Source organism: Aethalodelphis obliquidens, unplaced genomic scaffold, assembly GCF_003676395.1.
Source record: "Aethalodelphis obliquidens isolate GAN/ISIS:26980383/991018 unplaced genomic scaffold, ASM367639v1 scaffold28, whole genome shotgun sequence".
NCBI lineage: Eukaryota > Metazoa > Chordata > Mammalia > Artiodactyla > Delphinidae > Aethalodelphis > Aethalodelphis obliquidens.
The window spans coordinates 6,200,138-6,460,357 of NW_020837972.1; the positions used below are offsets into that span (position 1 = coordinate 6,200,138).

General features: G+C 48.5%; 6 protein-coding genes and 1 non-coding gene across 21 annotated transcripts in view; 1 reads left to right on the forward strand and 6 right to left on the reverse strand.

Moving 5' to 3' along the window:
* The window catches only part of SART3 (spliceosome associated factor 3, U4/U6 recycling protein), a 33,846-nt gene extending 17,368 nt beyond the window's left edge, over positions 1–16,478 (reverse strand). The window contains exons 1-6 of one of the 2 annotated variants that reach the window (XM_027124453.1): positions 16,146–16,472; positions 7,773–7,899; positions 6,207–6,311; positions 4,044–4,228; positions 2,681–2,786; positions 1,049–1,173 (exon numbers count right to left, since the gene is read on the reverse strand). In XM_027124453.1, coding sequence (XP_026980254.1) covers positions 1,049–1,173; positions 2,681–2,786; positions 4,044–4,228; positions 6,207–6,311; positions 7,773–7,899; positions 16,146–16,457 — 960 coding nt within the window. In that variant the 5' untranslated portion in view covers positions 16,458–16,472. Of the gene's footprint in view, positions 1–1,048; positions 1,174–2,680; positions 2,787–4,043; positions 4,229–6,206; positions 6,312–7,772; positions 7,900–16,145 lie in introns of both variants that reach the window. The other variant, XM_027124454.1, reaches the window with a different exon arrangement.
* A 1,282-nt stretch (positions 16,479–17,760) lies between these two features.
* Positions 17,761–24,302, forward strand: ISCU (iron-sulfur cluster assembly enzyme). The gene is made up of 5 exons (XM_027124456.1): positions 17,761–18,019; positions 19,537–19,650; positions 20,534–20,644; positions 22,192–22,270; positions 23,787–24,302. The coding sequence occupies exons 1-5, from the start codon at positions 17,906–17,908 to the stop codon at positions 23,870–23,872; spliced, it is 504 nt and encodes a 167-aa protein (XP_026980257.1). The 5' UTR covers positions 17,761–17,905; the 3' UTR covers positions 23,873–24,302.
* Positions 24,303–41,997: 17,695 nt separating this feature from the next.
* TMEM119 (transmembrane protein 119) lies at positions 41,998–60,492 on the reverse strand. 6 transcript variants are annotated; one of them, XM_027124457.1, is made up of 5 exons: positions 56,153–60,492; positions 51,108–51,172; positions 50,114–50,284; positions 48,296–48,716; positions 41,998–44,136 (listed from the first exon to the last, which is right to left on the reverse strand). In XM_027124457.1, exons 3-5 carry the CDS (start codon positions 50,263–50,265, stop codon positions 43,276–43,278), a joined length of 1,434 nt encoding a protein of 477 aa, XP_026980258.1. In that variant the 5' UTR covers positions 50,266–50,284; positions 51,108–51,172; positions 56,153–60,492; the 3' UTR covers positions 41,998–43,275. The 6 variants fall into 6 exon arrangements, 5 of the variants coding, with proteins under 5 accessions (XP_026980258.1, XP_026980260.1, XP_026980263.1 ...); XM_027124459.1 differs by lacking the exon at positions 56,153–60,492 and adding an exon at positions 52,084–52,215; XM_027124462.1 differs by lacking the exons at positions 48,296–48,716; positions 51,108–51,172; positions 56,153–60,492 and having other exon boundaries at positions 50,114–50,227.
* A 624-nt stretch (positions 60,493–61,116) lies between these two features.
* Positions 61,117–85,398, reverse strand: SELPLG (selectin P ligand). Of its 3 annotated transcripts, none has more exons than XM_027124464.1 (3): positions 67,262–67,285; positions 63,197–63,780; positions 61,117–63,151 (listed from the first exon to the last, which is right to left on the reverse strand). In XM_027124464.1, exons 2-3 carry the CDS (start codon positions 63,773–63,775, stop codon positions 62,423–62,425), a joined length of 1,308 nt encoding a protein of 435 aa, XP_026980265.1. In that variant the 5' UTR covers positions 63,776–63,780; positions 67,262–67,285; the 3' UTR covers positions 61,117–62,422. The 3 variants fall into 3 exon arrangements, with proteins under 3 accessions (XP_026980265.1, XP_026980264.1, XP_026980266.1); XM_027124463.1 differs by having other exon boundaries at positions 61,117–62,288; positions 62,411–63,780; XM_027124465.1 differs by lacking the exon at positions 67,262–67,285 and adding an exon at positions 74,638–85,398 and having other exon boundaries at positions 61,117–63,780.
* A 1,662-nt stretch (positions 85,399–87,060) lies between these two features.
* Positions 87,061–172,532, reverse strand: CORO1C (coronin 1C). Of its 4 annotated transcripts, none has more exons than XM_027124466.1 (11): positions 172,430–172,532; positions 141,126–141,325; positions 119,224–119,346; positions 99,648–99,777; positions 96,846–97,027; positions 95,545–95,664; positions 94,584–94,688; positions 92,960–93,105; positions 90,933–90,990; positions 90,586–90,831; positions 87,061–89,488 (listed from the first exon to the last, which is right to left on the reverse strand). In XM_027124466.1, the coding sequence occupies exons 1-11, from the start codon at positions 172,530–172,532 to the stop codon at positions 89,369–89,371; spliced, it is 1,533 nt and encodes a 510-aa protein (XP_026980267.1). In that variant the 3' UTR covers positions 87,061–89,368. The 4 variants fall into 4 exon arrangements, with proteins under 4 accessions (XP_026980267.1, XP_026980271.1, XP_026980268.1 ...); XM_027124470.1 differs by lacking the exon at positions 172,430–172,532 and adding an exon at positions 172,008–172,129; XM_027124467.1 differs by lacking the exon at positions 172,430–172,532 and adding an exon at positions 166,122–166,494.
* Positions 172,533–174,835: 2,303 nt separating this feature from the next.
* On the reverse strand, positions 174,836–174,908 carry TRNAE-UUC (transfer RNA glutamic acid (anticodon UUC)). Its single transcript has one exon. It is a non-coding gene; the product is annotated as a tRNA-Glu (tRNA).
* Positions 174,909–203,111: 28,203 nt separating this feature from the next.
* On the reverse strand, positions 203,112–260,178 carry SSH1 (slingshot protein phosphatase 1). Of its 4 annotated transcripts, none has more exons than XM_027124472.1 (15): positions 259,949–260,178; positions 255,165–255,205; positions 231,466–231,569; positions 227,804–227,868; positions 227,237–227,358; positions 222,524–222,592; positions 221,375–221,440; positions 218,584–218,778; positions 217,319–217,412; positions 216,457–216,585; positions 213,971–214,017; positions 212,123–212,269; positions 210,380–210,580; positions 207,755–208,298; positions 203,112–204,471 (listed from the first exon to the last, which is right to left on the reverse strand). In XM_027124472.1, exons 1-15 carry the CDS (start codon positions 260,015–260,017, stop codon positions 203,245–203,247), a joined length of 3,120 nt encoding a protein of 1,039 aa, XP_026980273.1. In that variant the 5' UTR covers positions 260,018–260,178; the 3' UTR covers positions 203,112–203,244. The 4 variants fall into 4 exon arrangements, with proteins under 4 accessions (XP_026980273.1, XP_026980272.1, XP_026980274.1 ...); XM_027124471.1 differs by lacking the exon at positions 259,949–260,178 and adding an exon at positions 255,355–255,670; XM_027124473.1 differs by lacking the exons at positions 231,466–231,569; positions 255,165–255,205; positions 259,949–260,178 and having other exon boundaries at positions 227,785–228,534.
* Between the last annotated feature and the right edge of the window lie 42 nt (positions 260,179–260,220).

The window sequence follows — 260,220 nt, forward strand, 5'->3', positions numbered from 1 at the left end:
AAAAAAAAAAAAAAAAAAAAAAAAAAAAAAAAAAAAGGAAAAGACAAGCCACAAACTTGGGAGGAAAAAACTGTAATACATACAACCAAAAGTATGGATTAAGACCCAGGACTCCTACAAATCAATTAGAAAAAAGACAAACCAAAAAAAAAAATGAGCCAAAGACTTTAACAGGTACTTCAAAGAAAAAAATTTTTTAAGGAAATCTGAATGGCCAATAGGTGTGAAAAGATGCTCAACGTCATTAGTTATGAGGGAAGTGCAAATTAAAACTATAATTTCAGATCCATCAGATTGCCTAAAATTTAAGTATGTCAATACCCCAGGTTGGCAGAACAATGAGAACTCTCAGATACTGCAGGCGGGAGTAGCAACTGATAGCCTGGAAAACAGTTCAGCATCACCCTAGGACCCAGCAATTCCATTCTGACGTAATGGAATGAAACTTTTTCATGTGTACCAAGAGATACGTCCAAGAACGGTCAGAGCAGAACTACTCCTCCTAGCAAAACACTGGAAACAACCCAACCACCTAAGAACACAGATAAATAAATTGTTTATACACAGACAACTTTACAGCAGTGTAAACAAATGGACTAAAACTATACTTATCAACATGAGTAAAACCCAAAAAACATGTTGAAAGAAAATATACAGCATGATTCCATTATATAGAAGTTCAAAAACAAGCAAAATTAAACCATATATTAATTAAGGATACGTTCATAGGTTGTAAAACTATAAAGAAAAGCAAGGGAATGATTATCACAAAAGTCAGGAAAGTGATTACCTCTCGGGAGAGGGAAGAGGAGGCTATCGGAGAGGGGCACATAGGAGACTTCTAAGGTACTGGCAATGCTCTATTTCTTAACCTGGGTGGTGGGTACATGGATGTTCACTTTATTATTAGGATGTAAACTGAATGTACACATTTATACACTCTATATTTCACAATAAAACAAATGTTAAAGATACTGTTTTACTTGCAACTATCAATTAGGGAAAAGTTTGTAGAGAGACGTTTACCGTAAAAGAGACGAACACTTACCAGTGTTTCTTCATAGGGTTTATATTTCTCCAGCTGCTGTAGTGCTTTGTTATAGTTCTGAATTACTGACTCTGGTATGGGGTCTTCTGACCATTCTTCATACTCTGCAAACGTTGCCTCCATATCTATTGAGAGATGGATTCAGCCCATGGGTCTTGCCATTGGGTTTTATCAACTCAAACACAGAGTAAACCCTGAGACTCAGGTGCCACCGGCCCCTCCCACATCTGTGGCCACAGGGCTCTTACTGATGGAATCCTGAGCTCTTCTGCTGAGCCCTGACTTGGTCTTAGACTCTGTCTCAAAGCACCATCCTGGGCAGCCCTACCACCTAGTTAATCAATCAGAGTAAATGAAACTAATAGCAACGCTCTAACCACACTTACCTACTGCTCCCTATGTTCTAACACTTCACATCCATCACCTCATTCGATCCTCACCACTCTAAGAGGGAGGTTCTACCATGATTCCCACTTTGCAGTTCAGGAAACATAAGCAGAGGGTTACATCAACTGGCCACAGTTAACAGGAGAACAAGGCTTTGAACCCAGGCAGTCTGACTCAAGTTCATGCTCTGCTCACCAAGCTGTACTGCCTCACACTGGTATGTGAGATTAAACATAGAAGCCAGCTCAGCTCTAGTCTTTTCTGCTTGTCACCCAAAGATTCAACTGGAGAGCCACTTCATAATTTGTCAAATCCAATCCAAATAAACCAGGAAGTAAAAAGAAATAACACCTGGGCTCAAGTAAAGTTGGCCAGAGGGGGCTTCCCTGGTGGCGCAGTGGTTGAGAGTCCGCCTGCCGATGCAGGGGACACGGGTTCATGCCCTGGTCCGGGAAGATCCCACATGCCGCAGAGCGGGTGGGCCCGTGAGCCATGGCCGCTGAGCCTGCACGTCTGGAGCCTGTGCTCCGCAATGGGAGAGGCCACAACAGTGAGAGGCCCGCGTACCGCAAAAAAAAAAAAAAAAAGTTGGCCAGAGGTTCTGAGGGTGTGCAACGCATAACCACACCTGGGGAACAAACAAGATGGCAGCACCCAATTCTTCCCATGCTCGGAAGTCCTCCCAGCGCTGCTCATGTTCAAGCTCAAAGGCTTGGCTTGCCAAAATATGTTCACACAAAAGGAGACTCCTTCCCAAGTCCCAAGAAATTCAGATAGGAACACTTCCAATCGACTGCGCTCCTGGGCCACCAGTTCACCTCCACAGGAGGAGGATATTAGCCCACCTACAAGCCCCACACTGTTATGGAGGTTACTTCTGAAGAGAAAATGCTCATAATGGAGCTCTTACTCAATAAAGTTCCCCCAGAAAACACAGGGAGTCAGTTTCCCTATTCCTTTCAGAGACCCTCTCTCTGCCTCCCTGACAATGTCTTAATACAGGAAACTAGGGGTCAGGAGGTCTGCTTCTAGTCCTGCCCCTGACCCTCGTAACCCACTTGAGCATGAACAATTCAAGATATGTTTTTCCCCAGGGCCCTGTCCACAGTGATACTGTCCAATGAGAATACGAACACCAGCCACGTTCGCCTCACGAGATGCTGGGAAAGGCCTAATCACGTGACATGCTCCAAAGCATTCTAAGAACGACGAAGGACTGGCTGTGGATGGGTCACTTTCTCTTACCGTAGAGTGGGATCGCCAACTGTCGCCGGAAGAGACTGTGGACTTTCTCCAGCTGTGAATCAAAGGTTTGTTCCCGGTCAAAAGGGGAAAGGAAGCCAGCTATGGGCTAAAGAAGCAAATTCGTAGTAAATGACAAACTCTGGTTCTTCCTACTTCAAAAAATATTTCAGCACATCTTTAGTTCACACTAAAAAAATTCATAGGACCTCTCATACACGAGGTATTGTGCCAAATGCTGCACGAGGCTCAAAAGTGAATGTTTTCCCTAGCAAGTGTTTATCAGGGGAGAGCAAGAAGGAATCCAAGAACGCAAGAGGGAAGAGATATGGGAACATATGTATATGTATAACTGATTCACTTTGTCATAAAGCAGAAACTAGCACACCATTGTAAAGAAATTATACCCCAATAAAGATGTTAAAAATAAAAAAAGAAATGTACCCAAATGACTACAACAAGATACAGCATAAGCATCACAAAAGCGAAGCGTCACAAGTATCAAAGGATGGCGGCTTGCTTCAAGCTGGTTTTCAGGGCTGAGTTTGTCATTATGAAGGGAGGGAATCAAGGAGAGGCTCCTGGAGGAGCTGGCACCAGGGACGCTCCTACAGGCTCTCCGGAGCTGGCGAAAGAGGAAAACAGACTCCCAGATGAAGGGAGGTCAAGAGTACAAGTACAGTGGCTGGAAAGTGCATGAACACCGAGGGGAGCGTGGGAGCAGACTCCACGTGGGGTCACAGCTGACACTCGAGACAGCCGCACGTGTCAGCCAGAGGCTCAGTCCCAACGCCTTAGTCCAGGGAAGGGGAGAGCACGACCGCACATTTCTCAACAGGGACACAATCAAGACGGGACTGGGCTACTTTAACCACAGTGATCTAACTTAAGGACAGGGCTCCACGGTACCAACAACAACTTTGTGGTCACACACAGAGTGGAAAAGAGACACTAGGGAGGGGACTGTAAAATTCTATAAATCATAGTCTAGTCTAAAAAGCGCAATTATGATGGGATCAAATCTCTCAGTTACTATGGGACATAATGTATATATACACATATATGCACACATACATATGTATACACACACACATATAAAATCTTTTTTTTGGAATGACTTCGTTATCCTTGTACTCTCACCTGAAACTAGTAACTAAAACAGGAGTATGTTTAAATATCAGGAAAAAATTGTAGGGTCATCTGTTCTTTAGTCAAAGAAGACATTCTTGCTACTCCACAAAGACTCGTGATTTTATTTACTGCCCACCCACTAAGTGACAGGCAAAGACCGTTTTGTTAACTATGTTTCCCCAAGACCACTTACGAGGACAGCCCTGGGTGGCCAAGGCAAGCACTGGTCACTCACCCGCGCAGCTTCCACGATGGCACTTTCAAACTCCCGATAAGCCTCCCAGATGGCGAGTCCCTTGGTCATGTGTAACCCGACGGACGAGAGGGCCCTTTCAAACACAGAGCGGACTTTCTCAAGGCCACCTTTCTGACCAATGCCGCCGACTGAGTACTGGCCGTACTCTAGCCAAATGTTAGGACCTAAAAATGAGAAGTGTTCTATTAGTTCAGGATACGAAATGCCCAAACATCAAAACTTTTGTTCTGATGAACAACAGAAGAAATGAGCCCACCAAAAAAGTACTCATTCATGGAGAAAGGGAAGAGCATCACCAACAAGTATCCCAGGTTCCCTGTACCAACACTGCAGCCCGAAAAGAAAGTCTATCTTAATGGCCCTACTAGGTATAACCACTGAGATCTGACTCCATAAACAGTACATGCCAAGTGGTAATATGTAATACGACTGATTATAGAGCTCATTTGTTAAAATTGAAGAAATCCAGTAAAGATTTAAATGAAAATAGTTACAAATCTGAGTGACTTTTCAGAAAGACTGCAAAGCCTAGAATTTTTCAACTTTTAAATCTTGATTCATTTTTAAGCCTTCTGATCAAAGTGAAACACAAAATTAAAAGCACCAATCCCGTTACTAGAGATTTTAAATCTCTAAAACACAACAAAAAAGACCTGGTTACCTTGTTTCTTTCACTTTTTAAACTTTCTATGTACTCACTCCTGCAGCACTAAGACCAATGAATTAAACTCTTTATGAATGCATCGATTCTTACTGCAAATATTGTGCCTATCAAGTCACTTTTCAGAGATCTGAAAATAATTTTTGATGCTCATACACTAACCTTGTAAAATAAAAATACTAGAAAGATAAAGCCAACATGAGAATTACTGTGTGTTTTCCTTAGGCTTGCTTTCTCAATGAAATAAGTCATTTCTAAAAACTTAGCTAAGGTTTGTGAGCTACTCTGTTTCTGCTCACCAGTACAGAGCTGCCATATGGGCTGCAAAACGAAAATGGAAATGAACTAGCTCTTGGAGCTGAAGCCCTTAGTGAGGGTTAGCCTAGTTTACAGAGGGTCTATGCTTCTCACTAGGGGAAATGCCCACAGAGGGAGTAAGGAAAATCAGATTGGAAAAAGGATATTTAATTAAAAATTGGAAACATTTTAAAATAATTTTTAAGAACACTCTGTCCATAGCATTGTGTGATATAGTCCTCGATGTATGTAGAGAAAATATTTAGAGACTTATACCATCAAACGGGATTTTTTTGTCTTCTTCTTTTTTTTGCGGTACGTGGGCCTCTCACTGCTGTGGCCTCTCCCGTTGCGGAGCAGAGGCTCCCGACACGCAGGCTCAGCGGCCATGGCTCATGGGCCCAGCCGCTCCGCGGCAATGTGGGATCCTCCTGGACCGGGGCACGAACCCGCGTCCCCTGCATCGGCAGGTGGACTCTCAACCACTGCGCCACCAGGGAAGCCCCCATCAAACGGGATTTTAAGGGAGGGAAGGCATCCACCTTCACTTTCACTGGTAAAATGTCAAGACCAGCAGACAAGGGATCTCCGTGGTAATGGAAGATTCTGCATCTCGATGCAATGGTGGGATAAAATATCACATTGTGTGTATACAATGTGTGTATACACACACATTGTACCAAGGTCCATTTCCCGGTGTTGAGTTTGTACTATAGTCATAAGATATTGGGGGAAACGGGATCAAGCAAGTACATAGGACTTCTCTGTACTATCTTTGCAATTTCCTATAAATCTATAAAAATGTCAAAATTAAATGTTTAAGTTTTTTAGTACTGGAAAAAAAAAAAAGCCTTCTGTCCAAAGCTTCTAAAAATCCAATCAATGTGTAAAAGGTAACCCTTAGTCATCTGGAAATACCAGGTAAGTTCTCCCTGCCAGATAAATGGTGGGGGTGAGTATATTCACCTCCTTCCTTCAAATATTTCTTCTACTTGTATTTTAAAACCTAAAGCCTCAACTGAAAACCACAAACAATGATAATAATAAATGAACTCCAATCTTTCCAATCGCTGGACGAATGCTCTTTACTGGGTAGCAACACCTCACAGTACAATCCACAGAGGCAGAGAGTGATGCTAGATGAGCCCACCTGACACCCTCAGAAGAGCCCGCAGGGAACTTACAGATGTAATCCTTCACCGCTTTCTCGAAGAGGTCATACACGTGCTCTCTGTCCAGGCCGTCCAGGGCCATGCTGATCTCGTCATGCAGCCACTCCAGCCAGAGCTCTACAAGACACCAGGGTCCCCTGCATTACCACCCCCAGCACCAAAGAGCGGGCTGAAAGCAGGGACTGCACCGTGAGGCATCAGCACGAGTACGGTTCATCCACCTTAAACAACCTGGCCCAGTTCACAGAAATTCAATTCTTAAAACCTGCACCAAGCACATAGAAGGCGTATGCTTCCAAAGAAGATCAATCACTAAAGTCATAATATCCCTAGAGTGGCCGGGCATTTTATATTTTGCGAAGCACTGATATATTTTCTCATTCAATCTTTGTCAAAAACCTATGAGGTAGGTGACAGGGACATTAATAACAATGGCATCTATCTAAGCATTTACAACATGCCAAGCATGTGTTAATAAATGTTGTGCACAGAATGGCTCTTCCAATCAATGTACTACAAGGCAGAAACTACTGTTATCCCCATTTTACTGCTGGGAAAACTGAGTCTTAATAAATTTGTTTATTCATTTATTTATTTTTGGCTGCACTGGGTCTTCGTGCTGAGAGCAGGCCCTCTCTGGTGGCGGCAAGCGGGGGCCACGCTTTGCCGCAGCGAGCAGGCCCCTCACTGTGGTGGCCTCTCCCATTGCGGAGCACAGGCTCTAGGCACGCAGGCTTCAGTAGCTGTGGCTCGCGGGCTCTAGAGCGCCGGCTCAGCAGCTGTGGCGCACGGGCTTAGTTGCTCCGTGGCATGTGGGATCCTCCCGGACCAGGGCTTGAACCTGCATCCCCTGCAGTGGCAGGTGGACTCCTAACCACTGTGCCACCAGGGAATTCCAAAACTGAGTCTTAGAATGTTTATATAATTTGTTTAAGGTCACACAGCTAGAAAGACATATAGCCAGGCAATCTGATTTCAGCTTCTATGCTCTGCAGTTATGCTTTGTGGGAGGGAGAAGGGGACAGAACTGGATCTAGGACCTGTGTTTTCCAACTTCTCCCTAAAAGATCAATTATGTATATTCACGGAGATTTAACTACAAAGATGCTCAGTGTAATTATGTTTCAAATAAGCAGAAATAACCTAAATGCCCAACTACTGTGGAACAAGTAAGGTATGAAACATTTAAATTAAAAATTATTTATGAAAGTTTAGTTATAATACATTTACAGTTATCTGTTTCTGAGAATGGATTAAATACACAAATACTAGAACAGGAAACAGAAAAGAAATGGGGGAAAAGTTTAATTACATAGAAATATTTTATGATAAAGTTAGGTTAAAGAAATTAGGATTCAAAACATGAGTCAGTATCGCATGACCACAAGTATGTTTAGCAAAAACTAGAAGAGGATAAACTAAAAATCGCTGACTTTGGATGATGGGTTTTCTTCTTTCCACTATACTTATATGTTCCAAATTTTCTATAAGGAGCATGTCCCACTTTCAGCACTGAAAAAAAAGGACACTCTTCAATTCTCTGTGTTTATAAAAGCAGCCCAACTGTGGAAGCCTTACCTTCGGTCAAAGGAAAGATCTCGCTCATCTTCTGGCGGGCCATCCTCACTTTGGTAAGCTCCCCTTCCAACCGAAGCAACCGGATCAGGTCCACGTGGCAGTTGTAGTCATAGACGTTGATAGACAGCTAGAAGAAAAAGGAACAGAAGTTGAAATTTAGAATGCCATCATCAAAATAACTCAGCTTTGGGCTTCCCTGGTGGCGCAGTGGTTGAGAGTCCACCTGCCAATGCAGGGGACACGGGTTCGTGCCCCGGTCTGGGAGGATCCCACATGCCGCGGAGCAGCTGGGCCCGTGAGCCATGACCACTGAGCCTGCGCGTCCGGAGCCTGTGCTCCACAATGGGAGAGGCCACAACAGTGAGAGGCCCGCGTACTGCAAAAAAAAAAAAAAAACCACTCAGCTTCTTTCACCATTGGTGACGACACATGTCTGCCACAAGCACAAAATATGTGCAATGTGGGAGAGCCACGAAAAGAGCAAGGCAACGTTTACCTTCAGGAAGAGGGAGAAAAATCCACAAGAAAGAGCTTTTTATAATAATCTTAACGCTCTCAATTCCTGTCAGAACACATGTGGGTTCTCTCTGAAATACAGAAAACATTCTAATGAAGCAAATAAATAAACACAAAGTATGACCTGAGGCAAGTTATTAACTTTTCTAAGCCTCCATTCCCTCATCTGTAAAATGGGATACACCACTAGGTTCTAGCTCGTAAGGTTCTTGTGAGGTTTTTTTTTTAAATAGAGCTTTATTGGAGTATAATTGCTTCACAATACTGTGTTAGTTTCTGTTGTACACCAAAGTGAATCAGCCATATGCATACACATGTCCCCATATCCCCTCCCTCTTGAGCCTCCCTCCTACCCTTGTTATCCCACTGAAAGGTAATTTAGTATCACGCTGTAGCACATGCCAGGTACATCAGTAAGAGCTCTTTTCTTTTACTAAACAAACAAACAAATGAAAATCCCTATCGGGAGAAACAAGAACGGCAACAGACTGATGAAGCTGAGTGATAGGTACAAAAACGTTTATATTTCAAGTTAAAAGTTAATAAATTAAGATAACTGCTTCCAAAGCTATCAGACATCTGAGGCAAAGGAAAACTAAAAGAACTTGTCACTAGCAGACTTACTCTTAAAGAATAGCTAAAGGAATTTCTTCAAACAGAAAGCAAATGATAAGAGAAATCCTGGAGCATCAGGAAGGAAGAAAGAGCAGAAATATGGCTAAATACAATAGATGATCCTTCTCTTCATGAGTCTTCTAAATCGTATGATAATGGAAATAAAAATTTTAAGGCTATCTGATACCCAAAACAATGACATTTCAAAGGAGGAATGGTAAAGGGACCTAAATAGGAAGGTTTCCACACTTCACTCAGGGGTAAAACATAGATACCATGTAAGTCAAATATACTGAAATACCCAAAGCAACCACTGAGAAACTATATAAAGCAATACTCTAAAAATCACTATAAATAAATCAAGCTGGAATACTAAAGAATGTTCAAATAACCCATACGAAGGCAAGAAACGAGAAACAGGAGAACAAGCAACACAGGAAACAAACAGAAAATTTAAAAATGTCAGGCTTTAGACCTAACGTATCAATAGTTACCTTCAAAGTATATGATCTAAACATACTAATTAAAAGACAGAGAATGGCAGAGTGGATAAAAACACAACTCACCTCTATGCTGATTACAAGAAACTCACTTCAAATTCAAGGATGTAGGTAGGTTCAAAGTAAAAGGATGGGGAAAGATACAGCATGCAAACATTAAACAAAAAGAAGCAAAAAGTGACTATACTAATATCACATCAAGTAGACTTTACAGCAAAGAAAATTATCAGAGATAAAATGGGACATTACATAATGATAAAAAGATCAGCCCACCTGGAAGACAAAACAATCCTAAAAGTGCATGCACCAAACAACAGAACCTCAAAATAGATGAAGCAAAAACTGATAGAGCTAAGAGAAGAAACAGACACAACCACAATTATATTGGGAATTTCAACATCCCCCACTTCAGCAACTAAAAGAATTACCAAACAGATAATCAGCAAGAATATAAAAGAACTCAACACCACCATTAACCAACATGATCTAATTGCTATATATAGAACACTCTACCCAACAATAACAGAATAACACATTTTTCTCAAGTGCCCAAGGAACATTCACTGAGACCACATCCTGGGCCATAAAACAAACCTCAACAAATTTGTAAAAACTTAAATCATACAGAGTATGTTTTCCGATAACAATCAATTACTGTAGGAATATCTCTAAATGCTTGAAAATCAAGCAATACACTTCTAAATAATCTATGAGTCAAAGAGGAAATCTCAAAGAAAATTTAAAATACACAGAACTCAATGAAAATGCAAACACAGCAAATTAAAATAAGTGGACTGCAGCTAGCAGAGTGGACAGGAAAACTTACAGAACTAAATTCAATGTACAAAAAGAATTATACACCATGACTAAGTGGGAGTTATTCCAAGTATGCAAGGCTAGCTCAATCTTTGAAAAGCAATCACTGTAGTCCACGATATATCAAGCTAAGGAACAAAAATCATGGTATCAATTGATACAGAAAATGCATTTGACAAAATCCAACAACCATTCATGATAAAAACACTCAGAAAGTTAGGACTTTATCAAAATTAAAACTTTTTGCTCTGTAAAAGACTCTGTTAAGAGGATGCAAAGACAAGCTACAGACTGGAAAAAAGAATTTACAAACCACATATCTGACAAAGGACTAATAATATCTAAAAGATATAACTCCAAACTCAACAGTAAGAAACAAACAATCCAAATAAAATAAAAAGTAGGCAAAAGACATGAACCAACATGTACTGGGTTGGCCAAAAAGGTCTTTTGGGTTTTTCCGTACGATGTTACAGAAAAACTCGAATGAACTTTTTGGCCAACCCAATATATCCAGGGGACACAGATGGCAAGTGAGTGCACATGAATAACGGTCAGGGAAATACAAACTAACACCACAATGAGCTATCCTTACACACCTATCAGAACAGCCAAAAGGAAAAACAGTGACACCAACAAATGCCAGAGAAGATGCAAAAAAACTGGATCACTCATACATTGCTGATGAGAATATAAAATGGGTACAGCAACTCAGGAAACTGTTTTCGGCAGTCTCCCATAGAACTCAACACACAAGTACCATATCACCCAGCAACTGCACCCTTGGGTGTTTTTCCAGAGAAATAAAACCTATGTTCACACAAACATCTGTACAGGAATGTGCATAACAGCTGTATTCCTAACAGCTACATCTGGAAAGAACCCAGAAGTCCTTCAATGGGTGAATGGGTAAACAAACCATGGAACACGCACGCCGCGGAATACTACCTAGCCATAAAAAGGAACAAATAAACACACAACTCAGATGAATCTTGAAGGAATTATGCTGAGTGAAAAAAGGTCATCCCCAAAGGTTACATACTATATGATTCCATTTACATAACATTATTGAAATGATAAAATTGTAGAAATGGAGATCAGATTAGTGGGTGCTAGAGGTCAGGAACTGTGGCTCTATCAGGGCAGGAGGAGGGATCCTGAGGTGACAGAGCCAATTTGTGTGCTGACTTTGTCAACGTCAATACGTGGGTTGTGAGACTGTACTATAGTTTTACAAAAGGTCACCAGTGGGGGAAACTGGGTAAAGGGTACACAGGATCTCTCTGTATTATTTCCTGCAACTGGAGGGAAACCTACAATTACCTCAAAATGAAAAGTTTAATTTTTTAAAAAGCTTTCAGGGACTTCCCTGGTGGTGCAGTGGTTAAGAATCCGTCTGCCAATGCAGGGGACACAGGTTCGAACCCTGGTCCGGGAAGATCCCACATGCCGCGGAGCAACCAAGCCCATGCGCCACAACTACTGAGCCTGAGCTCTAGGGCCCATGAGCCACATCTACTGAAGCCCACGCGCCAGGAGCCCATGCTCTGCAACAAGAGAAGCCACCACAATGAGAAGCTCGCGTGCCGCAAGGAAGAGTAGCCCCCTCTTGCCACAACGAGAGAGAGCCTGCGCGCAGCAACGAAAACCCAACACAGCCAAAAATAAATCTTTAAAAAAAAAAAAAGCTTTCAAACAAGTTGGGGTATGGGGTTACATTAAGTCTATACACCACGACTAGACTAGTATCTACTCTTCCAACGTCTGCCACATTTCAGCAATAAATATTTCCCTCTCCAGAGATGACAGATGACCTATAATTCATTCGACTAACATTGCCATTTGACAATATACTCTTAGTAATCTAGACCCTAGTTATTGCATTAAACTGCACACAGGAGGATCTGTCTCAGCAGGTAGCAAGTCTCAGCAGTAATGCGTTAGACCACGGAATTGACACGGGACAGACAAACTGACCAACAGAACACTAGAAAGCGCCCAGAAACAGACCCACGCAACCAGAAAGTATATCACAGAGGGACACTGGGTGTATCCACTAAAATGAATTCATGACCCATGACCATGGCCCCAGTTTGAAAAATACTGACTTAGAGAAACTCTTACAGGGTTTGAGACTAGCACAGTTTAACAGTAACAATGTTCCTTGTAGCTTGTTTGTAATACGAAAAAAAAACTGTAAGCAATTCAAATGCCAGAACAACCAATAAGCTGTGGGCTACTCACACCCTGGTGTACTGAACACACAGGAGTCAAAATGGATAACCTGCAACTGCAAGAACACGGCTGAACCTTAGAAACACACTGCTGAGTGGAAAGCAGTCCCGGATGATTACACATTGCATGATACACTTTTTTAAAAGCTCAAAAACAAACAAAAGTGACAATATATGCTTAGGAATGCATACTTAGAGGATAAAACTATACATGTTTTAAAAGAGAAGGAAGCACTCAAGATTCAAAAAAGCAGTTACCTGGGTTTGAGGAGGGGATGGGGTCAAGGCAGGGCACTGGCACCGGGGAGAAGCCGCGGGGACGGGCAGCAGTACTGATGAAGTCCCCACTCTTAGAGCAAGGGGCAGAGCAAGGGTGCTCATCTCATTACCATCCTTTACAATTTACAGATGTGAACTGCTTTGTACGGATCAAATTACACACAAGTAGGTAATAAAGAAGAATCAATATCAGGTAAGCCCATGACCTATAATTTAAAAAAAATCTTTTAGCAATGTTCTCCTGCTCATGATTTATAGAACTTGACAGGCTGAACCCACCCCATGATTATGTGATAGGCTGTAAAAGGACAGGACAAGGTCAGGACACAAGTGTTCTAACGTCCACGGGTTCTGTTTCCCCGTCTGTACCGGAAGGCACTGGAGTACACCTCTGCATCTCAAGTGGACTGCCATGATGCACTGATGTCTCAAAATTGGCTGTCAAGTGTGTCACTCAAGTAACCACAGTGAAAGAACTGAAGATCATGGAAGATGTACTCTCCTCACGAAGGAGCAGGCGCAGTTCTCCCTGTCACCCCATCACTCGCAACTCACCTGGGTCTGAATGTGTTTTCTGAGCGTGAAGGGGGGTGGGCAAGTCCTGCCTAGCCAGCCTGAGTAATGTCTATGCAAGCGGCCCTCCCGTGAACACCAGACGGAGGTCAGAAGAGAAACGTAGAAAACTCACTGAAGTAAAGGAACTGTCTCTAGGATGGTTTTTGATCTAAATTTCTGATTTTTAGGTCCAAATAATGAAGATACTATATATGGAGATGTGCTCTCAGAGCACGTACATTAAATGCACACTGACATGCATTTAAGAGACCTTCCAGAGTGTTCAACCAGCACTGACAAATGAGCACATGTGCCGGTCTAGTCTGGTCTCAGAACACTGTTAACGACAAAGGATGCTTTAAAGAAAGAGAAGGCTTAGCCAACGTGCAAGCGCTCTGCGAATTAAATTTCCTAACTCCCTAACAGCACAACCTGACCCTGGACTGGGGGCGGAGAGGTGACAGAGAGGCCTGGTGGAGAGGACACTTAGCTGCAATCACAGGAAAGGGGGGCGGGGAGGAGAAGGGAGCAGGTCCCATCACTGCATCTACTGTGTGTCAAACTGTGCCTGGAGCTTTACACACCTCTTGTCACTCAAGCTCCACAACAGCCCTGTGAGGGAGGCACTACTACAACCCTCCCTTTACCAACTGGCACAGCAGGCTCAGAGCGCTGACATGACCTGTAAGATACCATGAGGTGCCACTTTTAGTTTCAGGCCAAAAACACAAATGGTGGGAAATCTCCGCTTTTGTTACATGGACAGATACTACTAACTGCGAGCTTTCATAAACACACTCAGGGCGAGAACTGGAATTTGCAAATACGACAAGGCCGAGGATTTCACAGACCTCTCCGGAAGTTACCGACCATCGTGCTCCACGAGGAGAGTCATTACAGCAGGAACTAGAGGCTGTGGGATTAGGAGGAGGTGGGAGGGAGTTTTGGAAAAATTGAAAAGTCCATTTCTAGACCCTCCGGAAAAGAAGATAAAGCCAGAGGCTCTTCAATTCACCATCACCTGCCAGATCCCATCCTGTGTGGTCACCTTTGGTGGCCTGAGGCAGGGCTGGCAACTGCACAATACCAGTAGGCCGGTGGCCTCTGCCCTGACCCACCCTCCTCTCTAGTAAGCTGGGTACCTCACCTCATCAAGGACTTAATCGCTCTGCTTCCAAGCCTCCCCTTCCCCTAAAAAGGTAATCCTCTTTCCCCTACCGAGTAAGCTAATGGCTCATTGAAAGGCCCAAGGCCAGAAGAACAGATTTCCACCAGGACAGGGACACAGTCCGCCTGGCACCTCGTATCACACTGCTGAATGAATAAAAGACTGAATGGACTTCGGCGTGCTTATTTATAAAAAGCAGAAATGGTAACCACCTGCCTACCCCCAGCTGGTTCAGATGCAATGACAAGTGGGACAGATATACCAAAAGATAATATAACTGTTTCACAACTTAACAAAAACATCACCTCGAGAGAGGATGTTATAAGGAATCTCACACCCAGCAAAGTGAGAAACCCAGGCTAACAACCTCACATCACTAAGTAATTTCATAGCCAGTGTGGCATTCAGTCCACAGACAACCCTGAAAAATTCAAAACCCCTTACGAGTGACTAAGCAAATCATTTCATCATTCCTTCTGTGCCTCAGTTTCCTCATCTGTAAAATGAGAATGTGCTCCATCTGTTTGCCCCTCCAAATCCACTCCACCCTCTCTCTTCCCCGTCCTGTGACCCACTGTGTGGACCACACTGATGAGGTCTCTGGCTGTCTTGCTTCCAGCAGACGGCACCAGCAGACTGTTTGGAGAGAGGCAGAGCAGTAGGTCAGGGTACTTCTTCCCCACCCCAATCCCTGATGGGAAACTGGGGCCGCACCCCTGGAACAAACGTCTCACCTCCTCTCAGGTGTTGTCTCCACACAACTACTTGGAAAACCAGTCCCTCCCATCACCTCTTCAGGCCTAAAGGTGGACACCTAAAGGTCCTGCTACTACTAGCCCTGGGGTACCGAACCTTTACTCCTGATTTCCCTGCTCTAGACACAGTAGTCCCTTTACTGACCTTTTCTCAAACTTTCTTAATTTGAATGTGCCACCTACTTCTTGCTGGAATCCTAGATTACACAAGAGATACCACCACCTGTATCTCATAAGGTTACAGATTAGAAATCACGTAGCTACTAGGGCCAGGCCCCGAGCTTTAATTACCATTATAACAAACCTATGTGCGGAAATCGTTTCTCCCAATTTACAAATGAGGAAGCCGAGGCTGAGAGAGATTAAGAAATTCACCCAAGCGCACGCAAGGGTGGAAGAGCCAGAACTGGGGCCTTAGGCTCCAGACGCTGTAATCGCTCCCTTTCCATTTCTATTATCACCGTCACCATTAATATTTTCCCGACCACGCCATAGTTCATCAGCGTCGTCATTCCTACAGGCAAATAACTCTCTTTTAGAAATAAAATTTTATTTCTCGTGCTGGACAGCTGAACGGTGTGGCTAAAAGCGGGAGTTCTGGAGTCGTTTCAAAGTTCAAAGCCTGTCTCGCCAAAAGCCTGTCTCGCCATTTGCAGGAATTGTAATCTTGAGCAAGAGAATTCCCTCCACCAAGAGCCTCAGTTTCCTCCCATAAAACGGGAAATACACTACTTCCTTCAGCGGGTTCTTGCGAGGGTTCAATGGGATAACGGTTGCAAATCACCTGGCAAGCAGTAAGCGTTCGAAGGACGGGAGACGCGCTGATGAATTGCGCTTTGGCGGCCTTGGCGGCTTTATTACCGCCGAGGACAAGGGAGGCGGGCCGGGGCCTGGGAACCTGAGGGAAGGAGCCCGCCGCCCACCCCCGCGCTCACCTGCTCCTCCAGCCGCTCGATCTCCAGCTGGTTCTTCTCCTCTTCGTCGTACTCCCACTCGTACTCCCCCGGGGAGCTCTCGGCCGAGGAAGCCATGGCGTACTCCTCATCTCCATCGCTCTCACTCACGCCTTCCTCCTGCTGGTCCCACTCCGGCCCCACGGTCTTGTACGTCGCGGCGGCCACGGCCCGCGATAACACCTTCCTCCTCGTCCTAGCCTCCTTAGCTTCAGCCTCCTCCCCCTCGGCCTTGGGTCCGGCCTTGGGCTCAGCCTCCGCTTCCGAAGCCGATGCTGCTGCCGCCGTCGCCATCTTGCGCTTCCAGTGACTCCCGGGTCCTCACTCTGCCGCCGAAGACCCACTGAAATAGAAGCTGCCCGCGGCGCGCGCCTGATCAAAACCGCGCTCCCCTGCCACCTAGAGAGAAACTGTGAGCCACGGATGACGGCGAAACCTCGAAATACACGAAACCCATGCTATTTTATTACTTTTAATAGTTCTTGTTGGAGGAAAAAGAACTCGCTAACAGGGCATGTGTTTCGCCACAACTTCGGACAGAAGTTGGGTCCTTAGACAGGAAGTGGAAGCCATAGAGGAAGTCATAGAGTGAGCGTGATGATTGACATTAAGAGTTTGCCGCCATCTTGAGAAGGTCAAAATGATTCTTGGAATTAATGCCTTACCACCTGTTCTGACCTGGCGCGTGGTTCAGTCTCCCCAGTAACTGAGCCTCAAATGCAGAGAAAAGTCTAAGTCCTCGGGGAAGGATCGATTGCACCATTCATGAGAAAAACTCACTTCCCAAAGAGATTCCTCCCCTTTATGTAATGCCTGGTGCCTAGCAGTTAAAAACACATGTGCGTTTTCTGGTTTTATAGGATCATATTCTGCAAACCAATATTAATAAACTACATTAGTAAACATTTACTTAGAATCTCTTCATTACCATGCCTTGTCATATAAATTGTGACAGTTTGCTTTTTTATATAGAGAGAAATAGAGTCAAACATACATACTTTTTAAAATCAGGGCAAAGTATTCGTTTAGCTAAGCTTTCCACTTTGACGCAGGAAAGCCTTGGTGTGTCTATTTATTGCCTTTCTCCCTCATTAGCAAGCTTAATTATGTCAGAAGTTATATGTTTTTCTTTCCGTTGGATTCCCAAAGCACCCTGACAAAAAGTAGATACTCAACACATATTTGCTCAATGGATGAAAGAACTGTCCTTGAATTCGTACAAAAGGGAAGATCGAGGTTTAGAAAGACGCTGTCATTCACCTAGGATCACACAGCCAGTTAGGAGCAGAAACGGGATTCCAACTCAGGATTGTTCAAGTTTGAATCCCAACTGAGTCTAACTCTCCGGGCAACCTAGGACAAGCTACTACACCGCTCTGATCCTCAACTTCCTAAGCTGCAAAACAGGGCTAAGAAAGGTGGACTGGTTGATCCTCTGCACATTCCGGCGGTGGACTTTGTGAACGCAAACTTGGGTCCCGAACTCCAGCCCGAAGCCCCTCAGATCCGGAACCCATCACGGAGGACAAACTCTCCTGCGACTCCAGACCTTTGCGCTCCGCGCCCCGCCCGCCCCGGAGGGGCGTGGTCAAGGCGGGACCAAAGCGCGTACACGTGCACGGAGCGGAAGGGCTCAGGCGCGAAGTCGCCGGGACGTTAGAGGGAGCGCGCTCCAAGCGAGGAACAGACTCGCGCACGCGCCTCGGTCTCGCACTCGGCCTGCGCAGGCGCAAGCCCGCAAGATGGCGGCGGCTGGAGCAGGACGTTTGAGGCGGGCGACTTCGGCACTGCTACTCCGGGCCCCGCGTCTGCCGGTCCGGGAGCTGTCAGCTCCGGCTCGGCTCTATCACAAGAAGGTAGGAGCGGGCGGGACCGGGCGGCGGCGGAAGTGCGAGGACAACCGAGAGTGCGGGCATCCTAGCGGAGGCCCGGCCTAGGAAAGACTCTGCGGGGCCTGGGAACTGCGGGGCCCGAGAGGCCCCACTGCGACCTAGGGTACGGGCCGCCCCGGGCCCCAAAGGAGAGGCCGCCCCTCGCGCGAATCCGCCTGGACTAACTTTTCCTTCCTGCGCAGGGGCACTAACCGCGCCTGAAATAAAAATGACAGCTCCTGCTCATCTAATGGCCACTGCCCGTGGGCCCGGCCTCTGGCCGCGATCTCGTGCATCCAGCCTTTAAACCCCCAACAGCCCAGGAAGCAGGGTCCTGCAATGACTTGCCAGCCCGACACACAGCGGCGCGGGGTCCGGCTTCAGCCAAGGCTACCGCCCTGGCCAGGTGACCTTGGGCAAGTCAGTGCCCTGCGCTGAACCTGTTTCCCCTCTTGTCAAATGGGGTCTTAGCAGCCCCCCGTACTCGAGACCATGCCTGAGGAGTCCTCGGCAGGGTGTCTGGCACAGGGAGGCCACTTAGGGTGATGTTACTGTTGCAGGAGCTCAGAGCCTCCGAGTGGAGATGGACATGAAACGAACAGTCATAACGTTTTAATTTTTGTTTTCTGTTTGGAGTGGTGGTGAGCTGTGAGTAGAGATAGGTGCATAGGGAAAGTCCCTAAACATGAGACTCTCTCACTCGGGAACCGGTTGACTAAAGAATGCGGTGAATCAACCCGGGGCAGAAAGTCCAGATTGGACATTATCTTGTAGGTCCTTGGGCTTGGAGTCAAAATCCGTGGTTGGATAGCTGGGGTGGAGGTGGGGGAGGGGACTGGAAAGATCGGGATACTTACTGCTAACTAGTAAACAAACCTCAAGGTTTTTAAAGCCTTCCGTGTGCCAGTTTGAATAGATGTTTATTCTGTTCTGGCTTCCGCGCGTTTCCCCACGGACTTCACTCCTCCCCGCCCCAGGGATGTGTGTTGTTGACACAAGCCTTTCTACCACCAGGGTGCGCTGCTGCACCAGAGAGATTTCAGGGCCCTGAAATACAGTAATGAGATATTTATTTATTTTCGCACACAAAGGGACGTATTCCATAGCCTTGTTCCTCCTGTAACAGTCTCCTTGAGGCTTCTGGGAAACCCTTCCATTTCTGGACCATACTTACTTTTAGGATTTTCGAATAGTAATCATTATCCTTTGAGAACAGATTTTCTTTGGAAATTACAAAAATGCTGTTTGAGCCCAACTCTGGTGACTTGGGTGGTTAAAGGTCAAGTAATTATTTGTGGTTCAAAACCCTGCGGAATTAAGACAGGATTTTGCTGATATTTCGCCACTCTCTGGAATCTCTGAATTCATTCCCAGGTGAAATTTGGTATTTAGTGATGGCCTGCCAGGTTCAGCTTGCTGACTTCAAGGACTTTGCCATCAAAGTCGGGGAGACCAACAGCAAAAAAGAGTGACTGTGATTTCTGTTCACCCTCTTGTTTCAGGTTGTTGATCATTATGAAAATCCCCGAAACGTGGGGTCCCTTGATAAGACATCTAAAAATGTTGGAACCGGACTGGTGGGAGCTCCAGCGTGTGGTGATGTCATGAAATTACAGGTACCCCTGGTTCCCATCTTTACTGGTGGTAACGGTGACCCCTTTGCTTGTACAGTGCTCCATAGTTGACAGCAGTGTACAACATTGCATCTGGTCCCCATCTCAATTCCTGTGAGATGGGACAAGTCAGTGTTATAAATGACTCGAGCAGGGGCTGAATGCTAGTCATACTAGTAAACTACGCTGACCCTTTCTGACACAGTGAACTGATCTCACCTTTGTGCTCACTGTACCAGCCTAAATTCCAGTTTAGCTAAGTGAAATCTTTTGTGAATTTTACCAATCAAAGGAAAACCACAACTGTTCAGTTAGCAATCCCCAAAGAGACAGGAAACGCAATAAATCATACCTCCCCCACGTTGGAGATGACATGCAGGTAGTGCCCGGCGCTCTGGGTGAACCATAGCTTTCTCCACATCTCCTTCGTCACCGTGGTGGGCAGCTCGCCAGACAGCTTCATGACTATCTTGGAAAACAGAAACAAGGCAGGAGGGAACTACTACATGCAGTCTGGCACCAAAGGAAAAAGCATCATCCAGAGACCTTTACTGCAGACTCTCCCAGTGTTTAAAGACGCTCATTGACCCAGCAGCTGGGAGGAGAACCTCAGAGCCAAAAATCAGGCTAGGGTTGGGGGCGGCAGGAGGCATATTTTTTGGTTGATCTTTACTAGCTAGGCCTGTATAATTCTGTATAGTTCCTGCTTTAATCTTCTCGTCACTGAGCTCTTTGGAATAGAGGAAACTCAGTAATTAGTGCCCAAACTTTTAAGTGCGGAAAGCAGGACCAAAGCTGTCAGGGAGGGAGCGCCCCGTGGGCCTCCATGAGCACCAGGTTCTGTGGGGCACACCAGAACCTCTGCTAACTCCTGCCTCTTTTCTAGATTCAAGTGGATGAAAAGGGGAAGATCGTGGACGCCAGGTTTAAAACATTTGGCTGTGGTTCTGCGATCGCCTCCAGCTCGCTAGCCACCGAATGGGTAAAGGGGAAGACGGTAGGTTCCTGCAAACTAGAATTAAGTCACATTCTCCACAAACCTGGCTCTCAGTTAAGGGAAGGGTCTAGTGAGTGTAAACAAACAAACCAAAAACCTAAGATTTTTTTTTTCTAAATATGCTAAGAATTTTCTTTTTAATTTTGCTTACCGAGGTTTTTATTAAATTCTTCTCCACGTTGGGAATTACGGATAATTTTAAGTGTTTTTTAGTTTGGGGTTTTTTGTTGTTGATCATTTTTATTTGGGGGTTTTGGTGGTTTGTTTTTAACTAAATCGAAAAAAGATCCTCACTTCCCCCTCTAACACAATAGAAGTGAAAAGAAATCTTCGGCTTTCTCCAGGGTCACCGCTGTTATCATTTCTTAGAAGTCTAAGTCTGCTCTGGGGCAGTTCCGTTGTGGTTTGTTTTGTTTGTTTCCTCCCATTGTGCTTCAGGAGGGAGTGCAGGTGGCTTACAAGGATTCATGAAATAACAAACTAGCCTTTCTAAAATCCTGTCGCCATTAAAACCTCTCAGAAAAACCAAACTGCAGGTGCTCACCTTTGCAGCCCCAAGGGCCCAGGTTCTGGGAGCTGAGTCACAGAGATGTGTGCCAGGCCACATGCCGCCGGCTCCCTGTGGCTCAGGGCCTCCTGGCCGGCAAGGTCCTCAGGGCTGGGGAAGCAGAGACCTAACCTGTTCTGGCCGGAGGTGGCTGTGAAGTGATTTGTCCAGAACTATCCTCAGGGAAAGAGGAAATGAGACAGGGCACCTGTGCTCCCAGGGCCTGGCCCCGTGAATGTGATCAGAAAGTGGGGACAGGGCCTTTCTCTGACCCTGAGAGACTCCCATCTGAGTTTCCAGCAACAGAAGTTGAAGCATAATTCAGTGGAGTTAGTGGACTTGGGAGATTGGGGGGCAGGGGGGGAAATCGCTTTCCTTAAGGCAGCGGGGCTCCGTTCCATGTAGGCCTGCCTCCTGTTATGCCCCTGGGCTCTCGACAAACCCCAGGCATCCTTTTTAGTCCGCCTAGAGGAGAAAGGTTCTCCTTGGGGCAGGGGATGAGCCCCAAGAGCTCTCCTTCCAGGAGCTGTCTGTGCCCTTGGCCCAGGTGCTGCCAGCCTGGGTGCCACCCCTCCTGCCTCCCTGACGCCATCTAGCACTTAGGGTTGACGGGATTTATTCTGAACATTTAGTATAAGGACACCAGAGAAGCTGAGAGTCACAAAACCAGCGTAGAACATCACTGCCTTTTAAAAAAGGCTCAAGTTGCTGGCCTCAAGCAGATCCCTCAGAGACTCCTCCCAGGGTCCACTCCTGGCTCGTGGCAGCATCTCTGCGGGCCTGGCTCACCCCAGCTGAGCAATGCCGGTGCGTATACTTCGTACTTGAGGAGCCCAGCTGCAGCCTGGACGTGGAAGTGGGAGTCCTCTGTCTGGGGTTATTAAATGGAAATCGTCCCCCACCACTACCCTGTCGTGGGGGCCTCTTTGGCCCTTTCTATTTTCTGTCCCACCAGATAGAGCATCACTAAAACTTCCCGTCTGTCCCATCTGCCTCTCAGGTGGAGGAAGCCTTGACCATCAAAAACACGGACATCGCCAAGGAGCTGTGCCTCCCGCCTGTGAAACTGCACTGCTCCAGTAAGTGTCCCCTCCAGGATGGCGATGGGCTTGGACAGTTAGGGCAGTTTTGTAATGGCATCCACTTGATTTGTGACAGGGGAACGGCGAGTCCTTTCGGGTCGTGGAGTCCACCTTTACAGCCTCCGAGGGTTACAGCTCATGGAGTCCGTTCTCACAGTCTCCAGAGGGTTAGAGCCCAGGGTCTCACTGCGGCCTCCAGGGGAGTCCTGCGGGGGTGGTGTGGGCCAAGCATCGTGCCGAGCACGTTGTGGCCTCACTTCTAACCCTCAGGAATGTCCTCCAGTCCCCAGAGGTGTCATTACCTCTCCCCACACAGAGGAGGAAACGAGGGCTCAGGTTAAAGCCCTCCAGTCGCACAGCTCCTCAGTGGCAGGGCCAGAGTCTAAACCCCAGTCTTTGATTCCAGAATCTGTGCTGTTCACCCGGCTGTGGTGAAGTTGGGACCAGTAAAGGAGAAAATGCCGCTTTCACCATAATCCTGTTTGTTGTGCATTTCCTCACTTCCTTTCCAGATGCCATCGCTGTTGGGGTCTGCATCTGTGTATATGCAATGACTAAGCCCAGTTGTGCAATATGCCCCTCTGCACTCTCCCTGAGAGAAAGTCCAGATGCCTTAAGGCTTGTACTTGGCTTTCCATTTTAGTCTAAAGCTTTTCAAATCTCAGCCTTCTAGGGCAAGGAGGTTATGGGAAACAGTAGCCTAAACTTATTGATGGAGATTTACTGACCAAATTAGTTAAAAATCAGCAGAGGGCCAGGCCTCCTACCAGGGTAGGACTCACAAGAGAAGAACTGAGTGCCGCGGCAGGGATGGAGGTCTGCTGAGACCCGAGTTCTTTCCACTTGCGCTGGGATTTCAAATAGCCGTGAATAAAGGCCATAGCTTGTAAACATTTTCACATGGTTTCAGAGGAACCCCCCGCCTTTTCATTAGGCCTTCTCGGGTACTGAAACCTTTAGCCAACGCTCTCTGCTGTCATTCCAGCTCTCTCAATGTTTATTTTCCCCAAAGCCTCCCTTTTAATATCGACTCCAAAATAAAAGTTTCCACACTTGGGATCACTAGAGAGTGCCGGCAAATGCCATCCCAGGCACAAACTGGCACGACCTAAGTAATGCCATCCAGTGCCACCAGCACCCACCGCATTTATCCTGACTTCCCTGAGAGCAGCTGAGAACCAACATTTGTTGTGTCTCTCCTGTGCATCAGACACTTATGTATAAAGCCCTCACCCTATCCCAGCAAGAAAACATGATCGTCCAAGAGGCTAAGGAACTACCCTAGAATCTCGGGTATTTGCCGCACAGTCTGTCCCCAGAGCCGCCCCGCAGGAGGGATCCGGCTCAGGAAACAGCCATCGGCCTGCAGGCCTGCTCCTCGCCCAGCACCCTGGTGAGGTGACTCTGTTAAGCCTGTCCCAGCACCACTACCTCAGCTCTTAAAGATTCTCTTCCTAAGACTGTTCCTGCAGATTCTAGAAACTTAGGCTCTCTTTCGTTCTCTTACTTCCAGTGCTGGCCGAAGATGCCATCAAGGCCGCCCTGGCTGATTTCAAACTGAAACAAGAACCCAAGAAAGGAGAGGCGGAAAAGAAATGAGCTCCCGGCGAAGCTTCTCGCAGGTCACGTGGGCTGCTTACCCCCACCCCACGCCGTGCAGTCACGTAGGTGTTCAGAAGCCCTCGCACTACAATAAAAGCACTGTGAGATCCGCACAGCATTCGCTGTTCACGTTGTGACTCTAATGCAAGCAGAATACACAGTCTAGTTGCTCTGAGTCCTGTGGTTTCCTGCAGCTCACTTTCATCGCCTTAATCTAGCGTATGTCTGTTTTGAATTATGCATATGGCCCCCAAACTGAAATCAGTAGGTTTGGGTAGTCGTGAAGTGCACAGATATCTGATTTTACCGGAATCTATTTTGGGGAAGATTACCAGTAGAATGCCTTGGTTAAGATTATTTGGTAGGACCAAATATTGTACATAAAACAGATTTGCATATATATAATAAATAAAGGAATATAAGGCAGTGTTTGCCTCTGGTAAGCCTTGTCTCTTGGGTCCCTCACTCACCTCACAGGGCTGCCCTCGGCCCCTTGGGGTTTGTTCACAGATGCTGGACGGTGATGACTCGTGCACCTTTCCCAGCAAACTGGGCAGTAAAGACCAGGCATGGAGATTTTAACAAAGCCAGATGTCGATAATGTTTTCTGAAACAAGGCGGAAGATGAAAGGAGATGGCCATCACTTTTCATTCTTTACAATATAACAGGCTGACAACTCAAAGTCAGTCCAGAAGATTCTGTCTGTAATTTCACTAGTTTGTGAAATCCTGAAATCTGAGCAGCAATGGCTTGGACGCTACCCTAAAGCTGTGGACCAAATCCACAGAGGCCTGAGGGGTGGGGTTTAGATGCCAACTCCTAGGCCCAGGGCTCTGCTGCAGGTCTGGTCAAGTAGTTCCAATACCCGACTCTTGAGAACCTCCTGGGTGGTTCTGGGTGGAGGTGGGTGAGCGAGGCCCCTGGGAAGAACCTTCTTTTGTCCACACCTGCACAGCTGTGACAAATAGTTCACTGTGAACTGTCTACGAGTACAGTGACCTCAAGTTTAAAAACATACGTCCCTGGCTCAGGGACAAGTAACAGCTGTTCTAACCACTGTTCCTCCTACCCATCTGGCCCCAGGGTGGACAGGCAGGGGGTGCCATGCTGAGGCGCCCACAGTCACGCACCAGCTAAAAGCCCCACTAAAGGCCCAATTTTCTAGTGAAACATGATCTCAAAATGCCAGCTAAGGCTCAAATCTCCAACTTCAAAAGTAAGATGCTTTTGTTTTTCCCGATGTTCAGGCATAGGCTGGCTGCCTCTTCTCTTAAATATACCTTCTTTGTTTAAAAAAAAAACTCTGGGTTCTGGGGAAGGACACTGAACTTCAAAGGCCCTTCCCCCACCCCACCCCCCAGCCTGCGGGGAAGCCCACAGAGCAGGGCCTTCATCAGAATCTCAAATTAGAGCTGCTGGGTGGAGCCATGTCACATTGTCCCATGTGGCGTGTTCTACTGTTTAATTCACAGTCCCTCTAAGGCTGCGCTTCCCTCTTTATTATATGTGGCCGCCCTGCAATTCCCCACCGCTGTTCTTTGTGACTTTTTTAAATGAGACATTTTTGTCCGGGTTACATCCTCTGAGAGCTGAGGCTAAACTCTACACATCAGAAGCTGCTTGTAAACAGCCACGGCACTGTCACCAGAATAGCCCAAACCTCAAAATACGTGGTCGTGCAGCTAAAAGCAATGAACATTCTGTTGGAAGTTCCATTAAGAACACAGCTAGCTTCAACCACGCGAGGGCACCGTGCCCCTTCCTTGGGTGAGCTCAGGTCTAGAGATCTTGGCATCCTGTGGACCTCAGCACCTCCACATAAACTCTTCCACGGGGGACCCCGCCGTGTAACTCACAGCAGGCTCGCACACCCGTGCTCTGTATATTTGTAATCCCGTCCATTCTCGGGATGGCCCCCTGGGGTGGGCATTATTTCAAACAAGGAAACTGGCTCAGGAGGTCAGCAACTCCCAAGCCACGAGGTTGGGCTTGGGCTGGGTGACCCAAAGGCCATGCTTCTGCCTCATTTCCTTCTGGCAGAACTCAACACCGTCCGGGGCTCACCTGTGCCTTGAGCATTGGCGGGAAGGTGAACGCCCACGCCAGGTGAGCCCGGATCCATTCATTTGGCCAACCCACCTCCACGCGCCACGGCCCTGCGCCTCAGTCATCCAGGAGCCCAGTTTAACTCCAACGCCTGATTAAATTTGACGCTGTGTGGGTGGGGCTTGGGCACTGGCATTTTTTCAAAGCTCCCCAGGAGTTTCCAGGGTGCAGCCTTGAGTGAGAACCACTGTGAAGTGCTCTGCACTCTGCAAAGCAGTTTGCTGAAATGATTTCCGTGGGGACTCAAGGTCCTGGGAGAAGGTGTCACTTCCCATCTCCAACCTCCCTCTCTGCCCCTCCCACCCCACACATCTGCCTTAGTCTGGGCCTCCATCGTCTCTCTCCTAGCCTCCGCATTGGCCTCCCTGCCTCCAGCCTCACTGCTGGGATCCATTCCCCACTCTGACCCTGTCCCTCCCCTTTTTGAAACCTGTCCATGGCTGCCCGTTGTCCTTCCGACAAATTCCAAACCTCCTACCACATCGATCACTTAGCTCCAGCCACACTGAACCTTCCCTTCAGGCCCTATGCTGCACCCCCCGCCCGAATGCCCTCGCCAGGCATCTTCCCTTAACCTCCACTCAGCCTAGGAGCCTCATCTCAGATCCCACCTCCCCCGGGAAGTCTCCCCTGATTCCCCCAGGCTGAGCTAGGTGCCCTCTCTGTTCCTACAGTCTCTTGTCCTTCCCTGAGCCCGTAAATATCATGGATGGGTTTTGTACTTTGCTCTTTTCTTATCTTTCTATATCATTACTCAGAGACTCTTTTTTTTTTAATAATTTTTTTCAATTTTAAACAGATAATATACTATTTTCAAAAATTCAAACAGCCTGAAAGGGAACAGGATGATACATAAGTTTCCTTGCCACCCCTACTAATTCCCCAATCTCCCTCCTCAGAGGAATCTCTGGTACTTGTTTCTTAGGTGTCCTTCTGGAAATTTTCTAGGCATAGCCAACTATACATGTGTTTAAATAGACCCTGTTTTTTACACAAATGGTAGCACACTACATATACTTCTATATCTTTCTGTTTTCCTCTTAGCTGTATTTCTCCATATCAGTTCCTGTAGACCTGCCTCATTCTTATTAATAGCTACCCAGCATTCCATGTATGATGGTTCATAATTTAGTCTTCTACTGATGACAGCAATTCAATTATGGGACCCAGCTTCTGGTACAGCTCTTGACTTACTAGGGGCTCCGTGAATGCTTACTGAGTGGATGGATGATGGATGGATGGTATGTGAGTGGATGGATGGGTGCGTAGATGGATGGGTGAGTGGGTGGGAGGATGGCTGGCTGGAGAAACAGAGGCTCAGAGAGGTGAAACGGCTTGCCTCAGATGACACAGCAAGGAAGTGGTAAGTCAGAGCTCCAGCTGAGGTCCTCTGCCCACCTCCCACCCCCACCACGGCTATGACCACATCTCTAATTTAACCTTTCCTAGATGTTATTCCTGGATTCTGGCCACTTGGGACCACATCAAAATGCACTTTCACAGCTTCCCATTAAGAACTGTCCTGTCAAAACTAGCTGTCTCTGTCATGGCATCTTCTTAAAAGGCCAAGCAAATGAGGGGTGACTTTTGATGACTAAGGCCCCTTGAACTTGAGACAAGAGAGTAGACTCTGTGTCCATCCTCGTGATGGGACAGAAGACTTTCGGGTCCCACTGAGTCTTGGCAGAGTTAGGGGGACCCTGCAGATGAGCCCCAGCCCCAACCGGAAGATGGATGTGGAGCACATCTCTCATTGGTGGCTTTGGGGCCTGTCCACTTGTTTCCTCCATCCCTCAAGATGATATCAGCCAACCTCCCCAGAGAAGACCGTCTCTGCCCAGCAGCAGGGCACAGCAGAGTGAGCTCGGCGCACTGGTGTCAGAGCCGGTGGGTTCAAACGGCGCCTACCCCGTGTGACCTTGAACAAGAGACTTCAACCACCCCAAATCTCCGTGTATTCATCTGCAAAATGGGATGATAATAGTACCTACCTGGTCTGGTTGACATGACCATTAGATGAGATGAAGCATGTAAAGCATGTGGCATATAAAAAAGAGTGCAGGGCTTCCCTGCTGGCACAGTGGTTGAGAGTCCGCCTGCCGATGCAGGGGACACGGGTTCGTGCCCCGGTCCGGGAGGATCCCACATGCCCCGGAGCGTCTGGGCCCATGAGCCATGGCCGCTGAGCCTGCGCGTCCGGAGCCTGTGCTCCACAACAGGAGAGGCCACAGCAGTGAAAGCCCCGTGTACCACAAAAAAAAAAAAAAAAAAAATTGAAAAATAAATAAAAAATAAATAAGAGTGCAGGGCTTCCCTGGTGGTGCAGTGGTTAATCCGCCTGCCAATGCAGGGGACACAGGTTCGAGCCCTGGTCCGGGAAGATCCCACATGCCGCGGAGCAACTAAGCCCATGTGCCACAACTACTGAGCCTGCGCTCTAGAGCCCACGAGCCACAACTACTGAGCCCAGGCGCCTAGAGCCTGTGCTCCGCAACAAGAGAAGCCACTACAATGAGAAGCCCGCACACCGCAACAAAGACCCAACGCAGCCACAAACAAAATAAATAAACAAATTTTAAAAAAAGAAGAGTTCATAGACGTTACTGTGATTGTCATGATTACGCATGACTCTTCAGCCCCAGCTACATACCAGACACAGTTGCTGGGTATTTTATATAGATTAGCTCATTTATTCTGCACAAAAATCCTAAAATTCTATGATTATCCCATTTTACAGATGAGGAAACTAAAAGGTAGAGGGATGTGTCCAAGATCACAGAGCCAGGAAGTGGCTGCAGCAGGATTCCAGCCCAAGCTCTCAGCTTGCGACTGGTCTATTCTCTCTACTGCTGTTATCGTTATTATTGTTAGCACTGGTCTTATTATTCCTCATAGCAACTGTTACTATTACTACTATTGTCACTACTACTGCTACTATTACTGTTTTTAAAATACTATAAGGAATTCCCTAGCGATTCGGTGGTTAGGACTCGGTACTTTCACTGCCGGGGCCCAGGTTCAATCCCTGGTCAGGAGCTGAGATTCCGCAAGTCACGCAGCATGACAAAATTAAATGAAATTAACACAATACAATAAAATAAATGTAAAGTAAAATACTATAACTTCCAGGCTTCCAATCTATGATGTCTTTGCCTTGAGACGCACCCTCCCAGCAAGGCCTCCAAAAGTACAGAAAGTCGTCGTCTGGCTGCCCCTGTGCAGGGGACACACAGACGTGACTTCTGTCACACGTGGCTTGATGGGCAAGCTCACTCCACAGTGCTTGGTCAGACACAGGGCACAGCCTCAAATACCACCAGCACCCTCCCCGCCCAGCTATCTTTGGAAATGTCGTGTTAGACACTCCAGCCCCTGGCCTCATCTCAGAGAAGCCCAGATCCCGGAATAACTCCAGAAGGCCCAGGCCCCCCAGCTGAGGACAACCCTTAATGCCCCAGAGCTGCTGGTGCAAAAGAGGTTCCAGGGGCCTCCATCTGCCCCCCGGGGCCTCAGGCTGATGGATCAGAGGGAGCCCCAGTGGGGAAATCAGGCTGGACACCCCCAAACACCTCCCATCACACACGGCCCCTTTGAACCGAACCACAGGATATGAAGGTACAACCTTGGATGGGGACCTAGGGACATGGGTTCTAATCCCAGCTCTGCCATGAGCTCTCTATGGGACTGTAGGCAGGTACCTAACCTCTTTGAGCCTTGATTTCCCTTCCTGAAAAATCAGCAGGATACTAGCTCCTAAGTCAGAGGTTTGTTGTAAGGATTAAAAGAATGATCCCATGTAAAGTAAAAAAAGCACAGTGCCAGGCATGCAATAAGCACTCAATAAACGTTAGCTATCATCACCATCATCATCGTCCCTGTCATCACCACCATCACCCCCATCATCAACACCACCCCCATCATCGTCACCATAACCATCCTCAATACTATCACAGTTGTCATTGTCATTGTCATCACCACCACCATCGCCATCATAATTAGCAACATCATCATCACCAACATCAGCGGCGGCAACACTGTCACCATCACAGTCACTGCCATCATCATTGTCACCAACATCACTGCTATGGACTACATTGCACCCCCCTCCCCCAGATTCATATATTGAAGCTCAAACCTCACCTTGACTATATTTGAAGATAGGGTCTGTAGGAGGTAATTAAGGTGAAATGAGGTCATAAGGGTGAGACCTTAAAAGCAGAGGTCTCTCCACACGCGCTCAGAGGCCACGTGAGGACAAAGCGGCCATCTACTCGCCAGGAAGAGCGCTCGCACCAGAAACTGAGCCCTGTCAGAACCTCGACCTTGGACTTTCCAGCCTCTAGAACTGTGAGAAAAGAAATTCCTACTGTTTAAGCCGCGCCATCTGTGGTATCTTGTTATGGCAGCCCGAGCGGGCTGATTCATCCACCATCACCATCATCATCACCATCGTCATCCTCATCAGTATCAACATTATCACCCACGTCATCAACACCATCGTTATCACGGTCATTATCATCAGTATCAACTTTATAAACACCATCATCACCTTCACTGTTACAGGTCAGATTCCCCAGAAAGTTGACTCAGATGGAGTTAACGTGCAGGGTGTTTATCCAGGAGTGTTCCTGGGATCAACACTTGTGGAAGCCTGGTTTGGAAAGCAGGAGTGGGCAGAGGGAGAAGGTGGGCAGCAGGGCAGCCCCACCAAAAGTCTCCGCTGACCCCGTGGGGAGCTCTAAATCTGATGGCCCCTCGGAGTCGTCCAGGCCCCTACCACTTACAATCTCTGAATTTCATCACAATATTGGATTTGAGACTTCATCTTCTCACTCTTTCTTCCAAAGGAGATTTGCATCTTACAAGAAGACGAGCGAAAAGCCAGGCTTAGTGTAAACCATTAATGGAGGAATCCCAGGCATCTGCTGGGCTTACCATCTGGCGGCAAAGGAGCTTTGGGGGAGTTTCTCACACTGTCTCATTTGCCCTTGAGCCCCGGATTCGCACTCACTTTCCCACCACAGCAGGCCCCTGGGGACCATCTCCCTTCAAGTGGGTGTTCATCCCTTCCAACCCCGAAGGCTCGGGCCAGCGTGGCCCTGCTTCCTGGCAAGTCTTCTGGGGCGGCCGCCGGGATCTGAGTCTCCTCTCGACCTTTCCCACTCTTTTTCCTAAGAAGCTGAACCAAAGGACAAGCTGCTCGTGCAGGCCAGTCCTTTTCTGGCTGAGCAGAGGGCCTCAAGGGACAGAGCCTGGGTCCGCGAGGCCTGCGCAGAGCGGCTATGGGCAAGTGTGGGCCTCTCCCATTTGTCCCCCTCCGACGGTCAGCCTGGGAGGGGCCATTGCAGGGTGAAATGAGACCACACAGGCGAAGTGCCCAGGACAGCCGGGCACACAGTAGGTGCTTATTAAATGCTCATTAATCCACAGGACAGGCCCTTAGCAGGCAACACAGGGCAGAGAAGGAATCACGAGGGGGATCTCGCCCCCTGATTAATGTCAGGCAACAGCTTCCCATCAAGCCTCTCTCTGGCCTCCAAGGCCCTGCCTGTCCCCACTTTTGCCTCCCTCAGCCCACTGGCCTCCCTGCTGTCCCTCAAACTCACCAAACTCATTCCCACCGCAGGGCCTTTGCACTGGCTGGTCCCTCTGCCTGCAGCCCTCTTCCCAGAGCTTCCCAGGGCTGCCGCCTGCATCCAGGTCTCACTTCAAATGCCACCTCCCCAGACAGGCCTCCCCCACCCACCCTAGCATCACACTGTTCACAGCCGTCCCAGAGCGTATCGCTCTGGATTTCTCTTCCTCAGGGAAAGCATGCCTGAGGATTCATGAAATCTCGGATGCCTAGAACGGTAACCGCGTACAATACAGGAGTTGGTGCCAAAGCCTTATTCTGGCCACAGTCCCTGGAAAAAGCTAGGAGGCAAGACGCCCGTTCCTTACTCTCTGGGCAAACCTTTCTCCCTCTCTGTATCTGCGGTTCCTCTGTCTGCAAAACCAGGGGGCTGAACCCAATGCCTCCATATTCCCTTCCAGCTCAAACAAAAAGATTCCACATCCTTGGATAACTTCTCATTTTAGCCCATAACCAGCTCACGCCAGAACATGATTCATCTCTGCCGCTTTTGCCTAGCAACCCAGCCCTTCTCCCCACACCCCGGACCAACCCCGCCCCCAACCAAGACAAATTCCTGCCTCACCACACACCCGCCCCGCGCCCACCCCTCCTCCGGCACCCCAGAGAGGAATGCGGGGCTTCAAGATCCTCCCCTGTCTGTCTGCCACCAGCATTTTAATGCACCCTCAGAATGTCTCGAGCTATGTCTGGAACCAGATGGGGAGGGGGGCTGGTCCCCCCTGGGATTAGCACAGGAAACGGCAGCAGAAGTCAGGCAGGCGGAAAGCGCTGACCCAGCACGGGGAGATCATTTCTATTCTGATGCCTCACCCTCCTCTACCGTCAGGCTCCTCGGGCCTGTGTTTAGGGAGAGAGAAAGAAGGGACAGGGAACGTGGACGAGAGAGAGCGAGGTTCCGGGCTTGAGGCAAAATCAGTTCACCCAGATTGTCCCAGGGATGTCTCCATCCAGTGCCCCACGGCGAGAGAAAAGAACTGTCTCATCTTTGTAGAGACTGGAAAGCATTTGATAAACTTCAATACCCATCTGCAACTCAAAAATCCTGGCAATCTAAGAATAGAAAGGAATTTCCCTAACTTGAAAAGAGGACATTTACCAGAAAACTACAGCAAACATCATGCTCACAGGAAAACTTTGGAAGCACTCCCATGAAGACAGGGACAAGGCAAGGATGTTCACCACCACCATCGCCTCCACCATCACCTCCGCCACCTCCACCATCACCTCCACCATCACCTCCGCCACCTCCACCATCACCTCCACCAGCATCTCTGCCACCTCTACCACCGACATCTCCATCCACGCCCACCAACATCGTGACCACCTTATCACCATCACCTCCACCACTCCATCCCCACCGCCATCACCTCCACCAGCACCTCCGCCACCTCCACCACCGCCATCTCCACCCACGCCCACCAACATCATGACCAGCTTATCACCATCACCTCCACCACCCCATCCCCACCGCCATCACCTCCACCAGCACCTCCGCCACCTCCACCACCGCCATCTCCACCCACGCCCACCAACATCATGACCACCTTATCACCATCACCTCCACCACCCCATCCCCACCGCCATCATCTCCACATCTACCACCAGCATCACACAAAAAACAAGTGAAGGGCATAGACAGGAAGTGAGGAAACTGTCACTCATGGCTGGATCATCTACCTAGAGATCGTTCTTGAATGAACACTGACAGAGTCAGGTGATCTGCGCTGGAGACCAGACTCGGCCGTTACCTTTCTGGGTGGCTTTGGGTCTGTTTCCCCATTTGTAGCTGGAGTGGTAGGACTATACCAATTGTTTGCAAACTCGGCTCCACTGAGCCCTAGGGGTCCCTGCAGAGGCGGAAAAGGGGGCAAACAGGTGCCCTCTGGGTATCCCAACCCCCCTTCCAGGATGCAGCTCTGCTTTCATTTAACTTAGGATTCCTGGGAAGAGTTTGTTCAAACACAGAATTCTGCAGCTCAAAAAGCTGAAAATCAGTGGGTATCCCACCAATACACGTGGAAACTAAGGAGAGAAACAGGTAATTCATAGGAGAGGAACTCAGTGAGGTTAAAAGCTCCTCTCTTACGTGTAATCAGAGAACCGTAACGAAAACAACAATGGAATACCACTTCTCATCTCTTTGACTGGAAACTCACAGTGTCGTCAAGGGTATGGGGAAACGGAACCACCCTTAGACCAAGACAGGGATGGAAATTGGTGACGCATCTTGGAAAAGTCATTTGGCAACAACTCTGCAAACGCGATGCTTGTACCCTTTGCCTCGGCAAGCCCCCCAGTAGCACCTGGTGTCTGCAAAGACACCCACGTGCAGGATGGCCTGGGAACCCTTCATGACTCAAGGGCTGTCCAGCTCTGCCGCCTGTGATTCCCGTTCTCAAGCTCGCCCAGGTCCCACTCTGCCCAACACCTGACCCAGAGGCACCCTGAAGTGGCTCTGTTCTAGGGATACCTGGAGCCCGGGTAGCAGAAGTCTGGGCTCACACTTCAAACAGGTGACTCCCAGGTGTGAGTCCCCTACGCCAGGGCCGCCCTTTCCCCTAACGTAAGATAGAACCGCAAGGAGGATGAGCTGCCAGGCCAGACCCAGGACCTGAGCCCTCTCCCAACTTACCCGCTGTGTGACAAGTCCCTTCGCCCCTGGGGTACCGCATCCGTCAACAATTTACTGCGCAGGGACGCTCCCTCGTTGGTTTAAGGAAGCTGATCAAACCGACTTCGTAGTGATTTTTCACATGAAATCACTTATGTGAAAAGCAAACTGGGAAATGTTGACGATAGTTTTTATGTCCAGACCCTTTCCCCAGAAGCGAATCCTCTCTGAATATCCTCCCACTCAACAGGACTACCATCTCCTTAAGCCTCCCGCAGCAATGGGCACATAAGGGGTTTCCCTTTTCGTCACTTATTCTAAACAACGCTGGCACCAACATCCCATCTCAGGGCCCACACACCGGTATTTCTGTAGGCAGATTCCAGAAGAGAATCTCTGGGGCAAAGGACCAGGACACAGACAACCTTGGTAGATGTTGCAGTACGACCCTCCAAAAGGCCCCCCTCTCTCTCCCCGCAGTCTACTCAAAACCAGACAGTGCGGAGATCAGATCCGTACAAAGATGAGGTGTTCTTCTCTTGTGAGAGGCCAGGGGAAAAATTCAGAAGTGTCTCTAACTGGCTCCCCAGTGGCTGGCCCCGTCCTTCCAGCCAGAGCTCGTGCTACAGGCCAGGCTGCAGGGAAATCGGCCCTCGGGCCCAACCGGCTCAACTTACCTTAGATGGAAAAGGGCTTCCTGAGACTGAGGGTTTGCTCAGATGCTGGAGAGACCGTCAAAGGAACTGGGAGAACTCGTCCAGGGGTCTCTTAACGTGGGGGGAGGTTGATCTCCCTGGGGATGGATTCGAGAGGGTAAAAAAGCCAGGTTCTTCCAAGATCTTCTCGTCCAAGAATTGAGTGATTCTTTTTACTTCCGGAAAAATGGCGTCCTGCAGCCCCTCCCCCAGCTGCTGACAATAATGGCTCACACGGGAACAGAGTTCGAGGCCCGCCACTGGGTGGAATCCTTAATCCAGATCAAGCCTCCTTCTTTCCTTTGTGGGAGAGGCAGCTGAGCTCCAGAGAGGGTGAGCAACTTTCCTCAGGCGGCACAGCCAGGGACTGGGCAGAGCCAGACCTCCACCCCGGGGCTCCAGACCCAGGGCCAGTGCCTGCCTGGGTCCCCACCTCCAAGTTCACACCTCCAGAGAGCTCAGGGCTGTGAGCTTGACCCTGGACCCGGTGGACTCTCGGCGGCGTCCCCATGCAGCGTCTGGGGCGGGAGCAAAGCATTGGCTGGCGTTCAACAGACTACCTTGGTCATTCCCGGGCCACGTGGCCTCGCAGACCTCTTCAGCACACTCGGTAGTGAGGGGAGACAGGCCGCCTGCTGGGTGGTGGCGCAAGGGGCTGGGGTGCCACCCTCCCCCCACCGGAGTGCCCGCCCCACGCAAGGCGCGCGCAGGCGCAGTTTGTGAACAGGAGGGGCCAGACTCCGCTGCCAGCGGTGGTCAAAGCCCTCTTTCCTGCCTTTCCTCCTCGCAGACCACAGTGGATGCAGCCCCCGGCAGCTGTGGTGACGCCCCTGCCACCCGCTGAGCTGTGGGGTCACATGGAAGTCTGGACACATTGGCTTTGGGCCCCCTACTCCAACCCCATTATTCTGCATTCATGCACTCATTCATTCATGAATAGGCTTGTAGGCCTTGTGGAGCTGTGGTTAGAGCACTTCCTATGGGATACGACAAGCGCAGGATGTTCAAAGCCTGGCTCAGGGTCTTTCTGGCTGCGTGACCTTGGGCGAGTCACTTGGCCTGTCTGAGCTTCCGTGCCTCCCTCTAGAAGGTGGATAATATCTACACCGCCCTCAGCTTTGTGAAGACACAGTGTGTAGAAAGTGCTCAGTGCCACACTTGCCACACAGCGCTGAAGCCGTGATGGAAACAGGCCCTGGTGGTGGGATTTAAACCCTGAGCAAGGGCACAGGTGGGAGATTTGGGGGCTCAGGGGGTCGCTCATGTGCTCAAGCAGCATTTTCTTATCTGATTCTCACAGCAGGGCAGGACCTGTGGTTTCACAGGGAAACACTGAGGCTCCGAGAGGGCAGAAGTTGCCCAAGGTCACGCAGTCTGGAGGTGGGACATGAATGCTGGGATTCGAACCCCAGCCTTTCGGAGATGTAGACACCTTCTGCCCTTCCCCCACGGTGCCTGAAGGAGTTTCTGGCCAGTCTAAGCGTTTGGTTTGTTTTATAGAGGGAAACACAGCAGAGAGGGGAGGAGAGATGTTCCAGGTCATCAGGTAATTAATCCCACTGGGTCCCCCTCCCCTTTCCAACCTAGAAATAGCCCTAGTGCCTGCCCCAGATGGGCCCCAGTCCCTGGGCTCCCCAGCCCGTGTTGCCGGCCACGCCTCCAGCCGTGCCTGCCAGACAACGTTCAAGCCCTGGCTGGGGTCACTGCACCCCAGAGGGATAGGGGGAACAGCTGCAGCATGACCCCGAGCCCCCACTGGTCGCCAAACCCCTGCAGAGGGGCCCACAGGGTGAGGGTGACTTTTCTCCACCCAAAGGGCCACAGCAGCCTGTCTGTCTCTGGCCACGTCCGTCACCCCCTCCGTGGAGTTCACGGGACTTCCCTGGCTGCTGGAAGTGCTCAGATTTCACCAACCCTTCTAGGACCCTCTGCCCTGCCCCCCAAGAATAGATGTTTAGACTCTAAAGAGCCAAGCATCTAGAATCGCTGATCTCTTGATTCTGAAGCTTCTAAACCTAGACCTGGAAAGAAGAGGTAACTTGCAGAACAGCCAGACCTTTAGACACAGAAGTTTCCCTCTTTTCTCTTCGTGGGACACCGCACTTCACAGTTTACAGCTAACAAAAGCTCACATTCACTGAGCACTCGTGGGGGCCTGTTCTAAGCCCTTTAAGGGAATGAACTCAACTCCCACCAACCCTCCAAGGTCCCGTTTCACAGATGAGGAAACTCAGGCCCAGAGAGGTTAAGTGACTTGCCCAAGGTCACACAGCTGGGAGGTGGCAGAGTTGAGATTCCATCCCGGGTCATCTGAACCCCTAACCACCAGGCTACCCTGCCCTGCACCTTGTAAAGTGCATTCACATCTATTAACCTCACAGTATTGTGGGGAGACAGGGCAAGGGCTGTGGCCCCAGCTTTACAAGTGAGGAACTCATAGTTCAAAAAGGTGACATGCCCAAGTCACACAGCTAGGAGGACCCTTAATTGGGTCTCCTGGTTCCTTATTTCCGTATCCACTACCTCCCCCTTCCGTCGCTGTTCCCAATCCCCCGTATGCAACCCCAGTCTTTTCCCCTCTCCAGCCCCTCCAGCTGAGTCGGGCTCCCCAAACCCTAAGGGAGAGGCCGCAGGTAGACACCCTAAACCTGGACCCTCCGGCCCTCCAGGGCACCCTCAGCGTCCCTGCAGGTCCCCAGCGGCTGGTGGGACTCCATGCTGAGCATCGCAGAGGCCTCTGGCATCAGGGACCCTGGCAAGAGCAGATTTACGAGCAGGACTATTTTATACTTTGCAGCTGCCGCCATAAACCCTGCACCCGCCTGGGGAGGGGGAGCAGCTGCGGGGGAACCTCCCGGGCCCTGGGGCCAGCACCAAATCCTTCCTGCTATTTCTGAGCAGCCGGAGGAATCCTGAAATTAAAACCTCCTGAAAAAATGTCAAATCCCTATCCCACTCCAGACAGATCCTTCCCCCAAACCAGATGAAGAGCCAGGAGAAAGCAGAGCAGAGCCATACGCAGCACAAGACTGCCCACTGGAGCCCCAAATTCTCACCCGGCTCTGGACGAGACCCAGCCTCAGATGCCCAAGTATAAAATGAGGGGCTGGTCTGAGGCTCTCTGAACTTCAGCGGTTCCCTAAAGTCATGTAGCTCAAACATTCTCACTCTTTAAGATTCTATGCTCCAACTACTGGCTGTGTGAGCTTGGATAAATTACTTGACCTCTCTGAGTCTCCATTTTTTCATCTGTAAAATGGGGAGAACTAACCATCATCTCATTAAGAAGGTTGGGAGGAAGAGATAAAATAATATCAGTAGTTCATAGCATTATTTGTAATAGCCAAAAGCTGGAAACCACCCGAACATCCATCAACTGGTGAACAGATAAGTTTTCATACATTCACACAAGGGAATACTACTCAGCAATAAAAAAGAGGGAACTATTGATAGATACAACAACATGAATGAATCTCAAAATATTTATGCTGAGTTAAAGAAGCCAGACCAAAAAGAAAAGAAAAAAAAAAAAAGAGTACACACTGCACTGTATGGTTCATTTATACAAAACTCCAGAAAATAAAAATGATTCATAGTGACAGGAAGCAGATCAATAGTTGCCTGGGGACTGGGGTGGGGGATGCAGAGGAACAGTAAGGAGAGATTACAAAGGGTGACGGATATGTCCATTCTCTTAATTGTGGTGATGGCTTTATACACATATGTCAAAATTATCAAACTGTACACTTGAATATGTGCATTTATTATGTGTCAATTATACCTCGGTAAAGCTGTAAAAAGTAACATGGGTAAAGCGCCAGAAGTGAATAACTGTCCATTTTTAAATGGAGGCTATGCCTGTTATTAATCATTGTGGCTGCATCTGGATGATTCTTTTATGAAGTTTCATCTCCTCCGCGAGAATATAGCCTCAGATCTGTTTTGTTAACAGTTTCTCCCCAATACCTGGCACAGAGTAGGTGCTCATTAAAGAATTATGGTTGGAAAACAAAAGATCTAGGACCCTGCTACTCACTCCTGGGCCACCTTGGAATCCAGAGTTTTAATTAATCCCAACGAAGGAAAACTGGATGATTCCAAGTGTCTATGAATGAAAACAGAGACAGGCACTGGGCAGTCACTGTCATCACCCCGGGAGGCAGGGTGGGGTTGGAACAAAGAAGGGGGACCCAAGATGAAATGCAATGGATACAAAACGCACGTGCCCACCCTACCATCAGCGGAGGGGCTCTACTTTTGGACCACAAAGTAGAGGCAGGAGCTTCAGTGCTGAAGAGTCCAGGCTGAGGAGCCACAGACCTGGGTCCAAACACCAGCTATGCCCGGCTGTGTGACCTCAGGCAAGTCACTACATCCTCTGAGCCTCAGTTTTCTCATCTGTAAAATGGGGGTAATGATATTGCTCCTCTCTCTGTAGAGTGTGGGGAGGGTTAAATGTGGTTCTGGATGTGTGGGCACGATGCCTTCCTTCAGCCTTACACACACGCGCACACGCACGGAGCACTTGCTATGTGCCAGGCACCGTGCTGAGTGCTAGGGAGACAGTGGTGGACAGACCCCCAGGCCCCTCTCCTCGTGGACTGTGAATGTTGCCTGTGACGACTGCCTGGCCGCACCCTCAGACACGATGATTTCATTGGTCTGGGTGGGGTCCAGGAGTCAGGATTTTTAAAAGCTCCCAGGTAATCCCAGTGTGCAGGTGGAGAGCCCTGCCAGGCGGGGTAGGATCATCTTCTCTTTACACACATGGAAACAGAGGCCCAGAGAGGTGAGGTGATTCACCCAAGGTCACACAGCCAGGAAAGCGTGGAGCTGGCATTGACCCAAGTGGTCTCACCCCACAGCCCAAACCACTCTGAGCACCCCAGAAGGTTAAGGATGATGTGCTCAGCACACAACGGCCTGGGAAGTGTGGGTTCTGCCCCTCCTGCCCACACCCCGGACATGACCTCAGCCAGAGTATGCCCGGCCTGTCGAGCGATCAGAGCAGCGCAGGACATGGGAAAGAGGGCTCTTCAGCAACCCCCAACCCTACCACACGTCACCAGGAGCCCCATTCCCACACGAGCTAGGGTTCATGTCTCGGGGTGGGTTTGCTCACCCTCCCTCTCCCCCTCGACGGCAGCAGCGGGCCTGGCCCCAGGACAGACTCTCAGGCTGGGGGCCGCCGTGAGGTTTTACAAGCCCTGGGAAAGTGGGGCCCTGGTTGTGCCCTGGCAGCCTCCCGGATACCTGGGAACACTGGAACCCCTCACCCACACGCTTAAGCCCCATTCTTCCCCCACCACCGCCCCCCACCCCCACTTGGCCCTAGCCACACATGCTCCCACCACGGTCTCCCTCCGCGGCTCACTCCCCGCTTGGTGCCAGCCAGATGTGTGCGCATAAACGGCCCCTCCTGGGTAACTCCATCAGAGGCGGGAGCAGAGTGGAGCGGCTCTAAGCCTCAGTGGTAGTGGGGCCCTGCTGTTCCCTCCCCAAGCACTTCCTTCACTGTCACTCGTTCATTCATCAGAAAAGCAATAGAGCCCAGCGGAGAACTCAGACTCCAGAATTAGACTGCAGGCCTGGAATCTTGGCTGTGTGACCTGGGCAACTGACTTCCCCTCTCTGGACCTCAGTTTCCCCATCTGTGACATGGGGATAATAACAGTGCCCACCTCGTAGGGTTGCCATGAGTTAATGATGTCCCCTGTTTAGAGCAATGCCTGGCACATAACACATGTCCCTTAATTGTAAGCAATTTTTATCATCCTTGAGCACAGGGGACTGTGGAAGAGAGGCTGGGTGCGGGGCATCCAGGAAGACTCCCAGGAGGAGGGGACATCTAAGCCAGAAGCTAGAAGATGAGAGTTAGCAAGGCAAGGAGGGGGGTGGAAGGGTGTCTTAGGCAGAGGGAATAGTAGCTGTAGAAGCTCAGAGGTGAGGGAGAGGTTGACTCCTGCACTGGGGCTCAGACCACCTCCTTTATCCCCCCAGCAGTCCCTGGGGACACAGGCTGTGGCGAAGGCCACACACTCCACATTCTCTGGAGGGCCCACTGGGCACCAATGGGGAGCCACTGACCAGGATGCTGCTGATTGGGAGATGTCTCCCCGCCTGCTCCCCAGGGATCGCCAAAGTCCGCTTCTGTCTTACCTGGGTTTTGCCTGTCATGAGGAAGCTTCATGCACTTCCCAGCCACACCCCAGCGCTTAGGACCCCGCAGGAGTTCAGGAAGAAGGAGAGAGCCTGTCCCACCCAGAGAGGTTGAGTGACTTGGTCCCAGCCACACAGCATCCGAGTATTCGGTATCTGTATTTCGATTCTCCCTACATTCTTGGGCGGGAGCCTGTCTGGGCTGAGAAAGGGAGGGCCCTTCCCTACTGAGCAGGACAGTGGCCATTGTGTGTTATGAAACCCAAACCCCGGCCCCCTCCGGATGGATGTGGGGTCGGCGGAGGAGAGGGGCTGCAGGAGGATGGCCTCCCTGCCCCCATCACCCCAGGGATCCAGCACGTGCTCGCAGCCCAGCCGCATCTGGATTCCAGCTGGCAGCTCCAGCACGGAGGGGGAGCAGTGGCCGCAGGGATGGCCATCAAAGGCGGGGAGGAGGCTGGTGGGCGAGGAGACACAAGCCAGGGCTGCCTCCAGCCCCACGCACCACTGGCCAAGGGTGCGGCGAGTGTGGCATTGTCCCTAACACCCGGGCCAGTCCTTAGCCGCTCTGCAGGGTCAGGGGAAACCGAAACCTCAGTCCCAAGCCCCTCCACTGCCCCTTGGGGGAAACGGAGAGGTGGTGGCTCTCCTACAGACACAGTAAGTAGCAGAGGCATGCGTGGAACTGGCCCCTGTGGCCACAAGCCCAGGGCTGATGGGGCACAAGCTCCGGCCCCTGTTCCCATGGGCCATCCATCCCGCCCTCCGTTTCCCACACCAATCTGCCCATTCAGCCCCTGGCCCCAGAACGTTGCCCCACCCCCATGGAACAGCCCAGGGGAAATGCTCCCCACCTCCCAGCTGATTCACTCCTCCCCCGCTACCGCCCCAAGAAAACCAGCGACGCTCAGGCCAGAATAAAGGTTTATTGTGCTAGTTTGTTATATCCTAGCACCTGGAGAGTTGTGCAGAGGTTGGGGGGAGGGGGGACGGAGGGATGGGGAAGAGGAACCCCCCCCGCCAGAGCCTCCCCAAATCAGGACGGAGCTCAGGCTCCCTTGTCGAAAACTAAAGAATGCTATGGGCACAGGCTGCCAGATGTGTGTGTGTGTGTGTGTGTGTGTGTGTGTGTGTGTGTGTGTGTGTGAAGGGCAGGGGGTCAGGGTTCCCCTGCTCCAGCCTGTTGGAAACCCTCCCTGATACCCTCAGATTCCCCCAGAGTGGGGTCCCCTCACACACAGCCCTGCCCCCCACCACTTCTAGGTTGCTCTGGGGCCCTGGCAAGAAAGCTCAATTCATTTGCCCCATGCCCACAGCAGTAGCAGGATGAGAGGCAGCCCCTGAGAGGCCGAGCCTCCACCTCCACAGCCTTCACCCCGGACCAACCAGGAACTGGGGAGGGGGCGCCCTGGAGCACACCTGGAGCTGTAACTTCCAGAGTGTTCTCTTCAGGATTTTACTCTGTAGCTGTAAAACAAAAACAAAAGTACTCCGCGGCCAAAAGCTTTTTGGGAAAGGCTAAGCGAAATCAGATTCCATGGACACCTTTACTGCGGGACTTGTCAGAGCCTTGGGGGGCTCCAAGGGGGGTACGCAGAGCAGAGAAGCAATGTTTCCTCAATTCATTCACTGGACCTCAAAATCTTTCTTCCAGGGAACCCAGTTTGGGAAATGCTCACTTAGGAACCTGTCGTGATCGGTGCAGGACCCCTCACGGAAGCCTCCTGACTGATCTTCTGCGGCACCTCTCCCTGCTTCAACCCCAGGCACCTCTGCATCTCCCATCTGTTCAACCTCTTCCAAACCTCCTAGTTATCCTGTTTCTCTTTCCTACCTCGATGGAAAGCGGCGACGTTTGCATTGTCACAAGGGACCTGAGACATATGTTTCCCAGCGGACGTGGCTGTGACAGGGACACATCCTCAGCTCCATCTCCCCAGAGGAGCTGTACTTTGGGATGTAGGCCTTGGGGCTGCGGGGACAAATGTTCTCGAAGTGGATGAGATTCCTGAGGGTGGAACAGAGACCAGCATCTCTGCCTGCTGTAGTAGGATCAGACGTGCCGGGATTTGCCGCGGGGAGTGGCCGAGTAGGGGGTGTCAGAGCACGGTAAGGGCCGAGGACCTTTCTGTGCCCAAGGAGGTGACCACCAGGGGTCCGACAATCAGGGCCGGCAGCCCTAGAGGCCTGTTAGATGCTGGGGGGGACACTGCCGCAAGCACAGGGGTTTTCGAGGGAACCAGCTGGGCCCCCAGCTCCGAGGGCTAATGAGGGAGCTGCTTCTGGCTCCCCTTGACCTTCAGCAGCTGCCACAGCCCCATCCGCCTGCACCGAGCAGGGCTCCTCTGGCGGCGCCTCTGGTTTCTCTGCCGGGACCCCGTGTCCCTGGGCTTCCTGGTCTGCCTCCCGGCTGCCCTTCTCTTCTTCCTCCGACTTGCCCTCCATCATCCTGGCTCCGTCTCCCATGCCCGGGGCGGCCCTGGCGGGAGACTTGAGGTTCTGGGTGGCGGCGAGGATGTCAGCCTGGAGCTGCTGGGAGGAATCGCGGGCCTCGTCGGGCCGGCCGTCAGGGGCACGGTCGGGGACCTCGCTGAAGGCCCGGGGGCCCCCGGCCCGGTCACTCTGGTCCACGTACTTCTTCTTAGGGAAAGATGAGGGGTAGTAGGCAGAGGCTTTGTGTTTCTGGCGGGTGATAAGAGCGGCACAGATGGTGAACAGCAGTAGGAACACCAGGGAGCCCACCACGGCGATGAGCATCACGTACTGGCGGAAGAAATCCACGATGCCGTCCAGGAAGTTGGTGGGGGGCTTGGGGCCCGCCAGGGGCGTGAGCTGGGGCCCCACCGAGGTGAGGCTGAGGGCTGGGGTCCGGGGCGGCGGGAGGCTCGGGGAGGAGGCCGACGCGCCCTCGGCCTCCCCGCTGCCCGCCATGTCCTCCAGGAAGGTGGCCCGCAGGGACACGGAATAGGACGCCGTGGGCAGGACCCGCAGGAGGAGCAGCAGAGACGCCGTGAGGCTGGGGGCCGCCGCGGAAACCATGCTGCCTGGAGCCTGTGGGGAAGCGAGGCAGAAGAGACGTCAGGGCGGGGCCCCAGCCTCAGGGGACCCCGAGGAGGCGCAGCAGACACAGAACCTATTCCAGCAAGTCGCTTTCCTTCCCCGGGCCTGAGCCTCCCCACCATACAATGGACCCCATCCCGGGGTTTACACTGGTCCCCCCCCGACTTCACTCTGAGCTTCTGGAGGGCAAGGGCTAAATCTTGTTTATCTCGGCACCCTCAGGGTTTTGCATCATACCTGGTATACAGCAAGTGCTCAATAAATGCACATTGATGGAGTTGGCTGAATGAATAAGAACTTACCCTTTCATTGCTTGCCATGTGCCAGACACTATTTTACATTTCTTACATGGAATTTCTCATTGAATCCTGAGAACTGCCCAATAGGGCAGGTACTACATTCTCCCCATTTTCCAGGTGAGGAAACTGAGGCTCAGAGGGATTAAGTGACTTGCTGAGGAAGAGCTGGGGTTTGGATGCAGGCACGGAGGGAGAGAGGACGGTAGGGCTCAGTGAGTAACTGAGAGAGCTGCCCCCTCCTCTGGGAAGCCATCCTCGCTGCTCCCAGCTCCTCTGCGGTCCCGTCTCTGGAAGATTCATAGGTTTTGAAGCATCCCGATTCTGAGCTCAGCAGAGGCCTGTGTGAGCATGTGCCCCATGGCTAACCCCCACCTCGAGGCTCAAAGCAGGGCCTGGAGGCCCAGAGGGAACCCTCGTGCCTGGAACAAAGCTGGAGCCTAAGTCCTGTGGCCGCCACCAAATGGGATCCAGATGAACCCCGCACCTCCCTCCCCCCGCTGGAAAGCTCCCAACGTGAAGCCCCCAGACCCTCCCGGCCCAGACAGCCCGGCTGACTAATAAATTCCTTATGGCCCAGCTTTACGCAGCAGTCGGCTTCTAACGCAGTACATCTCCCAGCCAGCGTGAGCGAGCCCGGCCGCTCAGACAAACCCAGCAACCCCTTCCTGCGCACCCCAGGCTGCCCCTTGAGAGCCTCTGCCCCACCCGGCAGAGGGCACAGGACTCTGGGTGGGGCTACAGGTGCCAAGACGGAAAAGCCTCACGATGCCCTGACTGAGGTGCCCTCTCCAGGGGATGGAAACGGGGAGACAGAGGCCCAGAGAAGGCAAGGGGCAGGCCCCAGGCCACACAGTGAGTTCTGGGCTGGAGCAGGAAGTCAGGTGCCCAACATCTTGGCGGCAGGTCCCCTCGAGTGCCCAGGCCTCAGGCCCAGCTCCATAAAGTGGGTGACAGTACTGACTCACGCTGACTTGGGGATTCAGAAGATGATGTAGGAATGACATGGGGCCACTGAGTGGCTTGTTCCAAGTGACCCGGGGCCACCTGATGTGACACGAATTTGGACAAACTGGCTCAGATGGCAAAACACAAAAGATAATTCCCAGGACCTCAAATGAGGCAACACTCACCCAGGGTTCATTTTAAATGAGTTGGTCACTGTGTATTTTATCACGGGTTACTCATCTGAGCCCCTTTTGTGGGTGCAATTCCAAAGAAGCCATGGGCACTAACATTGTCTCCATTTTTCAGATGGGGAAACAGAGGTTCAGAGACAGACAGTGACCTGCCCAAGGGCACACAGGTGCTAAGTGTCAGAGCTGGGATTTGAACCTTCTTCTTTGTGACTCTGAGAATTCACACACACACACACACACCCTGCACACTCTCTCTCACGTGCCTCAGGCTGGCCCAGGAATGGGCTCACATCACTGGCTGACATCACTTGTCAGCTGGAACCAGGATCTGAGGTGTTCCACAAAGTTTAGGAGCCTTCCTGGGCCCTCCACTCTCTGACACTTGTTAGCAAAGGTTCCTACAAAGAGCTTTTATCTTTGGGGTTTTTCTCTCTTGCCTTCCCCCGCCTTGTGTCAAGCCCGGGAGAGACCTTTCATGGTGGCAGCTGAAACTTCTCACCATAGACGGCAACTCTGACCAGTGGGGCCTGAAGACCAGGGGCCTTTCCTGGGGGGACGGCTGTGAAGTTTCTGTACTGAAGGTCTGCAGGCAGCAGAGTGATAAGGCCGGTTAGGCCGGGATTAGAATCCTAGCTCCATCTGGGCCTAGCTTGCTGCCCGGGCCCTCTGGGCCTCACTTTCCCCATTTGTAGACTGGGGGCAGCGTAAGGAGGTAAGCACAGGGCCTGGCTCACTGAGCTGTTAGGACCGGATGAGATCACATTCAGAAAGCGCCTGGCGCAGAGCAGCTGCTCCCCGAGGGAAGGTGAAATTCAGAAGCAGTCGAATTTCTACCCCAGCAGAGATGCAGGATCAGCCGATTTTCCCACCCCAGGTTGACAAATGACGATTATTCTCACCTGATGTGTAAATGTGCTCGTTGTCTCCCCCCATTCTCCAGGAAAGAGCAACTTTTTTACCTCGTTGAGTGAAATCTCGTTGAGCGGCCAGTGAGGAATCCAGGACCAGACAGACAGACACACACACACACACACACACACACGAATGTGCGGCACACACACACACACACACACACACACACACACACACACGAATGTGCGGCAGTGAGTCGGACAGAGAAAAGTCCTCCTTTCCCCTGGATCCTTGGGGGCAGGGGCAGAGGATAAGGAAAGAGGCCACAGAAACTACCTCTGGATCTTAAAGGCTGAGACCCTGACTCTCAGAGTCCCTCACACCCACCACAACCCTCCCCACAGGGCTCCGGGGGAAAGGTGCCGGCAAAGTGCGGGAGCCGGCCGGGCCTCACAGGAGATGGCTGTGTGACCCTGCTTGACTAGCCCCCTGACCTTTCTGGGCCTCAGTCTTCTATCTGTAGAATGGGCACCCTGACCTGGGCTGCTCTGAAATGATCGTTCTGCCCATCAGCTGCCCCCACCTCCTCCCTGCGTCCTCATTTTTTCCAGGATGTGGAAACTCACAGGCCATTAAGAGGTGGGGTCAGGCCATCCCCTCTTGTTTAACCCAAGAGAAAACCCAGGCCCAACACTCGGAAAGGCCTGCCCAGGGTCGCACAGCCAGTCAGGGCAGAGCCTGACTGGAGAGGCGGCTGCGAATACCTGGGAGGAGGTCATTTCCCAGCTGTGTGTCTTGAGAGCAGGCAGATCACCTCTCTGAGCCTCGGTGTCCACATCTGTACAATGGGGATAAGGCCACCTTCCTGGACTATTGTTCGGACGAGAAATAGAGGCGGCTGGCACAGTGTGGATGGCAAGTAGTGGCACCACGTGACTATCCGGGACTCCTAGCTGGGAGCAGGGACTCTCTTCAGAGCCCAGCTCACTCACCATAGAGTTTATCGTTTTCAAATGTGATAGCCCCACTTGAGGTCAGGAATAGGCAGATGAGGCAAATCCATCCCTAAGGCCAAGTCCCCCAGCACCTGAGACCGATGGGCCAGAGTGGCTGCCCCACCCCCATTCAGAGACTGGTGGCCAGAGGGGGAGGGGTGGCCCACATAAACCTGGCTTCAATTAGTGGCCTTGTGGGGAGGGGTTCTGGCTGCAGCTCTGCACCCCCTGCTCTGGGGCAGCCGAGGACAGGGACCTGGGCCCCTTGGATGGGAGGCCTGGGGAGGGACGGGCGTCCTGAAGGCTCAAAATCGACACACACACGCGCAGAGCGGCGGCAGCACGGGCACACAATACACAGACACAGCACAGGCACAAAGACACAGACGCATAACATCTCGACACCCCAGACTGGCCACCAGCACAGATACACAGAGGACACACGTGGACACACAACGGGCTGGTTCTCTGACATGTGCACATAGGCACCCCCTGACCTCCCCCCGTGTATCCCCACGGACGGGACCACCCCCATCCATACCACCCTCCCGCAGACCCTGGGAGCACCTACCCTGGTGCCCACTCTCCAAGAACAACACATCCCCTACAGCAAGACCCCAGCTGCCCACACACAACTGCACACACGCAACACTCCGGCCAACCCAGCACCGCACTCGGGAGGCATCCAAGGTGCACACACATCCCACCACCCGCCCCCTTAGCGCAGATCACACACAAGTAGGCAGCAACCAACACACACTCAAAGCTCACACACACTTAGAGAAGCCCCCCAAAGCACTCACGCTGGCCCCCTAAACTCCAAGACACACCAGGCTCCCTGGAGAGAGGAGGGGCCCCCAGGACTCACCAGTTCCTCTGCACACAGGGTGTCCCGCCAGGTGGAGCAGAGCAAGTCCGTGGCAGTGCCCTGTGGCCGCGGCTCTGGGCTGCCGCCGCCCCGCCCCTTTCCTCCCGCCTCCTCCCGCCTCCCTTCCTCCCCTCGGCAGGGCCAGCTTGATTTCATTAAGTGGGTTTGGGGTGGGGACAGGGGCAGGGGCGGGGCCAAGCTCGGCCACACACACAGTCCCCCCTTGCTCACACCCGTGGGCGTCCCCTCCACGCCCCGGGAACACCAGATGGGGCATTTCCTCCCTGACCGCTGGTCCCCAGGGCAGTCTGAGGATGACAGACACACAGACAGGGCCGTCCTGTGGAGCACCCACGGCCCAGAGAGCTGGGATCCTGCCTGCCCTTCTGAAGGGTTTGAGGTCAGGGAGGTTCCGAGGTCCCTGAAAATGAGAAGGAAAATTCCCCGCACTTGGTTCCAGCTGTGACTCAGGTTTTCCGAGGCTCAGGGTGCAGAGTGGGAGCCGGGCTGCATTTAAGGGATGCATGGAGGGTCAGGCCTGAGGCAGGGAGCGAGTCCTGGCACCCACTGTCTGGCCCTGGTCAGGCCCTTTCCTTCGGCAGGCCTCTGTTTCCCCATTTGCAGGGGTGGGTGGGAAGCCCTCTGGGTTCCCTACGGCTGTAACATTGTGAGATCTGTGGCCTCGTGATATCCCAATGGAATGGGCAGAGCAGGAGTCGTGGGCCCATTTCCCAGATGGGGAAAGTGAGGCAGGGTGAATTCAAGAGGCTCACCCAGGGTACCGGGCCCTCTGGCAGACCTGAGGCATCCAGGGGGACAGTAGTCCTTTGCATTCCTTCGTTCCTGCACCATTCATTCATTCATCCATCAAATGCTTAATGAACACCTGTAGAGCACCAGGCGCAGTGCTGAGCAGACTTCAGAGGTAAATCAGAGCCCAGCCCTCAGGATGCTCGCAGACTTCCAAGGAGAAGCACACGTATGTAAATTATTTTTTTACAAAACAGAAATGGGTCTGTGGCAGGAGAGAGGCCAAGGGCCCTAGGACGGAGAGAGATCCCCTGAGAGAAGGAGGCAAGGAAGTCGCCCTAGAGGATGTGGCTGTGAATGAGCAGAGTCCCAGGAAGAGGAGACCCAGGAAGGGCATCCCAGGAGGAAGGACCAGCGTGGATAAAAGGCAGGTGGCTGGGAACGCCACGCACGGACAAGGGGCTGTAATTAAACTGGGCTGGAGCATGAAGTGGACGAAAGGGAGGAGCTGCTGATTAGGGTGGGAGCAGTCACCCAGGCAGGGCTGAAGTCTCAGAATGGCATTCATCCACGAGGCAGTAGGGAGCCAGGGAAGGTTTGGAGCAGGGGGAGTACGTGAATGAACAGATCATGACCACCCTTTAGGAACCAGGGCCCTAGGTTGTAGCTATTCCCTTCTATGGTCCCAGCAGCCCTGACTCACCTGCTCAAAGAAGGGGCAGCTGTTTGGAAAATAAAACTAGAAAATTTCCCATCTTCTCTGAGATCACCCCAAACCTTGCATCCTAAGGGAATGGGGAACCATCCACCAATGGACACACACACACACACTCATGTGCACACAGGCCCCCTGGGGCAAGTGGCTGCCCACAGACATGTTGTAACAGCTGAGCCCTCTTGAAGATGGCCAGGGGGTGTCCCAGCCCCATCTTAGACCAGATGGCAGGTGAGCAGGAGTGGCCAGACCTGCCCCAGGGCCCACCGCCTGGGGAGGAGCCCCTGCCCTAATAGTCTGAGGGCTGAGGGGGATTGGATCCCACGAGATCAAGGGGCAGAGGTACAACTAACCTGAACAGGGCCTGCTTCCAGCACGGGTGGCCCAGAGGCCCCAGACTAAGTCGCGGTCCCATTCTGTGTTCCTCCTTTGGGGCCAGAGCAGCCCCAGACCGGAGACAGAGAGACCCAGGTTCTAGGTCTGCCTTCACCAGGTCCTGCCCCATGGGGAGCCTCTTTCATCATCTGTAAAACGAGGATAGAGAATTTTTTCTGTTCACAAGGCTGCTGGGAAAATCCGGAGTCAGAGGGTGTAAACGTGCTGGGCAATACCAAAGCACTGGCCAGGTGCCAAGTGTGTAAGTTTCCTACAGCTGCTATAACAAATACCACAGACTTGGTGACTTAAAGCCACACACCGTTATTATCTTAGCGTTCTGGCAGCTGGAAGTCAGAAATGGGTCTCACTGGGCTAAAATCAACGTGTCGACCGAGCTTTGTTTATCCCAGGGTCTTCACAGGGAGAATCTGAGTCTTTGCCTTTTCAAGCTTCTAGAAGCTACCTGCATTCCTCAGCTCACAGTCATCTTCCTCCATCTTCAGAGTCAGCTGCAGGGTCTGAGTTCTCACGCTGCCACCTCTCTGGTTCTCTCTTCCAATCCCTCTTCCACTTTTAAGGACCCTTGTGATGATACCGGACCCACCCAGATAATCCGGGATCAGCTCCCTAAGAGCCTTAGCTTAATCACACCTGCAAATCCCTTTTGCCGGGTAAGGTGACAAACTCATATTACAGTTTTGAGGGATTGAGATGTGGACATCTTTGCGGGGGGGGGGGGAGGGCATTATTCTGTCTCTCACACCACGGTTGCCTATGATTACTTGTTCCCTGCAGAGCTGGCTGGAATCCTCCACCCTCCAAAGCACTGGGTTTTCCTCCCCCCATAGAACCTATCATTGTGCGTCAAACCCAGCGGGTTCCAGAAGACCTTAGGGAGAGAGAGGTGAATGAGTAAGCAAAGCCCATTCAACAGATGTGGAAACTGAGGTTCATGGCGGCGTGACCTACCTGGGATCCAACAGCATGTTGGGGATCAGAGCGCTTGCTTCTCCACCAGCCCCTCTGTGTCTTAGCTGGAAGTGAAATTGCCAGGCTAGTGACCCCGTTAAAGTGTTATCAGACCATGTTTCTCACACACACACACACACACACACACGCACACAAAGACACACATGATCTCCTTAAGCCAAACATCTCAACCTTCTACCTGAGGACAGAAGAGCAAAATGTCAGTCACTGATGGGAGAAAGAAGGATCCCTGAGTTCCAACCCCCCCTCGTGCATCAGCTGTGGGTGGCTGGGCAAACCTCTGCCCCTCTCTGGGCTGCAGCCAAATGTGGGGTCAGTCTAGATGCCCACCACAAGCCTGCCAGTGGTAAGGTTCCAATGCTGTAACTTTCTAAATTTTATTCGTTCTACAAACATTCCTTGAGCATCGATTTTACACCCAGCCCAGTGTCAGGCCCTGGAAGACAGTGACGAGCAAACACAGGCACCAAGAGAGGAGACCTGCAATAAGCAAGTAAACAAAGAAATGAATATCTGACTGCAAACTGAGCTAAGGGTTGGGATGGGGCATTTCTGGGGCTATGGGAGGCCAGTCTTGGGGGGCTAGTCTAGTCCTGGAGCTCCTGGGGACCTCCATGAGGAGGTGAAAGTAGAGTCACTCATGAAGATGAGGAGGTATTTAGGAAGGCAAGGGTGTGACAGGATTCCTAGCAGTGAGAATGGCATGTGCAAAGGCCCTGAGGTAGATGGGAATCCAGCACCTTCAGAGCAGTTCCTGAAGATTATTGAACAGATGAACTAGGTGTATGGGGTCCAGGAACTTTGCCTGTTTTGAATACCGCCATAACTCGGGCATCTAGGATAGTGCCTGGAACACAGTAGGTGCTCAGTAAATGCTTGATGTCAATGACCACTCCGCCCTCCACTCTCACATCCCCAGGCTCCAGCCACTCCTCATCCGTCCTGAGGGACTCACAGTCCACATTCTCCAGCTCCAGGACCTGTTGAGGGGTCTGGCCCGGGTGACCCCCATAGTCCGCAGCACCATGGCTCCAGGGCAAGGGCAGGCCTGGGGCATGGAGGTGGCCGGGCCACTCACTTGCGACCTGCATGTTCAGAGGCAGAGAGCTATGGGTCGTCTGCCCAGCCTTGAAGCGATTCAGAGACCCCACCCTGTGCCCACCGTGCCCCCACCCCACCCCACTGAACAGCCAGGGCCGAGGAGGAGGGAAAACCTCACCCAGACTTGAGTCTCTGCCAGAGTCCTCCCCGGGTTGAGCCTGGGGAGGGCCGCCTGGCCCACCACAGCCCCCAGCTCAAGCCTCTTGTGGGCTCAGAGCCACTTATAATTATACAGCCCCCGAGGCCACTGGGGCCTGCTCTCCAGGCAAAAATATCCCAAGCCTTTCATGTGGCTGAGAGGCCCAGGCTGCAGCTGCATCACAGCACAGGCCTGGCCTTCGGAGGGACACCCATGCAGAGGCCTCCAGTCGGGGCCTCCAAGGAGGCAGAGTGTGTGTGAAACCTCCCCAGGCCTCAGTTTCCCCATCTGTAAACTAGAGATGTTCTTTTATTCCCTAGCTCTTTCCCAAGTGTCTCCATGTGCCAGGAACTGTGCCGGGCCCAGAGAGAGCTGTGAATGAGACAGATGCTGACGCACCTCCGCTCGGGCTGTTCCCTCTGCCTGAAGTGCTGCCCTCCATGGGCCCCCACGCCTGACCCACCTGCACATCATCACCACCTCCACGAAGCCCTCCCTGAACCCCAGCCTCTGGGGAGGGAGATCAGCAGCTTTTTCTATGCTCCTGCACCCCCATTCCCTGCCTAGAGTACACTGGCCTGTAAAGGCCTGTTTCCACGTGCCTCTAGACTGTCAGCTTCTCTGGTCCAGAACGAGGGCTTTTTCTGTCACTGTATCCCTAGCACCAGTGCCTGGAACACAGTAGGTGCTCAGTAAATGCCCCTCCACTGGCTGAATGACTCTAGTCCAACCTGACCATGTTAAAGATGGGGAAACTGAGGCCCAGGGAGGGGATTCATTGACATAATTTTGCTCTGTCTCAGGGAGCTCCTATCAGGGGAGACAGTTGAGAAGCAAGTCAGCTGGCAATTCAGAAAGACAACCTAACACTGCAAAATGCTATCAAGGAGATAAAAAGGCCGAGGAGACAGGAAATATCTTGGGAAGGGGCAGGGGCAGGTGTCCGGGCAGCTGTTTTAGCAATTGTGGTCAGCGCTGGCTTCCTGGAAGAGGTATCAGCACTGACATCTGCAGGATAAGAGGAATCAAGCACTCAAGGAGGAGAAGGAACAGCTTCCTGGGCCGAGGAAACAAACAGCAAATGCAAAGGCCCTGTGGTGGAAAGGGGCTTGGCATGAGGCCTCTTCCAGGGAAACCAGACGGGGTGCTGATCGGTTCTCACCAAGGAGTCGTTCGAGCTTGGAAATTGAGAGACCTGCTTTCTTCGCTCCTGGCTCTGCCCCTCATGCACTGTGTGACCTGGGCCTCAGTTTCCCTTCCTGCACCAGGAAGGGTCAGCGGAGGCTCCTCCAACCTCTCTCTCTGTGATTCGAAGTGAATTTTCCACTTGTTTGCCCACCCCAGAAAACAACACACCACCACGGGGGGAGAAAAATATCACAGCCACTTTGGAAAACAGTGTGGTGGGTTTTATCAAGTTAACCATGTGCTTCCCAGATGAGAGAAGAAGAAATCTCTTCTCTCGGTATTTCCCCAAGAGAAATGAAAACACACATTCACACGAAGACAAAAATGTCCATAGTCGTTTTATCCATAATAGCAAAAAAACCTGGCAACTACCCAAATGTCCACCAACAGGAGGATGGATGAAGAGACTGTGGTCCATGCAGTGGACACTTTCCCCCAGTGGAAGGAAAAGACGGGAGGTGGACAATTTGGATGAATCTCATAGACACACCAAGCAAAAGAAATGGACCCAGTCGAACACAGACTGGGTGATTCCATTGACAGGAAGTTCTAGAACAAAGGCAAAACTAAGCTACGGGGACACAAGTCAGAAAAGCAGTTACCCTTGGGGGGTGTTCACTGGAAAGAGACACAAAGGAAACTTCTGGGGCTGCAGACGTACAATGTCTGCGTGGCGGTTACGTGGGCACGTGCACACAGAAAACCAAGCTGCACGCTTCAGACGGTCATGCTTTACGTAGGTTATGACTCAAAGTTTTCTTTAAAAATTAAGAACACTGCATCTCTCTCCTTTTTTGTTGGGGGGGGGCACCAGAGCCAGTAGGATCCTTGGCTTCCTGTGGCCATGGTGGCCTGGCCAGCTGCACGCTGCCTTGTAAACATTTACATTCCCCAGGGCCCTGTGCAAGGAGCAGTTCCGTGCACCCCACATGGGAGCCATCTCGGAGGGCAGGAATGTAAACACGCACCACCAGCTGCAGACCTGGCCTTGCTCTCCTGCTCTGCCAGCTGCCCACGGGGTGCCCTCGGGCGGGCACTCCCCAGGAGCCCTCGCTGCCCATCCCCACCATCCATCACGAGCAGGAATTGAGATGATTCTTTTGAACTGCCTTTGCAGCACTGTTGGAACTGGGTTGGGGGGGCTGCCTGTCTTGGAGCAGAGGGGCAAAGTGGGGAGGGCTTGGAGCTGGGCTTCAGGGCCCCTAAGTCACCCAAACACTCAGTACATCGTCTCATGTGTCTCCTGCTCTGTGTCCCCTCACTTTACACTGAGATCGTCTGTCCCGTCTTCCCTCTCTCCCATCTTTCCTCTTCTCCCCTCCTTCCTTTCTTCTTTCCTGTCCTTCCCTTCTCTTTCTTCCTTCTCTCTCTCTCTCTCTCTCTCTCTCTCTCAGCAAATCCTTATTGAGCACGTACTATGTGCCAATCACTGGGGCTACAGCAGAGAACACAGATGAAAATCCCTGTCCTCACAGAGCTTGCATTCTAGTGGGACTGGAAAACGATTGAAAAGATAACTTGGTAATTATATACAGTATGGAAGATGGTGGTAAGGGGTATGGAGGAAAATAAAGCAGGGAAAGGGTAATGTTCAAGCAGAGACCTGAAAGATGTGAGAGAGTGAGTCAGGGAGATGATCAGAGAGGAAGAGCAGTCCAGGCAGAGGGAAGAGCAAGTGCAAGGGTCCTGAGGTAGGGGCGCCTGGAATTTTCAAGGCGTGGAAAAGAAGTGTCCAATGAAGCTGGAGCAGAGTGAGTGAGCGGGAGAGTAGGAGGAAGTGAAGTCGGAGGGCACCAGGGCCAGATCGGGCCTCTGTGGGCGTTGGCAGGGGCTTTGGCTCTATGAGTGAAGGCCAACCATGGTTCCCCATGTGTGTGAGACCCTCTCCTCCCCCTGCATCCATCCTCTTTATCCCTGATGCCACACACACACGTGCCCTTTCTCTTGAGGACCCTCACCAAGAGAGGGCTCTGGGTCCCACCTCTGGGGAGGCGAAGGGACTCCACGTAAAGCCCCTGCGAAGCCCATGCAGATCCCCAGCTCTCCCCTGGCCACTGGCTTCTGACTCAGCTGGGACCAGAAACATGGCTCCCGGGGCTCCCTAATGAACCAGCTCTCCTGGCAGCTGCATGAGTCAGCCTTCTGCACCTGAGCCCAGGGACAGCTTGACAGAGAGGGTCTTCCACAACCCCCAGATCCATCCGCCAGGAGGGACAGGGCCACATGGGGGTGACAGCAAGGAGGCAAAACACACCCAGGGTGAGCGGAGACCACCTGCCCTTCAGGGACCTCTGGGTTCTGCTGCTTCAGAGCTGGGTGACCTTGGGCTAAGTCATCCCACCACTCTGGGCCTCAGTTCCTTCATCTGCAAAATGGGGGTAATAGTAACACTCACTTCCTTGGGTTATCGTGAGAATGCAATGAGCCTTGGTGCCTGGCACTAAATACATACACTAATAATAACAACAGCAACACAGGTGGCACCTCGGACTGACGGTCTTTCTCACAGCATTGGACAGCAGCAAATACAGAGGCCTGGCATACAGCAGGCGCCCCATAAGTTTCCTGGACGGAAAAGAGCAGAGCAATTACTCACCGCAGCCCTCACCCACCAGCAGGCCAGCCGGCGAGGAGGCCCCCATCCTCGGAGGGGTGAGCCCAGAGGCCCAGGCTGGCTCCTGCACCTGCCCTGCTGCCGGGGCCCTGAGTGCGTGTAGCGGATTGATCTCTCCTGGGTAGGGTCCGACCTCCCCGGGGCACACGCAGGCGCTGGCCATGGGGGAAGGGCCCCCGACAGCTGGAAACATCTGGTTTGAATTGTCAGCTGGAAGCACCAACCAGGCAGTTAAGGAATTTGTGAGCTAATTTTAGGCCAAAAGACGGCGAGCTCAGCAGGGCGGGGGTTGCTAAGCAAACCACAGGGGCTGGGGGGACAGGCCTGGGGGGACGCGGAGGCCTCATGGTTCCCCTCAGAGGGTCCACGACTGCCCCATAGCCAGGGACTATCCCTCCAGGGTGGCCCCAGCTGGGCCCCTGCAGTGTGCCAGCCATGTCAGAGCCGTACGAATAGCAAGGACCGTTCTCCCCATTTCTCAGGTGTGGAAGCGATGTCTCCAAGAGGTTAGAGTCGCCCAACGTCCAGCAACTTGTAAACAGCAGAGCGGGCATCCGAGCCCAGTCTGCCTGACTCTGAGCCTCAAATCTAAGCTTCCCTTGATTTCTGCCAGTCACGTGGCCTGGCTTCCATTCTCACACCCTCGCCAACCTTCCTTGCCCATTTGTCCATTCAGTAAATGTTTCCTGAACCCCTGCTGTGTGCCAGGCACTGTGCAGTGAAAAGGAGAGAGTGAACGTGAGGGACAGAGGGCCCCGCCCTTGCACAGCAAAAATCCATATATCAAGAACGTCTGTCCAGATGGTCATCTGTACCTGGAAGGGGAAAATGGGGTTGTCCTCAAGAAAAGTTGGGGGCAGGGATGCATAGAGGGCCCCTCTGAAGAGGTGACATTCAAGCTGAGACATAAAGGATGAGAAGATGCCAGTCACGCAGACATCTGGGAAGAGGATACCAGGCAGAGGAATAGCAGGTGCAAAGGTCCTGGGGCAGGAGCATGTGAGTAAGAAAGAACAAGAAGTCTCATGGGGGCCGGAGCGGAGTGAGAATGAGAGGTGACAGCTTTCCTGCACTCATCCAGCCAACACGTTTGTCAATAGGTGATATGGGGGTCCAAGCAGGGCAGGAGTCGTGTTCCAGAAGCTTCAGCTGGTGGAATTAGGTACCCCACTGTCCTACAGATTCATTTGTATCCAGTGATTTGCTGAGGGGCCACTGAAACTCTGGGGGAGATCCCTTGAAGCCTGTCCCTCTAGGGGGCCTGGAGGCCGGACACAAGGCAGAACAACAGGGTCTCCTGGAAGGACTTCCCCAAGGGAGGGGGCAGCCCAGAAGCCGTGCTGAGACAGGAGAGGACCTTGATTCATCTGCCCATGCCCCGCCCCCCCCGCAGGGTTCATGTGCCCGGGAAAGTGACTAGTCTTTGCCCCTCTGGTTCTCCAGTCTCCTGCCCTGGGCCTGTTCCTCTCTCCTTCTTTCCTAGGAAAACAGTTCCAAGGCTGTCCCCCTGCCAGGCTCAGCGACAGCATCCTTATTTTGCCAGCCTCAGGCATGGGGCACTGGCTCTGCCGGCCCCCCAAGTGGCAAGAGCCTGGGTAGCTAGGGCTACAGCCTTCCAGCCACCAAAAGGAACAACTAAGTTCATGGCCACACAGAGGCCCCTCTGGGTTTCCAAAAACTTCTGAGAAGGGGAGCTCCGTGGGGCTCTCACTGCCGAGTGGGAAAAGCAAGGTTTCTCTACCTCAGCACCACTGACATTCGGACAAGACACTTCTTTGCTGTGTGGGGCTGTCCTGTGCACTGCAGGATGTTTAGCAGGGTCCCTGACCACCTGCTAGATGCTAGTAATGGTCCTCCAAGTAGCGACAATCAAAAGTATTTCCAGACATTGCCAGATGTCCCCTGGGGTGGCAACGTCGCCCCCAGGGGAGGACCACGAGCTCAGAGCCTTCCTGTGTGGGCACTAATAGCTAAAGAACAATGGCTTTACTCACTAGCTGGGGAGACCTGGGACCCTCAGACTTCCTAAACACTTACGGTTTTGTTCCGTACATTGAAAAATATTAGGGAAACACAGAAAAGTCGAAAGAAGAAAACAAAATTCGCCTACAATCCCACACTCGATGGCTAACCTCTCAATAACTTGGTGTACTTCCTTCCAGTCTTTTTTCTGCATTTTATGATCCTAACAGCTATGGCTTATGCAGCACTTACCCCATCCCAGGCATCGGGGAAGGCTTGGCTCAGTGGCAGGTGGGGGTGGGATATGGAGGGAGGGTTTGGGGAGCCTTTGCCCAGATCAGCTGCCAGATGAACCACCCGCAGGGCTGGCAGCCCCCCCTCCAAAGGGACAAGGGACTGGAGTAAACTTAGCATGCCACCTCCTGACCCCCATTTCCTGTCTACCCTCCTTCCTTCCCTGCGCCAGAGCTGAAGTCAGCAGAGTCTGGTTTCTTAGCAGCGTGACCTGCTAGAGCCAGCGGTCCAGCTTTCTGGACCTCAGCTTCCATAGCAGTAAAGTGGGATAATAATTGTCCCAACGTCACAGGTTGTCGTGAGGCCTGAATACGATCAGGCAGATAAAGCATTTGGCGTGGGGCTGGGCATGGACTGAGTGCCCAGCAAATTCCAGCTCCTGTCCCAGCCATCTCTCTCTGTCCTGGGTTCCAGCTCTGCTGTGTCATTGCTTTCTGCAAGCTGGGTTCAGCCTTGTCACTCTCCCAAGTCCCAATGTCTTCCCTCAGCTACCAGAAGCCACAAAGGGTGACTGACGGGGGACTTCCAGATGCCAGGACAGGTCTTCAGGGGTGGGAGTTTGGGGCATGGGATTCCCCCAGAACCCCGCTGTGATCTCAAGGATAGCGTAACTTAGTGGTAAGAACGTGGCTTTCTAATCCAGGTCTGGGTTCCAACTCAGATCCTCATGTAAGACCTGGGACAGGTGACTTCACCTCTCTGAGCCTCAGTTTCCTCTTCTGTAAAATGGGGAGAATCCTAGTTCCTCCTTCCTAGGCTGTTTGAGGGGATCCATGGAGATGAGGCAGATTCTCATGCTCAGTGGACGGATGGGGAGATTCAGGGGGTGATGTTCAAGGGCAAGGGGAGGTCTGGACAAGGGAAAAGACACACTGAGATGCAGGAGCCAGCCTGTACCAGTTTCTGAGAGCCAGCTGTCAAATTTTCAGAATTTTGTGAGTCAGTTGTTTCACAGTTAAATTACATTATATTAAAAACCAAGGTCCTCAATACTCAAAACTCATCACTGCCTCATGATTTTACTACATCCTACTATTACCTACCCTGTTGGCATTATTTACCTTTTTGTATCATCTACCATATAAATGGTTGGTTTCTCAAAATCAGCCATGGGAACATTTACAGCAAGGAAATTAGCAAGCACTGCAAATCGTACCTTGGGCACCAATCCACCCAACGAGCCAGTTGTTAAATGTATACCAGCACCCCACTGGGTTTGGAGCTGGGTCCTGTTTGAACCATCCCTCCTTCATCCTCAGAGACTGGACCAAGGGAGCTCCAGGCTGCCGTTGGCTCCAAGAGCTGGTGGCGGGCGCCCCCTGGTGGCTTCTTCAAGCACCCACCATCCCTGCTGCTGACAAATCCTGCACCTTGAAGAGAAGGCGGCAGAGGGGTGGTCCTCTTCCAGTAGAGATAGAGAACCAACGTCCTGGAGCAGAGGCGCTCCGGGAGCCCTCAGGGGAACGCAGAGACCTGCTCCCTGCCCAGATGGACGGGGAAGCAAGACCCCAGAGGGACTGCCCAAATGTGCCCCCAAGTCCTTCAGCCTCTGGGTCCCCACCGCCGTGATGTGGAGCTCCCCCCGACTTTTCTGATCACTGCCAAAGGCGAAGTGAACTCCTGTTGTTCCCTTAGGAACCGGCCTCCTGCAGGGTCTGTTGTTCCCGCCCACGGCAGATAACCCTCTCCACCAGCGCCCCTGCCGAAGCACCTTGAACACAACTTCCTGTGCATCACACTTGTTCTAGAGGTTCGGGGTGGGGTGGGGGAGGGTAGAAGCAGACAGTTCTCTCCTTATCCCTGATTCTGTCCCCCACGGCCCTGCTGCCTTTCGTGTTCCTCCTGCCTTTCCAAGGGAACAGTCTCTCCTGTTCCCCCAACCCGCCTCTCCAAGCTGCAGCCAATACCCCTCAGATTCAACATTTTCTCTGAACTCTCTCTCTACAGGTTATGCCCTGGAGTGGAGGAGTCCTGCATTCCCAAAGAGGCCCCTGGAGGTATTTTTCTAGAAGAGAAAAAGTCCCCTGAGATGAATGTTTTAGAAGGTAGAAATGTGTGTGTGTGTGTGTGTGTGTGTGTGTGTGTGTGTGTGTGTGTGTGTGTGTATTGTCCTTCTCCCTGTACAAAAATGACTAAAAGGCACTGGGAAGCAAAAATCAAGAGTTTGGGGCTTCCCTGGTGGCGCAGTGGTTGCGGGTTCGTGCCCCGGTCCGGGAAGATCCCACATGCCGCGGAGCGGCTGGGCCCGTGAGCCATGGCCGCTGAGCCTGCGCGTCCGGAGCCTGTGCTCCGCGACGGGAGAGGCCACAGCGGTGAGAGGCCCGCGTACCGCAAAAAAAAAAAAAAAAAAAAAAAAAAAAAAAAAAAAAAAAAAAAAAAATCAAGAGTTTGAATCCCAGCTCAACCATGGTCAGGAAGTAAGCCAGGCTCTTCACTTCTCTTAAGCCTTTGGCTTCCTGATCTGACCCTCAGGGTCCACGTGGGTTTCAGTGCTTAAATAGGGCCACCCACTGTCCTGATTGCTGGAGCTGAAAGTCTTATATCCCATGATATAGGACGTTCAATGCTAAAATCAGGGCAGTCTCAAACAAACCGGGACATCTGGTCACTCTACACTTAAGTCGGGGACAAGCTAACTTTTAGAGCCTAACCCAGCCAGCTGCCTGTTTGTAAACAAAGTTTCAATAGAATTCAGCCAAACGCATTCATTTATGACACAGAGTCAATCGCTGCATTCACGCCATGATGACAGAGTCGAGAAGCCTGCCAAACCCGAGATATTTATGGTCTGGCCCTTTAAGAAAAAGTTTACTGGCCCCCAACTCTACGTGACAGGTGGTCAGTTGTAGGAAGGCCTTGTAGGATGTAGCCAGGCTCCCCCTGTGAGGAGGGGCCGCTGGGTGTTAACGGGAGATGGGCCCCATGTGGAACAGAGGGGTCAGGGTGGGCTTCTGGGGAGGGTGGCGTTGATGTTTAGAGGGGTATCTGGCTGAGATTTGGCGGGGGAACCAAATTCCGTAGGCTTGAACTGGGTCACGGGAGGTGCTGGAAAAAGTGGTTCCTCAGGCCAGCACCCTCTGTCCTCCAACAGCCTGAACCCCGCCTCCCAGCTGCCCAAGGGAACAGCAAGATGCCCCCTGAAGTAACCGCAACAGCCCGTGCTGGGGTCTTCCTGAGGGGCCTGGGGCCGGGCGTGAACAGCAAAGGACCAACTCCCCACCTGAAGGAGGCACCTTGGTACCCTGAAGAGTTCGTTCAGCCATCGCTTGTTTACCAAACATTTACTGAGTGTCTGTGCTCTCCCGGGCCCCCGAGCTGGGCCCTGGGAGACTTCGGGGAACAAGGCAGAGCCCACCCTAAAACAAGGCCACAGGGGGAGGCGAGGGAGGGCGGGACGGGGGTCACTCTGTCACCAGATGGAAGCTCATTGGTCCACAAAGTCCCAGAGAAGCCTGTAGCCTTGGGCTTTCCCAGCCTGCCCAGCCGTCACATGCCCAGCCCTCACCCTGGGCTCCTGGGAGAGATACCCCAAACCGGGAGTGACAAAAAATGAACTCAGGAATGGTGTAACCCCCCGCAAAGGTGCCCCCTTCCTGTGCAGTGACCATGGCCACCAGAAGAAAGTGGCAGTGGGGGTGTGGGCAGGGAACGCTGAGTCCTCCTGGGCACATGGGGATGAGATTCCAGCAGCCGTGGGAGGCATTAGAGGGGGTCAAGAACACATGGGAGAAAAAAAAGAAAAGAACACATGGGAGGCAGGGAGGTGGAGGCGGCCTCTCCAGCCTCCACTGGAGGCTCCGTTTGCCAGGCCTGCTCTGGTGCCTGGACCTTGACTGCTCTCAGTCCCGTGTAGGGCGGCCAGGGTTCCCACCCTAAACATTCCCATCCCCAGGCGGCTCCAAGGAAGCCCGGACCCGTGGCATAGAGCCTGGGTATGGGTGGTGGCCCAGCGAGGCCGCCTGGGGGCTGGTCCTGCTCAGGCAGCCGGGCCGGGAGCTAAGGGAGGAAGCTGTGCAGGGTGAGGTCATCCCCCTCGCGGTCCTCCCCAGACCCCGCCTTCAGGCCCTGGCTCTTGGCCTTGGGCAGGCCCCCGTTGGCCATGGCAGCTGGCCCCTCACTCCCCTCGGGCAGCAGGGATGAGATGCAGACCATCTCGGTGGGGGAGTAATTGCGCACGGGGTACAGATGGTTCTTGCGGGACAGGCGGATGGCCAGCACCACGGTGCATATGAGGAAGATGGTGGCCACCAGGGCCAGGATGAGGATGGCCAGCAGACACTGCTTCACCGAGCTGGGGTCAAGCAGGCCCTCTGTGGAGCTTGGGGTCACAGAGCTCCGGGGGAAAAGACTCTGACCATTTTTCCATTTGTAGATCAAGTTATCAGATGAATTGCCAACTGCCACAATGGTGCTCTTGGGAGGGTCAGAGGGCACAGCAAGGGCTGTGGTTAGGCCCCTTGTGGTAGCAGGTCTTGTGGGCAGGGTCTTCACAGTGGCTGGATCTGTGGGCAGGGCCCCTGTGGTAGTGGGCTCCATGGAAAGAACTGCTGTGGTGGCCAGTTCCGTGGACAGAGCCTCTATGACTGTGGGTCCCATGAACAGGGCCTCTGTGGCAGTGGATCCTGTGGACAGGGCCTCTGCGGACAGGGTCTCCGTGGCAGTGGGTTCTGTGGACAGGGTCTCCGTGGCAGTGGGTTCTGTGGACAGGGCCCCTGTGGACAGGGCCTCCGTGGCTGTGGATTCTGTAGTCAGGGCCCCTGTGGACAGGGCCTCCGTGGCTGTGCGTTCTGTGGCCGGTGCCATTGTGCTTGCTGGCTCCGTGGGCAGGGTCTCTGTGGACAGAGCCTCTGTGGCTGCAGGTTCTGTGGCCAGTGCTGCTCTGCCTGCTGGCCCTGTGGACAGGGCCTCCACTGCAGCTGATTCTGTGGATGGACCCTCCATGATGGGAGGGATTACAGTGACTGGTTCTTTGGTCAGAGTGACCAGTATGACCGGTTCCATGCTCACATTCCCAGTGGCTGCCCCTCCTGCATCCAGGACAGCAGGGTCCCTTGTGGCCACCTCCAGAGTGGTTGGCTCAGGTGTTAAAGGCCCTGCAGACTCTCTCTGCTCCAATGTTCCCATCACAGGCAGAAGCTTGGGGGCCTTGGTGCTATAGTTAAGCATTTCTGGAGGGTCCGTCTGTACGTCATAGTCATATATGTCGGAGTCGTCCTCATCCACTTCTCTCCGGCCACGGACAAGCAGGGGGCCTGGGGCCTCCTTGGCTCCATCCTCCCAGGTCTCCCACAGCTGGAGGCTGCTTCCAGGGCCCAGCAGGGCCAGGAGCAATAGGAGTTTCAGAAACATGGCACCTGGAGGGGGATACGGACAGAGGGATGTCAGGATAGCTGTACCCCTGGACCTGCCAAGCGCCCTCGATGGCCACAGCTGGGAGCTCATCTGGCCTGGGGCGTCCTTGTGATCCAGCACATGCCTGGTGCACAGAAGACCCTCCGCAAATAGCAGCTATTATTACTTATCAACATCAATGACTCCGTCTGGGGGGTAGCCCTTCAGCTCCCTCTACATGGTGCATAGAAATGTGTTTGCCTCCTTATTCTTTTTTATTAAAACTTTTTATTTGTGGGCAAGACAATCTACTGGGGTACGGAAAGATAATATTAGATCTTCTAGTTATATTAACTTTTATGTCACTTCTTAATTTCTATCTTTGTATACATTTATAATATGAGTGCAGTGGTACTTGTATACAATTAATAAACAGGCCAATGTTCCTATATCGTCCACTGATGGGGTCCATGAGCAAGTTTGGTGGCTGCAGGTTTGCAGGATAAAGCTGTTCATTTGGCCCTTTGAGGCTTCTCAGAGTCCGATCCTGACTCTTCTCTCCACATCATTCTGTTCCACTTTTCCTTATCTTGGCTCCCATCCCACACAGCCCTGTCCTTTCCCTCAGATTCTCGGTTTTCTCATCCTTTATTGGTGTCCTGGTTTGGCCCAGTTCCCTTTGGCCGGGTCCTCACTTACATGATGGGGATGACAGCACCTATCTGGAGACTATTGTGAGGATAACATGAGGTGATACCTGCAAAGCCCTTAGCACTTTGCTCCCATCTCCAGCTCCCACAAAGGGCAGCTACTTCAGTTCTTTCAGTAAATCTATCCCATAAGTCCTCAAGGGCCCAGAGCCATCAACTGCTCTATCTGGGGCCAGGAGATAAACTCAAATCTTTTCTGAAGAGGCTGTCCTCAGCGAGTTGACAGTCATCTCATTTGCCTCTGAGTAGGGAGGGCCACTGTCCATCCTGGTATCACCCCTCAGCCTCCCGAACAGGTAGCCAGAAAGGGCAGTGCCTTTCCCTTTGGACATCTCATTGATCTTTCTACTTGGCCTTGTGAACGCTCACGCCCTCTGGATTTCCCTCTCTCCCCTTACGCTCCCCCTGGCACTGGCTGGTATCTGTGGGATTCAAAATCTTGCAGCTGAGACTCCTGTGGTGACCAACAGCTGTGTTCTGGGGCAGGATTCATATATCACTCGATTCCCTGACATAGCACCCTTCAGCAATACGCAGTCCCAGGCACAGTGTCTGGGGCAGAGCCTGGATAATTTCCAGTACCTTTCCTTGTTTGTTTTTTTAATTGGAGTATAGTTGATTTAAATGTTGTGTTAGCTTCAGGTGATACAGCAAGGTGATTCAAGTATACATATATTGATACATATATCTATTCTTTTTCAAATTCTTTTCCATTTATTCAATAGCTTTCCTTGCACTTCATGTAATTTGGGGCAGAGAGCAATTGTTCATCATTCTTTGAGTGACTGTAACTCACTCATGGATCCCTCAGCTTCTAGGCTCAATCCAACCTCTCACATGTTAGTTAGAATTATGATGGTTTCTAAAATGCCAGCCTGATTTTATCTTAAAATAATTTCTTAAACCAAACTTGATGATATTTGCACCAGACACATCTGGCTCTCACAGTTGTCTTCACTTTACTGAGGAGGGATGAGACTCAGAGAGGTAGAGCAACTTGCCCAAAGCCACACAGCTGCCGAGTGCCAGAGATCAGATTCGAAGCCAGCGAGGACTCAGGAAGGCTTTGTGGAGAGACCCGATCTAGTTGGAGGGGCAGAAGGAGCAAAGGCTTGGAAGACAGCTTAGCTTGATGGGTTTGCGGCTGCTGTTGGGGACCCAGCTGGGGAATGGAGGGCAAAGTAAGAATAAGGAGGACCTTGAAGGCCGTATCACCCAGAAAGGTCAGCCCCCTCTGTACTGGGTGCTATGAAGGGCACAAGATTGAGGGCACAGATTTTGGGGTCTAACAAAATGATGTTCAAGTCCCAGCTCTGTCCATTACAAGAGGAATGACTTTGACCCAGATCTTTGCCTTTCTGAGCCTCAGTTTTATCTGTAAAATGGGAACAACAAACACTACCCATCTCACAGGGCTGTTGGGAGAATGCAATGAGATGAGGGATTCAAAGGTTCTAGGCTCACAGTAGGTGCTTAATAAGTGTGTTATACACACACGCACACGCACACACACTCTTTGCCTCTGAACTTGCCTTTGGGAGGCAGACTGTTTTGCACAGGGGGTCGAGTTCCTTCTTGGGGGAAGAGAATATGGCCTAACCTTGGCCCCACTTTCCGGCAGGTGGGGGACTTTAGGAATAAGCCACCAGCTCTGGGACATATTTCATAACTTGAAGACTCACACCCACCACCCCCACTTGGGCAGTTCTCGGTTCCTGGAAGGCAGAGCCCTCAGTCACTTCCTGGAAGCAGAGAGGGAGAAACAAAAACAGAAGATGCAACCCACCAGTTCCTGGGTCAGGGAGGTAACTGGGCGAGTCAGGGAGGCTGGGAGGGTACTATGGAAGGGACCAGGTTGTGTTCCCCAATGTGGGCTCTCCCCCTGCACCCATCCCCACAGTCCCCTGCACACAGAGGCAGCCTGGGGTGGAGGAGAGACCACTTAGCCGCTGTGTAACCTGAGCAGATCGCTTCACCAAGTGTGAGCCTCAGTTTCCTCATCTGTAAAATGGGCGATACTGTCTCAAAGATGAGAATGGAATGAGATGCTGTAGGGAAGATCCCCTGATGCTGGCATCCAGCAGGGGTGCTGTGGACAGAGGAGCAGAGGAGAGGGGGGCCTCCAACTCAGGGAGAGTACAGAGATGGTGACCTCCCTACCTCCCTACATTAGGGAAGCAGTTAGGGAAGCTGCAAAGACCTGTGTGAGAGCAGAGACCTCCCCGCCTCTTTGGGATGCAACCGTGAGCACTGGGGAAACCAGCATCTCCCTGCCTGGGCCTGTCTACGGCTACCAGCTTATCCCAGACATCCGCAGTGTTAGCACTGAAAATCCCTCGTCCCAGTCAGTCCCAGGCAATCCAGGTGCCTAGTACCTGCCATACTGTGGGCTTCAAGGGGAAGGGACCAGGGACACAGCAGCCTCTAGCCAGGCCGTGGCTGGGCAGGCTTCAGCCCATGTGACTGAAACCCACATGGCTTCCAGAGGCTCTGTGGCTCCAAAGAGGCAGTTAACAAGGAGAGGAGCAGAGCGTAAGCACTGTGTATGGCAGGTAGGATAATAACTTTAATCTTTGCTAAAACACATTTATGATGCATTATAAAACCCCCACTGCGGATGGATCATTTCAGTATCTCATCATCTGGGGGCCTCATTCATCTTCACTCCAGCACTGGCTGCTATAGTTCCCGTTACACAGATTAGGGAAGCAAGGCTCAGGGCAGTGAGGTCACTTCCGTCAGGCCCCACCTTTCACCTCTTCTCTCCTCTGATGGCAGGAAAACAGTCACTTACCACAGGAGTGGGGTGGGCAGGGCTCAGAGATAGGCGCAAGGAGATGCCACATCCTATTTTGCTTGTTGCTTGCTTAACGGAGGAGGTCAGACACTGCCCGGTTCGTCTTCACCCGAAACCAGGGTGCTTCTGCCCCAAGCCCCACCCAGGCTGTGTGGAAGAGCGAGCTGCCAGGGGCCACACCCCAGCTCCGGAGACCGCACCACATGGCTGCCCTGGACCACTCAGGAAAGGTGCTTGTAGGACTCAAGAAGCTTGGGACCTCCCATTTGGAATCCTGAATCCCAGGAGTCCCAGCGTTCAAGAGCTTGAAATCTCAGGATCCAAAAGACTGAGCATCTCAGCGTGTGGGTTGAGCAGCCTCGAGAGAGGGGATCCAGCGCGGGCCCAAGTGTCCCCCCAGATCGCAGCACAGGTCTGAGTCCTGCTGCACTGGACATGTAACCCAGCAGGACCCTGTGGGGCCTTCCCAGGACAGACCCCTCCCCCATATCCTCTTCTTTAGCTCCTCCCTGAAGTACCTAGATAACAGTATCTGATGCACATTTCCTGAGTTGTTTTACAGATGCTAAACACAGCCCCACCCCAGATGGAAGAAATTAACTACTTGATGACCCCAGACCTGGCGCATGAGGATTGATAATGTTAACCCCTGTGATGCCACCCTGTTACCTCACCATCAACCAATCAGAGAATTGTGCACGAGCTGATCACAGTCCCTGGAACTCCCCTCCCTCACCTGGCCTTTAAAACTGCTTTGCTAAAACTCATCGGAGAGTTTGGGCTTTTTGAGCACTAGCTGTCCTAGACTCCTTGTCTGGCGCCCTGCAACAAATGCTGCACTTTCCTTCACCACAACATGGTGTCAGTAGATTGGCTTTACTGCACACAAGCGAGCAGACCCCAGTTTTGGTTTGGTAACAGACAGGACCTGGCCCAGCTCAGGATCAAATCCAGTAACAAACCAGATCCAGTCCCAGCTCTGTCGCTTACAAGCTGTGTGATCTTGGGCAACTGAACATACCTCTCTGAGCCACAGGTTCTTCACTTGGAACACAAGATACCAGTAGCGCCTACACTTTGTGGGGTTGTTATGTGTTAAAGTGAGCTGATCCAGGTTGAGCGTTTAGCACAAAGTAAGTGCTCAATAAAGGCCAGGTGTTGTCATTGTCATTCTGCATGTAGGTCCACATCCCTGAAAAATCTACAACCCTGGGACAGCTTTGACACACTTCTGACCTTGTCAGTCAAAGAGAGCTGGGGCCAGGAGCCCCAGAAACCTGTCTCCACAGTAAGTCCTGGGTGCCATACACAGCCTTGGTCTCCTCTGGTTTGTGTATCAAGTGTAGACAATGTGCTGGACACTGTTCTAAGAGCTATGCATGAACTATTAGCTCACTTGGGCCCCACAGCCTCCTCGTATCAACCCCACATGAAAGATGGGGAAACTGAGGCCCACTTGGTACTTACAGTCACAAGGCCAGTAAGAGAAAGAGCAGGAACTTAAACCTGGTTGATCTTGCTCCAGAGGCCACCTCATAGTCACCGCTCTGTACCACCTGTGAACATGACCTGGCCATTCTCCGGAGCCGAAGCAAATGCTGCCTCCTCCAAGAAGCCTTCCCAGATTGCCCAGGCATCATTAGTCCGGTTGTTTAAACCATTTTTAAAAAACGTTTGTTTACTTTCAAAACATTCATTCCCATCAGCTCATAAACACTAAGAGGACAGGAACCACAGACATCTTACGGCTCACGCTACACGCCCAGGGCTTAGCGGACAGGCAGGTGCTTGGTGGGCGCTGTGACATTGGCCCACTGGAGCACAGGCACTGTGGCTGCCCTACTGCCCCCACCAGACCACAAGTCTCCACAGGATCCCTGGCCCCCACAGGCCTGGCATCCTGGGGGCTCATTAAAGGCGTGTTGCAGGGGTGGACACAGGAGTGAGCCTGGGCAACAGGCATACAGCTGCACAGGACGTGCCACCTGCAGGATTTTGGCCTCACATTTGTCATCCTGCACTTCCCAACCTTTTCTAATCAATTACCCCAGCCCTATCAAGGAGCCTTTCCAGACATTGCTTTTCCTAATTACCACCTGCCTCCATGAAATTTTAATACTGCCGGTAAATCTGTTGAATGTTCTGTGACCCTTTACAGGGACACAAACCATAGTGATAGCTAAGATTTCTTTTGCCTTCCCTCCCACCCTCCAAAAAAACCCAACTCTCAACTGTCGTACCTAAATTTGCTAGCCTGGTGCGGAGGAAGTGAGGTCCTTTCACAAATGAATTCACTGAGACTTACACCTGGTTTTAGTTTAACACTGACAATTTTCAGGGGATATCTGTCTGTCTGTAGACAGATGGACCAACACACAGACACACACCAGCCATCTGTAACAGAGAAGAATAAGCCCGACTCCATCTTGTATTTCTGTCTTTAAAAGATGGGGAATATTTCAACTATCCCTAAAGAAAGTCCTCTGGGGTGCATGTTGGATAAGTGGTCTGATTACAGCTATGAACCCACGAGTAAGAGGAAGATGATATTTTATTGTAACAGTGTGTGGCCACAGTACCTGTTAGGATCTAAGGAATGGTGGCCTTTGAATGGCTCTCTAAATTACAATACAATCCTGAAATTAGAGCTATTCTGTGAAGAAGCAGGGAAGAATGATAAAATCCCCTACATGCAAGCACTTGTGCTATTACATCAGGATGAGAAAAAGTCAGACAGTTGTCGCCTTACGGTATAAAGGCTTGAAAAGAAACCCGAGGCAAGAGCTGTCACACAGGAAGGAAAGGAAGGGAACAAGAATGAGGATACATTGCTCCAAACCTTAAACGCTCCTCTGGCTGAGCTGGGTCCCAGCCACTCCAGCCACTATGCCAGTACCTCCACCTCTTCCACTGCCTCCCATTCTTCTTGCTCCAGCCCCAGTTCCCAACCCTGGGGCTCAGGGAGTGGTCAGACTGGCTCCCTCTCCTTACAGGGATCACTTATTTTCCTGGGCCCAGGGACCTTATCTGGTATCACCATCTAAGACCCAACAGGGCACCCAATTTGGACTGGGAGCCATCCCAGAGCAGGGCAATTACCCCGTAGGGTGCATGAATGAAAATGGCCACCTGGCTGGGTTTCTGTGGATGCACAGTCCCTTGTCAACCTTGGACTTGTTTAATTGGACAATCCTCCTTATAGGGAGAATCCTTTCCGAATGACAGAACTGCTTGCTTCCATTTTTGCCACCCATCACCCTTCCTGGACAGACATACACATTCTTCTCAACATGATCCTTACAGGAGATGAAAGGAGAATGGTCACTGATAAGGCCAGGGAAGAAGCGTACCAGCTCCACCTAATGGGCCCAAATGGTACGCCCAAAGCCCACCTGGCAGCACCCACAGTTGAACCAAACTGGGATCCTCAGTGAGGCAGCAACGCCCTTTCCAGAGCACTGCCCTAAGTGCACCTTGGCAGGGCTTTGAAAAGGGTCCCAAAACAAAAAAGTCTGAAAATATTCAAGAAATTCAGCACAAATCAAATGAAGACCACTCTGAATTTTTGGAAAGGATTTATCAGACCTACAGACATTATACTGATGCCAATCCCAAGGGCCCTAAAAATACTAGAAAGGTAAACATGAACTTTATCGGGCAAAGTGCCCCAGGTATCAGGAGAAAGTTACAAAAATTAGATGGTGCGTTTGGAATGAATCTTTCTCAGTTGGTAGACTTTGCTTTTAAGGTATTCAACAGCAGAGAACACAAACAGAAAAAGAAGGCACGAGGTGAAATGTACTTTTCTAATTGTTGCATTGGATCCCTGGAAGACAGGAGGCTCTGAGAAAGATAAGCCAGCACTAGGTAAAGAACGATGCACTTATTGTAAAGAGAAAGGACACTGAGAGAGAGAATGCCTGCAATTAAAGAACAAGAGGGCTAAAGACGTGGAAGCAACGTACATGTCCAACAACAGATGAATAGATAAAGAAGATGTGGTATATATATATATATAATGGAATACTACTCAGCCCTAAAAAGAACCAAATAATACCATTTGCAGCAACATGGATGGAACTATAGATTATCATATGAAGTGAAGTAAGCCGGAGAAAGACAAATATCACGTGATATCATTTATTTGTGGAATCTCAAAAACAAGATACAAAATAACTTATTTACAAAACAGAAATAGACCCACAGACATAGAAAACAAATTTGTGGTTACTAAAGGGGAAAGGGGTGGGGGAGGGATAAATTAAGCGTTTGGGATTAACATATTCACACTACTATAAATAAAATAGATAAACAACAAGAACCTATTGTATAGCACAGGGAACTATACTCACTATTTTGTAATAACATATAAGGGAAAAGAATCTGAAAAAGAATAGATATAAATATATGTATAACTGAATCACTGTGTTGTATACCTGAAACTAACACAACGTTGTAAATCAACTATACTTCAATTAAAAAAAATTTTTTTTAAAAAGGAGGGCTAAAAAAGGAAAGGAGTGGGGCCTCTCAGATGTAGAGAGGGAAGAATGTTTAGATGATGAATGAAGAGACCCAGGGGCTCCTCTGGATTTATGACACTCAATTCAAGTATCCCCACAGGAGCCCCAGGTAAACCTGACAGTGGGAAGAAAACTGATTGACTTTCTGGTAGACACAGGGGCAACGCATTCCATGCTAAACACTAAGTTGGCACAGAGAACATCCCAGTCTACCCCAGTCACTGGGGTATCAGGGGAAGTACAGAGCTGACAATTTATTTCAAACCACTGGAGTGTCAATTAGGAGATCTGATATTAAAACGTAGTTTCTTGTACATGCCTGAATGCCCTATCCCCCACCTGGGCCAAGATTGCCTCTGTAAACTGAATGCTCAAGTGACTTTTTCACCAGGACAACTTGATATCAGAGTCCCACCAGAACATGCTTTAACACCTACAGAGGGCTCTCCTAGAAAATTCAGAAAAACAGACAGAACTTGATCCCCCTGAGGTCTACAGAAAGGTAAGATGAGAAGTGTGGGCTGACGGTGCCCCAGGAAAGGCAAATTATTCCTCAATTTGGATTGCCTAACACCAAAGTGACAATGGGCTTGCTTTTGTCTACAAGTATAACCCGACAGGTATCATATTGATTGGAAACTACTCATTTATCTTGGGATAAGGCCTTGCCAGTTGCCCTGCGACAGATTAGAGCGGCTCCCAGAAGCAAGCTTAAATTAAGCCCTTTTGAAATATTGGATGGTAGGCCATTATAGGTGTCTGTCCAGGCAGGAGAATCTGTAGCCAATAGGTCTGCAGACTTGGACTTGCAAGCCATCAGAAGATCTTAAGTCGCTGTTAAGATCCTACCAGCCTCCTACCAGATAAGTAACAATGACTTTACTCTGCCATTTCACTTGTACTTGTTGGAAAGGAAATGCTTTAATAAAGCTATCTGTGTGGCCAACAGGGGAAATATGCAAAGACAGCTCAGGGCAGAGCAGCCTAGGTGCCCTCATCCCACGTGCTGGAGTTTATATATATGTTCAAGTGCTTGTCTAAGTGTTGTGACAGGGCCATAAAAAGGGGGAGCAGTATCCTCATAATGCAAACTGCTTATACCCAGCCTAGGACTCGGGAATACTACCAGTTCCAAGTTGATAAATTCCATTCCACCATCACCCCCTCCTTGCCCCCGTTCAGCAGGAAGTAGCCAGAGTGGTCGTCGCCCCTTATCCTGCAAGATTGTGGAATGGACATTGACAGTAGGGAATTGTAACAGAGAAGAACAAGCCTGACTCCATGTTGGATCTATTCCTTTAGCTCTAACCTTTGTGCTCTGTTGCCTCTGCTTAGTCCTACTGGCTCTCCACCTTTGTAAAAGAATGTCATCTATAGCTTGAAATATTCCCGGGCTTGACCTTTAAAGGTATAACACTTTTCCATTCATATAGAGATAAAAAAGTTGCAGAACAGAAAATAACAATTGTCTTGTTGGAGGTTTACAGGAACATCGCAACCAGAACTATGTGGACAGCTGCAAGAACAAAGGATTCCAGCACCAAGAAGTTTGCAACAACCAGCCACACCCCCTCCCCTTTTAGTATACAAGAAGCCTGAATTCTAACTCAGATAAGAAGGTTCTTTGGGACACTAGTGGGCCATCTTCTCAGTCTGCTGGCTTTCCAAATAAAGTCACTATTCCTTGCCCCAACACCTTGTCTCTTGATTCAGTGGCCTGTCCTGCAGCAAGAAGTACAACAGGTAACAATCGTATTTCCTTCTAGCCAGAAGCCACCCCCACTGTCTTCCTGCTCCAGCTCAGCAAAGGAGACTGAGGCAGAGGTCTTGGGTCTTTGTGGGCTTCACGAGGGTCCTACAGCCAGATGGGGCCACCACAAGTCCAAGCTCGGCCACCTCCCAGCCATGCTGCCATGGGCTGCTGCTTCCCCCCTCTGAGCCTTGGTTTTCTCATTTGTAAAAAGGGGGCAGGGTTCTCAGATGATTCCCTGGCCCCTCTGAAGGCCTAGGTTCCCAGGGAATGCTCAGCCTGGCATCCCAGCCCATTCCATTGAGTTTCAATCTCCCCTGTCTGCCGGCCACGCCCAGTGAGGGAGGCATCTACCATGTAGGGTGTGGCCTGCCTGGGGGCCGGGAGCCACCTCCTGAGGAAAAAAGAATTCTAGGAGACCAGAGCCTGCCTGCCCTGATCCTTGTCTATGGGCGTGTGTGTGTGTGTGTGTGTGTGTGTGTGTGTGTGTGTGTGTGTAAGGGGACACTGCTTTAGCTACCAGCCCCCCACCACTCTTTTATGCTCCTAAAGCACCCCAGATACAAAAGTAATCAGAGTATCCTAATCATTATTATTTTCTCCTTTGCTAGCAGTAGTATCTTAAAACTAATATTTTAATAATTTGCTGTGGACAAGCACCATTTTCTCAATCCTATAAGAATGTGAAGAACACAGTTTGGAAACACTGTTTTTATGGACCCATAGCCTGAGCAAATCCCTTCACCTCTCTGGGCTTTGGCTTCCCAACCATGAAAGAAGGAGTAGGATGATTTTTAGGGAAATGCTCCTGATTTCTCCAGTTTTTTGAATTCAGAGTAGCCCCTAAACCGGCAGCTGCTGGCAAACCTGACAGGAAAGGCAGAGCAGGATCCGGAAGAGACAGCAGAGTAAGGCTACCAACTCCAGGCAGACCTCAATCCCGAGTGCCCAGGGCTTTGGGGTGTCCTTTCCAGGGGCTGCAGCTCAGGCTCTGCCCAGGGCTGCCCCCCAGCCCGCCCTTGGCTGTCAGGCAGGCCTGCTGGTCCCTGGAGACCCTGCCACCCAGCCACTCCCTGTGGTTTTTGCAAGCTGGTACTTACCGTGCTCAGCAGAGCATGAGATGGCTGCCTCGTGGGCCCAGGAGAAGCGGCTTCTCTGCTTTAGTAACAAGGACCCAGCCTGTGCTGCCAAGCACGGCTGTGGCACCTCTGCTGTGGTCTCAGACCGCTCCAACCCCCAACGGCCGTGTGTAAAAGAAGGAAGCAAAAGTGTGGTTACTCAAGGCCACGTGACGGCCCACACCTCCTTGTTTGTTGCAGCTTTGGGGACGTTGATCAAGCTTGGGTGTGTAGTAGGAGAAAGGGCCCTGCTGAGCCCGAGGCCACTCTTGGGTTCCTGTAACCATGAAAACACCTAGAACCACATGGAAACTTGCGGGGGAGGGGTAGTTGGTGGGGGAGGGGTCGGCCCAAGCTGAGAAATGCCACAGCACTACTCCACGGGGATGGAGAGTGGAGGTGAGAGGGCACCCATCCTGGAAGGGAGGGAGTGACCAGATGCGAAGGAGGATGGTGGGGAAGCCAGCAAGTAAACAGGTAAACAGACCGTTAGGACACAGTGTGGTCACGTCACCCTGGGGTGAGCCAGGGAGGGGCCCCTAACCCACCCTGGGTCGGGGGGGAGTTGTCAGGAGACTCTTCCAAGGAGAAGTGGCCCTTGAGATGACAAGTAGGGGTGGGCTGGGCGGGCAGCCCAGGGGGAAAGCAGCAGCCCAAGGAGAGCGTAGAGCAGGAGCCATGGCCGGGAGGCCTGAGAACGCACAGACTCTCAAGGAAGCCAAGGAGGAAGGGCTGTCTCCCAGGGTCTGGCCAGTGGCTTTGTACAAGGTGGGGCTCAGGACACATGCAGAGAGAGGTTCACATCCTGCCTTGCACACAGGTTGTTTTAAACTGAAAATCAGAGCCCCAGTGGGTTGTTCACATGACAGAACCTTGATCACTTTAGGAAGCTACAGCTGGAAGGGGCCCAAAACTCAGTCTGTACAGACAGGGAAACTGAAGTCCCCAAAGAGGAAGGGAGACACTCAGAGCTTCCCGCTCCTCCCCAGCAGGTGGGGGAGTAGCCAGCCCTCCGGGGCAGGGGCTGAGAAACTCTGAAAGCCTTACCCAGGAGAGGAAGGCCACTCCCCGACCATAAGCATTCCAGGTACGTCTCTTCTAGCCTGGGTTCACAAGCACTTTGGGGGCGGGACAGTCTCTCTGCTAGGATCTGCCCCGGATGTCCACCCCGAATCCCAGCGCATCCTGAACAACAGCCCATCACCAGACCCACAGGTGTGAAGCCGATGGCAAGATCCCTAAGATGCAGCGGTCAAGGAGAGTGAGCGGACCAGGAGTCAGGGACCTGTGTGACCCTGGGGTGACTTCCCCCCATCCAGGTCCCAGTTCTCTATAAAATAGGAAACCTCCAAAGATGGAAGGTCCTCCAAGAACTGGGGAGGATGCTGATGGCCAAGTCAGAGGGGCACGAGGGTGGCTCTGACAGGAACTTCCAGCGGGCCAATCGCCCACCTGTCAGGGTGGAGAGGGGAACATCCATGACTTTGCAGCAGGCAAGACCCAGACTGTCTGGGCTGACAGTCTACACAGAGCGTGACTGACCATCCCGGCCTGCCCGGGACTGAGTGGGCTCCTGGGATACGGGACTTCCAGTACTAAAACTAGGTCAGCTCCAGGCAAAGTGGGATGAGTTGGTTGTCCTAGAGCAGGGACCAGCCCCTCCCAGGCCACAGGGCCAGGGGACCTGATCATCTGTTCTTTTCTGAATGGGGTATCAGAGGCTGTTAGCTTCACCTGCGGCACTGGGGTGGGGTACTGGCCAGGGGGTCTAGAGCAAGCAGATGCAGAGCCCCGCATCTCCCAGACGCCTCCTTTCCTCCCTGACCCCCATGCAGCTACAAGCTGCTTCTCAGAAGATCTGGGCACAGCCTGGGGAAAAGTTAATTCTGCCACTGTCCAGCCCCCAGTCCCTTATGCCCCTGTGAGCTTTGAGAACCAGCCAGGAGCAGTGCCCTGGAAGGGACCACTCTCAAGATCAGGGGCCTCGTAACTGGCGTTTTACAAGCTGCGTGACCTAGGCAAGTCACTTCTCTGGAGCCTCAGTTTCCTCACCTGCAAAGCCTCGTAATACAAACGCTTAACATTTCCTTGGCCTCTGCTCTGCGCCAGACGCTGTGCATCTATCCTCTTGTAGGCTCACAGCAGCCTTTGGAGGTGGGGATGCTGAGACTCAGAGCAAGGCTGTGCCTTTCTCAAGGTCACACAGAGTCAGCCGCAGGGTCCAGGGAGACAGAATAAAGCCCCCAACCTCCACCCCTGGCCTGGGATCGTGCTGGCTGAGTATTTGAGTGCTGGTGCGTCTTCTCTATACCAGCAAGTGCTCTATGTAAGGGGGAAGGCAATAACTTAGCAGCAGGTAAAGCTATGTCAAGGGAAGACTTGTGCCGCTAAATCTGCCTTGCAGAGGAGGAAATATTGCTAAGAGGATACTGGTTCTTGGTGCCTGTGCGAAGACCATAAAAGTACAGCACACCTCGTGGCACATAAACACCTGTAAGATGCAAGCATTCAAAGTGAGCAGGTTTCCACTTCCACAAACGGAACCCAGAAAAGTACTCCAGAATGCCCTCAAAGATTGAAGCAATGGTATTTCACCTAAGAAACACTGGGAAGAAACATTCACGTCCCATGCAATGGAAACCTGTCCCCTAATGGGATAAGACGCAGGTGTTAAAGTCCCCTTTATGCTGAATGCCTGTAAACTCACCCCTTGTTAGGTGTAAAAGCAGGGGTATAAGAATGTAAACAGCATACTTTCAGGGGTGTGGGTGCTTAGAGGATGGACTGAAAAAAAAGCTTACAGTGCCCTGTAAGCATGACAGTGGCCCTTCCTATTTTCCTTTTCTATAATTTTAAATAGAAAAATGTATATAATGATGTATATGTCAGCTTTATTATCAGGAAACAGATTTTAAATTCTACAAGGACTTTACAGACACCCTACATTTCAGGATGGCTAGACAATCTGCTGCTTTTGTCTGTTTCTATCCTTATGGGGTCTTTGGGGGACAGCTCCTCCCACCCCCTAAGCTTGTGTTTTTCGGGGCTGCCAGCCATGGTTTCCCAATGCCCCCCGGCCACAGCGATGGGACCAACGATATCACTTCTCCAAATGCTCCTCAGCCTGACTACGGAAGATCTCCGTGGAAGATTCTCTGGAGGGGTTTAGGAACCTGCTCATATCACAGACTAAACTCTCAAAAGAACAATGCATTCCCTAGAATAGAATCAGGGAGCTTTTTCTGTAAAGGGCCAGAGAGCAAATCTTTTCAGTTTTGTGGCTCTGTCAATAACTATTCAAGTCTGCAGTTGTAACATGGAAACAGCCGTGGTCCATATGTAAGTGAATGAGCATGGCTGCGTCCCAACGAAATTTTATTTAAAAAACAGGTGGAATTCATTTACAAAAACAGGTGAATTTGTCCCACAGGCTGCAGTTTGCTGACCCCTGGCCTAGAAAAATGGGAGTCACTGGCTATGAGGAGAACCAGATTGGAAAAGGGACCCACCTGGTCCCCACTGATGGGCAGAAAGAAACACTGGTCCCCTTAAGACTACACTGCTGGCTTTCTCAGTGCAGGGCACATTTATTGAGCCCTGACAAGCGCCGGGCACTGGGATAAGCCACAAGCAGGACACACACTGTCCTTGTCCTCTTGGGGCCTTCAGGTTAGTGGTCAGGCCAAAAGCTACCAGGCAGGGCCACTGAATGCAGCCAGGTAGAAAACACAGCCCTAAGAATCAGGAGAATTGGGTCCTTGCTTCACATTTTCTGTGTGTGGCTTTAGGGAATTCACTTGAGCTCTCTGAGGCTGGCTCATCTGGAAAATGGAGATTTGAATGCTTAGTGCAAAACAATGGAAGGACTCAGTTAAGGCCTGAGAGTAAACAGGTAGGGCTGCCAATATACGCAGAGGCCAACTGCCTCACCTCTCTGACTCCCTGAGTCCATTTACCCTAAAACTCAAGAGCAAAACCTGCCATAGGTTTCAGGATGCCATTCCTCAATGAATAAGAGCAGAAGTCCCTTCTTTGCTCCAAGTGCAGGAACTCTCTCCCTATGCAGGTTTCAATGGCTCCCTATTGTTTTTAGAATAAAGACTCAAATCACCAGCATGGCTGGCAATGCTTAACCACCCCCCTCACCCCTGGCCTCATCTCATTCACATGCCCCCTTGTTCTCTGCTCCGGCTCTCTTCTAGCTCCTTTTATGTTTCCCCCGACACAGGGTCTTTGCATGCGCAGTTCCTTCTGCCTGGAGCAGTCTTTACTGGTCATCACCTGGGTAACCCCTCCCCACTCTTCAGACCCAGTTCATGTGCCCCCTCCTCAGAAAAAGCCTGTCCTGCCCACCCTGCCCCATTCTGCAATCTCAGAACCCTGTGCCCCTCTCCAATGTACATGGGATTATCTAATAAATGTCTATTTCCCCAAAAGCCCCAGGAGAAAACCGTGTCTGTTTTGTTCACTGTGGCATCTCCTGGGCCAAGCACAGAGCCTGGCACATAGGAATAAAAACTGCTAACATTTATCAGGTGCTTCTCTGTGCCAGAGAGTGTCCTAGGTTTTTGATATATGCTAATTTGTTTCATCGTCACAATTGCCCCACGAGGTAGGTACTATTAGTATTCCCATTTTATAGATGAGAAAAACCAAGGCCCAGAGAGATTAAGTAATTTGCCTAAGGTCACACAGCTAGTTAGTGGCAGAACCAGGGTTTGAACCCAGGCTGTCTGATTACAGAGCCTGCATTCAATCAGATAAAAGGTTGTTGAATAAATATGCAAGTAATTCCAGCTTTTCCTGGCTGGGCCTGCCTGCAATGACTGGTCCAAGGGGATGCAATGCTCCCCACCACCCTCTAACCTGAAGTGAGCAGCTGGGGTGTGGAGCAGGAATTACAATCAGCAAAGCCAATGGGTGTTAAGTTCCTTTCTCTACCAGAGTCCAGTGGTGGGCTAGCCTGGGAACAAAGGCCCATTTATGGGCCTTTTGGGAAAATGTGGTCCTGGGCATTAACTAAAGGCCTGTTACTGCTGGAGCAGCCCCATCTTAAAGGGAACGGCGTGGCTCCTTGGGCCGCCAACTGGACGACGAAGGATTTGATATCCAAACAGTCCACAACCTCCTTATACTCGGACCCTCCTAGATGATCATTTGTGCGCTAAATGCGGTCGTGCTTCCGTCAGCTGATGGGCGAAAGTGCTGCACCTGCCACATGGTGACGGTCACAGCCTCACGGTGGGCACCCAGTCCCAACGGCCTCACCACTGCCTGTACAGCTCTGCTTGTGCAGAGGCCTATCTGGTGTTTGCTCCTTAGTCGTTTCTGGTTGTGGAGTGCGGTGGGAAACCGTCCTTATGAAACTTAATACCATAGAGACAAAGAGAGCAAGCATTAGGCGGCCAAAGCCAGCAGAGCTTAGCTCCATCGTGGTATTCACCAGACATAAGCTGGTCAGTTATTGAGGAAAACGAGAAAAAACATACAAACAAAAAAACACTTGTGGACTTCTGGAAATATGTGGATAGGCAAGGACAGGCCAGGAGTAGCTGAGATCCAATCATCTTTGTAATTTGCTGGGGACCCGCGGGGCCCCTCCCTCACAAGATGTCCACTTCCTGTAGGACCCTATGCCCATTTCCCTGAAAATGGAAAAAACTGCAGGAAAACGGGGGTGGCGTCCCATAGAATCATGCCTGCCTTCCTAAGTGGCCATCATGCCTCCTAGGAAGCTGGGGCTCAGGGAAGGGCCCAGGTGGGCCAGACTGCAAAACCTGTGGCTTCCTCTCAGACAAACAGGAGTCCAGCTGGCAGCGCAGCAGTTTTCAAATTTACCCACAGGACACTTTGTTCAAGTGAAAGCAAAGGTCTCATGAAACAGAGAACAGGGATATTCTAATAAAAGGCCCAGCCCTGGAGAGGCAGAGGGGAACCAAACCCAAATGCCTGCCCTTCCCTTCTTCCTCCCCACACGCCCTCTTTGACCCAAGGGAGGGCTCACAGGCTGCCATGGGTTGATTTGAATGTCCGAAGGGGAAACGGCCGCTTTGGGCGCCACCACAGCCAGGACGTCATTCTGTTAGGGGAACCAATGACCCAAACTGCCCTCCCTGGCAAGGCCCAATAGTAACCACTTGCATGAGCTGCCTGGCAACAGGACCTCCTGGTGAGGAATGCAGAACTGACAAGCTACCACCAAGCAGAATAATTCGGGAAAGGTCAGGAGACACCGGTCCATATGTCCCTACCAACCTCCCAGAATCCTTCTCGCTGGAATCTATCTTGGCTGAGTGACGCGTGTGCCACCGGGTAGGACCATGAGTCAGAATGATTGGCCAGAGACAACCCGGAAACTAACCCCATCACCATTAAACCCGAGACCGCGAGCCACGTGGCAGAGCAGTTCTCCTGGGTTCCCTCACCCTGCTGCCCTCCACCTGGGCGTCCCTTCCCAATAAAGTCTCCTGCTCTGTCAGCACGTGTGCCTCCTCGGACCGTTCATTTCTGACTGTTAGACAAGAGTCCACTCTTGGGCCCTGGAAGGGGTCCCCCTTCCTGCAACAATTCCCCTCTCAAATGGGAACAGAACTTTGAGGAGTTCACGTTCAGCCCGATTCTGGCTGCCTCTCAGGAGCTGGCGGCTGGGATGGGAGCCTGCAAAGTAAGCCAGTCCTCCAGAGTGGACAGGGACTCTCCAGGGCTCACTGGGTCAGCTTAGGGTGGACAGTGGCCAGCGCAGGGGCTGGTCCCAGGCCTAGAAGGCCAGATGGCAGTCAAATCTAAAGTGCTCCAGACTCCAGGGGTTTTCCAAGGAGCACAGCAGCTGAAGAAATCAATGTCTCCAAGGAGCCACCCCAAGCCTGGGCTTGGCCCTAAAGGTACAAAGATGAAGAACTCTGGACCTCGGAACTCAAGGGGCTCTGATGACGGAGACAGAGCTGCATGAGGCAGGAATTTTGGTTGCAGACAAACTCAACTCAAACCGGCTTAGGTGGCAGTAGGATTCCTGGGGTAACTCGTGCAGCAGGATCTCGGGCATGGACTTAGGGAGCAGAAGGGACCCAGAGCGCTTTCTCCATCACTGTGTACCTGTCCTGCCTGCTAGCTCCCTGCACCCCCAAATCCCAGGCCTTTGTAAAGGAGAACTCAGATTTGCCGGCACGGAAGGTGGTGGGCTCGCTGGTCCAGCCTGGGGTGGACTGTGGTCAGGGGAAGGTTATAATCTGGAAGCAAAGCACTGTTGCCCAGATAATCCCACAGGTATCCCCATCTCAGATAATAATGTCTATATTTTCAATTCACTCATTCAACAAGTATTTATTAACACCATATGCCAGAATCCAGGGATACCATAGTCAAGTTCCCATCCTGTTCTCATTCAATTTGGGAGAGACAGAAACTCATGAGTTGATAGAGCTGGTGGTGATACGTGTTATGAGCCCTGCAGACACTGGGGGTGGGGGGAAGGATGGGTGGTCCAGAGAGAACAGCACATGTGAAAGCTCAGAGGTAGGAGGCCTTGTGACAAGGGGACATCAGGAGACGAGGTCAGGAGGTCGAGGGCCAGCCTCAACTTACTGTGAGGATCTTACAGCCCTTATTGAGTGGGATGAAAAGCCAATGGAGGGTTTTGGGCCTAAAAACAGGAGTCAGCCAACTTTTTCCTAAAGGGCCAGATTGTAAATATTTCAGGCTTTGTGACCATCGGGTTTCATTCTGACTACTCAACTCTGAGGGTGCAGAGTGAAAGCAGCCATAGATGCTGCTCAAACAAATGGGCGTGGCTATGTTCCAATAAAATTTATGGACACTAAAACTTGAATTTGACGTAATTTTTACTTGTCACTGGGTTTTTTCCAGCCATTTCAAAATGTGAAAAAGCTCTTCTTAGCTTGTAGGCTGTACAGAAACTTTCAGTGGGCTGGATTTGGCCTGTGGGCCTTTGCTTACCCAACCCTGCCTTCATACCTTAAGAGGTTACCCTGGCTGCTGTGTGGAGAACAGACTACAGCAGAGGACAACAGGAAGCTTGGTTTGGAAGATGGTTAACTTTTACGTGTCAACTTGACTGGGCCAGAGTACCTAGAAATTTGGTCAAGTGCTATTCTGGGTGTGTCTGTGAAGATGTTTCTGGGTGAGATGAACATTTGAATTGGTGGACTGAGGAAAGCAGACTGCCCTACCCAGCGTGAGTGGGTAGGCCTCATCCAATCAGTGGAAGACCAGACTGGAACAGAAAGGCTCAGTAAGCAGGAACTCCTTGCCTGACTGCCTCTGAGCTTGGTTTTTTGCTGCCTTTGGACTCAAACTGAAACACTGGGTCTCCAGTTGGCTGACTGGAGATATGGGAACTTGGCCTCCATAATCATGCAAGCCCATTCTTATAATGAATCTCTCACTATGTATATGGACACATCTCATTAGTTCCGTTTCTCTGGAGAACACAGTAGAGAAGAAGCTCAGCTCATTTCAGAGATGATGGGGGCATGAACTAGCAGGGTTACAGCAGCGGTGTGAGAAGTAGCTGGAATATGGATGTATTTTGAAGCTGGAGCCAACACGAGTGGCTGAGAGGAGACAGGAACCAGGTGGGAGGGAGGAAGGGGCAAGTCAAGGGGGCTCTCCTAGGGGAAGCTGAAGAGCTGGAGATAAGAGGGGAACCACTTGTGTCTCTCTCAGAGATCTTGACAGATTCTGTTCTAGAAAACATCACTCTGGAAGCAAAAAAGGGAACAGGCGGGCAGAAGTAGAGGAACCAGTTACAAGGCTGTTCAAACAATAGTCTGGTCACTCTACAAGGGGGGGTTTCTGGCAGGTGCCCAGATGCCCATATGGGAATCTCCACCTTGCCGTCTTTTGTGACATTTAATCCACTGCTCTGGTAGAAACTGGCCAGGGCAGTAAGCACTCGCTTGTCACGTTGGGAACTGCGGTTGAGAATGGCAGTGCGTTAACCAGGAGGTGCTTCGTCTACCTTCTACAATCCAAATAGCATCTTGGCACAGAAATGAACCTGCAACAACTTCCTATTATGTATGGGGCAACTTCCCAGTTCTCAGACCTTGTCGCTTAGAGCTCCAAAGCTTGGATTTTGTTGCTGAAACCCTGAAGGTTGATTTCTCGACCTTCAGGGAACTGAGCTTCAGTCCAAACAATGTTTCCTGGCTGGGCCACTTGGTCACTGGCTCCACTCCAATTTTCTGCAGGCCCCTTAAAATCTCGTATTTCCTCAGTGAATGCCAAGACGAATGGAACCATGGTGGGGAGGGGTGGTTTAGAAATGAGTAATGAGAAGATAGCAGGGCTGTGAAGAAGGTGAAGGCTGCCCTGCCCCCTCAGCTGCTGTAGCACCTCAGGGGTCCCGGGACTCTGTGTGTGACCCGTTCACACTGTGATCAGTCTGCATCACCTGGACTAGTTGGCCGTGAAGGTGGGGAAGGTACTAACTTTGTGTTTGAAGCCCTCAAGCAGAGCACCCGACACCAGGCCAGCCCCTTGCTCTTCCCCTTTCAGACACTGATGACTGTCCGTTTCTTTCAACCCAAAGCTTTCCCTATACCCACAACTGTCTGCCGGGCCTTTGTCTGAATCGTTTCTCTCCAGGGCTGCTCCAAACCCACCACATCATCCTTTCCAAAAATATTCATTGAGTCTTTCAGATCAGCATGAGGAAGCCTCCATTAAAACAACAACAAAAAAAACCTCAGCACCTAGTGATTTTGGTAGCAGAAGAGATCCGTCCGCTTGCTTTTCAACTGCTTCCCAACCTCCTGAGCTGAGTGCTTCAGTGGATTAACTTCCGGTCTGACCCGGCTCCCCGGGAAACTGGACCGGCACTGCTCTCCCCTCACGGGAGCTGGGTTCCTCCCCGCAACACTCCTCGCCCCCCATTCATGAACTCAGGCTCTGAAAATCAGTTTTCTCACCCAGTTTCATTTCCATGCAGTAACGTGAAACTACACTGAATCTCAAAGAGCCCACCAGCCTCTCTCAACTCACCTTCCTCAAGGTTGCAACCCATCTACCAAACTTGGCAGCCACCTGACCCCTGAGGATCTTTGGACCTGGAGTAATTTCTCTCCCTCCACTTTTCCATTCCAGGAACTTGCCCCAAGCACACTATGACTAGCGTCTCCTAGCAAACTCCTTCCACTTCTAAGTTTGTGTTAAACCAGTCGCTGGTGGACTAAATTCCTGGGGGTGGGACAAAGAACACTGCTATCTGCACGTCAAGACCCTCTCGGACTTAAAACTGGACACACTCCACCAGGGAGGTGAAACCATCCCATTCAAACAGAGGCGGCAGCTGGGACTCGGATTAAGCATACTAAAATATATTATCCCATATAGTATTGGTTGGAAACATATTTCCCGGTTTCTGTGGCCTTTGCTTTTTGGACATATTGAATACGTAATTCGATTTTTACGCAGCCAACCTATCTTTTCCCTTGTGATTTATTCTACTGCCAGTCTGAAGTCTAGATAAAAAGGGACTTATTTTTACTTCTAAATTTGAAAACAAAACTACTGACCCCATTAACCACGGACACTGGTGTTGCTGGGAGGCGCTAAGGAGTCCCTGCCCCCAGAGCGACTTTAATGTCCCACCACTTCCTTCCCCACCACTGACTTACGATGCCTGCTTTAAGGTACTATTAATTTCTCACTCATACATTACTTTTTTTTTTTTTTTTTTTTTTGTGGTACGTGGGCCTCTCACTGTTATGGCCTCTCCCGTTGCGGAGCACAGGCTCCGGATGCGCAAGAAAAGCGGCCATGGCTCACGGGCCCAGCCGCTCCGCGGCATGTGGGATCTTCCCGGACCAGGGCACGAACCCGCGTCCCCTGCATTGGCAGGCGGACTCTCAACCACTGCGCCACCAGGGAAGCCCCATACATTACTTTTAATAACTTCTTTCTGGGAATAAAGACATTTATAGGAAATTTAGAAATTCAGAAAAAATCCAATTAATGAAAAATTACCCACAACTGCTACCCTACATAGCAACATTTGTGGTCTTTACCCTACACAGAAATATTCATTATTATCAATATAGGCACATATCCCTCAAAGGGTTTGTCAAAAACAATCTATTCCGGGGTGGTTAATAACTGAGCCACCGTCTGCTGGACTAATTTTCACTCTTCCAGTTCCCAAACATGCCTCCCGCTACTGTCCTTGGGACAAAATTCCCAGAGGTGAAAATCCTGGGCTAACAGGTAAGAACGTCGAAAACTCCTGATCTACCCTGTCAACCTGCCCTCGGCAAGAGTACCAATTTACACACGCTCCCTCCAGCAGTGGAGGAAAAAACATTTTTCATGTGAAAAAGGAACAAAGGGCACTGTGCAGCTGCCCACCTGCAGAAGGAGAGGTGTGTGTCCTTGACTGTCTCGGGTCTGTGACCCAATGATGGCTTTAGGACGTGGGAATGTGCTATCAGCAGAAAGGGAAGGGCTGCTTCGAGTTAACTGATTCTGAAGAGCCAACCAAAATTCTTCTGGACACAGAACACCAAGTACAGCAAGGGAAGTAGGCTTTAAAAAACGGAAGTTCTCCCTCGACGGGGCCTGGCTGGCTGTCTGGGGCTAACGTGGTAACCCTGGGTCTTCTGGCAAAGGAGCAAGGCGGCCAAGGTGAGAAACCAGTCGGTCGTAAATGCCCCACACCACGCATCTGCCCCCTGACTGGGGGCACCGAGGGGCTGCAGACGGAAGCAGCCGACTTCCACTTCCTGCAACCACAGAAGGGCTGACAACGACCCTGGCCGCCGTTCTCCTCACAGACTACAGCAACTTCAGGAAGAGGGTGTTTGAGGACGGGAGGCTTTGTGCCAAGTAGTCATCATAGTGACATTTAGAAAAACCAAATGGAGGGAAATTCTTTGCTACCATCACTGAGATGTCATGGGACAATGTTTCAGTGCAAAAAGGGAAGAGGAGAGAGGGCCAAGAAATTCAAGTGACCTTGAAAACCTTCTGCTGGAATAAAAAGCACAGCTAAGCCAGGAGTACTGGGCTTCCTACTGAAGAAAGAGCTGCTTTCCAAGGCCCCCATTCCCAGGGAATCAGCTTGTCGTGGGACCCATGGTGGCCGTGCAGTGGGCTCCTTGGGTGGCCAGACGTGGCTATTCCTCTCACTTGAACTCTACGCAAGTCTCGTCCCTCCTTCACAATTCGGGGCTCATCCAGACTAGGCTATCTGCCCCAGATCCGCCCCTGGCAGAGGCTGGAGGCAGGATAGACCCCACTCCATCTGCGGAACCTGGGGCCCACCCACATGTGCCCCGTACTTACCCCCTGAGAGGGTGGTTCCACCGAGTCAGAGACGCTGGGTCAGGCAGCAAGCCGCGTGCTGCCTCACAGACAGTGGCGTGCGAAATAAACACGGACACCGTTTGGTAACCAATGATTTTTTTTTTTTATCTTTGAAAATGGAAGCAAGTGTTTTGACAGAATACGATGGCCGCTCTATAAGAGCCGATCTAGGAGTAATTCACTGGTTTTCCTCTGGGATAGCACGGATTTAAAAAAAAAAAGGCAAAACAGGAAAAATAATCCACAGAGCTTGAGGCGCCCACTGAGACTGGCAGGGAGCCCGTCCATTAAATAAGCCTACACTACACACTAAGATCAGGATAACTCGCCCTCACCCTCCTCTTCTCTCCGAACCGCATTCCCTACGGTGTTTCACCGCCATCAACAATTTTGTTCACTTAATTAATTGGGTGTCTGAACCTTAGAACACTTCTGAATCTTAAAAATGAAGGTCCTCAACAGATTATGTTGATAAAGAAACACATACAGGTTTGAATATAAATCACTATTATTGTTTTCTTAACACCTCATTATCCACTTTAATATTTAAAACACACACGCACGCGCACACAAAACCACACCAAACATTCAGATGCCCTGACACCATGGAGACGGCAATCCCACGACTGGTAAAGAACATGGTACCTTCTTCTCTATTCAGACACGAGGACAGCTTGACCATGCAGCCCAACCCACCGACGCCACGCTCTGCCTCAGCCTGGGTCCCTGCGCACAGACGCTTCCAGCCAGTCCCAAACCGTCCCCACGCCAGCAAGAGCACGTGCAAGCGTCCCCGCCGTGGTCCTAATGCTTGACACGATTCCCGTTCCACCACAGGCCCTCAGCCCTTCCAAAGCAGAGGCTCTTTAAATCTTGTTCCTCAAGCACGCACTCTGAGAAAATGGAAATGGAGAGAAGTCCCAGCTAACCCAGGAGTGGGGCAGGCCATGGGAGATCAGTGTCTGGCCGGGGGCTGGGTAGTCTCTGTGCTCAGATCCAGCCACAGTGCAGCTGCAGGGGGGTGCGGGGGAGTTCGTGAAGAGGGTGCGCAGGGACCAGTTGCACCATCAAAGCTACGGCAGACGTCTGCTTCCTTCTCGACCCTCCTCCCCAGTCTCAATATCAATAGTCAACAGCACCCTCTGGCCTCAGCTTAGCAGAATGCAGTTAGCACCGAAAGGCAGGAGAAGGGAGGATGGCCGAGGGAGCCCTGAGAGAGGGGGCTGCATACAGGAGGGAGAAGAAAGGGCAGGAGCTCCAGGGGTGTGGGGGACCTGTCTAGCACAGCGAGGGGGCAGCACGGGACACGCGGGAAAGCAGAGGATCACGTGGGGTGAACGCTTCCCTCCAGGTTCCCTAGTCTGTCTCACCCCATCCCAGGGTACTCGGGAGCCAGGCCAGCTGCTGAAAGGGACAAGAAGGAACACCTCACAGCACGTGTGGCTCCTCGTCCTGGACACCCTTGTCAAGTACTGACCAAAATCTGGAACATGACGTTAAAGTGATGAAGGTAATAGATTCTATGTGTGTAACAAAACCGCAGAAACACATGCTAGTTTAGGTTCGATTATAATCATCTGAAGCACAGGATAACCAAGAAGCAAAGTTCCATTCTGGTACAACCACCCAATTTCTAGAAAAGAGAAAGGAAACGATTCGATATGAGCTTTTTTTGATCAGAAGACTCGATGGAAAGGGAGGGGTGGGAATATGAATCCACGTGATTTTTCAAGTCTTCCTTTTGTACAGTCATTAAGATGACCAGGTTTGTGCTGCAAAGAAGCCAGCACAGAGTGGCTACTGCTCTGATTGTTCTCAGATGAATGTTTATACAAAATAATATCTTCATTTAGTTTATAAACATACACAGTGCTGTCCCTTTCAAATTAAGGAGAAAAAAAAACCCCACACACAAATACTGCAAAGTAGCAAAATACAAAGAAAAAAAGCTACTTTTGGTTTTGGCAACATTAAAAAAAAAAAAGAAATATAAAAAGCAATGTGGCATTGGTCCCTGTTTGTAAAAAAAAACCAAAAACAAAAAAAAACAAAGGTACTTGGGCAGGACACTGAATCAGAATTGGTTGGTTTTCTAAAATTCAGAATATCTGGGATTATCAAAGTAGCACTTTTGTCTTTTAGAAGTTCACAAGTCACATAACACTTAAAACATCAAAAAAAGCTTTCTGGTAAAAAGCTCAGCTTTTAAACCACATTTTGTTTCTGCAAATTTGGGAGACGAGTTGAGTCCTTACTGGAATGTGGCCTATCGCTGGTCGACAGATCTGAAATGTCTCCAAGGGGCAGTGCCTCCCTCTCGCCCTCCCTGGGACCACACCAACTACCAGCCACGAGCGCGTTCCTGCTCCGTCTGCGGGGTGGGGGTGGGCCTTCAGGCTGCTATCTTTGCCATCTGCTGTTCTAACTTGGAAATACGCTCATCTTGATTGCAGATTGTGTCTTTTATAGATTTGATCTCTTTCAAAATCTCATCCAATTTGGCTTCATTTTGCTAAGGAAACAAAAAAAGAGGGGAGGGAAGAGGATGACTAAAAAGCAGCAACGTTCAGCACAGGTGGAATGCATGGGGTATAACTGTGACCTCCCATTTTGGAAGTGGCAGGCTGCAGCAGCCCGGCTGAGCCTTGTAGGAACGCCAGGAATGCTGGCTGGGCCAACTGGCACCCACAGCAAAGCAACAGTGTATCACGGCTCCTGGCCCCACCTGTGCGCCTACCTGGATGGAGACTCCTGGGACACAACGAAACTGCAGGAAGAGACTGATCCCTGCAAGGCTGCCCCACATCCCAACCACCCCGATCAGCCAGCTCCAGCAGGAGCATCTTCTATGTGACCAGGGTGACGGGTGACCCTCCAGAGGCTACTGAGCTCCCACCAGCTCCTAGAAAGGTCCTTGGGAACCACATCCCCTGCCCTGCCTGCTCCTCTAAAGAGCCTGAGCTTCTCCCTCGTGGAGCTGATTCTTCTGCAGGAAACCCTGCAGTCCCCAAAGCTGTGGTGCCTCATGTGGCTTGCTCGGTCACAGTCAAAACACTAGCTCCTGAGGGCACTTTGCCTCTTGTCTCTGCCACCTCCACATCGACAATTCCCGGCCCCTCCTGGCCCCCAGAACTCCATTCTACAGCCTGCCGACACCAGCCCCCTCTCCTCCCTGGCTCGACCCTGCTCTCCCGTGGCCACAGGGGTCTTCACTGTCAGCCTCTGGTCTCCATCACTCCCCTGAAACAATTCTTGCTAAGATGCCCAGGATCATCTCTGCCTCTAAGTCCCACTCACCCCAGATCCTTCTGCCACTCAAACACTTAGCAACTTCTAAAATCTCTCACCACTCCCTCCTTCCTGGGACCTCATCTTCCCGGCATCGGTAACAGACTGACTTCTATCCTGGTCATCATAAAAAAGAGAGCTAAAGGAGTCAAACTCATAAATGTCACGTGATCAAGGTGGTTCCTACAAACAGTGCCTGTTACCATTACTGAACCCCATCCATCCAGCGGGGACAGTGCCCGCAGACGCCCAGGCTGGCAGGCGTGTTCGGGAGGGCCAGGCTGAGCCGGCCCAGCACGCCCCAGGCCCTGCGGTCCTTACCACGCTGGCCGTGTCTGCGGTCTTCTTGGGGACGCTGATCAGGTCGCACTTCTTGTTTGCCGTGGGCTTGCTGTCCAGAATGTTCTTCTTGACCACCTTGAGGTCCCTGTTTTTGCCGGGAATGTATCCGTGCTTCAGGGAGATGAGGAGTGGATCTGCATTCCTCCCCTCGAACCACTCTTCCGCCTCCAGCGCCGCTTCGGGCCCCGCCGTGTCAGGGTACAGGTCATCCTGGAAAAGGTCAGACTACACGAGACACAGTGGAGAAATCCACAGATAAGGAAGGGAGCTCTGGGATTTTTAAAACCTTTTAAAAACATGGATTGCCTAGACAACTGGGCACTTACCTTCCTGGGGACAGTCATGATAATAGGCTCACACTTTCTCTCGTGAAGTTTGAAGAATCTTCAAAGAAGAAATAAAGGCAAAGTTGCATTAAGTGAAACAGGAGGCCAAGTAACAGGCTTAATAATTCACTCGTACGTTCTGTGTTTGCCCATCACCTCATCGGACGCATCGTGGGGAGCAGGTAGAACTTAGCGTTCCCATTTCACAGAGAAGAAAACAGAAGCTGAGAGGAGCTATGCTAGGGAACAGCGGATAGGAGACCGAACAGAGGCCTATGCATCATGGTGACAGTCAAGTTCCAATTACCTGGGGGCAAATCAACTGTGGGGAAATGATTAACACCACCGACAACGAGCCGCTTATGAGAAAATTACCAAGCCAGAAGACAATTACCAAGCCAGAAGACAGTGAACACCCATGTCTCAGAGAGTACCTATGACTTGGATGCCACGTCTTCTGCCAACGTGAAGTGGCTGAACTTTCGTTAAGTGTAAATAGGATTTTTAAAAAGGAAACGAAGACAATCCTAGGAATTAAATGTTGGCATCCGAGCAAACCACATCATGCATAACACTCAAGAAAAATCTGGAATTATCCAGGGTGTGGGAAGAGTAGGAAGACCAAGCCCAAAACCTGTGCGGCTGGCCTGGGCTGGATGGCCAGCTCCACCCCCCACACCTGGGCATGTGCCCACCTGACCCAGCCTCAAGCCCACATGGGGGGTAAACCAGCACCCGCCTCACAGCACGGGTACAAAGAGAAAGGGGATCCGGGCCGTGTGATTAGCACAGCGCCCAACACGTAACCAACGCCCCAGAAATACTGAGTAACCAGGAGGCGTCCTGAATGACTTCCTTATACAGTCATCCCTCGGTATCTGCGGGGGGTGGGTTCCAGGAGGTGCTGCGGACACCAAAATCTGTGGATGCTCAAGTCCCTTACATAACATGGCATAGCATTTTATATTCTAAGTCATTCTAGATTACTTACCATACCCAGTACAACGTAAATGCTATGTGAACAGTTGTAAACACAAAGTAAATGCTACGTAAATGGTTTCCCACGCGCCACAAATTCGTTTTGCTTTTTGGAACTTTCTGGAACTTTTGTTTCCAAATATGCTCAATCCTTGGATTTGGAACTCGCAAATACAAAGGGCCGACTACGTCTTTTAAACTTTTAGATGACAGTAAAATAAATGTGTTCCCAAATCCTGAATGTAATTTTGAAATTCAGATTCAATCTGTTTTGAACCACATTTTGATTAGTTTGATTTAAATCACAATTTAGAATTATCTGTGACAGCTTTCCTTCATTACTCTAGCTATAGAGTTGAAGGTATTATAAAAAAAACAAAAACAAAAAGAACCGTGCAGTGATTAATATTAAAAAAAGGGCTCATAAAGATTTCTTATATTTTTAAAGATGTAAGTGTCAATTATTTGCGTGACCAGGTCAGCACGCTTAGAAAAATGTCCATATAAACGCAGCGTTATAAAAACTCCACAGAGTAGTCCAGAGAGGCGGAAGTTACAACACACAGCCAAGCTTCCTAAGCCAAGCTAACCTAACACCCGCTGTAGAACTTTGTTTCTCTAGTTTCGGATCTGCGGGCTCCACAACCCGGTTTAGAACCTGGCTGGTCCCTCTGCAGGGCAGAAAAACCATCCCTCATTTCCATCCCAGGGAAAGGCTCTTCCTGGTTGCCTCCCAGGGGACACTGGCCACAGTCGCAGCCTGAAGACAAGCAACGATGGTTTCACTACTTAAATCAGGGTGTGATACGCCCCAGTGAAGCCTCTTAACCGCTGCATTTCAAGTTTATCATCTGAAGGATGGGGAGGGCACAGCTGGATGAAATGATTTTGAAGAGTTTCTTCTTGCTTTCAAACTCCACGTTTCTAAGAACAGGCAGGAAACAAGATACTAATTCTACGATTCTACTGCACACACACAGGTAGAAAAACTCAGGCGTGGACACGAATGGCGTAAGCAGGCTGAACACTTTCCGATACCGATTCTTTACCTGGCAATCTCACATTTGTTGACATCGAGTCCCCTCTTGGGCATGTAACCCATCCCCCTCTGAGGTTCCTTGCTGCTGAATGTGTTGAGGTAGTGGACATACGGGGATTCGTTCGTGATCTCAAAATAGCGGATACTGCTGTCACCCTACAAGGAATCGGAGACAGGTTTGCGTTTCACGTTAGCCGAAATATCTGATTTAGGTGGGTGTCTCTCTCCTCTATACACCCAGCACTGACTGGGACTCCGCTACGCTGGCTGACCTTTCCTCCTGTTAGGAGGCTTGCCTCGAGCACATGATGGTTTCTCTTCCTGGCAGAGCAAGCCCTCGCTTGTGCAAGGCTAGCTCGCCCTTTAAACAGCCTCCTCTGCCTCCTCCTGAAGGTTCTGACTTTCCTGCACTGAGTCTGGCCCCAAGTCAGAGTCGGAGCAGAAAGGTTAACACCTCCGCCCAACAACTGCGCCACAACAAACAAACAGCAGACCAAGAGGGGCTAGCGGGCAATTACTGACTTTTCAGCATACCTCCACGGGCACAGACCTGAGGGCGCTAACACCAGACAATCGGATAATAAGAAGTAAGATTTTTCTAATGAAGAGACATTAGTTTTAGTGAGTAACCTTTAACTTCAGAGGAGAATGCTATCCCATTACAATGCGTCAAGTTCTGTGATAATTTGGCTTAGAATGGTCAGATTTTTTTGAAGACCTGAAGAACGTGCTAGCCTCTCTCAGTGTAAATAACTGTCTGCACAGTTACATGAACCTGAACAATGAAGGCAATCCTGCCTGAGGGGAGAGATGTGTGTGTAAGAAGAAGTGATGAATAGCTAGGCGGTACTCTGCCCTAACAACCCTCTCCTTTCTCATATTTCCATTTGTTTCAAGAATGTAACTATCTAAAAAAATGGAAGACAAGCTAAACATACACTATTTGTTTTCTACATACTCACAGTAACTTTCCACCCAGTGTTAGTAACATCTGGGTAACAATGCAGTCTATGGCAGCTGTTAACATCTCAAGTAAAATGACTTTCAAGGAAACAGACAAGATCTCAGTTTCTAAATAACTGACCTATAAAAATGTCAAGCAGGTCTGCAGCCCACTCCATCAACTGTGAACAGAAGTAAAACACCCCCAGCTTCATCCCCAGCAAGGGACTATCTGACAGGTTTGGGGAAGGGAACATATCAACAGCTCCATTTGTATTAATTCATTTATTTCAACTACAAAAATTCTAAGGGAAATTGAGCCTACAGAAGAATGAGGAATACTGAGGTCTTTACCTTCTAAAATGAAGTAACAGTAATGATAATAAAGCTACCAACACTTTAGTTAGGCAGAAATCATCAGGCAGCAGGAAGGTGTCCTGAGTTCAGTGTGGGGTCTTCTTGTAACGACTGTCACCTCCTGACACTTGAGTCAGGCCATGTAATTGCAAGGCCTGGGCCTTAACACTGAACTCCAGGAGCGAGAACCCTCTGGAGAGTCTCTGAGGCCCTCAAAAGCTTATACCCATGGAGCACTTTTCTCTATACAATTGCTCATCTACTAAATCTCTGAAGGATAAACTTTTCTTCTTACAGGATTAAATTTAAGATCAAACAGCAAAATTACTGTTTACCTTTCCACATAAGTAAATGATACTGGTGTCAGGGTCATAGAAAGGTAGCAACACCCCATTGCTAGTGTCCATTTCATGAAGAGCAATTGGTTCCTCCATATTTTTCTGGGGAAAAAAAACACACACACACGCACACACATTTTTAAAAGGTGAATTTTTATAAGATGATACATTTTTCATCCCTAATTAAGTTAGCCATTTCCCTAAAATAATGAAAGTTTAAACAATGCACATATGATATTCATACATGTAATTACCAACAGGAATACTAGATGAGATCCAACTCACTGAAAATTGTGTTGATTTGGCAACATAATGCACACATCAGTGTGATCCCATGACAGAGATGAGAGCCCATCTCCTTTGTGACTGCTTTCTTTTTTAAAAGTACTTTTTTCTTATTACAAAAATAAACTCATGTTCTTTTAAAAATCAGAAGGTACAAGGAAAAACATAAAAATCATCCCATATTCCGTAATCCCACGGTCCAGTGGGGGGTAGAAACAATTACCATTTTGGCCTATTTCCTTCCAACATAGAAGCACACACAGATTGGGATCATACCATATATGCAGTTCAGTACGTTTTTCCCACTTGTGCTGTCATGAACATTTTCCCAAGCATGACTATTTTGATTTAGACATTTGATCATGTTCTTTAGGAAATATTTTAACTAAGTTTAGAACTTATTTCCCAAGTCTAAAACACTGGATTCTTCACGCATTCTTTCTAAAATCTACAGTCAACAGAGACTCCTTGGGAGTATCAAGAATGCATTTTTAAAATACATTTCGCAGTAAGTCTCCAGTGAGGATGAGAACTTCACATCCAACTTAAGACAAGCATGAGTTCAGCAAACGACACTGAGAACCCTATCATCTACTGCCCAACCCAAAGGCCCGCTCAGAAAAGAGAAAACTCGAGGCTGGGGAAGGGGTGGCAGGGCTGGGAAGGGGCGTACCGGGTTCCAGAGGGCCAGCTGCCGCTCGCTCATGCGGCTGAAACCAGTGGTAAAGACGTTGCCGTCAGCCAGAAAGATGGCCCTCATGGGTCGGGCTCCTTCATGTGCTTTCTCCTTCTCCTGGGCGAGAGAGCAAAGAGGCAGCTTACACAGTCAGACTGCAGGAAGGAAAAGTGGGGGAAAGCGGGGGCTCAGACAGTGAACCCCGCCACCCCACATGGCACTCACGTCAAAGGTGTGTGTGTGTGTGCGTGTGCACGTACGTGCACGAGCGTGTCAGTACTGGCCACCTCCCCTCCCTGAAGGAGGAGGAAACAAAGCGACACCAAGGGATCTGGCCAAGGCCCCTTGGCTGGTGAGCGAGCAATCGCGCCAGGTCTGGACTGAAAGGCCTCAGTCCTTCCACCAGCCCCTGCCACCAACCCAAGTCCAGGCTCTGCAAAAACAAAACACACGAAAGAGCTCTGCCAAGCCTTTGTTTCTCAAGAGTATGATGATAACCTGAAGGTGGACGGTCGCTACAGCATCTCGCAATTTCACAGGACAGAAAGTGGAGTCTGGCTAACCCGTTCCTTAGCCTCATCTCTTCAGCGGGAGCCCACCAGCCCCACCCCTTGGAAGGTTCTAGTGGAGAAAGCACGGGGTGTGGGGCCTTGATAAGCACCAGCCATGCCTGTCACTCGACTCTTGGGAATTATCACCGGCCAAGAGCCACCTTCTCAGAGAAGGGCCGTGACGAGGCAGAGTGGGGTGGAAGTGAGGCACCTCTGGATTCGACACTTGCAGTATCAACCTGACTAAAGGCCCGAGTGTCCATCTTTTGCTGTGATGTGTGATTCTGTGGAGGCCTAGCTCAGGTGGCAGAAACGGGGACGCTGAGCTGTGGAGAGAACCCATGGCATCTTGTCAGGCCCTTTAAAGACCGACTGGGGAGCAGCGGAGGGAATCAACAGATCCACCTGCAGTCCTAAGCCAGCATGCAGTAAACTCTGTGGGTTAGCTGCTCTAGACGTGCACATTCTTAAGCAAACTGATAAAAAAAACTTTGTTTCTTTGTGAGAAATGGTCGCCAAGTGAGAGGGAAGGCTTGGGTAAAAGCTAGAAATGCACAGCTCTGGAGAGAAGGGCAACTGGGAGACAGAAGCCTGGCCGAGACTCTTCTGATTCACAGTTTGGCGTCTGCACACAGCAAAGGTCCACGGACTGGCAGTCCCAGCCCCTGTGGTCTGCCTTAAAACGCAGAAAGTTCTCACTCCCTAAAGCGCTACACATACTGGGGCTTTTGTCCTAGGAATACTTACAGCAACAATCTCCTGTTTCCTAGGATCGATTACTCTCACTTTCTTGTCTTTGGAGGCTGTGCAGATCAGACTGCCGTTCCGGTTCCAGCTCACATTGTAAATCATGTCCGAATGTATATCGTCCAGGTTTAAAAGGGCTTCCCCCGTCCCCACGTTCCAGATGATGATGGTGTTATCACAGCCTGAAAGCAAGAAGGGATAAGAAACGCCTGCACAACAACGCATTTGTGAAAACTATCGATACAAATACAGGGAGGATAAACACACCTATGTATTGAAATGGAGATGCTAATTATAAGAAGGCTTACTTACGGGCAGTCAAAAACTGATGCGACCAAGAAAAAAAGAAATTTGTGTAAAAGAAACACATTAAAGGAAAAATACAGCTTATGAAGTTTGGGCTCATGTGAAACAAACAAAAACACCAACCAACCAAAGAACAACAGAAAAATAGAACCCTATGGTTTTTTTTAAGAGTTAACTGGGCTGGTGGACCCTGAGTGATCTTAAGTTTCCTTTTCTAGTAAAACAAGCATCAGAACGAATACAGCTTCTTTTTTTCCCAGAGGAACTAAAAATAAAGGGTTTAAATGGTGGTTTAGGAGGCTCAAGACAAAGACTGGATGGCAGGTTATTCCCATCAACCATGCTGTTAAGACATGGTCTTGCACAAAAGCATGGAAATTACAAGTGAAGGGAAATGCCTAGCCATCTGCTCACAGCAGATCTTTATCTTTAAAAGGAGAGAAAAATAGGCCAAGACTGGCCTGATTTGAGAAGCACAAACTGTCGTCAACTGTCGTCAAACAGGCACGTGAATTCAGAACCTGATCCCCAAAGAGGCCACAGGTCCACTGAGCCACAGCCCCTCAGCTCTTCAGCTCCATCCTCCCTTCCCTCCAGGGCTGGCCCCAAGTCCCCGAGGCCCCTTTAAAAAGAGGCATCATTTGCTGCTTCCAGGACATTAGCTCAAGGATGAAGCAAAATAAGGGACGGACATCCTGAAGATGGATTCTTGTCAATAAGCCAATTCTGCAAGCACTTAGAAAAATTAGCCACCAATAACCAGGACACCTATGTTACCTAGGGTCAGAAGTAGGAAATGGGTGAAAAAAACTGTACGACAGACAGTATGAAAAGTTGGAGCTAAACGCTGCGATGGAGATTTGACCCATCCTCTGCCTCGTTCATCATAGGCAAATGAGTAACTTCAGCCACTGTGGATGGATCACGTAGTCTTAAACTATGCAAAACTATGCACAACGCTGCAATCAACCATTCTCCTCTGCGTGTAAAAGAGAGACTGGGCTCAGTCTGCTGACGATACCCTAGATTTGACCTCGATGAGGCGGCCAATAGGGTATTTTCCATGAGGGAATTCCACCTTTGGAATTGTTTTCTCTCCTTATCAGACTGAGGTTCTGAGTAGAACACTGGAAGGCTTCCCAGTTATAGTCAATTGTGATTTAAAAAAAGAGAGTCTTACTTTTTTTTTTTAAAGTAGTTCTTGGTTTCAATAGGTACCAGGCATTAGATTTTTAACTTAACTCACTACGTCACAAATACCTTTCATACCCAGTTAAAAACTGACCTGCTCCTCTCCTTTTTACTGGTGAGGAGAAAGATCTTTAAAATTCTACCGCTAACATTAGCACTGCTTTTTTACTAAGCCAATCTTATTAAGGTATAGTTTGCATGAAATACAATGCACCTATTTTAAGTATACATTGGCTAAGTTTTGATACATGTACATATTCATGTAGCCATCATCAGAGTCAAGATCAACATTTCCATCACCCCACAAAGCTCCTTCCTGTCCTTTATTTTTTTTATAAAAAAAGAAAAAAAAAAAAAAAAAAAAAAAAAAAGCAGATAAAATCTCAGATTTTAGACAAAGAAAAAGATTTCTTTAAGATGAAACTTGGAAACTACACAAGTGGGAAACCAATAGGAACACTAGGACTTGGTCACAAGGGTTCACTGCAGTGCTGTTTAACAGTGAAAAATCGGAAACAACCTCAGTGTCCAAAAATAGGGGACTGACTAAATAAACAGGTATCCAGACAATGGACTATTAATGGAGTCATTAAAAATATCACACAACATGTAATGGCACCTGAAAAGGACCACAGTGTACCAGCAAGTGCAGAAAGCAGGTCACACGTAAAGTGTCTGAACCCATCTTTGTATGTAAAATTGTTTATGGGCACAGAAATATCTCTGGAAAGAAACATCAGAAGGGTAATAATGATGTTTCCTCCGGGTGGTGGGATTGTAAATGATTTTTCTTTTCTCCCTTTTGTTTATATATATTCTCCATAGTACACGTGGACTACAAGTATAAGGAGAAAGATGAAAGTATTTTTTAAAAGGAAGGAGGGTATTTGACTAACAGGATCACCCCAAAGTTGGCAGCAACACCAAAGCTGGAACCCAGGGCTCCTGGCTCCTACTTGGGCTCCTTCTACTACATCAGGAATAACTACAACTGAGGGCCATGGAGGCATGGAGGGCCCCAGCAGGAACCACGACTCTGCTGAAATGTGATTATATAAGTAAGCATGTGTCTGTTCCTAATTCTAGGCAGGAAGTCCACAGCTTCCATTGGCTTTGCCCAAGTGGCCTCGACACACACACATGCACACGGGTGTTGGGGAACTCCCACATCTAGGCACCCTGTCGTGGGTTCCAATGATCTGCTTCACAACTGCCAGCACAGTCAGCATGCGTCTGTTGTTCCTTCCACACAGAGGCCACGAGAAGTGAGGGCAAGGAGAAAGCAGAGGTCAGCTCGGCTCCTACCTGCACTGAGAAGCACGTTGCGGGCCGTCGGGTGCCAGGCCACGATGCCGACTCTCTTTGAGTGGCCTTCTAAAATGACCACGGGCTCAGTCAGGGAAAGGGTGAGTCCGTTTTCTGGGATCTGCCATACCTGTTGGCAAAGGAAGAAAGGTCATCCACATGAAAGCGGTCGGCTTTCATTATCACATTTACTGTGACCATCCAGTGTGAAGCCTTGCTCTGCATAAACAGAACATACAGTGGTCTTTGGATGAAAGGCAGAATGTGGTGAAACACGTACAGCTGTTTTTCAAATGCAGTAGGAGAGCAAAGAGCAGAATATCCATAAGGTCTAAAAATGTTAGACCTCTCTGCTTTTATTTACTATTAGTAGAGATTTTATTTTAAATTCCCTGTTAATGGGGCTTCCCTGGTGGCGCAGTGGTTGAGAGTCCACCTGCCGATGCAGGGGACACGGGTTCGTGCCCCGGTCCGGGAAGATCCCATATGCCGCGGAGCGGCTGGGTCTGTGAGCCAGGGCCGCTGAGCCCTCGCGTCCGGAGCCTGTGCTCCGCAACGGGAGAGGCCACGAGAGTGAGAGGCCCGCGTACCGCAAAATAAAATTTAAAAATAAAATAAAATAAATTCCCTGTTAAGTTCAAAACTCTCCAGTTAGAAGCATACCAAAAAATTGAAAGAAAAATACAAAATGACTGAAGCACCCATGAAGAGACGCATTGGAGTGAAAACCCCTAGCTAAGTCCATGATTCTTGAGGGGAAAGCAAACTCCATCCACCAAACCTTCTTGGGGGGTGGTGCAGTTTTTCAAACATCATATTTTCTATAATTCTACATTGAGAAAATGAAAAGATAGCTAATAGCTTTGTAACATGTACTAAAGAAATCTTCTTACAAAAGAAAAACATTAATTGGACTTCATCAAAATTTAAAACTTTTGTGCTTCAGAGAACACTGTCAAGAAAGTGACAAGACAACCCACAGAATGAGAGAAAATAATTTGCAAGTCATATATCTATCCGAAAAGGGACTTTTTTTTTTTTTTTTTTTTTTTGAGGTACGCGGGCCTCTCACTGTCGTGGCCTCTTCCGTTGCGGAGCACAGGCTCCGGACGCGCAGGCTCAGCGGCCATGGCTCACGGGCGCAGCCGCTCCGCGGCATGTGGGATCTTCCCGGACCAGGGCACGAACCCGTGTCCCCTGCATCAGCAGGCGGACTCTCAACCACTGCGCCACCAGGGAAGCCCCCGAAAAGGGACTTTTATCTCGAATATTTAAAGAACTCTTACAACTCAACAATAAAAGGAAAATAACCAAATTTTTTAAATGAGCAAGGAATCTAGATGTTTCTTCAAGGAAGATATATGAAGAGCAAAAAAACACATGAAGAGCTGCTCAACATTATTAGCCATCAGGGAAGTGCACATCAAAACCACAATAAAACATCACTTCATATCCACTAGGAGTTTGGAATCAAAAAGACAGATAGCAACAAGCACTGGCAAGGGTATAGAGAATTCAGAGCCCTCATACACTGCTGGTGGGAATGAAAAATAGTGCAGCCACTTTGGGCAACAGTTTGGAAGTTCCTCAAATGATCAAACACAGAGTTACCTATGACCCAGCAATTCTACTCCTAGGTACCTACCCAAGAGAAATGAAAACATATGTCCACACTAAAACCTGTACACAAATTTTATAGCAGCATTATTCATAACAGCCAAAAGGTGTAAACAACCCAAGTGTCCAGCAGCTAATAAATGGATACACAAAATGTGATACATGAAGGAATATATGACCACAGAAAGAGATTAAGTACTGACACACACTACAACATGGATGAAGCTTGATAATGTTAGGTTAAGTAAAGAAGCCAGTGATGACAGTCCGCATATTGTAGGATTCATGTATATGAGATGTCCAGAAAGGAAAATCTATAGAGACAGAGAATAGATTAGTGGTTGCTTAGTGCTGGGGGTGGTGGAGGGGTGCAATAGGTAAAGAATACGGGGTTTCTGTTTTTGGGGGGGTTCTTTTTGAAGTGATGAAAACATTCTAAAATTGTCTGTGGTGATGGTGGTACATATCTATGAATATACTAAAGACCACTGAATTGTACACTTTAAATGGGTAAGCTGTATGTGAATTATACCTCAATAAAGCTGTTAAAACCAGATATTAAGTAACATTTAAGTTTGTGAACAGGCTAAAGTTTAAAACAATTATCTTCTTCTGTATGAAGATTAAAATGAGTAAATCTTCTACCAAAAAAGATCTTATGGAACTAGTTCATAACAAATTTAGAACTTGCCAGGGGGAAAAAATCATACTCAACAGTGGAACAAGTGAGAAACAGAATTTTCCCTTGTTGGGGATTTTTAAGGAGGAGACAAACAACTGTCTGTTTTTGACTGCTTGGTGGAAAGGCAGAGTCTGAATTAGGAGTGGTTAAGGTTCAGCTCGGTTCTCTCGTCCTGAAAAAAATCAGAACAAAAATGTTGCCAGTCTGAGGACTGCAGGAAAGTTGTGAATTAAGCGATCGTTCATAAACCTGCCTTCTGAGGGCATAAGTTTAGGACGTCACCCAATTTCCCCTGCACGCTCATCTTTCAGCAGATTTTAAACACGGCAGATATGAACAAGCATGGAAGGCAAAGGGAACCTACCTTGCCTCTCCCAACCCCTCACCCAGACCACTGCCTCTCTCCACCAAACATAACAGACTCCGAGCGTGGGCATCTGTTACCCTCCAGAGCTATCTGTTTGCTTTCACCTATTTTTATTCAAGGGTTTATGAACAGTAAAACTGCTCCACATTGAACTTGGCTATTTGAATGTAAAGCAGGACTGAAACTGTGAATAGAAGGAACAGAAAACAACTACTGGTTTAATCAAAGCACGAAGTCGGCAGAGAAACAATTATGAAACGAGACTTCAGAGACTCAACAGGAAATGCATTTTGCAATATGAATTCCGACTCACGCTTAGGACGGAAAGCGTGGTAATTCCACCTGCCGTCTCCAGGGGGCACTGTGACCACGGGCTGCTGGGTTTTCCCACAAGGATAGTAAAACCTTCACTGCCTGAATGACCGAGATTAAGCAGTGTGTTTTCTAAATCCCTAATGAGGCGTGGAGTGATGGGAGGCTTTGGATATAAGCAGCATTTCCTGTCTTAAACATGAGAGCTCATAATGGGACTTGATCTTTTCCTTTCTCTAGCTTCTTCATGCATCTTTTCCTTGGATGGCGAGGAGATGTTAATGATGGAACAAAACGTTTATTACATAATTTTAAAAATGAGGAAACTCTCTGTCCCTTTCTTTATCTCGCTTTTGGCAGGTTCCATGGTTCCCTCAATGAGGCTTGTGTGTTCCGTCCAGGCACCTCACCCATCTCACTACCTCGGTTACTCACCTGTGCGGCACTTTTCTTGAATAGCCACTTAACGCAGGCCCATTACCAGGCAAGTGGGGAAGGACAACTAAACCCAGGTCCCGCTCTCAAAGGGTTTACGGTCTAACAAAGCAGAGCTGTCTATGAGGCCGAAAGTCAAAAAGACAGCAAAGACAAGCAGTTGGATGGAGCATGGGCTCTGGAGCCAAAGAGACCCTGGTTCAAATCCTGCCCGGGCCTTTTACTGTGATGGTCCTCGGCAAACAGTTCAACATCATTGCACAGAGAAGCATCAGTACCTGTGCTTCCCAGGGCTGCTGTGAGGACTGAGTTAAGAAAGTCCTGGAATAGTGCCTGGCACACAGTCTGTGCCCCCAGTACGGTGCAGGGGTGAAGAATATCCTGATTCTGCTACGTATCAGCTGTATGACCTTGGGGACATTCACCTAACCTATCTGGGCCTTGAGTTTCCTCGCCAATAAAATGGGAGTAATAATGAACCTGCCCTCACTGGGGTTGTCTGGAGACCGATGTGGTAACATGAATCTAAAGCACTTAGATGGGACTTCCGTGGTGGTACAGTGATTAAGAATCCGCCTGCCAATGCAGGGGACACGGGTTCAAGCCCTGGTCCGGGAAGATACCACATGCCGCGGAGCAGCTAAGCCCATGCACCACAACTACTGAGCCTGTGCTCTGGAGCCCGCGAGCCACAACTACTGAAGCCTGTGTGCCTAGAGTCTGTGCTCTGCAACAAGAGAAGCCACCGTAATGAGAAGCCCTCGAACCACAATGAAGAGTAGCCCCCGCTCGCCGCAACTAGAGAAAGCCTGCGCGCAGCAACGAAGACCCAAAACAGCCAAAAATAAATAAATAAATTTATAAAGAAAAAAAAGAGATGGAAAGGGAGAAGGAAGGAAGGAAATCAACGATCCAGTTTCAAAATAAAAAACACAGATGGCAGAGAGCAATTTTCTAAAGAGCTGATGCTCCAAAGAGGCTGGCTGAGGGGCTGACAGGAAAAAGTCACCAGAGTAAGAAAGATAACACCGGCATGAGGATTCCCAGAGGCAGGGGAGAGTGACCAGAAAAGCCTGTACGATGAAATGCAAAGACAGTGGCATTCCGGCCTCTGTGGGGAGAAAGGCGGCCTGTGGGGAAGGGCCGGCACATCTGTAAGTCCTTCCACACGAAGCGGACACAGCCCTGCTTCGGGCCTGCTGGCCCTGCTCACAGGCCTGTCAGTACGCGGCTCTCTGCCCTCTGTAGGGCTCTCTGCTGCAGCCGGCAACGGCCTTCCAGTTTGGACTGGAGAGGTTGCAGAAGTCCCATTCGGTCCCTGTTTAGTTTTCTTGTGCATAACCTGGGATGCAGCCTGGTGTGGTGGAAAGGATGCTGGCCTGGAGCATCAGAAGACACGGTCTCCACCAGAGCTGGGACACTAACTGGATGTGTCAGCATTAAGAAGGGGCCTCACTTCCAGGAGCCTTGATTTCCTTGTTCCATACGGAGGACAGCAGCGGCTCTGCCTCCTCAGGGGTAAATGCAAAGGTCAAATGAGCTGATACATTCTGCACCCCCAAGCACTACCCGAATGTGAACTACTGCAAACGGGGTGACCTTTGACAAAACTGTCACCCCCTGGGCCTGCGTTTCCTGAGTGGTAAAATGGGACACACTCCTGCCTCACTGTGCTGTTAACAATGGTTAAATATAATCACCACATAAACGCTTAAAACAGCACTTGGCAAAAAAAGGATCTACTATATGTTCATGATTATTTTTCTTGCTGGAACTGTGACCCCTCTGACCCCAACATGTAATTTCAAGTCTGGACAGCAGAATTCTATGGAATGAAATTAATTTGTCTTCAAATTAATTCAGCCCTGTACCCAACTGCAGGGCTGTTTATATCCAAGATATCATATGTGTGAAAGCTCCAGTTCATGCCCGGGCCAATTAGCACAAATGAGATCGGCTCTGATTTCCAGGCGGGTCCGTCAGCTTCTCTCTGTTCCGTGGCTGCGGCTAGGACTCTCATACCACTCGGCTCTTCCAAAAACGTATGCGGTGAGTAGAGAGGAAAAGTGGCATCAAACACCCTCTGCTGTGCCCTGAGTGGGCATCTCAGCACGGCAGCCACTACAAGCTATCCCCTCTCCTCCTGATTTTTTCTTTTCTTTTTTTAAAAATAATACTGTGTATTCCTGGAATTTTCTATGTGGACAACACATTACTATGGCAATGTTTTGTCTTGTTTTGTTTTGAAAGAAAGGAAAAAAACCACAATTAGTCTCTAGGGCTTCCAGATGAAAAAGTGAATCAATCGGTGAAAACCCAACATGGTTCTGGAAAAAACAACTTTAAGCATCCATTCAGGAATGACTATATCACTGGCATCCTTTTCCCATGTGAATTTCTAAATATGGAAAAAGGACAGCTCAAGAGAACAGTTCTAACAAGAAAAAAAGCGAGGAAAGTTAAGAGTGGGTTTCTCTCAAGTAGTCATTTAAAAGTACATTTATTTGATGGTTTTATTTCTCAAACACAGCGCAAATTTAATGCAAACACAAAGTGCTTCCAGACACTGCCTCCCTGTTTTAATCACCCATCGTGAACTTGCTACCAGGTTAGGCACTAGAGTTACAGCAATAAAAACGGCTATTCCCCCCAAACGCCACATTTTTAAAATGTAGAGGAAACCAATTCCAAAGGCAGAATTAAGGAAAGAGCTGATCTAAAGAGACAGGGAGAGTCTGAGATTCTGCAGCAGCTGCAGAGCAGCAACCCCCCTGCAGAAGCCACTGATCCAACACCCCAAGGGGCAGGATGCAGAGAGTCAGGACATCCCTAAATGAACCATGACACTGAGAACAACATTGGTTTTGAGAAAATCAAGAAGTGAGAGTTGGGTTCCGATGTGCCAAGGTTATAATACCCACTTGGCCAATGGCCCAGACGCAATCTGTACAGAATGGAAATAACAAGAAGTCCTGCTGAATGACTGAGTAGGACCAGAGTCCTGGGGAATGCGCTCCCATCACCAACCACATCACTTCTACCTTTATTTCAAGGCAAAAACCGCAATAGGAAAATTTACAACAGAAGCAAAAATGGGTAAAATAGGGAGTTTAGGGCTTCCCTGGTGGCGCAGTGGTTGAGAGTCCGCCTGCTGATGCAGGGGACGCAGGTTCATGCCCAGGTCTGGGAGGGTCCCACGTGCCACGGAGTGGCTGGGCCCGTGAGCCATGGCCGCTGAGTCTGCGCGTCCGGAGCCTGTGCTCCGCAACGGGAGAGGCCACAGTGCTGAGAGGCCCGTGTACCACAAAAAAAAAAAAAAAAAAAAAAAAAAAGGGAGTTTATTTTTGTTGATTTCCACAGGAGTTTAAGACTGATTTGAGAAAAGGGAAAAGTGTCCATTTAAACTTAATCATTTGGGACCAATCAGAACATCTAGGTAAAGGCAAATAAGATGCTCCTCCTGCAAGATCTTTCCCTCTCCCAGACTCTGGAAGAACCAGTCAGGCAGCGCCACTGTCTGAATTCGCCAGTTTTTGCATCTGTGTTTGCAGATAAGGGACAGTGTTGAATCAACATCATTCACTAAACTTGCCTTGCCTGCTCTTTTATTTATTTATTTATTTTTGGCCGTACCACTCAGCTTGTGGGATCTTAGTTCCCTCACCAGGGATTGAACCCAGGCCCTCAGCAGTGAAAGTACAGAGTTCTAACCACTGGTCCACCAGGGGATTCCCCTTGGCTGCGCTTTGTATTATTTAAACACTGTTATTTTCTTAGAGCTAAAATTTTCCCAAGTAAAATACTTAACAGCTACAATTGTTAAAACTTTCTGTGAGGAGAGTTAGAAAAAAGAACTCACAGTACCAAAAATCTGGAAAACTTAGGAGCAGCGTATAGTTTCTGGGAAGAGGGGTTTATATCATTGCTATCTGCTCATACAAAATATCACTTCAAAAGTAGTACACCATGGGGCTTCCCTGGTGGCACAGTGGTTGAGAGTCTGCCTGCCAATGCAGGGGACATGGGTTCGTGCCCCGGTCCGGGAAGATCCCACATGCCGTGGAGCGGCTGGGCCCGTGAGCCATGGCCGCTGAGCCTGCGCATCCGGAGCCTGTGCTCCGCAACGGGAGAGGCCACAACAGTGAGAGGCCCGGGTACCGGAAAAAAAAAAAAAAAAAAAAAAGTAGTACACCAGGATTCCCCTGGCGGTCCAGTGGTTAAGACTTCATGCTTCCACTGCAGGGGGCACAGGTTCTGATCCCTGGTTGGGGAACTAAGATCCCACACTACATGCCAAGCAATGCGGCCAAAAAACAGAAAACAAAAAAAAAAAAAAGAAAAGGTAGTACACCAAAGGCAAACCATGCCAATATAATTTACTTTTTGGCTGCTTAAAGAAGCCATCTCTAAAAGATGGAGGAATGTACCATAAGGCTGGCATTCCCTCTCTAAAACTGCAATCAATGTAACATGACTGCCACAGAATCAATTCTCACACAGTGAATAAATCACTGCTTAAATGCAGAGGACATAATGGAATTATACTATAAATACAAAAAGTATTTTTTTTAAATTAAGTTAATCATTTTACAGATCATTTGGTAAATTGGTTCTACTCTGTTTTTTTCTACTGAATTATTTGCTAAAGATATTCTTACTACCATGAATCCACTATAAGTGTATATCAAAACTCACTGTGAAAAAACAGTAACTCATTATACTTCCTGGATCCTCTCAATTGGCTTGTTTTATTTAATTTAGTTTTTTAAGCATGTAAGGCAACTGAGGCTGAGAGCATTTAAGTGACCTGGGCTTATCTCAGCATCCTTTCTCTACTGGAGCTGGACCTTCATATCCATCTACAGTTGCAGGTCCTGGGCTATTACTACCAGGAGGCTACGCTTGGGAAACTACAGAGAACTTTTCTGCTTTTTTTTTTTAAATTAATAATGTTGTTGTTTGAAATCATTTGATTTGTTGTACACTGGTCCTTCATCTTCAGGAGAACAAAAGGGAAAATGAGGTATTAAGAAACAGGTGGGGAGAGGGCATACAGCAAAAGCAAGAACTATAATTCTGCAGCCTGTGGAGGGAAAAACCACATTCACGAAAGACAGACAAAATGAAAAGCCAGAGGACTTCGTACCAGATGAAGGAACAAGATAAAACCCCAGAAAAACAACTAAATGAAGTGGAGATAGGCAACCTTCCAGAAAAAGAATTCAGAATAATGACAGTGAAGATGATCCAGGACCTCGGAAAAAGGATGCAGGCAAAGATCAAGAAGAGGCAAGAAATGTTTAACAAAGATCTAGAAGAATTAAAGAACAAACAAACAGAGATGAACAATCCAATAACTGAAATGAAAACTACACTAGAAGGAATCAACAGCAGAATAACTGAAACAGAAGAACAGACAAGTGACCTGGAAGACAGAATGGTGGAATTCACTGCCATGGAACAGAATAAAGAAAAAAGAATGAAAAGAAATGAAGACAGCCTAAGAGACCTCTGGGACAACATTAAACGCAACAACATTCGCATTATAGGGGTCTCAGAAGGAGGAGAGAGAAAGGACCAGAGAAAATATTTGAAGAGATTATAGTCGAAAACTTCCCTAACATGGGAAAGCAAATAACCACCCAAGTCCAGGAAGCACAGAGACCCAGGCAGGATAAACCCAAGGAGAAACACGCCGAGACACACAGTAATCAAACTGACAAAAATTAAAGACAAAAATTATTGAAAGCAACAAGGGAAAAACGACAAATAACACACAAGGGAACTCTCATAAGGTTAACAGGTGATTTCTCAGCAGAAACTCTACAAGCCAGAAGGGAGCGGCATGATATATTTAAAGTGATGAAAGGGAAGAACCTACAACCAAGATTACTCTACCTGGCAAGGATCTCATTCAGATTTGACAGAGAAATCAAAAGCTTTACAGACAAGCAAAAGCTAAGAGAATTCAGCACCACCAAACCAGCTCTACAACAAATGCTAAAGGAACTTCTCTAAGTGGGAAACACAAGAGAAGAAAAGGACCTACAAAAACAAACCCATAACAATTAAGAAAATGGTAATAGGAACATACATATCGATAATTACCTTAAACGGGAATGAATTAAATGCTCCAACCAAAAGACACAGGTTTGCTGAATGGATACAAATACAAGACCCATATATATGCTGTCTACAACAGACCTACTTCAGACCTAGGGACACATACAGACTGAAAAGTGAGGGGATGGAAAAAGATATTCCATGCAAATGGAAATCAAAAGAAAGCTGGAGTAGCAATACTCAGATAAAATAGACTTTAAAATAAAGAATGTTACAAGAGACAAGAAAGGACACTACATAATGCTCAAGGGATCAATCCAAGAAGACGATATAACAATTGTAAATATATACGCACCCAACATAGGAGCACCTCAAGACATAAGGCAACTGCTAACAGATATAAAAGAGGAAATCGACAGTAACACAATAATAGTGGGAGACTTTAACACTTCACTTACAACAATGGACAGATCATCCAGACAGAAAATTAATAAGGAAACACAAGCTTTAAATGACACAACAGACCAGATAGATTTAATTGATATTTATAGGACATTCCATCCAAAAACAGCAGATTACACTTTCTTCTCAAGTGCACACGAACATTCTCCAGGATAGATTAGATCACATCTTGGGTCACAAATCAAGCCTCAGTAAATTTAAGAAAATTGAAATCATATCAAGCATCTTTTCCAACCACAACACTATGAGATTAGAAATCAATTACAGGGAAAAAAACGTAAAAAACACAAACATGTGGAGGCTAAACAATACGTTACTAAATAACCAAGAGATCACTGAAGAAATCAAAGAGGAAATCAAAAAATATCTAGAGACAAATGACAAGGAAAACACAATGATCCAAAACCTATGGGATGCAGCAAAAGCAGTTCTAAGAGGGAAGTTTACAGCAATACAATCCTACCTCAAGAAACAAGAAAAATCTCAAACAATCTAACCTTACACCTAAAGGAGCTACAGAAAGAAGAACAAACAAAACCCAAAGTTATCAGAAGGAAAGAAATCATAAAGATCAGAGCAGAAATAAATGAAATACAAACAAAGAAAACAATAGCAAAGATCAATAAAACTAAAAGCTGGTTCTTTGAGAAGATAAACAAAATTGATAAAACTTTAGCCAGACTCATCAAGAAAAAGAGGGAGAGGACTCCTATCAAAAAAATTAGAAATGAAAAAGGAGAAGTTACAACAGACACCGTGGAAATACAAAGCATCGTAAGAGACTACTACAAGCAACTCTATGCCAATAAAATGGACAACCTGGAAGAAATGGACAAATTCTTAGAAAGGTATAACCTTCCAAGACTGAACCAGGAAGAAATAGAAAATATGAACAGATCAATCACAAGGAATGAAATTGAAACTGTGATTAAAAATCTTCCAACAGGGCTTCCCTGGTGGCGCAGTGGTTGAGAGTCCGCCTGCCGATGCAGGGGACACAGGTTCGTGCCCCGGTCAGGGAAGATTCCACATGCCGCGGAGCGGCTGGGCCTGTGAGCCATAGCCGCTGAGGCTGCGCGTCCGGAGCCTGTGCTCAGCAACGGGAGAGGCCACAACAGTGAGAGGCCCGCATACCGCAAAAAAAAAAAAAAAAAATCTTCCAACAAACAGAAGTCCAGGACCAGATGGCTTCACAGGTGAATTCTATCAAATATTTAGAGAAGAGCTAACACCCATCCTTCTCAAGCTCTTCCAAAAAATTGCAGAGGAAGGTACACTCACAAACTCATTCTATGAGGCCACCATCACCTTGATACCAAAACCAGACAAAGATAGTACAAAAAACGAAAATTACAGACCAATATCACTGATGAATATAGATGCAAAACTCCTCAACAAAATACTATCAAACAGAATCCAACAACACATTAAAAGGATCATACACCATGATCAAGTGGGATTTATCCCAGGGATGCAAGGATTCTTCAATATATGCAAATCAACCAAAGTGATACACCATCTTAACAAACTGAAGAAGAAAAACTATATGATCATCTCAAGAGATGCAGAAAAAGCTTTTGACAAAATTCAACACCGATTTATGATAAAAACTCTCCAGAGAAAAGGGAACCCTCTTGCACTGTTGGTGGGAATGTAAATTGATACAGCCACTATGGAGAACAGTATGGAGGTTCCTTAAAAAACTAAACATAGAATTACCATATGACCCAGCAATCCCACTACTGGGCATATACCCTGGGAAAACCGTAATTCAAAAAGTCATATACCACAATGTTCACTGCAGCTCTATTTACAATAGCCAGGACATGGAAGCAACCTAAGTGTCCATCAGCAGATGAATGGATAAAGAAGATGTGGCACGTATATACAATGGAATATTACTCAGCCATAAAAAGAAATGAAATTGAGTTACTTGTAGTGAAGTAGATGGACCTAGAGTCTGTCATACAGAGTGAAGTAAGTCAGAAAGAGAAAAACAAATACCATATGCTAACACATATATATGGAATCTTAAAAAAAAAAAAAAAAAAAAGGTCCTGAAGAACCTAGGGGCAGGACAGGAATAAAGACGCAGACATAGAGAATGGACTTGAGGACACGGGGAGTGGGGAGGGTAAGCTGGGATGAAGTGAAAGAGTGGCATGGACATATATACACTACCAGATGTTAAACAGATAGCTAGTGGGAAGCAGCCGCATAGCACTGGGAGATCAGCTCAGTGCTCTGTTACCACCTAGAGGGGTGGGATAGGGAGAGTGGGAGGAAGACGCAAAAGAGGGAGGAGATATGGTGATATATGTATACGTATAGCTGATTCACTTTGTTATAAAGCAGAAACTAACACACCATTGTAAAGCAATTATACTCTAATAACAATGTTAAAAAAAATAAAAAATAATAATAATTTAAAAAACTCTCCAGAAAGTGGGCAGAGAGGGAACCTACCTCAACATAATAAAGGCCGTTTATGACAAACCCACAGCAAACATCATTCTCAATGGTGAAAAACCGAAAGCATTTCCTCTAAGATCACGAACAAGACAAGAAAGTCCACTCTCGCCAGTATTATTCAACATAGTTTTGGAAGTCCTAGCCATGGCAATCAGAGAAGAAAAAGAAATAAAAGGAATCCAAATTGGAAAAGAAGAATTAAAACTGTCACTGTTTGCAAATGACATGATACTACACATAGAGAATCCTAAAGGTGCCACCAGAAAACTACTAGAGCTAATCAATGAATCTGGTAAAGTTGCAGGATACAGAATTAATGCACAGAAATCTCCTGCATTCCTATACACTAACAACGAAAGATCAGGAAGAGAAATGAAGGAAACAATCCATTCACCATTGCAACAAAAAGAATAAAAACCTAGGAATAAACCTACGTAAGGAGGTAAAAGACCTATACTCAGAAAACTATAAGACACTGATGAAAGAAATCAAAGATGACACAAACAGATGGACAGATATACCATGTTCTTGGATTGCAATAATCAATATTGTGAAAATGACTATACTACCCAAAGCAATCTACAGATTCAACGCAATCCCTATCAAATTACCAGTGGTATTTTTTACAGAACTAGAACAAAAAATCTTAAAATTTGTATGGAGACACAAAAGACCCTGAATAGCCAAAGCAGTCTTGAGGGGTAAAAAACAGAGCTGGAGGAATCAGTCTCCCTGACTTCAGACTATACTACAAAGCTACAGTCATCAAGACAATATGGTACCGGCACAAAAACAGAAACATAGATCAATGGAACAGGATAGAAAGCCCAGAGATAAGCCCATGCACCTATGGTCAACTAATCTCTGACAAAGGAGGCAAGGATATACGATGGAGAAAAGACAGTCTCTTCAATAAGTGGTGCTGGGAAAACTGGACAGTTACATGTAAAAGAATGAAATTAGAACACTCCCTAACACCATACACAAAAATAAACTCAAAATGGATTAGAGACCTAAATGTAAGACTGGACACTATAAAACTGTTAGAGGCAAACATAGGAAGAACACTCTTTAACATAAATCACAGAAAGATCTTTTTTGATCCACTTCCTATAGTAATGGAAATAAAAATAAACAAATGGGACCTAATGAAACTTAAAAGTTTTTGCAAAGCAAAGGAAACTACAAACAAGACAAAAAGACAACCCTCGGAATGGGAGAAAATATTTGCAAATGAATCAACGGACAAAGGATTAATCTCCAAAATATATAAACAGCTCATGCAGCTCAACACTAAAAAAAGAAACAACCCAATCAGAAAATGGGCAGAAGACCTAAATAGACATTTCTCCAAAGAAGACATACAGATAGCCAAGAAGCACATGAAAAGCTGGTCAACATCACAAATTATTAGAGAAATGCAAATCAAAACTACAATGAGGTATCACCTCACACCAGTTAGAATGGGCATCATCAGAAAATCTACAAACAACAAATGCTGGAGAGGGTGTGGAGAAAAGGGAACCCTCTTGCACTATTGGTGGGAATGTAAATAGATATAGCCACTATGGAGAACAGTATGGAGGTTCCTTAAAAAACTAAAAATAGAACTACCATATGACCCAGCAATCCCACTACTGGGCATATACCCAGAGAAAACCATAATTCAAAAAGACACATGCACCCCAATGTTCATTGCAGCACTATTTACAATAGCCAGGACATGGAAGCAACCTAAATGCCCATCGACAGATGAATGGATAAAGAAGATGTGGTACGTATATACAACAGAATATTACTCACCCATAGAAAGGAAGAAAATTGGGTCATTTGTAGAGACGTGGATGGACCTAGAGACTGTCATACAGAGTGAAGTAAGTCAGAAAGAGAAAAACAAATATCGTATATTAACGCATATATGTGGAACCTAGAAAAATGGTACAGATGAACTGGTTTACAGGGCAGAAATAGAGACACAGATGTAGAGAACAAATGTATGGACACCAAGTGGGGAAAGTGGCAGGGATGGGGGTGGTGGTGATATGAATTGGGAGATTGGGATTGACATATATACACTTATATGCATAAAATAGATAACTAATAAGAACCTGCTGTATAAAAAATAAATAAAATAAAATTCAAAAATAAAAAAAAAGAAGCAGGTGGGGTAGAAGATCAAATACTTCTTTAAAATTTTATTTCAACTGCTGAGTTGTTAAAGCATTTTGTAATTACCCCAATAATAATAACAAATGATTTGGGAAACATTAAGTGATTAAAATATCAGCACCATAGTTAAGGGAGTGAAAAAAAATAGGAGGAAGATTTATCCCAAAGCATTATTTAATTTACAAAATGTTCACTCGGGCAATACCAATAAAGGGGCAACGTCAGAGGATTCTGGGACAATGGTGGTGTCAGTGGCAGCACAGTTTTGGGATCTTCCCAAGTCCCTCAAGAAAAACACAGAGCAGGCAGATAACAAAACAAAAACACAGGGACAATATATACACAAAACTAGGTGATAACCCAAATGCAAGTGTGTGGAGGAAAACCACCAACAGCCACACAACCCGTGTGTTGTCGGCCTCTGTGCGAAAAAAATCATGGGGCAGCAATGGGGTGCCCCACAGATCTGAGAAGAGCAGGCCAATATGAGGCCACAACGGAAACGGGAAGGAGCTTTGCCTTCTCCAACAGCAGGTGAGAACAAGGACCTGAAACGAAAAAGGTATGAAGGGGCTGGAGAAATCTAAACCCCAATACCCTAGACACCAACCAGAGAGGACTCCCTTCTGAGACAGGCCCACACTGAGTGGAAATTCCAAGAAATGGAATCAAATCTGAGCAGGACAGAAATAAGATGGACAAAGGAATCAGAAAGACCAAAAAAAAGCAGGTCAGGAAATCTGACAGCAAGCCACCATGTTTCTGAACACTACCTGAAAAGGACAGAAGAGGGAGCTCTGTGAAGTTAGAACAGCTTTATGAAGGAAGCCAGCTTCTGAAAGCTCGGGAAAACTAAATTCACATAAAAATAAGAGAGGGAGAAGAAAAAAAAAAAAATCAAGGCTCCAAAATTACTAGGAGAAAAAAAGAGAATACATCCCTGCAGACAGTACAAGAATGCGAGTAAGACCAGCTCCAAAGAAAGATAAAAACTATCACACACATTTCGAAAGACATTATTAAGAAAACAAGACAAGACAGGAAACATAAATCAGAACTTGAAAAACTCAAAAGTAAGGTGGCGGAAATCAAGAAAAAAAATAGAAATAAAAGGAAAAGTACTTTAGAAACGAAGACTAACAAAGAAGCTAAGAGCAAATAAACATAAATAATGTCCCCAAAGAAATAAAAGGTAAAAAGCAGAAAAATTTTAGCCTAAAAGAAATGAGTAAGAAAAAAGGTTTGGAGAGAAACTGACAAATATCGAAGATAGGTAAATAAGATAAAGCATTTGGATAACAGGAGTCCCTGAAGGGAAAAACCAAAGCAAAGGAACAGAACAAATACTGAAGACTCTAAGTCAATAAAACTTCCCTGCCCGGGGGAGGGGGGGGCCCCCCCGCACCTGAAACCATATATTGAAAGAGCACATCACACACAGAAATACCAACTCAGAATACCAACAATAGTCTAGTAAAATTACTACATTTTAAGAAAAAAATATCTTATGAACATCTAGGCAAAAAGAACATATAGTCTATAAGGAAAAGAAAATCAGATTTTTTCTGATCATCTGATTTTTTACAGCAACACTTTATGCCAAAAGAAAATGAAATATTTAGACACTCAAGGAAATACTGCAAGCCAAGAATTTTATATCCAGAAAAATTCACCTTTAAGTATAAAGGTCACAACAAGCTATTGTCAATATAGAAGAACTTAGAGAATACAGTTCCCACAAGCCTTTCCTATTTGATTCCATCCCTTGGAACTGCTCCTCAGGGTGGGGCCTGTCCTGGAAGGGAGCCCTCTCTGGTTGGTTTCCAGAGTACTGGGGTCTAGAATCTACTAGAGAAGGAGCTTCAGATGATCCAAGTGCCTTTTTTTTTTTAAACTGCTTTCAGTAATCATAATGGTGGTGATACTCTTAGTATTTTTAGTGTGAGACTATTGTATGTATACTGTGAAAAAGCAAATGAGATAGATTAGGATATTCTAATTCATCCTGAACTCCTGAGAACCAGGATTCTTGGTGTGAAAGAAAGGAGCAGAGATGTATTATTAAAGAAGTTAGGTAAAAACTATACAGTCCTGAATTTGAACTGGAAAGATTAAGACGAAGTCACAAGGTATTATATCTTTAAATATATATGTATATTCTAGCCAAATTTACTGCAAAGTCTTAAAAACAATGATCGCTACGGTAACAATGAGCATCCCTAAGCACTCAGAGAGTGATCTAGAAACTCCATTTTCCATTAAAACAAACCAGAGCTTCTGAGAGAAGTGGCGGATTTGAGGTGTGGGGTCAGGGATGGGCCTGAGACACCTGGACATACAGAAGAGCAAGGAAGCAACAGAAATAAGTAGGGTCACTTCAGAAGGACTCAGGAACTGTGAAGAGGTTCCCATTAACACAGACTGAATCCCCTGAGCTTTGAGAAAAGAATTGTAACAGATTGAAACCCATTCAGTTCAAAATGAAATGAAAGGGGGAAAAAAACCTCCAAATGAAAAACTAATTGGTCACCTTCTGAGGAAGATAAAGAACCAATTCATTATTTTGAAAACTGGGTAAATAAAAGGAAAGAATCAAGCATTTATCCTGCTTTCCTATATGAACTATACTCCTGGGTAACTAAATAGTAGATAGGAGAGAGCATCACCTTAAAAATTTTACCAGCTGAAAACTGAAAACAAAATCACAGCATTTAATATCACCATTTTGAGACCCCCTAATGAGTTGCTGGATCTAGGTGCTGGGCATCAATCACAAATCAAAAAACAGCAAAAAACCAGGCATCTTGACACCTCGTGCCTCCTGAGGGGAGACCAGGCACGAGCTCTAGGCTTGTCAAAGGGATGGAATCTGAATCTAATCATGCTCTAGCATCCAGCTGCCAACTTGCAGGGAATCTGAAAGACAGAGTAGCAGGTTGAACTGGACCACGAGGGTGCAATCAGCAAACTCTGGACTTCTGGAAGCAACAGGTCAAAGATCAGGCTTCTTCAACAAGAAAAGGATGGAGGAGGAACCTGTAGATTAGGAAAGACTTAAAAGGCATATCAAGTTTTTAGAACTTGGAAGACTAAGCTCTAGCGTCCAGAGACGCACACTTGAGTGATTAAAACCACAAAGAAAGGCAAGGAAGTGAGTTTTACTGGTTACTTGGAGAGGGAGGGGTGGATGGGGACTGGGATGGGGCACAGGGAAGAGACTGAGAAGCCTGGGAAAGTTCCATTTCTTGACCTGGGTGGCAGTCACAGGGTGTTCACTCAGTAATAAACCTCCTAACTCAGTTCACTTTTTTTTTTTAATGAATTTATTTATTTTTAATTTATTTATTTTTGGCTGCATTGGGTCTTTGTTGCTGTGGGTGGGCTTTCTCTAGTTGTGGCGAGCGGGGGCTACTCTTTGTTGTGGTGCGCGGGCTTCTCATTGCAGTGGCTTCTCTTGTTGCGGAGCATGGGCTCTAGGCGCGTGGGCTCAGTAGTTGTGGTTCGCGGGCTCTAGAGCGCAGGCTTAGTTGCTCCGCAGCATGTGGGATCTTCCTGGACCAGGGATCGAACCCGTGTCCCCTGCGTTGGCAGGCAGATTCCCAACCACTGTGCCACCAGGGAAGTCCCTCAATTCACTTTTTCACTTAATTGAACTCACTTAACTGCTCGTTTAGTCTGTTTTATAATACAAAGGTTTTTTTTTAAAGGGCAATGTGACCAATAATGCTGGAGATGGGGAGGGATGGATCAAACCCGCTTCTCCAAGAAAGGTTAAGACTCTCAGTTTAAGATTTGGGCATCAGGTCTAAATACTGTTCCTTCCCCTTAGCAAAATGTGTCTGCAGCCATTCAAATGATCAATTTAGCAAGGCATGTTAAATGGAACAACTCCTTTTAATAGCAGCATATTTCTTTAATACACTTTGGCTGCCAAAATCATGAGATCACAGGAGGAGTTATCCTTAGCCAAAAGTCCATGAGGAAAAATGGGTAAACGTTTAAATGGCACAGTTCAGGAATTAATTTCCTTTTATGTAAAATAACTGCAATTAACAAAGCCTTCCAAACAATGTTTCTAAGTCTGGTTCAGTGCACAGAAAACCAAGAGGGGGATAACCAGAGTGCAGGTCTTGCAGCTCTCCACCTGCCAGGTGTGAGGCTGCCTGAGGGACGACCTGCATCCACTCCAGGCATGACTTCAGGGCTCCCTGTCTGCGCTCTTGCCCAGTCTTTGCAGCAGATGTTGCGCTAGGATTAAAAATGGATCCAAACTCATAATTACATTTGAAGGCTAAGAAGAACATAATCAAGAACAAGAAGCTTCACATTCACAAGTACTCCAAAGCGTGGTTTCATTCACAAGTACTCCAAAGCCTGGTTTCATACATAACCTACCTTTGGAATCTAAACCGGGGAACATACAGAACTTACTTTAACAACCTTTCAAATTGGTTATTTGTATATCTGCATAAAAACGACTTCGTTAACCAGGGTCCACTAGACATTAGCTTGGAAATAAGCACCTACAAAAACTCTTTATTATCTTTCAATATCTGTTTCACATTCCATCTATCTATATAACCTTTGGCATCGTATTTCACTGTAATATGCACTGTAATATATCATGGTAGCAATTTTATCTCTCCTTTTTTAGAGGGGAGGAAGGTCATGTGGTGTAACGGCATTCACAGAGTTATTTGAAAGTCATTTTACTTTCCCTAAAATCTTCCCATCAAGCAGATGTGTCAACTGTTAACAAGTATGCGCACACACAGAAGCAAAAGAAGGAAAAAGACAAGAGAGTACAACTCCCTGATATAAACTTGTAAAACGGCTTATCTGCAGTTAAACTTCAGTGTCACTAAATTCTTGTATAGTCCAATGGACAATCAAAGCTCTATGATTTTCTGCATTTCAAGCCTACACACACACACACTCTTTGAAGGCAGTAGGTGAGTCTCGCTGGCCTGTGTGCCCGCCACACCGAGGGAACTTACCATAACCGTGCAGTCCTCTGAGCCGCTGGCAATGACCTGATCGTTATGTGGGCACCAGTCTATGTCCAGCACTGGTCCTGTGTGACCACACACTGTGGGGTAGGATTTGTCAATTCGACCAGTCTGAAAGGAGAGAGAAACAGACCTATTATGTAACATCAATGCCACAGAGTTCTTATGTTTTGTCAGACCCACTTCTCCTTTATTACTTCTACCCCAAACTCTCAAGAATCTACAAATTATGACGTTCATATCAGCCAACGTCAACTGTTAAGAAATGTCAACTTGCATTTCTAAAAAACAGTTACTACCAAGGATACTCCATCAAATCAAGGATCTACATTTCCAGAACCACAGAGATTTTATTTAATCAATGGCATTAATAGACACAGCAAAAGGGAATACAAGAGTCTTTTCATCACAATACAATTCTAACAATAGCCTACTGTAAATTATAGGTGTGTTTTTACTGTTTAAAAAAAAAACCAAACCTGGTATTATTCAAAATGTAAAATATAACCTTTAATATGATAAGCTAATGCCCTTGAATATACAAATTAACAGTTCTGCAAGTGGATGGCACTTCCAGTGAGCAAGCAAAGTGAAGGTAATGAAAAGAAAAGCTTTAACCACTGCTCAGCGGCCGAAGGACATAGTACGTTTCAACGTCTCGGTCTCTTCCGTCAACAGAAACGCCAGCTGGGCCTTCTAATTAACCAGCTTAGCTCTCAGCCATTACCCAGATCCACATCTCATTAAGAACACAACTTCTAATGTTGGTCATAGCAACCATCACAACGTGCTCATGTTACACACTTGAACCTAACCAGCCAATCTGGCTAATCGGACCAATTTTGTCTGGTGTTAACCAAGACAAATGCTATTACAACAACAGCTGTACAAAGGCTGCTTCTTTTTAAAAAGGTTAATGCCAGTCCTTGCTGACGTTCTTCTACATATGCTAAACGCAGGTGAACAGAAAGGAATCACCACAATGCAAAAGTGAACCTATTTTTTGGTTGATGCTACTCTCCTGTTATGGCCAGCTGTCACAACACGGGGGCAGGCTTCTTGGAAAATTTTCAAGATCAGTAAATTTGGATTTCTCCACTTTGACTTGACTGTGGAAATCTCCAGAGAAGCAGTGTGCTAAAGCACAAAGACCACAGGCTCCAGAGTCAGACAGATATGGATTGAAGTCCAGGCTCTCTTGGTTAAACAGTGTGTGATCTCAGACAGGTAATCTCTCTAAGCTTCAGCTTGTCATCTGTAAAATGAGTAACAGTAATACTTACCTCCCAGGATTACCGTGAGGAGTAAATGAGAAATGAGGTAAATCATAACCTAGCATTACAACCATCTGTATAAGGTGTGTAAAAAATTATAGAGTACCCAGAGCACAGTAACTAAATTAATTAGAGTACCCAGAGCACAGTAACTACTCAATAAAAAGCTGGCGCTTACTATTAGTTCTTCCTGTATAATGTTAACTTACTCAATCATTAAAGAATTACAAGCGTGTGTTATCCGTGAACTCTGGGCCAGACACTGAGCTGAGCTGACACAGAGGTGAGCAGGGCGCCCTCCACGTCCTGGCCGAGCGTGGAGTCCATCTAAAGCTCCAGTTACAGCGCAGCACAAGATGTGCAGCACCAGGACAGGCCCAAGGCGGCAGGAACACAGAAGAAGGACATTCAAGCAGCTGTGCGGGGGCTCCAGCCTTTGGGAAGGTTTTCTGCGCAGAAAGGTGAGTTCTGAGTTGAGGTGTGAAGGTGCACCAGCCTACGGACCTGAGGCCTGGGTTTTTTCACACGCTCCCCCTTTCTCTTGCAAAACTAATTCAACCCAGAGTTTCGGTCTCCTGAATTGCATCACCAAAAACAGGAATTCATAAACAAAAACGCCAAGGAAGAAACACAACATTACAGAGAACCTGGGTCTTGTATGAGAAGCCACGTGGGTCACTGACAGGCCGAGAAGCAGTGAGGGTCAGGGACCAGGCTGCCAGGGCTGGGGTGTGGCGCTGCCATTTTCTCCCGAGGCTCTGGCCAAATGACCTCAGTTTCTCACCTGTAAAATGAGAACGCTAGAATTCTTTCTTCAAGAGCTGATGTGAGAATTAACTGAGACAATCAAGGTAAAGCACTTGGTACCGCCCCAGCACCTCTAGTGCTCAAAAAACGTTACCCAAAATTTAACAACTGCCGGAATCCATTCTACCAACACCCCTGACCGTATCCTTCCTTAAAGAAGGAGCTGCTACTAAGCACCCAAGCCAGGTAGTTTCACCTAATTCCCCCTGTGAGTGCTCCTCCCCTGGAGTTCCTACCCCACGTCATGGTCTACTACTCAAGGTGCTGGCGGTGACCTCACAGGTGTTTTATTTTCTAATATTATTACTGTTTTATTATGTATTATTATTATTTAAGCTATAGATATAGTTACTCTCTTGAATGTGTGATATTTAGTAATTTAAAACATTCTGAGACACAAAGGCCAGGTTGAGGTCTGACACACATTGCAACAGACATTCCAGAAGGAGAGAATGCAAGAGAAACAAAAAACTGAAGAGATGAGGGCTGAGGATTTTCCAAGTTTAACTGAGGGCATAAGTCTTCAGATTGAAGAAGCACAGGTCCCAAGTAGAATATCCTAGTGCAATTCAGAACACCTAAAACAAAGATAAAATCTCAAACCAAAGCAGCCATAGAGAAAAGACAGATTACCTACAGAGAGAATAACTAGACTAGCTGTGAGCAGACTTCTCAAAAGCAAGTACAGAAACAAAGACATCAGAAACTATCTCAGAAATGGGAAGAAAAACAACCATCTGTGCATTCTATGCCCAGATAAACTATCATTCAAAAGTGATGACCAAACAAACAAACAACAACCCCAACATTTTTAAACAAAAAGATACTGAAAATTTACCATTTAAAGACTCTTATTCAAAGAATTAAGTTCTTGGACTTATCTCAAAGAATTTCAAAATTAATTTCAAAGAACTAAGTTCAAGGACTTATTTCAGGAAAAGAAAGTGAACCAGAAGAAAGAACTGGGATACCAAAACAAGAAGTGAGCAAACAAATTGGTAAATGTGGTCAATGTAAATAGGCATTGACTGTATAGAACAGTAGTAATTATGACTAACTGGAGAACAGGTAAGACAAGGCAGAACTAAAACACTAAACAACAATAACATGTAAGATAGAAAGATATGATCAGAATTCAAAGGTTTCAGGGCCCTTCCCTAGAAAAAGGCAGAAAATTTGACTAGTTTTAGACTTTAAGTCATGTAAGTATGTTAAAATTAAGGGTAAACACTAAAAGAGAATATATAACTTCCAAAAAGTGTATGGAGTGGTAGGAAGGTTAGTGGAATTTTAAAAACTCATTCAATATAAGAGAAAGAGGAAATAAAAAGAAAAAAGGGCAAGAAAAAGCATGAAAGCTAGAAAGCACAAAATAAGATGGTGGAAATAAAACCAACCATAAATCACAAACTGCGGTAAATATGAATGACTTAAACTCACCTGCTAAAAGACGAGGTGCTTCAGATCAGATTAAAACCAGCTATAAGACACATTTACAAAATAATAATACAAAAAGGCAACTAAAGGAGGGGAAGGGATATAAAAATATGTACCAGGTGGTTATACCAGAACAAATAGATTTTAAGGTGAAATGCATTATTTAAGATTACATTTTAACATTTAAAGAAACAAATCAGAGAAAAGCTATAGTCACTATGGACTTTAACTCATCTAACTACATAAGCTTCAAAATAATTAAAGCAGAAATTGACAGAAGTACAAGGAGAAAATGACAAAACCATAATCTTAAGAGATTGTAATAAAGACTTAAGAGATCAAACAGACAAAAATCAGTATGAATATAAACGGCTTTAACAAAAGTAACAAGCTTGATCTAACGGATATATACAACTTGTAGCCAACATTTTATTTTATTTTTTATTTTTATTTATTTATTTTTTTTGCAGTACGCGGGCCTCTCACTGCTGTGGCCTCTCCCGTTGTGGAGCACAGGCTTCGGACGCGCAGGCTCAGCGGCCATGGCTCACAGGCCCAGCCGCTCCGTAGCACATGGGACTTTCCCGGACCGGGGCACGAACCTGCATCCCCTGCATCGGCAGGCGGACTCTCAACCACTGCGCCACCAGGGAAGCCCATAGCCAACATTTTAAAACACACATTTGTTTTTGTTTCCAAGCACACTAATAAACATTTTTTTTTAAATCACCAAATAGAATACCACAAAGCAAATCTCAAAAACTACCAAGGAATCGATATTGTACAGAACATGTTCTGAGTACAATGCAATACAATTAAAAATTAACAGAAAAGTACAAGCCAAAAATCTCCAAAGCATCTGAAAAGTTTGTTTTTTTTTTAAAAGTGTTTGCCAACCTATCCAAGTCCTCGACATCACTCCTACCCTTCCTACCGTACCAGGAACATAAACGGTATCAGCCTTCTTCTTCTTCTTTTCTTTTTTTAAAAAATGAATTTATTTATTTATTTTTGGCTGCGTTGGGTCTTCGTTGCTGAGCGCGGGCTTTCTCTAGTTGTGGTGAGCAGGGGCTTCTTCATTGCAGTGGCTTTTCTTGTTGCAGAGCACGGGCTCTAGGTGCACAGGCTTCAGTAGTTGTGGCATGCAGGCTCAGTAGTTGTGGCTCGCGGGCTCTACAGCACAGGCTCAGTAGTTGTGGCTCACCGGCTTAGTTGCTCCACGGCATGTGGGATCTTCCCGGACCAGGGCTCGAACCCATGTCCCCTGCATTGGCAGGCGGATTCTTAACCACTGCACCACCAGGGAAGTCCCCCCAAAATTTCTAATTTACTAAATAATTCACATAGAAAGTCATAATAGCCAACAGAAAAAGGTTAAAATTGGTCAGTAAATACATGCCATATCAAAACTTGTGGGATATAGCTAAAACAAAACTTAAAATTCCAGATGAAATAAGTAAGCTCCTAGAAAATGTGTGATGTATCAAAACTCCTTCAATAAACAGAAAACCTAAAGAGACCCAGAATCATAAAAGGACCAGTACTGTGGGCTTCCCACAGTGCAGTGGTTAAGAATCCGTCTGCCAACGCAGGGGACACGGGTTCAAGCCCTGGTCCAGCAAGATCCCACATGCCGCGGAGCAACTAAGCCCATGTGCCACAACTACTGAGCCTGCGCTCTAGAGCCCGCAAGCCACAACTACTGAATCCCACACACTGCAACTACTGAAGCCCACGCACCTAGAGCCCATGCTCTGCAACAAGAGAAGCTACTGCAATGAGAAGGCTGCGCACCGCAACAAAGAGTAGCCCCCGCTCGCCACAACTAGAGAAAGCCCGCATGCAGCAATGAAGACCCAACGCAGCCAAAAATAATAATAATAAAAAAGAACCAGTACTGTAACTCCATACATCACTGCCCACCCAAAATCAATCAGTAAATACCAAAAATAATAGGCCCAGATGGTTTTACAGATGAGTTTTCCCAAACATTCAAGGAAGAAATCATCTCAAACCAGTGTTCCCATAGAATAAAAAATAAAAGCGCACTGCTGAACTCACTACATAAGGAATGTACCACCTTGATATGAAGGACAGTGTAAGGAAGAGAAACTTAGGCTTATGTGACTTATAAATATTGATGCAAACTCCCCTCAAAAAAGAGGGGGGAAAAAAGTAATGCAAATTCAGCAGTGTGGGTTGTTCTCAAAAAACACAAGTAAAGTGAAAAGACAAGTTGCAGATTGGGAGAAGATTTTGTATCTACGTGTGTGTGTGTATATACATACATATATACATGTATGTATACATAAAATATATACCTGACAAAATCAATAAACAACTTAATAGAATAAGGGGCAAATGATATGAACAAGGATCCACAGGGAAGGAAGCCTGAAAAGCCAACAGATGTATGGAAAGTACTCCATCTCACTGGTAATCAGGGAACTGCAAATTAAAACAATAAGGTAATATTTGACACCTATTAAAATTGGCAAGAATTTAGAAGTCTAAATACAAGTGCTGGCAAACATGTTTGGAAAGAGGAACTCATAAAAACTACGCACAGGAGAGTATCCTGCTACGATTCCTTTTGAGAGCAATTTGGAAACAACTGGAGCTGAAGTTGCCCGCCCCTCAGCAATACCACTTCTTGATGGTCTGTGCGAGAGAAACGCTCCCATATTTTGCACAAGGGTATTCATGGAAGCACTGTTGGAAACAGTGAAAAAAGCAGAAGCAATGTAACTGTCCTTTGGTATGAGAATAAATATCACTTATATAAAAGTTTAAAACATACCAAATAATAGTCTATGTTATAGGTACATTCACATGTAATAAAGTACAAACATATGATACATACCAACTTTGAGGAGACAATTACCTCTGGGGAAGGAGAAAAAATGGAAAGCAGAATGGTAGTTTAGCTACATCTGTTATGCTTTACTGTTTTCAAAAAAGGGAGATATGAAACAAACATGGCAAAATATTAACATCTGTTTAACCTTGTAGGTGAGTACATGAGTGTCCTATTATTTTGTTTCCTATTTTTAAAAAATAACTAAAATATAATAAAGTTGAGAAACACACCAATATATTGTTATTAATTTACATTAAAAAAAAAAATCTATGGGACTTCCCTGGTGGCCCAGTGGTAAAGAATCCGCCTTGCAATGCAGGGGACGTGGGTTCGATCCCTGGTCAGGGAACTAAGATCCCACATGCTGTGGGGCAACTAAGCCCGCATGCCACAACTACTGAGCTCACGCACCTCAACTAGAGCCCGTGAGCCGGAAACTACAGAGCCCACGTGCTCTGGAACCCACGTGCCGCAACTACAGAGCCCACGCACCCTGGAGCCTGTGCGCCACAACTAGAGAAGAGAAAACCCACAAGCCACAACTAGAGAGAAGCCCACGCACCACAGTGAAGATCCTGCATGCCTCAACAAAGATCCCACGTGCTGCAACTAAGACCCAACGCAACCATAAATTAATTAGTTAATTAATTATTTTAAAAATCTAAAAAAAAAACCCTTTAATCCCAAGGAAAAGAGTTTTTCTACCTGAAATGTTTTATTGTATCCCAGGGTCTTTGCATTCGGAGGCTCACCCCAGCACACCCCATCTGGCATCCTTGATGGCAGAGTATAGTCAGTGAACTCTGAACATCCAAGGACACCAAATAATTTTTTTCAATCTGGGCTAGGAAGAGCTTTTGCTCAGATATACAGCAATTTTGAGGGGAATCTGGTAGTACATTAATACTAGTTGCTCTTAATTATACTCAGAAGCTTACTAAATGACTTTTCTTTTTAAGGTTAAAATTATACAACCCCGGCCAAAAGTAAATAGCTACTCACCAGTATTCTTCAATCAAGTAAGATATCTGAGAATAGTAAGAAGCGTTTCTGCCATTCTCAACTCAGCCCCGACAAGTCTATAGCATAAAAGTAATAAAGAGCCCAACAGTTTCACGGGAACTTGAATGTAATTCAAAAGACAACTGCCACTTATTTCCCCCCTTTCTATCAAAAACAAATAATTAGTAATAAAAATCGCTAGCACTTTCAGAGTGCTTACGTTACATGCTAAGAACTGTAGGACAGTCTTTTATGTGCATTATCACAACTACCTTCATGAAACAGCAACCCTATTATTCCCACTTTCTAAGTAAAGAAATAGGAACAGAGAAAACCAAGAAGCAGACATCTAAAATATCACTGACAATCCTACTAGGTTTCTACAGAGAAAGAAAATTTCCACTATGCCATGGGGTTGTGAAAAAGGCACAAGAGTAATGTTGAAATTAGTGGCAGCTGGTCATCAGAAACACAAGTTAATAAAAAATGATACCCTGCAAACAGCTGCTTCCTCTGGTTATAACATCATCATAAATCCTTACAACAAATAAAACAGGGAAAGTAGCATCATCCTGCAGCACAACAGAAAGGGAATCGACTAAATGTCTGACAGTGATAGAGGAACAAAAAGAAGTATGAGAAAAAAATGCCGTTTTAAATGTGCAATGATGGGTTTACACACAGGGTGTGCTCCACACACAGTCAAGTTATCAGCTGCTGTGATTCCAAGGGCTTGCACCTCCAAATAGCTTCTTACCCATAACAAAATCAAACCTAAAGCACAACAACATATTTCACCCATAAGTATGTATCTTTAAAAGGGCGGAGCTGGGCAATTATAAACTGCTGAGAGCTCAAGTCCATGGAAACTGAAGGAAACCATACAGTAACGGCCTTATATGGTAAAGATGAGGGCACATCACTTCTGAAAGTCATTTTGCCCTGGGATCTAATGAGAATGCATTTCTCATTCATAATCATGACACATCCTCATTTATCATCCCGTGAATAAACCAAGGAGTCCATGTCTAATTCTAGATTGTGAAGGACCATTCAGAAAGACATCATTGCAAGTCATGGTGACAACACGGCTTACCTGCACGTCTAAGCAGCAAGTTGAAATGAATGCTGAGGCTGGGAGAAAGACTGACAAGAACTTAATAACACCTTTTAAAGTATCTTTTTTGGCTGAACAGTGATTTAATAACTACTCATCAATTTCCCAAGGGTTACATATAGAATAATTTCATTTACTAACAAATCAGTCCACTGTTTCATTAAGGATGCATCACCTCAGTTACATCATCTAGAATATTACAACTTTGCTAGCATGGAATTGAAAGTTTAGCTGAGACTAGCCAGTTGGAGATTCAGATTTCTTGCTTTAAATAATTATTCAAATGTATTGATTACTTACTAGTTATCCCGATCGCATGCCATAGAGCTTTTATTGTACCTCTCTAGCTAAAACTCCAAGTGATGAGAATTACCAGCAAGTCAACTCAAGTGGCGAAAATGACCAACACCAAGGTTCCCAAAGGCTCTGGCCCAGACCCCAGTTCATACACTTGTGGGACGCTGGTGAAATAGGTCAGGGCACTGGCTTAAGGACTATTATTATCTAAAAGATCCGGTGGCCTGCAGGAGGCCCAGCAATATGAGCCCCAGGGAAAATGCAGCCTCCAAAGTGTGCGTACAGCTGGCACGAGGGAGAGGTGTGACAGCACAATTTCCATGTGGCGGCCCGAGCTGAGGTTGATGGCTTTGACATGTTCTGGCTAGCAACCCTTACAGTGGCAGAAAACCACCTAGACACCGGCACTATCATTCACTTTGGGTATGGGGAAGGCCCTCAAAAATTTCAAAGCAGCCAAAAGCCTCAGCAGAGCTCCTGGAGACTGATGCTTCAACTAAGCTCACAGAGTTAGGCAATACTCTCCTCCTACAGGCTCGCTTTCTTTCTTTCTGGGGGGGGAAGGGTGAAAAATCAAAATTGAAGCATCAGTAAATACATATCTTTGTAAAACTGCTCTAAGAAGGAATGTTTATAATTTTAAATAAGTTGGCAAAAACATTTCCTCCTTAGGCACACAAAATTCAATGTAACTCTTGTGAAACGATATTTCTAGTTGTAAAGGTATTTCCCATTAGTTTGAATAGGAAACCACAACTGCATCCATTTATATCAAATAGTGTACCTTATTTTTTTTTTTGGTAATTTTATTTTACTTATTTATTTATTTTTGGCTGTGTTGGGTCCTCACTCCTGCACGCAGGCTTTCTCTAGTTGCAGCGAGCAGGGGCTACTCTTCGTTGCAGTGCGCAGCCTTCTCATTGCAGTGGCTTCTCTGGTTGCCGAGCACAGGCTCTAGGCACACAGCTCCAGTAGTTGCGGTGTGTGGGCTCAGTAGTTGTAGCCTGCGGGTTCTAGAGCACAGGCTCAGTAGTTGTGGCACATGGGCTTAGTTGCTCTGCAGCATGTGAGATCTTCCCAGACCAGGGCTCGAACCCGTTTCCCCTGCGTTGGCAGGCGAATTGTTAACCACTGCACCACCAGGGAGGTCCTATCTTACTTATTTGTCATATCTCCTTTCAAAAAGGCATCCATATTTAGGAAGTGCACTCATCCCACACGCCGAAGACACTACCGTTCAATCAAAAGAATTCTAATATATACAAACAGACACGTACAGAAATCTTCTCATAGATGTTTCTATAAAGGAGTTCCACCCTAGGATGTATTTTCAAGGAAGCTAATGGCGTATTTTACAGGTGCAGACATTTTCACCCTCCCAAAGTCTCAAAATACAACACTGGGATGCTTCCCATATGACCTTTGCATTAATCATTCAGAATGATTGTTTCTTAGTGTAAGACAGACCTCTCACATGGTAATTGTTTTCGATCCACACATTAGCTCACTCAATATTAGACTGAAGATACTACCAAACTGGTGCCAACGAGGCTCAATCTAATAATTACTGGTTCCTTCCAAAAGTAACATTGGTTAAAGCCACATAACACTTTACCCAGCAGGCTTACTCTTTCTCACAACTAACATACATTTCCACAAAGTTAAAAAAAAAAAACTCCTATGGTGCCAAAAAGTGACACCCATTACTTTTATCACTCAAATCAAATATTCCCCTTTCAGATGCTCAGGGTATTCGACATACAATGTCCTTCTAGTTTACACTCTGGATTCAGTTCTAGAAACGCAAGCTGGTCTGGGGCGGTGGGTTGTGATCGCTTCCTAGGCCATCTCCCTCAGCTAGTCCAGAGCAGGAAGCTCCCTCCCAGGACCTCCCTCCAAACTCCTCATCTGCATTCTTCTTATAATCCAGCCACTTTATAATCCATTACTATAAACTGAGCTTATTATTTATCCAAACTGGTTACACCACCCTCAGATGTAAGGCCCAAACAGGCCCCACTCCACCCCCCACCCTGACTCAAGGAACAAAGATTTTCAAACTGTTCATTCCCTACTTTATATTCATACAGGTTTTCATTTTAGGAAAAAATGCTCATCAAAATCACTTGATGTGTCCAAAGTTCAGTAACTTTATCATATTGTCCATACATTAAAAGATCTTTTCAAAGGCAGAGATAATACCTCATTACTGGCCTTGGAGTAATACCCTGAGAATTCTTGAACCCTCCACAAGGAGAATGGTTAAGTCAAACATGTGCTCGGAAGCAAAGGAAAAGTTTGCAGCCTGGGCATAAGGCCTCCATTCATGTTGTGCAGAGTTCAAAGGAGTCAAAAAAGGATATCTATTGAAGTGGGTTTTCGTTTTTTTTCAACTTCCTTTTTCTTGGAACAGTATTATTTATGTGGATACATGTTCCACTGCAATCTCTTCAGGCCCTGCTCCCTCACAGGGAGGAGCTACAGTGACAGTGGTCGTGGCACAGGGGAGAGACTGGCCAGAAGAGCAAGACAGGGACCCCTGCAGCTTACCAGGAAGACCGATGCACACAGTACAGGGCCTGCTGACAGGCTGGTCACCAAGAGTGACAGCTCGTGGCCCAGGAATAAAACATTCTGGGGAGGTTTTACTTTAAGGGAACCAGAAACGCCAACCCTGAGGGTGAGAGGAGGTGCTCTGGAATAGCACATAGAGATTGGGTTACCGGGTCCTGGAAAGTAAGCCAGCCGCCACAGCTGCCAGGGAGAGGCAGCATGGTGCTGAGAGCCCTCCCCTGCCTGTGAGTGAAAAGGAACAGTCTTTACGGGCACAAGTGAAAATGCCAAGCAAACCATTTTGGCATCACAGGTCCTCTTTAAAAACTGCGTTGAATAGTGAACAGACCATTTTAAAAGTCCATTAAGAACTTGAGGGCAGTTACTATAAAACTATGGATATTTTATTATCACAAAGCAAAAAGGTGGAAGAGTTGGCATTTCCTTACTCAACCACACCTAAGTACACAACAGCAAATGGAGAAGCTCTATTTCTTAACTTCCTGACTTAGCAGAAAATTTATAAAGCAAAATCCTCATCAATGCAGACAAGTAATTCCACACGATCCCTCTGGTCTGAGAACAAAGAAAAACTAGGAGCCCAAGATGAGGTAGAACCTAGTCAAAATACAATTCAGCTCGAAAGGAAAAACTGGAAAGCAAAAGAACTATCGAACTAAGTGCAAATATAGGAAATTAAAACAAAGCATTTAATATCCAAGCAGAAAGGAGAGTAACTTGTTGCCTAACCCTTGGTACTGAGTGTCATCTCCAATGACACTGGAGATTCCTCCCATGGGACCCTTGGTGAATGAGGAAAAGCCCCAGAGCTACCCCTTCCAATCCCAGCTCTGCACTGGTTTACCCACAAGCCTCAGAACCAAAACCCACCCTTCTTGAAGTGGGGATGAAAAACAGAAAAATATCACAGCTCTCTTTTTTCTTTTTCTTTAGGCAAATGCCTTGGGCTGCATGGCCGAGGCAGCTCACATCTTGCAGTGGTTGTAAACAGCAGGAGGACTGGAGCAGAGACCCAATTCAGTAGCCTGTATCATTTACTCCCGACTTAAAGCTCAGCCAGAAAGGAAACCCAAGTCCCCGTTCCTCTGAGAAAGCCAACACGTGCTGTGCTCATCACTTGCCCTCCAGGCTCAGCCTTCCCTGGACTCAGCTCAGGTCCCACCCCCAACTAGCATGGAATTCAACTTGGTGAGAGCAGAACGTTTACTACATATGGTTATAAAGAGGCTTCTGGACAAACGGGGACAGCAGAAATCTGTCCATTGCACCTGGAGTCTATTTTAGTAGAGTAATCAGTATTCAGAAACCTGCTCTTCGCTGCTTCCCTGACTTGGGTTATCATCACGTTTATACAAGGCGGCTTCTGGCAGCAGCACTTGCCCATGTGCTCAGCCCAGACTCACGCTCCAGAAAACCAGGAAAGAGTTAAATGTTCTTTGCACTTGACTCAGTGGCTTCCCCTCACCACACACTCCCAGATCCCACCATTCTCCGAGCCAGGCAGCCAATCAAAGCAAAGGAAGGAAATGATCCTGGCCGGCTGACAGCCCCAGCGCTCTGATGGCCATATATGGTAAAAACCACTGTCAGAGCCCTGTCAGGCCTGCAGGCCGGCTGCTGTGGACATATCAGTGAACTGCAGCAGCGTGAGAGGCCGGCCAAGGAAACGCACAAAGGACAGGCTGCTTGCTCATCTCCAGGGGAGGGGGTAGGAGGAAGGCAGGGGAGGGGAGGGGGGAGCCGTCATCTGCCAGGGCACACTCTGAGTCACAGCCACTCACTGTAATCAAAAATAGCCCCAGGGTACATGGTAAGATTCCTTCTGCCAGGACTTTGTGCTCCATTGTTAACTGGGGGTGAGTAGGGTGTCCCCCTCCCATCCCCCCCCCCACCCAACAAGACTGTGGAAAACAGTCACTGGGAGCAGATGAAAAGGTCCTTCTGTGGCACTTCATGTGGTAATGAGGCCGTGCAATGCTCGTGGGGCTGGCAGCTCGGAAGTAATTTGGAAGTCATTGTTCTGCACCTGGTGCCCCCCACCCCGCATCCTCCACTGCTGGCCCTGCCCTGCCTCCCAGCCTTTCACAGCCCACACAATTGACAGTTAAGGTGCTCAGGGTAGCAGACAGACAGCATCTATTTCAGGAGGCGGTGAATGGGCATCCCAGGACACATCAGGACACTGGCACTGAATAAAAGCCCCTGCCCATCACACCAAAGCTACCCTGTGCCAGATGTCCACATCTGTACAAAGGGCTACTAGCATCGCCACCCTTGTCCAAAATGGGGCACCGCTATTTGTGGGAATGGAAATTGCCTGTCAGCAGCGTACAGTAAGGGGGAGGCGCAGCCAATGCAAATCCAGCAGGTGCTGGCAGTAACTGGGGGTCACAGAGAAAAGCACCATCGGGAGACTGCCATTTCTTTTGAACTAGTCCATGAAAGAAGGCACTTATCAGCACGGCGCCTGGCACTTAAAGGAAGCCCTCAATGATGTGAGCTGCTGCGACTCCATCACTGCCACTGTCTACTCGCAAGGCACGGTAGAGACCAAGCACTTTCCAAACCTTGAGACAATTCTCCGAGCTGCCAGAATCAGAGCCCTGACAGGCTAGTGTTTTTGTTATTAAGTCTTCTAATCCCAGAGAAAGAATGCAAAGGATTAAGTGTCAATTAGACCACGGTTTCTATTAAAAAATCTTTCACACTCAGTGGGAAAAAAATGTTAATCAAAAATATACATGTACAGGGCTTCCCTGGTGGTGCAGTGGTTGAGAGTCTGCCTGCCGGTGCAGGGGACACGGGTTCGTGCCTCGGTCTGGGAAGATCCCACGTGCCGCGAAGCGGCTGGGCCCGTGAGCCATGGCCGCTGAGCCTGCGCGTCCGGAGCCTGTGCTCTGCAACGGGAGAGGCCACAACAGTGAGAGGTCCGCGTACCTCAAAAAAACAAAACAAAACAAAACTATATATATATATATATATATATATATATATATACACACACACACACACACACATATACATGTACAAACCAAATAAAGATTCAGAGACCTAGGTTCTAATCCACGGAAGACCCCACAGCTCCAGGCAGTCACTCAGCCTGAGTTTCAATTTCTGCAACTGTAGAACAGAGGTATGACAGCAACCCCACCGTGTGCAAAAACTAAGACATCATATATGAAGGGGACCCTCCAAGCACATTCTGATGTCACTCTGGAGCCTTATTTTTATGAATATAACATGAAGTCACTGCCTTTTCCTGAAGCTGAAACAGTGGAAAGATGCCACGTAGATCCAGTTTTAACAAAAATCCTAAAATGCAGAGCAGTGCTTATCCTGGTTCTTCTCCGTATAACAGTGAAGGAAAACACTAGTTTTGTACTATTTACACTGGAAGTGAAGGAAAAAAAGAGCCAAGAAGTGTGTAATTTTTCTACCAAAAAGCTGTCCTACAGCTCCTCCCAATCCCCCTCCAATCAAGCATTCCATTTCTCCAATACGAAAAAAGGCCATCCCAACGCAGAAAGAAGGAATGTGCCCCCCCCCCCCGTTCTTCGCCCTCCTGGGAACAGAGCCCCTCTTCTAACACATCAGTTTAATGAGTTGGTTGGGCTCCTCTTCTGTTTCATCCCTGGCTCCTACACTCAGGAGAAACCCAACTTCCAACAGAACCTTCTCTGTGACATCTTCCTTGAGCCTCATTTAGAACTCATCTCCCATCGCTGTGTCAGAGCCCTTTAGACACAGACAAACCTCCCCATTGGAGAGATCGAGGTCAACTGTTAGCAAAGCTTTTTTAAGAGCAAGATTCGAAACAGGTCCTGGCACAGAGCAGGTGCTCAAATGTCTGAGAAATAAGTATGTGAATGAATTAATGTAATTTTTTTAAAGTACTGTTTTAGATTTCACTTAAGCTTAAACAACAATTCGCTCTTCATAGAGCTTTGGTAATATTTCTGATATTACTACTACAGAATCCCTCAATTATTCATTTAAGATTTATTATAGAATGCTGTATATCTATATGTATGTATCTATCTATACAGATTTTTTTTTAAAAGGAGAGGTGGAAAGAGTGTTTAAAATTATCCAAAGGCCTTTTAGGCCGCTTTGAATTACTCATTTATTTGTGCATTGTGTGACCTAACATTATTGAGTCAAGTGCCATATCCTGAGAATACAGCTGACCCTTTAAACACAGGTTTAAACTATGCAGGTCCACTTATATGCAAATTTTTTCCAAAAAATATGTACTACAAGATCCATGGTTGGTTGAATCCACAGATGCAGAACCATGGATACAGAGGGCCAACTGTAAACTTATATATAGATTTTCAACTGCCAAGGGGTCTGCACCCCTAACCCCCGTGGCAGGTTTTTCAAGGGTCAACTGTACATGTTTCAGTTATCACTGCTGCTTAATGAGTTACCCTAAGATTCAGCTACTTAAAACAATAAGCATTTCTCATCTCACACAGTTTCTGTGGGTCAGGAGTTCAAAAGCAGCTTATCTGGGTGGTTCTGGCTGAGGGTTCTCCTGAGTCAAGGTGTCAGCTAGGTTTGCAGGATCCACCTTCAAGATGACACACTCACGTGGTTGGTAAGTCAGTGCTGGCTATTGGCGGGCGGTCCTATGGACCTCTCCACAGAGCTGCTTGAGTGTCCTCACAGCATGAAAGCTCCAAAAGAAATAAAGAAGCCAATATGCTTTTATGACCGAGTCTCAGAAGTCACACTCCATCAATTCCTCCATATCCTAGTGGCTACACAGGTCAGCCCTATTTAATGTGGGAGGGAACCACACAACGGCAAGACACAAGGAGGCAAGAACCATTGGAGCCCATCTTGGAGGCTGCTACCACAAGAGAGTAAGGTGAGATGCTGGAGAACCCTACCATACACCCATCCATTTTGTATCCTCCATCCAAGCGAAGGTCAAGAGATCAAGAGCATATAATTCCAACCACCCTCCCGTTATCTGTTATGTGGCTAAGAAAATAATTACATTACAATGTGATAATGCAGCCTGTGGTACTAGTGGCATGAGACAAGCAGCTAAGGAATCCCAGAGGATGATTTCCACTGTCTCAGCGAATTGGAGATAAAATTTGAGTTGGATACTAAACATTAAGAAGGAGCACTTAGAACACTGACTGAAATGAAACAAGATTTCTTCCTCAATAAATTTCTTCTTCAATAAATATGACAGAAAAATACACTAAAGCAGCCCTTGTCAACCTGGGTTCTGTGAAGGAATTAAGTCCTAATGCCCTAAGGCAGCTACTTTATGTAATGGATTAATTTCTCTCCTATCCATCTATAAGGCTTAGCTATGTCCCTTTCTTGAGAAAACTAAGAAAGTATTCACTGAAATGATTTTCTGTAGGGGCTGAATTCTTTCACAAAACTCTAGTTGAGAAAGACTACAAAATGAGTTGAAAAGATAGTTCACAGACATAAATAAAGCAAGATCCCAAATATTCCCACACACAGTTCTTAAAATATATGGGAGAAACATAACTGTGTATAAGAAGGTACCTCACAGCTACACCAGAGGAGCAAGGAGAGAGAGGAGACAGTGACCCAAAAGGCTGACAAAGACTTGGCCACACCCATCCCATCATGGCCCAGAGCAGAGCTGCTCTCCTAGGCAATTACTGGGAAGATGAAATTAGCCATCACTCCAATCCTCCAAAGTAAGAACAGTCAAGGGAGGAAGGGAGAAAGCGATTAGGGAAGACAGGAGCCCTCCAATTTGCATCCTCCCTCCAAGCGGATGTCAAGACATCAAGAGCATAGAATTCTAACCAACTCCCTCAACCCTTGCTCCAGGTTCACTGGGATCTGAAGTTTTAGTGTGTATGTGCACGCCTGTGCCCACACACATCTAACATTGCTGTTTGTAGGAGCCACCGTGGCTCACAACAGGGATGGGAATGCCTTGGTCTCACATCACGAGCGTGGCTCCTGCACAAGGAGAGGCTCATTCGTGCCCTTCGTGCCCACGTGGTAGCGCACAGGGAGCTGGAACCTGTGTGCTCCTGACAAGGCAGCTTGTGTAGTTGTGGGGAGAACGCAACGGCCAAAACCACAAAGCCAACTTCTGTTCAACAAGACTGATATTATTCATCCTATGAAAGACCAAAGAATAAGAAAATGTACTAAGCCACACCTTGAGAAGTCATGACTGAACAGCATGCCACAGCTTGAGGGAAGCATGACAAAAGAAACCCTGAATCATGTGTGCTAATCTAAATCGCCCCACCTCAGGGCTGAGCACTTTCCGTATTCCCCCAGCAGTGATCTCTTAAAATCCTACTTTCTCTAATAAAACCTTTCGAACAAAAACCTCATAAACCATACACTTAAATAAACATATATGCATTCCTAAGCTTACCTCTTGCTGTGTATGTGTCAATGTATTTGTCTCTACCACTCTTTCCATTTTTAATTTGAAGTCCTGGAAGACAGAGACCATGATTCTCCTGGAATCTAATCATAAGCCTCACGAGGTTGCAGTAAGTCCTACTTACTGCTGACGCTAACTAACTTTGAAGAAGAATTCATGGAAGGCCATGCTTTAAAATGGGAGCCTTTCAGAAAGAGTCACAATACATCTTAAGATCAGTACACACATATTCAATATTAACATGGACAGAAAGCCCCCAAAGCATCACTAAAACCAACCTGGCTGACTATAACCAGGAAAAAAAAAAAGCAGCGGGGGGACACAGACAGACAGACAAACACACACACACACACACACACACACACACACACACACACACACACACTCTGCCAGAAGTCTCTTGAGATAGTGATTAAAAACCATACCCACCGCCTTAAGTTCATGTTTAGAGAAATCCTAGACTGCCATCAACACGTACAGGAGCCCAATACACACCCAGAGCATCATTTCCCACAATCTTCATTTCAAGCATCACTTCTTATTATATGTGGGAATTTGGTTTTTCTTTGCCTTTAAACAAAAGCAGCACCTCATTGTAAAACTATTTCAAACTTGCCAAGACACTGAAGTTGTAGGATCTCTTTTCCAGGGCAGAGTCCTGTACTAGGATCAGTGGGTTCACCATGTACTCAGGTCCCCAATGTTTTCGTCCTTCAAGGTTGCACTTCTAAAGGTGAGACAAACACCGCAGTACCAGCAATCTCCTGGGGGCCGGGGAAACTGACCACAATGAAAAGCAGATGCAGTGCTCCTGGAGAGCAAAGATGGCACCCAGCAGACACTCAGTCTATAGACAATCAAACTACACGTGCATAGTCAAAGAACAGTGAAGACCTCGTACTATATGAACAACGAAATATCTGTAAAAATGTAAAACTTACGATCCGTATTCAAATCTTCATTATTATACTAAAATTATAAGGAAATAGATATCCAGAGGGCAATCAGCCCTTTAATGCAGGCAGAAATGCAGGTTTTCTGACAACGTGGAGCATAGTTCTATTTTCTAAAAGCCTAGGTAGTAAGTAGTCAAGGGACAGGGTCTTAGGAAGAAAAGAAAGGTGGGTGTCACCTGACACTTCGGGGCTCCGGGCTAGGCCCCGCCATCACAGCGGATCCTTCTAAGACCTCCCGAGACACAGAACTGTCTACAGGAGCCACAGACCACTTTTCTTTGCTGGGCTCAGCCTTGCCCTTTGAGGAAAAGCAGCCACGAGTAAAAAGGCATCTACTTCCCAAAGTTACGTGTTGACACTAAGGAGGGAAAGAAAAGGAACAACAGTGTTTCCTTTGCTGAATTTTGGGTAGCAAACCACTTTTTTTTTTTTAACATCTTTATTGGAGTATAATTGCTTTACAATGGTGTGTTAGTTTCTGCTGTATAACAAAGTGAATCAGCTATACATATACATATATCCGCATATCCCCTCCCTCTTGCGTCTCCCTCCCACCCTCCCTATCCCACCCCTCTAGGTGGACACAAAGCACCGAGCTGATCTCCCTGTGCTATGCGGCTGCTTCCCACTAGCTATCTATTTTACATCTGGTGGTATATATAAGTCCATGCCACTCTCTCACTTTGTCCCAGCTTATCCTTCCCCCTCCCCGTGTCCTCAAGTCCATTCTCTACGTCTGTATCTTTATCCTGCCCCTAAGTTCTTCAGAGTTCTTCAGAACCATTTAGAAAATCACTTTTATATAGAGCCCCTCACGTTACAGGTAGAGATATGGGAGAGCATAAGGACAGAGTGACATATCCATGTCTCACCACAAGTCGGTGACCAAGACAGGATTGAACCCCTGGCTCCAGACCCATGTTCCTTCCTCGATGCCACACTGACCCTAAGGGCTCAATACACACACTTTAATACACAAAAATCCCAGAATACGTGTGAACCTGTCGATTATAAAAGTCGATAACCCCAAGTACTGACCTTATTTCCAATGGGTGTCACTGGGCTTAGTTTATGCCAATGTCACCTCTTCCAACACAAATTAATATTTAAGGAGTAGAGCCACACAGAATGTATTATAAGCCTGGGAAAAAGACAGACCCTCGAGGCTCCTCCAAAAACCAATGTTTCGTTCAAACATGATAATTTCTGAAGCAACTTATTCTGTCCCAATTCCTAAACAGCTGGTTGAAGAACAAAATAATAAAACCTATTTATTAGGTATTGGTCACTTAATGCAACTGAAAACCAAAGCATAAGATCCAGTTAGCTTAGGACCTGCACACAGGGCCCCCTTATACAGTAGAAATGTAACTCTAAGTTTCCCACGGTTTGTGAAAGCAAAGGTGGACTCACAGAGCCTTTTGTGAATGTGGGACTTGAAGAGAACTGTCTGAACTTGGAGGAAGATTAGCCGTTCAAAAGTTTATTTGGGGCTTCTTAATTGGCTTATTCTCCTTCTTTGAAGCAAAAAGTCGTAAATTTATCCCTCTTGAACTCAAAAGAGATCATGGTACTTCAGTGCCTGACCTTGGTTGACAAGCTGAGGTGTCTTCTCAGCTGGCTGCCATAAGACCCACAACTGAAAAGTCAAGTTTCCAAATGCTCCTTGCTCTTGGTGAACAAATCGACTAGAAAGTCGTGGAGATCAAACGCGACTGGCATTAAACTCCAACCCAAACTCCCAAATCAGGTAAGTACAGCTACAATAGTGTAATGTATTGTTCATCACTGAAACAACAGTCTCCTCCACAAAAGCAAAAGTATCTGAGTAGAAAATTTAATTTCAATTTAATGAAAAGATTCTCCTTTAAAACATGATTAACAACTTCGCCAATAAGAAAGTACGTTTGGAAACATATGTCAGATTTGTTCCCCAAAGGCATCCATCTCCTCTGTAGTGAGATGGTTCTATTGTGTAATATCACATCAATCCAGCCACTGAGATACAAATCAGATGTTAAAATAAAACAAGTTAGTCATGAGCATCTGAGAGAATGAAAAGTACAAGAGAATTGGAAGTTTTCCCAGCAAGAGTTTTCCTAAGGAAAAAACACCAAAATACAATACTTTGACAGAAATTCATGTTACTGTAACCACTTTCAGAATCACATGGTCCATTATGATGAGACATGCCTCTACTAGGCATGGCTCAGACTCAGGGAGACCCACTGTTCCCAGCAGAGTGGAAACAGCTGTAACATGACCCAACATCTGCATCCTTATCATTAGGGCTCAGAACTCACCAAACTTATTCTCCTCCTAAAAGCTAATCAGAAAATGACTCTTTCCAAGCTCTCTCTTCACAGTGTTTCCCACCCCCCATTATTTGCAATTCTGGGATTTCCTGTTAAAGCTAGTACAGACTTTCATCTACAATTTTCAAGAACAGGCAGAAAATTACAAATCTCCAATCTTCTCCCCTATACTGGAGAGGGCTCTCTGGAAGGATAAAGTCAGAAGAAGGGAGAACTAGGAAGCCCAGCGGGTTCAAACTCACACAGAACCACTTTCAATACAGAGCCTTTATTTCCACCGCTTGTTAACGCTGTTTAGATCCTATGCTGAAACCTACTGCTGTCCAGACTTGAAATCTGCATTGTTTGCGGACATTTTCTTGAGCCCTCATCCCATTTACCATTCAAAACCAAAAACAAAGCAAAACCGAAAAGTCTCAGTCCTCATGACCTCACACACAAAAAAGATTCCCTTATAATCTTATCAATTTCTGCCCATTTAAAAACATAACTGTTTCTAAAATTGCACTTTTGGGAAAAACTTTTATGAAAAGTGGACGATTATGAACCAAATCATAAAATTCCTGTGCCTGTCCATGCTCACAGCATCATTATAAGAATCTTTTTCATCCGCAGAGAGCACACCCAGAACAGAATTTGCCATTCTGTTTAATGATTCTCTGTCAGAGAAAAACTGATGTGGTTAGTACAGCGTGTGGAACTTAAGCTCAATTACATCCAAGTCTAATGTTCCTAGAAATCACACAATGCTTAGTGACTATCAATCTCCAAAATCAATCTATTACTGACTAAACAGAGATTACCGGAGGGTGTCTCACAGGATGGAAAGTCAGATGACTTACCTTGTGCAAAGGGAGTACAAGGAACGCTCCTCCCCCACTCGCTTCTATGATTATGGCAACGAATCTGGGATTGACAGCACAAAAGGAACTATCCCAGGTCACTCGAGAAACCCGGATATCATCGTAACACTGGTCATTTTTCACCGCCTGTCCAAATACATGGCGAAACTTGCTCTGTCGTACCACTCGCCTCATCGTGTCTGTGGGAGAACAAAAAGTATATTAAAATCATGCCCCTGAGTGAAAGCTTTACTTTTACAAATGAAAAGCTGAAAAATAACAGAATGGTATGGCATTTTGTCTGCTCTTCTAATATGTAGCCAAATGGCAAATCCAAATTTCCTTTAGCAGCACGTAGCCAGAGAAAACTGCAAAATGTGTCAGGGCAAGAATGACAAAGAAATGAAAAATTCCTAACTCAAGATCCAGAAACAGCTCAACAGTTTTAATTTCAAGAGAAAGATCAAGGTAACGAATGAAGGGAAGTAGCAGGATACAAAATTAATGCACAGAAATCTCTGGCATTCCTATACACTAATGATGAAAAATCTGAAAGTGAAATCAAGAAAACACTCCCATTTACCATTGCAACAAAAAGAATGAAATATCTAGGAATAAACCTACCTAAGGAGACAAAAGACCTGTATGCAGAAAATTATAAGACACTGATGAAAGAAATTAAAGATGATACAAATAGATGGAGAGATATACCATGTTCTTGGATTGGAAGAATCAACATTGTGAAAATGATTGTACTACCCAAAGCAATCTACAGATTCAATGCAGTCCCTATCAAACTACCACTGGCATTTTTCACAGAACTAGAACAAAAAAATTTCACAATTTGTATGGAAACACAAAAGACCCCGAATAGCCAATGCAATCTTGAGAACGAAAAATGGAGCTGGAGGAATCAGGCTCCCTGACTTCAGACTATACTACAAAGCTACAGTAATCAAGACGGTATGGTACTGGCACAAAAACAGAAAGATAGATCAATGGAACAGGATAGAAAGCCCAGAGATAAACCCACGCACATATGGTCACCTTATCTTTGATAAAGGAGGTAGGAATGTACAGTGGAGAAAGGACAGCCTCTTCAATAAGTGGTGCTGGGAAAATTGGACAGGTACATGTAAAAGTATGAGATTAGATCACTCCCTAACACCATACACAAAAATAAGCTCAAAATGGATTAAAGACCCAAATGTAAGGCCAGAAACTATCAAACTCTTAGAGGAAAACATAGGCAGAACACTCTATGGCATAAATCACAGCAAGATCCTTTTTGACCCACCTCCTAGAGAAATGGAAATAAAAACAAAAATAAACAAATGGGACCTAATGAAACTTCAAAGCTTTTGCACAGCAAAGGAAACCATAAACACCACCAAAAGACAACCCTCAGAATGGGAGAAAATATTTGCAAATGAATCAACTGACAAAGGATTAATCTCCAAAATTTATAAGCAGCTCATGCAGCTCAATAACAAAAAAACAAACAACCCAATCCAAAAATGGGCAGAAGACCTAAATAGACATTTCTCCAAAGAAGATATACAGACTGCCAACAAACACATGAAAGAATGCTCAACATCATTAATCATTAGAGAAATGCAAATCAAAACTACAATGAGATATCATCTCACACCAGTCAGAATGGCCAGCATCAAAAAATCTACAAACAATAAATGCTGGAGAGGGTGTGGAGAAAAGGGAACACTCCTGCACTGCTGGTGGGAATGTGAATTGGTACAGCTACTATGGAGAACAGTATGGAGGTTCCTTAAAAAACTACAAATAGAACTACCACATGACCCAGCAATCCCACTACTGGGCATATACCCTGAGAAAAACATAATTCAAAAAGAGTCACGGGGCTTCCCTGGTGGCGCAGTGGTTAAAAGTCCGCCTGCCGATGCAGGGGACACGGGTTCATGCCCCGGTCTGGGAAGATCCCACATGCCGCGGAGCGGCTGGGCCCGTGAGCCATGGCCGCTGAGCCTGCGCGTCCGGAGCCTGTGCTCCGCAACGGGAGAGGCCACAACAGTGAGAGGCCCGCGTACCGCAAAAAAAAAAAAAGAGTCACGTACCAAAATGTTCACTGAAGCTCTATTTACGATAGCCCGGAGATGGAGACAACCTAAGTGCCCATCATCGGATGAATGGATAAAGAAGATGTGGCACATATATACAAGGGAATATTACTCAGCCATAAAAAGAAACGAAATTGAGCTATTTGTAATGAGGTGGATGGACCTAGAGTCTGTCATACAGAGTGAAGTAAGTCAGAAGGAGAAAGACAAATACCGTATGCTAACACATATATATGGAATTTAAGGAAAAAAATGTCATGAAGAACCTAGGGGTAAGACAGGAATAAGGACACAGACCTACTGGAGAATGGACTTGAGGATATGGGGAGGGGGAGGGGTGAGCTGTGACAAAGCGAGGGAGAGGCATGGACATATATACACTGCCAAGCGTGGGGTAGATAGCTAGTGGGAAGCAGCCGCATAGCACAGGGATATCAGCTCGGTGCTTTGTGACCGCGTGGAGGGGTGGGATGGGGAGGGTGGGAGGGAGGGAGATGCAAGAGGGAAGAGATATGGGAACATATGTATATGTATAACTGATTCACTTTGTTATAAAGCAGAAACTAACACACCATTGTAAAGCAATTATACTCCAATAAAGATGTAAAAAAAAAAAAAGAATGAAGGGAAATTAGCCTTTCAGAGTTGGGTGGGAATGGAAAGACAATCCACTCTAACCCGCCCTCCCCTTTTACAGATAAGGAAACTCCAAAGTGAAGTTATCTGACAGATCTGAAACTGAGGAATCCTTCCTCCCCCAAATTATGATATTGTGGCTTTTCCCTCAGTCTGCCAAGGCAATTTTTCCATTTTTCAGCTTTTTCTCCAGACATCAGCACTCTGGTCTGAGAGCGGAGACTGCTCACGAGCGTTTCCACAAGACCAACTACATGCAGTGGAGAATTCAGCACAAGCAAACCACCCTTGCCTTCAAGAGGCTTCCAACACAGGCAGGACAATCAGAGCAACTCGGAACCAAACTCCTGGTGCTGACTGCTACCAGGAGTCTGACTGCTACCATGGGACAAAAGCCAGGTCTTGGAAAAGAGTAGCAAAAATTTTAATGGAAAGTAGAGACGAGGATGACAAGTGGTCTGACGCTAGCACACTGGACCTCTTAAGACAGCAAGAAGCGAAAAGCAAGGGGATGGGCTAAGAGGCTGTGATGGTGAACCGGGCCTGAGAAAGGCCTGTACTGATCCCGGCAGCGGCAGTGAGACAGAGGAACAGAAAAACTCAGGGAGCGTAACGGAAACCAGGATGTCAGAGCTGATCACTCACCACAGCCACTTCCCAAGTAAACCAGAGGGCCTAGGGGACAGGAAGTGACACCAAGCTGGTATTCCCAGGCTTCCTCATGGGTCATTTCGGACCCCAACTTCCACTGGGCTGTCCAACTGACATGTGCACTGACAGCGCTCAGGCTTTAGGATCAGCAGCCCCACCTGCCTGAGGTCTCCTGGGCTGCACCACAGCGTCCTTTTCCCGTCTGCTAATGCCAGGGCATTCTGTTCACGCAGGCTAGGGAGGAAGGAGCCACGAGAAAACACGAGTGGAGATGGAACACAGTCAAACCTTCACAGCTCAGCTGAAAACAAGTGCGCCTGATCCCCAAGGACAGGAGGGCTAACTAACACCTGTCCACTCATGCCAAACGGGACACATGTGGGGCTGCTGCTAATTCCTCCCCTTGAATTCCCTTCCTTGTGGCTCTGGGCCCACTGCTAAGCACAAAAGGAGAGAAGTTAGTTTTGCCAGTCTCCTTCTACCCTTTCAAGGCATGTGCAGAAGCGGCCTCTCTCCAAGCCTAGGGCGTGTGGCTGGGCTGAGGTGACAAAGCCTTGGCAGGCTGGTGAGCAGCCGTGTTCCTCAGCCCAGCTGCTGCCAGACCTTCCCAGCTGACCACCAGGACCAGAGGCTGAGAGCACCTGGTGGAGGAGACGGCAAATGACTTGCTTCCGCTTGGCCGGGGTCCTCCATGTGTGAAACAGTATGAATACTTCTCAAACTGGAGGAGATAAGACAGCTTCCATGAGGTGGTGAAAACCAAAAGAAAAGCACATCCACACAAAAGCCAATGTACAGCCAGCTGGTCTCAGGATCCATTTCCCTACCCGACCATCTGCACAAGTGAGCAGAAGCCGGAATCCCTGCCATTACCTTCCAGCAAGTGTTTCAAAAGTAAAGTTAACAAAGAAGAAGGGGGAATTACACCATATACCAAAGAGTTGATATCCTTCATATATAAAGTTTTTATAGATTCCAAACATGAAAATCCCAGTAGGAAATTACACAAAGTACATGAAGAGGTAATTTACAAAAGAAACACAAATGGCATTTTACCTCCACTCCTTCCTGAAATCCTAACAAAATGACAGGAAAGGAATAAAAGCTGGTATAAACACCAAAGGAAAAGCGAAAGGACACTGGAAAGGAGCCTACAAGAGAGCAAATGTGACCACAAAACCGTGGAAGAGGAAAGCTGTCAGGCAAGTGTAACTGACAGAAGTGAGTGTTCTCCACTCAGCTGCGGTCTCAGGAGGAGCGGCTCACAGAAGGACACCAGGCCCACTGTGAAACCGCCTAGCACTCAGAAGGGAAACAGACGTGGGAGAGGGGCTGCAGGGAAAACTGACCAAAAACCTAATTAGGAGCAGCTAGACACCCAGCTCTGCTCCTGAGTGCTGCACCATCAGGGGCCACCCCTCACCCGTCCCAGAAGCCACAGGGCAGGCCCTGGACAGAACACCACCAGCACAGGTGAGCACGGGTACCAGCAGGTACCACACAGACGACCTGGTCCTGTACAGGGGAGCCTCCAGCCCTGTGTTCTGGAAGCTCCCAGAAGGCTGGCTGCCTGGCTGAGATAGCACCCGCCCTGCCCCACAGGAAGTCAGCCCTCACCACCCTCTGTGAGGTCCACCACCCACCCAGCCCCCCTACCCACACAGGCACTGGGGTCAGTTTTTTGGGGCCCACTAATCAATGTGAACGGACATTTGAAGAAGCCCTTCAACCTGAAAAATGGAGACAATCTTTCCTCTTCACTCAAATAGGCCAAGATACCATCTAATCTCACCAACAATATGAATATTAACATAAATATGGAAAGTGCTTTGAATGTCTTCACTGAAAGACATCACACAAATCTGCCGGCTGGTTGACACACCTTTAAAAGTCATTTCTGTATTACACAGAGTGACGTATGTTACACAAATTTTCATCTAACTACACGAAGTCAGAATGATAGACAGGTTCTTTTGCTACAACCATGGAGGACAGTTAGCTATAGAGCAGAGAGAGTGAGAAAAGCCGGGGCTCCCGGAGTGCTGTGCTGTCTGGGCCAGGCCATTCACATCCAAGGTCGAATCTGATCTGGGCTCAGCTGCCCACATGTGGCACAGCTGCTTTTGCTGCGCACAATAGAGAAAGGCAATTAAGAGGGCAGGCTCCAGAGTCAGGCAACCTTGTGAGTGAGAAGCACAGCTGTACCATTTACTTCCTGGCCGTGGTTCAGTAGGGCAAAGTCATAATCTCCTTAAGTGTCAGATTCTCTATCTGGAAATGGGTACATTACATATAAAGTTAAAGTGATATTAAATGAGCACTTGCTAATGGGACTATAGCAGGAGATGATTTCGTTAAAGTACCCTGTCTGGTTAAAAACACATAACTAAATACACAATAAATGTCAGCTATTGTTATCATCCTAGTACTTAACATAAGGTAATCCAGATTCAAATCCCAGCTCTGCCACTAACCTTTACGAGCCTCCGTTTCCTCATCTATAAAATGAAGGGGATGATACCCATCATAAGAATTAAAAACAACATCTGACAACCCAGGTCCAGATGGCTTCACTGCTGAAGTCTATCAAATATTTAAAGAATTAATACCAGTTCTTCACCAATTTTTACAAAGAATAGACAGGAACAAATTTCCAAACAAATTTTATGAGGCCAGTATTACTCTGATACCAAAATCAGACAAAGACATCACAAGAAAACTAGACTAATATCTTTTATAAATATAGACACAAAAATCCCCAACAAAATACTAGCAGGCCAAATCTAGCAACATATGAAAAGGATTATACACCATGACCAAGTGGGACTTATCCCACAATGCAAGGTTGGTGTGACATCTGAAAATCAATTAATGTAACATGTATCAATCAGATAAAAACCAAAAATCACATGATCATCTCACAGAAATCTGACAAAATCAGAACAAGGACAGACATATAGGCCAACGGAATAGAACTGAAAGCGCAGAAATAAATTCATACATCTTTGGTCAAGCGATTTCGACAAGGGTACCAAAACCATTCAATGAGGGGAAAAATAAGTCTTTTCAACAAATGGTGCTGGGACCATTGAATAGCCACATACAGAAGAAGCTGGACCCTGACCTCACATCATATAAAATAATTAACTCAAAATTGATCAAAGATATAACTATAAGGGCTTAAAACTTTAAAACTCTTGGGAGAAAACATAGGAATAAATCTTCATGACCTTGGATCTGGCAAAGGATTCTTAGATATGACAGCAAAAGCACAAGCAACAAAATAAAAAGTGTACAAAATGGACCTCATCAAAATTAAAAACCTCTGTGCTTCAAAGTCACCATCAAGAAAGTGAAAAGACAACCCACAGAATGGGAGAAAATTTTTGTAAATCATATATCTGATAAGGCACTTGTATCTAGAATATATAAAAAATTCCTACAACTCGATAATAAAAAGACAAATAATCCAATTTAAAAATGAGCAAAGTACTTGATTAGATATCTTTCCAAAAAAGATACACAAACATCCAATAAGCACATGAAAAGGTGCTGGACATCTTTAGCCACTGGGGAAAGGTAAATCAAAACCACAATGAAATACCACTTCACACCCACTAGGATGGCTAATATCAGGCCAGAGAATAACAAGTACGGATGAGGATGCAGAGAAATCAGAACCCTCATACACTGGTAGCGGGAATGTAAAATGGTGCAGCTGCTTTGGAAAGCAGTCTGGTAGTTCTGAAACGATTAAACAGAGTTATGATGTGACCCTGAAATTCCACAACTAAGAATATACCCAAAAGAAATGAAAACAGGTATTCACACAAATACTTGTACAGGAATTTTCATAGCAGCGTATTCACAACAGCCAAAGGGTGAAAACAACCCATATGTTGGATATCCACTGGATGAACGGAAAAACAAAATGTGATATATCCACACAATGGGATGTTATTTGGCAATTTAAAAAAAAAAAAAAGTTGGGGACTTCCCTGGAGGTCCAGTGGCTAAGACTCTGAGCTCCCAGTGCAGGGGGCCCGGGTTCGATCCCTGGTCAGGGAACTAGATCCCACATGCATGCTGCAACTAAGAGTTCGCACGCCACAACTAAAGATTCTGCATGCCGCAACTGAAGAAACTGCATGACGCAACTAAGACCCAGTGCAGCCTAAATAAATAAGTAAATATTTAAAAAATAAAATAAAATAAAGTACTTACTAATACATGCTACAACTTGGATAAACCTTGAAAATATTACGCTAAGAAGCCAATTACAAAAGTCTACATATTATGATTTCTATTCACACGAAAGCCCAGAATAGGCAAACCTAGAGACACAGAAAGTAAATTAGCAGTTGCTTGGAGGGGAGGAAGCGGTACTGCGGAATAGCAGGTTACAGCTAAAGAGCACAGGGTTTCTTTCCGAAGTGATGGAAATATTCTGTAATTTGTGGTGACAGTTGCACATATTTGTGAACAAATTAAAAAGCACTGATGTACACTTCAAGTAGGGTGAGTTGTATGATATGTGAATTATACCTCAATAAAGCTGTTCTTTAAAAATCTGCAAAGTACCTAGCATAGAATCTGAAGCATAGTAATAGGCACTGTCCCATAAATGTCAACAATTGTTATTTAAGAGACTGCTAATAGGTTTCCCTACCCAAAGGGAGAAAACCCAAATCAATTTCCTACTGATTATGAGCCAAAAGTATGATTTTCACGTTAATGAACTAGTATCAGTTATCAAGGAACCTTTACAAAATTTTATGTTCTCCCACCTCAGTATGCTGTTTACTACAAAAAAAAAAACCCTCTTCTCGAGAAAGAGGCCTGCATTATCAAATGGTATTAGTGTTTCACCAATTTTTTAAACGCTTGGCTATAAATTTCCAAACGTCATATCATCAAACTTAGGCGTTCTTTTATTAAATATCTTGTTCCAAATTATACAACTAGAGTGTCCCCAAAACTAAAGCATTTTATAAAGAAATCTAATTTTCAGTTATATTAAAAGGAGTAAGTGAAAGAATCCTGAACTAATACATAGACACAAAGTCCAAGGATAGAGTACATTCAATTTTGTGGGGGTGGGGGGTGGCACACCCCAAGGCATGCATAACTTCCCCCACCAGGGATAGAACTCACGCCCCGTGCAGTGGAAACCCGGAGTCTTAACCACTGGACCACCAGGGAAGTTCTCAATTTTAAATGTCTTGTCAGAGTTCAACCTTGGAGAGGTTGCCTGCTCATTAGGTCTTTCAAGTACAAATTCTTCAAACTGCATAGGGCCTTTTCTTAGCAATTATCACAGTAATAAAGGATCCTCGTAGTAATAAGGAGGGAGACAATGTAGCAATAAGTCATTCATTAAGCAAATGAAAGAAATGTTTACAAATTTCAAAATAAACTGATTTTAGAAAAAATGCAACGTGGTTTTTAATTTCCACAAAATGTTGGGAATTACAAACCCTACCCAAGGCCTTATAATAGGCCTGCCCAAATTTCCAATAAGACTGGGACTATTCTAGAATGGTTTTCTTTATAATAAAAACTGAGGTGTCTTTGAAAGACAATGTGAGAGCAGGTTGAGAGCACAGGCCCAACTCTGAAATGCTCTCTCTAAGATGTGGTTGAAACCTCAGTTTTAGAAACAAAGACACATGTCTCCTCTGCCCAAGTTTCTAGATGATACTGAAGGCCAAGCAAGAGTTAAGTCTTGATTGTCCAGCAGCCATCATAGTAAACCTCTTTTTAGTTTATCTATCTTTTTTATAGTCACCATGCTGTACATTACATCTTATAACTGGAATTTTGTACCTTTAGACCCCTTCACCCATTTCATCCACCCCCCTAATCCACCACCTCTGGCAACCACCAAAATGTGCTGTCTCCATGAGTTTGGGTTTTGTTTTGTTTTTGTTTTCATTTTTAAGATTCAACATGTTAAGTGATATAGAGCAGCAGTCCCCAACCTTTTTTGGCACCAGGAACCGGTTTCATGGAAGACAATTTTTCCATGGACCGAGGTGAGATGGCGTGGCGGGGATGGCTCAGGCAGTAATGCGAGCCATGGGGAGCAGCAGATGAAGCTTCACTCGCTCGCCCACCACTCACCTCCTGCTGTGTGGCCTGATTCCTAACAGGCTGTGGACCCCTGATATATTGAAATGTTATTTGTCTTTCTCTATCTGACTTACTTCACTTAGGATAATGCCCTCAATATCCACCCATGTTGTCACAAATGGTGGGATTTCCTTCTTTTTAATGGCTGAATAATATTCCATCATACCACATTTTCCCAACCATTTATCTGTTAATGGACACTTAGGTTGTTTCCACTATCTTGGCTATTGTAAATAATACTGCAGTGAACACAGGGGTGCAGATATCTTTTCAAGACAGTGATTTAGTTTCCTTTGGATAAATACCCAGAAGTGGAATTGCTGGATCATATGGTAGCTCTATTTTTAATTTTTTGAGGAACCTCCATACCATTTTCCATGGCTGCACCAATTTTACATTCCCACATAAATTTCTAATGAGTAGATAATATATTCTTGTTTTCTGCTCCAAATAAAGAAAATCTAAAAGCTGACTACCAAGATCCACAATACTTAGCAGCTCATCTAAGGAAACAAAAATGATTAAAATTTTCTTTACATGTTGGGTAAACATCTTAACCAAGAACAAGCTGTAAAAATAAGGTCCATGGTTTAAGGACTTATTTTATAAGCATCACAGTAAAGTTTGATAAAAATCATTCTCAGAAGAAAATTTCCATCTTACAGTCAGTTGATCATCCTCAACCTCCAGGGGAGTGTGAAGGCATGCTTCTTATGGTACTGCCTAGTCAAGTCACAGAGAAAATTTATTGCACAGGCCATACAAGAAATGTGTTGGGTGTTGGGAGGGAAAAATGTAGACAAGACAGGGTGTTTACAATACTGTAATGGCACCAAATAAAATATACTCAAAACACCTGAATAAATGTTACTACCTTTTCTCTATTCTCTCTGTCTACTTCCATCAATCTCGTAAAAAATGACGACAATTTTGACATTTTCCTGTTTAAAGATTCCAGCAGATGCACTTCTATGGTTTGTATGAAAGGAAACACATCCTGCTAGGAACACATACAGGAAAACCCCTACTAGCAGCAAAATCCTGCTCGGCACATTAGCTGAGACCATTCCAGAGCGTCAATTACTCAAGGACTCAGAAGGCTGAGCACGTCCCCTAGCCAGCAGCAACCACAGGAGACTCCAGAATGTCCCAACAGGGAAAGAACACATTCCCTCTAAGTTGATGCTTTTCTGGCCCTTTTTAATGTGGGAGAGATCGGACACGTTATTTAATAGAAAGTGGCAAGCAGGACAGCAGAGGAGGAAACAAATGTCCCGAAATCAGCTATTTAAATGGCAATGCCAACAGTTAAAAATTCTTTGTAAGAAGTTAGAAAGGTAATATGTAAGCCTACGTAGAAGACACATTCAAAAGAAAGCAGACACCGAAAGGAAATACGGGAGGTGCTCTGATTAAATACAAAAATTCAACGTTCATCATTTCTGGATATGAGACGGCTGTGCTTTTTTTTGAATGTCCTTAAACAAAATTCATCAGTGACACTTGAAGAGTTCACCTAACAAATCATTTGTACTGCATCCAATTCCTTAGTTAACAGATTCATATATGAGATACTCAAGAAAAATACGCCTAATTTACCTACTTTAATAGAAGTTGTTTTACGAAGGAAGAAAAAAGACCGCATGCAACAATTTGCTTTATATAAAGCACAGCAGAAAGTCAGATAGATACACAGCATTCCTCATACACAGCAGCTAAGGCTGAAAGGTTTGCACTCCACTTAAGACAACTGACTGCAAGTATGGAACAGCCCTTATGTTGGTTCAGTTTATCATGACACCAAGAATGGCGAAAGTAAAGGGTGAAAATTCACGCTCATTATAGCCTTCCAAACGCTTTCATCCCATTATCCACCCAGGTACTAGGTTAAAATGCCAAGAAGGAGGCGTACCGACTCTAAGTGCACTCTGTTTCGACTCAAGAACCCATTATCATTTTGGTTTTTAAACGTTTCTTGGAATGAAAAGACAAAGAAATGCAAGTCGGATTTACCAAGAAACATCCAGGCTGGGTCCTCACAGAAGCCTGGAGTAAAAAGGGTCACCAGTTCCGGACTTTCATTTTCAGCCCAGAGACACTGTGTGACTTGCCCAAAGATAAAGGACTTTGGAGAGAGATACGATGACCTCGAACCACAAAGTATGGAGCAATTCAACTTTTCACCCCCTGAACTTTCATACTTTTTCAGTGATAAACTCCACACTCACATACAGTTTGGCTTTCCCACGTCAGCCAGTGATGCCTCTCAGACCGCTCCATGGGGTGCTGCCTCCACAGCTCACAGTTCCACCTGGCCTGTTGGTGCCGTTTTTAAATAGGAAACTGCGCTTGGCTCACACTTTATACAATACACAAACTGGCTGTTCGCATTCAAATATGCTGAGACCAACGAGAGAGAGCATTAGCTGTGCCAAAGGAAACCAATCTTTGCTTCTGACTGAAAACCCTCAGGCTTAGGCCAGAGGGCTCTGTGCTCAACTGTCCAAGAGCCTGAACCGACATGCCTAAAAGGCTGGAATCAACACATCAAGAACAAGTTCTAAAAGGTGAGGTGCAACGGACAGGCTTTTACTCTTTTTAAAGCTTTCTAAGAAAAGGACTCGACTTTCACACTTTACAATTTTATACTCATTTTAGGAACTGGTTACAAAAAGAAGTGGGGGCTGCCTGCCATCAACACAGGCACTCCCCGCTCCCCGATGACAGAGTGAGACGTGCAGCTCTGAGAGTGACTGCTGAAAACGCAGTCTGACAAGAGACCAAACGAGCTATGTACGTACATCAAATCACCGCGAGGCCCACTTTATTTTTTTATTTATTTTTTTTTTGCCGTACGCGGGCCTCTCACTGTCGTGGCCTCTCCCATTGCGGAGCACAGGCTCCAGACGCACAGGCTCAGCAGCCATGGCTCACGGGCCCAGCCGCTCAGCGGCATGTGGGATCTTCCCGGACCTGGGCACGAACCCGCGTCCCCTGCATCGGCAGGCGGACTCTCAACCACTGCGCCACCAGGGAAGCCCCGAGGCCCACTTTAAATATCTTACAATTCGGTGTGTCAACTACACTCAGTAAGGCTGAAATTTAAAAAAAAAAAGAAATGAGCGTGACATGGACAGCAAAATAACAACAGATAAAGATCCTAAATACAGAAACCCCAAATCCTCAAATCCACTCTCTCACACTTGTATTAAAGAGAGACCCTTTACAACTAAAAGATGCCCAAAAAGGGCCTGGAACTCCCTTAAAATAAAGAAGAATGACACGACATGAATTTTACAGTTACTAACACATGAGATTACAAGGTTGTAGGGGTCATCTCTAGCTCTTCAGTGACAGAGTTTTTTTTTTTACTACATTATCAAAGGAAGAGCAGATTTTTCAGAACATAATGTGTCAGGATGACATGTTTACAATCCCTCTATCTCCCAGTTTTCTGCTTATCACCAGCATCTTTATAAACACACCCACTATACCCCTCCCTGGAGCTTTGAGAAAGGACTGCTGAAGAAGCCCCATCAGAGACAGCAGCAGGCGTTGCCTGCCCAGACAACGCGGTGGAACTGAGTAGAATCCTCTGAGCTGCTAGCATCTCACTGAAGTGCCCCACAGGAGATCAGGCTCGGAAGCTCGACTCTGCCTCTCTCTTCAAAGAGCCAAATTAATCCCAAGAGCTCTCATCCCAACTGAAGAACTTTTACCGCCATGACTGGCCCAGCACTCTCACTTAAAAATTAATGACGAATGTGTTTCAAAATACTCTTTCTATACTGATGACCTACTTTTCTTATCAACAACTGGGGGAAAGCACACTGTGTACGACTGTTCAAACTTGCTAAGTCTGTTTCCACTACTTAGTCAGATGGAGTTTCTCTTGGAATAAAATTTTCATAATTCTTTGGCAATATACCTATACCAGGAAATGAAATTACTGGACTCCAAGATCTTTTTGTGGGTTTTTTTTTAAGGCATTTTTATGAAGACCCTCATAAGGCTAGCCATAGCAAAAGTAGCAATGTCAAAAAAAACAGAGTAATCTCATTCAACTGAAGAATTTCTGTCTTCCCTTTTTTTTTTTTTCCCCCAGTACGTGGGTCTCTCACTGTTGTGGCCTCTCCCGTTGCAGAGCACAGGCTCAGCGGCCATGACTCACGGGGCCAGCAGCTCCGCGGCATGTGGGATCCTCCCGGACTGGGGCACGAACCCGTGTCCCCTGCATCAGCAGGCAGACTCTCAACCACTGCGCCACCAGGGAAGCCCTGTCTTCCCTTTTTAATACCCTATACCCTGGGCAAGCAGTGATTAAATAAACATACTCTTGACCATATTTCAAGGGGAGGTAAGAGTAGGAATAACTCTGGCCTGGATGCAAGACTAGCTTATCCTGACACAGTCACCTAACCACTAAATCATTTTAGTCCTATGGTTGGTTGTTTCTTCATCTATAAAATAGGAGAACTAAAATAAATTATTTCTAGGGTCCTATTATTAATATAATTATTATAATCTAAAGCCTACAAATCTATAGAGAACGCTACTTTCACTGGGATCCAGTTCACATCCCCTAACAAAACACACACAATTCAAGGAGAACGGAGTTAGCAGCACCCACGGGGTTATACACAAAACACATACAATCGACTGTGAATGCTGAAGAGGTCTTTAATCCCAGTCACTCATCACGCATTTATTCAACAACTATTTACTGAACTCTGACCGTGCGCCTGGCGTGATGCTAGACGCTGCAGATGCAATGGTGAGCAAGGAGATGGGCCCGGCTCTCACGAAGTTGACAGTCTCCAGGAGGAGACACCACAATCAATTATTCACACCAACGTCACTGTGCTGCTGCGACAAACACTGGGACACAGAAGTTCACGGGGGCAGGGAGTCAATACAGGACAAAGAACCACTTCTTAGGAGCAGCTCCCAAGAGCCTTCTCTTTACAAGTAGGGTGTCTGAAAAGAGCAAAAACATAGCGAAAATATTTAAATTACTTATTGTGCCTTTTCAGATTAATAACTGGATCTGTGGCTTCAAAATTAAGGTAGTTTGCCCACAGAGGTGCCCAGAGCTCAAAGGTAAACATATTTAACAGGGGCTTCCCTGGTGGCACAGTGGTTAAGAATCCACCTGCCAATGTAGGGGACATGGGTTTGAGCCCTGGTCCGGGAAGATCCCACATGCTGCAGAGCAACTAAGCCTGTGCGCCACAACTACTGAGCCTGCGCTCTAGAGCCCGTGAGCCACAACTACTGAGCCCACTTGCCACAGCTACTGAAGCCTGCGCGCCTAGAGCTCCTGCTCTGCAACAAGAGAAGCCACCGCAATGAGAAGCCCGCACACCGCAACCAAGAGTAGCCCCCGCTCGCCGCAACTAGAAAAAGCCCGCACGCAGCAATGAAGACCCAACGCAGCCAAAAAATAACCATAAAACAAAAAACATATTGAACAGGCTATTTGAAAATGAAACTAACACTGTTTAAAATAAAAATGAATTTTCAGCCATCCTATACAAAAAGCAGCAGTATACAGGCATACACAGCTCAACGATATTGCAGGTTTGGTTCCAGACCGACCACCGCAATAAAGCAAATCTCAAAATAAAGCGAGTCACAAGAAGTTTTTGGTTTCCCAGTGCATATAAAAGTTATGTTTACACTATACTGTAGCTATACACTATTAAGCATACAATAGCATTATGTCTACAAGAAATGTACACACCTTAATTTAATAATACTTTATTGTTGAAAGCCAACTATCTAATCTGAGCCTTCAGAGAGTTATAATCTTTTTTCTGGTTGGGGGTCCTGCCTCTCTGTTGATAGCTGCTGACTGATCAGGGTGGTGGTTACTGAAGGTTGGGTAGCTGTGGCAATTTCCTTTTTTTTTTTCTTTTCTTTTCTTAGTTTTTTGCCACGCTGCGCGGCTTGCTGGACCTTAGTTCCCCGACCAGGGATTGAACCCACGCCCTCGGCAGTGAAAGCACAGGGTCCTAACCACTGGACCACCAGGAAATTCCCGGCAATTTCTTAAAATAAGACAAAAATGACGTATGCCACACCAATTGATTCTTCCTTTCACGAAAGATTTCTCTGTAGCATGAAAAGCTGTTTGATAGCATTTTACCCACACTAGAACTTTTTTTCAAAATTGGGGTCGATCCTCTGCTGCTGCTTTATCAACTAAGTTTATGTCATATTCTAAAGCCTTTGTTATCATTTCAACAATCTTCACAGCATTTTCACCAGTAGAGTCCACCTCAAAAACCACTTTCCTTGCTCATCCATGAGAAGCAACTCCGCATCTGTTCAAGTTTTATCATGAGATGGCAGCAATCCAGTCCCATCTTCAGGCCCCACTTCTAATTCTACTTCTCTTGCTATTTCCATCCCATCTGCAGTTACTTCCTCCACTGAAGTCACCCATGACGACTGGAATTAACTTCTTCCAAACTCCTATTAATGTTGGTATTTTGACCTCTTCCCATGAATCATGAATGATCTTAATGACATCTAGAAAGGTGAATCCTTTCCAGAAGGTTTTCAATTGATTTTGCTAAGATCCATCAGAGGAATCACCATCTGTGTCAGCTACAACCTTACAAAATGTATTTCTTAAATAGTAAGACTTGAAAGTCGAAACTCCTTCTTGATCCATGGACTGCAGAGTGGATACTGTGTTAGCAGGCATGAAAACAACATTCATCTCGTGGTACCTCTCCACCGGAGCTCTGGAGTGACCAGGTGAGTTGTTAACAAGCAGCAATATTTTGAAAGGAATCTTTTTCTGAGCAGTCGGTCTCAATAGTAGGCTTAAAATATTCAGGAAACCATGTTGTAAACAGATGTACTGTCATTCAGGCTTTGTTGTTCCATTTATAGAGCACAGGCAGAGTAGATTTAGCATAATTCTCAAGGGCCCTAGGATTTTCAGAATGGTAAATGAGCACTGGCTTTAACTTAAGTCACCAGCTGCATGAGCCCCTAACAAGAGAGTCAGCCTGTCCTTTGAAGCTTTTAAACCAGGCATTGACTTTTCCTCTCTAGCTATGAAAGCCCTAGGTGGCATCTTCTTCCAGTAGAAGACTGTTTCATCTATGTGGAAAATCTGTTATTTAGTGAGCACCTTCATTAATGATCTGAGCTAGATCTTCTGGATAACTTGCTCCAGGTTCTACATCAGCACTTGCTGCCTCACCTTGCACTTTGATGTTATGGAGACAGCTTCTTTCCTTAAACCTCGTGAACTAACCTCTGCTAGCTCCAAACTTTTCTTCTGGAGCTTCTTCACTTCTCTCAGCCTTCACAGAATTGAAAAGAGTTAGGGCCTTGATCTGGATTAGGCTTTGGCTTAAGGGAATGTTGTGGCTGGTTTGATTTTCTCTCCAGACCGCTAAAACTTTCTCCATATCAGCAATAAGGCTGCTTTGCTTCTTATCATTCCAGGTTCACTGGAGACCTTCAAGAACTTTTCCTCTGCATTCACAACTTGGCTAACTGGCCCAAGAAGCTTAACTGTAAGCCTATCTTGGCTTTCGACGTGCCTCACTCACTAAGCTTAATAATTTCTAGCTTTTGATTTAAAGTGAGAGACATAATACTCTTCCTTTCACTTTAACACTTAGAAGCCAGTGTAGGGTTATTAACTGGCCTAATTTCAACATTGTTGTGTCTCAGGGAATATGGAGGCCTGAGGAGAGGGAGAGAGACAGGGGAATGGCCAGAGAGCGGAGCAGTTAGAAAACACATTTATTGAGTTCACCATCTTATTATGGGCGTGATTTGTGATGCCCCCAAACCATTACAATGGTAACATCAACGATCACTGATCACAGAGCACCATACCAAGTATAACAATGAAAAAGTCTGAAATATTGCGAGAATTACCAAAATGTGACACAGAGACATGAGGTGAGCATATGCCGTTGGAAAAAATGACACTGATAGACTTGCTGGATGCAGGGTTGCTAACAAACTTTCCATTTGTAAAAAACACAGTATCTGTGAAGTGCAATAAAATGAGGTGTGCCTGTACCTCTTGAAATCTTACTGCACCTTCAGACGAATTGTTTTGTCTGATCCTTTTTGGTAAAATTACAAACTATTTCCTTATCAGCACACCTCTCTTCTAAAGAGGGGAAAAACAAAAAACTCAGAATATCAGTGTCTACAACAGAGTACAAGAAACTGGGGAAAATGTAGTTACTACCAAATAAATACTTTACCACCACCCAACACCTTCCGAAGGTCTCAGTTCTTTAGGGGGAAAACGCCACACATCTCCTTTTACCAATAAAATGAAAATTCCTCCGGGGAAGTGGAGACAAACAAAACTCACTTTAAGGAGGAAACACTTGGGCTAAGTATTTGGGGAGTGAATTCTCTATTACTAGAAGCTTTTACCAGCCTTAGCTGGTAAAACTGTAACCTTAACCATCCCAATTTCCCTCCAAACTGGATAAAGATTTGAAAAGAAAATCATAGTCCTTAATCCTTTATGTTAAATTAATTGGACTGCATAATAGTAACTATTAAAAGAGAAATTCCATACACCTCAAATGAAAGCAGGAAGAATCCTTTTCTAAGCATTTTGAGTAGAAGGTTAGCAGAAAGATCAGGGGCTTCCCACCCCTAACAGTACTCTTCTAAAAAACTACATTTACAACAAACAAACTACATGTATGGTTTGTAGTAACCTCTAAAAACGGCCAGAAATAACACACACAAAAACGCAGCTACAGAATGATTCTTTTTTTGTGATCACATGTTACTAATAAGATATAACCAGGGCTTCCCTGGTGGCGCAGTGGTTGAGAGTCCGCCTGCCGATGCTGGGGACACGGGTTCGTGCCCCGGTCCGGGAAGATCCCACATGCCGTGGAGCGGCTGGGCCCGTGAGCCATGGCCGCTGAGCCTGCGCGTCCGGAGCCTGTGCTCCGCAACGGGAGGAGCCACAGCAGTGAGAGGCCCGCGTACCGTAAAAAAGAAAAAAAAAAAAAAAGATATAAACCAAAGCCTACAGATTTTCAAATTTTAATATTGCACAAATGAACTCCTAAATGATTCAACAGCTGAAAGGGTGCCCAATTCACCCTTTCTTAACGTACTTGGTTCTTGTCAATTTCTCAAGTTAAATGAACCCAAGCACATTAAATCCTTGGAGATCCAGGAGCCACTGAAATGAGCTGAGACCTGCCCTGTGATTCCCCTGGGGCTGGGCCTAGGGGCCCCTCAGCGTCCAATGCAGATACTTTACAGGCAGTCGATTAAAAGGTAAGAAACTCGAGGAAAGGAGAAAGACAAGAAAGGGAAACTCAGTTTTTTCGAGGGCTACCTTAACTTTAAATCCTCATCTTGATACAAATTAGGGTTCTTCCCATATCTGTTTTGACAAAACTCTCCAGCTGAAGGCACACTTCCACTAGGACGTTCCTTCATGGATTCTTTCTGAAGTCGAAGTTGCTAACCAAACCACAAATCAAAGCCCTAAGAACTCCATGCCACCAGTACTTTCAATTTATTCAAGAAGTTAGTTAGGTAAATTTGCAATAAAGTACCAATATGTGATGCCACCCTATTTTTCATCAGAATTCACACTTTAAATAACCAGAACTCCAAAATTTGCTTTACAGATAAAACGTTTCAGTAAATAAATGTGTGTATATGCTAACACACTTATTTAAATGAAAATCATGACTAGCTTATCATAAGATAATTTACTAGGCAAATGTTTACAATCAGTAGTCCTTCTACACCACAGAAAATTTCCTCTTTTCCTTTCATCTTCTAGGAAAATGGGAAGACTAACAATCACTACCACAAGTGTACCATGTAAAACTGAAATTCAATTATTCGACTAACATTTACTGAGCACCTACCATGTGTCACACAGCCCACTTGGAAACGGAGGCACAAAAACATTGTGACATTCTCTGCCTTCACAGAACGTGGCTAGTGTTCACTTTCACAAAGTGGAAAATAATAATTCCACACTTATGTTTACTTAAAATTTCTACTCATTTAACCCAAAGTGTAATTAGGAATAGCACAGAAATCAATAACGTTAGGGACACCCACAAATTACACTTCCAGCTACCTTTATAGCTCTATATCTAAACTATGCTTACCTTTTACACAAACACACCTGTATAAATGTGTATTCTGTTCTCATGACCCTGGACAATCTGGGCCATCTCCCTTATCCATTTGACACTACTCTTCCCCAATTACACCTCCTCTGAGTCAGCCCAGCGCTATTTCACAAACCCTCGGGCAGGGCCTCGACCCAGTGTCCCAGAGACACTGACTCCCCACCACCCTGTCCTCTCAACCCCCGCAGAGCTCAGGCTCCACACAGAGAATTCAGCGTCAAGAATTACATACTTGGGGGCTAGAAGAAGCTTGTAATGTATTTTTAAAACTATTATATCTTTTAAAAGTAAATCAAATTATTAAGCCTGCCATTAACACTTTGTGAACAAGACTTTTTCTAACTGCACCAGAAAAATCAAGTCCCTGATCCTTATCACACTTAGCATCATAAAATGCTTGAATAAGACGTTCTTAAAAACCAGACAATCCAAACCCTTCAAAGGGGCAATAACAAAAAGGAAAGATCAATTATTTCCCTCTGAGGAAAGAAGGGGCTTTGTGGTAAGAGTTTATAAAGGGACAGAGATAAAGTCAGGGACCAGCACACAGCTCTGGTAGCACAAGTTGCCCCAACTCACAACCATTACCCTGCCCTGATCTACTTCTCAAAGGTCCTGGAAACCAGTCACTGCTAAAACATAAGACCCTTTCAAGCTGTGTTTCCCAAATGAAAAGAGAGAAAAAAAAAAGGATCCTGTGTATTTTGAAAAAAGCTGAGCAGATTCACTGTTTTCGAGGTTACAGGAGGAACCTTTCTAAAGCAGGCAAGGCTTCTTCCCGATTCCAGCAACCAGGGCTAGCCTTCTATATGGGCTCTGTCTGACCCCACTCGCCTTCCTTCAATTTTCCCCTTGAAACATTGTTATACTGACTACATGCCAACATTTCAGAGAGATGATGTTTATCAATAAGGAGCTTCCTTTGTAAAAATATTAACACTGTAGCTCTAAAAGGGTTGAGATATGAGTGAAATAAGACAAAGCCCATAGTCCTTCTAGCACTGAATAACGGTGCTACCCTAGTAGGAACTGTAGCCATCCAGGAGCACATTAGCAGAAATGAATTTGAACCATCTGCCTGGCGACTACTATTTAAAGGAGATCAGCTTAACCAGGGGAGTGGAAGCTTCAAGTTAAGAGAGAAGGAAGATGAACTTGGAGGGCTGCTGTGGCATGGATGCCACACAGCCTACACAGAGAGGCATCTGGGGTGGAGCAGGGTTCCTTACTTCTTTGTCACATGACTCCCAGCTTCCAAGATCCAGAATTCAGCTATCATCATTAACAGTTTAAAAAGCTGTGCTGTGAATTAAACAGATTTCTTCAGTCTAGGCTAGGAACCTACCCACCACTGTAACACTGAATCTGTACCCAAAAATGCCTTCTCAGTTCCAAATAACTGAGTTAGACTTTGGAACACAACCCAGTCCTGGGTTGGGGACTGAATGTACACGTTACCTCCAAAACAGAAGCTGCCTCTGGGCTCTCAACCTTTCATGGTTGGAGAACCACCTGACTCACAACTATCCTTCGCAGGTAAGATGTATCATTTGTTCCACGTGACGATGTATAATAATTCAGCCCAGTGCATGTACGATAGCTCTATACTGCATAAGAAGACCAGGGACGTTTCAGGGTATGTATGTATGTATGTATGAATGAATGAATAAATAAATAAATACTTCCAATTTCCTTTTTCCTATGTAACACTGTAAAGCAACAGCGGTTCCCATAAGAGAGAGAGCCTAAGGGAAGGTTACTCTATTTCTAAAACAGACAACATGCATCTTATTAAATATCACCCCAAAGAGCTGTGGCCAGCACTTGTTGGCTCTGGCCTTTCTCTTGCTTGCCAAGAAAAACTCGGATGACATTGTTAAGCTAAAGACACTACTAACCGCAAAATTAATTCACCATCTAGCTTGTAAAGTGACTAGTCAGTCTCCTAATAAATCCTTCTGCTTAACGGAGATGATAGCTCAAGTTTATGTGTGTTTCTCAGTCACCGCTCAGGCAGCATTTGAGTTCTTATATTAATAAACCAGCCTCAATTCTTTAAGTTCCTAAGAATGAAAGGATTAGTCTTTAACTAGAAAAGAATGCTTGACCATTATGAAAAGGAATTTAAGTATCTTTCATGTGAAGTAAGCAAATAATGGTGAGTAAACATTCGTCCTACAGGGGGGGAGCTTGTGAATTTTGTCAAGAACCCCGACAATGTCAAGAGTGGAAATACACCCCCAAAGGCTTCACACTCCCAACACTTCCCTTCCCATGTGTGTTTATGGCCGTTCACGAAACTGAAAAACTAGAGCTTTGTTCATCCAGAATGAAGGCCTCAGCAACTGTCAGGACGTGGGGACACACATATGAGTCCACAATGGGGCAAAAAAGGCTCTTACACCGAACTGCCATGTGCCCAGATTACCAGGCTGCCTTGGTTCCCCAGAGATAGAATGACCACGCTGTGAAGTAATGATCAACTTCTGCCAATGCCACGGGGTTTTCATTATGCCTGTCTGTAGTTCCAGTACTGGCTGGATGTTGTTCCTGTCAAAATCAGCCTTTTCATATATGGATGGCTTAATGGGGATGACCTTTGTGATATTAATTGGTCTTTGAAACACCCTAGATAAATCCTTACCAAGACTGCATACTGCATACTAATGGTCAGATTGCATGATTGAGGACACAAAAAGGGATCAATAAAATACTGTCAAGGAACTTTACATGTAAACTAGGAAATGAAGTCTACCAAAGGCTTTTCCAAGAGATTCCACGTATTTTCAAGTTTCCCCAAACTGCATCTAAAAAGAAACCCTGAAAATCTGGACCAAGCTTCATAGTTTAATACATGTACGATCTGAAGATGTGAGGTGGGGGGGGGGGAACCCATTGGTACTAATTACCAATTGTGATGATGAACTGAAGCGATAAACAGTGAGTAGGCTCAGTTTGTAAATCTGGCAAAAGACTGTGGCAGAAGCTTAAGAGGGAATTGTTGCATTGGGTCAAGGACTAAAACTCAGGGTAAGAACACTGGGTTCACACTGTTTAAAAAAAAAAAATACACACCATAGTATAAATCCACACCACCTACTACAAAAATGAATTCACACTACCCATGGAAGGAGATGGGGGCAGAAGGGAGAAACAGTCAAGTTCCTGATCTTGGGCAAGTCTTTCAAGCACCTGTGACCACAGTCCCCTCGTCCATCAGATGAGGAACAAGGCAGCAAGGTACCTTCCGCTCTGGCTGTGATTCAGAGTCACCAGGGAGCTGGAGCCCAGGCAGCTGGACTGACCAAGGTCTAGAGCTGATCCTCACGGGCATCAAGTTGAGGACCTCTGGGCGTGAGAAATAATCTCCCAACCCCCCAATATGATATATTTTTCAAAAGGTGGTGAGATACTGGGGCTAAAAATATGATCCATTATTCATAATTTTTTTTAATGTAGATAACTGCATGACCGAAGGGGGAAAAATATGTATTGTGAAATACCCACCTTCAGTCATACAAAATACAAGCCTTTCTACTCCCATTTATAGTAGTTTCTCTCACTCCGATCTTTGCATTAATTTGATTTTTCTTGACCATGGCAAACAGGAGGAACAATTTTTGTCATTAATGTAAGATTCAAATGACAGGCCTAATTTAACATCCCATCAGACTAGGGAGGCTCTTTTCCCACACAGAATGTTACATTGTATCACAATGCTGCCATTCACATCATACTCAACCCCATGAGCATCTCACACCCTGCAGTGCAATCTCCTTCCAAACCCTAAAAAGATCAATCTTTTGCCAGGAACTAAACCTTTTCCCTTAAAATAGACAGACAGACTGAATAGAAGCATAAGGCCTGAATAAGAGAAGTCTGTCTGAATAGACATTTCCAATTCAGATAGATGGCCAAAAACTGCCTCATTTTTAACACTACCTTCCTATCCTAAAATTAGACACTTTTTTCCTCTCCAATGATTCAAGTTTGATTTGAAGTCTAAAATGCTGAGGCAGGAGGGGGAATCCACACAACAATAGCTTAATATCAGAAATAAAATATATTAAACTTACCCTACTTGATTCTCCCGAGTTCCATTCATTAACAGACATTTAAGGACTTCCCTGGTGGCGCAGTGGTTAAGAATCTGCCTGCCAATGCAGAGGACATGGGTTCGAGCCCTGGTCTGGGAAGATCCCACACACAACTAGGCCCGTGCGCCACAACTACTGAGTCTGCGCTCTAGAACCCGCGAGCCACAACTACTGAGCCTGCATGCCACAACTACTGAAGCCCGCGGGCCTAGAGCCCGTGCTCCACAATAAGAGAAGCCACCGCAATGAGAAGCCTACACACTGCAAGAAAGACTAACCCCCACTCACTGCAACTAGAGAAAAGCCCACGCGCAGCAAGGAAGACCCAACACAGCCAAAAATAAATTAATTAAGAAAAAAAAACAAAACAGGCATTTAAGAGTGAAGACAAAGGGAACACAAATTTATTGGGTGTCTACTCAAAACCCAGCAAGGTACCGTTAGCATCTCCATATTACAGAAGAGGCTCAGGGAGGTAGGTTAATTGACAAAATCATAGCAGAGAGTGAAACCCACCTCAGTCTGGCTCTGAAGGTCTGCACCCTTCATTGCCTCAATTTCTCTAGACAGAGCTCTTAGAGCAAGAAACTATGTAAGTACAGATAGCTCATTGAGCCTAAGGAGACAAAGAACAAATTTGAAATTTATTTTTCTTTTTACTGCCTTGCCACAATCCAATCACTTCAGTGAACACACAGAAAACATACCCCAAATGGCCAACTGGTTTCTCCTAATTCTCAAGAAGATACTAAGTGCAGTATTTTTAATTAAAGTATTAACCAGATGCTCTGAGAGAAGCAAGAGCACGAACAAAAGAATGAAAAGGAAGGAAGTATGCACCTCTAAAACCCAATTTACACCCACCATCAGGCATGCACTGGGGTAGTTCCAGCACTGACTGCCTCAACACCACCAGGCTAAGCCTGCTGCATTTGGTCTTGGTAAATCATCCCAAACCAAATGTGCTCCCTGGCCATCTGCCCTGCTGAGAAGGCTGTGCGCCAGTCATCACTGTTTATTAGGGGGAAAGAACCTGGACAAGAATATTCTGCCCTCAGGAAAATGTTTCAAACACTCGGTTTACATCTGAGCAATTTTTTGGTAAGAGCTGGAATTGGGTGCCAGAAAGGCAGAGAGGAATTACCCCTGTACTTCACGTTATTTTAACATAGGCAACAAAGGTGTAAATAATAACCAGAGAAACCCACTGACCTCAGGATCTTTCCAGTTAACGTCAATAAAAATAATCTTTCATTCAGCAAATATCCAGTAGGCACTAGAGACCACTCTCAGTCTGCTTTCCATGTGAATTTCTCTCCCACATTCTGCCTTCTATGGGAAGGCGCCTTTCAGACGGTAGGTTCAAGTTCAAATCCAGTTCCTCGTAGCAGACAGGAGTGATTAATGTCTGATGCATGAGAGCAGGGACAATGTCTGCCTGTGAGGACTAAGGAAGGTTTCATGGAGAATCCCAAAGGACAAGAGGGATTCACCAGGTGTAAGGGGAGCCGAGTAGTAAGCGCATCACAAGATCTTAAGGCTGGACAGTTCAGGGAGTGGCAATGGAGATGAAAACACAGGAAGGGGAGCAGTGAGAGATGAGACAGGCTGAAATCAGAGCTGTCCTCATCCACCACCACATTAAGTCTGAACTTTAACCACAGACAATGGGGTGGGAGACCACGAGAGGATTTAAACAGGTACTGACATGTTCCCTGATGAACCCTTTTTGATGTAGAACTAACTCAAATCTTTCCCTAATCCTTTCACATTTGGATTTTAATTTATATAACCAAACTACCAGTGAGGATGTGATTTAAGGTCTAAATAATTTCTAACTCATTATCAGTTTGGACTCCATTATGCATAAATTAAACTTCACCAAAATTAAAAACTTTTCTACTTCAAAGGACACCATCAAGAAAGTGAAAGGAGGGACTTCCCTGGTGGTGCAGTGGTTAAGTGTCCGCCTGCCAATTCAGGGGACACGAGTTTGATCCCTGGTCCAGGAAGATCCCACATGCCACGAAGCAACTAAGCCCATGCGCCACAACTACTGAGCCTGCACTCTAGAGCCCTCGAACAACTACTGAAAGCCCAGGTACCTTGAGCCCGTGCTCTGCAACAAGAGAAGCCATTGCAATGAGAAGCACGTGCACCGCAAGGAAGAGTAGCCCCCACTCGCTGCAACTAGAGAAAGCCCACGCGCAGCAACAAAGACCCAGTGCAGCCAAAAATAAATTAAATTAAATTAAAAAAGAAAAGAAAGTGAAAAGACAACTCAGGACTTCCCTGGTGGTGCAGTGGTTAAGAATCTGCCTGTCAATGCAGGGGACACAGGTTTGAGCCCTGATCCAGGAAGATCCCACATGCTACGGAGCACTAAGCCCGTGCGCCACAATTACTGAGCCTGTGCTCTAGACCCTGCGAGCCACAACTACTGAGCCCATGTGCCACAACTACTGAAGCCCACGCGCCTAGAGCCCGTGCTCTGCAACAAAGACAAGCCACCGCAATGAGAGGCCCGCACACCGTAACAAGGAGTGGCCCCCGCTCTCCACAACTAGAGAAAGCCCGTGCACAGCAGCAAAGACCCAGCACAGCCAAAAACAAACAAACAAATAAATTTATTTAAAAAAAAAAGATAACTCACAAACTGTAGAAAATGTTTGCAAGTCGTATATCTGATAAGGCACTTGTATCTAGAATATATAAATAACTCATAACTTAACAACAAAAAGATAACCCAATTTTAAAAAGAGCAAAAGCATCTAAACAGAGGTTTCTCCAAAGAAAATATACAATTGTCCACTAATGACTTGAGAAGATGCTGGACATCATTAGCCATTAGGGAAATGCAAATCAAAACCACAATGAGATACCACTTCACACCCACTAGGATGGCTAGCATCAAACAGTCAGGGAATAACAAGTGTTGGCAAGGATGTAGAGAAACGGAAACCTTTATACACTGCTAGTGGGATTGTAAAATGGTGCAACTGCTTTGGAAAAGTCTGGCAGCGCCTCTAACAGTTAAACACAGAGTAACCAATATGACCCAGTAAGTCCCAAGAGAAAGCAAAACATATATCCATGCATAAACTTGGACACAAATGTTCACAGCAGCATTATTCATAATCGCCAAAATGGAGAAACACCCAAACATCCACCAACTGATGAATGGAAAAACAAAATGTGGTATATATCCATACAATGGAATATTTTTCAACCATTAGAAAAAGAATGAAGTACTTATACATGCTACAACATAGATAAACCTTGAATACACTATGCTTAATAAAAGACACAAAAGACCACATATTGCATGATTCCATTTATATGAAATGTCCAAAACAAGGGAAATCCATAGAGACAGAAAATAGATAAGTGGTTGCCTAGGGCAGGTGAGGGAGAAGAATTGGGGGGAGGGGGGCGGGGGACCGTTAATGGGTATGGGGTTTCTTTTGGAGGCAATGAAAATGTTCTAAAATTGTGGTGTGGGACATCCCTTGGGGCACAGTGGTTAAGAATCTGCCTGCCAATACATGGGACACAGATTCGAGGCCTGGTCTGGGAAGATCCCACATGCCACGGAGCAACTAAGCCGTGTGCCGCAAGTATTGAACCTGCACTCTAGAGCCCGCGAGCCGCAACTACTGAAGCCCACACCTAGAGCCCGTGCTCCGCAGCAAGAGAAGCCACCACAATGAGAAGCCCGTGCACTACAAAGAAGAGTAGCCCCCTCTCTCCGCAGCTAGAGAAAGCGTGCACACAGCAATGAAGACCCAACGTAGCCAAAAATAAATAAATTTATTTTTAAAAATTAAAAAATAAAAAAAATAAAATTGTGGTGATGACTGCACAACTCTGTGAATATACTAAAAACCACTGAATTGTACACTTTAAATGGGTAAACTGTATGGTATGTAAATTATATCTCAATAAAGTGGTTATAAAACAAAGAAGATTCCATTATGTGCCACTGAAATACAAAATAAGCTCTCAAAAGCAGTGTAGAATCTTGTTCACTCATTTTAAAGCATCTGAACTAGGGCAATGAAAACCCAGAGAGATTCTATTACTTAACATTCTAGGTACTAGGTCATACTGAAATATTCATGAGTATTTCCATGTTTTAATAAAGAAAAGGCATCTTAAGTTTAAAAAGACATACAAGTGTCAGAAAAGAGCTCTGACAGGAATAAGGTGACACTGGGAAGTCACCAAAAGGAAACAACAGGATTTGTACCCTGAATCTGAAAGTGGCACTCAAATTTATTATTGTTCCACCTCTGAAAAAAGAAGTCAAAGGTAAAACAACCTGGTTAATATAATGTTTCTAAAGCACCGTTTGTGACAAATCAAAGTATTAAGAAATAATTCGCCATCATACAGAATTTCCACACCCCCAGTGACATAACTAAGAACTGATCACTTATCCTTTTGAACGTTCTGTTTCATAGGCATCTGAGTGACTCTCCTCATGGTTGGAGTGAATCTCAAAAGTGACAGCTGCGTTAAGCATAAAACTTACATCAAAAAAATCCAAGTATTTAAAAAGTGTTGTATGTCATGGGTGAAAGAAGTCAAGAAGTACAAACTTCCAGTTATAAAATGAATTAAGTCATGGGATGTAATGGACAACACGGTGACTATAGTCAATAATAATGCAGTGCGTATTTGAAAGTTGCCAAGAGAATAAATCTTAAAAGTTCTCGTCACAAAATAAATAAAAGTAACTCTGTATGGTGACACACCGTAACTAGGCTTATTGTGGTGACCATTTCAGTGTATACAAATATCAGATCATTATGTTGTACACCTGAAACTAACATGTTACATGTCAATTATACCTCAATTTTTAAAAAAAATAATGAAGTAGCACACACACCGAAAGTCCTGTCAACCCTGAATCTAATCCCAAATTATATATAAAGTAATAGACATAACTTCTGATTAGCACAATCTACAGGTAAAGTAACAAATGATCATGAAAAATTCAATACTTTGTGCAGTGATCTCTCATTGGTATGCGTCTATTAGAATCCATCAAGCTTTCATGTACCTTCCGCAAATAATGAAAAACAAATACGGACAAGGCACATTCCAGATTTGTCAAAAAGGTGTGTACCCAACCTTTATACCCAGTACACACGACATTTACCACAAAACATGGCACCTCAAGGCCTAATATACAATTCCCACTTTTATTTCACTTTCCCCCCCTATTTATTTATGCAACCTCTCAGACCCAAGAGTTACTATTAGGCTTCATATCCAAACATTGTGACTCTGAAATGTACCTCCAAGCCAAAAAAAAAAAAAATTAGTTTCCTTAGTTTTCTGAAATATACAGAATCAAGTCCAAAATAGATTTTTCCCATTTCTTCAGTTTTATAGGGAATGAAGAGAGTGCAGTCATATAAACAGATATCTATTTGCCTTCACAACTGAACAGACGGTGCAAAGCAACTGCTTATACTTAATCATGTTTCTGTCTATTCTAGCAGGCCCTGGTGTCAGGAGAGCTCTGCCAGATAAGGACAATGAAATGCATTATTACACAGAGTGACTACGAGCCCTACAAGTACTGTTTGAGGATGTAATCCCGGGCAGGAAGGCTGCAGTGAGACGGCCTAATATTATATTTTGTGATAACTATTTACAAAAGTAAACACATTCGCCACCGAGTACCAGTTTAAAAACACGCACTATATTCAATTCTGTTTTAATGTATTATAGGAAAGAAAGGCCTCTTGCTCTCCTGGGGGAGATGAGCGACTTGCAATTTGCTTCTCACACTGAATCCCACGTTTGCAACATGTAGAGCAAGGACTTCAGACACCACAAAACAAGGACAGCCTACATTAAGGCCAAATATAGGATGTGATTCTAAACCGCGATGCAGTAAGGCGTACGTTTCCTTTTCCAGCAATCAAAAACCCTTTGAACACTCCCAAAAAAGGACGGCAGGGCCAGCGCCTCCCTGCAAGAGGAAGCCCCTTTCTTCTCGGCTCTCCCCGCAGCCTGCCACTTCCCAACACATTCAAGTCATTTGAGAGACACAGAGCTGTGTGCGCGCGCCTGTGTGTACAGGCGGGAGAGGGCTCGGTCCCTGCATTTCCAACCTCTACGTCTGAGTTCATCCTCAGTCATTTAGGCGCAGCGGAGCCCCACCTGCACCTCGCTCCTTCTTACTGCGTCCCTCGCCAGCTGCTCCGCTCTTAGGCGAGCGTATCTCTGAATCACCCAGTTCACGCGGACGCTCCAGGCCCCCGACCCTGCAGCCTTCCTGCCCCATTCTTCCTCTCCCAACCCGCCCCCCCGCCCCTCCCCCGCCACTCCCAGCCCTCCGCTCCCAACGCCCGGCTCATCCTCCTCCCGAGTCGCCCCCACCCACATCACCCCAGCTTCAGCCCTGCCCCACCCTTCCCGACCCCCAACCCAGCTCTTCAGGGCCCAGAGCCGGCCTCGCACCCCAAAGCTGGCAACCCCCAGGCCGGACCACCGCCCTCGCCCCTCCCACGCAGGGACCAGCTCCCCCCGGCGCCACGTGAGCCCGGCCCCTAGCCACCCCCCACCCACTCGCTCCCCAGGGCGGCTCAAGTCCCGCCTCCCAGGCCTGGCGCCCCCCGGGCTCTGCGCCCTAGCCTCTAGCAGCCCCTCCCCACCCAAGACCCCACCCAAGCTGGCGGAGCCCTGACCCCTAAAATTCTTCCCGGGGCAGCCTCGTCCCCCCTCAGCTCCTCGCCCGGCCAGGGTTCCGGATCCCTAAAAGTCTCCCCAGGGCAGCCTCCTCCCCACAGGAACCTGGGCTCACTCTCCCCAGGCCGACCGGTTCGGTCCCCAACTCCCTCCCCCACCGGATCCCAAGTCTCCCGCGGCAGCCCCTACCCCTATCCCATGTACACCGGCCAGGGCGGACCCCCGGCCCAAGGATCCGCGCCGCGCGCGCCCACCCAGCCCTGTCCGCTCCACCGGGCCCTGTCCCACGCCCCGCCCGCTCCTGTCAGCCGGCGCCGGCACACGCTTAAAGGACAGGTCCGTCCGCCCGTCCGGCTCGCTCCCAATCCGCCCCGCCGGGCGCGCGCAGCTCACCAGGGCTGAGGTGCCTGAGGCGCCGCTGCCGAAGTCCCCGCTGCAAAGCCCGGAGAAACCTCCAACCGCTACCGCCTCCCGCCTGGCACTGAGCGCCGCGCGGGGGAGGGGCACGGACAGCCGCCCCCGCCCCCGCCGCTGCACGCAGGCCCCGCCCCCGCGCCGCACCGCGCCCAACCAGGGCCGCCAGGTTGCGGAGCACCACGCCCACTTCCGGGAGGGGAAGCCCGCTTCCCACCCGGCGTTCCACGCCTCACTCTTTCTAGCGCCCCCTCTGGTCGCGCCGAGGGATGCAGGAGTGCCGCGGAGGAAGGCGGTGCCCAAGTGCAAGCACCGCCCGCTAGTCCTCTGAGTGGCCGGAGGGCCAGGCCCACTGACCCCAAAGAACCAGGAGCGGTTACCTTAGAGCCCCGCCCACTGACCTGTTCGGCTCGGCAGGGCCACACCCCCCGGCTCCTCAAAAATTCCCCCAGAGTCCCTTAAAACCGTAACATCAGCTCCTCTGAACCCCGCCCATTGCCCCATCCAAACCCCTTGCCAGCCTCCTGGCTCCCTAAGCCCAGCTCCCCTCTCATTCCTTCAGAACTGGCCCTTCTGCGTCACAAACCCCGCCCCAATTTCTAGAAGCCCCGCCCACGGGCTGGTAACCCTATTCGCAGCATCGCAAGTCCCGCCCACTGCCCATCTAACAGCGTTTATTTTCCAAGCCCCGCCCAGAATTCTCGAATCCCCGCCTCTGGCTCCCGAAGTTCCGCTTCTGCTGCCCTCACACCCTCCCACCACCACTTCTGGGGATTCGCGACGCTATGATCCTCCTTCCACTAGACCTTGTCACTTTGCTAGCACAAGGTGGCGGCCCCTAGGCTGGACCACACCCACATATCCCCCCCCCCACTACACAGAAGGGCCTATCTTGACCCAATTTCGCAGGTGAGGAAATGAAGGATACAGGGTCCCTCCCTTCTTTTTCCTGGCCAAAGACCCTCTCTTAATAACTGGGCGGCCCAGGCCTGAAAGTCAGAGCACCGGGATTCCAGTCCATCTCTGTTGCTGTCAGACTGTGTGTCCTGAGGCAGTTCCCTTCATCTCTGTGGGCCTGAATCTCCTGACCTGTAGCGTGAAGTTGTCCTCTTTATAGCCAGAGGAGCTCACATACCGAGCTCTGAAATGCCAAGGTTTGGGGAAACTGGGACTGATGAACTGAATGAACAAAGCAGACCTGCTGATGGGGTAGGCTATTTACTTCCCAAACCAAGGCCTTTTTGCAGTTCACAGCGGGGGAATTTTTCATGTTAAGCATCAGCCACAGAAATATGTGTTATGTAAATCAGGGCCCACCTGAACCAAAACAGCTATCACAGCAAATTACTTCTCTCTAAGCCTCAGTTTCTTCATCAGTAAAATAGGGATAATAGCAGATGCACCTTGGGAAGGATTCCATGAGCTCCTGGTTAGTAATACACTTAGCAGGGTGCCTGACTCGGCATAAGCCGTCAGTTAGTCATTACACTAAAGATGCCTCTCTGGCAGCATGACAGAAGAGAAAAACATGGACTGTAGATTCTGACAGACTCGGCTTTAAATCTAGGCTCCACGTCTTACCAGTTGTGTGACCTCAGGCAAATCACTTCCCCTCTCCGTGCCCTGCTCGCCTCGTCTATACAGTGGGATTAGTCTAAATGCTTACCTCAGAGAGTGGTTTTGAAGATTCAGGAGTTTAGATTCAATGAATTAAATCATGGTGAAGTATCCAGCATAGTGCCTGGCATACAGTAGGAATTTAAAACATGTGGATTCCCATCTCCCAGTTCTATAAATGATAAAATTAGAAGTAAAACTTCCCAGGACATCAATTCCCCCAGGATGACACCACCATACTGCAACCATAGAATACGCTGAGAAAGATCCCAAGGCCTTTGCCTTCCAGTTTTATCCTTAAGGTGGGGGAGGTGATTCTTGCACAGAAAGCATCTAAAGCCAGAAGCAATGCCACCTCACCACACCTGACCCAAATGTGGTCAGTGGAGAGCTGCTACTCCCAGAAGCAGCTGGAAAATTGCATAACTCTTTGCAAACCCCTCCTCCCCCATCATCCCATTGTTCTTGAATTCCTTTCCTTCGTGGGCTGGAAAGGAAACCTTGGTTCTGTCCAAACTGGCCCTAAATGGAGAGATTCAGGTCCAGGTAAGATGCTGGATTTGAGAGTCTTTTCCTGCTCTCAAAACCTGATTTCTGAAGTAGCCTTAAAAGATTGATGCTAGATGAAGATGAATTTAATGATCAGGAAAAAGAAAAATGATTCCATACCCCACATGATACACAGGCCAGGTCTTATATGAAGAAGAAAGAACTGTGGGACCTGCATTTGGAAGCTCCTAAGCAAATCATTTTTCTAGTTTCTCTTAGTAGCAAATGGAGACCTTAGCCTTAGGTTGCCAGGGCAACATGGAAGCTGAGTGGATTAGCCCTGTGGAAGCATTTACAAATAATAATACTATTAATTAAATGAGTGACTGGAAGTAATCTCAGATTACTAATCCGATGTGTATAAAATGGATAACTAATAAGAACCTGCTGTATAAAAAATAAATAAAATTCAAAAAAATATATTGTGTTAATTTCTACTGTACAGCAAAGTGATTCAGTTATACATATATACACATACTTTTTCATATACTTTTCCATTAGAGTTTATCACAGGATATTGAATATAGTTCCCTGTGCTATACAGTAGGACCCTGTTGTTTATCCATTCTGTATATAATAGTATGGGATGCCTTTTTTTTTTTTCTTGGCCATGCCACAAGGTGAGGCATGTGGGATCTTAGTTCCCTGACCAGGGATCGAACCTGGGCCCCCTGCGGTGAAAGTGCAGAGTCCTAACCACTGGACCACCAGGGAATTCCCTGGGATGCCTTTTTTTAAGTAAATGTTAGATTTTGAGATAATTGTAGGTTCACATGCAAGTATAAGAAATAATACAAAGAGATCACATGTACCCTTTACGAGTTTCCCCCAGTGGTTAACATCTTTCAAAACTATAGTATAGGGAGACGCAAGAGGGAGGAGATATGGGGATATATGTATATGTATAGCTGATTTACTTTGTTATACAGCAGAAACTAACACACCATTGTAAAGCAATTATACTTCAATAAAGAAGTTAACAAAACACTATAGTATATAATATCACACTCTGGATATTGATATCTTGATACAATATACAGAACATTTCCATCAACAGGAGGACCTCTCACACCCACACCCATAGCCACACCCACTTTCTTCCTGCCCCCATCCCCTCCTTAGCTTCTGGCAACTGCTCATCTGTTCTCAGTTTCTATAATTTTGTCATTTCAAGAATGACAAATGAAGTCATATAGTGTGCAACCTTTGGGGACTGGTTTTTCTCAGTGTAAATCTCTGGAGATGCATCAAGGTTGTTACATGTTTGTTCCTTATTATTTTTTGTTGCTGTTATCTTTTCATTTTTCTTTCGTTCTTTTTTTTTTTAATAAATTTATTTATTTATTTTTGGCTGTGTTGGGTCTTCGTTGCTGCTTTCTCTAGTTGCAGCGAGCAGGGGCTACTCTTTGTTGCGGTGCATGGGCTTCTCATTGTGGTGGCTTCTTTTGTTGCAGAGCAGGGGCTCTAGGCGCACGGGCTTCAATAGTTGTGGCTCACAGGCTCTAGAGCGCAGGCTCAGTAATTGTGGCACGTGGGCTTAATTGCGGCATGTGGGATCTTCCTGTACCAGGGATCCCCCCTGCATTGGCAGGCAGATTCTTAACCACTGAGCCACCAGGGAAGTCCCTTTTGTTCCTTATTATTGCTGAGAAGTATTCCACAGATAGAGCAGAGTTTGTTTAACCCTTCTCCCATTGAAGGACATCTGGGTCGTTTCCAGTTTGGGGCGGTTTATTATGAACAAAGCTGCTATGAACATTATACACATTCATGTACAGGTTTTTGTGTGAACGTAAGTCTTCATTTCTTTGTGAAAAATGTCCAGTAGTACTATTGCTGGGTCGTATGGTACAGGCAGACCTCAGAGATATTGCGGGTTTGGTTCCAGACCACCACAATGAAGAAAATATCACAATAAAGCCAGTCACACAAACTTTTTGGTTTCCCAGAACATATAAAAGTTATGTTTACACTGTACTATAGTCTATTAAGTGTGCAATAGCATTATGTCTAAAAAACAATGTACATACCTTAATTTAAAAACACTTTATTGCTAAAATATGCTAACCATCATCTGAGCCTTCAGCGAGTTATAATCTTTTTGCAATAGTCACATCAAAGATCACTGACCACAGATCACCGTAACAAATATAGTAATAATAATGAAGAAGTTTGAAATATTGCAAGAATTACCAAAATGTGACACAGAGACATGAAGTGAACAAATGCTATTGGCAAAATGGCACTGTAGACTTGCTCGATGCAGGGTTGCCACGCACCTTCAATTTGTAAAAAATGCAATAAAGTGAAGCACAATAAAATGAGGTATGGGTGTAATTGTATGTTTAGTATTCTAAGAAGCTGCCAAACTCTTCTCCAGAGTGACCGTATCATATTACAGTCCCACCCACCTGCAATCTACAAGGCATCCAGTTTCTCCACATCTTCACCAGCCTTTGGTGTTGTCGCTATTTTTTATTTTAGCCTTTCTGATAGGTATATAGTGATACCTCGTTGTGGTTTTAATTTGCATTTCCCTAATGGCTAATGCTGTTGAAAATCTTTTCATGTACTTATTGCCATCTGTATATCTCTTCGTGTCTTCTGCCATTTTTACTTTTTATTTATTTTTTAAAAATATATTTATTTATTTATTTTATTTATTTTTGGCTGCATTGCGTCTTTGTTGCTGCATGCGGGCTTTTCTCTAGTTGCGGCGAGCCGGGGCTACTCTTCGTTGCGGTGCGCAGGCTTATTGCTGTGGCTTCTCTTGATGAGAAGCACAGGCTCTAGGTGCGCAGGCTTCAGTAGTTGCGGCATGTGGGCTCAGTAGTTGTGGCTCGTGGGCTCTAGAGCACTGGCTCAGTAGTTGTGGCGCACAGACTTAGTTGCTCCGCAGCATGTGGGATCTTCCTGGGCCAGGGCTCAAACCCATGTCTCCTGCATTGGCACGTGGATTCTTAACCACTGTGACACCAGGGAAGCCCTCTTCTGCCATTTTTAAATGGGACTGTTTGGTTTTTTACTGTTGAGTTTTGAGCATTATATATATGTATATATTCTACATGCTAGTCCTTTGCTGGATATGTGGTTTGCAAATATTTTCTCCCAGTCTGTAGTTTGCTTTATGTTTTTCATCCTCTTAATGGAGTCTTTCACAGAAAAAAATGTTTTCAATTTTGATGAAGACCAATTTATCAATTTTTCCTTTTAGGAATCATGCTTCGGTGTTAGATCTAAGAATGCTTTGCATGTATCCCAAAGATTTTCTCCAAGGCTTTTTTTTTTTTTTTGGCCGCACCACACGGCATGTGGGATCTTACTTCCCTGACCAGGAACTGAGCCAGTGCTCCCTGCAGTGGAAGCGCAGAGTCTTAAGCACTGGACCACCAGGGATGTCCCTCTCTTATGCTTTCACTAAAAGTTTTATAATTTTACATTTCACATCTAAGTCTGTGATCCATGTTGGATTAATTTTTGTCCTACTGGTGTTGTGGGAGCATCCATGAGAAAATGTATCTATGAAGAAAATGCAACTTGCATGCTTGGCTTAGGGCCTGGCATGTGCTGGAGGCTAAGTCCATGCACAATAGCCCTGCTGAATTGAGTTGCTGGTAGAAGCCCTGATGTAATGACTGGCCCTGCCACTTCCTGGCTCGGACATCTTGGACAACTTATGTTACCTCCCTGGGCTTCAGTTTCCTCATCTCTTTAATGGGGAGAAATAATACTAACCTGTGATTGTGTTTGTGAGAGTACCTGCCACAGATCTTTAATACAAATAAACACTATGATGGAGCTTGTATTTATTAAGCACTTAGTCCTCACCAGGCCCAGTGTTACTAACTTGCTAGGCACTAACTCTTTGAATCCTCATACTAAGCTGATGAGAAATAATATGGCTTTTAAAATTTTTTATTTATTTTATTTACTTTTGTCTGTGTTGGGTCTTTGTTGCTATGTGCAGGTTTTCTCTAGTTGCAGTGAGCAGGGGCTACTGTTCATTGCAGTGGCGTGGGCTTGCGGTAGCTTCTCTTGTTGCGGGGCACGGGCTTCAGGTGCACAGGCTTCAGTAGTTGTGGTTTGCAGGCTCTAGAGCGCGGGCACAGTAGTTGTGGTGCATGGGCTTAGTTGCTCCGTGGCATGTGGGATATTCCCGGACCAAACCTCGAACCCATGTCCCCTGCATTGGCAGGCAGATTCTTAACCACTGCGCCACCAGGGAAGCCCTAATATGGCTTTTTTAAATCAGCATTTTACAGAGGTGGAAACAGAGGTTTGTTACACAGCAGGAACTAACTGATACAAACTTGACCCCAGAACAGGTATTCTACTCAGGCTCAGTAATTCCACTGTCAGAAATTTATCCTAAGGCAATAATCATGGTGACATGCAAAGATACAATCAATTCTCATTATTCTATGTAGTTATATTCTATAAAGTCAACAGAAACACTGAGCAAGTGAATATTGAATCATTGCTCCTAGGGGAAATAAAAGGTTAGGTTCCTACAGGCTTCTGGCCACATTTTTGCCAACCAATCAATACATAACCTGGTTTTATGTGTGCTTTGGTTTAAAGACACCTTATTTAATATGTACTGTACATTGCTGAATTTTACACATATATGTATTTGAGTTGTTAACACTGAACTCACAGCCAATAGCACCATAACTCACGTCTGAATGAAGCTAATCTAACACATATACTTCCTCCATAAGGCACATCACAGCCTTCTTGTCCTTAGGAACCCTAGACAGCACTTTATCACTATGCTTAGGGGCCATTTTAAGTAGCAAAATCATGCCAAAACACACAAAGGCTAAAAATGTGGCACTAAATATACCAGGAAAGGATACTTGTTTACAGTACAAGCTGAAACAAGACAGAGCTTTGCCTCATTCAACCTCAGCTGGCAATGTGTGCACTGAGTGACAAATTTTCCTCCACTCTGTGCATGCACATGCCCACAAATGACTACAAAAGGACCACGAGTATGGCTTTTGGGGTCACAAATTTTAACGAGGAGTTGTTGAATTTGCAAATAATGAGGATCAACTGTATACGTGGAAGAATGTTTATCACACGACTGTCTGCTAGGGAAACAGCCCTTGACACAAACAACCAGAGGAGATGCATTCCAGGGCAGGGACTGGACAGGATGCTATAAATGAAGGATACAATCAAAAAAACAGATGGGGCTAGGCACAGGAGAGAACGCACAGCAGCCAAAAACGTCAGTACCTCTCCCCGGAGGCAAAAATGACTTCCCAGAACCCAAGCACTGCCCTCTCCTTTCATGGGATCTATGGTCTCTGCCTCCATGTCTCCACGTAACTCCTGTACAGCACGAATCAGGGAGTGTGGCCTCATCCTTTTCCCCCTATGAATCCTGACTATTTCCAGGCCTCCAGGAGTCACAGGAAGTTTTTAAGCAGGAAAAATAAAAGAATTTCATGGAAGAATATTTGTTGCTTAATGGTATGTAAAAATGTTCCAGATGCTGTTAGATGAAAAAGGCAGGCCGGAAAACAGTATGTCCCATTTTTATAAAACACACACACACACACACACATTTTGTAATAGTATTTTGGAGGACTTCCCTGGTGGCGCAGTGGTTAAGAATCTGCCTGCCAATGCAGGGGACACGGGTTCGAGCCCTGGTCCGGGAAGCTCCCACATGCCATGGAGCAACTAAGCCCACGCGCCACAACTACTGAGCCTGTGCTTTAGAGCCCACGTGTCACAACTACTGAGCCCACGTGCCACAACTACTGAAGCCCGCATGCCTAGAGCCTGTGCTCCGCAACAATGAAGCCACCACAATGAGAAGCCCGTGCACCACAACGAAGGGTAGCCCCCGCTCGCCACAACTAGAGAAAGCCCGCGCGCAGCAACGAAGACCCAACGCAGCCAAAAATAAATAAATAAATTTAATTTAAAAAAATAGTATTTTTGCGTCTGTTCATCAATGATATTGGCCTGTAATTTTCTTTACACAGATTGTAACAGAAATTATCTCTGAGTGACAGGATTCCAGTTATGGGTGAGTCTCCTTTTTCCATTTCCTGTCCTGTGTTTCCTACTTCTTTTGCAAACTGCATTCAACGGCATAAAATTGGAAACAAATTCTCTTTTTTGAAGGGGGAGGAGGAATTCTATCAATTCAAGGTGTTCTATCAAGACCCCAAGCCCAATGTCACCTTTTGACAACCTCAGCAGAACCTAGCTGGAAGAATTTCCAGACAATGCTCCTGTGAAGATTTTTCAAAATTTAAACATGAATCTTGGCACAAAAAGGGCTCACTCATCCGCGTAAATCTCATTATTGAGGTAGTAAACCTTGCAACTGTCTGCAGCGGCATGAGCTGCAGCTTCCAAAGCTCAACCTGGCTGCCCCTCCCAAACCAGATGCCTCAGACTCACACAAAAAGGGAATTAGTGTTCATTAGTAACAACAATAAAGGCTTAGACCAGAGGTTCTCAACCTGGGGCAGTTTTGCTCCCCACCTCCCCCTCCAAATGTCCCTCCACAGGGACAATTGGCAATGTCTGGAGACATTTTTGGTTGTCACAACTAGGAGGGTGCTACTGGCGTCTAGTGTGTATAGGCCAGGAATAATGCTTGATATCCTGCAATGCACAGGACAGCCTCCATCCCAGCCCACAAGAAAGAAATCTTAGGTCCCAGGAGTTGGTAGTGGTGAGACTGAGAAACCCAGGGCTCAGATATATGGAGCCTTATTAAGTCTAGCTGGGCTAGGGGCTTTATAGGAAAGATCTCGTGTAATCCTCACAGCAATCCTAGGAGATAGGGCCTATTACATGCCAATCTTACAGAAGAGGAAACTGAGGCTCCAGGAAAGGAGGGAACTTGAGATTATGACTCCATCTTGCAGAATCAAGATCCTAAGATCCCGCAAGCTGCACAGCGTGGTCAAAAATAAAAAAAAAGGGGCTTCCCTGGTGGCGCAGTGGTTGAGAGTCCGCCTGCCGATGCAGGGAACACGGGTTCGTGCCCCGGTCCGGGAGGATCCCACATGCCGCGAAGCGGCTGGGCCCGTGAGCCATGGCCGCTGAGCCTGCGCATCCGGAGCCTGTGCTCCACAATGGGAGAGGCCATAGCAGTGAAAGGCCCACGTAACGCAAAAAATAAATAAATAAATAAAATAAATAAATAAAAGAATCAAGTTGAGTTTCTGACTTGATGGAAACAAAAGAAACCAATTGCAGGAAGGCCCCATGCTCCCACTCTCCAGCATCAGGGCTGCACTTGGAATTTCAAGGACACTGTGCTCTCCTACAGAATCAGGAATCCCTGAACACACAGAGAGAAATCACACCAGACTGGGGTCCTCAGGGCCACGGGACCCCCTCTGTCAAGTGGTTTCGATTTTGTTCCCTTTCCATTTACAGGTTTTGATCGTAGCCCCCATCAGCTGCTGCCTTTCCCAGCAGAAAAATTGGGTGTAAGATCATCTCTCTCCCCAAGGAAGTGCACCTCCTTTTCTGAGAGGCGAGAATAAATGGCTTTTCCCAAAGGGATGCTGAGATGGGAGAACGAACGCTGTGAAACAAAACACAGACACTCTTGCCACCAAAATTGCGAGTAGCAGGAAGGAAACGTGCGACATGGGAGTCTAGGCAGCTCTCCCTCCGCGTCTGCATGATGCTGAAATTCTTAAGGGAATGGGTGGCAATAGCTTTTATTCAAGCAAATGCTTTCTGGTTTCTACTCTGTGCCAGGCTCGACTGTGTTCAGTCTAGGACTTCAGATGACAAGCGCTTCTTTGAAAGGAGGCCAGACCTTCAAGGTGGGACAGGAGAAATGGGGTTTGTAACCCACATAGAGGCTTCTATGAGTCCCTATTCATGTCTGTACTGAACTACATTTTCTTCTGTGTTGGGAAAAGCAGCAGAAGGGAAAGCTATGAACGTGAGCTTTGGAATCAGCCCTGGGCTCAGAGTCCAGCTCTTTCACTCTAATTAGCTGTGTGGCTCTAGGTAAGTTATCAACCTCTCTGAACCCCAGTTCCCTCGTCTGGAAAGTGACCATTGTTCACTCAACATGCTTTGAGCCCAGATGTGCCAATAAATGATTTCTATGATCTTAATTACTGTTCAAAATCCCATCATTTTTCATTTGTTCTTTCCAATATCTCTGCCAGGGCCACTGTGGTAGATTGTAAAAATGCAAATTATTCTCCTCCATCTAGCCATGCCCTGTGGAGCGAGCTGCTCTCCACTCTGGCTCTGGCTTTAACCATGTGACTGGCCTTGGCCAATGGGACATGAGCAAACACAACACATGGAAATGCTTGAAAACTGTGTGGAGCTTGCCTTGTCTTGTTGTCCTTGGATCCCAGCCACCCAGGAAGAAGCAGCTAGCCTGCTTGATGGTGAGAGTCCCAAGGCCCAGACATCCCAGCCAGAAGCTGCCAACCACCTGACGTATGAGTGAGGACATCCTAGACCATCTAGCCATGAGCCAACCTTCCAGCTGACCACAGATGTAAGCACAAACCTACAGCCATCCAGCCCCCGGAATGGTCACCTAAATAATATATATTGTTTTAAGCCGCTAACATTTTGGGATGGTTTGTTATACAGCAGTAGGTAACTGATACATAGCCCTCATCCTCCCACTTTCCAGACAAAGAAACTGAGGCTCAGAGAGGCTTGCCTGAGGTCATGGAGCCAACACACAGTCTCTTTCCCCTACACCATGCAGTGAGGCACCTTCTGACGTCTCTGGCCCCCTGATGCAGGACCAACTTTTTTTTTCTTGGGCCACACCGTGTGGCTTATGGGATTTTAATTCCCTGACCAGGGATGGAACCCAGGCCCTCAGCAGCGAAAGCTTGAAATCCTAACCTCTGGACTGCCAGGGAATTCCTATAGGGCCAATTATTGATAAGACAGCTGGCAGGGTGACAGCTGTGTTCACTGGGTCAGCTCAGTGGTCTGCTGGGAGAGCTGGGCCATGCCCTTGGCCTCATTAGCATGGAAGACCTGTAATCAACTGCTCAGAAGCTCTGGAGAGATATGTCTAGCCTGGTGCATGGGGTGGACACCCACACAACAAGCTAGAGGATGTAAACTCTTCGAGACCCTACCATTCACCGGGGGACCCTCAAATGTTCACCAGTCCCCTCTGTGTCCTAGCCACCTCTTCTGTGTATCTGATGGCGGCATTAGGGGGATGTATGACCTTTCTAAAATATGTATGAATGAAAAAATACTTTGCTTGTACAAGATGGAATAAAATAGCAAAAAAAAGTACCCAGCAACTCCCTTTACAGGGCATAACCTATGTTACAGACTCTGGGTACAGCTCTCTTTATGCGTTGCCTAATTTTATCCTTCCCTAAACCCCATCATGTGGATCTAAAGCTACAGAGTTGAAAGAGCACTGGCTGAGGACTCAGATTGCCCGGGTTTAAATCCTGGCTGGGCCTTTTTACCAGCAGGAGATCTAACTTCCCTGTGCCACACCTTCCCCATCTGTAAAATGGGGGTGTGATAATAGCAGCTGCTTCATGGGGCTGGTATGAAGACTAAGCGCATTAATGAATATAAAGTACTGAAAACAAGGTCCAGCATGTAGCTGGCACTCAGTGCATGCCAGCTGTCATCATTAACACTACTTTACAGATGAAGTAGTGATGAGGCTCAAAGAGGTGACTGCACTGATTAATTTCACTTAGCTAAGTCGACGGTGAGCCGAATCGTGGACCCTAGCCTGACGGACTCTGATGACAACTCCATCATGCCTGGAAGTTCCAGGACCATCTGCCCACCACCCAGGGTCCTGCCTCTGCAGCCAGAGTTCCTGCCCCAAAGTCAAATGAGGACTCGCTCTTTAAGTTCCTAGCTACACAAATGGATTGCAGGATGGTTCCTCAGAAATCCACACTCAGCCTTCAAAACCCAAGGGAAAGACCTTGTTACAACATTTATTACACTGCGTTGGAATAATTTGCTTTTCTGATCATCTTCCCTCACAGAGATAGTACCATATACTACGGGTCTCCCGTGTGCTGTGTCCATATGCAGACATTGCCTTATTTAATCTGCACCACCACCCAGCAAGGTACATTGATTATGCCTAGTCTACAGGTCAAGAACTGAGGCTCTGAGTGGTACAGGCATTTGATCCACAGCACACAGTTGGGATTCAAATAGGAGTCTGTCTTATTTTGTGACGTGGGCTCATTCGAGGCACTGCAGGACCTTTTACTACCAACAGTAATAAACTCAGTACTTGTTAATTCATGCCAGGATCCAGGTCCAGTACTGTTTCATAGGCATATCTCATTTAATCCTCAAACCACTGCAAATAAATACTATTATCTTTTCCTTTTAGAAGAGGAAACTGAGGCTCAGAAAGGTGCAGAAACCTGTCCTGCGTCACAAAGCTTGTAGACAGGCTAGCTGGGATTTGAACCCAGTACAAACTATAACAACTGTGGACTTTTTACTCCATCTGCTGCCTCTGTGAATAACTTCAAGCACAAAAACTATAACTTACACTCCTTCGAACTGTCTCAACAGTGTCTGAAATGCTAAATAAATATTTACTGAGCATACCAACGACTGAATGAATGGAGCGCTTGGTATCTCTCCAAGCGCTCAGGCAGGTTCCTCGGGTCTGCGCATCACGTGGGGAATCTTTTGAGCACATGTGCCAGAGAAATGGAAGCCGCCTTGCTCATGATAACCCATATCCTGGTTGCATGGCCTCTGATGAAATATTCCTTTGCGAGCCAGATGTTTTTGCTTCCACTCCTTAAAGAGCTTTTGAGAATTCAGAGAAAGCAAGGAGCAATTCACTGACAACAGACTGGGCTTTCTCTGCTGCCCGGCTCAAGTTATTAGATGGTTTAGCTGGCCACAGAAGCAAGCTGTGGACATCTCTCCCTGGAAGGGCTCACGGCCACAAATCAAAAACCAATCTTCACATGGGAACAGTTTGGAAAGGGCTGTTGGTCACGTACGGGGCTTTCCAAATGTACTCCACATGCCCAGAGCTGATAGGATCTCCTATCAAGAGGTCACTTTAGACCACCAGGTCAATTACATGTCAAAGTAAGTGCTGACAATCTGGCAATATAAAAAGGAAAGATGGGGACTTCCCTGGTGGTCCAGTGGTTAAGACTCCCCGCTCCCTATGCAGGGGGCCCGGGTTCGATCCCTGGTCAGGGAACTAAGATCCTACATACCGCAACTAAGCACGCGCGCCACAACTACTGAACCCGTGTACTCTACAGCCCGCAGGCGGCAACTAGAGAAGCCCGTGCACCACAATGAAGACCCAGTGCAGCCTAAATAAATACATTAAATTAAAAAAAATAAAGTACGTGGTAGCTATACCCCAATAAAAATTTTAAAAAATAATAAAAAGGAAAGAAAAAAATGGCATTCTGCATCATGAGTCTAAAGAATGCTCTAGTCTTTGGTTTAGTATATTAGTTATCTACGGCTGTGAAACAAATCAACCATAACATATTGGCTTAAAACAGCAAAATCATTTATCATGTCTTGTGGGCTGGGGATTTGGAAGCAGCCTTCCTGCGTGGCTCTGGCTCAGGGCTTCTCATGAGGTTGCAGTCAGATGAAAGCCAGGGCTGCAGTCAGCAAAAGGCTTGCCTGAGACCCCACTCCCATTTCCAAGTTGGTCCACCTGCATGGTTGACAAGCAGGTGGGGCTGTTGGTGGGAGGCCTCAGTTCCTCCTCAGGTCTGATTGAGTGTCCTCAGACATGGCGGTTGGCTTCCCCAGATTGAGAGATTCAAGAGACCAAGACAGAAGTTGCAATGCCTTTTATAACTCAGCCTTGAAAGTCACACACTCTTATTTCTGTCCACTCAGGCCAGCAAAATTCAGTATGGAAGGTGACATTAAGGGGGTGAATATTAGGAGGTGTGGATCACTGGCCCCCCCCCCCCTTGGAGGTAGGCTGCCATTTCTGAGAACCAGGTCTAAGGAAACACGGCAGGTGCTACAAATGTTTTAGGCACGAAGATGTTCATCACAGCATTGTTTACAATAGTAAGAATTTGTAAACAACCTATGTGTCCTTCTACGTGAGATTGGCTGAGTCGACTTCAGGACAGCCACACAACGGAATAATGATTACATATGTGCAGATGCCCAGAGGAAAACTGGGAAGACATCATCCCACTTTGAGCAATGGTTATTTCTGTGGGCGGGCATGGGATTGAGTCATAGGGGAAGAAAACTGAGGTTCAGGGTGTCCCAATGTGGGACTGAGTGAAGTAGGAAGGAAGCTAGCTCTTCATTTATAAATCCATCCTGCTGGGTTCTTTCTCCTCAACACCCCCAGAAAATTGAAGCTGAGCACCTTGGTTTCCGAGTACCTCTGTGGCTGAAACACCCTCTTAACCAGGCTATCATTCCAAACAGAGGTTTAGCAGCCAGCTATAGGGTTTAATCCCAAGTAGCAGACTGCCCAGCTAGATGTCAGGGGTCAGCTCTCATTCACTTCTCTAATCCTCTCTGTCACCTACACCAATTAAGACACTGAGGGTCCTCTCCAGCATCCAGGGCAGGAGGGGCCATAGGAGACTCCTTCTCCTGTTAATTACGAACAGACATTCATCCCCTGCTCCCTCCCCCTCCACCGGTTCAGTGGAAAATGATCAGCCATTTTCTTGATCCCCCGACACATTAATTATCCAGGGATAGCAAAGAAAATGAGACCATTTCTGGAAATCTATGGCCCCATGTGTCCCTATTTCCCTACCACTCCTGGATCTCAAAAAGCTTTTAGTGGATGCAAATACAGGTTTCTTCCAGCCAGATTGCTGCAGTCTCCCTGCAGATCAAACTGAGTCCTATCCCAGAGCCTGGGACAATTTTATCCCTAAAGAAGAGGCTGATAGGGTGAGAGAATTGGATGCCAACTATTCCTCTGCCTCAGTCAGCAAACCAGAGGCGACAGAGAAAACGAAGAAGCCTTCCTGCTATAATCTGGACACAGATGAAGCAGTTTGGCAAATGAGCACAGGTTTTGGCAGCAGACAGACCCCGTTTTGATTTCCGTCTCTGCCAAAGACATGCTGTGTGGCCTGGGGCAGGTCACTCTGTCTCTCTGTGCCTCCCCTACAGCACTTTAAAAAGGGTAGAGTAATAAGGCCTACCTCTCATGGGTGCTGTGAGGTGCAACGAGATCACATTTAAATGCCTTGCAAAGTGCATGGCACACAATGAGAGCACAGTGAATGGTCGTCAGGATTATACTGTTGGATTATACGGTCACAGGACATCATATTCGGGAATGCGGTGACGACAGGATATATGTGTTGTAAGTTTGGAAATACCAGCACTAAATGAGTGGCATTCCTTGCTCCTTCTCTCTGGCTAAATTATTCCCACTTGGAAATCGTGGTGCTTGTTTATCACTTTGTGGTTTGTTTAGCCCCAAAGGAGGAAGAGTGGGGGACGCACCCTGGAGTCAGAGCCAGGGGGGCAGGACTCAAGACCAGGCCCTGCCGGCCTAGGCGGACCCGTTGTGGAATTAGGAGAAGGTGCCCAAAGTGACGGGGGCAGATTGCTGAACCCCCCGGACCTTTCTTCACCTCCGAAATGGGGTTAAATTAGACACAGCCACCTTGCTGGGACGTTCAGATCAACTGTTGGATCTGGTGTAGACGGTCAAACAGGTTTCAAACCCCAATTATTGGACCTCACTGAATTAACTGCACCTGCTCTTCCCCCAGTCTTTAGCACCCCATCCCCATTTCCCCTTAACCTGTGACCAGGCTAGGGTTTTTCCCATCTCCAGGAAAAATTTCCCTTCCCCCCACCCAGCATCACCTTCAGTAACAGCCTTAACTCTTTCACCAACAAGCTTCTCAAGAATTGTAGCAACGTCGGGCAGGTCACTTTGTCTCTCTGTGCCTCCCCTGCAGCACTTCAAAAAGGGTAGAGTAACAAGGCCTACCTCTCACTTCCGGTCGGCCAGGCCAGCTGTCGCTGTCCTCTTCTCTCTCTCGCTCCCATTCTCCCGAATCTTCTCTTCCCAAGGTCACCAGCAACCTGGCTGCATCCAGGGCCTGCTGGTCCTGGTCGACAGGTGCCCGGTGATCCCGGCCCTTTTGGCACTGCTCACCCCTGGCTTTGCTGCTGCTCCTCTGGCAACCTCTCCGATGTCAGCATCTCCAGGGCCCTCCTCCGGCCCCTTCTTCTTGTATCTGCATCCTCTCTCAGGTGTGCCCATCTATTCCCAAATCTCCGCCTAGCCCACACGTCACTGCCAGCCTCTGGGTCCAAATATCCAATGGCCTCCCGGACACCTCCGTGTGGCCACTGCACCAGCACCCCAGACACGAGCTCGTCCTCGTCCCCCACACCCACCTGCCTCCCTCCTAGGTTCCCATCTTAGGCAACAGCCCCGCCATCCACTCAGCTGCCCAAGCCAGAACAGAGGAGCCATCCTTGGCTTTCCAACCAGTCACCACAATCTACCAATTCAGCCTCCTGCCGGGCTCCTGAGATGATCCTCTCATCTCCATCCCCGTCACCTCACTCTCATCCAGCCCATGCATCCATTCAGTGGGCTTTTATTGAGCACCTGCAGTGTTTCTGGCACCATGTCAGGCGCTGGCCACCGGCATCTCTCACTGGATTCCCGGCACCCCATCTTCACTGGTCTCCTCCTCCGAAAACATTTTCTACCCAGAACCCCGAGTGATCTCTCCAGCACAGTGCTGTCCATAGAACTTCCTGCGATGGTGAAAATGTTCTATATCTGTACTGTCCAATATGGCAGCCACATGTAGGCACTGAACACTTGAAATGTGGCTAGTGCAACCGGGGAACTGAAGTTTTAATTTAATGAGCCATGTGTGTATTAGTTAGCTTGGGCTGCCATAAAAAAATTCATACTGGGTGGCTCAAACAAAAGAAATATATTGTTTCCCAGTTCCAAAAGCTGGGGAGTCCAAATTTAAGGTGCCAGCCAATTCAGTTCCTGGTGAGACCTCTCTTCCTGGCCTGTAAACAGTGTCCTTACATCACACAGAGAGAGAGAGAGAGATCTGTGTGTCTTCCTGTTCTTATAAGGGCACCAGCCCTATAGACTTAGGGCCCCACCCTTACAACCTCATTTAACCTTTATCTCCCCTCACAGGCCCCATCTCCAGATACAGTCAGGTAGTGACTTAGAGTTTCAACATGACTTTGGGGGAGGGCGGCACAAATATTCAGTCCATAACGATGTGGCTAGTGGCTACCATAGTAGACAGTGTGGCTCAGGAGGGAAAACCAACCATGTCCTTCCACAGTATGCAACCTCCTTGGCTCCCCAGCTCCCTTGGGATGGAGTCCAGACCCCTGACAATGGCCCACAAGTCCCTGCAGGGTCTGCACCTGGCCCATAGCTCTAGGCTCTACCTGTTACACTGACTGCTTACAGTCTGTAGAAGCCAGAGTGCTGGCCTCCACCTCTGGGCCTCTGCACCAGCACCTCCCTCTGCCCAGAACACTTGTCACCTCCAGCTGCCCACACACACCCACTTCTTCACCTCACTCTGATTCCCAAATCGGGGGTCCCTGTTTAGACTTGTGTGAGGGGCCCTCTTCCATCATGTGTGGAAGGTTTGGGTCACAGACAGGCTGGGCCAGTGATGCAATGTCCACATCAGCTGTCCCTCCTCCCCAGGATGTTCCCCGGGGATAATGCAGAAAGGTGGTCTCAGCGACCTGAAAGTGGTGACCAGAAACAGGAGCAAGGACCCCCTGGCCATTGCTCTGAGAATCCAGCCCTTGCAGGGTTCGAGGAGATGATCTGAGGAGGCAGTGTTTCAGTGGAAAGAGCAAGGGGCTTTGAACTCAGGCCTGCGGCACGGGGAGGGGTGTGCTGGGCCCTATTTCTGCAACTCTCTTCCACCCACTCACGACCCTCTTTTCTTTGGGGGGGAGGGGGAGCGGCGCGTGCGGCAAGCGGGATTTTAGTTCCCCGACCAGGGATCGAACCCATGCCCGCGGCACCGGAAGCACGGAGTCTTAACCACTGGACCGCCAGGGAAGTCCCAGGACCCTCATTTTCACATCAATAAAATGGGGTAACAACACCTCCCGGGGAGGGTTACTGTGAGAATTCAATAAGGGAAAGGAGGTTTGTATGGACCAGGCAGTGTTATTATAATCCCGCAACCTTTCACAAAATGAAGTCTTGTCTTTGAGTTTTATGGGTGGAAGGTCAAAGTCCAAGCCATGGTGGCAGAGATAAGGAAACCGAGGGTCAGAGAGGGCCAGGAGTTTGCCTAAGTCACTAGCAAATGGGCAGCAGTACTGAAAATGCAGATGTGAGGATGCCCCCGAGGGATAACTGTCCAGTCTGCAGGTCCGATGGAGCGGAGGGACACCCCCAAAGGTGCTCACCTTTTCGAGTAGGGGGGGTTCTGCCTTCCTCCTTTCGGACCTTGGAACTAGTGGGTCCTTCCGTGGGGAATCGGAGGCAGAGATGGCTCCCGAGGTCCCCTGCGGGGCGCACTGGAGATGGTGCACCTGGAGGCCGGCAGGCACGCTAGAGGCCGGGGGCTCCGGGAGGCCCACGCAGCGCGCACTCTCCTGAAGACCTCGCGCAACAGCCGGTGCGGGTCCCGGTGGGCGTCTGCGTGGGGTCGGACGGCAAGGCTCCAGCCACACGCTGTGGGCGGGGCCGCGGGAGGCAACGCCCCGCTTCCACCTCCCCGAGCACCGCCTTGCCCCGCCCCGCCCCGCCTCCGGGAGCTGCAGAAGGCTCCTTGATGGTCATCTGCCACCCCTGGGAGGCTTCTGAAACCGGGGGTAGGTGGATAAGGGTAACAGGGCTCCCCCTCCCCATACTTTGTGAGCATCTAATAACAGCCCAACCCTAGATGCTACTGACCTTGTGTCTTTCCCCTACCTCTCCTCCCAGGGTGGGGGAGGCGACTGAACTCCCCAAACCACGGAACTCAGTGTCCTTGGATTGTCCACTGCCTCTTCCTGCATTCAACAAACAGATCTGAGGCTGAAGTCAAGACCCTTCTTTCCACCACTGTGTGCTTTGAGCAAGTGACTGCCCCTCTCTGAGCCTCAGTTTACTCATCTGTAAAATGGGGATGACAGTAATACCACTTTCATCGTGGTATTTCAGGATTTGATGAGAAAACAAGTAGGCCCTCAGCAAGGGAGTCTGTTATTGTTGTGCTCTCCTCCACTCCCCCCAGCCCCTCAACCCAGGAGCCCCCTGCCTGGTCTACCCAGACACCCAGCCCTGCTGGTTATTTGGGGTTGCATAGGGAGAATGGCTAAGGCCAGAGCTGTAATCAGCAAGATATAGGCTCTGCTACGTTGGACAAGACACTGGCCCTCTGTGGGCCTCAGTTTCCCCATCTTTGCAAGACAGGAGCTGTAAAAACTGAGAGACAGCAGTGCCTGGTGCATTTATGGAGTGCCGACGGTATACTCCACACTTCACCTGCTTCCTAACAACCCTAGGGGGTTGCCACTGTCAGCAACAGCCCCATTGTACAGGAAGGGAGGCTCAGAGAGGTGGGGTGACATGTTCACAGTCACACAGCTAGGAGTAGGGTTGCTGGGCTTGAAGCCTCACTCTCCTGTCTGAGGACCTTGGGCCCCTGGGAAAGCAGGGCTAACTCTGGAGGGACTTCCTCTCCCCCTCCCTCCTCCCTCCTTCCCAGCCTCCACTGGTAGGTGTGCCCTGGAGGAGCAGCTGCCACCCCACCTCCACCAGGCTCAGCACAGAGGCAAGGGCAGGGCTGGTGCTCTGTCTCCACCTCATCGGAAATGGGATGGAAAAACACAGGAGAGTCGGCCTGGAGGGGAGGGCGCTCAGGAGCTGGCGCTGGCTCTCTGGGGCTGCAGCACAAAGAACTGAAACAAGATTCAGTTCCTTCGGGCATCTGAGCACCTACTGTGTGCCTGGCACTGAGTGGGGCCCGAGGGGCGGGTGGGAGAGTAGGAGCCATACCTGCCCCCAAAGAGCTCATTCTCCATCACACAAGCCGTCCGTTACTTCACTTACTATAGGGGACTCACTATGTCCCTTCATTCACCACCACTGAGCTACGGGTGCTGTTATCATCCCCACGGGATGTATCTGGAAAATGAAGCCCAGAGAAGGAAAGTGATCTGTTTGAGGTCACATTGATAATCCATTTCGAAGCTGAGAGTTGAATCCTTTTTTTCTCTACAGTGCTGTTTACTGAGGCTCAATTGTTTCTCTACAGTGTTTACTGAGCATCTACTATGTGCAGTCATTGTAGGTCATCTCCAACCCTCCCCACAGAGGGAAACCTCAGAGTGGTTAGGTAATTGGTTCAAGATCACACAGCCAGGAAGTGGCAGAGGAATGATTCAAACTCAGGCTTGATTCTCCCAAACTTCTCCTGGCCTGAGAGGGGGAAAAGAGATCAGCTCCACCATTCATTTGTTTATTCATTCAACAAATATTTATTGAGCATCTACTCTGTCAGGTACAGGCATAGGGTGGATCACAATAAACCTGCCCCAGCCACTGCCCTCAGGGGGTCCATGGTCTTGAGCATGCCCATGGGGTACTCGGACAGAAGAGTCACCTCTTCCAGAATTGGGGCGGGACGAGGTGCTGCCAGGGATGGCTTCCTGGAGTTGGCTCTGGAATTCTGTCTACCTTCTGGCTGGGCAACCTGGCCCCAAAGTCATTTACCTTCTGAGTGTCTTCATCTGAAAAATGGTGACAAAGTCCACCTTGTCCAGTGTGGCTCAAGAAATGTCACCTGTCATTACTCACATTATGGTCCCAACTGAGCCCTCACGGCAGGGCAGAGAAAGTGGGCAGGGAGGGAAGGGGTGTGACACCATTGAGGTCTAGGCCCTGGTTGGGGACAGGCAGAGGGTGCCGAGACCCTGGGAGCCTAAGAACACGGGGCAAACCAGTGAAAAGAAACCCCAAAGGCCTCCGGCAGGGAGTGGCTGCAGGGAGTCTAGGGCCAGGTCTGTGACCTCGGGGGGACCCACTGGGACCTCCAGCAGGAATGAGGTCAGGGCTGGGGCCCTGTGATTAGATGGGAGGAAGGGACCCCCAAGATGTTCAGGAAGCAGCAGAGGGTGGGGGTTTGGGAGGGTGGAAGATTCTGGGCTTAGAGCTCTAGTGTTGGTATAACCTGGGTTCAGATCCCATCGGGCACTCATTATGGGACCTTAGGCAGGGGAAGGCACCTCTCAGCCTCAGCTTCCTCTAGAAAACGTGTTTCTAATCCCTGCATGGCCAGACGGATTCAGATCATGTTAACAATTGTTTTACTTCACAGACGTGTGTACAGCGTGTACTGTGAGTCAGATGCTGCTGCACGCACTGCACTTTCTGCCTGTGTATCTTCAGTGAGAGGTACGCGCTCCCGCCACCACGAGGGCAGCTATCGGCACTCCTCTACATCACGTGACTGTGTTACAATGACTGCGCTTGACTTCCGAATCAGGAAAAATGACAATAACAACCAGGAAAGCAAATTCCATTTGGGGAGCAGGCCAGAGCCTGGGGCAGCTCTGGGAGCCTGGCTGTGGGCTGGACCAGGATAAGAATTCGGGACGGCCCGGTCCTGCCAGGACTGTTCTCCAGGACCTCCAGGAAGAAAACCAAGAATTGGGAACTCTCCTCTATGGGAAATCTGTCTGTCCTGGAAGAGGCCAACGTGCGTGTGTGCGGGTGTGTGTGCCTGTGTGTGGGTGCAAGTTTGTGCATACGTGTGAGTGGCGGCGGGGCGGGGCGATGTCCGGGCCCTCACCCATCCGCAGCCCCGCTGCCAGCCGCCAGCCTCAGCCATCTGTTGTGGCAGATGTTTGGCTGTCCATGGCAACGCCAGAACAGGATGTACCTCTGGATTGCAACAGGGACAAGCCCACACTCACAGGCCGCCCACACCGTTCCCTTCCCCAAAGGCCTGCTGCAAAGAACCACTTGGGTCCAGGTCGGGGACAAATGGTGTTTGTATCAGGAGACAGGCAGAGCTGGCATCCTCCGAGGGGTCAGTGGCAGGGGAGGAGGAGGACGCATGTGCACAGCCCAGCTGAGTCCCTCCTCCAGTGGGCTCGTGTCGGTTTCCCTCTGCCCTTCAGAGGATGCTAAGGAAGCAGCGTGGGCAGAGCAGCTGCCGTCAGCAGGGCTGGTCTGTGGGCATCGGATCACTGTCTTTCCCACGATTATAGCAACTACTCACGGAGGGAGTTCTTTGTGCCGGGACTCGTGCTCAGTACTTCATCTAGCAAATAATATCTACATTCACGCACCTTCACTGTGTGCTGATGACACAGCGCTAATCTTTGTAGCAGCACTATGAGGTCATTCCTGTTTTTCAAATGAGGAAAAGGGGGCACAGAGAGGTTAAGCTAGTGATCTGGGTCACAGAGTGGGTGAGTTAGGGAGCATGACCCTGGGGTGTCTTTCTCCAAAGCCCTTGATCAGCGTCGTGACGCTGCCAGGACCGGCGACATAATTTGCAGGGCCCAGTGGGAAATGAGAAGGCCTGGCCCTCATTAAAGAATTAAAGACAGTGACAGCAGAGCATCGACCAATCACAGGGCCCCTGTGAGTTCAGAGTCCTGTGCAGCTGCCCAGGAAGCCAGGCCCCAAGTGCTCAGAGGGTGGACACAGTGGCCTGGAGAAGCTCACACGCCAGCCCCTACCTGGCACCCCTGAGCCTCAGTGATCTGAGCGCAATTTCTGTTCCAGGGGGCCCATGTTACCCCATCAGAGGGGAGAAGAGACCCTCCCCGCAAAATGCTGTGCTGAATTCCCTAGAACCATGAGCCTGGGAGCTTGGAGGGCAAATTGCAGCTCAATGCCAAAGCATCCTTTTATTAAATCTTTACATTTTCCTTTTTAAGTATGAAAGTAACATAATAATCCTGTTGCGGAGATTTTGGAATAGATAAAAGCAAAAAACGTCCACCTCGAATCCTCCCCATCTAACCCCATTGCTGTTGGCAGGTGGTGTATTTCCTTCCTAGCTTTTACAGATGGGCTTTCCATCAGGACTGCCAGGGGGTGAAACAGACGGGCTCCTCTTTGTCTCGGGCAACTGGCACATGGCAGGAGCACATGAATGGGAGAGGATGACGGAATGGATGGATGTTACAAAGGGGCCTGGTCTGGATGACCTTTCAGATTCTTCTGGTCTCTAAAAACTCAGGATTCATTGATTCCTGCATAGTAAATGCCTGGTGTTGACCTAGGGCTCAGTCCAGTGTGCCAAGCCCAGTGTGCTGGGGCCCCAGAGGTGTCTGATTCATGTCCCTGTCCTGGGAGAACGTGGTTTAGGCGGTCATGGGTGTCCCCAAGCTTTCCCAGTCTTGGTGAATGAAACTTGGGCCCCATTTTCACAGCATATTTCGTTCATTTACTCTCATCTGATATTTACTGAGTGCTTACTACGCACTAAGTACATTAAAGGCTGTCTTCTTTGGAGAGAAGATGGTGGGGTAGAAAGTGTATGAGTTTGGAGTCAGGCACCCCAAGCTTCTGTCCCTTCCTGGCTGTGTGGCCCTTATCCAGGTGACCTAAGCTCTCTGAGCTTCCACCTCTTCGTTTGTAAAACAGTCACATCCACTGTGAGGATCAACTCAGCAACACACATGAAACACCTGCGAGTAGTAGATGCTCAGTGCAGTTTACTTCCTTTTCCCCTCCCTCCCCTCCATCCCTCCTGCCAGTACCAACAGTAAGAGCTGCCACTGACTTACTCAGCGAGTGGTGTGCCAGGCAGAAGAGGTCTACATACATTATCAGCTAATTCTCAAATTATTGCCCCCTTGAGGTAGGTAGCATCGTCCTTCACCCGTTGCGACATCCTATTTCAAAACCAGAGGGAGCTCGGCACCTCCGACCGCTTGTGGGAGAACCTGTCTCTTAGGGTCAGATTCCCGTGTATCCTTTTCTGTGCTGCGGTTTCTGCTCACGCAAATGCTGACGCTCGACTTGCTGAAACCATTTACAAAAAAAGGAATTTGGGGCTAAAACGGGACCCTTTGCAAGTATACTGCAGGGTGCATAAGCAGCTTCCCTTTAAAGGCAAAATACGATGAATCCGATTTGGGGGAGGGAAACACACCTTGTGCCGCCCGGATAGCCTTTGGAGCATGAAGTGGGTCAGATTTCCCAAGGGCTGGAGGCTTCATCTCTGACTCGGATGTTTTCTTGCTGGTACCTACAGGGAGATCAGAGGCAGCTTCAGCTCGCAGCTTCCTACTTCTGGGGTGGGGGGCAGCTCCCAGAGGGTTTCAGGTGGGGAAGGAGCAGTACCTCCTGGCTTCACCACTTTTTAGATGTAACCTTGGACAAATGACTTACACTCTGCAGGCCTGATTCTTCAACTGTAAACGGAGGGTAACGTCAACAGGGCCTTTGGAGGATTCAACGGGATTCTTTAAAGTGCTGGGTACGTGGAAGTCTCAGAAGTGTGGTTCTGCTCCCTCGTTGAGGGCGCAGGGGTGGGTGAGTGGTGTTTTCTGGGCAGAGCTCACTTTGTGCACTGCGGCTGGTCATCTTTGGAAAGGGCTTTCCTACCATGAAGTGAATCCTTTTGAAATGCCACGTTGTCCTCCATGGTCTGCTTTCTGGAACCTCTTCCAAGCATCTTGCCAAGAGGGGCCTCCCCCCCCCCCCCCCCCATGCAGCTCCCCCCCTGCACAACCACGCCCCCTGCCGGCGAGACCTGGGATCACATTCAACCTCAGGATTGCTACTAGGAGGACGAAATCAGGATCAAAGCAGTTAGTTACAGGAAGGTTCTCCGAGGACTTGAGTGAAAGAGTATCTGATGATCTGGGAACACCCACATTCTGCAAGGGCGATGTGGGTGGGGGTTGTCTCCAGAACGCATGTGTGGAATGTGATTGTAACTAGCAAAGGGAAAGCCTACTCAATTGCATCACGTTCTTATTTCAATGGTTTCTAAACATGGCATCAGAATTCCCAGGGAATCCATGGGAATCATACAGAGTGCTGGGCCCCACCCTCAGCCTCTGTTTCACGTTTGCAGCCCGAAGAGAATTTGTTAGGTGTCTCCAGCCTTTCCTAGGATGAGCTTCCTGAACCACGACCCTCAGTGGTTCAGTTCCAAAAACCTCTTACAGAGAGGGCTGCATTACAGCTTGGTGGTACCAATGAGTAGTCACGCCACTCACCTCTTGCTTTGATTTCCTACTGAATAAGCAATTCCTAACCATACTTTGGCTTCACGTGTAGATTTTCCTAGAAGGGCTCAATGTGGTAATCGGCAAATGAGAGTAACCTGGTCCGCCTGACGGTTCTAATTCTTTTTGTAAAGTGAAAAACTTGCCTTCTCGTCCTGTGAGTCCAGGTGAGGGGCAGAGCAAGTCTAGGTGAACTAAACAAAGTCTTCTCTGGATCCACAGGCGCTGGAATTTCATGGTCACGTCAAGGCACTAGCGGCAGATGGTCAGTGCTCACCCACGTGACTCGCGCGTTGGAATGTAATGTGTGGCACCCGAAGGCGGTGAAGAGGGAATGTGAGTCCCATGCTCTTTGCCCTGCGGCACGGCGAGATGCACGGAACTCCAGGAAGGCAGGGTTTTCTGTTGGAAGCAGCCTGACTTGGCTTAGATACCAAGGGAGGAGAGCCACCAGAAGCTCTGACCTGCCGTGGACTGTGACCTGAGCACGAGATGAGCCTCTGCTGTGTCCAGCGACTGGGATTCCCTGGGGTTCCTGCCTTGGCCGCTAGCCACAGTGAGCTCCCACTGTCCCCTCTCCCGTGTGGGCAGCTAAGGTGGTTCTGTTGAGCACACCTCTAGCTCTAGCGCTTGTGCAGGGAGAGATGCCACCCCAAGTCCAAGTCCCACCCTGGTGGTGGGGTGGAGGGACGGGACAGGTTGCTTTGGTATACGAGTGACCACCCACAACTGGGCCTGCTCTTCCTTACTGGCGAGATCAGGAGGAAAAAGGATGATTCCTGCAGGAGCTGACCTTCTTCCCCTGGTTCTTTCTTTGGTCTCACCTGTCCAGGTGTTTAGCATGGGGCCCAGCATATGGCAGATGCCCAGTCAAGACCGGCCATCGTGATGACGAAGCTGCAACCGAGTCTCCTGGCAAGGGCGGAAGAGGCTGTTGCCTTTTGGCACAAGTTTGGAGGTCATCAGGCATTTATAAAGAAAAAGTTTATTTTCATCACAGGAAGCACACAGACTATATACAGTACACACCAACAGAAGTAAAAAAAAAAAAAAAGTGCATTCTGCGTCTTCTACTGCAAATTCACAGTACAAAAGATACTGCCTTTTAAATATATAATGTAAAAAAAAACAAGAAGAAAAACAATATAATAAAAAAAATCATTGATATCATAACACAACACACTGGAACCCACTGGCGGCTTCTGACAACCAAAGGGCAGCCCATCTTGTGGAGCTCCTGATGGCGGTCTGTACCTGCATTTTGTTGCAAAGAGCTCAGGATACCAGTAGAGAGGGAAACAGGGGGGGCCTAGGTGGTAATAAAAACTCTACTGAACAGGAGTACAGTTGCGTGATGGGGGGAACAGGGGAGGGGCTGGGCTGCGGTCCAGGGGGAGCCTGGACTGCGCCACCCCCCCGGCTGGCCAGCAAACCAATCCCGTTCTTTCCTCGCTTACTACGGACCGGGCCGTGGCTGAAACCGTGCCCGCCTTGCCAACAGAAACCGCCAGCGCCGTTTCTAGCAACGCTCCTGGCCTGGCTGCGGGCAGGTGCGAGAAGCCGCACAACAGACCAGCACAAGCACGGGGCAGGCAAGCTCCAGCCCTAAAACGCCAACCACCACTGACGAGGCAAAGTATCCAATCACAGAAGGCGAGAGCTTAACGGTTGCCCATAAATACACAGTATTTGTAAACTATTATTAAGGCACTCGATTGTAAAACAATAATTACAGTGTCAGGAAGGAGGCAGGGAGGGAGCGGCCATCTCCGTGAGCAGCGCGGCCGACAGAAAGGACAGCAGAGGACCGGGGGTCTGGTTCTAAGACTCCTGCTAAGAGACCGACACAGGCCGGGGCTGCAGCACCCACTGCAAGACAAAGACGAGGTGGTCACATCCACACCCACCGAGGGCAGCACCGCACTGCATCGCTCCAGACCGTTCAAGGTGACCCGCTTCATAGCTCGGGAGACACAGTGTGCGTGTACGTGAGGGAGGAGGGATGCACGTGATGCTCTGATTCAAGTGACAGACAGACAGATTCAAACATATATATTTGTGCAGAGTGAACTCATACACATACGTATTCAACTGCAGAGCAGACAATAAAAAGACCAAGGAGCTGAGCACGGGGGTCCATAAGTACCTTCATTTGGCATGCCGCGTCGGGGAGACGCTGGGGGTGGGACAGCAGCCGGTGACCCTGCACCACGCTGTCCCGATGTCACAAATCTCCTGCCCACCCGGCTCCCCTGCTGGAGGTGAAGGGGCGGCCGTCACTGTGCCGGCCGCGTGGGTGCGGGGAAGCCCTGCCGGGTGGCGAGCCAGAGCAGGGTTCTGGGAAATGTGTTCTGGCACCAAGCGTTTCCAGCCAACAGACAGCAAGTCGCTCTTCGGACACTTTGGGTGAGGTTACTCACATGCTCTCGACTACATGACAGCATTTCCTCTCACTAGGGAGCAGGGGCCCCAGGGGAGCAGGGGATCCATCAGCCTCCTGGGATGGCACCTGTGCACAGTGCCGACGTACAGGGTTGTCCTGACGATGTTAATTCTATGGCCTCTTTGGTTCCATCCCAGGCATCCTCTGGGCTTATCCAGGAGGGAAAAGGCTTTAGAAAGGGCTGGAATGCTTTTTAGCTGGAGAGGGTGGGATGGAGCGGAAGGGAGCTGGACAGAGTAACCTGATGGACCGGGTACCTCCACCCAGCAGAGAGCTGTCTGGCAGCCGAGAGGTTGGCACTGGTGCCTGCACTGAGACCAAGGAGGCAGGTGAGACTGGGGGCAAGAACCTTGTTGTCAAGAAGTTCATGGAATGATGCACATTGCTCCAAGGCCCTGAAGTAGCTACAAGGCAAAGACATGGAAATCGGCAAGGTCAGGTCCCGATCAAGGGCAGCACGGTTTCCCCTCTCTCTGTGACCACCTCTCCTCTTCGACACAACAAAACTTGATGAGAAGACCTCCCTGTATCGTTGCAAGAGGAAGACCTAGAGGAGTTCGCTCTAATTTTGGCATGCCACGTGAATGAGAGTGCAAGGGAGGGAAAGGTGAGGTGGAAGAGGAAATGCAGCTGAATTCACAGGGTACTGAGCTTATTTAGAAAGCTTTTGTTCTCGCCTAGTTCGACAAAGGCATTCCACGAAGATGGCGGTCACCAAAATCAGTGACTTTCACAGCATAAACCACTGCCGCCTCCATTCGGAATCTCCCCCATCTGCTAAGCTTACAGGTGAAGCACTGGTCAAGATGTGGCACAGCTTATGGCTTTTCAGAGACCGGTATGAATCTGTCTTTGCCAAGGTGTCTCCAAGCCTGGGAGAATGCTCTTGTCTTGTTAGTGTAACATTTAAAATAGCAATCTGCCATATGTTTGTGTGCCACGGATCTGGGTCTCAGAGAAAAACCTTCACCCTCTTCTCCAGGCTACAGTGTCATCCATCAAGAACGCTTCATTTTGCTCTGATGATGGGCACCTGGGCCCTGGTCTGTTTAGATACCGATAGACTAGCTCCCGACAGCGAATGGATAACTTTGCCAAAAGCCAGAGACCCACTAGGATTCGTAATCCTCCTCCCACCCTTTAACTGGATAAGAAAAATTATGGCTTTCAAAATTAAGGTCTTCAAAACTGTATCATACCCAGGCATGGTTAAAAAACCAACATAAGCCTGGCATCATCAAATTTAAAGAATTATTTTGACACAAAAGTTGATCCACCACATGAAATTTAATTTGGCAAAACACTGAACCTGATATATATTTTTTGAGACTGTGCTCTTGTTGGCTGAGAGAGAGGAGGAAACCCAACTGGGTTTTCCGCAATAAGTGGATAATCACCTTTTAAGCTGATTTCAGTTGACAGTGGTGGGAAAACAAATTCCGATAGGGTAAAATAACGTATACTTTAATAAAAAAAATAAGGCCAGGGAGAAAAAGTTTCCGGAGAGAGGGTTTTTGCAAAAACTCTACCCACTAGCTGAAATACGGACTAGCCTTCTTCCTGCAGACCCTGCCTGGGCTACTCTTGGGGGCCCGGTTCTGACCAACGTAAGAGGGCGACTCATTTGCCCACGTTTGGAATTTGGCTGGCCCTTGAAGGATTTCTAGTTTCACTGGCCAGGGCTCGGCGAAAGTTTTCTATAAAGAGCCTGATTGCAAGGTAGCTAGCTTAGGCTTTGCAGGCTACATGGTCTCTGTCGCCTATTTGTTAATTTTTTGATAATCCCTTAAAACTATAAAAAACAATCTTAGCTCTTGGGGCCATACACCATGGTTTGCTGACCCCTGAATTAAACTTAACAGACCTCTTCTCTCTCTCCAAAATATTTTAACATCCTGTCTTGCTGGCCAACATCAGAGGAGTCCCTCCACTCAAGATCCTTAGAGGGACTACTCCCAGAGACACTCAGGACCACGCGCTGTCCTGCCCGCTGGGAAGAGCCGCAGAGAAACAGGAAGCAGCGTTCTCACCGCAGGAAGGGGCGACTGTAAACACCTGCCAGGGCTTCCCCCAGTCCCACTTCTCAGAGAAGCTGCTGCTAAGTTGTTCCTTGAGAGTGACTGAGCGTTCCTCACTGCTGAAATCTCCTTTTCCTCCCCAAACTTGAGTACATGTGACCTAATGAACCTGAGTGCTGGGGCTCCTGATGGGGTGACCCACATCTCAGAATCCCCGGCCCCGCCAGACACTTGAGTCCCTACGAACCACAACACGACCGCATTGGGTTCCGCAGCAGATAAGACTCAATGATACTTTGTGGGTCCTTCTCCCCAGATGGGGGACAACTGAAGACTGACCTTTAGCAACAAACTGAGGACCCCACACACATTTCCCCCCACCTCACCCCAGGGCCGGCCAGACACACGTCACTCAGCTGTGACAACACGCCAGGACAGGCAAGTCAGCTGCTCAGAGGACCTCCACTCACCCTGGAGTTGGTCTGACAGCAGCATTCGCGCCTTCGTGTCACTTTAACTAGCAGTGTTTGGCGCAGGCACCTTAAAAGTCTTAATACTTTTTGGGGTCCTGACAACCGCACAACAGAAAGTTCTCTTTCGGAAAAATCTTTTCTGACACAGCATTTTTCCCTGGAATGAGCCTTGGTCATTATTGGAGTTTAAAAATAAAAAGCAGAGCAGGATCAGAGGTAGGACTTCTATTGCCATCCAGGAGTTTTCCCAGAAGGGCCTGAATGAGCTAGGACACGTGCCGTGGTGGCGATGCCAATGCCACAGCTATTCCTTTGCAGGTTGTGCCGGAGGATGTTTTGTTTTTTGGCTGTGTTGGGTCTTCATTGCTGTGCACGGGATTTCTCTAGTTGTGGCGAGCAGGGGCTGCTCTTCACTGCGGTGAGCGGGCTTCTTATTGTCGTGGCTTCTCTTGTTGCGGAGCATGAGCTCTATGAGCGCAGGCTCGGTAGTTGTGGCGCATGGGCTTAGTTGCTCTGCGGCATGTGGGGTCTTCCCGGGCCAGGGCTCGAACCCATGTCCCCTGCATTGGCAGGCGGATTCTTAACCACTGCATCACCAGGGAAGCCCCGTGCCAGAGGATTTTTGATGTGTGTGCATCGCTGTATAAATGCTCTTCTTAACACACGAGAAGCACCCGGAACACCTCATTTGGAGTCAGAGTCTACTGGTCAACAGCTGCTGGTTCCCCCAGGCCACAAAACCAATGCTCCCCTTTCTTCTTGTGCTGTATGTTAGGTATTGTTGTTTCTTCTTCTCCCCTTTGCCGCAAGAGGGGAGGAAAAGTAAGGATAACGCCAATTATTTAAAGGAAATCAAGACAGAAGGGGTGGACCAAAATCCACAGTGAAACTAAAGGAGGGATCACAGAAGTCCAAACGCAGCCAAAGGCGGGTCAGCTTTTGCTCATCCACGAAGGGCTTTTCAAGTTTTCCGGGGCAGATTTCCCTGATGGTTTAGAGGTTGCAGTTGGGTTCCTGGGGGCCACTGGGGGCTCATGCAAGAAGGAAGACTCGCTCAACCTGGCATCCTGGGAGTCAGCCACGGTGGACACGTCGGCCTCGCTGGACAGGTCCTCCGTCGAGAGGTTGAGGCTCCCGAGCTTGGCGAGGGAGTGAGAGCGCTTGAGCGGGGATGAGACCGTGAGGCCTGCCAGCCGGAGCCGGGTCTCGATCTCCTGCGTGCGCTGCTTCACCAACCCGGGCTTCCCACGGACGCTGTGGATGCTGTCGCTGCTTGAGCTCCGGGTCAGGTTGGAGCTCATGGAGGATGAGGTCGGGGTGTAGCAGATGGTCTTCAGGAAGTCTTTTGAGAAGTGACTGGTGTGGTCTGGGCGGCAGAGGAAGAGCGGGGGGCTCTTCAGTGGGGCTCCTTCTGACGGAGGGGGGCCAGCCTCGGGCTTCTCGTCGCCCTGGGCCTGGCCAGGCAGAGCCGGGTCCTGGCTCTCCTCGGGGATGCTGGCCTCCAGCCTGCTGGCGGGGCCATCCTTGCAGGGGGCCGCCAGGTCGGCCGGCGTGCCCTTCAGCCTCTCTAGTTCTTTGGTGTGCTTACGGACCAAGCCCGCCTTCTGCAGCTGGATGATGGATTCCTGGTGCTGCATCAGGTAGCTGTTGGCTGTCGGTTTCTCGGCTTCTTTACTGAACAGGAGCCGCAGGTCCTTGGCTGGCTTCGGATCTTTCTTGGGTGGCGAGTCGTCCTTCGCTACTTCCATGTTGGGAGCGTTCTTAACACAGTGAGAATTCTTCAAAAGGAGGGACTTTGGTAGGACTTTGTGAGTCTCTCTGGAAGGTTCCAAAAGGCTGGCTGGTAGCTCTGGGGCAGCCCCAGCCCCAGGGCTACTGATGTCTGGCCTCCTCGAGCCTGCTGGTGGTAGGCATGGGGGAGTTTCGGTTGGGCCAGAGGACAGTTTCTCTGAAGCTCGGGACCTGCTGGCCACATGGGCCATGGGGGAAGACGTGAGGTGGGGCAGGAAGGTGGGCTGGGTGCAGATGGCGGGAGCACCGGGGTTCTTGCATCGCTCCCCGAAGGCCTCGGGAATCCCGCTGGCTGCAGGGTACATGCAGTCGGCGCAGGATTTGTAGGAAGGCTTCACTTTGTTAAGGATCCCAAAGATCGCATCGTGCTGAAAAGGACAAGAACATCGTGAGGGCGTGACGCAAGCCTAAGCCCGAAAAGTACAAGAAGGGCAGGAGGCAGGGCTGGGGCAGGCACTGGGCTGGCAGTGCTCTCACTTCAGCTGGGGCTGGGATACGGCCCTCTCGGAACCCATATGACCGTGACTAATGCAGGTTAGGGATGAGTTAGAGACACTGAATCGAACTTCCCGGAAGCTACGAGCCCACAGTCCTGGGCAAACCTTCGGCCACATGGCCAGGAGCAGGGCCTCCAAGGGCCTCCCTTCTCAACTCCGCCTCCGCCACTTGCACCAAATGACCCTCTCCAGCCTCTGGTGTTGCCTGGAAACCAGAGTGACTTCGCCTCACCCTTTCCCCTCACGGCCTCGTGAGAATTAGTGAAATAACATTTCTGGCACAGTAGCTGTGTCTCCCTTTCAGAAAGGGTCTGGAGTCTGCAGCCTGAAGACAGCACCCTTCCTGTCTGGCACAACAGAGCATGGCTCCAAGGAACGACCATCTAACTGTGCTCTTCACAGAGAGGTGGCCAAAGGCAGAAACGGTTCGGGAAAGACTCTAACACAGACCCAAACACGGGTGCCCACGACCCCGAGGAGGGAGCCAGGCAGAGGTGGGTTTCATACACCAGTGGAAAGCACGTTTGCACCACTTCCCAAGAGACGCCCTGCCTCTGGCCACTGGGGGTCTCCGCGAGCTCAACGTGGGCCTCTCCATCCCGCCCTCCTCCTGATGGGCAGGCCAAGCCCTCACTCCCTCATGCGCCCATCGAGAGGCACCAGGGCTGCTCTTCTGGGCCAAGACCCAGCCGAGAACCGCAGAAGTGGAGGCAAGAGGGTGACTCTTCCCTCGCGAGTTGTTTCACTGTGAGACTCCTGAGGCGGCTGAAAACCAAGCCTTCTTGGCAAAAGGTTTCTCCCTGCCCCTCTGTCGTGTCAGGGACTCGTACCATCCTGTGTGGCAGCCCGAGGTCCCCGCAAGCTAAGGAGTCAGGGTCCGGTGCAGTCCTGGAGGAGTCAATGGGAAACCCAGCCCCGATTCCTGGAGGCTTGCAAGGGGGTGTGTGGAGAGCGCCTGGTGGGGCAGGTAGGGGGCCAGGTCTCCTGCAGGACCCTATCCTGGTCAGGATTCCTGGGGCTGGTTTCCAGGTCGACCAGTGGGGCTTGGTCACCCCTGTGGTGAGGACCGAACACAGACATTTTCCTGAAGCTTTGACCAAAGTGTCTATATGTTTGTTTCTTCTAAAACCTTTAGAATCTAACGCCCTAAACCGTGGTAAAATCTACCACGGTGGGAGATTTGAGAGCACCTTTCAGAGCTCATGGGGAGACAAGGGAGGAGGGAATTCATTCATCCAGCTCCTACTTAGGGAGCATGCCTGTCCTGTGCCAGGCCTTGCACTGGGCGCAGGGGCTACGAGCAAGACAGTCCCTGCCCGCCGAGGGCCCTGTCTCTGGATGCCTCCTAAGCTGTGCATTTCGGTCCCTGTCCCATCCTCTGAGCCACCCCCATCTCAGATGCCTGGCTTCCATCTCACCCCATCAGTCTGCCTGCAGACCACTGCCAGAGGGGCCTTGTCACCAACCACCTAACGCCCTCCCGTGCTTCCCAGCGCCCTGGGAGGAAACGCGCAGGGCCCTGCCATCATGCCCCAAGGCCCCGCGTGCCCGGCCACCTGTCCAACTGCACCTCAGCCACTGCCCCTCAACCAGGCCAAGCTTTCCACCCTCAGGGGCCTGGGGCCCAGAAGATTCTCCTCCTGGCGCTCTGCGTGGCCAGCTCCGTCTCATCCCCTCCCCTCCCACCTTACCCGTGTCACCACACCGAGCACCACCTGTATGTTTTCTTTGTTACATCCTCACATGTTTACCTCCCATCTCCCTGTAAGACCACGTGTGTTGAACTACCTTACAGCTGTACCCCCTCACCAATCTGGCCCCGGAGTTAATAAACACAACTTGAACAAGTGAATGGATGCCTGTCTCTAGGTCCTATTCCCTAGATAATGTCACCCATCCACGCTCTAGCCAGAAAAGGAAGGCTGGGTCCTTCGTTTATCTTCTTATCCAGGCTTCTCTCGTGGTCCCCGTTCTACGACTCACAGCTACGTCATCTCGGACCAACCGAGGTACCACTGTCCCGGACAGAGAGGTTTTATATCATCTATCTTGATGGGCATTTGCTCTTTAAAGGGAAGGTGAGCGGTGAGGGAAATTCGAGAGTAATTACTATTCAGTTTGGAATCTGGGTCCTGATTTGGAGTACGGGAGATTTAACTTCCCAGTTTTGTTTGCATTATAACGTGATGATGGCGAACTCTCTGTACAAGGGGATGCCTCTATCTGCCTCCCCAGTGCTCTTACTAGATAATCACAGCTGGCCCAGGAGGTGGGTGGTCAGGCCATGGGAAATGAAGCTTCCTGCCCCCGGGCCAGGGCGAGCCAGCAGCAGAGCAGAGGGCAGAACCCAAGACCAGGCAACAGAGGACGTCCCTCCACGAAACCAGCCTCCACGCGTGGGCCACTTGGAGGAGGAAAAAAGCTGGAGGAATTCTTGATTTTCTGAATAAGTGGCAGGTTGAGGCAAAAGCCCTGTTGCAAATAACCCACCAAGTATGAGAGCTACGAGGGACTGCTGGAGTTAATTAAGCATTAGAGTCTGAGTTGCAAGGCTAGATACTTGATGATGTCGGCTTTTTCAAGGTGGCAGCGGTGTTATGGTTATAGGTTATAAACGGAAGCGTTTGGGATGGAAACGACAGATCTGGGATTTGATTTGTTTCAGGAGAATCCAGGGTATGGGAACGCGGATGGGGGTGAGATGAAAGGAAGAAAAGCCACACACTGGTAAAGGCTGAAGCTGAGTGAGAAGTTATATGTTTTGTGGGGTTTTTTTGGCCATGGCTTGTGGCATGCGGGATCTTAACTCCCTGACCAGGGATCGAACCCGGGCCCCCTGCAGTGGAAGCGCGGAGTCCCAACCACCGGACCGCCAGGAAATTCCCATAAGTTATATGTTTTATGTTTTACATAAGAAAAAAGGAAAGACTTTGAAACTCTGCCTCAGACGTGAATGAGGCACCGGGGTGAAGAGGGCGTGGGGGATGGTCACCATTCCCCAGGGGTCCCGGGTCCTCCGTCATCTACCATCCCCGTCGGCCTGCGGAATCGCACGGAAAGCCACCCACTGAGCTGGCAGAGCCAGCTGTTGCGGGGCTGCCCCCGGGGCAGAAATGGCGTGCGTGCCGCCACCCCCTCGCGGCCCCAGGCCTACCTCGAAGTCGTCCGGGCAGCTCCTCTTGCTGTTGTTGTTATTTAGGTTTTCCCAATTCAGCAGGTTATCGAGCTCAGTAACAGGCTGCCCCCACTTCCCTGCTCCCGGGGCCTCCTCCCTTTCCATCTCCTCCACCTGCGGCGACGCGCCACCCCGGGCGTGGGGGCTCCCAAACTCTGGTTTCTTCTTCACTTCCTTCTCACAGAGTCCAGGACCTCCTGGGGCGTGTCCGGCCGGCTTGGATGCCTCTGCCGGCTGAGCGGCTTCTTCCAGCAGAGCATCCCTCTCCAGATCCTCCAGGTGGACCCAGCCGCCCGTCTCGTCTCTGGGGCAGTGCAACAGGGGGTCTGAGAGTCGCTGGAGACAGCAGGGGAGAGCGGGTCCCCCCGGGGTCCCGCTGCCCGGGAACCCAGGCTGGGCGGCGGCATCCAGGCAGGGCGGCTGGGCTTCCGGGCTGCCGTCCAGGGTCTCCGGCAGGAAGTCCCCAGGCCCCGCTGGGTCATCCACAGGCTGCTGGCGCCACAGCTTGTTGTGCCGTTGTTTGCTGGGGAAGGAAAGCAGAGGAAGGTCTAGCAGATGCCAGTGCCCAAGGGTCCTGGGAGGAAGGGGGTGGGGAGCAAGCAAGGAGCAGTCCAAGGCCCGGGTGGACACCAGGGGCTCACCTGGGTAAAGCCTCTCTCGGTTCATTGACCCCCAAGAAATTCGAGAATGACGGAAATAGCCTTAGGACCCTAAGTCATCATGGCTCCCGTACATATGGCATCCCGCACGTATGACCCACGTGGGATCACGTAAACAACTTTGTCATGTGATAAGGATATCGCAGACATGGGAAGGGGGTCTGGACCTGGAATCCTATCATGATCCTAGTGTCCCAGCTCTCCTGGCGAACCTGGTCATGCCACGGATGTTCCGTCTCTGTTTCCCCATCTGTCAAATAAGAAACCCCATCCTCTCCTACTTACGTCGTAGGGAAGTAACGCGGATCAAAGTAGAGAGTCGATAAAGACTTATACACACTAACGCGACCATGTAAACACGTAATGCACCTGAATAAAGCTGGGGAGATGCCAGAAAATTGGAAATATTTGTGTAGGTCAGAGAGATTACAGGTCAGTTTTTAAAATAAGTCTTCTAATGCTGTGTTATTACTTTTATGACACATTTCTTAAACGTGAGGGTTAAAAAAAAAAAAGAAGAAAGAGGCTCAGAGTGAAATCAGGTAAGTGAGTTGCCTCCATTAACCTCAGAGGATCACCAACATCCAGGGTGGCGACGGTTAAGAGGAGAAAGAAGTAAACATAGAAGGGCGTGCAAACTAAGGGTTTGCTGTTGCTCTTCAATGCGAGGGAGCAACACGGTCATTCACGGCCGTCTGCTCTGTGTGCACGTTCCGTGCAAGGCCAAGTGGGCCCGCAGACGGGGCTATAATTCAAGGTCAGTGCTGTGCTGCTGTGAACCTGGCCTGGCAACCCCTGGTGGGCCTGCAAACCCCTGATGGCAGCAAATGACTGAAGGGCTACCGGAGGCGAGAGCAGAATGTGCCCCTTCCTCCTCCCCCGCTGTCCCCCTCGGCCCTGCCTGAGCACCTGTCCAGCTGCTCTCTGGTTGACAGTGAAGGAGTCCAGAGATGTCCGGAGCTGTTCTCCAGACCCGCCAGTTGCTTCCCCAAACGTGGCCAAGAAGCTGGTGGACTTAGCCTGTGGCCTCCTCACAACACCAGGCAGAAACAACCCAGCGAGGCCTTGGACAGATTGAACAGAAAAGGAACGGGGGGAAAGTGAGTCCCTAAGTCCAGCAGCGATCCACCTGGGGTCACTGGGGGACCCCTCCATGGGGGTAGGATCACCTTGCACGGGAGCCCCAGAGGCTGACAGACCCGGGCGTGCCCCCCGATCCCTGGGCCGCCCACTGGCTGTGTGACATGGGACACCTTAACCTCCAGCGTCAGTTCCTTACTCCCCACAAATGGGGGATCCCCTGTCCTCTGCAGACCTTTTTCATGGTGGGGTGGGTGGGTGGAGGTGGTGGGTAGAGAATTACAAAGCAGCTATGACATCACTGACCGTGAGCCGGGTCTAGCGAAGCAGCTGCACGGTGCTCGTGGAAATTTTACAACAATCCTATCGGGGGATTAGTTCTTAACTCGGAAGAGGAGACTGAGGCGGGGGTGGGGGGGAAGATTGATGAGCTTCCCCTGAGCTACCAGCTCGTCAGCAGCGGGCCCAGGGCTGCCTCTGCAGTCCCTGGAGCTGCCCTGCGGTGAAGCCTGGCACGGGCTTGGCACAGAGCAGGTGCTCAGGAAACGGGGCAGCCCCGGGCCGAGACTCACACGGAGTCCTGCCTTGGATTGGAAGCCGTGCCCTGCTCCCTCCAACTGCAAAACAGCTTTACGTGCCAACACAATAAGCACAGATCCCTCCTGGAAACCACTAATCAAACCCCAAACAATCGTTGTTTTTCTCAAACCAGCTCCCCCCGACCCCAAGAGGCAGGATTTTGGCTGTGGAAGCCACCGCTGGGCCAAACGGGAGCACGGCTGGGATGTGGCCGGCAGCCCCGGCCGGCTGGGCGGCAGGGCTTCTGGAGCTCGGCTCTGCCAATTCTCTGCAGACAGGCACCCACCTGGCGTCCAAGATGCCTTCATACTCAGACAGCTGCCTCATAAAGCCCGCGTTGGGGCGTGTGATGCTGCGTTTTTGCTTCACGTAGTTGTAGGCTTTCTCCAGGGGCCAGCCAAATTCCTTCATCGCGTAGGCTATGACCGTGGAAGCAGAGCGACTGACGCCCATTTTGCAATGTACCAGGCACTTGGAGTGGTTCCTCCTGCAGCCACGGGGGTGGGGGGCGAAGGCAAAAGTTGATACAACGGCATTCTCTCAGGCCTGGCACAAGGGATCTTTTTTTTTTAAACCCTGAAGTTATCTCATTGCCCAAACCCTCTGAGGTCCTGATGTTTAGGCAGCAGACGTCCACACGCCCTCAGTAGGAAATAACTTCACTTCAAAATCAATTAGCATACAATGGGAAATCAAGATCAATCTGGCCTGGCCTGGCCAAGTTTTGCAGGGAGAAAGCTCCCCATTCGGGGGCCTTCCCAGGTGGCTGGGATCGGCCGGGAGACCAGAGCCCCTCAGGCATGAAGCAACTGGGCAGCGAAAGGGGTATTTGCACAGGCTACTCACTCAGCTGCTAGAGCAGATGGAGACAGGGAGCAGGTTACTGTAGAGAAACAGGGTCAGCAAGCTGAAAGCCACCGGGCCCCTGGCAGAGAGAGTGCCTCGGCAGACAGGAGAGTCAAGGAGCCAGCGTAAGTCCGCAGCACTTGACTTGGCCAGCAGAGAAAGAAGCCAAAGGAAACAGATGGGCCGATAGGCTTTTTGTAGGGAGACGGTACCAGCCCAGGCGAGGCTGATTTAACAGACATGGCAAGGCCAGGAACACTGTTGCTCTAGCTGTCGCCTGCTCACAAAGGTGAGGGGCACCAGGCTAGGGAGGGCTGCACCCGTGAAAGTTTGTTTGTACAGGAGGTAGGCCGGCCAGCCTGCCTACATTAGAAGCAGCACACCTGCTCGGCGGGAGCAGGCTCATTTCCTATACCCCAAGCTTAAAGTTCATCCTCAAACCTCAGGGGTTTTTTTGGACTGCCAAAGTCTATCCCCCAGGAACCCAGGGGAACTAAGATTTGGTCCTACATCATGGAGCTTTGACCTGGGTGCAAAGCAGAAGAGGAAGTGTCTCTTGAGAGCATCTCAAAGAGTTGTCTCTTTCTGGTCCTGACTTCAGTGAGACACAGCTGTTCCACAGGAGAATAAGGTGAGGACAAAAGACACGTGACAGCAGTGACAGGCTCGGGGCAATGGGGACCTCTGATGGTCCATCCCATTCTACGTGAACAGGAGTCACACTAACTCAGGTGGAGGTGGGCCACAGCTCAGGGCATCTGCCCGAGTAGATTTCTGAGTAGATTTCTCCAGGGAAGCAGCCCCAAAGGTGCTCTGAGTCATGTACGATCTGCCCGCCCTCCTCTCTCCTCTGGCTCTGCGACTCCCCACGCACAGAGCTCCCAAGAGTGTCCGCTTGGTACGGGGGCCTTGCCTGCAGCCAGTGCTAATGACGAAACGGGGGTCAAATGTCATGGCAGGTGAAAGAGAACGAGCTCATTTGGGGACCCCTGGAGAAGATCAATGACTTGGCCCTTTCGATGCTTGGGGTCCAGCACTCTAAAACCAGAGGCCCATCAGACGTCACAGGCCCCTCAAGCCAGGAGGCAGCTGTATCTGGGGTCACCATTAATGTCTGCCCACCCTGCGGCTGCCGGTCAGCTTCTTCCCCAGCCTGGTTTCTCTGACTTCTCCGCCCACTTACTTTGCTTTGTTTATAAAATGGTACGCCTCGTTCCAGTGGGCGAGGAGGTCTGTGGTCTCTTCATCATAGACTCGGATGTTATGATACGCAAATAAGCCAGGGAAAAAATTATCTATTTCTCTAGTGACGTTTAAAATGTAGTCAACACTGCAATGAGAAAAAAAAAAAAAGAACAAATTGGAGAATCAGAACGTGGATCGACAAAAACCAAAGTAACGACAAACTGAGCAGAGAAAAGATTAAATACACATTTATAAAGGGTCTGTGTTTTTATGGCAGGACTTCATAGTGGTGGTCTTTGGGGTTTTTTTTGGTATCTTCTAAATACCCTCTACATGATGAGAATCCATTATATTTATGATAAAAAACAAATTTCTGCCTAAAAAACTTATAAAAAGAAAGCTCCACCCAAAGCATTGCTGAGTAACGTTGATTCTGGAAAGTAATCACACGTATCACCTAAATACACTTCTTAACTCCTTTGAAGTTTCAAAATTCGTAACTATTACGAGTATACAGAGGCTTTTAAAAAAGTAAAATAAAACCAGGGCTTCCCTGGTGGCGCAGTGGTTCAGAGTCCGCCTGCCGATGCAGGGGACGCGGGTTTGTGCCCCGGTCCGGGAAGATTCCACATGCCGTGGAGCGGCTGGGCCCGTGAGCCATGGCCGCTGAGCCTGCGCGTCCGGAGCCTGTGCTCGGCAATGGGAGAGGCCACGACAGCGTGAGGCCCGGGACAGGCCACAACAGTGAGAGGCCCGCATACAGCAAAAGAAAAATAAATAAATAAATAAAACCAACGTCTCCACTTTTGAGTAGTTAAAAACCTGAATATATCCATCCATTTTTTATGTCCTTGGGAACTGCCTTAACTCCTTTTTGAAACAAGGCAGGCTGTAAATAAATAAATAGTTGGGAGGGTCTGCTAACGCAGCTAACTCAGGTTCTATAGTTCTCTAACCTTAATACTTACATTCCTGGAAGACCAATATAACTTCAGGAGTTTGAAAACACCTCAAATAGATTTCATAAGAGCAATACTTATAAATGCTTTGGAAAAAAAAGAAAAACCTTTAAAATCATTTATTTATTCCCAGCAAGATAAAGCATGGACAGCATCACCCTATACTTTAAGATCACTTTCTCTTGAAAGAACACATCTTAACCAGTAGTTCTAAAGATATATTTTAAGATTTTGTTTAGTCTTGACTTTTAAATGCAGTAATTCAAAAATGCCATCATGTCAGACCCACAGGATGGTGATTTTGTGGCTGTGTTGTTTTTTTAAAAAATGTCCAGACATCTGTTCTTGAAGGTCTAGGTTTAAGCATTTTTTATCCCTGCTGCCGAGTCTTTCTCGGATTGAGACAGGCATGTGTTTCTGGCCAACGCTGAGCATTTAGCTGCAAGATTCCCACCAGGCTCAAAAGTACAACCACAGAGAGAACCAGGAGTGGTCCGGGGAGCAGGGTTGCTGACTGGCCCACCGGTAAGTGTGTCCACACTGGTGCTCTCAGCATCTCTGCAGGGCAGGGGGCTGCGGGGGGGGGACTCGTGGCCACATCAGCACCCAGGCTGTCCTATACTATTTGAGGGTGATTTAGAATCATTCTCCCTGACACACACATTTCTAAACCCCAGTAAAATCTAAAACCCATGAATTATTCAGGAGGTGGCATTCTGAAGCACATCTGTTTAGCTATGCAAATCAGGCTGGCAGCTGCTTTGGAGACTGGGGTGGGCAATTCCAGGCAGGCAGGCAGCGCCAGGGCTCGGCTTCGAATGGACGGCTGAGCTGAGTGTTTCTAAGCTGCCTGGAAGGATGAGGGAAGACAAGGGGAGCAGACTCACCCTGAGCCCTGCAGTTCCTCCAGATTGGATGCATTCCATTCAGAGCCCTGGGGGACAGATCACACAAACCCCCGTGAGTGTCACACGTCAGCCTCAGAGCTGCTTACGGGATGCACGGTGTGCGCTAGCCCTGACGGTGATGGCTATCTCATGGGCCCCTGGACTCAGAGGCCGATAAGAGAGCTGATACAAAGAGGCCGGTATCAGAGCAGGTTCCCCAGGAGTTCGTGGCACTGTCAGGGAAAGGGGCTGGTCGAGGAAACCCTGCCCCCTCTCATCACTCCCTTTCCTAAGACTCCAGCAGGGTCCTGTCACCAGAGGCAGTGACCTCTGACCTCCCACGCGGGAGAGGGCGCTTCCACATACCACTGATTAGAGCAGGAATTGGTTTACCTTTTCTGGGAAGTATTTGGCAATATTAAAAAAGTTCCCACCCTCTGACCTAGAAATTCCACTTACAAAAAGCTACCCCGAGGAAACACCCAGAATTCACAGAGGTATATGTACAAGGATATTTACGGTTATTTATAACAAAACAGCAGAAACCACCCAAAGGTCCGACAAGAAGAGATCATATGATGGAGCCGTTAAAATAAATCGTACTTTTGGAGGATATTTAATGACACAGGGAAATACCACGTAACGAAAAAAAAATTTTTAAAGCAGGATACAAAACTATATAATCAAACAGTACAGTTCTTTCCTTTTCTTTCTCTGTCTTTTTTAAGAAGCTATAAATGCATTTAAAAAAAACCCATTAGATAGAAAAACAAACATACCAAAGTGTTACCAGTGACTGCCTCTGGATTTGTGAAATTGAGAATGCTTTTAAATTTTCTTCCTTCAACTTATATTTCCTAACTTTCTGTAACATGTTTTAACTTCATACTTTAAAAATGGTATTTAAAAAAAACCCAAAACCCCCCATTTCTGAGCAGGCAAAGAACACAGAAGGGAAAAACCAAGAAAAAAACATCACTTTGCTCTTAGGAAATGCAATCGACACAGAGTCACAAAGCAAAAGCACCCTCTTGGTCTCCCTATAAGCTTCCTTTCCCGAGAGGGTGGACGGCTCCAGATGCAGGGGCTGCAGGGGCCCCGATGGAGCTGGCAGCATGTGGGCACTAGCTGGATTTTCATATTGGAGGGAGAGGCTCAAACATAAAAATTCCTTTAGTATCTCTCATGGAAAAAGTGACATAAAGCACCAAACCACACTGAAAAAATAACAAAAGCTCTGCTAAGCCTGTGAGCATCCTCTTGCTGTGATCACCACCTAGTGGAGAGACGGGCCGAGGCGCCTTCAGTTCTGTGTCCACCAGGGAAAACAATCAACTTCCCAGAGAGGATTTAGAGCCGGGGCTGCTTTCAAGATTCAGGCTTCAAATCCACACATCTATACACATTTAAATATATATACACTGAACATTTATAGATCTATGTATATAGATCAATATATATATAAATGCGTTAAATATATATTTAATACGTTAAATATGTACCATGACATACACATTTGGGGAACTACTGATTACTTCCTACAGGCAGAAAACACAGTCATTCATGCCTCTGGCAGCAAATACACGTCCTGGACTTTCCAAGGATGTGATTCCTGCTCGAACGATGGGTACCATTTTTGAGTGCCTATGGAAACCGCACTCAGTGCTTTAAATGTGTACTAACTTAATCCTCATATTCATCCCCTGAGGTACAGGATGAAGGAAAGGAGAGGCCAAGAGACTTGCCCCCGGGCACCTGGCTGGTCAGGCTGGGGAGTGGGAACCTGCTGGGTGGGTCCGGTTTCCATCGCACCGTGCTGCCTCACTAACTAGTAGCGTGCCTTCCTCTATAACCCCCTGACTTTGAAAACTTGCCAGCTGCCTTCTATGGAGACTTACAGCTTTAAGAAAATCTGACTGAGGGACGGAGTGAAGAGAGGGATGTGCAGGCCCCGCCGGCTGTGTCAGCAGGGCCTGCTGCCTCCACGGGCTCTGGGAGCAGGGCAGGGGGCAGCTTGGGGACAAGCGGGGGTGTGGGGGAGGGATGCTGCGTTTCAGGCGTTTGGTCTGTCTCCTCTGCTGTTTCTCATGTCTCGGGACGAGGAGGCATAATTCTGGGGTTAGGCGCGGGTGTTCCCTTTAGTAACTGGGGTTTTTTTAGTTCGCAGACCATCTGGAGGGGGTTTCTGTTAGTGACCGATGAAGGTGGAGGGTGGTGTGCATCTGAAAACGGTTGCCAGCCAGAGAGCTTTCAAACAACTCCCCGCAGCTCAGCTGGGAGCTGCGGCGCAAACATCTGGCTCTCGAGCAAACCCGTAGGCTGCAGGCCAGAGAAAAGGGGTCAAGAGGGGAGTTCCCGTAAAAGTCAGGACGGAGGCTCCAGGAACTCAAGTTTCTCCCCCTCTATGACTTGCTGCAAACTCCAAACAAATCACGGTCTGATTTACGTTTCCCAAACCAGACCCTGCCGTGCGCTGTGCCTCTTACGAGATAAAGGTGGTCGAAGATGAGGGAGGGCTTGTCCATCTGTCCCAAGATAAGGAGCATCTCGTTGTCTATGAATTCCTTGAATTCTTTCAAGTTACAGTTCATCTGTTTCTCTAATTCATTACGGATCTGCGGAGTGGAAAATATTAGGAAAGGGCGTTTGTTTAAAAAAAAACAAAAACAAAAAACAAAAAACAGTTTCTCCAAAGAAGTAATAAAGTCACAACATGAACTATGACTGTTTTCAAAAGTGTTTTTTGGGCTTTTTTCAGAGTAAGCACATGTGCACTTAAACACGCTGCACACACGCGTGGGTGGTGGGAATGCAGGCTACTCGGCCTCAATGTGAACCTGACTATGGGACGTTTATTATTTGAAAGAAGGAATTTGATTCCCTTGGGATCTTTTCTACTGAGTTGAAAAAACTTACGCTTTTCCAGTTATCAAATCTATCACCGTGAAAACGTAAAATCCATTTCACCTTGCTTTGGAAGGTATCACGAAAGGGTTTATTATGTATTAATTCACAAAAAGATTGTACGTGACTTTTATAAATGGCAATTTCAACCTCTTAGATCTACGTAGTTTAAGCTGTGACTACAATTCATTGCATTCCTTGGACAAAGGGCAACAGAAAAAAGAAAAAAGTAATCGAGAAAAACATTAAAAGGCAGTTTCATCTTGCTTTGGAAGGTATCACAATAGGATTTTTTTACATGCACTAATTAATAAACAGATTGTATATGGCTTTTTAAAAAGGCAACTTCAACCTCTTAGATCTACCCGACCCAGGCTGCGCTAGGGCAACAGGACACAGGGATGCCCATGACCTCCGGCCCACCCAGCAGGGAAGCGCTCTTACTTCCTTGGACGTCACGTTCTCCAGGTCCTGACTCATCATGATGCTCCGGAGTTTGGCTTTGATGAGACGCTCCGTCCTCTCCCCTTCAGTTGGCCTGGAGAGAAATCACATTCAGGAAAGCGCAGAGCCATGGGAAGCCACGGGAAGCCACGGGAAGCCTGCGGTCGGCGTTCACAGAAACCCCAGCTGCTCCCGGGCTACACGGAACACGGCTTGGGCACGTTCTCAGCGAGAAGGGGAGAGGGACAGGGAAGTCGCCCAGGGGCCACCAGAGAGGACGGCAGACCAAGGGGGCAAACAGTGGTTGGGAAGCGGACTCGTCCTGCGGGTCTGGAGAGCCTCAGCCTCTCAGGGCCGGATGCTGGAACCGCCATGCGACATCCCCATGGCCCAGACCCCCTAGACTCTGCTGAGGACATCACTGTGTCTTCAGGCAGCCCATGGCCCCAGCTGCATCCGGCTCCTGTTACCTCCTTACACGCTTACACGGAACCAAAATCTATGTGTTTCCCTGCAACTTCTACGCATCAGCCTGGTTCTAACCCTGGGGCCACACGGACCGCGACAATCCTTCTTGTACATCACGCCCCTTCATATGTTCAAAGGCATGTATCCTAACCAATGCTCTCGTAGTTTCCTTGAGGCCTCATACTACGTGGCTCCCGGTCCTCCCCACATTCGGCGGGCCCCCCTCGGTCCACAGCCTTCCTACGTGTGGTGTCCCCAAGGAACATTATGCTCTGGGGAGGAGGGTCCCAACCAGGAGAGAAGGAGAGAGCGGCTCCCTCCTTCTGGAACTAGAGTTAATGGAGCGTGGCCTCGGGCCACGTGGGGCAGCGCTGCCGCCTCAGAGCTGGCCGCCCTCGGCCTGCCTTCGTGCAGTTGTGTTTTGGGACCCAAGGAACCGGATATCACATTCATCACACTCTTATAAGCAGAGGAAGAGGCTTTGGAAATCAAGACCTTGGACCTGAGGAGGAGGGACCAGGGCACCGGTACAGGGAAGCTGATGAACGTTACGGAGCTGCTCCCCAGAAATGCATTCACACCCGAATTTGTCTATCATTTTAAAAGGCGGTGGGGGGGGGGCGGTGGTCAGACCCTTCCCCAGCCAAAGACACCCACGGGCTGCAGGTCAGGAACCCCTGCGTGGGATGCTGGTTCTGGGAGACAATGGGGCTGTGACACCGTGCAGACTCGGGGTCAGGGGGCAGGCTCGGGGTTGGGGACCGGGACGGGGACGGAGGCTCCGCACTCGCACTCACTTGTCCGCGAACAGGGCGGGGGAGTCGGGCCTCGTGGACTCCAGGTCCTGCATGGCGTTCCACTCGTTGATGCAGCTCTGCTCGGAGCCAATGCAGCTCTCGTAGTAGGAGGCCCAGAGCAGCGCCACGCCCCCGGGGAAGTAGTTGTGCCTGCGTGCCACCTCGCAGGCCTTGTGGAGGACCTGCAGGGCAGACCTGGGGTGAGGAGGGGAAGAGGGTCAGGCCCGGGAGGCACGAGGGGAGCTGGGCTGGAGTCGCTCTTACATCTGAGGTTACGAGGGGGACACGTGGCCGCCAGGTACCACCGCGGGTCTCTGGGACACAGGCACCGACCCCAAGAGCAGAGACGGCGCCTGTCACCATCCCCAACGAGGAAACGACAAAACTTTCTAACGCTCCCTATCGGGCAGGCTCCCAGGTCACTTTACAACCGCCAATGAACTCCCAGGAACTGAGATTCACTTCTGAGGCTGTGGTTACCTTGAATGTGGGACCCGCAATGCAGCCGAGCAGCTAGAAGGAAAGCATCCTCAACATGCAGCAGAGATATGTGACTGCATTCCCAGTCACTTAAGTTCTAGCTCCCTCCCATCAATGTTAGAACAGCTTAGATGCTTAGATTGTGTAAGGAAATGAGACACTCACAAGAACTAACTGCAGAAGAAGTTCTGGGAGGCAGAGTCGGGCAGGAGAAACAGTACTGAAAACGTATACGTTGGTAACAGCTAATTTACTTATCCTTTGTTTACTTCTTTTTACAAAAATATGGGCTGAGTATTTCTCATTGAATGGGGTGAATCAGGTATCAGTGAAGGGTGGATGAGCGAGGCCTTGGATGGAGAAGTTATCAGAGAACCAATGGCTCAACCACGGGGTAAAAACCACTGCAACCCACTTCACTTTCCCCAGTGGTCCACATCTGTCCTAGCTCTAGACTGGGGGAGGGAAGAAACTTGAGCTGAATATTTACGAAATTTTATTCTCGTTCTGAAGTTTTGGAAAAACCCATGGGCCTGTTTTTTGACTCGCTCGTAGAGAAAGAGATAACAAATTATCCAGGGCCATAAAGGAACATCTGGGACGTCTAGAGAACGATGAGTTCGTGATTTCCCCCCAAATGATCCTGAACTGACTGCAGGAACAGAAGACGTAAAAACGAAGCAACGATGTTAGCGCGTGGCCTGTGGGAGGATCCTGCATCACTCTCACTGTTCTGGAGAAAAGAGTAATTATTTTGAAACAGAGGGCAGAATTCTTCTCATCAGAGGCCACTGGCTTTCTCCTGAGTCTTTTCCAGATTATCTGAGGGAGACTGCTGTGTGGAGTCCACTGTATGAGTGGTCTGTGCGGCCCTCCAAGGATGAGGAGGCTCTCGAATGTGTATCGGGTTCAGAGAAGGTCTGGAAGTTGAACGCAGTCTTCACCCACAGCCACCTCACCCCCCATGCAGGTGTCCAGGGAGGCCCTACCCTGCCCTGGCCCCTGCACCCTGCAGTAGGTATCCCACAGCCCGGCACCCACCCCTCAGTATAACATAGGACTCTGCTCTGGGTTTATGGCCACCTCCCTCACCAGACTTTAAACTCCAGGAGGACAGGAATTATGTCCGTTTTATGCCTCCGCAGATGCTCAATGCCTAGCAGAGCATTGCTGTTGCCCTCATGGAGCAAACTGATCACCCTCAGTGCGCCAGGGACAAGGGACCAGTGAATTTATGCTAAAATGACATTTCGTCAGCAGGGACGGTAGAAACATAAAAACAAGGTACCTCCAGCAACAAAATGACCAAACAACCCAATTAAGAGCTGGCCAAAGGACTTGCATAGACATTTCTTCAAAGAAGATATACAAAATGGCCAATCAGCACATGAAAAGATGCTCAAGGCTAATGAATTAGGGAAATGAAAACCAGAACCGTGAGATACCACTCATACCCATAAGGCTATTATGAAAAAAAAAAGCAAAGAGTAACAAGTGTTGACTAGAATGTGCAGAAACTGGAACCCCTGTGCATTGCTGGCGGGAATGTAAAATGGTGCAGCTGCTACAGAAAACAGTCTGGTGGTCCCTCAAAAGGTTAGACACAAAATGACCACATGATCTAGAAATTCCAAAAGATCTGAAAGCAGGGACTCAATCAGATACTCTGTCCACCAATGTTCACAGCAGCTCTATTCATAGTGGCCAAAAGGTAGAAATAACCCAAATGTCCATCAGGAGACGAATGGATGAAAGTAGTACATCCATACAATGAATGTATTGCTCAGCCTTAAAAAGGAAGGAAGTATTAAACACGGATGAACCCTGAAAGCATTATGCTAAGTGACAGAAGCCAGATACCGAAGGGCCAATACTGTATGATTCCACTTATATGAGGGACCTAGAATAGGCAAAGTCCTAGGGAGAGAGTAGGAAAGAGGTTACCAGGGGCTGGGGGAGGGGGCAATAGGGAATTGCTGTTTAATAAGTACAGAGTTTCTGTTTGGAATGATGAAAAAGTTCTGGAAATGGATAGTGGTGATGGTGTACAATACTGTGAATGTACTTAATATCACTGAATTGTGTCCTTAAAATGGTAAATTTTGTTATTTATAATATATAATAATTTATAAATTTATAATATATAAATAATTTATTTATATATATAATATAATAATATACATATTTTTTGCCACACACACACAAAATAAACATACCTAAATGTGCTTCTAAGTAGGTGGGGGTTTTTTATTTGTGCCGTCAGCTAGGGAAGTATTTCTAAGGAGTTAAAAGTCCCTAAAACCACACTTACCACATGGCCTGGACAGACACGGGCTTGAAGATGTGCATCCTTCCTGCCGTGCTGACGCTGAATCCACTGAGAATGAAAAACAAAGGACAGTGTGGTGAGAAGTCAGACCCTCCGACCACATCCCTGCCAGACGGCGGGGGGGACAGCCCGTCGTGGACACCCTGAGGACAAGTGTGTCTCACGCTGTGTGATGAGGGACCACAGGCCACAGAGACAAGGGCAAATGCCAAAAGCCAAAAGCCAAAAAAAAAAAAAGATAGGTTCTTAAATCCGGAAGACTGGCTTTTAACCCAGCAATACAAAGTCAGCCCAAAACTAAAAGCCCAGCAAAGGGTGCGAGGCAGCAGCGGCACTGGACACCATCTTGCTTCACCTGCCTGCACTGTCCCACCCCGCCCCCTACCTCCTGTCCCCCACACTCCATCTGTGTCTTTCATACTTGCATAAGAAATACGTTAGTGGAAGACAGAAGTTTAAAAAGGAAAAATGTAAACCATAAGCCCATGTCGTCAATAAATCTAATTTTTATCTTTCCCTCTCAGTCCTATCTACAAGGCAACGTAACTTCTACCGTCGGAATTCAAGTAGAGATAATTTCCTCTCCTGCTTCTTCCTACTCGTGACAGTACCTGAGTATTTCCCCCCAGAGTCCGGACGGCCCCCTGGCCCTGGTCTACCTGCCCAGGCCCACCTGGATGAGTCCTCCTCTGCAGCCCCCCAAATGGCATCTCAAACACTGTTGCACCTGCTGGTTGTGTGTCTTCCCTGCAGCCCTCAAAGCCTTGGCGCTCCTGCTGCATCATACTCATCTGCGAACTTGCAGGGACCAGCCCATGGAGGGCACACAGCGAGCGTCCATTTAACAAATCAAGGCAAACGGATGAATGTCTGTTCACTGCTGTTCTTGAACTTCATACAGCAGCAGATATCCCGTAAATGTTTCTGTTGGCACTTCGTGACCCAACTCCCTTATATCATGTCCCGAATGTACCCTGCCTTGTGTGGCTCATGGGAGGGCAATGTTATTTCTCCTGATGTGGTAAAAATGTCACACGTGTGACTCTGCTGTTAATGATTATCCAACGATGCCCAAACTGACGCATGTTTCGAAGTCTACAGTGAAAGAAGCCTTCTGAGAGATCTCCTTACCCGTCTCCGTCAAGGTGGATTTTTGTGTCGCTCCACAGTCGGAGAACCATCCCAATGGTACAGCTTTTACTACGTGGGAGGGAAGAGAAGACGCCTAGAGTTAGGGTCCACCCGCCTGCACGTGGTTTTCCCTCGCTGTGTCTCCACCCAGCCTGTCCAGCTCACGGGGGACCCACCACCTGCCCTGCGTCCAGCTGCCTAGGTGTGTATCTGGGAGAAGCTCTAAGGCTGTCTGCAAGGACTGCTCACCACTGAATTCCAGAAGATGTGGGTCTGGGATGGCCAGTGACCCCAGCTTAGAGACAGTCACAGGGAACTCTGACCCCAGCATTCTGGTGTGGCTGCAGCTCCCTAAATGCCAGGTCTCAGCTGCGGCTCTCGGGGGCCAGGAGTAACCAGCTGACCACACGCCCACACTGCAGCAGGGCTGAAGCCGCTGATGGCTGGCACACGCCTGGCACAAGGCCACACACAGTCCGGGGGACACAGGCAGGTCGTGGCAGCCACCCCCAGCCTCCTGTCCTGGAGTGACAGGGGAGGGGAGAGTGCCAACACCATGACTGGAGTTCACTTCTGGACCTCTGTTTCTGTACCTTTTGTGCAGCTGCTGTTTTAAAAACTAGTGTAATCTGCTTTTGTTTTGCCCATCCTAACAGTGAAATGATACCTGACCACTTTAGAGCCTGGCGCCGCTGAGAAACACAGAGGAAAAGAAAGGGCTTTATCAGAGGGTCTCCTCGGATCACTATGAAAACTCTTCAGGCATTTGAAAAAGAGTCTGCTCGTGAGAAACAGCCGTCACTGCCAAGGGCAGCTCAGACAATCTCCAGGGATCCTGTGCTGACATCTCTGCTACCGCCTGACGGCCCCCCAGGGAGTACAGTTACACACACGCGACTGTGCACACAGGCGGCTCTGGGGCTCAAGGCACCCACTCTCCCTCCAGAGCTTCGGCAGCCACGGGGGGCCTTTCCACCCTCTGCTTCTGTATCTGTGGGGAAGGTAGTTTCAAGCCCTTTGGGTCAAAGTGGGCTGAGCCTTTTGTGTTGGGCCAATTCTCTGGTGCCACCCTGCAGTCCTACCCATTCTTTTTTCTTTAACATCTTTATTGGAGTATAATTGCTTTACAATGTTATGTTAGTTTCTGCTGTATGACAAAGTGAATCAGCTGTATGTATACATATATCCCCATATCCCCTCCCTCTTGCGTCTCCCTCCCACCCTCCCTATCCCACCCCTCTAGGTGGTCACAAAGCACCGAGCTGATCTCCCTGTGCGATGCGGCTCCTTCTCACTAGCTAACTAGTTCACATTTGTCCTACCCATTCTTGATGGGTTAATGATATTTCCTTTGTAGAGCTGCAAAATAAAATTGACGTTGAGACTCAGAGCTCCCAGGGTTACTCAGCTGTGTCGCACTGGGGAGAGGCAAGAAGGGGGCCGCTGGGAGCCCAAGACAGACGTGTAGAAAGCCCAGGCTGGAGGGTGCCCTGGGAGGATGTGGGCAGACCTGGACACTCGCCCTTTTTCAGCACCGACGACCCACACCAGGGACTGGAAATGAGGAGAGAAAACGGCACAGAGAGCTACATGGAGCACAGACTGGGGAGCCACAGGCCCAGGTCCGTGGCAGGCGGAGACGAAACGGTCCTTAGGAAACCAGGGCAGCATCTAAACTGCCCTCCTCCGGTAAGTGCAGAGATGGGGAAGAGCCTGGTGAGAGCTACACACGGTGGGCAGAAGGCCACGGAAGACTTCCGCTCAGGGTCTCAACCTGGAGTCAAGAGTGCAGACCAGAGACCAGGACACGACTGTAACAACTGTGCCAATTCCATCACGTCCCCTTATCTGTTATTGCTGTGAGTCTCCACTAGTCCTGTAATGAGTGACAGTGAGATTTTTACAGTGAAGGAGGGCCTGTGGGTTTATATATATGGGAAGTGGGGACGGGACACGTGGTCAGGGAAACTGGGTCTTCTTAGAGGAAGCACAGCCCTGAAGGATAAAACGGGTGGGTGGGGGTACCTCTAGGGGAAGGAAACGGTCCCCGGTCCCCAGGGCCGGTGCGGCAGGGACAGAGAAGCGGGCAGGGCCTGCGCGGGGGCTGGAGGTGTAGGAAGGAGACAGGCCTGTCCTTTACGGGCTGCAGAACACTAACAAGTGGAGGACGGTGTTCGTGCTCACAGCACCCACGGTGTTCCCGAATCTGAAACAAAATAACCCCAGATGGCCCCTGCAGGGCAGCTGCTCTGATCCCCAGAGGAAGCATGTGTAGATGTGACTCCAGGGGAGAACCCGTGAGCCCGCTGTGGCTGGCGTCATCCCATGCTCTCTCCTGACACTGCATTTGGACCCCCTCTCCTCGCGGGGAGTCCTTTTGGGGGCACCTCATCTCTCTCTTTTTTTGAATAAGGAAACAAAATCTCATGGCAGGAATTTAGAAAAACAAATGTATCATGCTCTCAGCAGGCCAAAGGCTTCTGTAAGGACGAGGGCTTTGTTTTCAAGCTGGAGATGGATAAAAGCGCCCAGTTCCCGGCCCCTATGCCTGGGCGTGGGGGACGCTGCATCCGGCCCGACAACAGGAAGGTCCATGTGGTTCCCGCTCACACTCTGAAGCCTCTTGACCCATGTCCCCAGCACAGGAGACCAGCACTGGCCTTAGAGTTGGCACCTGTGCTTGGGCTGTGGCGCAGGCTGGGACAGCGGAGGGGACGCTGGCCTGAGCGCAGAGTGTGCAGCAGAGGCGAGAGGACCCAGGGAGCGGGGACACGCTGAGAACTGAGGCTGGTGCCCAGCGGGCAGAGGAGGGGCAGGGCGCTTCAGAGAGTGGGTGAGAATGAGCACGTGGGCCTGTGTGTAAAGAACGGTCTCAGGGTGCTCGTGTGTCTAACCTTCGTCCATCTAGACTGTGAGCTCCAAGGGAGCAGAGGCCGGTCTCTCCCACTGATGTAGCCCCCACGCCTGGCAGGGCACCTGGCAGGACACCTGGCAGGACACCTGGCACACTGAAAGCGTGTGCGAACAAGGGCACGCCCCGTGACGGTATGAACAGATTGGTGAATGAGGGGGCACAGGGGACAACGAATGGGAAAGGAATGAGTGGGTCTACACCACAGGTCTACAATAAAAACCCAGTTGTGAGTCCCAGCTCTGTTACTAGGACGGCCTTGGTGTAACCACTCCAGCCTCTTGGGCTTCTGACTCCTTGTTTGTAAAACACGAGTCATAGGACCGCCTACCCCACGGGGCGAGATGCTTATGAAGCAGCGGGTTAACTGCTCTGTGCTCTCTGAGCAAAGCCACGGAGATGACCTGGAGGGGGCGGGGGGCAGCCTCCTATGAGGCCCTGGTGGCTCGGGCTGAGACGATGGGCACATTCTCCAGGGAGGCAGCTTCCAGCTCAGGGCCAGAGAGCATTGCTGGGATGGATGACACATGGTGGGGGAAGTCCTGCCCCCAAAGGCCCTCAGAAAGGCCGGCCAGCCACTCCAAGAACAAACATAACCGTAACACCGTTGAACGTCTCTTTGCCGCGTGACCAACGGACGGAGCCCCGGCCACTTCTGAGGGCACCTGCCTGGGAGCACCCCAACCTGGAGCCCGGAGCCCTGTCGTCTCCAAGGGGCTCCTCGGAGCTCACCCCTTAAAGCACATCCTGACACAGGTCCTTCCAGATCCAGACTTCCCCACCAGCTGAGGCTACGGGCGCCAGCTTGGACTCATGTCCCTAAGTGAGCTGCAGAAACTCACTCAGAATGCTCCTATGTACTGGGAACGAGGTCATAAAGGAAACACCTTCCCTTTTAGTTCATTTACTTGTGACAAGCAGTGGAGTCCTGGCCACGAGTGTGGAACGAACCCCACACTTCCCCATCACTGGGCCCGTCACCCCAGGTTCTGGTGATGGTTCCCTCCATCCCTGAGCTTACAGGCTCTTTGAGGCCGAGAACCGTGGTTACTATTGCTTCTCTGTTTTCCTGGGCTGAGCCTACTGCCTCATACACAGGAGAAGGCAAATGAATGGTTTGCTTAATGAACGAGCAAATTAATGAATGATGAATAAAGGGCGTCTACTTTAATCCAGTTTTAACAACTTCAGGTTCTGCAATGAGCTCACTCGCATTAACTTATCCTAGAGGTAAGGAGAGTCGTGCACCTTCATTTCGCACACATAACAGGGTCTATGATATAACTAACCTGGCCTCCAGTTATTGGGAAATCCCAAACCTCTCCTCAAGCCTCTGACCCAGGACCCATCAACAAGTACTTGGGAATCCACGGGATATGAATACGGCATAAGGTGCTCGATACAACGCCGATCGATCACATACTTCTACATGGGATGGTCGGCCTGGAGGGCGCCTTCCTGCTTTACCTGGCTGGCTCTTGCTTGTCCTGGGGTGTTCGCCACAGCCGTCACCTCCTTCAGGAAGCCCTCCTGGTTAAGGTGCCCTCCTCTAGGGCACCCGATAGGACCCAGGGTTAAATCTCTAAGCACAGTGCGGACCCTGAGCTCTCTGAGAGCAGAGACTGGACCTCGCACAGCACTCGGCACACAAGAGCTAAAATCAGGGGCTCCACCGTTCCCAGTGCCTGATCACCCCATCACCTACCATCACCAGCCCCCGTGGATGTGGGACCCTGAAAACCTTCTTCCAGAAGCAACTCTTGCCCCCATCAGAGAAAGGAGCCGCCGTCCATCAGACTCACCTTTCCTTACTGGAAAAGTCGACTCCCAGCAGGATACTCTCCTCCGTGTCCTGGCGCCCGCTGCTGTCCACCACCACCATGTAGCGGGCCCGCTCAGCCCAGGCGCTCTCCAAGCGCACAGCCTAGACAGGCAGAGATGCTCTTACTGGCCTGCCTTGCCAGATGGTCACCCCTTTCCTTCACCAATCCAAGACCAAAGACTTTTGTTTCTACCTTTCCCCCGTGAGTTTAGGAATTTAGATGAAAACTCCTACGTCTCGTTTATATCCCCAGCATGAAGGATGGTACCTGGCTCAGAGGAGACCCCCAAAGTTTGTTAAAGGGGTTAACAAATGAATTCCAGTGAATGATGATTCCAGCTTAGCACAGACTGACCCAGAGACCTGACACCCCCTTTGTCTGCACCTCTGGGTACCGAGGAGCAGAGCGGGCTTTGGCTTTTGAGAATGGTTTGGGAGAACTTGCTCTGATGTAAGAGCCCCACCCCCCCAAGCCCCTGCTCGTCAAAAAGTCCCTACCAAATTTCACAATTAAAAATTAAAACTTGCCACTCGCGTCTCTTCTTACCAGCTTGATTCTATCTTCACAACGCAGAAGGTTGATCATTACTTGAAGATGTTGAGGCAGGTCCCCTGTTGGATCAATGAAGAAAGTTTAAAAAAGGTCACCCACCCATTTTCTAGGCAGGATAGGTTAGAATAGGCTGATTCCGAGGGTCTGAAAGAAGACCTGGACTTCCCTTAGTCCACTCCTGAATGTTTTGCATGAGGATGGGTGAGACAGTTTATTGCCACGTTTTTAAAAGTTGCTTTTATTTTCTGAAATAATTGCAATACGGGTTGCATAATGAAAACCTGAAAATGAAGACAAGTCTAGAGGAGAAATGTTATTAAATTCAGGCAAACATGACTTTGCGGCGGGGTGGGGGGCAGCAGAAACTATAGACACAGCTGAAGACAGGGATTTGCTAAGGGTTGGTCTGAAGGAAAAAGGACTGGGGGTCATTTCCTGCTTTCAACTCCTACATTTTCCATAAGAGAGAGACATGACTTCTACAACCAGGAGGGGAAATGTTTAAGTGACTCCATAGCGAGCAGGTACGTGCTGGGTACCCAGAGACATAATCTGATTAAACAGCAATGTCATTTTTTTCTTGCTAAAAATTATGTACTCGTTTGTTTGTACCTCCTTGGTTATTTAAAAGAGGCAGTAATGGGGCTTCCCTGGTGGCGCAGTGGTTGCGAGTCCACCTGCCAATGCAGGGGACATGGGTTTGTGCCCCGGTCCGGGAAGTTCCCACATGCCTTGGAGCGGCTGGGTCCGTGAGCCATGGCTGCTGAGCCTGCGCCTCCGGAGCCTGTGCTCCTCAATGGGAGAGGCCACAGCAGTGAGAGGCCCGCGTAGCACAAAAAAAAAAAAAAAAAAAAAAGAGGCAGTAATCCAGAGTCAGCTTTTGAACATCTCTGAGCGGCCCCAGGGTCCCAGGGGTGCCTCTGGGCTATAGGGACGGGAGGAAAGGTTCTCTGAGGCAGTGAGTCTCCACAGCTACGCAGGATCCACCTCACCGAAGAAGGGCTGTGTGTCCCAGGTACAGGGGCCCCCGTACCTGAGCTTCGTAACTAGCAAGGAGCGAGGGTGGTTCTAGTGCCACTTTTTTCCTAGCTTATGCGTATTTCAAAAAAAAAAAATGTCTGCATGGGGTTCTTTCTGAAGAAATGGTTCATCTGTAAAGATGCTGATCTAGAAGAAAGTGCAGGGAGTAACTCATAGAAAATCCATATTCATTTCAATTTGTGCAACACCCTGAAGAAAGAGAATTATCTTTAAAAAAAAAAAATTACCCTATAGATCACAATTAGAATCCCAGAGGGATCAATCCGTTGGATGGGTTCCTTTTGCAAAAGCGTCCTTTGAATTTTAGGGGAGATTGACAAATGATGTCCAAATGGTACTTCCTGCCTCAGAGAGGAATCAGGTCGTTGGAAACGTGCCCCCTCGTCTGTTCTCTTACAGGATCCCACAGTGGAAGACACCCTACACTGGCACCACGTCCTACGAGGGATGACTTGGAGGTAACGGTCCCTGTTCCCATCTTGTCCCCAACAGCACCCTCACCTGTCGTGTCACCAGCGTGATTGGGATGGCACACAACCACCATGGCTGGTTCTGGGCCCACCTGGGCCCCACCCCCACCCCCACGATCCACTCCGAATCGCAGCAGCGCACAGACGAAAGCAGAAACCAACCCCTTAACTGATGAGTGGCTCAGTGAAAGGGACGTTTTCCACACAGTGGGACTGTCTGCTAAGATGTGCAATTGCTGACAGAGAAAAATCCCAACCCCGGCCTGGTAGCCACACACAGTCTCTGTACGTTCAAGTGTTCAGTAAGCACTTGCAAAAAAAAAAAAGGCAGAGAACGTGAGCCTAAAGCATAGGTCAGCCCTGGAAAGAGTGAGGCTCAGCCTGACTGGACTGGCTGACATGAGCTGAATTACTTGACATGGACAGAGTGAACCCTCCACTGTACTCGGCTCGGCAAGGGGGTTCGCTTAGGGGACTGTGGGTCGTCCAGGGGACTTGAAGTGAAGTCTAGTCTGTGCCTGCCCCAGGGTCGTCTACTGAGCATCTGTGGACAGTGGGCGCCCCCCGTCTCTTGGAGTTCACCAGCCCTCCTACACCCTAGGGCAGAAGAGCCAGCACACTAGGCTTCCTTCCTACTCTCGTGTACATGCCAGAGCTGTGCCAACCAGCAGGACTTAGGGTTTTTACACGACGGTTTTGCAGTCACACATAGGCTCACACACAGTACGAAAATATTCTTTGAATCAGAGGAAGGAGACATTTCATACTTAGGGAACAAAGCTGAGCACTGGCTTTGTTTACGGGTTATGGTCAAGACACAAACAACAGTTACGCTCTTAACAGGGCAGAACCGTTAGCAAATTCAAGAACGAAGGTTCTGTTTATAGTGGTATTGTACCAGCAGTCACCGTAGCAATAATTACAGCAATGTACGCTGAGCACCTAAGAGAAGGTAAGTCTGTTTATGTGCGTAAATTTTAAATTCCACGACGTCTGAGTTACCAATATTTGATGCCCGTTGTAAAGGTTAGGAAACCGAGGCTTAGAAGTTGACTATGAAGGTTCTGTACGGCTGTCGAACTGGGATCAGAAGCCAGGTCTGTCTGGCTCCAAAGCAAATATTCTTTCCATGAAACACACTGTCTCCTTGGGCAGGAAGATCGTTTCCTTAGCTTAAAACAGACCTAAATCTTGATTATAAACATCAGTATGTGAAAATATTGACTGAGCCTTCGTGTTTGCTATAAAATGCAAGATAGGAAGTTCTAACCTAAGCACTCAGCTCCCAAATGAGGCTGGATGACTTGAGGTGAGACAAACAAGATGATCCAAGTGACAAAAAAAACTGGCCCCAACTGCTAGCTGCTTTGACCTGCCATTGTTCTGAAAGGCAGAGGCCTTTCCAGCTCCTACTCCGACACGTGCTGCCCGTTCAAGAAGTCCCTGCAGAGGCTCCCCACCAGCTACAAAGATCCACTTGTACGCAAGTGTTTCCTGAACTCCTCTCTCCAAACTGCCTTCAGGTTCAGAGTCAAGTCACCTAAGAAAACCAGTCTTGTTACTTTGCAGGCATCTCTTCTTTGCTTCCTTTTGGACCTCAATTAATACTCAGTTTGATCCCCACGTTATCACTTCTGTCTACTTCCAAAAAAACAAACCCACCGTTAAAGAATAAAGACTTCCCACCCCAGTACATGCCCAAGGCTCGTAAAGAAATTCCCCAAATGAGAGTTTTCCAAAAGCTCAGAGAAATGACGGACTAGGCACGTAGGACCCCAGGGTGGTTATTTTCAAGGGGACCACATCTGGCTATAAGGCGTTCTGGTGCATTTGTTAAAAAGTCGTCCTGTAACTTAAAATCTGCAGTTGACTGATACACTGGGTAGGAAATCTTTATATCCAAACAGAAAGCTGCTGACCTTCTTACGTAGACACCGTGGCCAAAGGGTCGCCGGCTCCCGGTGCCATCTGGAAAAACGTGCGTCCCTGCTCAAGAGCCTCTCCCTGCAGCTGTCGTTACAAACCTGTGCTCCACTATTTCCCTGGCCTTGAAAACCAGCAAAGTGCTCACCACCGGTAATGGAGGGTTCCTCTGTGGCCCAGAAAATAAGTCCCAGGGTAAGAGCGTCAATTTAGAGCCATCACCTGCATGCTTGTGGGGATGCTGAAGACTCCGCTGGCCTTGAGGGCTGCTTCCCTGTTGTAAGAAGAGGGCTGCTCCTTTCACCATGAAAAAACTCTCACTTAAGCTGTGGGGGGAAAAAACCAGAGCGCAGTTAGGCTGGAATTCACAGAGGAGAATGGGCAGAGACATGCTGCAGAGGAAAGGCTGGAGAGTGGCATGTAAAGTGCAAATGGGATAAAATAGCTTCTATAGTAATTTCACACCATACTCCCCCCAAACCTTTGCTACAAGCCTGCTGCTGGAGAGTTTACGTGATAAAATAATGCTTCGGCTAAAACACCCAAGGTTCTCCGTGGGCTCCTCCAGAGCTAGGAGCCCCATCCTGCAGGATGCCGTAAAGGGACCGCTCTGTAATACAACATCTTCTAGAAATAGAGACCAGCTCTCTGATGAGCAGAGGGTGGCTCCCTTCTTGAATTTTTTGTACTCTTGCTGTTGATCTTTGCTTCTAACTCTCTGAACTTTTAACAACCTCACTGCTTCTTGGTGTCTTCCCTTTACAGAATACAAGGAAGATGAAATCAACTTTCACTATTTGTTTGCATCTTAAGAAAAGTGGGTGGCTATTGACCAGTTTAACTTAGTCAATATTGCTGTGTGGAAAACCTGTAGAAAATCTCAAGTTGACCCAATGAATTTCTCAGCAGAATGAATCTTTGGTCTTTGTTATTTTAATAAAAGCAATCACATTTATATTCAACATATAATTTTAAAAATTACAATAAAAAATTCACTTTCACGATTTGGCTACCAAAACAAAATCTTTATCTTATGCAGAAATTAAGACTGTATAAACCAATGGACTGTATTAGCTATTAATTACCACCAATTATTTAAAAATAACATCATCTCTGAAAACTACACATAAGACACACCAAAATTAAGTGTTTTTTTTCTGTGGGGGGAGGGTTGTACCACCTATAATTATCTTCTATTTCTCAGCATCTTCCAAACTTACTATATTGAGCAAATATTAACTTTTATAAATGATTTTTTAATTTTCAAAGTAATATAAACATGTGCTATACTTTACAATGCAAAAACATTTCATGTTTATTAATTTTGTGAAAGAAGATCACAAATTATAGGGAACTATACAAATCATTCATTCTCTCTTCAGCAACCAATAAACAATTTGATTTGAAAAAAAAATCTCTAAGTAACAGAAGTGCTATTTTTTTTTTTAATAGAAAGCAAAGCAATTCCTGACAGAAACACAAGGACATTTTCTGTAATATAAAACAGCAAAATCACCACTGCCCCAGACAGCTAATGTAAGTAGTTAAACACTCTCATCCTGGACTAAAAAACTCAGCTAAGTCTAAAATACAACCCTAGGAGCTAAGAAAACTCACCACATGGACTAGCATTTAAGTCAGCAGCTCCTGGAACTGAAAAATGGTTGTCTTCCATACTATGAAGTCCATAATAAAATCTGTTCATTTTTCTGGTTAAATTCTCACGCTAAAAATCATGACGGCTCAAATACCAAATATGAAGGTTTCAGTTCTGCCCCTCTCATCCAGGCCTTTGAGTTACGGACAACTTGGCTTTCTCTCCTTCCTAAAGGCAACGCTTTACACATGGACAGCACTTCTGCATCTACCATCATGCATGTACTGCCAAGTCATCCTTTCCACTCTGTGAGTCCCGTATCTGTGCTGCAAGTTTCAAGTGTTGAGGAGCCCAGGACTATAAATAATGGAAGAAACGAGAAGCACCCTTTCTGTGAGGCTCACTTACCCACGGGAGACAAAAAGCTCTTTAGCATCCATTGGCCAACAGAAAATCCAGGTTGTCTAGTTTTAGCAAATTGCAGACTTACCCGACACTTTTCCACCCCCGAAACGTATCACCCACTCCTTCCTTAAAACCCTACAACTGAGTTTGCTTTCAGAACTATGCTGTTTTAGATAGACACGGATCACTTACTACCTATTCTCATCACTGTCTGAAAGACTCCAAAACACATGAAACTTCAAACAACAATCAGTTCATCGAAGCAGCTGGGGGAAAAAAATCTTTGCAAGGCATCATCAACCTGTTTTTGTTCATGAGTTTAAAAAAAAAAAAAGGAAAAAAAAAAAATCCATACTGACCAGAAACCTGAGCCCTCTGGAAACAGCCAGCCATTGACGGTGACCTTTGCCTTGGAAATCATGGGCAAAAATTCCCCTTGGTTTCCCTTACATTTCCTTGGGGGAAAAAAAAAAAAAAAGGAACAATGCAAAAGCATAGGCTGGTTTTATCCCGTGATCACTTACAAGGCCAGTTGTTCCTCAGTGTTCCTGAGGCCAATACGGAATCACAGCCTCCCAGCTACACGTGAAGTCAGGGGGCTGTGTGGACGGGGGCCCTGAACACTGTGCCTCTGTCCTCCTCCCGAAATTAGTCACAGGCGTTTACTGTAAAGAGGAGATTTGAAGCTGCAGGGAAGCTCAGAGAACAACACATCATCCCAAGCCCGCGAGATGGTCCTGCATCTGCAGAGACAGTAAGCAGATACAGCACGAGGAAAACCTCACTGGATGACTCTCGGAGGCGAGAGGCCACAGAGCACGGCAGTCATGGGACTTAGGAAAACGAGACACAGATATTCTTTATGACCCTGTTTCCCGTCTTCTGCTCTGAGCTCACTCTGGGCCCAGAGCCTCCTGCGCCCTGTGGGCGGCTGACGTGAACACTCTCTCCCAGCCAGGGGCCAGGGCTCTGATAGGAGAGGCGCAGAACCTGATTCAATCCATCAGTCTCAAGACACCCCGCCGGGGAAGGCAGTCCCTTACGAAATCCATTTCGGGGTTGGGGGTGGGGGGTACTCGTACTTTACTAGGTTCTGGGGACAAGGAAACCAACTCACAAACCACCCATCCCAACTATGGAGAAATCAGCCTTCTGCCCAAAGATGCTGGTGCCCTGAAGAGAGCGACTAAAGCTCCAGGAGGTCAGACCCAGGCAAACAAAATGGAAAAGTCCTGACGGCGGATTAAGAACAAGTTCAGTCCCTGGCCTCCCTCCTCCATCCTCACCGCTTTTATCTCCACAATACAGATATGTCTCAGACCCCGGTTTTAGGAGATGACACGGGCTCATAATTTCTGCAGGGCACTGCAGACAGACAGGATCCTCCAGAAAACCCCAGCCCTCAGAGCAGCAACAGTCAGTGTCATCCAGAAACCAAGGCGGGGGGGGGGGGGGGGGGGGGGGGCCAGAAATCAGCGGTGGCGATACTTACTAACTTGGGCTGGAAACCTCTGAAGAGCAGAAGTAGGGAGCTGGCTGGCTGGAGGTGCAGACGTCAGTACAACAGAAAAGGTCCGGGACTGCCGTGGTCACATCATGAATTGAACTGCCCCCAGCCCCTGCCTTTCCCGCCCTCCAGAGAAGGATAAACGTCTGAAGAAGAGGCTGGACGGAGCCGTCCAGGAAAGCAGAGTCCCGGTCCCGATGGCGTTCCCACCCAGACGGCAAATGGCTCTGGTGGAACTCTCGTCCTTCCCTGATATTTGGGTTTAAAAAGGCCCTTGTCCCTGCACATCCTGATGAAAGAGGGCCATTCACAGGGAGCAAAACAGCTGAAGTTCCTCTAATCACTTTACTCCTACGGCTTTGCAGTGGGCCTTGGGAATGAGCAGCAGGGTGTGTATTAGAAACCGCGAGGAAAAACAGCTTGTGGCCCAGTAACCTGCCCCGAGCCATGAGGACCCCATCCTTGTTCAAACCGTCACATATCACCAACCATTCACCCAACAGTGACCGTGGGCAGCGGCCACCGTTAGTTATTGGGTGTTTTCACAAGCACCGTTTCATTCTGGAAATCCTTCGGTCGTGCTAATCACTCCTGGAGGAGGCAAATCTGGGGTGTGGGGGACGGCATTCCAGGTAGAGGTCAGCAGGTGCTCTGAGAACCTCAAACAAGGGGCGCAGGGCAGGCTGCAGCGGGAAAGCAGGTGCGGGCCCCGGAGGGTGCGGGCCGGGACTCCGAAACCCACCCAGCGGCAGCAGCTGGAAATAAAGTCAGCGTGCAACCAACCACAGTGCAGGGCAGGATGAGATGAGTCCCCTGCCAGAGGAACCCTGTAGGGCTGGGAAAAGGAAATGTCTAAGTGATGGGTTCTGGAACATTCTGTGAAGGAAGGGCACTGAGTAGACTTCTGGGAGGGCCTCGTCTGGAAGGTTCTCCCAGCTCCCAGATGATCGATTAATCCTCACACAAGAGGATTAAGTGAAACATAAACTACGATTATGCTTATTTTGCAGTTGAGGAAACTTCAGCTGCAGGAGCGTAATCTTTACAAGATGGGATGAGACCCACTTCTCTCCGGCCCACGCCCACCTTCTTAACCCCTGGAACGCCCTCGCCTCTGCCCGTCCAGAGTGAGAATCAGAGCGGAGACCCTGCAGCCACCTCTGCCCTGCCTGCCCTGACGGCCAAGCTCAGCATCACCAAGGAGTAAGGACAGGACCCATCCCCAGTCCTCCTTCCCAGCACGTGACTGCATCAGAGGCGCGGGAAAGATGCAGGGAAACATCCTCAGAGAGAGAAGACTGGGCATCAGCCCCCGGGGGCAAGCAGCAGGGCTGCCACCATCACAGTAATGGGCCAGGACACATCAATCGGTCCTTCTGGACTGAATGGGGATCCTGGGGGGCTGGAGGGGGGGGGGGGAGCAGCACAGCCATGCTAGTCAAGAAGCTGCTTCTCAGCAAGAGCACCGCCACTGCCCGAGCGCCCACCACGTGGTAGAGGCCACACGAGGCTCTCAGCTGTGCCACCCTGTCTAATTCCCAAGCTCTGCGGGGAAGGCCTTCTTTCCTCTCTGACAAATGAAGGAAGCCAGCCCAGCTCCTGAAAGCATCCCGGGGAGAGCCTGGGCAACCTCATCTTCAACCAAGGCCCCTGGGGACTCTGGTACACATGGAAGTTCTAAGAAAATACAAGGCACTGGTCTGGGAATCCATATTTCCGGGTTCTAATGCTTGGTCTATTCTGGGTACGTTCTGATATTCACTTACAGGGCTCTCTGTTCATTCATTCGAATAGCCGAGTATTTGCAGACTAAGGAGAACCACGCTAAGCCAGGCCTTAAGGGATGGGGCTGTGTGTGGGCAGTGTGGATGTGTGCCAGGCCACTTAGAAACATAATTCCTGAAGAAGGGAAACATCAGGTGCAGAAACATCACACTACAGAACAGGACACTAACGCTCCTCATTTCCAACTCTGGCCATACATCGGAAGAACCTAGGAAACTTTTCCTTTTTTTTTTTTTCTTTGCGGTACGCGGGCCTCTCACTGTTGTGGCCTCTCCCGTTGCGGAGCACAGGCTCCGGACGCGCAGGCTCAGCGGCCATGGCTCACGGGCCCAGCCGCTCCGCGGCATGTGGGATCTTCCCGGACCGGGGCACGAACCCGTGTCCCCCGCATCGGCAGGCGGACTCCCAACCGCTGCGCCACCAGGGAAGCCCGAAACTTTTAAAACATATTCACGTCCAGGTCTAATGTCAGACAATTCTAGTTCAGAAGGTCTGTGACGAGTCCTCAGCATCTGCTTTTTTAAAAGTCCCAGAAATTGTCCCAACTCACATCCAGGGCTAAGAACCCCTGAACTTAACAGTAACAGAAGACACAGAGGAAACTGGCTCCCCTTGTGGCCTTCATAAGAGTACCTTACACACAGTAGGTACATGATAAATGTTTCTGCTGGTGGAAGATAACACCAATAAAAACGTGTGGTCCTCTCGGAAGGAGATTAACACAATCAGGTGCAATGTAGGGAGGTCACACTAGGTCAAAAAAACAAAATAATACCCTCCTTGGAAGCAGCAAAACAGGTTAGCAGATAATTGCACGTGCCCTTCTTCTACCAATACTGTCAGACTCACAGGTGTTCCTGCCCTTGAAAGGCAGCCCTGCATTACAGTCATCTGAGGTGACAATCATAACGAGGGATCAGACCTCTGATAAGCTCTGCTGTTGACAAAGCACTCTGGCTAACGTCAGCCTATTTGATCTTCATGAAGCTCTCCCATGCAGGCTGAGAGGGCATTGTTATACTCATTTTATAGATGACGAAACAGGAAGTTATTAACCGGTTATGATTTTAGGATTTCTGATGCTACCTCTTGCAAAAAAAAAAAAAACCCCAGAGAAAATGAGCATAAAAGTATAGGCTCGGGCTTCCCTGGTGGTGCAGTGGTTGAGAGTCCGGTTGAGAGTTCGTGCCCCGGTCCGGGAAGATCCCACATGCCGCGGAGCGGCTGGGCCCGTAAGCCATGGCCGCTGAGCCTGCGCGTCCGGAGCCTGTGCTCCGCAACGGGAGAGGCCACAACAGTGAGAGGCCCGCGTACCACACACAAAAAAAGAAAGTATAGGCTCAAAAAAGGATAGAAATTAAGACAACATTGTAAGTCAACTATACTTCAAAAGAAAAGATTCAAATGGACTGGCCTGGTTGAAACGAACTGAACTATTGATACTTTTGCGTGGATAGAATTAACTCTCGATTGCACTCAGCTCTGCCCAGTGATTACTGAGTAGACTGGTTTGTCCAGTGGACTTGACGATAATTCAAGAAAAAAATGGAATGCATATAAAGTTGTCACTACAGAAAAGGTGGTGCCCGTGAACACTCCCAAGAGGAGCTTCCATTAATTCCATCTAGGTTAAATACTGACTGTGCCCCTACCGTGCCTGGTCAGTGCTAAACCCTGGGAATTCAAAGTGAAACAGAAACGGTTTCTGCCCCGGAGCAACAGCACAGTCTAGTGGGTCAGACAGACGCAGGACAGTACCTGCAATGTAGCGCAGCAGGTCCCACGACGCAGGGATGTATAAGGTGCCATATATGCACACGCACGCGTGCACACACACATACACACACACACTCAGGAGGGAGGGATGCCCAGCCCAGCCGGGGGGTCCAGGGAGATCTCCCTGAAACACCACCAAGCTGGGCCTCAAAGGACCTGTAAACAGGGACAAAGAGAGCAAGGAGCAGGAGAGTAGGAAGATTCTGCTACACGTGCCCTCCAGGGAACAGGGGAGGAGGATCTGGTCTCTGTGGTAAGAGGTTCCACTGAGAATTCATAAATGTCTATTCAGGTTTATAAGTCAGTTCCTTATAAGTCTGGTTAGCATGAGTTGCTTTCTCAGAACTTGATCACTCCTGGGTGAACTAATATTCCAGTTTCAGAACGTGCAAAGCTAAGAATCAAACCCTGGGCGAGTTATTGAGCCAGAAGTTCTCAGCACCCGAAGGCCTAGTAGCCACTCATCGAGGGTTATTTTAAGTAAGTCAACGATACCTCCAATCCGAATGGGGCTTCATAATTTACAGAGAGCTTGCCCCTACATTTCTTCACTTAATTCTTACAATGCCACTTTTCTGATGAAAGAACCAAAACAGAGAAGATAGACGACGTGTCTGCCGTCGTACGGCCCATAAGGGGCCGGACGAGATTGACAGGCTTCAAGTTCAGGGCTCTTCCTGTAGAATCCCGAGGTCAGACGGCAGGACGGTGTGACCTGCAGCCACAGGAGCAGCAGGGAGAGCTGGATGGATGCAAGTCTACCTTAAAACCACTCCTGGCGATGGTTTAGATGGATCCAGAACCCCCTTCCTACCAAAATGAAGTTTGTAAAGATGCAAAGGAGACGGAAGACCTGTACATGCACTAAGGTAAGCGGCCTGCAGGTGGAAATGGAAAACTCTCTTCACTGCTCTCCCATGGGTGCCTCCCTCATTTTCAACTCAAGTTCAAAAGTCACAAAGACCCCGGGCTGTGCCGAGGCCTTATTTTTATTTTGTCCTTTACGGGGCATTCAGCAAGGCCTTGTCCCATGTGCCATTCTTCGGGGCCTAAGCAAACAACTCACCTGACACACTGATCAGCTAGAGCCCCCCAGAAGCTCCCCTCCACACAGGATGCTGACAGCAGGGAAACTCCAGCTCTGCAGGGCCTTCTACTCAGGGAATGGGGTCACTGGCAAGAAATGCTGGCAGGGCTTGTTACAAATGTCTTTGCTGCTGGGGCATGTATTGTTTGGCTAGAAGGCGTAGGCTTCTCTCAGAGAGAAGGAATGTCCAGAAGTATTTTGGACAGTAAGAGACATTCTCTGCAGCCAGCTACACAGCACTCCTTCCTACCAATGGGTAGGAGCAAGCAGCCGAATATACCAACAAGCTCGCAGAATCGGGACTTGCCCCCCCACCCCCCGGAAAAGCGAGACAGCAAATAACACACCTTGGATTGGCTTCACAAACCTTGGGACAGCTCCTCGATGGCCCCCAAGAGCCCTCAGGCCCCGTGTGTGGAAGCCGGAGCCAGTGTATCTTCCCGTGAACGTCTGGTACACCGGCATCTAAGCCCCCTTCGTGAGCGCAGAGGGAGAAAGGCCACACTGTGCAGGAAACGCAATGGCAGCAGAGGCAACCTAGCCAGCCAGAAACAACAGGCACACGAAGGAAATGTTTTTGAAATAACTCAAAAATTCCAAGAACGAATTGTGTCAACTGTCCCCGGTTCTCGGCCCTTTCTTTGGGATGCAGCCCATCCCATATTCATGGGTCGCCAAGCCCTAACCTTTCCAGGGCGCCCTTTCCTTCCCAGTCCCCCAGCCCCGTAAGCCATGCGACGTCCACTCATTGTGTGCCCGGCTCTGTGCTTGGTCCTCAGGGTCCCTGCAGGGCAGTGCTTTCCCAGAGAAAAGACATCTTCTCCACCTGTGCCGTCCAATACGGCAGCCACCGGCCATAGAGGCCTATGTTCTGAACACTCGAAATGCGATGAGTGTGACTGATGAGCTGAATTTGTCATTTTATTTGATTTTAATTAAATCTGAATTAGCCACGTGCGGCTACCAGCTATGATATGGGACAGCACAGCTGTACCGGGAGCTTGCAGCCTAACGAGAGTCAGGGCAGAGAACAGAGGACCCCGTGCCTTAGTTCCCAGCCACTGCTCTTGTTACATTATGTCCCAGCTCCAGAACGTCCAATGATGCAGCATTATCTATAGAACCCAGAGTCCTTGTGCTTGCTTTGTACAGCAGCCAGTTAGCCATGCCATGTCGCTAACTAAATTTCAGTCATCCGGCACTCTCGGACCTCAAGGAGCTTATAATGCAATCAGCGAAAGTGATTTATAATAAAGAGCTTCCTTGTATCAGCTCTTACACTAGTCCTCCCACACTCCATGCGATCTCTGCTCCATCCCCGTCTATGTCATTGTCATCATCAACTCTTCTACTCTGGGTCTCTAGCACAGTCTCCTCTCTCCTGATTGCCTCCCCACGTCCTGTCCACCTTCCAACGTTCACGCCTTCTCCAGGAAGTCCTCCCTCACCACCCTAGCTGCAAGCCATGCTCTTCCCTTTCGACATGTTACAGCACCTTCTCTCACCGTGCTGGTGAAGAACCTGAGGCTCAGAGGGTAAGTCACTCATCCAAGGTCATATACTTAGAAAGGGATAGGAACCCAAGGCCCCAAACTACGTTCCTGGACCTATTTACCTACTAACTGGTGGCGATGTTATCTTCACACCAGTATATTTTAACTTCACGATGGGACTCCAGGGCCAGGACACACGTAATTTTTTAAGTCTCCCTCCCTGCCTGACAGATAATAGAGTCGATACTCAGAAGTAAATGCTCATAAACTGGCCGAGCTGTACCCTTCTCCAGCCTCAAAGCATTTTGTGACTAACTCACCTTGGTCACCCCTGAGCAGCTGCAACAGTGGGCGCTCAGCACACACAGGATGAACAGGACAGATAAGACTCACAGATAACAGAGAACAAACCAGTGGTTACCAGCGGGGAGACGGGCGGAGGGAGGGGCAATATAAGGGCAGGGGATCAAGAGGTACAAACTACTACGTTATGCAATAAGCTACAAAGATATACAGTACGACACAGGGAATATAGCCAATAGCTTTTAAAACTATAAATGGAGTACAACCTTTAAAAATTGTGAATCACTATATTGTAACCTGTAACTTATATTATACATCGACTATACTTCAATAAAAAAATAAAGGGCTTCCCTGGTGGTGCAGTGGTTGACAGTCCGCCTGCCGATGCAGGGGACACAGGTTCGTGTCCCGGTCCAGGAAGCTCCCACATGCCACAAAGCGGCTGGGCCCGTGAGCCATGGGCGCTGAGCCTGCGCGTCCGGAGCCTGTGCTCCGCAACAGGAGAGGCCACAACAGTGAGAGGCCCGCGTACCAGAAAAAATAAAAAATAAAAAAATAAATTAAAAAGATGCCCTATTACTCAACTAAAACATGTAACCTGGGAAAATAGTTCTCAAGCTTCAATCAATTATCAGACACCTCTAACTAAGCATTACAACCTCTGGAAAAAACAAAAGACTCACTGCATAAATGCAGTTACAGTCATGTCCTCTTGGCAACGAAGTGTTTCAAACAACACAACTAAGTTCTCCTCATCACTGGAGTCCTGAGAGCCAAGGCTACGACTTCTCCGTCTCTGGACGCCCCTCAGATGTGCACTCAGTAAATATAAAACCGATAAGAAACATCTTTGCCGTGTGTCATGCTGGGCGTGTCATACATATTAACCTAATATTAACCTAATCCTCAGCATCCACCTACGGGGAAACTGCAGCTCAGAGACATCAAGTCGCTTGTCCAAATTCACGTGGCCGAAAAGCGGAAAAGGCAGGAGAAGACACCAGGAGTCTCACCTGTAAGCATCAAACCTCTGCCAAATTGACACCCATGGGGAAACACAGAGTGAAGAAAGTAAGTCTGCTTCTCTTCCCCAACAATTCAGACCGAAAACCATCTGGTGGGCAGAGCAAGGCAGGCCTCTGGGTTAGGGAGAGGGTGTGGTGAGCAGCGGAGAGGTGGCTGCAGACAGGGGGGTTGATCAGACAAGTAAACACTTTAGGGACAATGGGAGCCAAGTTCCTATCAGAAAAGGGATTACAGGGGCTTCCCTGGTGGCGCAGTGGTTAAGAATCCGCCTGCCAATGCAGGGGACACGGGTTCGAGCCCTGGTCTGGGATGATCCCACATGCAGCGGAGCAACAACGCCCGTGCGCCACAACTACTGAGCCTGCACTCTAGAGCCCGCAAGCCACAACTACTGAAGCCCGCGCGCCTAGAGCCCGTGCTCCACAACAAGAGAAGCCACCGCAATGAGAAGCCCATGCACCACAACAAAGAGTAGCCCCTGCTCGCCGCGACTAGAGAAAGCCCATGTGCAGCAACAAAGACCCAATGCAGCCAAAAATAAAAATAAATAAAACAAATAAATTTATTTAAAAAAAAAAAGAAAGAAAAGGGATTACAAATATGGAGAGAGAAAAAACTAGAATGAACCCAGAGATGTTGGATCAGAATTGAAAGTATTAGCTTGAATTCATGGTTTTCAATATATTTAAATAGAGAAAAAAATACAGATGCAAACGTGTGTGTGCACGTGTGTGCTTGTGTGTGCACGTACCTCCACATATCCCCTAATTCTGCCCACTGAAGGGGTCTGTGGAGAGCAATGCCCCCAACAGTAATAATAAGTACACTTACCTCAGCTTCTTTGTTTTTGTTTTCCAGATTAATTTGGTATAATTTTATTTCTTCAAAACAAAAGTCCTTAATTAATATTGTTTGTTTTTAGAGAGTAGAAAGAGCTTCAAGGAATCTTTATATAGAGTACATGAAAAAAAATGTAATATTTTCTGCTTTTTTAACTTAGTGGACATTTAGTTCTCAGATATGCCCATGGATCAACTAAAACCCAAATAAATGGAACGTGACAACCTGTATCTACCACTTTCCATGTTCTGCATTCCACTGTCAGATTTCTAGGTCCAGCCCCAGCTCCTAATCTCATCCATCAATTATCCCTTCCAATTATTATTCACAGGGGTTAAAATGCTTCATAAATTCTTTATTAAAAAATTTTTTTGTTGAAGTATAATTGACCTAACACCACTGTTAGTTCCAGGTGCACAAGATAGTGATTCACAAAATAATCACCACCTGCCTCGGTTTTGAAATTCCATTCTCTACTAAAAGGAACTAGGTAGGGCTCCTTGGAGAAATGAGGGATTCCAGAGATGGGGGATGGAAAGTACAAGATGAGGTCTGCCATCTGGTGTCAGAAAATAAGGCAGTGCTTAAAGGAAGATGTGGATACGTCAAGGGACAGGGAAGCCACCTTGAAGGAGACCCCACAGGCTAAATCGGGGACAATTTGAACCTTGAAGTCAAGAACACAATTAACAGACTATGAACCGATGCATGAAACAGACAAACAGGAGTCCACACAGATATAAATAAACGGAAAAGTTGAGGGGGCATCGGGTACTGACCTAATTTCAAAGTATTCCCCCCGCAAGAAACACTTCTTGATAAAGGGGGAAAAGAATACCTGTGCAGTAAAGAAGCCGGGCAAAGCCACTTGAGGACCACGGCGAACATCACCGGTGATGAGACACATGGTGTTGCTCGACCCGAATCTAATTTTGAGGGAACATCAGTCAAACCCAAACTGAGAGACATTCTACAAACTGCCGGGCCTCCCCCTTCAAAGTGTCCAGGTCACGAGAGTCAAAGGAAGACTAAGGAATGCCCCAGACTGAAGGAGAGTCAGGAGACAGGACCACTACATGCAGCAGGCGATCCCGACCTGGATCCTTGACAACAGAGGACACCGCTGGGACAAACGGTGGACCCTGAATGGGGTCTTTTATGTACGTTTTGTTTCTGAATTTTTAAAATTACTTAAAAAAATTTTTTTTAAATTCCACTTAACTGGATTTTGGCAAAAACACTCCTTTTAATTCTTCTCTATTGGCCAGTGATTAAAAACTTAAGACCCTCTCACTGGTCATCATCACTGGCAGACGTCCTGACTTCCTGCTTCCCTCTTGGATGCTCTGACCCGCAGCACCTGAGATCTCTCCCTGCCTCAGGACCATTTCCCCTCTGTGTTTCCATAACAGCAGCAGCCTCGCTTCATGCCTAAGGCAGTGGAGGATGATGGGAAGCTCCCCTCTCTGGGCTCCTCTTGGTCTATGGCTGTCCAGATTTCGAGAGCCTCGCACACACATGGCCCTGGCCCACGTAAGACCTAATTTTAGCGTTTTCCTGCTCTGAGACCACACTTTCGGAAAAGTGGGGGGCCAACCTGCCCGGGCGAGCCTCCCATTGTGACAGGCACGCGAAGTCAGGACGCTGCAGACCTGCAGGATGTGACTCAGCATCCTGTTTTCAACGGTTGGGGTGGCCAGCAGATTTGGCACCAAGCGCTGCAGCTGACCTCACCTCTCAAGACAACAAATACCCAGGTTAATGGGTGGGATGGGCCCGTGGCATCAGCTCTCCCTGTGGGCCTCAGGGCCAAACCTAAGACAACCTGCCTCTCTGCCCATCTCACTGGGTCTCCTCACGAATACCCATCCGCAGGTATCTACCAGGAACAGTTCTTCAGAGAAACTGACCTGGCGGTATTTTAAGGACACCATGAGTCAAGCAACCGATCTTGTTTCTCTCTTTGCTTTGACTCCCAGGAAGCTCAAAGTCAGATGTATAGCCAAACTCCGGTAACTATACCAACATTATGCCTTGAATCCCACATACAAACCTTCTCCTCACTTTGCTTTATTTTCCCCTATGTTCACCATGTTCCACTTTTCCAATTCTAAATCATACTGTTCCCTTTGAATGTTATAAGCTGTTTCAAATTGCTTTTGGGCAGAGCTATGGTAGACACAGCACACGTTACCTTTGGAGGGTAAGGACTCTTTTTTTATTTAACATGGAATCCCCAGCATTCAGCACAGAACCCAATACACATATAGGCACCAAACATGCTGGGTTGGCCAAAAACTTCGTTCAGATTTTTCCATGATAGCTTATGGAAAACCCGAACGAACTTTTTGGCCAACCCAATACACTGGCTGGATTGATAAGGCAAATATAACTCTAAATAAAAACTGCTGGGCTTCCCTGGTGGCGCAGTGGTTGAGAGTCCGCCTGCCGATGCAGGGGACGCGGGTTCGTGCCCCGGTCTGGGAGGATCCCACATGCCGCGGAGCAGCTGGGCCCGTGAGCCATGGCCGCTGAGCCTGCGCGTCTGGAGCCTGTGCTCCGCAACAGGAGAGGCCACAACAGTGAGAGGCCCGCGTACCGCAAAAAAACAAAACAAAACAAAACTGCCTCCGTTACAAGGTTGCTTCATAAGCGTCACATCTCCCTCCCACTCCATGTGGCGGGGCCTGCACAGGGCGCCCGGGCTTGGGGAGCGGGCTCCTGTGGAAGCCCCCTTGCCGTATGGCTCAGCGGCCTCCACCCCAGAAGCGAACAGCCCCTCCCAACTTCCAGCTGCTTCAGACAAGACACGGAACAGCGGGCTTGGACATCTGGGCAGAAGGGACAAGCAATTTCCAGAGGCGGCAGCGGGCCCGGCTCTCTCCGAAGCACGCCAACAGTCCCCTCCCTTGTGGGTCCCGATCTGGGGACTCATGCCTTGAGAACTCTCGGCAAGCGTGTGGGAATCACTTCTGCCAGCGCGGGGAGGCCCCCCGCAGGGAGGGCACCAGACGTTTCCTAAGGCGGGGCCTCTGAGGCCTTCTTTGAAACAAAGTCTTTTTAAAAATAGCTTCAAAAGTAGCCATTCAAGGGAAAAAAAAATTGTTTTTTAACCTGTACAAATAAATAAATAAAGGCAGACAAGACACGATGCTTTGCCTGGTACCAGGCTCAGTGTAACTTGGAGGGAAACAGGTCAGGCGTTGGCTGTTTTTTCCCTTGGGTTCCACTCAGTTGACCTTTTGGTCTTTGGTCTGGGGGGGAACACGGTCAGGAAGGCGGCAGAAGGGACTCTCGCTTCCCACCATCTATGAAAATACCGGTGCCCTGTGGCTGGCAAGGACCAGACACTACACACTGTGCAAGACGCCTTCCCAGCCTCATACAAGTTCCCTGAACCGAGGAGGACCCTTCCTGTTTCGGGGAGGGCAGGGGGCTGGCCTGAGGTCACAGTCACACAGGCGGTCAGGGGGTGGGTACAGACACGACCCAGCAGCCCCACCCCATCGAGGCACAGCCAACGGCACGATTCCGTAATTTACACGGCAGTCTGGGCATTGCTGATCCTCTCCCCGCACGGCGGGGCAGGACGGCCGGGGGCTGCTCTCATCAGCACATTGCCTCTGCCGCGGGAGTGGGGACCATCGCCAGGGCTTTCCACACCCCAGAGTGGGAGCCTTGTGGGCCAGACGCGTGGTCTTGCCCCCAGCCCCCAGCCCCATCACTCAGCACGCCCTGCAAGTGGCTACTCCTGACTTCGATTAATCCTCTCTGATGAATCCTGTTTTCTTCCTGCAGCCTTCCTCAAAACAGAAGGACTCCCGTGGATATCCTCCTTGTCTTAGGAATTTCCCACTACACTGCCCAGATCCAGGATACCTGACCACAGCACGACATACGCCAAGGATGAACTCTAAAGGCGGGAGTCCCTTCTGTTCAGACGGCCGCCGCCATGCGTGTGGCCCTGCTCCGGGGTGAAGCGCGCCTGGCTTGACGCTCACTGAGAGGGAAGTGGGTCCGAACAGAGGGTCCACTTCCTCTCAGCAGCCACACCAGTTCTCTCCATCTCAGCGTGACTTGGCGAGATGCCCCACACAGGGCTAACCTTGCTCTCAGCCTGAGAAGAAAAGAGAAACTCTGGACGGCCTGTTAGAAAGCTACCGAGAATGGTCAGAAGTGTTAACAAGGTAACACAGAACTAGACTGGTGGGTGTGAGTGAGCACTCTCCTTCTTGCATTTGGAAGCCATAATCTAATCTCATCTCTTCACTTTACAAAGGAGGCAGTGGGGGCCCAGAGACCTTTAGTGACTGGCCTAAGGTTGCACAGCAGATGACACATCGTAGGACAGAACCTAGGTTTTCTGACTCCCACTCACAGCTTTGCTCCATTTACCACGAGGGTGATCGGGTACCACGATCACCCAGGAAGAAAGAGCTCGCATGAACGAGCATTCTTGGTGTGCACACAGGCACCCCTGGAGTGCAAACACGCTCCCCTGGTTTGTACACAGGCTCCCCTGGTGTGTACACATACTCCCCTGGTGTGCAAACACACTCCCCTGGTGTGCTAAGTGCACAGGAAGGATGAGACCAGGGCTTCCAGGCATTCTTTTTTTTTTTTTTATTTTTGCGGTACGCGGGTCTCTCAGTGTCGTGGCCTCTCCCATTGCAGAGCACAGGCTCCGGACACGCAGGCTCAGCGGCCATGGCTCACGGGCCCAGCTGCTCCGCGGCATGTGGGATCTTCCCGGACCGGGGCACGAACCCGTGTCCCCTGCATCGGCCGGCAGACTCTCAACCACTGCGTCACCAGGGAAGCCCCCAGGCTTCTTTTGAAGTCTAAGCACTGGTATTTCAAAAGTTTAATGAAACCTACTAGACTCTGAGCAAAATCCATTTTAAGTTAACCTTAATAACTTTAATTACGTTCCAACAGAATCAAATTAACTCTTCACCTCTGTTCTCACGTGTCCCCATTCCAGGATGAGTTTTCTAACGACAACAAAATCTATTTAACACATGCTGAAGGCGAATTCTGATTTTAACATCAAACGTTCCAACCAACTGCCCGGAAGAATACCAGAGTTAAACCGAAAGGAAGGGCAGAATGGTACAACGGCCCCAGGACGTTCCACGTGTGTGCACCCCAGTGTTTCAGGTTGGGAGTCGACGGGAGGTAGCTGCCTCTAACGCCACGCGGGTGGGGACAGGAAGGGATGAGCTGAACACAAACCTGCAGGTGCCCTGTGGGGACAGGAGCAGCAAGGAAGGGACACAGGCTTCTGAGTCACAGCGACCTGCATCTCAACCCTGGCTCCGGCCCCTGGGAACTGCAGTTTCCTACAATGAGGCAGGCACCTTGTGGGGGTGACAGAAACGAGACAAGCTGCCTCCAGTTCCCAGCCCAGGGCCTGCACCTACAGGCCCCCGCTGAACGGGAGCCACGAGGAGCACCCCTCACCCTCCCCTGCTACCCGTCCAGGCGACTGCATGGGAAGGGGCATCGACTACAAGTCTCACTCTAGGTCAAGGTCAGGGAGCTCACAGGACAGGGCACAGGGCTCACGGTGGGGCCCCTGGGGTTCAGGCCAGAAGGGAGGAGGGCAAAGCCACGGGAGGCGGGCTTGCGGAGATGGCTCTCGAATTTTGGGGCTCAGAGCACAGGCTTTGGAGTCAGAGACTCGGAGCATGAGGGCCCTGGCTCCATCACTTCCTACTAACTGAAGTTAGGCCAGCTACCTCCCTGAGGCTTTGTCTTCTCATCCAGAGAATGGGAACAGAAGTGGTGCTTTCCTTACACAGACTAAATAAAACGACGCCCATGAGGCAACTCACAGAGCACAGCACGTCTGAAGGGCTCACGTCCACAGCCTCCGTCCCTGGTTGACTTTTCCTCCTCAGCACCTGCTAACACACTTAATGTACCTGTTCATCTTACCTACTGTCTTGTCTCCCCCAACAGAATGTCAGCCACAAGGGCAGGGATTTCTGTGCTCTGTTCACTGCTATATTCTCAGCTCCTAGGACAGTGCTTGGCACACAGTAAGTGCTCAGTAAGGATTTGGCGAATGAATGGCTTGTAAGTCGATTAGGACAGGGGTGCTGAGACTGCGCGAACAGCACCTGTATTGCTAAACTGCAGGGGGAAATCGCAGGAAAAATTTCTTTGTCCTTTGCTTCCTGTGTGTTGTCCAAGACCACTCTGAGTTCCTCACCATGAGATAGAACTTGGAAAATTCAATTTACAAGACCTCGATGGCCCATCCAGTGCACACCAGGCACCGGGAGAGGTGACGGGAGAGGCGGGGAAGGCTCTGTCCTTAGGGTGGGCTCGTGGTCAAGTGGGCAGGCGCCCTGGGCAGTGGCTCAAGGCCTCATGCTCAGAAGGGCTCCGAGCTTGGTTAATGCTCTGCTGTTGCCACCTTGAAATTCTTCATCACTTTTTAAAAAGTGGGTCTACAATTTTCATTTTGCACTGGGCTCCACAAATCATACAGCCGATCCTCCTAGCAGAGAACATTTATGTACTTCGGTAAATACTAAACAACAAGTCCCAAGTCTCAAGGAAATACTAAGGAGAGATAAACGCCCGTGGGGAAAAAAAGGAAGAGTCAGAAGCGACCAGAGGAAGCGACCTGAAGGAGGCAGAGGCGGGGCATTTGTCGGAACGTCTATGATGCCACAGGTTATTTTGCCCATTGGAAAATGAGGCCTGCCCAGGTCCTATGACAGCCAGGTGAGGTGACAGATGACAGAGGTGGAAGCCAAACCCAGGCCTGTCCCTCCCCAAGGCCAAAGCTCATGGAAAAAATGTCTAAGGGTCACTGGAGGTGTTATTGCAGAGGTCAACATGCAACATGGGGCAAACACGAGATGCCAAGCCTCCAGGTGTGAAGGCGCGTACGGGTGCTGAGTGGAGAAAATGACGGTCTCTGGCATGTGGTCGACTCCTGCCGGCTCCCTGGGGCTCCTGGCCTCTTCCCACCAGCCAGTGATGCCTTTATATAAGTGATGCCTTTACACCCTGCCACATCTGTAACACTGTACAGAAACCTACTCGGTTACATGTCTTGTTTTCTCTACATTAGACTGGGGCATCTCAAGAACTCCCACAGACTGAGACTGGTAGGCAGATTCTGAGGTTGCCCAGGACCCCAGGCCTTGGGGCAGGCACCCTGGATGAGCCCCCTATGCTGAGTGTGCTGGGACCAGGGAACAGGATGGGAGAGCTGCTCCCTTCATTAGGTTATACCCTATGGTAAAGGTGATGGGATGGTCCCTCTCCTGATGGCGTTCCCTGATGGCATCAGATTCTCCTGTCGGCCTTGAAGCAAGCCACCACCCGTGGAATCTACAGCTGCAAGAGAACGCATTCTGCCAAGAACCAGTGTGAGCCTGGAGGAGGACCCAAGCCACAGATGAGATCCCGGCCCTGGCTAACACCTTGACTGCAGCCACGTGGACACAGCTCAACCACGTCCGGGTTCCTGGCCCACAGGAGCTGTGAGGAAATAAGCGTGTATCGTTCTGGACCACTGAGTTTGGAGTAGCTTGTTACACAGCAGTAGACAGCTGACACAGCGGCCTGCTGCACAGAGCCTGGATGCCACAAACGCTCGACATCTCTTGCCGGGACTTAAATGGACAGACTCCCAACAGTCACAGTCAAGTCTTGACGGCTAAGGAACCATCAAGAAAGGCAGAGAGAAACCACAAAGGGTGGACAGGCCTCGAAGAAGAGGTTGTGAATAAAGATTGGGAAGTGTGATCTGAAGAGCAAGGACACACCAACCACCACCCCTTCCTGACGCAGTTGGGGTGGGAGAAAAGCTTATATGGAGAGCGGGGTCCTCTGGGGATTTCCAGGTCAAGACCGGAAGGAGGAGAGGGTAGAGGGAAAGGCAGAGCTGTAAGGGAGTTCACAGTTTACCACTGAAACCAGATAAAACAGAGAAGACAAAGTCCTGCTGCTTTGGCCCAAACGTTTGCTTGGGCAAGTAAGAAAAGAAATTAAAAGAACGCTAATGATCATTTTCACGTGCTTGACTTGAAATACTGGATGATAAAACCCCCCAAAAAAACAAAACCGCAGGGCTTCCCCTGTGGCGCAGTGGTTGAGAGTCCGCCTGCCGATGCAGGGGACACGGGTTCATGCCCCGGTCCGGGAAGATCCCACATGCCGTGGAGCGGCTGGGCCCGTGAGCCATGGCCACTGAGCCTGCGCGTCCGGAGCCTGTGCTCCGCAACGGGAGAGGCCACAACAGTGAGGGGCCCGCGTACCGCAAAAACAACCAAAAAAAACAGCAAAACACTCACTCCTGATCCACACTCTGGAAAGAACACAACCATATTCCCTCCCCAGGGCCCCGCCTGGCACACAACCACTTACGCCTCATGCCAGACGGAGGCGACTCCCAGGATGGTGAGGGAGCCAGGAGCTGCTGCCAGCAGGCCATAAGCTCACCAGTTCCCACAGTCTGAACAGCGCAGCTTCCCAAAGGGGATCGCTGGAGGCCGGCGGCCATCTGCACACGCAGAGAACAGGACAGAGGGAGCGAGAGCTGGGTCTACGGCTCTGCGTCACTCAGCTTCCCTCTGGACGGGCGGTAAGCAGGTCTCGAGATGTCCGCCAGAAGGCCTTCGGAGAAACCATCCGGATGACAATAGAGATTCTGCAGAAGGTGTGTTCCTGTTTACATCCTACAGGGATGTCACTGGGTAAAGGACGCAGGCTGGTCCAAGTCACAGGACAGCCACGGGGGTGGCCCTCTCAGCCCCACACAGTGGACGCGGCACCTGCTGGGGGTCAGAGCCTCTACTTCTGAGCTGTGAACCTAACACTGATAGGAGCACCATCCTCTGAAGACCAAACGTAGCCACAGTCCTCCACGCCCATTGTGGACCTGGCTCTGTGCAAGGAGCCCCACGCAAAGTATTCGCCAACCCTGAAAGGTCATAGCTTTATCCATTTTACAGATGGAAGAACGGAGACCCACAGAGGCACAGTGACTCCCAGATGCATGCCGGCACCTCTACTAGTGCAGAAGCCAGGCTCCGAGGCTAGATCTGCCTGACTCCAAAGCCCACGTCTTTCCTCGACACATCGTTCTCACACATGAATGCAATTCGCTGCAGAATCAAAACAAAGTTAATATGTTTAAACTGCTGAAGTGCTTTGTGCAGGCAGAGAACTAAGACCCTGTCACTAAGATGTCACCAACAGTTAGGGACGAGACAAAAACACAGGTAGCTGCCAGGGAAGGCAGGTATGGTACCCAGCACAGAGAGAAATCAAGAGCCACCTGCCAAGGAGAGGGAAGCCACAGAGGTTTGGGATGGGAGCATGCTGAGCTGGCCATGAGGACTGTGGCCAACTGGAAAGGGAACTGGCTTAGAGAAAGAGCCTGGTCAGGGAGCAGGGGCAGGACTGAAAAATGGCACATTCGACGAAAGGCCAGTGACGAGGGTGAAGGAGGAAAAAGCGTGGCGACCAGGAGGAAGAAGCACGGGCGCTTCCAGACTGGCGTCCCTCTGACAGTGGGGACGATAAACTGACGCAGAGCGATGGGTGGATGGGTGGCCCCTCAGTGGATCAGGGGAGGTACAAGGACCTGACTGATGGTGCCACCAGGGGGGGACAGGGGAGGAAGAGGGCAGGTGACAGAAGATCCAACCCACGGATTCAGCAATTTACTGGCTACACGTGGCTCTAAGATCACTTCTTGGAGGACCCGAAAGATGAAACTGTCAATTAAGGGTAGACAAAGGGGCAAAGAGAGAGGCATATCCTGCGGCCTCCCCAGTTTCTCTCCCTCCCCAGCGCCCTTCAGAAACCAAACCAGGCCAGATTACCTTCAGGATGAATGTGAAGCAAAGAGAAATCTCCTCTCCCCAACTCTCCTCCCCAAAACGAGCAACCAATGAGGGACCATTCCACACATTTTTTTTTCTCTAGGAGAAGCTTAGAGAGCACAGGCCTGAAAATGCAAATCCACACGCAGATGCCAATGAGTTTCAGTCAAAGCTCACGCCAGGACAGCAGGACTTCTCTTGTTTGGTTCGGAGGGTTAGAAACCAGGACAGTGTCCACTGCCTAAAACGGGGAGTGAACATCAAGGTGAAGGAAGAGGGGAGGAAAGGGGAGCCTGTGAGGATGGGCTCAGAGACCAGGTTCCCCCCCGCAGCCCAGGTCTCCCAGAGCTCACGATGGCACTGGGGACCCACTGAGAGCAGCACAGAGGGACTCACGGTGGTCACCAGGGCGATCTGACTTCCTAGGAGGCACCATCACAAGTCAGCAGGGCTCTTGGGTTCTCGCCCTGCCGCGGCCTCTACCCACCTGGGCGAGCTCAGCAAGTTCCCACGCCTGTACGTGCAACACACCTGCTCAACTGAACCACGAAACTGGTCCCCGGAAAGGTGGTGTCCTACGACAAACTCAGGTGTTGCGGGCAACGGAGGGCCCGCTTCGAAGGCAACCTTGGGCCTCGGATTCCTCACCTGCGACCTGGGGGGAATACCCCACCTCCTGGGGTCGTTGTGAGGGTTAAATTTGGCAATGCAGAGAGCTGCCATCACTTCCCTTTGTACGGTCCTCTCCAGCTCCAAGCTGTGCAGAGAAAGGGGCCTTTTACTGGCCAGCAGCACATACACATTTTCCTACCACTGCTATTTGTAACTTCTTTATTAATGGAAACAATTCAAAACACTATGCTGTCAGTTCAGGAAGGGCAATTAAAAAACGAAAGACCATCTAAGTGAGAGGCTTAAATGCCATCTCTGGGGCAAGAGGCCTGGAAGAAAAGGATCGGCTTGAGGGGGAGAAGAGTCCAAGTCCATGTAAGGGCTGGTGAGGAGCTGGGGGAGCGGGGATGGGGCCCCACGAGGCGGGCAGCAGGCCCTCCGCCCCGCTCTCCCTCCCCCACAGTCTCCAGAGCAGACTCCACTCCTCCCCTCCCCCCTCCCCCACTTGGGAATCCAGCTGATTCCAGCCTTCGAGACTCTCAGCAACCCACACCCCCAGTCTGAAGAGCAAACGTGTCACTGCCGCTGTTCCTCCCTCCAGCATAACGTGAAAACGAGGACCCACAATTGTAATAAGACAACTATTTCTCTACACATATGAGCTTTAGAAAAAATGGTGCCTCCCTTCCCTCAAACACACAGAAAACTTCAAAGACAGGCGAGGCAGAGCTCTATCACTTCCGCGGGTGAGTTGAACCAGGATAGCCTGCTCTCGGTAATGAACGGCTGACCCCAGTTTCTGAACACATATTTCCTTTTCCAATTAATTGTCCTCCTCCTCCCAAGATGAAACAGACATTAAAAAAAAAAATCCTTTAAATTCTGTTTAATTCTTTTTTTTTAATCTAGATGTTTACGTTTTCACACTCTAAGAGCCAGAGTTTAAGACTAGTTCTTTGGTGCAGAAGAGTACATTATATAATGAAGTGCTAAATCTTCTGTCAACCAACAAAACACCCAATTTTTGGCAAAGAAAAACAAACGTGCTTTTGGCGTCTACTTGTGAATACAGCAACCGAGGACTACAAGCTTGAGAAACTTCTCAAACGAGTATACGTAAAGATTTCTCACTGGCACACACGCGCGCGCGCGCACACACACACACACACACACACACACACACACACACACACACAACACCTTGAATTAATAAACTGAGGGGTTGAATGTCTGTTTCAAATCAGCAATGTACTTACCTCAAAAGGAATACCTTCCCAAAAGCAGGATGGAAAAGTTAGAACATACTAAAATGATTATTTTCTTTAAAGCAGAAGTAAAATCTGGAAGGAAGTTTATAAAGATACTCATCCTCACGGTAAAGCCAGGGGGGTGGAATACTGGCCATCATTTTTTTTCTTCTCTAAATGTTACATAATGTTATTAAAGCTGTTTACAGTTAAACGTCTAGATCACTTGTAAAGCTCTCCTTCTGTCTATGTGTTCTGGATCGTTTTTAAAGCACTACTAAAAAGCTGGTGTAGTCTTTCTCGAGGGTCCTCCCTTTTGGAAAGGCACAAGAGTATTTCTTACCTGCTTGGAAGAAAGACTTCAGGACGAAAACACTAAGTCTGCTTACCTGTGGTTTAACTTGCGATCTTCATCGCTGCCAGCCTCCAACTGCAGAGAAAGAAAGAGAATGTCACAGCCCAGATGCCGCTATCGACAAGCCTCAGACACAAGGCTCACATTTCCTGCTCTGGTGTCTGCAAAAGATACAGATGTCCAGGAAACCTGGTTCCTTCCAGAGAGCCGCACCCTCTCCTTACCAATCCTGCTCTGCTGCTCCCCTGAGTAATTTCCGCGGAGGAATTTTCAGGTTTCCTGATGTTTCCCCACATGCCTTCCAAGGCATCGCAGACGGATGCCTGCTAACAGAGCGCTCCTGGCCGGCGCTGCTACTCCACACGCTTGTTCAGCCCTGAGCTCTCCATTTTCCAGGGCTGCTTTGGAGCATATCCTGTTTTTCTGTTTTAAGGGGAGGGGGCAATGTCTTAAGAGGCTGTTTCCTCCCTTCAAGCTAGGCAACAGCTGAGTGATCAACACCATTTTAAGCCACAACACACAAGTTAAAAAATAAATAAATAAAACCACCACCACCACCACCACCACCACCATTCCAGGCAAGTCTTTCTTAATGGAACGTGGCCAGGATCAGGCTGTCTGTGGGTCATGAAGCTCTTGGTGGTTCTCAAAAAGGCTTAAAGTTTAATATAAAACTTTCTAGGCTATTGGTTTATTTATAGACATGAAAGAAAGGGACATTTAATATTTCCTAAATGTTACAAGGCGAAGGGCGTTAGAGGCTCCAAGAGTAACCACGATTTAAGCCCTGACTGCAATTTTTCCTTTTTTTTCTTTCAAGGAGAAAACTTAAATGAGAAGAAAACACACATCCCAACGACTCTGCACCACTGGGACTTGGCATGTTTTGTATGTTACACAGAGGAGCCCATTGAATGGGGAAGAGAGAAACCTGGAAAGCAGTGATGGCTGGAAGAGATGCAAGGCTGACTGAGGACAGAAACCAGACAGAAGCCAGCAGTGGTGGGAAAAGGGTTACGGAGATCATGTAGAGAGAGGTCTGGGCAGCAAGGCACACACGCCACAGGTGGCAATTTCACCAAGGAATGAGTCCAGCAGAGGGTCCTGGTCCTACACTGTCATTAGATCACGTATGTAACGCACGGGGCAGAGGCAGAGACCATCAGTTAGTTCTCACACTCCCTACCCGACAACGAAGGAGAAGTGGAAACATCGGGGACAGCTCTGCTGACCACAGGGCCACCAACTTCGGTGCCGAAGTGAAACATACACAAAACAACTCACACAACCGCAGGAACAAACTTGGAAGAGACTGCTGGGTCTAACCCAGTGGTTCTCAAATGGGGGCAACTGATCTCAGCAGGGGACGCCAGGCAAGGCTGGAGCCTTTTTTGGGAGGATGCTACTGGCATCTAGTGGGTAGAGGTCAGAGTGCTGCTACACTTCCTCCAACACACAGGACGGGCCCCTGCAACAGACAGCTCACCCAACATCGGCAATGCTGGGGCTGAGCAACCCTGATCCAACCCCGCCACCTCAAAGGGACTGGAGATCTGCCCATGAAAATTAGTCACCTTGAACATCTGTCAAAAACAACAACGTAAAAAAAAAAAAAAAAAAAAAAAAATCACAACATTACAGCCCATTCCTGAGAGCTACTGCTTTACCTATTCTTGGGCTCTCTGCCTGTTCTCACAAAAGAATGAGACAAGATTAATGAGATAATTAAAGATTGGGGGGGGGAGAGGCTTCCCTGGTGGCGCAGTGGTTGAGAGTCCGCCTGCCGATGCAGGGGACACGGGTTCGTGCCCCGGTCCGGGAAGATCCCACATGCCGCGGAGCGGCTGGGCCCGTGAGCCATGACCGCTGAGCCTGTGCGTCCGGAGCCTGTGCTCCGCAACGGGAGAGGCCACAGCAGTGAGAGGCCCGCGTACCGCAAAAAAAAAAAACACTGGGGGGTTAGGAACAAAACTTAAAAAGAGGGAAGCACTGCTTTGCAGGTCGGGCTGTGACTTCCCTTAGTTCCCACGCCGTGCAGCAGGACCACGGGCTGGGGAAGGAAAGAAATGCCCTGAGTGTCTCTGACTCAACGAAGGATGCACATTTTGAGGAGTAAGGAAATGATGGGGGGCGGGGGGGATACAGGCTTCAAAATCATTTAATTCTCGCTCACTCTCTGAGATTCTCAGGATGAAAGGCAACACAAGGTCAGTTATTCCAGAGAAGAAAGCCAAAGAACACACATTAGAGGGAAGCCAGCCCTTTCAGATGAGCTGAGGCCCAGAGAAGGGAAGTAACCTGAGGAAGGTCAGACCAGAGGCACAGCCGGCCTGGCCCACGTCTCCTGATCCTGTGCACACACGCCTGCCCTCTCTGTTCCTTCTTGCATCTTTGTGCCTCGCCCCACATGGAAGAAAGCCTCACCTTCCAGGGAACATCCCAGCCTCTGCTGGCTCCCTGGGCAACTAATGCTGCTGATTTATTCAAGGTGAGTAAAAGCTGGTTGAGTTTTATTCTTATTTTGGAGGTCACTGGCATTTGGTGAAAAGAAGGCTTTCTATAATAATTTAAAATGTGCCTAGTGGAAACAACCCCAATGTCCAACAAAATGTACATCCGTACCATAGAATATTACTCGGCCGTAAAAAGGAATGAGGTCCTGACACATGCTGCAACACGGATGAGCCCTGAAAACATGATGGTGAGTGAAATAAGCCTGACACAAAAGGCCACATAGTGTATGATTCCACTTACATGAAATGCCCAGAATAAGCAAATACACAGAGACAAAAAGTACATGAGTGGTTGCCTAGAGTTGGTTACAGCAGGGCAGGGGTGGTGGGAGGGAGGCTGTGGCTGATGGCTCAGGGGTGTGAGGTTTCTTTTGGGGGTGATGAAAATGTTCTGGAATTCGTGGTGATGCTTGTACAACCTTGTGCATACACTAAAACCCACTGAACTGTACACTTTACAATGGTGGATTTATGGTATGGGAATTCTATCTCAGCTAAAAAGTGAGACAATAAAATGAAAAATTTTACATGTATCTAAAGCAGAACTAGATCAGGTGCAAAGTAACGCAGGGAACGCGGGGTTTAGAATCAGAGACCCGGGCTGAGAGGCTCTTCGTCTAACCTCTTCCCGGAGCTGAACTCTTCACTCGTTTTTGAGAAGGGACCATGAGATTAAGTGCAGAGAAGTACTTTGTAAACTGCAAGACAGCAGTAGTAGAAATGATGTAGGGGAACAGATGTCTCTGTGGGGAGGCCAGAAGCTACTGCAGACTCCTCAGCTGCAGGCTACTGGCCACCGTGCAGAGCAGGGGCTGTTAGAATCTTCTGTCTGTAGACAAGATAACTCATTAATGGCTTCTCCTTGAGAGAAGCGGGCTGTGAGGGTCAACCCTGCAGCCACTCTGAGAGTGCCAGTCCCAGCAAAACAGGCTGAAGAGCTTCCCCTCCAGGAGCTGGTGGGACAGGCAGGGCTGTTAAACCGCAAACAGGTCCTCTTCTCTCACAAACACACACAAACCTTTCCATGTTATCAGTCAACTTCCCCCCAGGGAGAAGGGGCCTGAATTGCCCAGATGCTGGCGGGGCCACTTCCTGGGCCTGCAGGGCCCCTCCTCCAGCCTCCTCTCCCTTCCCTAAACAGCTCCCTGCCGCCTCCTCCAGCCTGCTGTGTCTGCAGGTCAGCACTCAGTCCGGCCACAGATGTGAGTTGAGACCCACCTGGTTCTACTGCTCGGAGGCCCGAGGCCCAGACTAGCACGGTCCAACCCAACTGTGCACTCAGAGGACCAATTCCTCAGTAACCCCAGAGCAAGAAGGCGCCACTCCAGGACAGGCTGGGTCACACGCAGACGCACAGAAACCCGCACAGCGCAAAGATGCACTTTCAGCCCCAGAAAGCACTGGTGCAATCCCAGCAACCCCAGAGTCGGCCGCAGCCACATGCACAGCCAGATGCACAAAAACATGCAGCCCCGAAAGATATCACAGCAAGAAAAACCCAGACTCAGCTGCACACAAAGACACGACACACAGTCACCCAGCACCCTGAGCTCACTCAGCCACTGTCACACGGTGACGCCGGCCCCCGAGAGGCACGGCCACTCACACCCAGAGCCAAAACTCCAGGGGCGTGCAGTCGGGGGAAACAATCTCACCACCCACAGGGGCACCCGGCAGCCTCTCCCCCAGCATCACACAGGCACGGCTCCCAGGGGACAGGCCAGATTCACGCACAGGGAGAGGCACACACAGGCTGGCATACACATGCATACATTCAGCCGGGCACACAGGGAAAGGGCCGAGACAAGCCACAGGGTCCTGAATCTTAGAACCAGCATCTCAGGCAGTTACCCAATCAGGAGTCCCGGTCCCACGTCCAGTATCCCGCACAGTCACCCCCGGACGAGAGACACTGTCACACACTCACGGTCACCCCCCAGACGGGGCTCAAATTCACAAGTCACCCGCAGATGGGGGTCCCACACACACAAAGTCACCCCCAGATGGGGTCACACACACCGGCTCACGCACACTCACCCCCAAACAGGGGTCACACAGTCACCCCCAGACGAGGGTCACACCCGCACACACAGTCTCACTGCACAGTCACCCCCAAACAGGGGTCACACTCGCTCACAGCCTCCCGCACAGTCACCCCAGTCCGGCTGCCAAGGCTGGGTCGTCCAGCTGCGGCCCCGCAGGCCAAGAACCCCTTGAAGCTGCCCTGGCGCAGCCCCGGGCGCCCCGCACTCGCGGCCCAGGCCTGGCGCGGCGGCTCAGGCCGGGGCGCGGGCCCGGGGCTCACCTCGCTGTTGCTGGCGGAGGAGGAGGCGGCGCTGGGCGTGGGCGAGCGCTGCAGGGTCACCAGGGCCATGGCTGCGGCGCGGCGCGCGAGCGCCGCCGAAGCCTCGGACTAGAGCCGCAGCCGCCACCGCCGCCGCCCGGGCCGGGCCCAGGGCGCTCCAGGAGCCGCTCACGGGCGGCCGGGCCGAGCCGGGCCGAGCCGAGCCGGGCCGAGCCGGGCCGGGCCCGCCCCTCCCTGCCGGCGTCTGTCGCCGCCCCCACCCCCCGCCCCCC

Excerpts from the sequence above, each read along its gene's own strand:
- ISCU (XM_027124456.1), top strand. The coding sequence starts at position 17,906 with ATGGCGGCGGCTGGAGCAGGACGTTTGAGGCGGGCGACTTCGGCACTG. Across the intron at positions 19,651-20,533 it reads GTGATGTCATGAAATTACAG|ATTCAAGTGGATGAAAAGGG; the intron begins GTACCCCTGGTT and ends CCTCTTTTCTAG. Across the intron at positions 20,645-22,191 it reads AATGGGTAAAGGGGAAGACG|GTGGAGGAAGCCTTGACCAT; the intron begins GTAGGTTCCTGC and ends TCTGCCTCTCAG.
- TMEM119 (XM_027124457.1), bottom strand. The coding sequence starts at position 50,265 with ATGGGGCAGGACCTGGTGAAGGCAGACCTAGAACCTGGGTCTCTCTGT. Across the intron at positions 48,717-50,113 it reads TGGAAGCAGGCCCTGTTCAG|GGACCTCGGAACCTCCCTGA; the intron begins GTTAGTTGTACC and ends TCTCATTTTCAG. Across the intron at positions 44,137-48,295 it reads CCCTGTGTGCAGAGGAACTG|GCTCCAGGCAGCATGGTTTC; the intron begins GTGAGTCCTGGG and ends GCTTCCCCACAG.
- SELPLG (XM_027124465.1), bottom strand. The coding sequence starts at position 63,775 with ATGTTTCTGAAACTCCTATTGCTCCTGGCCCTGCTGGGCCCTGGAAGC.
- CORO1C (XM_027124466.1), bottom strand. The coding sequence starts at position 172,532 with ATGGGGCAATGGGCGGGGTTCAGAGGAGCTGATGTTACGGTTTTAAGG. Across the intron at positions 99,778-119,223 it reads CAGAGGACTGCACGGTTATG|GTATGGCAGATCCCAGAAAA; the intron begins GTAAGTTCCCTC and ends CTTTGCCAACAG. Across the intron at positions 94,689-95,544 it reads AGCTGGCCCTCTGGAACCCG|AAAAATATGGAGGAACCAAT; the intron begins GTACGCCCCTTC and ends TTTTTTCCCCAG.
- SSH1 (XM_027124471.1), bottom strand. The coding sequence starts at position 255,426 with ATGTGGGGAAACATCAGGAAACCTGAAAATTCCTCCGCGGAAATTACT. Across the intron at positions 222,593-227,236 it reads GACTTTTCCAGTAAGGAAAG|TAAAAGCTGTACCATTGGGA; the intron begins GTGAGTCTGATG and ends CCTCCCACGTAG. Across the intron at positions 214,018-216,456 it reads TCTTCGACCACCTTTATCTC|GGCTCTGAATGGAATGCATC; the intron begins GTAAGAGGCACA and ends TCTGTCCCCCAG.